General features: G+C 35.6%; 4 protein-coding genes across 9 annotated transcripts; all 4 read left to right on the forward strand.

Annotated features, from left to right (window-relative positions):
* Nucleotides 1–33,376: 33,376 nt before the first annotated feature.
* On the forward strand, nucleotides 33,377–173,792 carry LOC111051472 (PAX-interacting protein 1). Of its 6 annotated transcripts, XM_039441277.1 has the most exons (21): nucleotides 33,377–33,774; nucleotides 64,853–65,037; nucleotides 68,055–68,232; nucleotides 70,403–70,565; nucleotides 71,371–71,531; nucleotides 80,344–80,508; nucleotides 89,999–90,559; nucleotides 100,345–100,512; nucleotides 102,915–103,056; nucleotides 103,910–104,034; nucleotides 107,232–107,342; nucleotides 113,147–113,272; nucleotides 128,378–128,708; nucleotides 158,442–158,623; nucleotides 159,258–159,367; nucleotides 164,849–164,995; nucleotides 165,457–165,641; nucleotides 166,283–166,533; nucleotides 169,015–169,183; nucleotides 172,241–172,540; nucleotides 173,450–173,792. In XM_039441277.1, the coding sequence occupies exons 1-21, from the start codon at nucleotides 33,688–33,690 to the stop codon at nucleotides 173,542–173,544; spliced, it is 3,942 nt and encodes a 1,313-aa protein (XP_039297211.1). In that variant the 5' UTR covers nucleotides 33,377–33,687; the 3' UTR covers nucleotides 173,545–173,792. The 6 variants fall into 6 exon arrangements, with proteins under 6 accessions (XP_039297211.1, XP_039297214.1, XP_039297213.1 ...); XM_039441280.1 differs by lacking the exon at nucleotides 113,147–113,272; XM_039441279.1 differs by lacking the exon at nucleotides 107,232–107,342.
* LOC120354321 lies at nucleotides 36,975–43,290 on the forward strand. Its single transcript, XM_039441285.1, has 2 exons — nucleotides 36,975–37,245; nucleotides 38,032–43,290. The coding sequence occupies exons 1-2, from the start codon at nucleotides 37,186–37,188 to the stop codon at nucleotides 38,446–38,448; spliced, it is 477 nt and encodes a 158-aa protein (XP_039297219.1). The 5' UTR covers nucleotides 36,975–37,185; the 3' UTR covers nucleotides 38,449–43,290.
* Nucleotides 139,372–140,881, forward strand: LOC120354320 (histone-lysine N-methyltransferase SETMAR-like). Its single transcript, XM_039441284.1, has one exon. The coding sequence runs from the start codon at nucleotides 140,096–140,098 to the stop codon at nucleotides 140,576–140,578; it is 483 nt and encodes a 160-aa protein (XP_039297218.1). The 5' UTR covers nucleotides 139,372–140,095; the 3' UTR covers nucleotides 140,579–140,881.
* An 82,371-nt stretch (nucleotides 173,793–256,163) lies between the features above and the next one.
* LOC120354323 lies at nucleotides 256,164–258,581 on the forward strand. The gene is made up of 2 exons (XM_039441289.1): nucleotides 256,164–256,834; nucleotides 258,094–258,581. The coding sequence occupies exons 1-2, from the start codon at nucleotides 256,493–256,495 to the stop codon at nucleotides 258,373–258,375; spliced, it is 624 nt and encodes a 207-aa protein (XP_039297223.1). The 5' UTR covers nucleotides 256,164–256,492; the 3' UTR covers nucleotides 258,376–258,581.
* Nucleotides 258,582–268,892: the final 10,311 nt, after the last annotated feature.

Raw genomic sequence — 268,892 nt, forward strand, 5'->3', positions numbered from 1 at the left:
AACGGACAAGAAATTCAATGTGTTTATTGTAAGCAAGCATTGAAATATCATACTGCTCGTGTATGTTGTATTGGAGGAAAGGCACAGAAACCGTTTAATTTCTCTATATTAGTACCGACATATGTATAGTTTCTTCATTTGCTCATCATGGACCCGTGCAAGTGGATGCAAGCTGATAGTGAATTGGAAATGAGGTTAGAAGAGTGTATTGATTGGTATGACGCCTGTGACATTGCAATTAAACATTCATCTCATGAAAATCATCATTTGGTGAAACAACTAAAAGACATTTTCTTAAACACAGTGAATTTGAACGATATAAATGATTATCTATGCTATTACAGACCTCATAAACTGTCTGTTAATAAACTAATAAAAATTGAAGAGGAAGTGATGAACAATTGTAGTGAATTGTGTAAATAAATTTCTAGTGTATACTCGATTGTTTTTCATTGTACCTACAATGTCTAAGTTTAATTCTTCAGTATTGCTTTGTTAGTTGAGCTGAAAAGATCTCACATGCGTTGAAGCTCAATGCAATAAGTGTGCAGATACAAGTAATTTCTTATCGCGTTTCACCTGTACATACACTCAACTGAAAAATATGGTTGATTGTTATAGCTTTTCAAAGTTCAAGAAACTATCTCGTCTCTTGATGACAATTTCATTCAATGAATTTGATCTAATTGCAAAGAATATTAAATTTTCAACGGGTGATGAGGTGAGTGATCTTGCATTAACAAAAACAGAAAATCTTCACTTTCCAATTCTATCTGAAATTTTTGAATTATTGGATGCATTAGAAACCGGTCATTTCCATTATGGTTGTTCAAATAATGATGAATCATTAGCTATTGTTAATAATTCTAATGATCTCTGGAAATGCTTATATGACATTGCCGATAAAAAATGTAAAAGATCATAGTTCGCTCTCTAGTGAGTTTAAAGATACATGTGTATTTGGAAACATTAAAAATATAACGTTCGTTGTGTGTACAACCCATTGTCAAGAACATGTTTCAGTTAAGTTCGTTTCACTTGAATCTGTCAGTAGATTACCTCTCTCTCACACACATATCTCTCTCTCTACTATTAATCATCAAATAGACTATGACTAAATGTAATTGAGCATGACTAAATGTAATTAGCCATGACTATATTAACTAGAGCATGACAAGAGAGAGAGAGAGAGTATCATCTTCCTCTCCTTCTATCTATGACTAAATGTAATTGAGCATGACTAAATGTAATTAGCCATGACTATATTAACTAGAGCATAACAAGAGAGAGAGAGAGTATCATCTTCCTCTCCTTCTTCTTCTCCTTCTTCTTCCTCTTCTTCTTCTCCTTCTTCTTCCTCTTCTTCTTCTCCTTCTTCTTCCTCTTCTTCTTCTCCTTCTTCTTCTTCTAGAGAGAGAGAGAGAGGTTCTTCTAAGGGGGCGGGGGAGGTGCGGCAGGAGCGGGGGAGGTGCGGGGAAGGTAGGATGGGTGCGGGGGGAGGGGGGAGGGGGGGAAAAGTCATAAAAAAGCTTCCCAAAATCGGTAAATAGGATCTACTGAGCAATTATTAAAGTCTTGTATAACAGTTTAATTATTTTTTTAATTGAATATCACTGTTACTAGTACTAGGACTAACGATCAGTTTATTTCTATCCTAAATAACTACTTCAATTCATTTTACAAGAAGAGTTTTGTAATAGCTTCTCCTTGTTGTAAATTAGCTCATTCATAATAACTGCACTAAATAGATATGTTAATTTTCTCCACTTTCACTAAGCACTCCTGGTGGTTTACACCAGATCTGTTGGCTTCTTCCTTTTCAATCTCATCATTAATGTTGAGTTCTCCAAAAGCTGGATTGCCTCAACATTTTGGTGGTTATGTAGAGCCTCTTCATAGGTCCTTGCTGTTTTTACAATCATCTCCTTAACTGTCTCCACCTGAAGGTCTCTATGAAGGTCAGCGTTCCTGATGAAATATGGAGCATTGACAGCATTTCGAAGAAAGTTGTTTTGGAATCGTTGGATGATGCCAATATTGCTCTCTGCTGTACAGCCCCACAGTTGTGCACGATACAACCAGACAGGCCTCAGAATTTGTCTGTATTGTAGGTTGATAAGCTTGAATTCCTTCCTACCAGCCAATACATTCTACTGTACTTGTAGTTGAGCTCATCCAACTTTTTCTTAACATGGTTTCTACACCGAAGATTGGCATCCAGAGTGATGGCAACATATTTTGCCTCGTTTGCATATGGTATCACGTGGTTGTTGATTCTGACTGGTATGCATTCATGCGGTCTATTTGCGAAGGTCTATTTTCTCATTTTTACTCTTACATAAGTTGTTTGTGAGCATTATTATATTGATTTGTTTTTCATGAGTCGAAGACACTGGGTACGGTACTGTCCAGGTACTTTCACAAACAATTATTACTCGCTATGTTGAAAGCTTTTTCTATTTTACTAATTGATCATCTCAAAACAATATTACATGAATAATTGACAATATTATAATGTGAACTTACAAACTGTAGGCTACCATACCTATTATAAGGTACCTAATATAGGTAAGTGTTGAAGCTGAGCAGTAGCTTGGTTTACAATATTATCACTACCTACCTAGTTTATAGGCTTACTTACAAATTCTCCTTGATATCATGAACTTTCTATAATGAATATTAATATTGTCTTAAAAAAATACCGATCCTAGTGGCTTAGAAGACTCACTATCACAATACACTAGTAATGGCGAGTCTTCTAAGCTTGTGCAAGCTACAATAGTATAGCCTAGGCCTATATCATTTTATCATCCAAAATTGGACTGATATGAATAATTTACTGGTATTGATAATTTTTACATCTAATAATAATGCATGTAGTATAGTGAGTAGACTATTAACAAAATTATCAATACCAATTATTATGATTGATAGAAACTTTTTTCTGAAGACTGCACCTTCCCAAAACTAAAAATGTTGAGGCACAGAGTTGAAAGACTACAGCTGGACTAGTTTTGTATGGTACCGGGTTTTGTTTAATTTTATACAAATCATTTCATTTTGTTCCGAACAATACATTCATTTTTTGAATGTATCCTTGTCAGAAAAATATTCTCATCAATTTCATAAGCCACTTCAGTCCTTCAGTGATGTCAATATAAATGTTGTCCAAAATCATACAACATAGCGTACGGATGTAATTTGAATTTGGCTCCTTCTTCTGTGACTCAAAATGGCGACTGCGCGTACCTGGTATTTATAGTTCCCTAGTACGCGCAGTCGCCATTTTGAGTCACAGAAGAAGGAGCCAAATTCAAGTTACATCCGTATACTCTATGTTGTATGGTATTGGACAGAATTTACATTGCCATCACTGAAGAACTGTAGTGGCTCATAAATTGATGAGAATATTTTTCCAACAAGGATACATTCAAAAAATGATCGTATTGTTCAGAACAAAATGAAATGATTTGTATTTAATTAAACAAAACCCGGTAGCATACAAAACTAGTCCAACTGTAGTCCTTCAACTCTGTGCCTCAAAATTTTTATTAGTTTTCGAAATGTGCAGTCTTCAGGAAAAAGTTTCTATCAATCATAATTAATAATCTACTCACTACTGCATGGATTATTATTAGATGTAAAAAATACCAATACCACAGTAGGCCAGTAAATTATTCATATCAGTCCGATTTTGGATGAGAAAAAGATATAGGCCTAGGCTATAATACTACTGTAGCTTGCACAAGCTTAGAAGACTCGCCGTTACAAGTGTATTGTAATAGTGAGTCTTCTTAGCCACTAGGATCGGTATTTTTTCAAATATATCCATTGTATATTCAAATATATTCAAATGTATTCATTACTCATAGAGTTCATGATATCAAGGAGAATTTGTAAGTAAGCCTATAAACTATAGTGAGGTCCACGTTATAATGGCAGTAGATAAAGATAGGAGAATAGTGATGCTGATTCTCTGCATTGATTAATTATATTTCTACACTGTCAAAAACATCATTGGCATCGTTGTGGACCTGTGGATTTTGAGGTTTAAGATGTGGAACGAAGGTTTAAGATTTTTCATTGGGAAAAATGGTGATACATTGTGGGCAAATAGACCTCTCCACCAAACAACAAAAACAAAAGCTGTAAATATAATAAAGACAATTCCTGGACCAAAAGGGGAGGCAAGAAAGTGTAAAAGTAGGAGTGAATGTTTCCTGAAAATAATTTCGGAATCGATGATTCAAAAAATTGTAGAATATACTAATATATTTATTTCAAAACAAAAAGATGAAAGAAAAAACGATAGTGTAGATGAAGATGGTTTTAGGGACAGAGGTTATAGGCCTACCTCTAGAGAAGAAGTTTTAGCTTTATTTGGAGCTTTATTTTTGATTGCTGTGAAACGGGGAAACCGAAGTGATGTTTCTGAGTTTTTTACTACAAATGGAACTGGGTTGACTATATTACATGCTAACTTTAGTGAGCGTCGATTCCGTATGTTGTTGAGGTCACTTCGATTTGATGACATCACCACCAGAGTGGAGCGATCTCTCCAAGATAAATTAGCTCCTATCCGCGAATTCCATGCTTCATTCATAGAGAACTGTCAAAGTGCATATAATGTTGGTGAATGTATTACAATTGACGAGATGCTGGTAGCTTTTCGAGGACGATGCAGTTTCATACAATACATGCCCCAGAAGCCAGCAAAATATGGTTTGAAAATTTATGCAAGTTGCGACTCACAAACTTTTTACACAAATAATATGTTGATATATTGTGGAGTTCAGAGACCTGGACCATACTCAACCACCTCCAAAAAGCCTTTTGACATTGTAAACAGTTTGTGTGAACCTTTGAAAAAATCAAATAGAAATGTCACTACTGATAATTGGTTCAGTAGCTATCCATTGGCTGAACACCTTTTTTCAAATGGACTGACGTTTTTGGGGACTCTGAGGAGCAATAAAACTGAGATCCCACCAGAGTTCATACAAATGAGTGCTAATTCAACTCCAGGTACTCATTTTTTCGGATGCAATGATTTGGCTACTCTGGTTTCAAGTGTAACCAAAAAAAAGAAATGTGTTGTTGTATTATCAACTCTACATGATGGAAATGAGGCTGATGCTGAAACTAGGAAGCCGGTACAAATAATGGACTACAATTCGACTAAAGGGGGTGTCGATACAGTTGACCTGATGTGTTCGCGAATCACAACATCAAGAAGAACACAACGTTGGCCAATGGCACTTTTCTTTCGCCATCTAGACATTGCCGGAATCAACTCAATGAGGATATACCAGATGAATAATCCACAAATATCTTTCTTGAGGCGGGAATACATATATGAGTTGGCACTGGAGCTGATGGTAAAAAAACTTGAGGCAACGGGCTAAGCTAACTTGTCTTCCAAAAGACTTGAGCTTATTTCTAAGTGCATACAAGGAAACTGATGTTCCAGTTGAGAAGCCAGTGAACCCAAATAGGAGATGCTTCTGCTACATTTGTGGTTCAAAGAAGAACTGCATCACCAAACTACTCTGCAACACTTGTAAGAGAAGTGTTTGCAAAAAACATATTGTACCAATATGCTCCAACTGTGAAAATGCTGACTTGGAGAATTTATGAATAATTATCACATTATTAGTTAATTCATTTATTAGCCTATATTATTTCCAATATTAATTTTTTCTTATGTACTGTATTTAGTTTATCACATTATTAGTCAATTCTTTTATTATATTATTTCCAATATTAACTTTTTCCCATGCACTGTATTGAGTTTACATTTAATATAATAATAATAATACTTATCACAGGAGTTTGTTGATTTGTTATTGCCTATCCTATAATATGTGTATCATACTGTGTCGAGTATTCTCAAACAATTTAAATTCATGAATATATGTGTTTTCAGGCTGTTTATCATACACATTTGTCATGTCAATCGAAATTTTAAATTGAAAACATTGAGAAAACTGGAAGGCGGTAAACTACCGCCGCGCGCCCAGTAGTGTTAGAAAATTCGCGGGCCCGCATGAAGGTTAAATACAATAAATAGAAGTTCCATCCCAATAATTCAAAAGTAACTCAATAAAAAATTTTTAGGCATGGCCTAAGACTTGATAGTTATTATATTAAGGTGAAAACATCTTAAACTTATTGCAGGCACTTGTCAAACAGTTTGAAAATAATGATCACAAATTCCATTCCCAAAAAAAAGGTCAGTAAGGAACACCAAGTAAGTATAGAAAGGAACACTAATATATACTTTATCTAGAATAGTCTGCCAAAAATTGAATGTCCATAACAATTGTTATTTTTTGTTAAATATAAAGAATATATTCATGTATTTGAATAAATATTGTCACGATGTATATCGTAACTAGTGAGGGGAATTGAGTTTAGGGCTTGTTATAAGACGCTCGGTTATCTCTGATGAAATCACAGAGGTCAACAAGCAGCCCAGCCGCTGGGCTACCGCTCAGCAGTGCTGTGCATCCTTACTCCCCTCCATCTCGGCCACTGAGGGAGGCTCGTGAAAGGCTAGTAGGAGGCAGTCTAGTTCTGGTGTCCAGTGCGAGCAGTCGACAGAGAGAGTGAAGGAAGCAGCACACAGCTAGCAACATAGTACATCTCGTGCTTTGAGTGTACTCCGAATCCTTCGACGACCGGGAGTTGTGTCTGAGGTTAAAGGTGGTTAATCTCAGACACTGGTTAATCTCCGCAGTTCAACACACACTTGGATGAGTGTTGTTTGACTTTTTCAACGAGTTTGGGCATCAACCTGTCTGTTACAACCAGCAGCGACATGCCAGGTTTTGGTTGAAACCTGACTACATCTTGGTACATCATCGCCGGAACCTCGAATCGCAAGAGGACCTCGAGAAAGGCTAGGAAAAGCCTTTCCGACAACCCCAAGCTCGATCTGGACTCTAGGAAGACACCCGGTGCCCAGGGACTAGGACTTAGTGATCAGCAGAGAAGTCCGGTGCCCAGGCTCCCGCAGCTTGCCAATTCACTCCGGAATCGCAAGAGGACCTCAAGGAAGGCTAGGGAAAGTCTTTGCGAGAACTCCGAGATCGATCCGGGCCCCAGGAAGACACCCGGTGCCCGAGGACTTGGACTTAGTGCTCAGAAGAGAAGTCCAGTGTGCGGGCTCCCGCAGCTTGCCGATTCACTCCGGAATCGCGAGAGGACCTCAAGAAAGGTTAGGGAAAGCCTTTGCAAAAACTCAGAGATCGATCCGGGCCCCAGGAAGACACCCGGTGCCCGAGGATTGGACTTAGTGCTCAGAAGAGAAGTCCGGTGAGTGTGCTCCCGCAGCTTGCCGATTCACTCCGGAATCGCAAGAGGACCTCAAGAAAGGCTAGGGAAAGCCTTTGCGACAACTCCGAGATCGATCTGGACCCCAGGAAGCCACCCGGTGCCCGAGGACTAGCACTTAGTGATCTGAAGAGAAGTCCGGTGCGCGGGTTCCCGCAGCTTGCCGATTCACTCCGGAATCGCAAGAGGACCTCAAGGAAGGCTAGGGAAAGCCTATGCGACAACTCCGAGGTCGATCTGGACTCCAGGAAGACACCCGGTGCCCGTGAATAGGGACTTGGTGAACAGAGGCGAAGCCTGGTGCGCGGGCTCCTGCAGCTTGCTGATTCACTCCGGAATTGCAAGAGGACCTTGAGAAAGGCTAGGGAAGGCCTTTTCGACGACCCCGAGTTCAATCCAGACCCCCGGAAAACACCCATTTCCCGAGAATAGTGACCTGGTAACCAACTTCAGTAAATAGTTCCAAGACACACAAGAGGACGCATTGTGGCAATCGGGAATGTTATTCCAGTCACAGAGACCTCCTTCACCTCGGACACCGCAGTGTTCCTGTCACTGTTCTACTCCTCAAATCAAATCAAATCAAATCAAATTGGCTTTTATTTTGCATATAACAAAAATACAAGAAAAAACTTATAACTCAATAACATAACATAATTTTACAAACAGTGTATACTTTAGGCAGATCAAATTCTAAAAATATTATGCATCACAACCACTTAGGCCAGAGCCTGTGTGTGGTACATGGAGTCCGTTAAAATAGCCAATACTATTTAAATATAGGCCTAATAGCCTATATTGTTACTTAAAATAAGCATTTTATACTTATAGAGAGAATATACTTTATACTAGAGAATATGCTAGAGAATATACTTTAAGAGAGAATATACTTTAGAGAATATACTATAAGAGAGAATACTATACTTTAAGAGAGAAGAATATTACAAAAGTATTAGAAACTAGAACAATATAAAACTACAGTACAACACATATCAGTGGAACAAAGAAACCATATATTGTTGCACTACAATAAACAACACAGCATATACTAGGGTAAGCGTAAAATCTATTTATATAAATTATAAAAACTGATCACGACTGACTGATTGACTCTCGCATTCATCAGCAAAAACCATAAAATTACTGTAATACTGTATTACTATAAACATCGTTTGCAATACAGCTTCCTTACAGATCGCAGATGCTCGCTATTCATTTTTATTTATTTTTTCATTGTTATTAACAAATTTAATATTTTGTTTTATTTTTTATTATTATTATTTTTATTATTATCATTACTATATGAGTAATTTTTCTTTTTTATGAAACGGAGCTGTGGGGCATCAGTTAATTAGTTATTGATAAATAGAATGAATTAGTTCTTCAATACCCTCCCTGCCAATCTCCTTCAACCAACCAGTAATAAGTTTTTTATAAATAAAAAGGGAATAATCCTCTACCCTTCTTAAGAAAGTGATTCAGAAAATGATGTGCGAAATGTAATGAGTGTTTGTAGTGGAGTGAGCCCCCACAAGTCTAGGTACTTCTATTCCCAAAGACTCCGCCGACCGAGTACTATAGTTGTGAGCAACTCTCGTGAACATATCTGCTCTATATTTATGAATATACAACAGTAGGCTCTTGACATACAACTGGCGAATATCGAGAGCGTTGAACTCGTCATATATTAGTGCAGTTGGGGTATGGACAGGTTTTTTTAAAGCAATTTTTATAATTAGTTTTTGAGTTATCAATAACGGAGATAGAATTGTTTTATAAGCACCCCCATAAGCTAAAATCCCAGCAACTATTAACGATTGGACATATGCAAAGTATACATTCCTAAGTTCATCTTTAGATAAAAACTGACGTAAGTTGAGAAAAATGTAAATGGATTTACGTATTTTATTTTTCAGATAGGCAATGTGAACTGACCAGTTAAGTTTTTCATCAATCATAATTCCCAAATACTTGTAAGAACTCACTCTCTCAATACAATCGTACTGACACTGATTGTTATCTGGATTCCCACAAGAATGTAACATTAACGTGTCAACAGAAGGCTCTTGATTTTTCTGTAAAGAAATTTCCATGAATTTTGATTTTTTTATATTAAGCATCAAAATATTATCATCAAACCACGCCTTCAAAAGGTGGAGATCACGAGAAGCCTTTTGATACATTTCTTCCTTATTCACCCCGGTTACATGTAGAGCTGTCATCAGCAAATAGGAACAGGTTACCGTCAAGTGGCAGTTTAGCTAAGTTGTTTATATAAATCAGGAATAAGAGAGGCCCCAAGGTGCTGCCCTGAACCACACCGTATTCAATGTTGTTAATTTTACTCTCAACACCCAACAGTTGGATGACATGTTTTCTATCCGATAGATAACTCCTGAACCAATTGTAAGAGTTGTGATGAATACCTAACATTTCAAGTTTTTTTAATAGCTTCGATCTATCGACTGTATCGAAGGCTTTGGCCAGGTCCAGAAATATTATTAAATTATTAAGGTTTTTATTTATTGATTGGTCTACTTCTTGAGTTAATTTATACAGTGCATCAGATATGTTTTTGTCCTTCCTGAATCCAAACTGTCCATCTGCAAGAATGTTGTTAGCCTCAATGTAATTACTCAACTGAAATTTTATAATTCTTTCTAAAACTTTAGAGAAAATGCTTAAAATAGAAATAGGTCTGTAGTTACTTTCATGGGATCTATCACCATTTTTAAAAAGTGGAAAAACTCTGGCTATTTTAAAACTATCTGGATAAATACCCTGAGTAATGCTCAAATTATAAATGTGTTTAAGGGGTTTAATAAAGATTTTAATATGTTGTTTGAAAAATTGAGCAGATATATTGTTGAAGCCAGGAGCGGACATGCCTCTTATTTCGGAAGCAAATCTACAAATATCATCATCATTTACCGGATGCAAGATGAAGTTCGTGTCGAGTCTATAGAGATCATCATCAATAGCTGGAACACTATTGGAATGAACGGCCTTTGCCAAATTCTCCCCTAGGTGCGAAAAATAGTCGTTGAATTCATCTGCAACTACTCTCGCTTTATGAAGTGGAGAATCAAAAATATAATTTTTTTTGAAATGATCTAATGGAAATCCTTCTTTTTTATTATTTCTTCCTGAAATTTCATTTATTACGTGCCAGAACTTTTTTGGGTCATTACCACTATCGTTTACTTGATCTCTATAATACTGGGCTTTGGTAGTGCGAACCAACCCTGTTTGGCAGTGCGAAAGCACGGCCTCTCTTACCTAAAAGAGGGAAACATTTCTCTAAGGTACTCAAAGCCCTATTTCAACCCCCGACTCGAACGAGGGTGGTTGGCAGACGCCCCACCAAGACTCCTGTCCCCTGCTGCGGCCCACCCCAGATGCCGACTGAGTCTAGCTGGCCCAGAGCGACACTGGGAATTCTAGTAGAAGAAGGTGTGGTCAAAAATCTACTCAGAAGATTGGCACACGAACGTGGGGCTCAAGGTAGGAGGAGAAAAGCAGCAATGAGTACAGAAGAGAAGTATAATCGCGCCGGAGAAGACAAGGAGGCGCGAGAGGATAGCAGTGATCCAGGAGTGGATCCAGGATCCAGGAGTGTCCTGGGTCTACAAACTCCACCAGAATGAAGCAGTGGAACTAGCAGCGACAGCAGGGCTACCTACAACGGGTACAATGGCAGAGCTGAGGAAGGTTCTTGTGAAGACGGCAGGCAAAACCAGCAGTCCGAACCAGGCTAGCAATGGAGCTAGTACAAGCTATCATGAGACGGAAGGAGCAACGTCTTTGTGGCCTCCTGTAGAGGAGGATCATCAGGAGTCTTCTAGACTTGGAAAACTGCCCAAGGAGGTGTCACCAGCTTCAGATGGCAAGTCATGCCATTCATGGGTGTATTGATTGCAGAGCAGAGACGCTGTCGATTTGCTCCTGGACTCGGTGCCCACAGACGGCACCTGTTTCGAGTTGTGGAGAGCTTAACAGAGCAGCGGCAGTGATATCTCACAATGCTACCGCTGCCTCCAGGTGAAGAGGCTGTGATACAACCAGCGCTGCCAAGATCAATGCCGGCACATGGAGATACTGGTCCACTATATCATACGAGACCTGCATTAGTGAGACCAGAGGCGTCACCAGCTCACCAGTACAGGCCCCGACACGCACCGCGCTCACCAATCTGAGCCGCAGCCCCTCACACTCCATTTATGGACCCAGGGACGGTGTGTGATAAAGTTTGGGGATGGAGGTTGTCATATGATGGCAATGGAGACACTCCTAGTTTCCTAGAGCGCCTCGTGGAGTTACAACAAGCCTATGGGCTGACAGGGGAGCAGTTGTTCCCGGCGCTACCAGAAATGCTAGCGGGAAGGTGTTCCTTATGGATGCGGAACCGGAGAGGGTTCTGGCATCATTGGAATGATTTTATGAGAGACTGTCGGTCTCGTTATTATCCAGCAACCTATGAGGAAGACCTGGATACTCAAATCCTGGGTCGACAGCAGCGAGAAGGCGAGGCCATCAATGACTACATAGAGGAACTTCAGACCCTCAAGAGGCGGAGAGGAGATTTCTCAGTCAGCCACCAGCTGCAGAGGCTCTACAAGAATCTTCTACCCCAGTACAAGCTGTACATCAGGGAAGCCGAAGTCTATTCGGTGGATGATCTGCTCAAGCTGGCCAGGCAGTATGAGAGGATAAAGTCGGAGGAGAAAAGCGCTCAGCAGAGGCTGCGAAACAGGAGGAGGTTCGTGAACCTGTGAAATCGCGCCCTGTGCCGGAGCCTACAACAACCCAACGACGAGCGGAGTCGACTCCAGTGGGACCTGTCTGCTGGCAGTGCAAGAAAGTGAGTCACTGGAGGTCAGAATGCCCTAAGATTTCTCTCTGCGCGGCCTGTAGGAAACCTCGTCCCAGTTGCACCTGTGAGAAGGAACAGAAGAGGACGACAGACAAAGCCGTCGTGGTGAGAGCTAGGTACCAGCTTCAACTGGAACCGGAGTCACAGTTCGACAATAGGCTGTATACCACAGTCGAGGTAGCTGGCCACCAATATCGAGCTTTACTCGATACAGGAGCTGAATCCAACTACTTAAGCTTGGCAATGTTTGCAAGCTTGGAAGCAGCTGGATGTGCAAGGAGAACTCCGAAAGAGAGAGGTGCGATCTTGGCAAATGGAACCACGGCGCGGCTGTATGGGAAGGTGGAAATCAACCTGAAAGTCGGCCAAGAAGTGCTATTCACAGTGATGACAATCATGGAGAGATTATCTCCCGAATTTTTATTCGGTATGCAGTTCCTGCAGGAGCACAGGGTGAAAATTGACACCCACACCCGCACTGTGGAGTGGGAGCCCCAACCCAGGGAGAAGAGTGCTCCAACCACCCAGAAAACTGCGAAGGCCAGAGGAAGGGAGGTGAATTCCGGTGCAGCTGCAATAGACATGCAAGGAAATTGTCCGCAACCCCAGGAGACACGTGTCTTCATGCTGGTACATGTCCGAGATGTCTGGCTCAATGCACTGGTTGATACTGGAGCTGAGTTGTCCTATGTCTCTGGAGAGGCAGCACAACGACTGAAGAAGTCTGGCGATTGCTAGATTAAACCAATTAGTCATCAACCTGTTTTGGTGACTGGAGAGAAGCTTCCGGTAGTGGAGGAGCTGAAGCTGACCACCAAGGTGTGTAGTAGACGAGTCTACTGGAGGGTGGCAGTGATCAATGAGTTGGAATCTGAAATGATTTTGGGATTAAGTCATTTGAGAGCGATTCAAGCAAGACTCGATCTAAGGCAGAGGAGGATGATATTGCCTCCGGCTTTAGTGGGACAGGTGGCAGCAGTCACTTCAGAAAAGGAGGAGTTCGAAAAATTCCTGGAGACAGAGCTGAAAAAATTCAGAGGTGCGACTCACCTCCTGGTTCATAAAATCAGGCTGAAGGAAGGAGCTGAGCCATTCTGACAACATCCGTATCCTCGCAATCCATCCCAATCAGCGGGTTATCGAGCCGAGCAGTAGCCCTTGGAGTTCACCAATTGTCTCAGTGAAGAAGGCTAATGGAAAGATGCGATTTTGCATCAATTTCCGGCAGATTAATGCACTCACGGAACGAAATGCATATCCCTTGCCGAATATGACAGGCATTTTGGATCGATTAAGGAACTCTAAATACATTTCTTCGATTGACTTGAAGAGCAGGTACTGGCAAGTACCGTTGGAGGAGCAGAGTAAGCAGCTTACAGTGTTTACGGTTTCTGGAAGAGGGCTATTCCAATTCCGGATGATGCCGTTTGGTCTACACTCGGCTGGAGCTACATTTCAGTGTCTTCTAGACTGGGTAATTGGACCGGAATTGGTACCCTGTGCTTTCGCTTACCTAGATGACGTCATCGTCCTGGGGGGAACGATGGAGGCTCATATGCTAAATTTAGCTAGAGTGTTCAGTAGGTTGAGAGAGGCTGGCTTGATAATCAACCAGGAGAAATGCCAGTTCTTGAAGCGGGAGCTATGCTACTTGGGCCACATAGTGACAGAGCAAGGACTCAGGACCGATCCTAAAACAGTGAGAGCTGTAAACGAGTTCCCAACTCCGCAGTGGCTCAGGATGCTCCGAAGTTTTCTGGGGTTGGCATCCTGGTATAGGAGGTTTGTCCCGAATTTCTCAGACCTTGCAACCCCATTACACCGGTTATTGAAGGTAGGAGTGAAGTGGCATTGGGGACCAGAAGAGGAGAGAGCTTTCCAGGAGATAAAGGGGGCCCTCACTAGATCTCCAGTGTTCACATATCCTCACTTTGAACTTCTGTTCACACTCCAGACAGATGCCTTAGAGTATGGATTAGGATCCGTGCTTACTCAGGAGGTCGATGGAGAGGAGAAGGTCATCGCCTATGCTAGCAGAGGGCTCAAGGGGACCGAACTGAGGTATTCCACCACCGAGAAGGAATGCCTGGCTGTGATTTTCGCTCTGAGAAAATTCAAGCTGTATATAGAGGGGTACGAGACTACAGTGATCACAGATCACCAGTCTCTAAAGTGGCTTAGAGCTATCCCGAACCCTACAGGAAGGCTAGCAAGATGGGCCTTAGAAATGCAGCAGTACAACTTGGTCATCAAATACCGACGAGGAAAGCTGAATGTGGTCCCTGATGCTCTCTCACGAGCATTGCCAGGAGGCGATGTACTGGCCGATCCACAGGAAGTCCAAAAGGAACCCACAGGAGCGGTCGCCATCATCATCATGGAAGATGACACATGGATAAGGAGGATGAAGAGCAATCTACTCCATCATCCAGAGAAGTACCCCGACTATATGGTGAGGGGTGAGGCTTTGTATCGACATATATGGGCCCATCAGCAACCTCCTGGTGCACCGGAGAGTGATGGCTGGAAGCTGTGTATTCTGAGAGGTGCAAGGGCGGAGATACTTCAGCAAAGCCACAATGCACCGACAGCGGGCCATCAAGGAGTGTTCCGTACTTATCACCGGATAGCCTGTCGCTACTACTGGCCAGGCTTGTATGCAGACGTTGCGAAGTATGTGAGGCGCTGCAAGACCTGTATGAAGCATAAAGTGGAGCAGCGGCCTCCATATGGGCAGATGAATAGCCAGAGGAAGGTAATGCGACCCTGGGAGACTGTCAGCACCGACATTGTGGGCCCATTACCTCGCTCGAAGAGAGGGAATAAATACCTGGTGGTATTTCAGGACCAGTTCACGAAGTGGACGGAAGCTCAGCCGCTAGCTCAGGCAGACAGCAATGCTGTAGCGCGAGCTTTGAGAGAGCTAGTCGTCACCAAATTCGGAGTGCCAAAGCTGCTAATCTGTGATAATGGAACACAGTATACAAGTAGACTTTTTAAGTCATACTGTAAAGATAATGGCATCACATTATTCTACACTCCACCTTATACACCGAGCTGTAACCCTACAGAGAGGGTTAATAGAGTCATGAAGACTATGATACAGCTCTAAGTAGGCGAACACCATGCTGATTGGGATCGCTATGTGGAGGAATTTTGTTTTGCCATGAATATAGCAGTACACGTCGGTACTAAGTATACTCCTGCTTTCCTCAACTTCGGAAGGGAATTGAGAGCACCAGGAGATGCTTGCTGCGAGGAGGAAGGCGATCCCCGACAGGAGGACGGAGGCATGAGTCGTGCAGCCCAGCTGAGAAGGCTGCAAGTACTGAAGCGTGCGCAGAAACTCGTTTTAGATAACCTAAACGAGGCCTACAATAATACCAGGAGGTATTATAATCTTAGGCGAAGACCGCTGGAACTAAAGACGGGCCAGTTGGTGTATAAGAGGGATTATCATCTCTCATCTGGAGTGAACCAGTTTGCGGCTAAGCAAGCACCGAAATTTTCTGGGCCCTATGAGGTAGAGAAAATGTTGAGCGCTTCTGTAGTGTTATTAAAGGGAGCTGTCGGTAAAAGGCTGACTGTTCACGTGAAGGATATAAAGATCTTGCCGCCCCTTCCCGAGGAGGAAGAGGACGAAGATGAAGGAGACAGCAGCGGAATAGGAGCCGACCGCGACGGCCGAGAGGGCAACAATGGAGGAGCCAGTGCAGAGGAGGACGGTGACGACAGGAGGAATCACGTAAGCCAGGTGACGCTGCCCACTCGGCTGATGGAGTACTGAGGAAGGGTAATTCAACATCAGTAATCAGGTGAGTGGCCAGAAGGAGAAATAGCATCAAATTTGAGGAAAATACATTTTGAAATATAGTTCACGCTTAATTATGGGGTTCAAGATAATTAATAGCATTGGTACTAGTTGAAACTAGCCGTGATATTGGAGGATGAAATAATTATTTCTTGTTTGAGAGAAATACATTGATATTAGGCCTATATTTAAAGGTAGCAAAATAATAACAATTTTCCGAGTAAATTGTCCTGGTTAATCAGAGTCAAAATTAAGCTGAGTGGCAACTCAACCATTTAAGTTTAATTAATCAGATAATTAGTCTCTGGGCTTTATCTGTTAAGTCGGAAAAATCTTGTTACTCTTTTCTTTCATCTCCAGTAAAATCGCCATTTTGTCGTCTTGGAACTCCCAATCCAATTCCCCTTACCAAGCATGGGTTAAAAAGATGGAATTTGTACCATTTTATTTTTCATGTTGTCAATTGCAGCCTGTGAACTGTATGACGATTTATGTCATTGGAGTAAATTAGTTGTCAGATTATCCTGAATAAAATTATTCATCCATGAGGTTATGGATTAAATATTTATTAGTCTATAATCATAGAATGAAACCGGCGATAATTGCTTGGGTCCATGGTAATTAGTAAATTACGATGCAGTAAATAACAGGAGTTATTTTTCTGTGGATATAAGTCAATTATGTTGCAATGGATTATTCATAATAATTGAATAAGTTGCGTTTGATTGGGAGTCATGATGCACTACAATCATATTTTTGTTGGTTTCAAATAATTATGATTCAATTGCTCCAATATTTTATTGAAAATGAAAAGGACCTGAAGGCCTGTAATAAGTGAAATAAAATCTTCATTATTTCAACTCATTTAATTCCATCTCGGTTTTGAAGATTACTTGAGCTGTATTATTATTGCAGTAGTCGAAGTTCTATTGTGCTATTGTTCTAATTGTGATTTAGTCACGTTTGGAAGACGGATCCAAGTTTCTCACGGCCTGTACTTGTGGACATTTTCAGTGGCTATATTTTTATCTTCAATAAATCAATTCTATTAAGGAAATTAATAAAAGAAAATTTTGTCATCGTTTCATATTAGAATGAGCATTAGGAAATGGCGTTTATCCTATTCTTTAGTTCTGCCAGTTTGATCTGAATCTCAGTGCTACGTGACTGTTGAGCGGTCGTCGCTTGCGATAAGATAAAATAATCAACTTGTTTTGTCTATTATACTGATTATTCTTGTCCGATCTTGCATTGTTTTTCATTTTATTCAAGCCAATAATTCCAGATTATTCCTGTTTTTCTCCCGTTTATTGTTGCTTCTCTGACTCCTCTCTGTCAGTCTGTTGTGAGCTACCATGCAGTCAACATCAGGTTACCGGCTATTGTAGAGCAGCTTATTATTATTGGACACTGTGATTTTTGATTATTTCTTTTGAGTCTCTCATCACTCTACTGTTTTCCTTCGACTTCTTATACAAACTCTGTTTCGTTTCCTATTGCATTTTTCTCTAGTTATTTGTCTTGTATTTTCTTCGAAATTGATAACCGCCATCGTCAGCTTCCTCATTTCTTCAGCACCATTCATTTCTCTTTTTATCACCTTCCTCTCGATCTTACTTCGTTTTCCTTTCTCAATCTACCCTGTGGAAAATGCCATCCTTCCACACCTCATTCACCGACCAAGTGCTCCGCGAGATGGAGCGACTGTCCTTGACTGAGAAGGGAAGGTTTTCACCGCTCCAGGCTCTATGTACCCAGCATGCGGGTCGCTCCCCGGAAGGACTTCAGGAAGTATTGAAAAATTTGAGGAGCGACACCCTCCTTGGTTTTCCTCTAATACGGCAAGGAGGCATTGCTCTCGCCGTAGTGGATTGGAAGGAAGCACTCACCACCATCCTTGACCCGGGACACCAGACCACCACTGAGGACTATGATGCGGTCCACGCCATCATGGCAAATTTTTTTCAAGTTAAAAGACTGCGACGCATCCAGGGATTTGGTTCAGTGTTTTCAACATGTCCAAGAAGGCCTGACCCGCTGGCAAGCCAAGAGGATTATTGGGCAGCAGCTTCTCCAGCTACTTCAATGTCGAACCCCTCCTGTGGATACCCTGGTGGAAGCTGCCTCAAGCGAATTGTTCGAGGTCCTCCCCACTCTGCAAACGGGACACGACCGCGATGTAGTGGTCATGGTGGGTCTGTCTTCTTCCGAGACCCCTGCTGGCTCAGACCGAGCCGAGGTTCATCTCCCCTCGACCTCTGCTGCCGCCAGCTCCCTGATGGAGATACCAGAAGTCCCTACGGAGGACGAGGATGCCCTACTGGGAGGAGGAGGAGGCGACTTCTCCATTTCCCCGGCGTATGGGACACCTGAGGAGGTTGTGCAACCCACAACTCCTACCTGCACCTCGACACGGCCGGCAACCCCAACTCTCCCCACCCCGTGCTGGATTCAGGAGAGGAGCCTCACTGAGGCTTGGGGAGCAGCCTCCGCCAGACAATGCGGACCTCCTGAGAGTGCTGGTGGGCTACCAGCCTCCTGCAGCCAACCACCGACACCTCCCCGCCCAACCGCCACCGCCAACCATGGAGTACCTTAAATAATGGAACTTTCCTCCGAGGACGAGGAGGAAGGGACTCTGCTTCCACCACCTAACCGCCTGACTGCCGCCAACCAAGGACGAGGACTTGCCCTCGTAACCATTGAGGATGCGGCAAATGCAGTGTGCAAGCACGGCAGAGTTTGGCAGTGCGCAAGCACGGCCGCGCAGGGCGCAAGCCTGGCAAATGCAGTGCGCAAGCACAGCAAAGTTTGGCAGTGCGCAAGCACGGCCCCGCAGGGCGCAAGCCCGGCAAATGCAGTGCGCAAGCACGGCCGCGCAGGGCGCAAGCCTGGCAAATGCAGTGTGCAAGCACGGCGAAGTTTGGCAGTGCGCAAGCACTGCCGTGCAGGGCGCAAGTCCGGCAAATGCAGTGTGCAAGCACGGCAGAGTTTGGCAGTGCGCAAGCACGGCCGCGCAGGGTGCAAGCCCGGCAAATGCAGTGTGCAAGCACGGCGAAGTTTGGCAGTGCGCAAGCACGGCCCCGCAGGGCGCAAGCCCGGCAAATGCAGTGCGCAAGCACGGCCGCGCAGGGCGCAAGCCTGGCAAATGCAGTGTGCAAGCACGGCGTAGTTTGGCAGTGCGCAAGCACTGCCATGCAGGGCGCAAGCCCGGCAAATGCAGTGCGCAAGCACGGCCGCGCAGGGCGCAAGCATGGTGAAGTATGGCAGTGCGCAAGCATGGCCGCGCAGGGCGTAAGCCTGGCAAATGCAGTGCACAAGCACAGCGCAGTTTGGCAGTGCGCAAGCATGGCCGTGCAGGGTGCAAGCCCGGCAAATGCAGTGCACAAGCACAGCAAAGTTTGGCAGTGTGCAAGCACGGCCGCGCAGGGCACAAGCCCAGCAAATGCAGTGCGCAAGCACGGCCGTGCAGGACGCAAGCCCAGCAAATGCAGTGCGCAAGCATGGCGAAGTTTGGCAGTGCGTGAGCATGGCTCGCAGGGCAAAAGCCCGGCTTTGTGTTCTGTGTTACCCTTTATGGAAAAGGCCGACTTAGTGCTCAGAAGAGAAGTCCGGTGCGCGGGCTCCCGCAGCATGCTGATCCACTCCGGAATCGAAAAGAGGACCTCGAGAAAGGCTAGGGAAAGCCTTTGCGGGAACTCCGAGATCGATCCGGGCCCCAGGAAGACACCTGGTGCCCGAGGACTTGGACTTAGTGCTCAGAAGAGAAGTCCGGTGCGCAGGCTCCCACAGCTCGCCGATTCACCCCAGAATTGCAAGAGGATCTCGAGAAAGGTTAGGGAAAGCCTTTGCAAGAACTCCAAGATCGATCCAGGCCCCAGGAAGACACCCGGTGCCCGAGGACTTGGACTTAGTGCTCAGAAGAGAAGTCCGGTGTGCGGGCTCCCGCAGCTTGCCGATCCACTCCGGAATCGCAAGAGGACCTCGAGAAAGGCTAGGGAAAGCCTTTGCAAGAACTCCGAGATTGATCCTGGCCCCAGGAGGACACCCGGTGCCCGAGGACTTGGACTTAGTGCTCAGAAGGGAAGTCCGGTGCGCGGGCTCCCGCAGCTCGCCGATTCACTCCGGAATTGCAAGAGGATCTCGAGAAAGGTTAGGGAAAGCCTTTGCAGGAACTCCAAGATCGATCCAGGCCCCAGGAAGACACCCGGTGCCCGAGGACTTGGACTTAGTGCTCAGAAGAGAAGTCTGGTGCGCGGGCTCCCACAGCTCGCCGATTCACCCCAGAATTGCAAGAGGATCTCGAGAAAGGTTAGGGAAAGCCTTTGCAAGAACTCCAAGATCGATCCAGGCCCCAGGAAGACACCCGGTGCCCGAGGACTTGGACTTAGTGCTCAGAAGAGAAGTCCGGTGCGCGGGCTCCCGCAGCTCGCTGATTCACTCCGGAATTGCAAGAGGATCTCGAGAAAGGTTAGGGAAAGCCTTTGCAAGAACTCCAAGATCGATCCAGGCCCCAGGAAGACACCCGGTGCCCGAGGACTTGGACTTAGTGCTCAGAAGAGAAGTCTGGTGCACGGGCTCCCGCAGCTTGCCGATTCACTCCTGAATCGCAAGAGGACCTCAAGGAAGGCTAGGGAAAGCCTACATGATAACTCCGAGGTCGATCCGGACCCCAGGAAGACACCCGGTGCCCGTGAATATGGACTTGGTGAACAAAGGCGAAGCCCGGTGCGCGGGCTCCTGCAGCTTGCTGATTCACTCCAGAATCGCAAGAGGACCTCGAGAAAGGCTAGGGAAGGCCTTTTGGACGACCCCGAGTTCAATCCTGACCCCCGGAAAACACCCATTTCCTGAGAATAGTGACCCGGTAACCGACTTCAGTAAATAGTTCCAAGACACACAAGAGGACACATTGTGGCAATCGGGAACGTTATTCCCGTCACAGAGACCTCCTTCACCACGGACACCACAGCGTTCCTACTCCTCTCACTCCATGCCCAACCCTGTTTGGCAGTGCGAAAGCACGGCCCCTCTTACCTAAAAGAGGGAAACATTTCTCTAAGGTACTCAAAGCCCTATTTCATCCCCCGACTCGAACGAGGGTGGTTGGCGGACGCCCCACCAAGACTCCTGTCCCCTGCTGCGGCCCACCCCAGACGCCGTAGTCATATTATTTCTACTGAATTTCCATTAGACTCTGTTTATCAATCATTTTTGACTTAATTTTACCAATAATCTATTCAGAGGATCAGGTTATTCATTGTGCATGAATTTATTCTGATATTACAGATAGCCTCAGTATCTAGTGATAGCATTATAGAAGATTAATAATAAACATATGGGATGAATAAACAGTAATTGACTGAGAAGTGAAGGCTTTGTTTCAAGTGGAGCCTTTGGCATTTGTCTGTCTGTCTTTGCAACAATTATGCCTAAACCAAGGCCGAGCTATAGAAGTATAATTCAAATGTATCAATATTATAGCTAGGCCAAGCCTTTTTTGATTATAATGAATTATTAATTTGTGATGAATTTTGAATAGCCTCTCATATTTTATAAGTGAGCTGATTCACTCATTTATTCTGTAAAACCTTTTTTTAGTAAAGCTTTTAAATCAAATTTGACAACTTCTGATGGGAATGACATCTTCAATGAATCAATTCATAGTAGCCAAATACTATTTTGTGGATCTGCAATAATTGTGGTGTTTTTTTATTTATATTACAATGTTTTAAATGTATACTGTACCATGCAGAATCGAAACATGTTCAATAATTTTGAAGTAAGGTAAGTCAATATTTCAGTACAAACTACACCTATGTTCCTGATTGAATAACACATATGCCCAGTTGCACAGAAGTAGGTTGAATTTTAAACATGATATGAAGTGGCCATAGTTGATTGGACTAGATGCTGGCTTTATGATTCAGAGGCTCGGGTTCAAATCCATTGAGGACATAAACACAGGTTTGTAATCCCATCGACAAAACAAAATTACCTATATGGGTGATTTACTCCAGTCCAGTATCAGCCAGTGCATGTTTTGAACATTATCAGATTTTATTTGACCGACTTGGTAAATCCTAGCATAAATAACACTCAAAAAATTTCGTCAGAGTTGAAAACATATTTTATGTTTTGGTGAGTCTCCTTTTGTTCTTTTATCCTACATCATAATTCAAACATAAATCGTATTATCATTACAAAGTATTCAACTAGTTTGAAAAAAATCATCTGGCTTTTGTCAACATTACTGTATTAATTCATCAATGCTTATGGTCTATTTTGAATCCTTTAGAGTTATTGTAACGTAAAGTAAAAATATCCTGAGAATATTATTTCTTAGTTGGCACCTAGGGCTTATGAGGAAGCTATATTCCAATCACTGCAATCCACAAGGTAGGTAGCCTACAGTAGTTTTCCACAAATCCTTATCAGTGAGAAGTCAGTGGTATTTGAGTTTTATAAGTATATAAATAATAACATTGGTATTATCAGTTTTGTCCAAATACTCATTTTCAACTAGAGCCATTGATAATAACTTAATCATTCGTAAATAATGATGAGAAAATGCATAAATTGGAATGACATAATTTGAATTATGGAAAATCCAAGATGGCTAGCGCGAGAAAAAAGTGGCGTCAGAGTGTACCAATGGGATAGCCTATTGTTTCATCTCCACAATCCTCCTTGTTTCGCCCGTACCATACCAAGCAACAGAATAGGTACAGAATGAAAACTGTCAATCAAACGCCTATCCAACCAATGCTTTTTACATTCAATACAATTCAATTTCATTAATTGCCAATTAGAATATTCAAAACATATTACAAAATCTTCATAATATGACATATCATTAAAAATATAAATAAATAAGCATTGTAATATTACATTTTTTCTCACATTGGAATCAAATCTTCAATTCGAGATCTATGAAACTTTATAGTAAATATCAGAGTCATCGATATACAGACAAACTTTTTGACTGAGAATTTTTTATCGTAAATGATTGTTGCATTGTTCCATGGTGTCACCGAGGCTGGGTTGACAGAATTAAAAAGATAAATGGTTTATTTAAATCGAGATGATATATAAAAATTTAAAATAACAGTTTCAAAATAAAGTTTTATTGAGAACAAATATAAAATGTGAATTCTAAACTTGTAATTTATAATTTTTTGGTGACGTGTCCGTAACGTTGAGGTGTCTAGAAGCTTTGCTCTTTTCCAGCTTCTCTCTGAAACATGGCTGGCTGATGGGTGTTGTAACTTTGTGCTCTTTAAATAATTTTCTATTTAAGTGAATTTATTAATGTTTTAATTTAAGTTTTTATCAGTTTATAGTGTTCTATTTTGTCTGTTTATTGATTTGTGTGTATACAAGCCAATAGCCACTGTTTTTTCAACTGTAAACTAGATAAGTATTTAGTTCGTAGTAACTGTGGATGCTTAGGCTTGTAAGTTATTGTTCTTTCTATATTTTTGTAATATATTGCCAAAATTCTTCTGCAGATTATAAGTTCATTTGCTCTGAAAACTGGATTTCTCATTCATAGGCGATAGATCCATTCATAATTTATCAAGAATCTATTACTTTGGAGCCGATAAATTTCCTTAGGTTAATAGGTGTTAAATGCTATCCAACCGATTTAGGAAAAACTGGTAGCACGGCAAATGTTACCCCTGTGGTGGGACCGAATTACAAAATAAATATGTCCCAAATGGTACACCATGAAATCCCTGGTTATGAAAAATTATTAGTAGGATAGATATCTTGATAGGTTATGAATGGTATACAGTACTGCTGAATGGGAAGTCGGTTCAAGAGAGATCAAGTTTTAATGAATAGATATCAGTGCATATTACAAAATGGCAAACATTAAAAATGATATAAATCTTATAGCATTCCTAACACAAAGATTTGATAATTTTAAACAAGAGCAAAATGCTAGGTTTGATGAGCAATATGCTAGGTTTGATGAGCAAAATGCTAGGTTTGATGATATGAAGCAAGAATTTGCTAGCATTAGACTAGAGCAGGTTAGTATAAACCTTCTATTGAAAAATGCACATGAAACATTGAGTGATAATCATGAAGATGAAAACAAATTGAAGCAGGATAATAGTAGTGTTAAGATACAGGATCAACTCATTCAAGTTTCTAACAATGTAGGCCTAGTTACTGTTGTTGAAAAAGTCAACCTTAATGAGATAGTAGAATTGAGTAAAGAAGTAGGTAGGGAGTTGTCTTCACTGAAAGTCAACTATCATGAAAGTAATATTGCTACATTGAAGGTTAGGAAAACTATGAACAAAGCGAATGATTACATGAGACTGGTTTCTGTGGAGGTTAGGAACAATGTAAACAAAATGAATGTTGCTTTGAGTCAAGTTGATGAGTTCAACTTTCAACTGAGAATTGAAAAGGTGTATGCAATGCATTCTCAAGTGAACATGACTAACTTTTGTGAGCAAAATGGCTTTGTTGAAACAAATGAACCCATGAATAAAATTATGTTCTTGAAGAAAACAAAACACAAAGTCACCATTGATGTGTTAGTATTCAAAGGTTGTTTCAAGTTGCTTATTTACAAGATGATGACAGTGAATCACATGATGAAAGGGTATTCCCCAGCACACAATGATTAGGAATCCTGTGTCATGCCGGGATTCAGAATAGCAATGACCGTAAATACTACGTATGGTAAGAGTCCATAATTGTATCTTTTTTCTTTCCTGTAGCCTATTTTTCTTGGCCCTTAATCTTTTCAAATTTCGATTCTTTCCTGTCTTTGTGTAATGTTCAGTAAAATTCTTCTATGATGCATATCTTAACCAATCTTGTCCATAGTCATTTGAATTTGTATTTCTTCTGAAATAATATTAGAAGTTGAAATAGTAGCTTATTTTCCTAATCTTTAAATTGTTGATAAAACTTAACTTTTCTAAAATCTATCCATTGTAGTGTAAATAATTGTTTGCTTGCGGTATATTTTTTCATCATGTATTACATATTTTAATCATGTCTATTTTTTTTTTAGGTATCATATTAGGTAATTAGGTTTTTCAGAGCAAATTTTGTCCCATGTTCTCATCTTTCATTGCATATCGTGCCATAAGCCATATGTAATTAGGTTATAGTTTTCTTCTGGGCTTTTAACCAATTTTGCATTTTATTTTTTTTTGCTGTCCAATACTTTGGATTTTTGGTAGACAAGTAGGTGTGATTCTTTTAGAGGTGTGGGTGTGAACCACATACGGCTGGACTCGATTATCTGACCTACTTGTTTGCGATATAAAAACCTTAAGACTGCAACATAAAATGTTTGTAAAAACTTTTGCATACTTTTGTTTTTGTGGTCCGATACTAGAGTCTGCTATCACATTGCCTTACAGACATCTAGGAACTATCCACCCAGTCACAATAGTCAACATATTTTTTCCTTCACCAGTTGTTTTTGTGGGAGTGATAGCTCACAATTATAACAAATTAGAGTCATACTTGGAATTTACAAAATTCCATAGTAGTATATTTTATTAAATATACTTCCTCATGAAAGTTCAGTACTGACATGTAGGATAGGCTCTAATTAATCTTTCTCTTCTTTGTATTATTTAGGAAATTTATTTACCCAGTTTTCTTTTCCTCTTGTTTGTATTTTTTTAGGGAACTTATTTACCCATTATCCATCCTGATCGTCTTTGTATTATAATCTTGAAATGTTTGTACTTATTATACAGTCTTTAAATTATAAATTATTTTAAAAAATAAATGGTTCAATTTAGAACATGCTGAAATCTATTCTTATGTATAAATTCTTTTGTTATAATAAATAAACTTCAAAATTTGAAAGTATTAATGAACTGTGTAGCCATATATATGTGATGTATTAATGAAAGTTAACTTGAATAATAATGTTTTCATTGAATAAAAACGTTGTATTATATTATCAATTGAAATGAGTTAAAGGTTAAAATTTTTCTAAAGCTTTTATGATTGATGTCTTTTTCTAAATTTTAAAACTGTTTGTTCTATAAATTTTGATATGATTGATTATCGTTTGAAATGGATGCTGGAGTGTATGTAGAAATTTTAAGTGGGGTTTGTTGATTAGAATTTTGCTGGTATGTGATTGTTTTTTGAGATGGAAAACCATTATTGCCTAAAGAAGAAATGACCAGAAGGTTATGACTTAGAGAGGCAGTAATGAGATAATATTTTTTTGTGTTGATTACTTATGTTGATTGCCATAGATGCAAAATAATGATTAATAATGTTGATTGCCATAGATGCAGATTACTTATGAATATTGATTGCCTTTGAAGCAAAATATTATTGATGTTTTGAATGATTTCTTGTTTAATGATTGATAGTAAAGTTTTGTCATGAAATGTAGTTTGTGTTTAGAACATTGAAAAGTCGAAATAAACTATAGTATCCAACAAACGATGATTAATTATATTGAATAATTTGCTTTTTATAAAATATTTGAACAATGAATAGATGGAAATGAATTTTTTTTATATTGAAATTTATAATTGATATCTCCATATTTCACAATTTATGTATTGCTGACTGTATAATAAGATGTTAACAAATTTCAATTTTATATTGATTATATACTTAAAAATAATTTTCATGTGTATTAGATTGTATTGATAGCCTAATCAAAATTTTTCCTTTCAGTTTATAAGCATTTTAAGATAACAGGTACAGCACAGACATTAACATTGAAATAGTTATCATGTGAATCTCGAAATCAGCAACAAGTGAACGCCATGAAGAGTGTTAAGAACATTTGGGTGATTTTTGAACTAGTGTGACTCAACTACGCCAAAATCTATGCCTGCGCCAATGCTGATGCCAACACCAATATCTACGCCAATGCCAATGCCTGCGCCAATCCTGATGCCAATGCCAAAATCTATGCCGATGCCTGCACCAATGCCAATGCCTGCGCCAATGCTGATGCCAATGCCAATAGCTACGCCAATGCCTGCGCCAATGCTGCGCCAATGCCAAAATCTACGCCGATGCCTGCGCCAATGCCAATGCCTGCGCCAATGCTGATGCCAATGCCAATAGCTACGCCAATGCCTGCGCCAATGCCAATGCCTGCGCCAATGCTTATGCCAATGCCAATATCAACGCCGATGCCAATGCCGACACCAAAGCATACGCCAATAGCAATGCCAACGCTTATTGCTGACTTTGTATCTCAAACTTCAACACTACTACATTACCTGGAGGTAATTGCCATCCATGTTCACATTCGCAACTTTGAATTCAGAATAACAGTCACAGTATCATGAAAGAATTGATTCAAAAAAAAATCCTCTCCTAAATTATTCCTGTATGCAGAACTCTAAACCTTGAACACTGAAAGTATCAAAAACCAAACCTTACCTAAATTAATCCTCACCTAAATTAATCCTGTATGCAGCGTCTATCTCTTTTCCAAAAAACGAATTACATTGTCATTTCAAGCCTGAAATGTACATTGTATAATTACAAATATGATACAAAATTTACGTGACTCTGTATCGAGTTTGGAATGCAGCCGTCTACTACAAGCATGAAGCAATGCTAACTGAGATGTCACCTGTATCGAGTTTGGTATGCAGCCGTCTACTACAAGCATGAGGCAATGCTAACTGAGATGTCACCTGTATCGAGTTTGATATGCATCAGTCGACTACAAGTATCAGCCCAACACTACGAGTATTCGTATTCGGATCAGCCCAACACTAACGTCATCACACTGGAGTCACACTTAACTGAAAATCATACTGAGTGCCTTAACGGACTGTTTTCCAAAATGTGCATTGATAAAATCAACCGTGTCAATAGTGAAAGAAATGAACATTTTTTGATTTATTGAAATTTTATGTGAAAATTAAATGTAACAATTCATCAATTCATTTAAAAAAAAAAAATAATAATAATAAATTTTTTATTCAACATACTAATTTTTTTTTATGCAATAAAAATTAAATTTTCTATCTATTAAATTTATGTGCAATTTCAAAAAAACTATTCTTTACATATTAAACTTTCTGTTGAGATATTTTCCTTTAAATTATAAAGCTAAATCAAAAGTAATTTTGATACTTTGAAATATTGTTTGGAAACATATAACAAATGTTATTGATGAATTTTTATAATAATTTTCAATTATAGTTGACATGTAATGTTTTTATAGAAAAAATTGTTACTGTTCTCAAATTTAATTTCAAACAGTAAAATTTTTTTATGTCAAGAGGGGGGTATTTGTAATATTACATTTTTTCTCACATTGGAATCAAATCTTCAATTCGAGATCTATGAAACTTTATAGTAAATATCAGAGTCATCGATATACAGACAAACTTTTTGACTGAGAATTTTTTATCGTAAATGATTGTTGCATTGTTCCATGGTGTCACCGAGGCTGGGTTGACAGAATTAAAAAGATAAATGGTTTATTTAAATCGAGATGATATATAAAAATTTAAAATAACAGTTTCAAAATAAAGTTTTATTGAGAACAAATATAAAATGTGAATTCTAAACTTGTAATTTATAATTTTTTGGTGACGTGTCCGTAACGTTGAGGTGTCTAGAAGCTTTGCTCTTTTCCAGCTTCTCTCTGAAACATGGCTGGCTGATGGGTGTTGTAACTTTGTGCTCTTTAAATAATTTTCTATTTAAGTGAATTTATTAATGTTTTAATTTGAGTTTTTATCAGTTTATAGTGTTCTATTTTGTCTGTTTATTGATTTGTGTGTATACAAGCCAATAGCCACTGTTTTTTCAACTGTAAACTAGATAAGTAGTATTTAGTTCGTAGTAACTGTAGATGCTTAGGCTTGTAAGTTATTGTTCTTTCTATATTTTTGTAATATATTGCCAAAATTCTTCTGCAGATTATAAGTTCATTTGCTCTGAAAACTGGATTTTTCATTCATAGGCGATAGATCCATTCATAATTTATCAAGAATCTATTACTTTGGAGCCGATAAATTTCCTTAGGTTAATAGGTGTTAAATGCTATCCAACCGATTTAGGAAAAACTGGTAGCACGGCAGCATAATTACTCATACATATACTTGAATAAAATTAAAATTAAATATAAAATCTAGGCATCACCAGCAAAAAGAAAATCTTTGCCCACTGGTGAGAGTTGCAAAACAGTAAAAGAAAAACAATTTTGAAATCCAAGTCAAAAGGTATTGCATTGATCAGTTTACTGCTTGTGTAAATTAGCTGTCTTCTGATCAATGAAAGTTTAGTAGGATAAACTTGAAATTCCTCTGTTACACCCGGTCTGAAATGATAAGTGTTCTTGATCAACTTTGGGAAGATATTTTTATTTTTTATCAAGTATTTTATTAAGACTTTGACATATAGTTGTCTCATGGTAAAAACATCAAAATCCAGGAAAATTAGATTTGTTGGGTATAACCTTGGTTTATTTAAGATAGTTCTTATTATATTTTTTGAATGATAAATAGATTTTCCATGTGTACATCATAAGCAGCACCCCATATCACTAATCCATATTGTAAAACTGATTGAACTATGGCATGATAAACGGTTTTTGAGTTATTTATATTCAATATTCTGTTTAATTTATAGAATTTATAAGAAATGTAGTTTAGTTTTTTACACAGAAAAGTTATTAGATTGCCATTTAAAGTTTTCATCAATTATTACTCCAAGATATTTAGTATTATTTACTTTTTCTATTTCTGGGCAGTTACATATTGAATGATCAATATATCTTTTTCTGCATCGCTGAACAAACTCCTCCAATCAGCACTGGTGAAGACTATTGCTGTATCATCTGCAAATGACACAATCTTGTCATTTTTCAATTTAATTTTAAAAGATCATTTACATAGATGAGGTGATAAAACAGTACCTTGTGGTAAACCATAAGATGTGAGATTTAGGGTGCTTTTCTGTAAATTTAAGGTCAATATTTGAGATCCATCCTGTAAATAGCTTTTGAATAAATCTAAAGTAATTCCTCTTATACCTATTTTTTGTATTTTTTTAAAAAGTTTGTCATGTGGTATTTTATTGAAAGCTTTTGATAAGTCTAAAAATATTGTCATTGTTTTATTTTTGTTATTTAAATTATTGCTAATCCGATTCACAAAACTACACAATGCATCTTCTGTGCTTTTATTTCTTTGAAATCCAAACTGTTGTTTTTCTATAATATTGTATTTGTCCAAGAAGTTAATTAATCTTTGTTTAATTAGCTTTTTAACTATTTTAGCTAAATTGCTGATTGGTCTGTAGTTACTGGGTTTAGTTTTGTCACCCCCCTTGAGTATTGGTTTCAGCTTTGCAACTTTAAAATGATCAGGGAAAGTCCCTGTTACAAAAATTTTATTTATAATATCAGCTAGAGGCGCCACTATATACTGAGCAATTTGTTTCAAAGTAAAGTTGGATATGTTATCTGTTCCAGGACTAGCCTTATTTTTCAATTTCGATATAATTTCTTCTACATCTGAAGCTTCAACTGGAGTTAGAGAACATGAATTTTGAAGGGTACTATAGTTATTAAATTGCAGATCATCTGCATTTTTATTATTATGTATAGCTTCTGCATGTCTCATACCCACTTCCGCAAAGAAACTATTCAATGTTGATGCTTCCATTTTTATGTCTTCATTTGTATGATTGCTTTCATCTATAATATCATTTATGCATTTCCAGAGAGTTCTGGGGTTTTGACTATTTTTATTTATTTCATTCATATAATATATATTTTTTGTTGTAATTATTGATTTATTCAATGTGTTCTTGTACAGTCTTGAATCTTCTTTCAATTTATTATTAAATAGCTCTTTTTTTAGTTTTTTGTACATTTCATCCTTTTTAATGATCACGTTAATTAGTCCTGGAACCATCCATGGCTTCAAGGGTTTGTTTTTGTGTGGTATTGTTATCTCCCTAGAGGATGCATCAATGAATTTATTTAGTGTAACAACAAATGATGTTACCATCAGATTAACATCGCAATTATCATCCTTGAATTCGGAAAACAAGTTGTCTTGTGAGAGTAGTTCCTTAAGTTTGTTGTAATCTATTTTTATGTAAGAATTTGTTTTACTTTTTATTTTGTTTATGTTACCCATATATCCTAAATTGAGTGAAACAGAAAAGTGATCAGTTATATTAGTTTTTAACTATATTTATAGTCCTATTTTATATTTAATAATTTTATCAGAACTTTTAAGAAAAATGTGATCTAGGCATGTTTTAGAATTCTCTGTTACCCTTGTGTACCTGGTAATATAAGGTTTATATCCCTTTCCATTCATTACATCTAAATATTCATTAGCCATTTTATTATTTGAGCATAAGTTTAAATTTATATCTCCTGCCAAACAAACATCAGCATCTTCAGGAAAGGTATTCAAATACTCATCCATACTCTCCAGAAAGTTTGATATATTTCCATTTGGAGATCTATATATTCTTAAAAATACATGGCACAGAAAATACTATAGACACATCACGTGACCTTGGGAAGTTCCAATCCTGGTCTTTGATTGGCTCGCAGCAGTGAAGAAGATCAATTGATCCGGATTAGTAAGGTGATCCAAACTTCCCATCAATATTATAGTGAGGTCCACGTTATAATGGCAGTGTATGATTGACAATACTGTTGCTGTCCTTTTCTATCATACAACAAAAGAGATAGTGCTATCTCTCTCTCGCGTTGCAATGTTACCTGTTTGCCAGAATATTTTATTTTTACTTTTGACAGTGACTGTACAAAAGTAAACAAACAGTTCCTAGCCATCATTTTTTTTCTTCATTCTATCAAAATATTTGAGCACACAAGTCGTATAATTGATTTAAAATGTATTTTTGAAACGATGAAATAATTTTTAGACATTACCGTATAAGAAACACAAATAAAAATACCTGAAATGACATTTTAAAAGTTGATAACTAACCATCCTAGACTTCATCCATGCTTCAGTTAGCCTACACATATAGGTTAGACCTACTCGTACTGGTATAAAGAATATTGAAAGGTTATTTCAGAATTATTTCCATTGAAATTACTCATTTCAAATAGGATTTCTAGTTTTCTTTTATTTTTAAAAGGAATTGGAATAGAATACCTACCAAATAACTTAGTTTCTGTTGTTTTGAAATTCAGATTGTTGTATCACAGCTTTTCAAATTAGCCGCCATTTCAGGTTTGAATAAAAATAAAAATCTGATCTCAGTTATGACAGCAAATTTCCGAATCAAATTATGAAAAAATATTTTTTCTTGATTAATTTTACATTAAATTGATTATTTTATCACGGAAATTATAATTATTATTAGATCAAATTCAATGGGATGAATTGAGTAACAGCTGTGTACACTCAGTGGCAAAATGGAGAGACTTGGCAACGTTTTTGACATGACAACGTCCTATAAATTGGTTTGCCAGGTGACACTTCAAGAAACTGTGTTACGTTCCCACGTTATGCGCTCACAATGAGAGCGAGCGAGTGAGAGCGGTCGTTTCGGTTCACGGTCGTCTGGAAAGAGCACGAATAGGAGCAGTGGCGAGCAACGCCGCAGCAACCGGAAGCCATTCACCTGGAGAGAGAGTGAACCGGAGCAGTCAACCTGCGCAGGCGCCACAAGCAATCTCCTGCGACTACGCCTGCTTAGGTGAATAAGTGAATAGGTTATGTTGTAGTAATCACAATAATGCATTATCAAATAATCATGCATAAGTGAATACATTATGTTGTTAGTTGTAGTAATCACAATGTTTTGGTTCAGTGCGAGATTCTTTGTATAAATTAATGTTTTCAATATAATTCTTTGTATAAATAAATGTTTTAAATTGTTACTATTATTTCATCCTTCTTCCTACTTTACGAATGAATATTCACATTAAAATTATTTTACCATTCAAAGTTGTTGTCATGTAAAACTTTCGCCCGTATACCGACTTTACAGGCAACCATGCATTTTCTCCTATCTCTCTTCACTGCCATTATAACGTGGACCTCACTATATAACAATGCAAAACTTCCTAACAAGATGGCGGATTTTTGTGCCAGGGTACTAGCCGAGTTTCCATACTGTATGTATACTACGTCCAAGCCAAGCCAACCATCCATAACCAAACCACAGAATAGATACAGAATGGAAACTTGTAATCAAACGCCTATCTTACCATTGCTTTTTACATGACCCCAATACTAAACACGTCACGTGACCTTGGGAAGTTCCAAGTTCCTTGGAAGTCTTCTGATTGGCTCGTGGCAGTGAATGAGATCAATTGATCCGGATCATTAAAGTGATCCGAACTGACATCATTCTAGACATCAATACTATTACAATGCGGCGCTTCCTAACAAGATGGCGGATTTTGGCGTCAGGGTATAGCCAAGTTTCCGTACTGTATGTATACTGTGACCAAACCAAAATTACCGAATACCAAACGAATCTGGAATGTTTAGCGTTGAGATGATTAGTAATAAGTTAACTTTAAATTTAAAGAAATTGCCTCGGGTTAAGTGTTATTTTATTTAATATTCCGTCTCTCATTCATATTCATGGTTATATAATATTATTATCGTGTGATCTGGCTGGCTGCATTGCTTGTTTTGTATTATTTGCTATTTACTAATAGTAGCCTACATCAACTATGAGTGAAACAGGAGAAAAGGATCCCAGCGAAGAAGCACTTTTCAAAAGTGTAAAATACAAGATCAGTGGTACAGTCAGTCAAGAGGTGAGTAAACATGCCAGCGATTTCTTACAGTGTTATTGATAGATTAATAATTTTCATTCAAACTTCTGAATTCTGAAGCCTTTTTCATTCAAGCTCCAAAATCGCCGTATCACGGAATAGTTGTAGTAGCCTATTTACAATTTTTGAACGTTGAATTTGTAATGGAAAATCAAATTAGACACGAAAATTTTTTTGATTAATTAAAATTAAAAGTTTGATTCCTCACTTGAAAATTTGTTACGAAGTCTGTTTAGGATATCTGTTAAGAAGCCTGGTTTTCACGACTGGTAGATGTTAATCAACGAGTCTCAGTGTAGCTCCTGTCTTGAATTGTTTTTAAATTGTGATGGCTTTTGTTGTTAATGGTTAAACAATATATGCGTAAAAATAACGACAAGAGAATTTAAGAAAATTCAAAACTTGGGTGATGGAATTTCGTGGTAGGCCTACTGTGTAAATTGAAGGTTAGGGATACAACGAACAATTCTAAGTTTTAATTAAAATTTTAGAACGGATAGCAAGTTGGACGTAATTAGTGATCAATTAGAATAAACGAGTGAAAATAGGCCTAGTAGAACAATTTCAAAACGTGACAATCACCTATTATAATGGAATGCGTGACTAAATGAACTTGACCAGTTGCCGGTTCAAACACATGTTTATAAATCGCTTTGTGTTAACGGACTTATCTTCACACTAAAGCTTAGAAATTGTTGAAAATATACCGTCGGTGATATTATTACGTCTGATGATGTTGATTTATCTCTAACACAAAAAAGGAAGGTCAATGTCGAGGTCGAACTGTTTATTGTTTTTGAAGGGATAAATTCAAGGATCCAAAGGTTCAAAGAACCCAACACGTCAACCGAAGCTTATTGTGTTCCCAAGTAGTATGTTAGTTAGGCAAACCAATACCTATGTCCTTTACAAGAACCAGGAGTTTTTCCCTATACAAATATTCCATTCATCACCTGGTTGCAATCCTTGTAACAATCAAGTGTGCTATGTTTGACAGTCTCTTCAGACTAATTAGTCCTCGTGACCTAAGTGAGTTCCACTCCTGGCCTTCTTTGTATGTCCTTCCGCTGAGGAAGGGGCGGCCAAGTTGCCTCTAGGGCACCCGGCCACCCTTGATTCAGCCTCTTGACCCACATTTGTGCCTGGAGTTTCACCCATCACTGGTCTCTTGGGTTTTTTCTTTTTGCCCCTCTAAAAAATTCGGTAGAGAGTTAGTGGGGAGGATATTTTTAATATTCTTTCCGAAGAATGGACATTGATATGTCCAAAGCTCCGCCAATTTATGTAGATGCATAACAATATAATTATTATCTATAGTTATTATATTACAAATTGCTTTTTCATATCATATACAGTTCAATAATTATTTTCTTAGTCTATATTATGTAAATTCATCTATATTTTGCTGTATTGTAAGCTATTGTATATAAGTGTATAAGTCAGTATATATTGTAATCTACATAAATAAAGTACTCAATCAATCAATCAATCAAACTTCGCAGGGTCAGAAGCCTCACCTCTCCCAAGAAGTTTTGCCTGAATGGCTGCCCTTCTTGTACCAGTGGTGAGTTTTGGCCTCTCCACCCACAAACTCGTGACCTACGTGAGCTCCACTCCTGGCCTTTTTGTAGGTCCTTCCTCTGAGAGAGGGGACGCCAAACTGCCTCTAGGGCGCCCGGCCACCCTCGACTCAGCCTCTTGACCCACACTTGTGCCTGTAGTTTCACCCATCTCTTGCCTGTTGGGTTTTTCTTTTTGCCTGTCTGAAACTGCCCTGATGGGGCAGATCCCTTGGGTTTGAAGGCAAGGCAACTTCTGGAGTTGCCTTGAGGTCCATTTTAGTCGCCTCCTACGACAAGCATGGAAACTGTGGGTGAATTCTGGTTTTCAACACATTCTTGAGTACGATAGTAGTTAGATTTTGTTCCTTCTGGCGCAAGGTCAAAGGTCACCAAACCTAATCATAACAGAACTAACCCAACCCAACCTAACTCCCCCACCCCCACTCATCACCCACCACTCGACCACCACCATCCCAAAATTCCCAAAATTGAAAAATACCTGGAAATACCATAGAAAATATATAGGTATTATATATCTCAACTACAGAATAAGAAAAGTCCTTTGACATTTTTCGTTAACTATGATAATAAGGGTGTTAATGGGTAAAATATTTGGAAATTATAAAAAAATATTTTCAATTAAAAAAAAATAATTTTCTATCACAATTGATGTATTTTGATGAGAAGAATAAGAAATTCATTTGATTTTTTTATATTTATCCTAATTAACGAGATAATTGAGAAAAACTGACCCCTATTGTAAGACTTTGAAAAAATTCCCTCTAAATAATTTTGTTTTTAAATATCGTTAAAAAATATATGGTTATTATGTGACTTGACAGCAGAATAAGAAAAGACCTTTGACATTTTTCGATAATTAATAAGAAGGGTGCTAATGGGTAAAATATTTGGAAATTATAAAAAATTATTCTTAATTAAAAAAAATATTTCCTATCGCAATCGATGTATTTTGATGAGGAGAATAAGAATTTTTGTATAACTATCTATCTTGATTAACGAGATAATTGAGAAAAACTTACTCACATTGTAAGAATGGAAAAAATATATGGATATTTTGTATCTTGACCGCAGAATAAGAAAAGACTTTGACATTTTTTGATAACTCCAATAAGAAGGGTTTAATGGGTAAAATATTTGGAAATTATAAAAAAATATTTTCTATCGCAATTGATGTATTTTGATAAGAAGAATAAGAATTTCATTTGAAATTTTTCGATAACTCCAATAAGAAGGGTTTTAATTAGTAAAATATTTGGAAATTATAAAAAATTATTTAAAAAAATTTCTATCGCAATCGATGTATTTTAATGAGAAGAATAAGAAATTTCTTTGAATTTTTTTGATAACTTTCTTCATTAACGAGATAATTGAGAAAAACTGACTCACATTGTAAGACTGAAAAAAATTTACTCTAAATATTTTTTTTGAAAATATCATTCAAAAATATATGGATATTATGTATCTCAACTGCAGAATAAGAAAAGACTTTGACATTTTTTGATAACTCCAATAAGAAGGGTTTAATGGGTAAAATATTTGGAAATTATAAAAAATTGTTTTTAATTGAAAAAATTATTTTCTATCGCAATCGTTGTATTTTGATGAGAAAAATAAGAAATTCATTTGATATTTTTTGATAACCATCTTGATCAACAAGATAATTGAGAAAAACTGACCCACATTGTAAGACATTGAGTTGATGGAATGTGGTGGGGAGCGGCTGGTGTATACTGTATAAGGGAGAGATCATTCAGCCTCTCCTGGCCTCTCCTGCAATCATCCTGCAAACAGTGTAGTTGTGCACATTACAATGCAGAAGAATTTAAATTCAAGCCATCATCAGTTGGAGATCATCACAGTGAAAAGCAAAGTAAGTGTTTATCATATTGTTTTAATATTAAGCTTATATTTTTTGTAGAACTTCTCCATGTTTCCTCTTAACAATGTGTATAGAGTATATTTCCAGGAATTTAATATATTTTGGTTAGGTTAGGTATGTTGAAGTTACTAGTAACTTCTCTGACTTAACCTGAATTTGGAATTTTCATTTTAGTCATTGTTTCTAAGTTCAACCTAGATTTGGGATATTGATTGATGGATAAAATATTATTGGTTTCAAGCATATAGAGTAAATTGCATGAATAGAGGCCTCCATGGAGGACCTATCACTCTAGATCAAGATGCCCACAGGATCCATCACTCTATATTATGATGGTCATGGAGACCTGTGTCACTCTAGAATAGGGGGACTAGATCAATGTGTCCATGAGGGACCTATCACTCAAAGATGGGGACATATCGCTCCAAGATGCCCACGGGGTCTATCACTCTATATTAGGGGACGTAACATTCTAGATTAGGGGGACTAGATCAATGTGTCCATGAGAGACCTATCACTCCAAGATGTTCATGAGGGCCTATCACTCCAGATCAAGATGTCCATGGAGACATATCGCTCTAAGATGTCCATGTGGGGCCTATCATTCTAGCCCAAGATGTTCATGGGGGCTTATCGCTCAAGTGAGAGGCTTCCACTCTAGATAAGGGGGCATATTTCTCTAGATGACCATGGAGGACACATAACTAAGAGAGGACCTATCACTCTAGATTCTAGTCATTGTGTATTATTATTAATCTGCTTGTATGTATGTTACAGATGTTGAACAGCAATTCTCCTGCTGCCACTAATACCTCCACTGATGGCGGCTCCAGCATAGCATACCAAATATATATAGATGCCATTGAAATGAAACCGCTTGTAATGGGCAACATCAAGGAGCTGGAGTATGAACGTCCATACAACCTACTTTGCGTCAAGAGATGTCAGAGTGAGAAACATCCAGACTATGGCGTGAGGATCATAGCCCATGTGGAGCGGGAGAACGACATATTATCGATCTACCTACCAAAGATTTACATCACAACAATGTTCAAGAGCATCACAAGCAGCGAGACAGTGGACATGACTGGCTACAGCATCAAAGTGTCTCCAGAAGGGCGAACACATAGGGTGAAGCTGCTGAAAAATGAGGAGTTGGACAATAAGGCAGAGTCAACGATAAAAAAAAGATGAAAACTAGTACATTGTAAAGTGCTAATAAAATGTTCCCAATTATGCCCCTCACCTCAAAAAAAGTTCCCACTGTAGGGTGAAACAGTGAGTGAGAGAATAAAACAGTGACTGAGAGAGTGAGTGAGTGAGAGTCACACCAAACTATACTATACTCATACCAATTGCACAATGTTTTGCAATAATAATTTATTCCCAATTTTCCTTTTTTGCATGAGTCATCTCTTATCTCACAATGCCAAATGTAGGCAGTGTGATATCTGTAAGTAAACTTGAGTGCAAAGTGTAGAGCAGAGTTAACACATACCTCTATTGTAGGCATTCTTGCAAGTTGATTAATGTGAATGTGGGGCACTGTGAACATTGCTGAGTGCATTACTAAATAAATGATACTTGACTTTGAGAATTGAGTCTCAATCTCATCTTATTGGAAATTTATATCTTTGGATAGGATAGAATGGGTATCAAGAGCTAACACACAAGGTTACAATAATTTTCTTTTTTTTAATTATTATACACACATCAAGGCATATCTTCGTCAATCAGATACAGAAAGTAACTCTTTCCTTATTCCTACTGGGTGTATATTTCAAAACATCTAGCTTGATTCTAATTTTATAATTCAAATCTATATTGGGGTTCTCAAATTCTTCCTCTAACCAATAGTTTGACAAATACAATGCTTCCAGGTTTTCAAACTGTAAAATATACCGACTCTTGTTCCTACAGTATACCTTTTTGATTGCAATAATGACCAATTCTGCCCCTTCTTGTAACTCCTCCAATCTTCTGCAATTCCCTACTTTCACTTTACCTTTGATTTCCAGCATTGTAATGTTATTATACTGCTCCACTTCTTTTTGTGTAAAGGAGGAGTCTTCCAAGTTTTTCTATACATCTGACAAAAACTCAAGTGATTCTATTCTAGGAAATGTATGACCATTATAGCTTGTCATACCATTGAGTGTAATTACAGAAATGTTCTCACCCCTTGGTAGACAAATGCCAAATGGTAGACATTTCTTTTTTGTCACTGTAAGGGATTACAAAATAACCCTCTTTCTCAAGGTTTTCGATAGCTTTGTGTGCTTTAATAAAATAGCTATTTATTTATTAAGAGCATAATGCGCAACTTTATCGCTCACGCATCGCGTGATAATTTTGCAAGAGCGATAAAGAAGCATTACATACAACCTTTTTTCTACAACTGCCCAAACCTGTTAAATTATTTATATCGGCGGAGTTACAATTACCGACTTTTTAGGTTAAGATCTGACTTTTTGGCGAGCTGCTTACAATCAGCTGATTAGGGAGCATAAAGAAATTCTTCTGCGCATGCACAAATGATTTGGAAGCATAAAGTAAATCTACTGCTCATGCGCGGATGGTTAGCAAGCGAAAAAGTAGATTCTCCTCAGAAATAAGCTGTTTTACAAGGAGAATCGAGCATTTAAATTCTTTCTTTACGCACAGTTGTAGAAAAAATCATTTTCATCAGCTTCACTCTCAATATTAGGCCTACTTGGAAAATCAATATTCAAGTCCAACCATTTATTCCCAGCTAGAAACTCTGGATTCTCTCTCAATAGGTTCACCAGGAGTTTTGCATTTTTTACTTCCCAACCACACGAGTGAGAATCTTCCTGCTGCCTACACTGGGATTGTTTGAAAGATGATGTGCTCACTATATTCATCAATTTGGAAAGCCTTTCATAGAAAACAGTTGCTGAATCATTGTTCAATCTGGGTGCAGAGTCAAAATGTAAGAAGACTTTGTCTGGCAGCTTTATAGCTATCAGACTCCAGTGAGATCCTTCAGTATTTCCACCATTCACAGTGTCTATTTTGGAGTTTGAGATTGGGGCCAATATTAATTTATAGTCAAAAGGGTTAAAATTTTCTATACTATCAATGGAATCATTATCGTTATTGGCAAGAATGATTTGTGTGCAAATAATTGGATGTAATATAAGGACATTGTTGAGGCCATTTGAAATTGTATTTATTCGCTCATTGACCGCTAGATGGCAGAGAGTTCTATAATTTTATAATATCCGTTACACATCAATTTATCGTTTCACGCACTGGATAGTTTGCCAGTCAGTGTGGATTTAGCTTTCGTACAGCTATGTACTTGCTCTTGAGGCTTTGAGATTCAGGAAATTCGTCCTGAATCTGCCTAAATATTCGTGTCGTTTAATATTATAGGAAATTCGGCCTATACATTTACTCATGTACATAAATATTGTCCTTTTTTCCTCTCATCTATCCTATCCAACTGTCCACCTTTTACCTCAAATAGAAGTAGGCAAGCAATTCAATTCGCGACATGTTGGATTTGGGATTTGGTGAGTACCATTTCTATGTTCTTTGTATGTGGTTTTCCTGAATGGATATATTATTCAACTCAAAGATTTGATTCGTTTTATACAGTCCACTTCAGAGCATTTGAAACTTGTAGTTTGAAATATTTTAATTTAAAGAACCAGTATATACGTAACATTCTGGTCAACCGGACTGGATCGTCTCATTTATTTTGGCATTCATTTTTCAATATATTCAATTCAATTTGCATTCTAGAATTGATTTCGAAATATGTATCATTATCATGCCAGTCATTGCGTCGCAGACAGTACTGTGCATTTGTGTTGTAACTGCTTGCTCAACAGAAACTCATTGTTCAGCACTGCAGATAAAATTATCACTTATTCCTACTTTGTATTTGTGATTTCTCTGTACAATCGTTGTTCTATGATTATCATTTCGTTCTCGTTCGAAATCGTTCATTCTTGTTATCGTAATCTCATTATGATTAATGAAAATAATTAAATATTATCCAATCATGAGTGACAGAAAGTTGAAGCTCAAACGAGCTAAACTTGAACAATATTTTACACGAATTCAACGTACTTATGAGACAAAAATTTTGGATCGTATCAGCTCGGGTGGTGATAAGAAATTGCATTCGCCAATGTAACAAGTGTTTCCGCTTTCGCCCTACCACAATACCACCAAAAATGGGCAATTGACCGTCATGCTGAGTGCTATCATCTAAACCGTTTGCTACGTGTGGAGTTGATTATTGTGGACCCATTCGGATCACTATGGCCAGAAGGCGAAATCCGTTCATTTGTAAGTCATATATTTGTCTTTTCATTTGCATGGCAACCAAGGCCGTTCATATTGAATTAGTTTCAGATCTATCAACAACTATGTTTTTATCAGCATTTCGCCATTTCCTTTCTCATCGAGGCCCTTGTAGGGTTATGTACTCTGACTGTGGCACAAATTTTGTCAGTGCCTATGAACAGTTACAAAAATTATTGCAGTTATTGAATTTGACTGAATTTCAAAACTCTCTCATGAACGAATTGGCAGAGTATCGTTTAGATTGGAAGTTTATCCCTCCAGGCTCTCCCCATTTTGGTGGAATTTGGGAAGCCAATGTCAAATCCGTCAAATCGCATTTGTTCCGAGTGATCGGTACTCAACTACTCACTTATGAAGAGTTGAATACAGTGTTAGTGCAAGTTGAGGCCGTCTTGAATTCCAGGCCGTTAAGTCCATTAAGTGAAGATCCGCGCGAACCTCTCGCACTGACACCTGCTCATTTTTTGAACTTGACGCCATTGAAAGCATTCCCTATGAGAGATGTAACTGATATTCCAGTAAATCGTTTCACACGACATGAACTAATTGATCAGTTAGTGCAATCATTCTGGAACAGGTGGAGAGTGGAATATTTACATGAGTTACAAACACGGAAAAAATGGACTAAGTCGTCGCCCCCTCTCACCATTGGTACCGTAGTAATTGTCGACCAGCCTAACTCACCACCATTGCAGTGGCCTATTGGTATTGTGGAAGAGGTTTTCCCTGTAGCTGATGGACAAGTGCGAGTTGCACTTGTGCGGTTGAAAAATAGTCCTTTGAAAAGGCTGGTAACAAAATTGTCCCCGTTGCCAACAACTTTTGTTGTCATGGCTTTTGTTGTATATATATAAGTTTTTTTTATTTTTCGAGTTAGTCTGAAAATTGCTTTTCAGTAGGGGGGGGGGATGTTGAGGCCATTTGAAATTGTATTCATTTGCTCATTGACCGCTAGATGGCAGAGAGTTCTATAATTTTATAATATCTGTTACACATCAATTTATTGTTCCACGCACTGGATAGTTTGCCAGTCAGTGTGGATTTAGCTTTCGTACAGCTATGTACTTGCTCTTGAGGCTTTAAGATTCAGGAAATTCGTCCTGAATCTGCCTAAATATTCGTGTCGTTTAATATTATAGGAAATTCGGCCTATACATTTATTCATGTACATAAATATTGTCCTTTTTTTCCTCTCATCTATCCTATCCAACTGTCCACCTTTTACCTCAAATATAAGTAGGCAAGCAATTCGATTCGCAACATGTTGGATTTGGGATTTGGTGAGTACCATTTCTATGTTCTTTGTATGTGGTTTTCCTGAATGGATATATTATTCAACTCAAAGATTTGATTCGTTTTATACAGTCCACTTCAGAGCATTTGAAACTTGTAGTTTGAAATATTTTAATTTAAAGAACCAGTATATATATACGTAACAGACATCTTTTGCCTCGTGCAGATCCCTCAGCTTGTTCCAGATTTCTGAATCACTCAGCCAGCGTTCAGTGATGATTTCATTGGAACCTACTGCATTAACGTTACTGGGTTTGCACTCACCCCCCTTCAAATGTGATTTTCAAACAATCAATTGTTGCAGCAATGAAAATTTCACCCCCTACATTGAAGCTGCTATAACAATGAAAGGAAAACTTGGAATAGTGAAATAATGCATCATTTCAAAGAGAATTCAATGCTCTACAAACCTTCGATAAGCATCAGTTTTTATGATGCATTGTTCGAGATTTATAAGCCCTGAAAGAGCAAAACATTGGATAAAAACCTGTCATTTTAACAATTACACGCCTTCAAGAGCGAATATCTTGGTAACTGTTTGGAATATCACAAAATTCCAGCGAACAAAAAGTGTAGAGAATTTATTAAGCTTTATTTTTGAATAGTTAGTTATGTCAGTTGAACACATTGTTCTCAAGATATGATCGTGGGAGCAAAACGCTAAAAATGCAACTTTTAAACCACCCTCATCCCCTTAGCACATGAGTTAGGAATGGGGCCTTTTGATATGCTCTTCTCGTAACTAGTCTTAAACAAAGCTGCAAAATCAAAAATTGTGTCTAAAACATTCCCTCCAAATTCCTTTGTCAATTGGTCTATTGTTGAAAAAATGAAGATTTCACAATCAACACTAATACTGCTGCAACAGTTATAGGGAAATGCGTATAAGTGTGAAATTATACATCAAATTGAAGACAATTCAATGCGTTATAAGCTCATAATCATCATGGATTTTTCCCATCGATTTTTAAAAAAAGTTATAAGAGCAAAAATTGGAATATATTGGAGGTAAACGTGTTTTTTAAAAAAATGTAAACCTTCAAGAGTGGATATCTCGAAAACTAGAGAAGATACCGTATAGAAAAAGTTGTGAGATGAATATTGTAAGAAATTATGTAAGCTTAAATTTTGTAAATAACAATTATGTACGTAAGATTTATTTATTTATTCGTGGATAGAATCACAAATCATATAAATATGATTAGGAAGGAACAACAGGCTTGGCCCAAATCTATTCCATTCCCAAATTTAGATAAATTAATAAAATGCCAAAAATAGGTTATGTTTCTACTGTAAAACGTTCAAGTTCAATTTTCGTCCAAAAAAAATATATATAAGCTAAACATTTTAAATTTAGAGAAATTAAAACACCAAACTATATTTAAATATAACACTTAATTATCACTTCATATTGAATTAATCAAGTTATTTTATAAAATGTTGAACCCAAAAATACACACAACTTATCTCATTAAGTTTATTTATATGAGCTGAGATTCATAGATTTCGATTTATAAGCGAGAAACCAAAAAATGGTACCTTTGAACCACCCACACCCCCTTAACACATGGGGTAGGGGTGGGGACTTTTGATATGTTTACCTCCTCACTACCCTAAACAGAACTGCAGGGTCAAAAATTCTCTTTCAAACATTTCCCTTCATAGCCTTTCCTTGACTGGACTATAAAGCCGGGTCCAGACGCTCAAGTTTACCATCACTCTTTTGCTCAAGCAAAACACTGATCGCTTGGTTCAAGCAAAAGACGGATGTAAAATTGCGTCCACACGTATCCGTCTTATGTCGTCCGTTTTCCTATTTTTGTGCTCACAAGCTCAGTTCGTCATCAACTATGGAAGAGCTAGTACTCTTGGCCACTTTTGTTTTGTGTCTAAAAAATAGGAAGAAAGGTAGAGTTCATCGTTCACGTTGGAGTAGGGACTGGTTGTTAAAAAGACACAAATTTTCTCACTTTGCATTGCTTCGAGAATTGCAAGATGAATCTGAAAATATGTTTATAATTTTGTTTATATGTTCCTCATTCACAGTGAAACGCGGCAATAGATTTTCATGAAATTTGACAGGTATGTTATATTCCTCTTTAAATTGCGCGTCGACGTATATACAAGGTTTTTTGAAATTTTGGATTTTAAGGATAATACAAAAGGAAAAGAAGTCTCTTTCGAACGCCAATATTACCGTAAAAATCAGACTATAGACATCATAAATCAGCTGTCGAGTGGATTATTACTTGCATACAATTTATATCCCATTGTAATTTGGTAAAAAATCAGCTGTCGTGTGGACTATTAATTGCAATCAATGAGGTATGCAATATTGATAACGAGATTTTGGATTTCTTGTATGAGTGCATCCCTATCAACAAGAAGCTCATTCACACGAGAGACCAGTTCGTCCTTCTCCTTGAGAACCAAATCGTCCGTTTGAATCGTCACATGAATCAATTTTCCGGTGCTTATTTATTACTGAATCAAGAGACATTCTATTTTCAAAGTTTGATATTTTTGTAATTTTCGCATTTTCTACTTCATTACAATTAATAAGCTTCGATGTAGTAGCAGGTGTTGCATGATTGGAATGTTTGCCGGTGCACGCTTTAATTTTCACACACACCGAATCAAATCAAATCAAAATCCATTTATTGCCAAAGACAAATTACAATTTGTATAGGCCACGTCATGAGAAAATTACATGAATCATTACATATATTATCATACTACATAAAAACAACAAGAAATCATCACATCAACGTCTTAAAAATTCTCCATATTGAAGGCAAAATATTCATCATTGGTATAAAAACAGTTTCTTATAAGAAAATCCTTAATTTTAAGTTTATATTCACTCACTAGTAAGCCTCTTATATGTAACGGTAACTGATTATAAAACCTAATTGCACAAGCCCTAAAACTAATATGACTAGATTTGTACCGACAATATTCGTTTCTAAGGTTCAACCTATTTCTTGTGTTGTGAACATCAAAATGACTAGAGAATGAGAGCAAGTTAGTCTTTACAAATAATAAACATTGAAAAATAAAAATACACGGCAAACACATAATTCTCAATCTAACAATTAGAGGTTTGCAGTGCGTAAGGGGAGGAACCTTACACCTGGTTCTTATTGATCTTTTTTGTAACACAAAAAGTGAATGGGAATCACTACAATTGGCCCATAATATAGCTCCATAGAAAAGTTGTGAATGCACATAACTATAGTAGACATTTACTAAAATTTTTTGAGACACTATTTCCTTTAATCTTCTCAACATAAAAACACCTCTTGCTACCTTGGGGATAGTGCAGTCAATATGACACTTCCATTTCATATTACTTTGTATATTGATGCCTAGAAATTTGACAGAATGCCCTGAATTCAAGTTATTATAAGATACAGATAAGTTTTGCGTTTTGTTCAAATTCAGAGCAAGTTTATTAGCATTACACCAATCAGACATCAGTTCTAATTTTTCATTTAATAAGGTTGCATACATATAACAAGTTGTGCTCTCATCCTCAATATTGCCTGGCAGATCATTCATATAGATAATAAACAGTAATGTTCCTAGAATTGAACCTTGGGGCACTCCATTAGTAACAGGCTTGTAACCAGACATATCTTGATTAAAATACACTGCCTGAAATCTGTCCATTATATATGACTTTATAAGTGCTACAGATCTAAAATTAAAACCAAAACTTTCAAGTTTAGAAAGTAGAATGTCATGAGAGACAGTGTCAAATGCTCTTGACATATCAAATAGTCTAAAGTTCACAGATTTTTTACCTTCCATACCATTTAATATTTCCTGAATGAAAGACATAACTGCCTGACTTGTAGTGTGGTTTTTCCTGAAGCCAAATTGCCTGCAAGATAGCAAATTATTTTTCTCAATGAAATCAACCATCTGCTGAGCTATTAAAAATTCAAAAACCTTGGAAAAAACTGGTACTATAGATATTGGCCTATAGTTGCTACATAGGTTGACGTAGCTTGACGTATATGTTGGCTACATAGGTGGCTACATAGTAGGTCACCTTTTTTAAAAATCGGCACTACTTTAGACAGCTTGAGCATATTAGGAAAGGTACTGGAGTCAATACAATGATTACAGATATGACAAAGAAATTCACAAATTTGCTGACTGCTAGCTTTACATATGAAGGAATTCAAATGAAAAATATCCAAACAGCTACTATTACTTAGAGAGTTCAATGCAAGAAACATTTCTTCTTCATGACGGAATGAGAAAGATGGACCTCTTTTTCCACTTTATTTAAATAGTGGGAGACAGTATTTAAGCTATTTGGTATTGCAGCCTGAACCTCATCTATGCTGTCAACATAATAAACTTTGAAGTTCTCAGAACTCAGGTCCACATTTTTTTGGCGTGAAGCAGATTTACTATTCAATGATAGGTTGTCTTTAATTTATTATCTTCACATTATTTTGGGTTTATTACATGCATTATTGACTAGATTATTATGGAATTTCAATTTTGCTTGTTTCACTTTCTTATTGTACAGACACTTCATATTCTTATAAATTTCTTTGTGTATATCTATATTAAATTTTTTTATTAACTCATAAAGATATAAACAGGTTTCCTTCATAGCAGTGAGTTCATCAGTGTACCAATCTTTACCAGGGGAGCGCTGTTTATTAGGCTTGATTGTTTTCACAGGAAATAAACAGTTAACATGCAAAAAAAAACATATAAAAAATAAAGAAAACTTATCATTAGGATTATCACAGCTATACACATTTCGCCAATCAATGGATTGCATGAGATCATTAAACTGACCAACATATTCATAATTAATAACTCTAATGGAAATTTGTTGTGAGCTTTGTTCACGTTTCAAGACTGTGTCTAGATTAATTGAAGCCGTCACTGCGTGGTGGTCATATGCAGTCTGCGGTAAGACTGCTGCATTCCATCTGGAGGGGTGAATTGACGTGATGAAATTGTCAATACAAGTGCCGGAGTCACTATTATTATTAGGCCTAGTAATTTAATTGAGAATCATGGTATGCATACCATAACAAGCAAGCAAATTCATAAAATCGGTAGTTAATGGATTCTGATTATCGTTAAAGTTCAAATTAAAGTCTGCACAAATCAATACTTCATTTCAGACAAAACATAAAGCATCTCGTTAAATTTTTCCAGAAACGTAACAGTGTTACTGGGGTCAGGTACTCGGTAAAGACATACAACAATAGTTCTTATCTTATCTAGAAATATAGCACAAACTTCAAATACATTTATAACAGATAAATTACAAATTCTGGAGGCTATTTCCCAGGACAATCACTTATTATTAATGAAAATAGCCGAACCTCCACGGTTCGTCGTCGGCCTACAATAGGAACTACTTAGTGTATAGCCATGCAGTTTTATGAGTTCAAGTTCCTCTCTTAGCAGCCAGTGCTCAGTGAGACAAATTATGCCAAAATTATTTTCTTGAGCCTGGGGTTCAATTAGTTCAAACTTATTGCACAAACCCTGACAATTCCACAGAAATAAGTTAATTTTGACACCAGGGTTCACTGGAAGAGCAGCACTAGAGTTGGCTGACACAGGATTTCGTTGTGGAACATGTGAGGTACTTTGTTGTTCCACGTTGATATGAGCTAGATATGAGCTTTTTCTATAGGCTGAGCGCTTTCTAAAAAAGGTTGTTGCGTTGTTATAACTGGAATTTCCTCCTCAGCCTCACATCCACTATTATCAACTGCAATCGGAGGTCCAGGTTCTCTGTCTGTCTCCACAACCCATTTTCCAATGAAGTCCGAGATGTAGCGCTTTCCCATCAAGTTGAGGTGAAGTCTATGCGGTATGAAATCGCCTTCCCAGGCTATTCACATCCAGCAAACGTCTACAAACTTTAGCAATTCCGATGTTAGTCCTCTCAATCTGGTATTGAATATTGGAGCTGAACGGTAAATCATATCTTTTAGGAATATTCGTAGTTATAACATTCACATGCGTCAAGTTTGGAAGAAGTTTTTTTATGGAACTAAGTAGTTTATTTGAATTAAAATTGTTCATGTCATTTGTTCCTCCGATTAAAACAACCAGGTCACGCTCCGTCATATCACTCTCCTTAATGCATCCAGCAGTCACTTCTTCGAATCCAGCTCCTGGCTTTATCATACCAGACACCTTGCAGTTCACTTTCCTAGAGACAAGATTAACAATTTTTCTCCATGACTGTCTGCAAATATTGCTATTTTACTAGACTTATTACGAATTGAGGAGACTCTGCTTGTAACTAATTTCGACTTATCCGTAGGGGCCTTCGAGTTCTCGAAGATATTGAAAGGGGATTGGTCGGATTCACACTCTCCTGCATCGTGACCACTTCTGCGAGCCTCACTTCTATCATCGGGCAGCTCAGATCGCCTCCTAGGAGACGAATTAGTTTTTTTACTATTATTTTTTACTCTTGAAACCTTAGATTGGTCATTGAATAGTGCCGTCAATTTTATAAATAATCCATCATGTGATGCCCTCCATTCATCAATCTCCTTACCATCTGTAATTTTCTCATTTCTCAGAGTCCTGTTGTCTGCCTCTAGCGCCTCAATCGATGTAGACATTAGCATAACTCTCTCTGACAAGACCTTATTCTCATCTTGAAGTGCTCTCAATCTTTCATTAAGCTCAGCGCTCTGATTCTGATTTTCAACCTTTAATTGCTTTATTTCGCCTTCCAAATCCATCGAGAAGTCTATAAGATCGTCTCTTTGTTGCAACAGTTCCAGTTCACGAATGTTAAGTGCAGTGTCTGGCTTCACAGTTCTAGCAGTAGGCGTATTCACTCCCATATCACACCTAGCTGGAGAGGAAAGAGCTGGAGAAGAGACAACCGCAGCATAAGATGACTGTTCGCAAGCAGACACATCTTTTAGACCATCCTCGTTCGTGGTAATCAAATCTGGCTCAGGGTGATTGTGCGCCCCATTTGTTTCCAATACTTTATCCATCTCAGCATTGGTCTTCAACGTCACTGAACATCCATTTTTGAGACATCTCCACGAGACTCTTCCATCCACCATAATTCGATCCTTCCTAAAACTGTAACCATCAACCTCTATAGCAACATTTCTTCTCTGTGTTTTAAATTTCCTTATTGCAGAATGCATAATGTGGATTGTAGATGACTCCGTTGATCAAAGAAACAATCTAGAGCAGAAGGCCGATTTAAAGTTAGAAGTTCTTTAAATTCAAAGAGTTGATTAGACAGCGATCCCTATTGTTTGAGAGGAGGAAAAAATGAGCAGGATAGTTATAAAAATAGCCAAGAGAGCAATCAAGGCGAGGTATAAGGAAGCTCCTGAATGGAAATGGATTAGAAGGAACAATATTGTTAAGAATCCAAGCAAATGAGAGGAAACAATAGTAGGCTGTTTAATATTTCTCGTAATAATAACTGAATTTTTTTGAAATGATTTGAAATGCGCGCTCAAAGTTCCTTCATATTAGGCTATTAGTTATTGAATTTATATTGTTTACGCAGATCAGTTTCACTTTCGCAGCTGTGAGCCAAAAACAGAAAGATAACAGATAGCAGTGATTGTGCGCCTGCTCATATACTTCCAAGGTTAAACGCAGTGAGAGAGCTTGAATACTCTGTTGTATATCCATACTTTTTCACTATTAAAATTAAACTTGAATTTTAAAAAACTTTTGAAGTGAAAATGCACTTACTTTATGTATAGTGACGATCGTTTCGACCTGTTGTTGGTCATCATCAGACTGTGGGAATTCACTCAGATGACAAGGCTATGTGTGGCAAGGGATGAAGGTGGTGGAATAGGTTGTGGTGGGGGTTGGGTTGGTGGATATTTAGTGCGGCGGTATTTTTGAACTTTGGACTATTTTGTCAAAGAGTGTGTGGGAAGAGAAATTTATTTGATCATTTAGGAGACTGTTGGGAAACTGTTTTGTGTGGTTGTAGATTTCGTATTGTTCTAATACATTGAGTTTTCTGCTTTTTTGAGAGATATGGAGGATTTCAAGATTGGTGGCGATGTCTGTGTATGTGTGGTTTGTGGATATAATATGGTCAGCAAAGTTTGAGTGGCTATGTGGTTTATTAATGGCTCTGATGTGCTCTTTGTATCTTGTCTGAAAGTCACGTCCAGTCTGTCCGATATACAGTTTACTACAATCATTACATTTTAATTTGTAGATGCCTGGTTGCTCAAATCTCTGTTTGTTTGTTTGATAATTTTGAAAATGTTTCCTCAGTGAATTTGTTGTTTTAAAGGCAATTCTGTATTTGAGTTTTTTAAAAGATGATGCTACTTTCTGTGATTTTTTGTTGTAGTATGTGAGTGTGATAAATTTTTGGTCATTTTCCATATTATTTTTGGTTGATGTTTTTGTTCTTATTTTGTGGAGTAGGTTGTCAACTAGAGTGGATGAGTATCCATTTTGTTGGGCAATGAATTTGATCGTGTTGAGCTCTTGGTTGTAATCAAATTGTGTCATGGGGATATTCAATAGTCTGTTGATCATATGGTGGAAAGCTGCATGTTTATGTTGGGTTGGGTGGTTGGAGGTATTGTGAATTACTGTGTCAGTTGTGGTAGGTTTCCTGTATATTTTAAATGTTTTGAAAGTATGGTTTTGTTTAAATATGGTGATGTCCAAGAAATTAATTGTATTATTGTTTTCCAGTTCTATGGTGAAGTGCAAGTTTGGGTGTATTTTGTTCAGTTTGGAGTGAAATATTTCAGTTTGTCTGGTGTTTCCTTTGTATAGAATGAAAATATCATCAACATATCTAAACCAGCTGATGATTCTGTCAAACTGATTGAGAATGTGTTTTTGTTCAATGTTGTGGATGAAGATCTCAGCTAAAATGCAAGAAATGGGGCTCCCCATGGGGAGACCGTTGGGCTGGAAATAATATTGGTTATTGTAACAGAAGTAATTCTGTGAGGTGACTAGGTTAGTGAGATTTACAATTTCATTGATATGTTCAGGTGGTGTATTATTCTGTTCTAGCATTGTTTTAAGGAATTTTACAGTTTCGGGGATTGGTACATTGGTGTATAAATTTGAAATGTCCAGTGAAGCTATTGTGGAGTTTTGTGGTATTTGGATTTTCTGAAGTTTTGTGGTGAGATCAATGTTGTTTTTCACTGCAGTATGATTATGAAAAGTTATGTTGTCTCTTATGGTGGTATCTAGTAGTTTGGCTAGTTTGTGGGCAGGTGCTGTTGTGTGATTGATCAGTGGTCTTATTGGTACATCTTGTTTGTGTATTTTTGGGAGGGCGTTGAGTCTGGGTGCTTCAACACTACCCTACCTGACCAAGAATACTTGAGACAGGACATAACAAGAAACAGAAACAATTTCAAGCCCTCAGAAAAAAACAACCCAGAACACATGATATTGAAAAGCATAAAAAACAAGCAGAAACAACACAACCTAGTCATCACTAATGCTGACAAAGGCAACATCACAGTTATAATGCATAAAACAGACATAGACCAGAAAGTAGACAAATTCATCAATGACAATAACATAGTCAAACTCTCAACTGACCCAACTCACACATATCAAACAAAAATAAAAGATGCCATCAACCAAACCAAGCACATAATCCCAAACAACCAGAAAAAGTTTCTCAAACAAATCAACCCACAAGCACCCAGACTCAACGCCCTCCCAAAAATACACAAACAAGATGTACCAATAAGACCACTGATCAATCACACAACAGCACCTGCCCACAAACTAGCCAAACTACTAGATACCACCATAAGAGACAACATAACTTTTCATAATCATACTGCAGTGAAAAACAACATTGATCTCACCACAAAACTTCAGAAAATCCAAATACCACAAAACTCCACAATAGCTTCACTGGACATTTCAAATTTATACACCAATGTACCAATCCCCGAAACTGTAAAATTCCTTAAAACAATGCTAGAACAGAATAATACACCACCTGAACATATCAATGAAATTGTAAATCTCACTAACCTAGTCACCTCACAGAATTACTTCTGTTACAATAACCAATATTATTTCCAGCCCAACGGTCTCCCCATGGGGAGCCCCATTTCTTGCATTTTAGCTGAGATCTTCATCCACAACATTGAACAAAAACACATTCTCAATCAGTTTGACAGAATCATCAGCTGGTTTAGATATGTTGATGATATTTTCATTCTATACAAAGGAAACACCAGACAAACTGAAATATTTCACTCCAAACTGAACAAAATACACCCAAACTTGCACTTCACCATAGAACTGGAAAACAATAATACAATTAATTTCTTGGACATCACCATATTTAAACAAAACCATACTTTCAAAACATTTAAAATATACAGGAAACCTACCACAACTGACACAGTAATTCACAATACCTCCAACCACCCAACCCAACATAAACATGCAGCTTTCCACCATATGATCAACAGACTATTGAATATCCCCATGACACAATTTGATTACAACCAAGAGCTCAACACGATCAAATTCATTGCCCAACAAAATGGATACTCATCCACTCTAGTTGACAACCTACTCCACAAAATAAGAACAAAATCATCAACCAAAAATAATATGGAAAATGACCAAAAATTTATCACACTCACATACTACAACAAAAAATCACAGAAAGTAGCATCATCTTTTAAAAAACTCAAATACAGAATTGCCTTTAAAACAACAAATTCACTGAGGAAACATTTTCAAAATTATCAAACAAACAAACAGAGATTTGAGCAACCAGGCATCTACAAATTAAAATGTAATGATTGTAGTAAACTGTATATCGGACAGACTGGACGTGACTTTCAGACAAGATACAAAGAGCACATCAGAGCCATTAATAAACCACATAGCCACTCAAACTTTGCTGACCATATTATATCCACAAACCACACATACACAGACATCGCCACCAATCTTGAAATCCTCCATATCTCTCAAAAAAGCAGAAAACTCAATGCATTAGAACAATACGAAATCTACAACCACACAAAACAGTTTCCCAACAGTCTCCTAAATGATCAAATAAATTTCTCTTCCCACACACTCTTTGACAAAATAGTCCAAAGTTCAAAAATACCGCCGCACTAAATATCCACCAACCCAACCCCCACCACAACCTATTCCACCACCTTCATCCCTTACCACACATAGCCTTGTCATCTGAGTGAATTCCCACAGTCTGATGATGACCAACAACAGGTCGAAACGATCGTCACTATACATAAAGTAAGTGCATTTTCACTTCAAAAGTTTTTTAAAATTCAAGTTTAGAGCTTGAATGTTTCTCGGTGTCTGGTTGCTATGGTAACAGAAAGACGCGCGCCAGAAATAACAGCTGATATTAACAGCTGATTGCACCGGCACTTCAGCTCTGTTGTACAGGTTGATAATAAGACATTGATAACAATACAGTTCAATCTATGCCATCAATCTGTTGACTTCACGTAAAGTTAGCAAGTGAAAACCAGAACTAAAAATGGAGCTTCAAAGCTAACCAAGCACTGTGTGTTGTGTTTCATTTGAGTTATACATTAAACTCACCAGTTCGCACACCTTGGATACGTGATTCAGGTACCTAACACAATAATAAGACACTATAAGAACTTATTTCACGAAGATTAAAGATTAATTACTCGAAAATCACATAATTTTACGGAGCACACTTCCAATACACCATAACGGGTAGCCAGCGCTACCAACCTGTTGTTATTGAGCTTGTACAACCCTTATTAATACATCTCCATACAAGGTCACTATTGCTTAGACTATAACTTTTTCTAAAGCACTGCTTTTCGTGGTAGATGCATGTGTTGTTTCTCGCATTTTTGTATGTGCGGACAGACATGTTTTGCAAATTAACAGTGACAAATGACTGAACACCAATATACTCAGAGTGGAAGAAGCTATGCAGTCATCTATTAAATCACTACTGATTAATTTGTGCTCCTTATTCTTATTGCTTATTACTATTGAATTTTTACAATATTACTTAATAGATTAAATTTCAACTGTTATATCATTTCAACTGTTATCACTGTATCATGCAGATACTATTACTATTTGTTATATATCATTAATAGTTTCGAGTCAACGAAGTTATTACAAAAAGTTCTATTGTTATCAGGGAAAATTTAGATAGTGATTATAGACGAAAAGAATTTTATTTTTCACCTGAACGAACGTATCAGTGGTAAAGAACAATGGGAAGACCGATACAAAGGAAAGAAGAGAGAGAAAGATGACAATATTATTACGCTGTGACTTCCTATTTATATCATAAGAGCATCACTATCAAAGTATCATTATTGGTTTCGAGTCAACGAAGTTATTACAAAAAGTTCTATTGTTATCAGGGAAAATTTAGATAGTGATTATAGACGAAAAGAATTTTATTTTTCACCTGAACGAACGTATCAGTGGTAAAGAACAATGGGAAGACCGATACAAAGGAAAGAAGAGAGAGAGAAAGATGACAATATTATTACGCTGTGACTACCTATTTATATCATAAGAGCATCACTATCAAAGTATCATTATTGAGTCAACTGTTTTATAAGAAAGGTTCTATTCTATGAATTAGGAGGAAATATAGTTCAACAATTTACTGCAATGAAAACAATAATTCTGCTGCAATATTTACGGGCGAACAACAATTTCGTATTTATCTATCTATTTATCTTGGAAAGACTTTATATTATGATTAAACAGTTTACCAATGGACTTCATCTGAATGAATATATTGTTGACAGGATTATTTATCAAGGATTCAGTCTATTTTATTGATATTAGGCTCTATAAATCGTGAAAATTATTTAATGTGACAGGAAGAAAAATTGCACATGAAAGAGCAGTATTTCAATAGTAGATAGTATACACAGTATAGTATACATATACACCATAAAATATAGTTATAAAACAAGATCAAAACAGGCGAAAAATAGAAAAACGAAACGGATTTGTGTCGGTCGTGCCCCGTCCAGGCCCGGGCTACGAGCGACTGTTGCAAGGTGCAATGTTTACAAACCTACAAAGCAGCTTGCCAATGAATATCCGCTTCGACCTGTGTAGAGTAGAATTAAACCATTTTATGCTACAACCAATTCAGATATTTATGACTTTATACAGTGAAACCACGCGTAAGTAATTCGGTTCACCTCAACTGAAATTTTATATGTATTTTTATATTATAGATTTACTATTTTTGGCTTTTGTTTAGTTACAGTACTTTATTTGAAAGGAAATTTAGTTTGCTCTATTGAAGCAATCAGGGATTCACACAGTACATTATTTAGGCTTCATATTACGAGAAAGAGGTTTGAGTTACAACTTTTATTTAATCGAATTATTAAGTAGTGGAATTTACTGTAATTTATGTAGTGAAATTGAATAGGTTACATCTATTGAAATAACATTTTTTGAGTTAGTGAGATCAGTATTTGAGAAAGAAAATAATAAAGTATTAAACAAATGTTAGGTTAAAATTATTAGTAACATTATTCTCTAACTACAGTATTAGCTGGCAGACAAGTAAAACCGATAGGCTATCTTATCACTACAGCTCCTGAAAACACGACCGTCCGCTTCCACTGCGTCGTACAGACTCCCTAGCATAGTATGCCCCACGCTGACGTTGACGTGTTATATGTTGCCCAACCTGACCTACACTTATGTATATGCAACGTCGTATTCTGTACACATTGACAATGATAAGCCTGCAGAATACAATGTTAGAAAAGAGTATAGCCCTTGCAGGTTGCAGGGGCAGTGGGTGCGCACAGGCTCACACAATGACTGGGAAAATATATGCCTATGCTATGCGTAGAGTGACTGTATTTACCAAAGTTTAGTCAGTGAACGTCAAGTTTTTATTGTTTATACCACAATTCACACTACACAAGTTATAATGAGTTATACATAGAAATGGATTGATAAGAAAATGGTTCAAAACTCTTAACGTGAAGGTGAAATAAAGGTACTTGAATTGATAATGTCGGGGCGGTAATCATTATACGACCGGGGCGCCCCCCTAGCCGCGGCGCCCGGGACGACCGCCCCGTTCACCCTGCTCTTTGGGCGGCCCTGTCCCTAAATGACTGTGTGGTTTCTAAAAACTCAATTTTCCTCCGTTTTAGATCAATTTCATCCAGTTCTAGCTTACGCTTCTTGGCTAATAGCACTGTGATAGGAGACAAGGGCTTTATCTCTTTAACAGGGTATGGAAGAAACTTAGAGACTATGTTCACTCTTTTTCTTAAGACTTGTGGTATCAAGTTACCTTTTTCTACAAGACCCAACTCATCTAGGTTAACAACATTGGATATGATAGAGAAAACTGTGGTTGACTTGGAGAAATATGTCTCACCACTCTTAATATAGCACCTTTGTGAGAAACAGATATTATTCTTGTTGGATGCATCCTCAAAAATTTCTACATAATTGATAGGTAGTAAATTGAAACTGAATGCAGAAATAACAAAAAAATTATTTTATTTCTATGTTGTGGGTCAGTGGGGAGCTTTACTTGCACTCCAGCCAATTTCTTCGTATTGCTATTACCCCAGTAAACATACTGTAGAAGATCATTATAGACCAAACAGCAACTATTTTTCAGATTATCTGTCAGTTTTGTCCACATTTTAGCCAAGGACACAGAATAAATTGGAGCATTTTGGAAATAATTTCTACTATTATTCAAAAGTGACAATCTATCCTGAATAGGGTCAAAGTTTTTGCTGTTGTCTCTATTTGCTAAACTGTAGTTATAGATTGTAGCTTCCAAACGTGTAATACCATGTATTTTAGCTGCATCAGAGGTAAAAGTTTCCCGTAATCTTGCATCTGGACAGGCAATAAAGTCCACAATATGGTTACCTAACTGTTTGTTCACACCAGGGCTCGTGATTTGACATACAAACTTATTGTAAATTTTCACCCTCACACTACTATTAACCCAAGTCAAACAATCAATCCCAACAGTTTTGTTGTTATCCACTATCACATTATAGTCTTCTCTATATTCTCCTTGGAAGCAGAAACAATGATTTGTAGTTAGAAAGTCACACATCCCATTCTTGTTGAATATTCCAGCAAAGTCCTGTGTTATGTCCAAGTCAAGTAGATAGAAGTAATCCTTCCTCAGCTGCTCCAATATTCTCGGTAGCTCTTCCATCAATGTAGCAATTGGTACGTCTGCAAGCTCCACTTTGTAAGGGAACCCCACTGGTTCCTGGCATTTTTGTTTCACCTTGTTGTAATTGTCTTTGCCAAGCACTTGTAGAATCTTATGAGACATATTACTTCCACTGTCCAATAGGTATGGCAGCTTTGCTTTGACTCCATGTTTGGCTGACACCATATTAGAGAATTGGCCTCTCAAATATAAGTTGAATGCACCACATATATCCTTTTTTAGAACAAAAAGTCTCTTGTCCATCGCCTCACAATCGTCCAAAGCACAGATTTTCACAAGCATTATATTGTCACAAAAAGGTTCTGTAATAGGCACAAGATTTGAGTCATCCTGCACCAACAGTTCTTCTCCAGCAGTGTAATCAGTCTGTCACAAGGTTGTCGTTGTACAGGTTTTCTGTTAGAAGCCACAAACCAAACCGCTCATTGGTAGGCTTGATTTTATTACCACAGAGCGTAGGCACATTAAACACCTTAGAAGTATCCATGTTTACTGCACCGTTGACATGATCAAACTGAACGAATGCAGATCAATGCTGCCGTATTTATAGTAAGATAGTTGAGGGATGACGTCATATAGACTTGTTGGAACAGGATTTGGATGCTGATAAAGACTGGTTGGCGTGGCCGTTAGTCTTGTGGCAGGGGTGATGGAGTGGGGGTCGTTGAAACAGCCTTTGTTGAAAGTATAGCAAGGTGATTTCTTACCTATATGAACACTTAGTGAACAGTGACTGAATACTATTGGATGCTATTTCAATAAATATAACTGGGGAATATATCCCTTAAGATGCAATGGCTTGTTCGCATTCTAGGATTCATATCTGAGACTCTTGAAAGCATACATGCTACCCATCACACTGCAGAGGATATCTCATTACTGCTTGGATATTCGAACTCCTTGAATATTTCATAGAATAACTACTTTTTACATTACTGAATGAGTAAAGAGGATTTGATAAATAAAAACCAATACATAATTGGGAAAATTTTATTCGCACTTTACAATGTACTAGTTTTCATCTTTTTTTTATCGTTGACTCTGCCTTATTGTCCAACTCCTCATTTTTCAGCAGCTTCACCCTATGTGTTCGCCCTTCTGGAGACACTTTGATGCTGTAGCCAGTCATGTCCACTGTCTCGCTGCTTGTGATGCTCTTGAACATTGTTGTGATGTAAATCTTTGGTAGGTAGATCGATAATATGTCGTTCTCCCGCTCCACATGGGCTATGATCCTCACGCCATAGTCTGGATGTTTCTCACTCTGACATCTCTTGACGCAAAGTAGGTTGTATGGACGTTCATACTCCAGCTCCTTGATGTTGCCCATTACAAGCGGTTTCATTTCAACGGCATCTATATATATTTGGTATGCTATGCTGGAGCCGCCATCAGTGGAGGTATTAGTGGCAGCAGGAGAATTGCTGTTCAACATCTGTAACATACATACAAGCAGATTAATAATAATACACAATGACTAGAATCTAGAGTGATAGGTCCTCTCTTAGTAATGTGTCCTCCATGGTCATCTAGAGAAATATGCCCCCTTATCTAGAGTGGAAGCCTCTCACTTGAGCGATAAGCCCCCATGAACATCTTGGGCTAGAATGATAGGTCCCACATGGACATCTTAGAGCGATATGTCTCCATGGACATCTTGATCTGGAGTGATAGGCCCTCATGAACATCTTGGAGTGATAGGTCTCTCATGGACACATTGATCTAGTCCCCCTAATCTAGAATGTTACGTCCCCTAATATAGAGTGATAGACCCCGTGGGCATCTTGGAGCGATATGTCCCCATCTTTGAGTGATAGGTCCCTCATGGACACATTGATCTAGTCCCCCTATTCTAGAGTGACACAGGTCTCCATGACCATCATAATATAGAGTGATGGATCCTGTGTGCATCTTGATCTAGAGTGATAGGTCCTCCATGGAGGCCTCTATTCATGCAATTTACTCTATATGCTTGAAACCAATAATATTTTATCCATCAATCAATATCCCAAATCTAGGTTAAACTTAGAAACAATGACAAAAATGAAAATTCCAAATTCAGGTTAAGTCGGAGAAGTTACTAGTAACTTCAACATACCTAACCTAACCAAAATATATTAAATTCCTGGAAATATACTCTATACACATTGTTCAGAAGAAACATGGAGAAGTTCTACAAAAAATATAAGCTTAATATTAAAACAATATGATAAACACTTGTACTTACTTTGCTTTTCACTGTGATGATCTCCAACTGATGATGGCTTGAATTTAAATTCTGCATTGTAATGTGCACAACTACACTGTTTGCATTCAAATGATCTCTCCTGCAGGAGAGGCCAGGAGAGGCTGAATGATCTCTCCCTTATACAGTATACACCAGCATGTAAACATGGCTCAAATGTGAAGAAACTGTTTTTTGTAATAACCTGGAGTAGCCTATGACAATGAAAATGAAACTATTGAATATCTACTGTCACACAGCCAATAAAAATGGTTGTGTTGCCATCTATGGCGATGCAAATTTCAATGATAAATGCATGCTTGTTGATCTGAGTGTTTTTTGTGTGGAAATGTTTTTGAAGAGTCCATTTAACTTGTGATAATTTCTGTCTACTGCTCAAATATTGCATTCTTTTAACAATTAAGCTTTTCAGTTTGAAAGATGTGTTGAGCATGTTGCTGTGATTGCTGAAAAGATGTATGTGGGTGGTGACTTCAATATTCATCTGAACACTGCGGATGTAAGATCGGGTAAACTTACCAATATCCTGAAAATCTATTCTGGACTGACCCGCAACCTACACGTGGTCCATACTGTCTCGATGCTGTGGCAACAGATGATAATTCAGGCACCTACAATTCAATAGTTGTAAATCCTATCGTGGCTGATCATTGTGCAGTGTTGGTTGATATTGATTGTCAGATGAAGAGAAATCTTGTTGGTCCCAGTTGAGAAAATCAGTATGACTTTTCAGCCAGAAAAGTTACTGAGGACAATGTTGGAGTGTTGAAACAAAATCTTAGCCAAACTGACTTTTCTACAGGAGATTCATTTGACTGAGAGCAGATTCAACACTTCCAATAAAGCATGAACTCGCATATATGACCAGTCTTGCCCAGCAATAGATTTTATTCCAAACTCATCCTAAAAGAGCCAATAAGGCCCAGTCAAAACACAGAAATGTATGGTATACTCCAGAGCTTGAACGCATTAGATTGCTTGTTACACTGCTCTGTTCAATACACAAATCAAATCCTTCACTGCAAGGAGCTGAGTACAGGAACTACCTCAGGGCAAAGCACATCTATAGGATCGAGCTAGATCCAAAAAAACTAAAAATACCAATGCTAAGTTTATTGATGAGTCCCATAACCCAAGGCAGCATGGAACCTCATTAGTGAGTCTTATAAATCACGTCCAGCAACAAAGTGTAGACGTAGCCCAGATCAGGTAAACAATGGTGACTGACTTAGAAGCAGTGCTGTGACTGACATTGTAAATGGATCTCCAGCATCTAGGCTACATCTGATCCCATATTACTTTTACCTGTGTCTCCTCATAACTTATGTACTTTCAGGCCGATAAGTATGGAGGACCTGATGAAAAATATCAGAAGGTTCAAGGTCACCTACAGCCAGGATGTTTATGGCGTTCTGTGTATGTTTTGAAGAGCATTATGAGTACAATAGCTGGCCCATTGTTGTCATTGATCAACTCCTGTCTAGGAGAAGGTATTTTCCCAGAATGTCTCGAACAGTACCTACTTATTTTCAAGAAGGGTGATCCTGAGGTCCGTGAAAGTTTCAGATCTGTATTGATTGTGCCTACCATTGGAAAAGTCATTGAGACTGCCATGATGCTACAGATGCTGGGCAGTATCTATAAGTCTTTCGAGGAAAAGAGTTCAGTTAGCCTGGTGCTGTGTGACCTAAGGCGTTCAATTGTGTGTCTCACAGGATGATCCTGCTGGAAAAGCTCTCCAGATATGGTTGTAATACTTACTATTCACTCTGTGAAGAAATAATACTTGATGACGATGTTCAGATGTTTGAAAATGGAATTTTAATGTCAATTATCTATACATATTAGAACATCTTAATATCTTAAACTCTCATAATACTCTTAACAACATAATATAATAAAAAATTGAGAATTCTTTAGTACGGAGTAACGAAAAAAGATGAACAGCATGTGAGCTTGATAAAAAGCTGTTTACATGTTTTTTGGGGCAGAACATGGAGCATGGTAGCAGATTACTTGCTGGATAGTAAGCAGGTCGTTTCACTGTTGAGGGCTACTCCAAGGAAAAACATGTGCCTCATGGCGTACCTCAGGGATCGGTGCTTGGGCCTTTGCTCTTCCTGAATATGATCAATGATCTGAGACCCGATGACTCAAGCCTTCTCTTTGCGGGTGACACCACCACCATCAGTAGGGGTGGTGGTCCCACAGCAGCAAGATTGAGAGTACAGCAACTCTTTGCTAAGGCCAGGGACTGGTTCCTCGCAAATAAGCTCCTTCTCAACGAAGGAAAGACCCAGAAAGTGATGTGTACTCTTGGCAGCACATATCTAAACCAGGCACCTGTCACCCTTCTTGGATTCAGTATTGATTCAAAGCTGACCTGGGAGCATCATATTCTTGGAGTTTGCAAGAAGCTGTCGAGAGTCATATTTTATTTTCAGGAAGTTGAGAGTGCTGTTGAGAATCGAGAGACTGCTGATGTTGTACCATGCAATTTTGGTAGTCACATACTGTATCGTATTTATTTTGATATGTGGACATTCGCCATATGCCAGAGACATTCTACTGGTCCAAAAAAATGCTCTCCGAATCATCACGTAATCCTTTAGCCATCCACATCACAAAATGAATAAATCCATTAATGACTACTCATACCACAAAAATAATGAGCCAATTTGACGCAGAGGTTGTGGTACAGCAAACACTCAACAATAAACAATAAACATTCATTTATTAGTCTACTCAAATGGAATGCCAAAAATTCAAAGGCAGCTTTTGACTACAATAGCTGTTGCTACACCATTTATGTCAGGAGTACTTTACTTCTTGTTGCTGCTCACAATATTGAATAGATTCACTGGAGTAATTCTTGTCCACTCCGACCACAACACTATCATTTTATCAAAGTCCTTACACTTTGTGAACAAAGAAGTTGTTATGATTATCTGGTCTCACGTTTCTTATAATTCTATGCACTATCTATGTTTTCCCAAGTAGCGTTACAGAGATTTGTAGCGCTCTTAATCAATCTCTCGATTTCTGGTCCTCATCGTGCTGATGACTTCCTGGCAGTAGATCTTTTTGAGACTAAGATATGCAGAGTGGTAAATTCATTGATTATTTATTTATTACAGAACAAAGAAGACTACAGGCATTAAGCCCAAAACAGTCTTCACTCTAATTTACAATCGTATTAAACAATTTACCAAAAAAATAAGAGATACCGTACATGCAATTTACAAATACATAAGAAAAATATGAGAAAAGCATAAGTAATCTAAGTATAAGTAATAAAGACAGAATGAAGATATTAAGTTATGAAAAGAATGCAATTGATCATAGAAACAGGTTATGGGGAAACATGTGCCACTGTGGAAAGAAAATTGATGAAAGCAGAGGAAAAAAGAAAAAATGTGTTAATAACAACAAATATTGAAGTATAATAGTTAAGGAATTTAAACTGTAGGTTTGATTTACTCTATAAAACTAATAAGAAGTATGGACCTCATATTAAGTGAACCTATTCTGCCACTGAATTCAAAGATGAATGGCCTCAATGATGCGCCTTCTAACCTCACTAATAGGGCCTTCAAAAACGCATCAACACCTTCACAAACGCTATTAAATAGCCTCAGAACTCTATTACGTGGAGAGCAGAAGTTATGAAGTGTCCTTGATCTTGGTACATGAAAGGTCATAACTCTTCTGACATTGAACGTGGGTACCTGGAAGCCAATCATAGAAAGGAAAGCGGGTGAATTAATGTAATTTATTAAAAGTGACACCACAAACATCAACGAAAACCTGTCACGTCTAGCCCTCAAAGAGTCCATATTGAAAAGGGATCTCAAACGTCCAGAAGGAAAACCCAGGGGACAGGCTCTTCTAAATTGCATATAAAATAGGAAGCGAAGAAGCTTATTGCATACTTGTTCGACTCTTAATGTATCCTGATGAGTAGAGGGACTCCAGACAATAGATCCGTACTCAAGGACATTTGTGACTATTAGTGACTGATACAGAGTTACAATAGTTTCAATATTATTGAAGCCAGTAGAGTTTCTCAGAACAAAGCCCAATAGCCTATTCGCTCTGCCAATGATGTGATCAACATGTGCTGAAAAGGACAATGTACAACTGAATAAAATACCAAGATCCTTACACACTTGCTCTTGAAACATCATTTAAGCTATTTTTTTTTTGTAGCATGTTAGCAATTACAACCATAGATCCTCTACTGGAGCCGTAAAATTGAAAACAAGGCATAAGAATACAAACAAATGAAATGAATACCGTAATATCTTGTATTTTCCAAGTTGCAGATTCACAATCTCGTGACACATGATACCATAGATTTTTTTTCTAATATTCACATATTTTGAAAATCCTATAAATGACTTGAATTGAACTTTTTTTGAATTTAAACATTTTTCATTCAAAATAATTATATTGTTGACTATTTTTATTTTCAGGTTATAGATATTCTCAAAAACGGTGGTGCTGAGAGTTTTGCCTACTTTTCTGATTATGTTACCATATGTTTGGTGGGAGATGACCCTTCTGATAGCGACATTACCGATGCTAACGATTTATATGAAATTCCGGCAGTCTCCAGCAACTGGGTTACTCAGTCTAAAAAGTTTAACAAGCTACTTCCGTATCCTTTTGGAAATTCTTATACTTATTCAATCATTTGGAAATATAGGCTATTACTTTTGTGACACAATAGAAGCAATAATTGAAATGCTGATGAAAGTTGTGACAAAATTAAAAATGCTGATGAAATTTTTGAACAAAAAAATGGTTAATTATAATAAATTAAGATCCACTTTCTCCTATTCCATTACTAACTGCTGAGACTTGTTCGATGATCACTGAACAGTGTTAATGTTTTTTTGCTTTGGTACATTGTGTCCATTGGTGTCTTTCACATGATGATCGCGCGCCAGAATCGCGCTTTTGTCACGTCTTTTCTCCTCGAGGCAGGCAAAAACCTCTCCTGATCGAGATACTGTAGGACAAGTGGTGTCTTTCACATGATGATTCCACGTCTCTTGCGTCATCACTTTTTCTCATAATCTATCTTTCTTGAAAATAAAGATAGGAAGATTCTGATTTCGGATTCAGCGACCCCAAATTCTTTAAAAGCTTGAGTCCCATTTTCGAAAATACCTGAAAACAAGGAAGTCATGGCTGTTTTTAATATAGTTTTCCATTATCATATAGTTCCATTATTATTGTATAGTAAAAACGTGTAGGAACTGTACAGTACTGTACGGTACAGTACTTATCTACTGTAGCTAACTTTGAAAAACCAACGTTTTCATGCCGATTAAAAAATAGAAGATAACTTTTAAATTGTTAAATGAATAACTGTTAAATGGATTCTGTCATCAATCTTATGATTATCATATTATGTCTCAGACTAAAAATGTGTAACAGATGTCCAGTTCACTATTTTGATAACTTTTCATTAATTTATTTGCCTCCTCGTGGCAGCAGGTTTGCACACAACGTTTTCACTTTAGATATTTTTGTGATAATCATGAAATTGATGACAGAATATACATTCGTTTTGCCTGAGTTCTTTGAACAGTGTGGCGTGAACCCAATGGAGTCTAGCTCTTGTTAGCCGTTTTTGACGCCGAAACTTGTTTTTACTGTATACGACATACAAAGCAAAAGTTTGCGCTTGGTCCATAGTTCTACGACTGAGGATTCAGCTCAGTGACTTAAATCGACAACCCATGATATGATATTTTTTATTATTACGCAATTCTACTAAGTTCTATTGTGCTGTAATAAATTTTATATGTCATCAGAGATTACTGTATTATTATAATTGTTTAACAACACAATAGCCTTAAAGTCGCCAGACTGGTCTGAACTATTTATTAATTTCTCAGTATGCAGTATCCACTCAGTAATTCTAATTCAATCGTTTTACTTGGAATAGAATGACATCTTTTATTCGTTCAATTCCTATTATCACCTTAGATCGATTCAGATCAGTACAATGTTAATACTGTATGTTCATAATAGATTTTATTGATCGATGCAAAGTTTTCAAGTCAATAATTACTGGGAATTGAGATTACTATTCAACAATTTGAGCCTAATAAATTAGATTGTTGCATGACAATTGAAATCGTGACCACGTAAACAATTCAGTGAAGTTTACTGTACAATATTCCCTTTTCTCGTATTTTATTGGGTGATAATGGGAGATGATTTATGATTTTATTCTCGGATTCATCTTTAAAAGTTTAAAAAATGTTTTTAAAAACTAGAGCTTTTAGGTTTTAAAGTGTTCATGTTTAAACTTTTGAAGTGTTAAAAATTTCTAAAAAACCTTTGCCTTTCCCTTTGTGAAGCGGAATAATTATTATGTAATTTTCTTAGTAAGTTTTTACTATATAATTATATGATAATGGAAAGCTATATTAAAAACAGTCATAACTCCCTTGCTTTCGGGTATTTTCGAAAATGGGACTTACGTTTTAAAGAAGGGATTGCTGAATCCAGATATGACACATAACAGCAATTAGATTTAGAAAATTCGTATTTCCAACATAACTATAAATCAGAAGAATATATTAGTTAATAATTTTAGGTAACTGTACTCGATTGATTAACTATTACTATCAAGATAAGGAATAACTATATCTCAAAACTTATTCATTACTACAGTCTTGGATTTTGGGAGATTCATTGGTTTTTGGTGAGTGGCCGACGCGCCGTTATCAACAGATGAGATCTCTGTTCAAGGTCAGGACCTAGCAACTGGTGCACCGTCGCTTTGCCTCCCCTACGACCCCTGAATTCGTGAAGGGCAGAGGGGTAGTGGAGCTGAGTGGCAGAAATCAAGGTTCGTTGTCACGGGTGCGACTGCAACAAAATTGTACAGCTTCTTCTGCGCATTGTCTTCAATGGCGTCGTTGTTTTTTCGTAAAACTTTTTTTCATAAATAAATAACCGTTCGGCATTACCCATTGTGAATGTTATATACATAATTTGAATGATTAATCTGCCAAAGACGGCACTAACTTCTTATTATTTGTTACCTACCTTATCGAATCACCCACCTTCAAATATTCAGCTCATACTTAATATTTATTAATTATTCATTTGAAATCTGTTTTTGAAAACTAATTAATTCCAGATCACCAATACCAATGTATCAAAAGTTTCCAAAACATTGAAATTTTTATATTAGTAAACTGACTATTTTACTAAATTCCATTAAGAAATTTAAATATTAGTGAATTGAAAGTACAAAATTGCTTCAAGGAAATGAATCCATTCAAAGGACGTGCACTTCGTTACTACTGAAGAAGCGTCTATTAGGTCCGTATAGTATGGGTCTCAAAGTGCTTCAGTTGTAACAAAGACATCTTGTAACATCCATTTTTACATTAAAATCACTTTTGCTTTCTATCTTGAACCAATAAATGAAAATATGCTTATTTTAGGCGTCACATAAACTTGGAAAATCGTCTACATTAACCGTTGTAAGGAAGAATTTTACTGAAAAATATCTATACTTCTAGAGTATGAATATTGATTCTTGCATCCTCTACTCATTCTGACCTGATTTATTTTATTTGTCAGTTGAAGTAACCTAAAAATGATCCCTTCATGCTATTTTGTGTTATTCCTTGACATTTTCACTAGTACCAAATACTTTGAGATTGGAGATACGAGAATATTTGCCGGTATTGTGGCCACAGTATCGAATGTATCAAGTGAGGATGCAGCAGCTCTCTGGGCAATGCTTTTCTATAATGGTGCAAGATTCCAAGCCAGACTGACTCCTCAAGTAACACATCTTGTTACAACCAAAGCTTCTGGAGTGAGTATTTTTGTAACCTACCTTCTTATTTAATTGAATGTCAGAATCTTCAAACATTTTATGAAGTTATTAAATTCACATTAGTGTTTGTTCAGTGTAAAACTCTTGTTTGGGTTATGGAAACCTACTGGTACCATCGATTGAGGATCACTAATTCTTGGAGCGAAGGTTTATGACTCGGAAAGTATCACTTGGGGTACAACCACACAGAAAGCGGAGCGGTGCGGAGCGTGGCGTGGCGTTCTAGAGCGGAGCGTGGTCAGAGCGTTCATCATTCACACACAGGAAGCGTTTGAGCGTCAAGCGTCTAGAAAATGGCGTTGTCCAAGTTTGCACGGACATTACTTTGTGAAAACAATTACTCAAAGTATTGGATTTTAGCTAAGCCTGCTAGGACAGAGTGGGTTAATGAAATTAACTTGAATCGTAGACTATTTGGTGAATATCACCATCTGTTTAATGTAACCAGATTGTTTCAAAGTTTGACGCCACGCCACGATCAGCTCCGCTCTGCGAGTAGACGCTTGCAGTGTGTTTTAGCTCATTACTTAACATGATATTGTTCACGACGCTCCTCAACGCCACGGCACTCTACGCTCCGCTCCGCTTTCAGTGTGGTTGTACCCTTATTGTTACATAAAACAATAGATGTGAATATTGATGGTGAACATTCAGATGGAACCAGTAGTTTGTTTAACGTCTCTTTCTCTTTTCGTTGGAACAGATCTCTGCACTCCAACCCCTACTCGTAATCGTAAAGATTAAGTTTCTGATGGATACGCTCAAACTAACACTACTGTTTAAATCAAGTACCGGTAGCTCTCAATAATGTCCGATTTAATCTAGCAGTGTGAGCTGTTTTTTATTGCACCCTTAAGAGATTATCAGATTAAGAGATTGCATAATTAAGTGATTATCACTCATTTCCCACTTCATCAACAGTTTTCTCATCTGAAGGGATAGATAATTTGCAAAGTTATGGAATACGTTTATTCTTATCAATTAGGCTTCGGCTATCAGGGAATATAAATAATCTTGATGTTCAACATATCACATAACTTATAGAACACAAAAATTCCTCTCCGTTAATCAAAGAACTTTATGTTCAATTTTGTTTTATAGAACCTTGAATTACTTATATATTTCTGTATATTTATATCTGTTTATTTTTATTTTTATATCTGGTTATTTATTTTCAACGGATCTCGAAAACGGTTCTAACGATTTTCACGAAATTTGGAACATAGTAGGTTTATGTGATAAAAATTCGATTGCACTAGGTCTCATCCTTGGAAAATCTCGCTGAACGACATTAAAAGGATAATATTCATCCTTGGCTGAAACAGCTGGGACTTTCGTCGTCTGTGGATAGTAAAAAGTGAGCGAGTGATTCTGTGGAAAATCAAAATATCGCATCCCCGAAATTCATAAGCTGACGTATAGCCAGCTGTAAAATATAAACATGATCATTTTAGAGAATCGTGTTCTGTCTATCAATAAATAAAAATAACGAGCGAAGCTCGGTGGCCCGATATTAATCCATTAAAAACGTTATAGGATTTTCGCCAATTTCCACTCTAAAAATCTTTCCTCTAGCCGCAATAACAATTTTAAACTACTGAAGATGAAATCCACGATCATACAGAAATAATGAGTGAGATGTTGGTTAAACACCAACTGGAATATTGAAAAATGTCCTTCTGGCAACTGGATAACTTGGGTAACTGATAACACTACCCTTGGGCATAGAATAAAACATGTTATACTTGATCGTAGTAATAAATAGCTCATTAACTTGTACAAACTCAATCATATAAGTTTTCTTTGCTCTAAGTAACTCCTTTGGCATCCAACAATAGACGTGATGTGTAGGAGCAATAAGTGTAAACCATGGGAGAGGTTTGGATGATGTGTTTCCAAGTAGGCCTAGAAACAGAAAATCAGGTAGATGGTACCAGTCTGTTTTCATAACCCCTCTGTTTATATATTAGCAAGAAACATTTTTTTATTGATTCTGTTGTATAATATTTTTGTAACATTTTAGTAATATTTATTGATTCATTTGCTATTAGGCTACAAAAATGTAATGAAAAGTGATATTTATGTATGTAATATAAAATGTAAATACTATAAAAAACTATCAAATATTATTTTGACTTTAATCTTCCAGAAAAAATACGAACAAGTCACCAGCAGCAGTGAATACAGTAAATGTTTTACTGTTACACCCGATTGGATTATTGATAGTCTTCAGAAAAAATCTCGTTGCAGTGAGGAAAATTACCATCCTCGACTTCTTGTAGAAAAGTCATCGCCTGTGAGCAAAATTACTGGTAACTAATACCGTTCTTTTCGCGATTCCATCTCCCGTACTATTACTGATAGCATGAAGCACATTATTTTCCATTCTATTGGAGGCTTGGCTATTTTAATCATTCTACCAAGCTCCTCATTTTTAGTCAACTCATGGTTATTTCTTCTCTATAAGTCTTCTCTACGCATAAGTCTGGAGCTTATGTGGGCATAATCGAAAATTGAGCAAATTGGTCAAATCGAAATTCTCAGTATTATACAGTTTTTTCGCAGCTGTTTGAATGTTCTTTGAAATTGAATTAATATTTTCATTTTCAAAACTCCACATTCAAGAAACTCATGTTACTTTATAACAAGCTATAGACAGACTTCCCCCTCCATTCGTCTGACACAGTGATTTTTGTTGTAGGGGTAAGGGAACTTACAAGTCTACTTCTTGTTCCCAAGATTCGCGGCCTATCAGTTTTCATTATACTAGTGACAAATCGTCTTTCGTTACACTAGACCTTTTTCATTCATTCACAATTTCATCCATAAATTCACTGTTATCTTTATTCACAACTTCTGTTTGATAGCGCAATTAATTGTATCCACTCTAGAATAGTTGTTTTAAATCTTAATAAATAGATAGGCTAATGTTCAATGTAGATATAAATTTTAAACTTTACTAACTAGATAATGTTGATAGTATTTATTTATAATGTAACAATGGTTGCCAGGCTTGAGCCTATTGAAACAAAACTCGTTCAGCAATAAACGTAAAAGATGAAATAATTGTGAATACAATTTTCAATTAATGTCAATATTAATTGTATGAATGTTTAGGTAGCCTCTCCACAGCACACATCACAGGATTTGCTGACGAGGAAGTCCCAGCGGAAGAAAGTAATGCAGCTCCCACTCTAAGTAACGAACTTCTGCAACAATTGAAGCAACGTATGCCATGGAATCAACCTGCTGTTTCAACTCAAGCTTCCACTCATCAGGTATACATCCTAACACATAATTATTATGTTTATTACATTCTTCAGAGGATTAAGAGCATACTGTCTATTTAGACAGAATCTGAGTATAGAGATTGAACAAAAAAAACTATAACATCCTCTGATTTCTTTCCTCCATATATCCGTGGAGCTAATAAAGGTCGCTTTTTATCACCCATATTCAATGTTTCAAATGAACCAACTGTATCCGATTTTATAATAACGTCTGTCTGAACCACACTATCTTTATTTTCAATAAAAGTTTATTAAGAATATTTGAATCCTCGTCTCCAGATATAGATTGTTCACTTTTACTAACTTCTGAGGAATCCAGAGTAAATTTTCTTCTCGAAATTTGTTCTAAAAAGGCAAGATTGGGATGCTGTAAATTCGTTTGATAACCTGACCCCTTCTATTATATGATCCAGAGCTTTCTCTTGACTAAGTAATTGCTGTTCAGGTTGTAACAACGACAATTTCAAGATCCTAATATGAGATCTCAAAAAACCTAAATCCGCATTTGGGTGAACAAACAATCTATATTCCTGAGCTATGGACAACGCTTCTTTAAGACTCAATTATTTTGTACGAATATTCCTAAGATCTACCACTGCACTCATTCCATAATATAAATATAAATGGGAAAATAAAACACAACAACAATACAACAAATGAAAACCACAAAAATTGAATCTTCACTGAGGTAACCGGAAAAGTCCAAATTTTAAAAGCTGGAGTAAAATTCCTTGAGCCTCCACCAATTATGTAAGCAAGATGAGGAACGGCGGGAGAAGCCTCCACCAAATATGTAAGGAGGATGTGCCTTCACTAATTATGTAAGGAGGGAAAGAACTGTGATAACAAAAAAGAACAGAATAACTAGAACTTTAATGATTCTTTAACATATTTTACATTTAAACAAAACAAGATTAATTTTATTATAAAAAACAATATTGATATGAAATTAATGGGGAAAGCTACACGCTGCTGCTAAAGATAAAATATTTGTGGTTATGATTAATTAGCAAAGAAAAACTCAAAAAGGATAACACCTACCTTTTGAAGATGGCTTCCCCCTTTGGCATTCACTGGTTGAAACGTGACGTTAATTATTAGTTAAAAAGCAAAATAACTGATCTAGTGAAATGGGTTCAGATCCCGTCTTATTCAATAAAACAATTCTCTTTTAAACTGCCCGAACTGCGCCAGGAAAACTGTATTATAAAGCTAGAGCAAAATATATCCTTTTCACCATAGCAGCCGGACTTTACTGTCAGTCCTAACGAACGAGCTCTCTCCAAAAGCTAAATTTTGGGTATTAATATAGACTCAGTCAATGCCAAACATGAAAGCCATTTCAAGTACATATTTTCATGTTTACCTAGTTGCATTGAAAATGGCGGATCCAAGATGGCAGACCAGATTTTTGAAGTCATAGTAAAGTAGTATTTTCATAGTAAAGAAGTATTATTTTTAAAGGAATCTTTTTTTTAGGAAAGGAATTTTTAAAGGATTTTTTCCTTTAAAAATAATACTTCCCTACCCATCCCCACCCATGGCTCTGAGCACAACAAGAACTTTGACCAATGCTTCAAAGTCAAAGTCCTTAACACCCTCCCTCCCACAGCCCCCTCCATAGATGTCAAGACAAAAGAATTGGCTTTTATTTGGGTGCTTGGAGCTGCTTCCAGTCCTGGTCTCAACAGACAGCAATAGTACCATAGCTACCAACTGTTTAATTAAATTGAAATAAATTTCATCATATCATAATACATTTCACAGCTATCAAATATATATTAAATGTTCAATAAAAATGAAAAATAAATTTCATTCAAGTTCAACTCTACAATTCCTTTCTCCAATTTTAGTCTAATTCTTTTTTGATTTCTAATTTTAAATCTCCTCTTTTCTATCAATTCATAAGCTACACCTTTCCTTATTCATAACTCACTCAAATCTTAAATATCCCGTTTGTAACCGCCCCCTAAATACCCCCTAATGTCCCCTGAATCTGTACCCTTTTTCTCTCCATCCGTCTGCACCGCGTAATCTGTGGTCTCTGCTGCTAAAATTGAGTCTCTGTGCGTACTCTGTGGTCACACGAACATTGGATTCAAAACTGCAGTCTGCTCGGTTGAGAAAGGAGACTCAGTCTCCGAAAATTTCCCCCATTTCTAACACTTTAAAGTTTTTAATATAAATTAAAACAGGAGACACAAGACATAAATAGATTGAAAACACTTAAAAACTTACATTAGCATTAGAAATGGGGGAAATTTTCGGAGACTGAGTCTCCTTTCTATATATATATATATATATATTTATATATTTCTTTATATATTATTCCTCACCCACCATATAGCATATAATATATTGAACTCTCTCACTCCCACTCAACCACATCACTCCCTTTCCTTCGGTCTCTCTCTCTCTCTCTCTCTCTCACACACACACACACATGATAATGAATTGAAATGCAGTTTCTGTCTTTGACACTAATATCATGCTTTAGTTAGATCAATAATGTTTCAATAGCCGTCTAGATCTAGGTGAAATATCTGTAACACAAAAACTAATAATTAAAACCACCCTAAATAAACCTTGATTAGTCCCAACCGATATGGTTTTCACTAACTTTAAGGACATGACAATAAGACAATAATTGTGGGTTGGAAACGTAATTTTGAATACTTATTATAATGAAATATAAATCCCATTTTCCCGGTGCTCTAAACTCGTTATTTAATAATAAGCCTACAGTTTAAGAGCCATCACTGATAAATACCCCTTTCTTAGCTGGCTTCTAGAAATAAGAAATAAATTGACCGATAAATACAAACAATTTGGATGCAGATTAGGCGATTTAGGCCTTGCCTAAAGAATTCAGCTTATATTCTGTTATACAATAAATGAGCAATTCAATTCATAACATCTTAGTAGTCATCTTATGAATAGTGTAATCATTCATCAAATCAGTCTTATCAAGTCATAATTATTATCATCACCCAGTACAATATTGAATAAATTAAGTCATACATTGAAAAAAAACATAAACTATTTATAAACTCACAGCATTGAATATCACATTTTCAACAATTTGAGAATTAATTTACGGTATAATAAGCATTTTCATTCAGAATTGGATTTACTGCGTTTTTTAATTTATTTAGAGGCAAGTTTCCTCTAATATACGATAGAGGCAGATTATTGAACATGGAGTTCACTAGATAGGAATAAATTTCAAGCTCTTACTCAATCTGACATTAGGAGTTACAATACTCCAGTAGTCCAGATAACAGTAGACCTCACTGAACATCCTTTGCAATGTGGTAACGAGAATATTCAGCCATCTACTAGAAATGCTATCTACTAGGAATAAAGACATTGTTATAATATCAGCTTTTTTAAAATGTTTGCCAATGGCCCCACTAAGAAATCTGATCAGGCTGGTTGGAGACTTCCAATCAACCATACGATCACATATCATTACCGTACATTACATTACATTACCAGGGCTACCAAACATTGTTTTGCAGTAGTCGTCAATATACTATATCATAATGGGAAAAGTAGAACTTTGATATAAAAGTAATGAACTTACTTCTTTACAAATAAAATCTATTGATATGCTAATATAAATGTAGCACTACTTCAATCCTGTAAAAATGAATACCGGTATAGGCCTAATACTTATTCTGATTTGATGGAATCCCAAGTCCTATTGCGCTTATGATAATTTTAAATGTTACTTTATTAACCCTCCTAGTACCACGTTGGGTCGTATCCGACCCCAGGCGCCATTGCTTATCGGTTTGTGGGCATGTTGGTGGGGGAAACGCCACCCCCTTCCATGTAACCTTTCCTTCAGTATTTCTCCAGACACAGACCAGAGCTTAGGTTCGTGATAAGTAAACTTTTTTTATTATCGCCAATTAAAATGTTAGGTGTCAAGAACGGGGTCGCATCCAACCCCACATGGCCTTTCTTGTTCAACTTATTTCGATGCTTATTGTTTGAATTTCTCTATTCAATTTGCGTTCTCGTTAAGTGGAATAGTTATTACACACTTTTAGCGTGTATATAATTGATCGTGGGTAATGATATAAATGAAATTTCAACTTACAGATAGAAATGAAATCTGTATACATGCATAGAAACACCTTATGAAGTTCCCAGAGAGAATATAACTAGTTTATAAATTACAACAGATTATTTCTATCCTATCTAGGCATGTCATGACGTATTTCTATGCCTTTTTTATGCAGATTTAGTTTTTAATTTGTAAATACCAGCAAGCTTGTTTGTGGTTTAACCACACTCTGATGTAGATTTAGAAGCACTGGAAAGCTGGAATTTTGCACTCATATTATAAAAAGTTTTTAATCATTCAAGTGTTTTTTCCCCTTTTAAATATATGAATGTTCAAATAAATAATATTTTCATTCGAATTCAAATTAAATTTTGTGAGGGAAAAATCTTAATTGGGGACTGGGTCGGAAACGACCCCACCTGGTCTTCTATGTCTCATGCAAACACGTGGTACTAGGAGGGTTAACTCAGTAAGTTCAGAAAGTTATTGCTCAGTTGAATCAGAGCTACGATTAAAAAGATGATTTGGGAATTATCAAGTGGCACTTTTTGTTTTTCACTGGGATTTTCATTTTGTAACATGTAGAAACTCTTGTAGAACAACAATCTGTTGAAATTTTTATGGGAAAGATTTCATGAGGAAAATGAAGTTTTTCATTGACATTATTATTCGTAACTCGGTTCGCCATGATAAATCTTGGCATCTAAAACTGCGTTTACACCAAAGTTATTAACAAAATGTTAATAACTCAATCCTCACAGATTGTTATAGATTGAACGGCACTTGAAAAACACATATGTTCATCATGTGTATGATGAGTTATGTTCTGCCTGAAGTTGATATTATCAATTTGAATTTACAATTCGAGACAACAGCTCGGAAAAAGAAGACGATGATTAGCTCATAATATCGGGGACCGAGCTTCGCTCAGGAATACAGAAGCATAAACAATTTATTACGAAAGAAGGAATTATAATGAAAAACCATTTTGGCCATGTGGTTTTTAAGAAGCGATGAATAGGTCAGTGTTAGGCTATTTGGCTTTTATATATTCCATTTCATATTGATTATTCTTTCCGGTTGAAGGTCTAATATATACTTATTAGATATATTGGAATAGTTATCTTTGAGTTTGGTAGAAATATATCACATTTACATAGAACTCAATTTATTTATTTGAGTTATCTTCATAATTCTCTCTATTTTCTATCTAATTCTAATAGGATACTAACCCATCCCTATCTTATATGAAAAACCTTTAATCATAATCATACACCTACATGATTAAAAAACAGCAGACATTCAATTTACTAGAACAAATAATAATGGAATGCCTTCAAGTTCAGATGTAGGCAACACGCCTAACTTCTTCCTACATTCGCTACCTTGTCTCTACGCCACTGTACTTGCTTCTGTGAGACACCTTGTTCGAGTGAGAACTTGCTTCTGTGAGACTGTCATTTATAGAAGTGCTTGCTTCTATGAAACTTGTCTCTGTGACACTAATATCGTTCAAAAACACTACTTGTGTCTATGAGAACTTGTCTCTGTGAAACATGAAACATCCCCGTCTTGTACTAACGTTATAAGTTTCTCACTTATAAACAAACACATTTTACAACAATGTAAGCTATGCTGGCTGTATAAAATGCTATGTCCTATGAATGAAATTTGAACATAAATTATGAAAAATCTAGAAGGAAAATTGAAATTTGGGCTTCCAGGTGCACGAAATTAATATTTTTAGAATCTATGTGCAAAATTGGGAGATCTAAAACATTCCTGTTTTTCCGGTATGCAATCCACTAGTTGACATGTTTTGATGCGAACAAACGAACACACGGACAAACCAACACAACCCTACTCTCTCTTATTATATAGATTATGATTTCTCCGTGGTGAGTGGGTGTGTTGGTATGTGTATGTGGGATGAATCAAGATAATTAAACTTAATTCAGATAAGTATTTTCATTTGAGTTTATATAAGCATTTATAGTTGAGTTCTGAATGTATTTCACTCCTGTTTGCAGAAAAGAATTTCCTTAAGCAAACAGTATTGTATTCAATGATCTGTAATATCATATGTGTAACGAAATTTGTTATGTAAATGTTGTCATTGAATAAAACTTGATTTGATTTGAAATAAGAACATAACCTATAATACATTAATTACTATTGAAGATTCATGAAATATTATTTTCTAACACATATATTTTCAAAATAATGAATAGGGAATATAGGACATTTTGGAATATTAGAAATAATCATGGAACATTCTATTTGTTTTAGCATTTTATTTTTTTATTTATGCAAAACATTTACATATCTATCAACTTTTTCCAAAAAAATATTGGTTATGAATTAGTTTTTTGACAACTACGATTGTTGTTTTGTAAAACGCTTGTCAGTGAAAGAGGGAACACATGTTTACAAGCACTGGGAACGCCCATATTCAATTCTGCTTTTGTTAAATGCTTGTAATCAGCTGTTTTCCAGTACCATGGTTGGCAACAATACTTGTTATCTACTTGTAGCTTTGTGAAATGGGCCCCTGATGGAAAATCACGAGACATGAAAACATCACGAGACTAAGACTATTGAAAAACAACTCAACAACATCAACATACACATGTCACCACCTATACAAACGGAGATATTTATTAGGCCTTGTTCACACGATAGGAGACGTGAATCATGATCACTGAACAGTGTTCGTCTTTTATTACCTTAATACATTTCCAATGTTGTCATTCACATAATGATCGCGCGCCAGGCCGGCTTTTGTTACGTCGTTTCCCCTCGTGGCAGGGAACCACCTCTCCTGATCGAGAATCATCACTTTTTCTCAAAGTCTATTTTTCTTGAAAATTCCCAACTCCCTACCAATATTCAAGGGAATTGTTCTTGGGTATGAAACATATCTAAATATAATTTCAAACTGCCTGAAACTCCTTAATTACTCACACAGCCACCATTTGGTTTTTTCACTATTTTTTCTAAATAATGGCTAAAACTACGGAAATGACACTATGCTTATGGCTGCGCAAAGGCTAAAAATGAACTTTCTACTGGTGATATTTTTCAAAGTTTTTCGATTTGTAATATATCAAGCTATCAAAATGAAAAGGTTTTCTCAGGAAAACATTTTTTCCGATCATTACTTTTTGATATATGAGCGCCTAAGATTAAATTTTTGGGACAGAACAATTCAAATTCGGTAAGAGATAAATCCATTAGATTTATAGGATAGCCTACATTCTTAATAGTATCTTTGATTAAATAAAACAAAAATATTTTCAAAATATAAATTTTTGAGAAAACAATTTTTTCACCAAAAATGGTAAATCGAATAACTTTCTTAAAACATTTTTTTTCATAATTTTTTGTTTAATTCTATCAAAAATACCATGAAGAATCTATCTTCTGAATCTCATGGAATTATCTCTTACCGAATTTGAAATGTTCTGTCCGAAAAATTTAAACTTTAGGCGCTTATAATCTCAACTGTATACTACATCTGTAGCTACAAAAAATATGACAATTTTTTCCAATTCATAAAACAAAATTTCGGCGTTTAAAATTTTATTCCTCGAATAACAAGAAACAACCTTTGATTTTATAAAAAATAAAAGAATAACTTTTTCAGTAAATTTAATTACGAAACGATTGACACCTAATTTTTTGATATTAAACGAATATTAAGTGAGATATGCACTGAAGGGCACACCAAGGCAGTCTTGCTGCTAAAGTCTGCCTCAATAATGCAATAATCTCAGTTTGCTTTGCATGTTATTAGTAAGCGATTAACAGTATTTTAAACTTTAAAATAACGTTACCTAAGCCCCCTAAAGATAGGTCGCCTATCACTAAAGCTGTCATATTAAATAATTAAATTTACTAAAAAAACGTTATTCTTGTAATATTTTTTTAAAATCACTTTTTTTGTTATTCCAGGAATAAAATTTCAAGCGACCGCCATTTTGTTTTATGAATTAGAAAAATTTCATTATTTTTTTGTAGTTTTGTCTAGTTGTCATGTATGTTGACAACTAGTATCTCCTAGTACATAGTTTTACTTCCGTATGGCATTATTCAGAAAAAATAGTGTAAAAAACAAGATGGCGGCTGTGTGAGTAACTATGTAACACTAGTAGCTGCATGCCTATCCCTTTGAGAAGCAGAAGAATCATCATTATCTTATTTTCTTATTTTGCAGGAAAACGTTGGTTTTAAAAAGTATGCGATCACTCCCTTATTTTTAATTTTTCGCTTATATAATTCGAGGTTGCTGAAACCAAATCTGAAATTATAAATCTTCTATATTTATTTGCAATGAAGTTAGACTTTGAGAAAAAGTGATGAGTTTACAATGATGAAGTTATACAATGAGCAAACGTCGCCCGAAATGTAGGATCCTCATGTGATAGACACGTTAGAAACACGAACTATGAAATATGATCCAGCAACAGGAGACGTGATTCTGCCGTGTGAAACAGGCCTTAAAAGTTTTCAATTTCGCCTGGAATATTATATTTTATTATTTTGCAATTAAATTTGGTTACACTCACCTTATTCCTAATAAAGAGTGATTCTCTTGAGAAGTAATTATCATCTTACTCATTTTGAAATAAAGTAACTCAAATTCCCTTGAAATTCTTATCTAAATTAGTTTCTGAATGTTGAGTAACTGGATCAAGTTTATAAAAATGATTTGTTTGTTTTCAGCCCACTGCAACTCAGACGATGAAACTAGCTCAGACGAGAGTCGTGTCTACTCAGAGTCAACCTCCACCGCTACAACCAACTCTGCAACAGCCACAGCAACAAGCCAGGCTATTGGTACAACAGCATTTGCTGCAACCTACTCAATGGAGACCTCCTCCATCAAGTGTAAGTCCTTTGGTACCGGAGAACCAAATTAATCAATATTATAGAGTATCAATATAATATGTGAGTAGATGTTACAATAATTGTAATGAAGTGAAATTTTTGTATGATTTATTGGTATATATTTGAATGTGAATATCTCTGAACCGGTTGAGCTATCGATGTAAATTTTCGCCATTCATTTTTTCTTCAAATTCTGTATTGAAATAATGATTATATGACCAACTTCCCATTTAAAAAAAAATGAAGTTCGAATCAAAATGGCAGATCAAAGATGACTGACCAAAAATTTGGATCGGAGTGTTGATAGTGGGTGTATGCAGTCCACAAAGTGGGCACGTTGTACCATCAACCACTCTAAACCTGTACAGTTGGGCCAGCAGGTAATCATGTCCTATCATCACTCTCAACATTTCCTCTACTTTTCTTCTAGGAAGTGTAATTTAATTCAATTTATTCACAGCCAACAATACAAATTGTAAAACAAGGCAGAATATTAGAAAAATTACACAAAATGTTGTACGAGTAGTCATTTGAATAGTTGATACAAGCACATAAACTAATAACATTCAATCAATCAATCAATCTTTTATTGTCAATGAACATAGTAATGTTACAAACAACGTCATTTACAATAGCCTATACAAAGAGCAACTAATTAGGTGACAGTGTAATAATACAATATATAAATAGCAAACACTAAGGGCCGGTTTCCGAGCTCGGGATTTAGTTAAATTCCAGACTTTAACTGGCTTTAAACTCTGGAGTCAGAAAATTGGCTTTCCGAGTCAGAGCGTTAACATAGTTGAGAACTTGAATAGACTCTGGAGTTTAGAGATCACGTTAGACCCTGGAGTTTATAATTTCGCTTTCTGAGTGAAGGGCTTTAGATTCTCGCCTCTTTCCGAGTCGAGGATTTATTACAAATCGTTAAGTCCAGAACTTAAAACAGCGTAATTTTAAACCCTCGACTGGGGTAGGGTTTAAATTTAAGTTCTAGACTTAACTGAGCTAACACAATTCAGTTATTGTTTTGGAGTAGATGAAAAGCCAAATAGATGTCATTGAATACCTAAATTATTTGGATTAGTCCATCTAAATTCATAATTTATAGTTTGCAAGTTTATTTTGCAATAAAATTGTATCAGAATTATGCGTAAAAAACTAACCTTATTTTACGAATGTGACATAACCTAAAAATGTTCAAGAAATATAATACAGGATTGGCTTGGAATTTATATTCCAATCTGAATGTTATTAATCAATGCCATATTCAACAGATTAATATAACAATAATAAATTATTATTCCAGTTTTTTTTAAACAAATACGTTTTCAAATTCAATAGCCTAATGAAATTTTTATTCCAAAATCACTGGTTAGGATCAATAATCAATAATAGCATAAAGTAAAATAAAATGTTTATTCATTCATAGGTTTTAGTTAGGTTTTGCTTTGAATATTTCACAAAATAGTTTAGAGAGCATGCTCTTTTGAACTATCCCGCTGCAATCAGCTGTTTTTGTTTTGCTATAATGCCAACAATATAACTACAAAATATTGTGAATTTCCCTCATGTTTACTACATTAAAGTCCTGGACTCAAATAGGTCGAGAACTTGATAGACTCCGGAGTTTAGAAGATAAAATTAATTAGTAACTCAGAAAGTCGATTTAGACCCGAGAGCTTATTCCAATCCTGGACTCTGTAAGTCCAGAACTTATGGATCTCGAGCTCGGAAACCGCCCCTTAGTCGCATAACAATGTATCACAGTAAACTTTGGACTTATACAAAAAACTCTCTCACAAAATACAGACACCTTTGCAGTAATAAATCCCTCAAGTGAGTCTTGAATCGTGGAAGGTTCATCTTTCGAACGTCCACATCAAGTTCATTGAATAGCCTTACTGACATAAATCTCCAATTTTTCTTAGAGCTTGTATATTGGTTGCTCTCAATACTAACTAACATTAAGGCTGCCTCTTGTGGGATAACTATGGATGTCAGTATTGACTACTGCCACGCCCGTCTTTTTTAATATTTTTATTAAATATGAAAATTTACAGAAGACTTTGCGGTATCAATTTCTTTCTTATTACATTCCTGCTCCTGCCCTAATTCCTCAATTTTGTTATTTATGTCAGTTACTTTTTCTGAAAGAACAATATTATTTTCTTTGATTTTATTCTCATTGCTATTTATTTATCTGATTTTGCAAGTCTTGGGCTTTATTTCATTTTTGTCTATTTTTTCATTTAGTTCTGACCTATATGATTCAATTAGCCTAACAATTCCCTCACTCTTTTCTCTACATGCTTCAATTTTATCATTCTAAATTTTACTCTGATTTTCAAACTTTTCATCAAATTTTTGAAATTTCTTATCAATTTTTTGAAATTTTTCATTATTTTCTTTTAGTAATGATTAATATAGCCGTGAGCTCATTTTCTTTTGAAACTGTTTCAGAATTTGGATTGTGTTCCATTTTCAATTTTTGTGATCTCAAGTTATACTTAATCAGGTTAAAACTGGGTAGGCCTATCTTATCGGTTTCCATTCCGGTATTGTGGATTTATTTCTAATTTAATTTCAAAAATTAACCAGGTCCGAATCAAGGGTAACATTTGCCACGCCCGTCTTTTTTAATATTTTTATTAAATATGAAAAATTTAAATAAAATTATTTAATTTTTACCACTGTCAGAAGCATAATCCAAAACAAAACAGTTCCTTACATAGAGCCTAAGGGAGTTTTTAAATTTTACTATGAAAATGATAACCTAATGGAATTGATAGTAAAAAGAACATATTCAATTTAGTAATATGCTGATTTTAATTTTATATTCATGTTCTTGGACACAGTCCTTAAATGATTTCAATTTCAATTTACAATATATAGGTTATACAAAATAATAATAATGACAAAGATAATGACTCACCCTTTTTAGAAAACATACTATTAATAATAGAAGCTAATAATTTTAATACATTTTATGCAATTTTTCTGTCAATTCATATAAAAAGAATAATATTAGCCCACAAAGTGTGTCAAGTTTGATTCCCACATTCAACCGTTTCAAAACTACATTTCATCTCCACATTAATTACCACAATCATTTTCTCTTTTCCGTCATATCACTTTACATATTTTAATTCAAGATAAACCTTTAATGATAAAACTGCACTAGCTAAATCTTTTTACACACAACAAAGACATTGGTTGTACATCTACCATCACGAAAAGTACCAAACAGAACAAGACTTTGCTCCTTTCCCTCCAGTTTTTTAACTGCCATAACCTCTTAATATACAACTCTTCCCTCCAAATATTAGAATAATTATTTTTGTTATTTATTTACTATTCAAATTTAATAAAAATGCTATTTATTTGATTTCAATTTATATTTGGCTTTTTGTTTATTGTTTTCTTGAAATCCTGAAATGATAACATTTTGTAAAATTTGTGTTAATGTAATTGGTACAATTCTATTGATTTATTTAATAAAATTATCAATTATTTTATCTTTTAAAGTGTTTTTTTATTTTTTATTTTAAAATTTTAGTATTGGAAACTCTATATAATAACTTTGTTGTGTTGGCATCTAACCTTATCACGTACACCCTGAGTAGCTTCAGAGGTGGGTGATTGATACCCAGGTGTTGCTCCTGGATGACTTCGCTCAGTCGTAATGTGGGCGGGGAAAGGAGGCAAGTCGAAGTTCCTCTTCCTTCTTCTTTGTGCCTCAGCTGGCGTGAACAGCACCTCCTGGTGCTTCTGACGGCGTGAAGGTCGCTCTCTTCTCTGATGACACCACTTTGATGTAATTTTGTATTGGCCTTACGGCCTCGGTTCCGCTCCAGTGAAGTAGGAAGAGGAAGGATAGACAGGATAGGGACGGCAGACAACGGTCCGCTGTGCCCTGGGGAGATGGAAGAATAGGGACGGCAGACAACGGTCCGCTGTGCCCTGGGGAGATGGAAAGATAGGGACGGCAGACAACGGTCCGCTGTGCCCTGGGGAGAAGGAAGAATAGGGACGGCTGACAACGGTCCGCTGTGCCCTGGGGAGATGGAAGGACAGGGACGGCAGACAACGGTCCGCTGTGCCCTGGGGAAATAGAAAGGACAGGGACGGCAGACAACGGTCCGCTGTGCCCTGGGGAAATGGAAGGACAGGGACGGCAGACAACGGTCCGCTGTGCCCTGGGGAATGGAAGGACAGGGACGGCAGACAACGGTCCGCTGTGCCCTGGGGAGATGGAAGGTTAGGGACGTACGGCAGCCAACGGGCCGCTGTACAAGGACAGGAGGTCGGGGACGTACGGCAGCCAACGGGCCGCTGTACAAGGAGCAGGAAGGTTGTGAGCGGAATGCTGTGGTCTGGAGCTCGTCCGGCGTTTAAATACTCCCCCAAAGTGGAGGGGATGGAGTTGTGCCGCCGCCAGAGGCGGTGGAAATCGTCTCGATGCGCGGAAGATGGTGCGCCATCGGTTCCTTCCTTATCTCCGCGGTCGGCTAGCTTTGCTGATAGCCGAGCGTCTTTCAATAATATTATTAACTATTTTCTCGTCACAATTTTACTTTGTGACACCCCACTCCTACTTGGGGGGGGGGGGGGTGTTCGGAGCCCTCTATGGCACCACCTTAAAAGGCGTGAGCCATCTAGGCATCACCTTAAGAGGTGTACACCTCCCAGGCATCACCTTAAGAGGTGTATGCCGCTCGTTATGAGCGACATCTATGCCTGGTCCATGGGCACATATTTACACTTTCCATCTGGTAACCAGACTTTTATACGTGGTCGACCTGCTCGTCTGCGCTTACCAGGTGTCGAGACTCGGTGACAGAAAACTTGATCCTTATTCCTTGAGGGACCTGGTGTGGGTTCCTGGGACGGTGGGACTACTTCTTTGATGGTCAAAGACTGTGTTGGCTCTTCTACATCCATATCCATTGAGGGTGGTATTGACTCCTCCATATCCATGACAATGGGGGGTGGTATTGACTCTTCCACATCCATGACAATGGGGGGTGGTATTAACTTTTCCACATCACTCTCGGAGTTACCACTTGTGTTGGTGGTTGGGGCATGAATTGTGGCCCGCCGTTCAGAGTCATTCATCTCATTCCTGTGATCCATCACTATGTTGCCCCAGGATGCTTGCCTTGGAACATATGACAACTCTGCCTTGCTATCAATCAAGGCATTAAGTTTGACTCTGTTCAAACCAACCTGCTTGAACATCCTTCTGTTCCGACTCTTGTTGTCCGGAGATTTGGAGTGTATGGCCGATATTGTTGGGACTGTTGTTGTCCTATTCCCCAATAAGAACGATCGCGACTTAATAGGCTGACTTGAAGGATTCAGTTGGGGAGGATCCCACTCTATCTCTCTCGTGAATGTGTGAATATTCACCCTGTTTTCACGCATAAATTCCATGCCCAATAGCAACTCTTGTCCAAGTCCTTCCATTATAGATACCACTAGTGGAACTGTGATTTGTCCTATAGTTACATTAGTTGTCAGCTTCCCATTTAATGGGGTAGATCGTCCATCAGCTAATATTGCATGGTGATGATTTGGTACCTTCCTTATCATCCCTGTTTCTTGGAGGACTTTATACACCTCATTACTCATATAATTAGCTTCGGCACCGGTATCCAGCAATTCCTGACACTTCTTACCGCCGATTGTCACGGTAATAAATATTCTGTTGTCCCTTGATGACTCTTCAATTACAGGAATCCTCTGTGCCGTTTGCATCACTGCTGTCTTGTTCAGAGTTTTATTCTCCTTTTGAATATCACAGACACATTTCAGTGCTCTCTTTCCGCACCTTTTACATGGTGGGATTTCGGGACAGCATGATCTCCAGTGCCCCGGTTTCTTGTATTGCCAACACACGGGTTCAGACTCGCTAAGAGAGGGTCTGTTACTTCTAGTGGTTATCACTGTCCCGACCTTGAGTCCTGTAATCTTTTTTGTGTCCTCAGTCTTGTGAACTCTCGAGTTCTGTCTATTCTGTTTCTCCTCTGCTTTGATTTGTTCATACTCTTTCGCGAATTTTTCTAACTCGTCGATACTATGAACATCCGATTGCCGAATATACAATTTGTACCGTGGGAGGAGATTCTTATACACTCTCTGTAATTTATTTTCGTCTGTGAAACCTCCTCGACGCCTCATGAGTGTCAGTACATCTTCGAGAAATTCGTCAAACAATTCACCTTCCCTTTGCTTCCTTGCCTGAATTAGATTCTCGAGGTCCTCCTCATAGGTAAGTGGGTAGTAGCGTGATCTGAAATCTGTCACAAAATTGTCCCATGATTTCCACTGGTCACGACGATTACGCATCCATAGAGTAGCTTTACCAACCAGTAATTCAGGCAGCGCGACTAGTAGCTGGTTGCCAGTGAGCCCATAGGCTTGTTGTAGCACGTCTAGCCTTTCCAAGAAGCTGGGAGCATCTGATTGGCCGTCGAATGACAGTCTCCAGCTTCTTACCTTGTTACATACCGCCCCTGGGTCCATGAGGGGGTTTGTGTGAATATTGGTTCTAACCTCAGTATGGGTACCTGTCACCAAGTGTTTAGTTTCCCCACTGCTTCCGCTCATTATGCCGGGTCTTGGGCTGGGATAACGTACTGCCATCTTCTTATGTTGTTCTACTAACAACTTTCTCAACTCAGCAAGTGTTCCAGATGACACTATGCCCCAATCTTGTAGAAGATTGAATGTCTCATCCTTTTTCAATCTATAGATCCAGGAAACTCTGGGGTCGGCTATCACCTCGGGGTTTATGTCCTCGACCGACTGATCCTCTGTCAGCTCCTGGTGTTGAGCATCTGAATCAGACTCTCCCTGTTCACTCATGATTCTTACTTCGTTGCCTCGTGCCCCAAGTGCGGGAGCCAAACATCACGTACACCCTGAGTAGCTTCAGAGGTGGGTGATTGATACCCAGGTGTTGCTCCTGGATGACTTCGCTCAGTCGTAATGTGGGCGGGGAAAGGAGGCAAGTCGAAGTTCCTCTTCCTTCTTCTTTGTGCCTCAGCTGGCGTGAACAGCACCTCCTGGTGCTTCTGACGGCGTGAAGGTCGCTCTCTTCTCTGATGACACCACTTTGATGTAATTTTGTATTGGCCTTACGGCCTCGGTTCCGCTCCAGTGAAGTAGGAAGAGGAAGGATAGACAGGATAGGGACGACGGACAACGGTCCGCTGTGCCCTGGGGAGATGGAAGAATAGGGACGGCAGACAACGGTTCGCTGTACCCTGGGGAGATGGAAAGATAGGGACGGCAGACAACGGTCCGCTGTGCCCTGGGGAGAAGGAAGAATAGGGACGGCTGACAACGGTCCGCTGTGCCCTGGGGAGATGGAAGGACAGGGACGGCAGACAACGGTCCGCTGTGCCCTGGGGAAATGGAAGGACAGGGACGGCAGACAACGGTCCGCTGTGCCCTGGTGAAATGGAAGGACATGGACGGCAGACAACGGTCCGCTGTGCCCTGGGGAGATGGAAGAATAGGGACGGCAGACAACGGTCCGCTGTGCCCTGGGGAGATGGAAGAATAGGGACGGCAGACAACGGTCCGCTGTGCCCTGGGGAGATGGAAAGATAGGGACGGCAGACAACGGTCCGCTGTGCCCTGGGAAGATGGAAGAATAGGGACGGCAGACAACGGTCCGCTGTGCCCTGGGGAGATGGAAAGATAGGGACGGCAGACAACGGTCCGCTGTGCCCTGGGGAGATGGAAGTACAGGGACGGCAGACAACGGTCCGCTGTGCCCTGGGGAAATGGGAGGATAGGCAGACAACGGTCCGCTGTGCCCTGGGGAAATGGAAGGACAGGGACGGCAGACAACGGTCCGCTGTGCCCTGGGGGAATGGAAGGACAGGGACGGCAGACAACGGTCCGCTGTGCCCTGGGGAAATGGAAGGACAGGGACGGCAGACAACGGTCCGCTGTGCCCTGGGGAGATGGAAGGTTAGGGACGTACGGCAGCCAACGGGCCGCTGTACAAGGACAGGAGGTCGGGGACGTACGGCAGCCAACGGGCCGCTGTACAAGGAGCAGGAAGGTTGTGAGCGGAATGCTGTGGTCTGGAGCTCGTCCGGCGTTTAAATACTCCCCCAAAGTGGAGGGGATGGAGTTGTGCCGCCGCCAGAGGCGGTGGAAATCGGCTCGATGCGCGGAAGATGGTGCGCCATCGGTTCCTTCCTTATCTCCGCGGTCGGCTAGCTTTGCTGATAGCCGAGCGTCTTTCAATAATATTATTAACTATTATTTTCTCGTCACAATTTTACGTTGTGACAACCTACAAACATTGTTGACACCGTTTGAATTTAATGGAGTTTGGTGCTGAGTAGCTAGGTTCAATCTTCCCCGTCTACTGGCGCACTCTATTGCATAATTGTTTAATTGTTCGTTTTTGTAGTTTTCAACCAGTCGGTTTGCATAGCTGTCTTCGTTGACAGGACAGTTCGACTCGTTTGTTGGTTTGTATTTTCTATAGGAAATTATTAATTGTAATTCCGTGTCTCCGATCGTAGGGAGTAATAATTGATTTTAAAGTACATGTGAGAATTTGAGTATTTTTATATATTGAAAGTAGTAGTGAATTAATAGTAAAATTGAGAAGCAGAATTCCATACATGATTCAACAACTCTCTGGAGTGCCTGGCTACATCATAAATCATCAGAGGTCAAGTGATTTATTTACATTTCTCTATTCCTTAATTCTTTCCTTCTCCTCTTTACCACCCAAACCTATAGATAAAAATTACTCTGACTTACAGCATAGATCATCAGCCGGGGTAAGTTTTAATAATAGAGTTTTTCATTGCATCATAAATGGATTCATTAGTATTTTTCTGCCAGAATTATATCGAATATTAAATCGATTAAAATTACAGTCTACTTAATCAGAAATTTGTATAAATAAACATTATTTTGAATTATCAATGATACATCGAAAAATGAACTTCCAACTATCGATATTTATCTATTTGATTATACAGTATCGATGTTTTGTTCAGCGCTAAATTCAAATTATTTGTCTTTTTAAAAAAGAACATTATACTACAAAAATTTTCCTGTCTTCTTCTCCATTTCTTCCTTTTTCACTCCTCTTCACCCTTCATTCCTTACTTTTATACCCTCTACCTGCCTATTACATGGGAAACCATAGTTGGCTAGGTATTTTTCCTCCTTTCTTTTCAGCACACCCCACCATGAAGCCTGTTTTTGTATTCTATTAGAAGCTTATTTTTGATTGTGATTTTTTTGTATTTTGATTTCCTTCATGTATTTTGTGTTGAATTGAATAAAATTATTGATTGATTGACTCTAAAACTACTCAGGTGCTTTTCAACATATAAAATATAATATAATATTCTATACAAAACACTGTATTATTATAATGTTATGTATTAGAAAAAAAATCTCTAATTCTGTAATATATATATATATATATATTGTTGATTTGTAGACACCGCAGTTACAATCAACCCAAACTCAGATCGTTCAAGGACAAGCGACTCATATCCAGCAGCAAATCCATCAACAGCTGCAACACCATCAGATGCAGCAACAATCTGCTCAACAACAGGCTGCTCAGCAACAAGCTCCTCAGCAACAACAGGCTGCTCAGCAGCAACAACAGTTGATATTGCAGCCGCAACAACAGCTCATTAATCATCAGCAAAAGATACAGCTGCCAGGTCAAACCCAGTTCATTGTGAGGGAGAATCAGCAGCAAGGTCAGCAGTTCGTATCAGCTCATGCGCAGATTCCGTGGCAACAGCAGACCACTCAACAGCAACAACAACAGCAACAGCAACAACAGTATCAGCTTCGTCAACAGCAGGGTCAGCAACAACAGCAGAGAATCACCTACACCCAGGGTGGTTCAGCAACACCTCCGCGTCAACTCATTCATATGGATGCTCAGACGCATGCACAGCTGCAACAAATGGACCCGCAACAGCGCGCATTATTCCTGCAAAATCTTCAGAAACAACGTCAACTCGTTTTGCAGAGACAGATGCAGGTAATGTTGATAATATTTATTGGTAGAGAAGGTCAAGACAAGTTGGCAAAGTTTAAATTATCCAAGTTGCTGTTGATACCTTGAATATTTTGATGAAGTATAGTAGTCCAGGCAATGAATGCTCAAAAGAGGGTATAGAGGGAAAAGTTAGGAAGACAATTTTTGACCCCGAAGTTCTGTTTAGGGTAGTAAGGAGGTAAACATATCAAAAGTCCCCACCCCCTACCCCTTGTGCTAATGGTGTGGGGGTGGTTCAAAGGTACCATTTTTTGGTTTCTCGCATATAACTCAAAAACTATGTATCTTACATTTAAACAAAATTCAAGCTTACATAATTTTCTATAATATTCATCTTGTTACTTTTTCTATATCTTCTCTAATTTCCGAGAAATCCGCTCTTGAAGGTGTGACATTTCTGAAAAACACGTTTGCCCCCAATTTTTTTCTATTTTTGCTCTTATAACTTTTTAGAAATCGATGGGAAAAATCCTTGCTGATTATAAGCTTATAAAGAATGAAATTCTCTTCAATCTGATTTATAATTTCACACTTTTACGCATTTCTCTACAACTATTGCAGCAGCTTTAGTGTTGAGTTGGAAATTTCCAGTTTTTCAACAATAGACCAATTGACAAAGGGATTTGTTGGGAATGTTTTGAATACAATTTTATAATTTGCAGCTTTGTTGAGACTAGTTAGTAGGAGAATATAAAAAGTCCCCATTCCCAACTCATGTGCTAAGGGGATGAGGGTGGTTAAAAAGTTGCATTTTTCAGCTTTTTGCTTCCACACTCATATCTCGAGAACAATACATTCAACCGACATAACTAACTATTCAAAAATGAAGTTTGATAAATTCTCTACACTTTTTAATAAAAGTGTAAAATTATACATCAAATTGAAGAGAATTTAATGCTTTATAAGCTTATTATCAGCATGAATTTTCCCATCAATTTTTAAAAAGTTATAAGAGCAAAAATAGAAAAAAATTGGAGGCAAACTTGTTTTTTTCAAAAATGTCACACCTTCAAGAGCGGATATCTCGGAAACTAGAGAAGATATAGAAAAAGTAGCAAGATGAATAATATAGGAAATTATGTAAGCTTGAATTTTGTGTATTACACTTATTTTCGTAAGATACATAGTTTTCGTGTTATATGCGAGAAACCAAAAAATGGTACCTTTGAGCCACCCCCACACCCTGAGCACAAGGGTTAGGGGTGGGGACTTTTGATATGTTTACCTCCTTAATACCCTTAACAGAGCTGCGGGGTCAAAAATTGTCTTCCAAACTTTTCCCTCTATAATCTTTCCTTGACTGGACTATAGTAAGTTGGAGCCATCATTAGCAATGTGAGAATTGTTTACTTCTTCAATAGTAGTTAGTGGAACACAGTTTTTGGTTTCATCCATTAAGATTCAAAATGTAGGTCAATGCGATATTTCAATTTATTTTATTTTACACACACATACAAGCTTGATACAGATTAATTGTTTCACATAAAGCTGTAGCTGAATCTACTGTCAGTTGGTGGTTTGATATTTTGGGGAATGCAAATGGTTAAGAAATGTGTAGGTTGAAAAATAACAGAATTCGTTTCTTGAAACAAGAAAGTCACTAAGAAAATTTGTTCAAAACATATACGGTATATGAATTATCTTCTTAAGATATGTTATGAAATAATTATTTTTCCAATTATAATAGTCCAGTCACTATATACATTGCTTGCTGCTTGCAATTTATATTGTAGTAACTCAATCAAGTTTTATTGAACAAAATATTTACATTGAAGGTTCCACTAAACCCGAAGGTTTTTCAGTAGGTGCCTATATGCCTAAATTAATGTACCAGCAAAATCTCTGCTAGCTGTTTCTTCATATGAAGCTATTCTTATACTTATTTTTACATAGCATAGTCATGGGACCACCTAAGAATCATATTATAGTCAGATTGCAACAAGAGCAAATAATCACCTCACTACAATCTAAATTTCAGAAGTTAGAACAAAGTAAACTACTGAAGTTCAAATGATTAATTCACTAAAAATACCGATGGTAATAGGGCAAGGAAAGTAATAATGGAATGGAACGCGAATGGATTGTTACAACGGCAACAGGAGTTAGAAGCAGTTCTATACATAGAAAAATAGATATAAGACATAATATCTGAAACTCATTTTACAAATCAATCGTTGATCAAATTCAAGGGCTTTAAGATCTATTTTGCTTTATATCCCAGCAATGTCGCGAGGGGTGGGAGTGCCATCATTATCAGAGACAATCTACAACATCATGAACAAGTGAAACTCGAAAGTATTAGAATACAATTGACAGGTGTAGCAGTGCAAGCAGTAAATTATCACTTCGTTGTTGCAGCTATTTACTGTCCTCCCAGATATTCCATCAGAAGTGAGGAGTATTCGACATTGCTTGATATGTTAGGAGAAAACTCCATTCTTGGTGGTTATTTCAATGCAAAACACTTGCATTGGGGATCGCGCTTTACAACACACAAGGGAAGACAGCTCTTCGAAGCAATAGCCGCGTTCGCGAATAGCCGCACTTATTGGGATGGTTTCCAACAGATTCTGGGGGAAAGAATAGAATTGAACTCACCATTAAGGAACGAAGAACATATTGATCGGGAGTTGGAGAAGTTTGTGACTGATATCCAACAGGCAGCATGGTGTAATACTCCACAAATCAGAAGAAGAACCACTGGAAATAATTACCCTGCGGAAATCAGAGAATTGATTGTTGAAAAACGAAGAGCTAGAAGGAGATGGCAGCAATCACGTTCCCCCCAAGACAAAAGAGTTTTGAACAATTTAACTCAAGAACTGAGGAGAGAGATTCAATGTATCAAGGATGAATCAATTAATAGTTACTTGAGAAACTTGTCAGCAGAATGCAGTACGGACTACTCACTCTGGAAGGCAGCTAAAAAAATAAAAAGAACCATTCAACAATATCCTCCTCACAGAAAGCAGGACAGACAATGGGCAAGGAGTAGTGATGAAAAGGCACAGACATTTGCTGATCATATTGTAAACGTTTTCCAGCCAAACAACACAGGTGAAGAGGAAACTTTAGAAGCGGATGAGAATATCTTACAGCCGAATCAAGAAATAATGCGTGTCACAGTAGAAGAGGAGAGAAGAGAAATAAGAAATCTAAATAAAAAAAAAACCCTGGATTTGACATGATAACTGGCTCAGTCCTCAAGCACCTACCAAGTAGAGGAATAGTGAAATTAACAAACATTTTGAATGCTTCTTTCAGACTAAAATTCGTACCAGGAATATGGAAAGAAGCAGAGGTTATAATGCTACTGAAGCCAGGTAAAGAGCCACATGGAGTATCATCATAGAGGCCAATATCATTGTTAACGGTCCTATCCAAGTTGTTTGAAAGGATTTTACTGAGTAGGCTAAATCCAATAATTGAGAGACAGCACATAATTCCAATTCACCAATTTGGCTTCAGAGTGAAACACTAAACAATAGATCACGTGCATATAATAGAGAAGTGCTTAGAAGAGAAAAACGTTTGTTCAACAGCTTTCCTTGATATAGAGCAAGCTTTTGATAACGTATAGCATGATAGCATAAAGGTCTTATTATCAAGTTCAAAAAAGTGCTTCCGAAGCAATATACAGATATATTACAATCCCATCTGACTGACAGATACTCTAGGGTCAGGCATGAGAGTTCATATTCTGATTTGAAGGAAATTAAAGCAGGAGTTCCTCAAGGCAGTGTTCTGGGACCAGTTCTTTACCTACTCTACACAAGCGACATTCCCAGCCTTGATGAGATTACTACAGCAACACTTGCAGACGATATAGCCATATTATCAGTAGACTGTAATATTCATATTGCAAAAGAGAAACCACAGAGATCCATCAACAAAATTCAAGATTGGACTAGAAAGTGGAGGATGAAACTAAATGAAGCAAAGTCGATTCACATCAACTTCAACAATAAGAAGAACCTGCCCATACCAATAACTATCAACAACCAAGTTGTACCATATGCCAATGATGCCAAGTATCTAGGTATGACCTTGGATGCAAAGCTTTGCTGGAAGGCCCATGTCAAGAAGAAGAGAGAAGAGCTTGGAATCAAATATAAGAAGCTGTATTGGCTGATCGGGAGAATCTCCATCCTTTCAATCCGAGACAAAGTACTTCTGTACAAACATATATTAAAGCCAGTATGGATGTATGGTATACAACTTTGGGGGTGTACCAAAGACAGCAACATTAATGTAATACAACGTTTTAAAAAAAAAAGTGCTAAGGAACATTGTAGATGCTACTGGGTATGTCAGGAACAGCGATCTTCATTGAGACCTGCACGTCGACCTGGTGTCCACCGAGATCCAGAGGCATGCGGAGAGGCACGAGGGGCGACTGCACCAACATGACAACGTCGAGGCGATCCAGCTGCTAGACAATGGAGGGTTGGTGCGGAGGCTGAAAAGGAGGAAACCTTTGAACTAGTGCCGTGCTTGTTCAAGAAGTGTCCAGTGAAAGTGCAGAGCAGTGATTGAGTGAATCTAGCTTCTAAAGTGCAGTCAATAAGTTTACATATTAATTAAACAATAGCAGTAAGAGTTCCCAATGAGAAATTCACTGTTCAATATTTCAAGTAGTATTTTAGGATAGAAAAATTAGCTCATTAGTCTTTAGAATATATGGCTATAGTATTGACCAATAGAAAAAAAAAGATTGCAACAGTTGCTCTGCAACTTTAAGATTTTTATGCCCAACAATTACAGTTGTGTCATCAGCATACATAAAATTGTCACCATTTCTGATTATGCTTGAAATTGAGTTTACATATATATTGTGGAAGACAGGACCCAAGATACTACCCTGTGGGACACCAATATCGTCTTTTTTAATAATTCGAGTTGGTTTGTTCCTCTACTTAACCAGAAAGTATCTGTCACTCATGTAACTTTCAAACAACTTTAGAACATTTCCTGTAATTCCAATGTTATGAAGTTCATTCAGAAGGATATTATGCTTCAGAGTATCAAAGGCCTTCGAGTAATCGATAAATATTGGTAAAATATGAAAATCAATCATTCAAAAAATTATTTATTTTGTGGGTAAAATTTAAAAGAAGTGCTTCTGCAGATTTCTCTTTTTGAAAGCCGTATTGAACATTTGATAGGATATTATTATTAGTTAGGTATTGATTTAAATGGATTGATAAATATCTTTCGAATATCTTCTCAGGCACTGATAATTTAGCTATTGGCTTTTTTAAAAAGTCTGGGAATATGCCTTTAGAAATCCATAGATTCATCATTCGACATAGAGGATTTGCCATATGTTCTTTCAGGGCTTGCAAATCTGAAACGCCAATATCATCAAAGCCTGGAGACTTATTTACGCTCATATTGTTGATAATGTGAATAATATCATCATTACAAGCATATTTAAGATTGAATTTATGCTGAGATGGAACATGGACTGAGTCGTCAAGGATCAACGGACATAAATGTGTAGTTTTCCTAATATTTCTAATAAAGGAAGTAGCAAAAGCTAAACAGACCTCGGTAATTGGGATTTTATTCGCAAAATTATTCAATATTCGGTAATCCGAATCTTCGGATGTTCTCCCCAAAATGCCATTGATGCACTTCCATTTTAATTTGATTCTTGAAAATTTTCAATTATATAATCTTTTATTTTTATGACTTCTTTTTGGTGCGTCTGAATAATCTGTCTCTTATTTTAAGTTTGTTGAAAAGTTCTTCTGACATCCGGTTATTTTTAAAGTTGGAATTAGCTTTTTTAAAGGAAATTTCTTTTTTACATTGATTAATTGCCTTTCCAAAATGTACCCTTATATCATAAATTAAGTTGGAGGAGGAAAATAAATTACAGCTGTTCCACTAACTTTCTTTCAATAAATTTATCCGTTTCGTTTCATTTATTACAATTTTTCTAAGCTCTTCATCCTTTTCGTTATCCACTGAAAAGCTATAGTGAATTTTACAACTAATAACATAATGGTCTGAAATTTTCAATTTAATCACTCTGGTAGAAGAACTAATATTATTCGTAAATCTCAAGAATAAGTGATCAATCGTCTGTGTGAGAAAATCCTGTCTTAATTCCTCTCTAGTGACTATAGAAACAACTTTTTTAAACCCATACGACAGAAGCATAGACTCGTAGAGCTGTACAGATTGATCTTCATGCTTCAGTAGATCAAGATTGGCATCACCTACAATGAGATTGGATTTATTGTCCAATTCAGAGATTAATTTTTCAAGATATGCGATAAAGTTGTTTTTATTAGTACTGTGAGGTCTATAGAGGCTTATTATATCAATTCTAAATTTTATGTTCAGCAAAATATACTCCAGATTTGCTACGTTACTAGTACCGTAACTGATTGTTGAATGAAGAAAATATCTGCTTTGATAAAAGCTGCAAGGCCGTGTTGAATCTATTTGAACTACATTTGTAAACGGATTTGTAGCCAGGCCAAGGTTAGTTCGTCGAAATTCTGTCTCAAAGACCTGATATTGAGATAAATAAGTTTTAATGGAGAGTTAGCCTGTCTCGATTAATTGACAGGAGGCAAACAATCACACAGATCTGCAAGCCTGTTATCAACTGTCAGAAATTATTTGCAAGGCAAAATGATTTCTTCAACATTAAAGTCTTCCTCAACCATAGTTGTCAGAAATTGTCAGTAATAAATTATTATCTTTATTATTGAAAAACGAAAAAGTGAATTATTATTAGAACTGTTATTATTGAATGACATAAGCTGATTAAAATAAAATTTGCAATGAATGTCATTAGACTATGGTCCAATCAAATCATTAGCCTAAAAAATGTTTTCCAAATCTGATAAACATTTCATGCGCAAAATATTCACCCTCTCTTATTTTCTTACAAGGATTTTCCATGCGATGTCCAAACATATTTGTAATCCAGGAGTCTAGCTTTACGTTTTACTTGCATAAACAGTTTTTTTATTATAAGGTATCAGATTTCCATTGAAGAAGATCTTATTATCAGAAGGATTTCCTAGCACTTTGTCAATTTTGCAGCACGGCCTTTACTGAGCCAATTGGAACGGGTTATTTTTGAGACGAATTGTACTATTAGTACAGGCTGTATTTCGTTTGATTTTCCGACCGTTTGATCTTTGGCTTTGCGAACAGGAAGTCTATGAACCGCACTAACATCACTCACTTAAATATCCATGCCAATTTCAAATCCTCCATCGGAGATCTCTCAGATACTTCAAGACAGTGAATTTCTAAATTATTCAATCTGCCGTATTGATCAAATTCATTTATTTGTGTCTCCATATCGTTGATAATAGCGTCCTTTTGAGAGAGTTGTGTTTTTAGGTTCGGAATATCAGTAGTCAGTCTCTTTAATTATCTCTTTAATTTCACTTAGTAACTGATCATACTTGGTGGATAAGAAGTCCTGACTTACTGAACAGATGTGACAACGTATTCAATGTTTGTAATTTTAGCCTTAAGGGTCGGGACATGGTGAAGAGTTACCTGAAGTTGCTTTAGAACTCTTGCAGACATGGAAACACCGCCACTTCTTCTGTTCTTTTTCCGACAATCTGGGATAGGTTGTCTCCTTTAAGCTACATCTGAAATAATACTTGTTTTCACATCACGAACATATAACAAAATCACCCTGAAGCTGGCAATGAACTATTACAATAATGGCACTGCCCCATCTCTAATCCACTTAGTAAATGAGAATAAAATAAGACTTTGGTTAGTACCGAGCAGAATAACAGGTCGTCTTTTCTTATCGGAGCTCCTTGGATAACCGTTCGTCTCGAGCGACTGATTACGACTGTAATTTTGATTAGACTGTAAGTTCTGATTTTTGTATATATTATTTGGATACATGAGAGAAGTCCAGAACCAATATCTTCATGCAAAATTTCCTTGTGCTAGATACAGAGTTGCCCAAAAACCTCGTATTTTCGGTTCATTTTCCAGTTTTCAGCTATTTCTGCCAAATCCAGTAATCGGACAGAAAAATGTGCTTTTGCCTTTTTTACATTATAAAATTATGAATAAAATGAGATCATTCGGAACTCTCTATCTCCAATGAGTACTGAGCTATGATTTTTCAAAAATGAGTAAAATGTAAAGAAAAATCAATTCTGATGAATTCTAGTTTTTGATCAACAATATCTTCCGCTTGTTATCATTTAGATGTAAAATTCGGTCGAAAAATTAAAATAAAACCATGGCCATTTTTTGTATTGGAATATGGGCTTGAGTGCACTCAACAATAAATTTTCAATTTTTTGACCGAATTTGACTTTTGATGCATGATTTTTGACCGCCTTGACGAGCCGAGAAGAATGGAGTGTTGTAGTACGATGAAATCTGAGCATTGTGTCAAAAGTTATGTGTTTGAAATTGTGATCCTTGAGTTGTCCTAATGCGCGCCTCTCCACTAGGAAATACTGAAATGAATTGCATCTAACGGGTGATTCTCATAGAACATAATCTCATGAACTTATATCATTGTGCGGAATATCAATGTGAGGGCAATGTAGTTTGTGATAATGGTTAAAGCTGAAAATTAGGTGTTTTCACAATACAAGGAGCATTGTTGTCAGGTGTACCTGGAAATCTATATGAAATAGAGCGCTCTACCTGATCTCAGATTGTAGAGCACAAAAATACACCCAGAGGGATTTTGAATTATACATCTAAATGGTAATAATCGGAAGATATTGTTCTAAAAAACTAAAGTTCATCAGAATTGATTTTTCTTTAAATTTTACTCATTGGTAATAGAAAGTTCCGAATGATCTCATTTTATAATCTAAATAAAAGGCGAAAGCACATTTTCTGTCCGATTACTGGATTTGGCAGAAATAGCTGAAACCTGGAAAATGAACCGAAAATACGAGGTTGTTGGGCCACTCTGTATCTAGCACAAGGAAATTTTGCATGAAGATATTGGTTCTGGACTTCCCTCATGTATCCAAATAATATATTGAAAAATCAGAACCACAATATAAATTGCAAGCACTCCCCCTTTTTTATGGCTACATTGACTGGACTAATAATACTCCATGTATGATTAAGCATGAGTGTGAACATTGTGATGCATACAAGAGATACATCTTGCCTAATTGAATTAAGTATACAGTAACCTAACTATATTATACTTAATATTTTTAATCAGCTTTGTAATAATCTTTCAAGTTATTCGATTGTTAATAATTGTTGTACAAATTAAATGTTCAATAATTGTTTTACATTGTAATTCAAAATGAATGTCCCAATTTGAAACAATCGTTTTCCTTTTTAAAAAAGGTGCACATAAACCAATTTCACACCAAATACTCACGGAAGATTCAAGTTTTTGTTGATGTATTATATGTGTTCTGTGTGCATTCATTTTGAGACTAGGACGACATCTACAAAAAAGTAGGGGTCATACACCATGGTTTGTGAAAATGCACCAAACTGTTAACTTAGGCGAATCTCGTTCATGCTCCACTGTTTGATGAGGGTTATCGGGGTGTCCATATATGAAAATTAAATCGATTCACTTTACCACTTACATGGAACATGTAACATGCCTCATCGCTGTGAACGAGATTCGCCTAAAGTGAATCACTCTAGCATTTGAACATATGCAATCTCTCATTTCTTTTCATCTGTAGAATTGATTGGTCTCCATAAAGTGTTGTTGAGTAAAAAAATTATACGAAGCAATTTGTGATTGTTGAATTGGTTGAATGGTTTAGGCGCAGCAAAGTGGTCGTATTCGGCAGGGGGGTACTGCAGCCCAAGTAGCTGTAATCAGCAGCCGTGGTTGTGTGGCTCAACCGGTGGCTCAACCTGTGCAGTGGGTCCAGCATCGGCAGCAGCATCACCAGATATTCATTCCGCACAATTCTCAGCTCAGGCAACAAGTCAGTATTCACTCAATTCCTATCTATCTAAAAGTGAGCTGCCGCTATGTGCTTTTTTGCATTTTACACCTTATAAAAGAAAAATACTGTCCACTCCAATCGATAATAATAATTGATGAGGAATACCAACAACGGAATGTTATTCATGCAAGATGGTGCACTACCACACACTATCTTACGCTGGGGTCCAGTGAAGACTGCTATCTTCAACGTAATTACAGCTAGCGTTAAAATTGGTTCAACATTGAAATAAGGGTGATGTCACAGCAAGCCGGACACGAACGGACATAATGACCGCCCTGACCGGGTGGAAAGGCTTTAGCATTGGAGTAGGTGAGACACATGTCACACCAATCGCATCCGTATATGCGTAGTGCGGATTTTTTTTTGTCTAATTGTGTCGTGTCCGGCATGGTGTGAAATCTCCCTCATACTCTACTGTTGTGACGTTTTCACAAATTGCTGTAGCAATTAACATGCTATATTATATGTGTCATCTTAAAATAATTTTTTACCCAAATTATCAGATTAAAAGATTCTGTCTTATTACAATACTTTTAACAATAACTATTTATTCACGCTTTTTGTGTAATTTATCTTCTCTCAAGAAAATACTACTTGAGCCCTATTTTTGCATGATAAACAGAGGATATGTTTGAATACAGACTATTAATATAACATTCCCTTCATAACGGGATGACGTTGTTTGTTGACGGGATGTGTTTTTCCGTCTAGTTTGAATTTTGTCATTACATACATATGTGGAAAATATTATTTAATTATAATAATTATTGTCATTTTATTTTTGGATTTACATAACATTGGCTGTTTAACAAAAGTTGAAACAATAATCAGAATACAATAAAGGCACTGTCAGTTTCTCAATATAGCAACTTGAATTCCAAAAAATGTCTATGGTTATCAAGTTCCAATAATCAAGGTGAAATTAATAAAATTTTCACATTAAACTGGTATTTCAAAGTTCTTTCGTCACCCTATTTTTGTGCAAAAAATTACTAAACTGTGCAAACATCTCCCCTGCAACCAATATTTCAAGTTTCAAGTTTTCAAGTTTTATTGTTTACATCAGCAATAAAACAGAATACAAAACATCTCATCAGATACCTATAACTAAAAATTTAAAGATACCAGGCACTTCAGAAAGGTTAATTTGGCACTATATCATAATGTATCAATAATACAGTGAAAATTAACTTTGAACTTATAAGTACACAACTCATATCAACATTTTGTAATGATGTAACTGATGATGGAAATGAGCCTTAATATTTTATGTGATAACCGATGCAAACAAAAATACTATTCACAAAAGAGCTTCTGCGACGCCCTTGTCCGTGAATAGGAGTTTGAATAATGGGACATATGAAAAATATAAGACACATACACACACGCATTCACACAGTCATCAATATTCGACAATTGACACATCAGAGCATTCCCCTTATGACACATATCTCATAGTGATATAAACTTCATGTGAACAGTACGGAGGAAGCCAGAAAAGAGGATTTAAGACAGAAGAGAGAAGAAGAAAACAAATGTTTAGGTTTTATGACAATTTATTTACTTAGCTTACCACTCTGAAGAAGTTTTCAATTTCCAAAGGTGAATGAAGCCATAGCCAACACTTCGTTTTACGGATGAATTGTTCGCAAATTTTCAGCTTCCTTATTTCCTCAAGAAGGATATTATAGAATTTTGGTCCCAGAAAAATGAAACATCTTTGAAAGGTGGTACAGTTGGGTTTGGGAAGTCGCACCAGCATTCGTGGTATAGTTTGCCGTGTAACCAAACTGTATTGTCCAGTATTTCCCATAAAATATCTATCCCCACTCATTTTATAAAACAGGGATAGAACTTTCAACACATGCATACATCTAAAAGGAAGAATATTTTTATGTTTTTTAAATATTTCAATTTTAGTGTAATCCAGAAAAATAATATTTTTACAGGTGCAAACACCTGTTTCCCTGCTTGGTTGCGTGCCTGATCAAAATCTGATGTTCAATCAATAATCCTTCATTGTCTTGAAACACAAAGTGTTGTAACAAACGTCAAAATACAATAAAATTAAAAACAGTCGTGATATTTCAAAAATAATAATAATAGTCAAAATAATATTTTTCTAAAAAAAAATACGACAAGATTGGCAAATAGTAATAATCAGCAGCAATTGATAAATAGCAGGTATTAAAACGTGGTCCAACACAAGTCACAACCATCACATATCAATATATATGGTTGTATGAACCATCACCTTCGGGACTCACGAATAACAAAATATTCTGATAAACTACATAGTGATAAAAATATACATGTAGTTTACTGTGAAAAAGATAGAGTGTTGTAAAGATAAAGTATTGAAGTGTTGTGTTTTGTAGGTGCTGTTGCAAGGTGAGCAAGGACAGCAGCTGAGATCACCACAGCAGCAAGCAGTAGTCACATCAGTAGTGGCCAGTGGTACACCAAGTCCTGCCACCAACACTGCAGCTGGGCAATGGCAAGAGTCACCTTCCGTTATAGGTAAGTAGAAGAATGCTAGTTTCAAATCAACAAGTCAGTCTATCGACATAGATCAGCATTCCGAATCTTGAATGTGAGCTTTTTAAGCTCAATAGCAATTTAATCCAAGCTTAACTTAATCCAGGATTGAATCAATCTATAGTTAATTTATTATAATGGGTTACATTCCGAATTTTACTAGTCAATATTCAAACCAGTCTTACTCTATGGAACAGAATGCCTCACAATGATAGAAAAACACAAGAGTAGAATTACCTACTCAGAAATGGTATACCAATGGAGGGTGGTTGGAAAAACCAAAAGAGACAAGTGAGGAATTGTGTGATCAGAGAAGCATTAAAACAGGAGGAACTGATTACAACTGTTTAACGGAAAACCTTGGGATGGTATGGCCAGGATGGTAGCTAGGATGGACGAAAGGCAAGGCTGGTCATGGAGGCAAGACCGGAAGGAAGACGAGGCAAGGGATGACCACGACTGGAATTGGATCAGTATGTAGAAAGTGTAGCTGCTGGAAGAGGAAAAACAATGATTGAAGTATAAAGAATGGCACAGGATCGAATAAAGTTTATTTATTGAAAAGTTATAATATGTGTCTGTTTAGAGAATGGTTGAAGGAACCCGCAAAACCATTTGCTTTCGCTTTACGGCAAAAGTGTTTGAAAAAGAAGAAGATTTCTAATTTCAACCATCAACTGATCCAGTTCCGTTTAAACTTGGATGGAGCGTGCGGCTCCAGATTATTATAATTGTTTTTTTCAAATCTAGAAGGTCGATTGATATTCTTGCTTCAATTCAATACTTGATTTGAGTTTCAAATAAATTGAGTATTGTACTGCAATTTGAATTTCAGCTAGTCAGCAGCAACAACAACAACAGCTAGCTCAGCTGAAGCTGCGTCAACAACATGCGCAAATTCAACGCCTCCAGCAGATCAAGCAGATGGCAAGACCTGCCACCATGCTCTATGCCAACCAGGTAAAATCTTCCAATCCACTTATTTTAGTATATAAATGTAAAACCTGTTATATTTATCATATTCCTTTAGAAGCATACCCAACTCCTGGAAGCATATGCAATCCCTAATCCTTGACACCTATAAACTCAAGTTCACTAAAAGGAAGACTGCTAATCATCTCATCCACGCTTCATAGCCTATTGTGATATGAATGATCTGGATTCATATTCATATCACAGAAATACGCTTTATTGATTATTCGTGTAAAATTTAAACTGTTTTACTGTAATTTTATCCTAACATTTTGTACAGCTTTCTTATATTGAATTGAGTCTAGCTCTTTCACACTTCTTCTTCGTTATTATTATTATTAGCGTAGGGTTTGAATGGTGGGGAGACCCAAGGGTATATACCTCGTCGTATATAGCCCAAAGTTCGTTGAACATTTTTATTTTAACTATCTAGTTCTTGATGTAAATATTTTTAACTCAGATATCACCCACACACAGATTTTATTTATGTGGGGAAATTCAAGCTCTTGTGTAAAATACCTTCAATGTAATTTCTTCATTATTGCTATACTTTCTTGTAATTGTGAATAAAGATGAAGGTAGATGGAATCTTGCAGAAGGCCCTGATGAAAAACTAGTATCCCATTTAGTTTGAGTTGAAAAAGAGTGAATTCAGAGTCCCAAGTTGTAGGTAGAATGAATATAAACTTCTATGCTGTTAACTTTGAATGAATGAGAATTGAATACAAGTTACTTTAATATTTCAATCAACACCAAGTAGCTCATTTTCATTATGCTCTTCACATTATTGTATAGTTAAGTTATTAAGAGCTCCCTGTAGTAACATAAATTTGATGAAAATTTAATATTGTGTAAGTATAAAGAAGACCAGACTAACAAGAAAATAATGTTTCAATACTATTAATATTTTGTAAATTTATTTGGTAAAATATTCAAATCAGTTTTTTCTAATTGTTTCTCTAGTGCATTTCACTAGGTAGCCCTATTTACCCTTATTTACTTAGCATCTAAACCAGGGCGCGTTATTAATGAAATGCACTACAGTATTTTATGCAAGCTTCAGAATGTTACAAATTGATTTAGTCATTCTGTACGGATTAGGGGTTTGACTCAGATTTTAATGCTGAAAGTTATTTATTCCTGAACAGATTTTTTATTGAAATTCCTCATATTTTATGTTTTGGATAATAATTTATTTTAAAAAGTGACATCTTTTAAAAAAGGCCTACCTATAAAAATTCGATCAGTCTCCCTTATATTTATTTTTAATATCAACATTAAATTTCAAATTCAGTTGCAGATTCTCAACTATGTTTTAATGCAGGTTGACAATATTTTGTCAATTTCTTCCATCTGCTTGCTATAACTAAGTGATAGATTTGTTCCTGTAATACAGTTGATTGCGAAAGTAATGTGCATTCTTTCTTGTATTGAGCATCGCTTCTAGTTATTCCCATTCCCAGCTATCCTCAAACATTATTTAGGATTCCATAAGCTGTGTGAAGCGTTGTTGTCCTACCATCATCACTAAATAATATCAATGAAATTCTCTTTAATTCCTCATATTTATTTTTGCATAAATATTTATTTGCATAATAGAACATAAGTTATTTTCATTTTGATCTCCTTGATTGAAATGTGTGCATTGGGAGCATGAATGATTGGGCTGTGTCGTAAATCATTGTCATGACATTGCATATTCATGCATGCCCGCTTCTCAAAACCATTGAAACTTAGAAAATTCTCTTGTTTTTTATACAGAGTGGGTGAAAAGTCCGAGAACGGCTTAATATCTCATACACAAAGGTAATTTGATGGTTGGTATGATTGGGGATCCTACTAAAATTGCAAAACTTTACAATGACTTTAAAAATCTTTTCCGCCATTTTGAATGCAACTTGATTTTTTTCAAATAGGAAGGTCGTCATGCGATACAGTACGATACGGAATTTCAAGAAAAAATGAATGGTGGAAACCGCACATCGATATCTCAAACCGTTCAGAAGATATTAATCAATACCACTCATGTGCTGTATTGTTCTTAAAATTTTTCTTTTTAAAGGAAAAATTGTTTATACAGAAAGAATTGATTTGAATTGTAGTTTTACTTCTTTACTATTTTAAGAGAAACAAGTTTGTACCTTTTAATTGCAATTTAAATGTTATAATTAACTATTCTCCCCTTTAGTTTTTTGAATATAAACCCCTTAGAAAACATATTCACCTTCACATTTCTGATTTGCATGGTATTGATTATTTAATAATGTGAATATCTTCAAAACAGTTTGAGATATTGATATGCGGTTTTCGCCATTAATTTTTTCTTGAAATTCCGTATCGAAATCATGTTTCGCAAGACGACCTTCCTATTTAAAAAAATATAAAGTTGCATTCAAAATGGCGTATCCAAGATGGCGGACTAGATTTCTACATTCATAGTAAAGTAGTATTTTCAATTTGAGTAGGATCCCCAATCACATGCATCTTGGAATTACATTTCTTTATGAGATACTAAGCCGTTCTCATACTTTTTTCTCTCCTTTCTGCTTTGAATGGTGTTGATTAATAATGTGAATATCTTTGAAACGGTTTGAGATATCGATATACGGTTTTCGCCATTCATTTTTTTCTTAAAATTCCGTATCGAAATCATGTATCGCATGACCACCTTCCTATTTAAAAAAATCAATTTGCATTCAAAATGGCGGATCCAAGATGGCGGACCAGATTTTTAAAGCCTTTGTAAAGTAGTTTTTGCAATTTGAGTAGGATCCCCAATCATACTTACCGTCAAATCACTTTTGTGTATGAGATGATCTCGGAATTTTCACCCACTCTGTTTATTAAGAATTTACTCAATTTTTTGAAACGTTCAATTATTTTTATCATCAATTTCTTTCAAGATTCGTATTATATATGGAATTTTGTTATTGTATCATTATTGATCTAAATCAAACTGTATTATTCCAAGTAATCTTGTTGTCATTCCAAATAGAGTGAGCTGAATTTTCAAGTTTATTTGGTTTTTAATGAATTTGTGATGTCCAGCTTGTGACCGATTATGTATTTGTAACATTGCCCTCGTAGATCTCTTTCTGATTGATTGATTGATTATCATTGTGAAGTGTAATCAAAGTATGGTGACATTATGACTCATGACATTAATGCTTTTTGACTTGAATTAGGAGATCTCTGCTCCAACTGTCCAAACGCCGGGGGTCTCTCAAACTTCATCCATTGGTCCCCAAGAGAGCCATGAACAACAAACCAATCAAATAGTACAGGATAACTTTCCGGTAATTCACAAGTCCATACTTGCATTACTTGATTAATTGATTCTATTAACCAGGTTACAGAAATTTGATTTTCTTCTTTCTCTGAAAATTTGTAGCTGACATTTCTTTCATTTACAAACTATTTTGTCTTGAGTTTACTTTTCTTTCCTTTTTGTTTACAAAATTTTATTAAATTTGTTTTTTCTTTTACTCTATGATTTCTACCTGATGAAGAGCATATGAATTGTTCAAAAGAATACACGCTGACCGTCTATAGATGCAATACCATCATGTCTTGGGCCTATTGTCATCATATTCCATTATTTATTTTTAAAATTTCGTTGTATAATTGTTTTTAATTTTATTTCATTTCCAAATTTTCGACATCGCTAAGGTTTGAGTGAACTTAAAATTAGTTTGTTGTAGTGAGAACTACTACATTGCAGAACTATAACTAGATTGGAAGAGATTTGATAAAAGGCGTTGGTATTTGGATCCCCTAAGTATAAATAATTCCCAATAGAGGTCCCAATAAGTTCCATATAGATTTTTCGCAGGCTACGTCTTCTGAGCGGCCGTCTACCCAATGAAGGGTTAATTGTATAACATTCCTCATTTTCCTTACCTGGCTGTTCATTCTTGAACATACCACAATCGAAAGGATAAAATGTTTACCCCTTTCTCCTAGGACACAGCATCTAAATAATTTCATAATAATTAGAGTCAGCATTGGTATAACTGTTCATTGAAATAAACACTCACTTTTTATTTAAATGTACTTCACTCAATACAAAACAAACACAGCCTTTCTACATTTCAAGAACTAGAACAACCTGAAACTGAATAGCCTCCATCTTGATCTCTGTCCTCTTGGTTTCCATTAATTTACTATTTGTGTAGAGAATTTGATTTTCCAAAACTGATCATAAATAAATAATTTGTCAATTGATATAATTTACAAATTAGTATTGCATTTTCTATATTCCTGCCGCTTATTACACTAATTAAATTTTGACTATCAGTTGTTTGTAAACACCTGTGCCAACGGAAAATGGCGCGCTTTTTAAATAATGCTACAATTGTTAAGGAGAACAGTAAGAGGAAGAGGACAAGCTATCAATAAGTGGGCTAACCCCTCCAAGTATGGATGCAATACAATAACTTGAAGTAATTAGGTTCCATCTAAATCAATATCAATATCAATCTTGAACAGCTTGTACGGTAGAAGTACTATCGGATACAAAATGGTTGGTATTGAGAGGAGGATAGCCCAGCCATAAATACTGTAAGTTACTAATTCCAGAATTTGATCTTGCAATCGAACTCTCAATCACATAGGCTCATTCGTTAGTTTCCATCTCCTAATATTAATTACCTCAATTTCCAACAGAAACGGTTGTCTTCAAAATAATATTGATTAATTTGTCTTTCACTGATCTCTCTTATTATTTTATTGTCAATATCATGAAGTTCTTGATTCAGGTTAATAGCTGAAATCTTTTGAGTTTTCGTAAAACACTATTTGAATCAATTCACGGTGAAAAATACAGATGAATTTGAACTGATTGAAGCTGAAAACTGTTAAATAATATCAATGACTGAATTGTAGTTACAGATCTCAATGTATTGTATTCTGTGCGTCGACACATGATACTAGCCTTTTATCGAGTGCCCCTTCCTCTCTTGTTCTTTCAAACAACATACCCATCACTTAGTAGGCGGTCGCTCAATACACGTAACTATAATATTTCAAATCTACTCAATTTTTAATGTGTCAAGAAGCGTGGCGATTGCGTACCTGTTCATTGAAGGCAAGATTATTTGATAAAGATCGACTTATTCTATTATTTAGGGCATCATTCCAATGAGGTTAGTTTCAATTAATTGTTCAATGCACTTCTCTATCATCATGGAACCATTACATTCTACTCTAGTAATATTGCTTCAAGCATACACATAATACGTCGTGTTGGATGAAAAATTTCATATGGTTTTGCCAAATACTGATTGGTAAAGGTTGGTGTTATTAACATTGCTTCATTATTTCATAATTTGGGAATGGTACAGTTGTAAATCTGCTCAGCCTACAAAAGTGATATGCTCGTGCTCAATTTCGAATTCAAAAGATCTTTGTTTTGTAATAAATCATGCTTTCTCCAACTGTTCCAATATTGAAGTACCATTAAGTCAATTTTAGTTTAAGCGTAAATTACGAATTTTTAATACTATAATACAATGTATTTGACAAATCGAATAGAAAAATTTACAAACTAAATACCATTATCCTAATAACTGCGTAAAAAATAACGTAATCTTCAAATTTGCGTAAAAAAATAATAAAATTCAAGATGATCAAAGCCAGCTTTCTTAAAATCTTAGATTGAAAAGTACAAAATATTTGAATTTTCAACTCATGCTTTTTGCCTATCCATTAACTAAAGCCAAATACTGATGAATCAATTATGTAGTATATACTAGTTTCTAGTACATTAAAAATGCAATAGGCTAGTAGAAACTACATTGATGTAGCTCAAATCAATAATGAAAATCGTATAATTTTATTTCACCAGTTGAAAATTTGTTTATCGTAAACTGTAAGACCGAACTTTATAAAGAGAACAATAATGCACAATTGTACAAATTCATCGCAGATGAGGAATGCGATTCCAGATTCTGACATAGACTTGTGCCGAGAATGTCGCATATCACAGTTTACTGGGCAATGTTTCTCACACTATCATCGATTGACGTGGGCAAATGAGCTAGACTTTGCATTGTTTTGACTGCCATATGATGTAGACCAAATTATTCGTACTCTAACACCAAATAATTTATATATAATTATTGTTGTCATGGAAGTTAGGTAAGGTCATCTAGGGTCTAGTTATTTTAAAGCGATATCATTTTTCATAAAAAGTAAATTTTGATGGCTAAGGTGCAATAAAAATATATGAAATGTTTGTTATGCTTTGCAACTGTGGCTATGCATGTTGCTGCTTCTATACATTTTTATTACCTTTTTCTGGATAAATTACTAAAAAATTAATAAAATTTTGGGTTCCAGTATTTATAAATCCCTTTTCAATACCTTTAAATTTTAAAGTTAAAGGTATTAACTTTAATTAATTTTAAAGCAAATTATGTATTGTACCAATTAAATACTCTATTTTTCATCTACAAAAATTAAACAACCTACCGCGATTGATGTAGTTGAGGTTAATAACGGAACAGTATTTTATTAATACTTCAAGTATTTTTTGTTTTTAGATCGGAAGTTTATCGTGAATGTCTTGAGGTATTGGTTGTTGCTCTATGTGATCGAATTAGAAATTGTGGGTTACAATTATCCATAATTTTGTATTATTCTATGTGAAATTCATGTCTGTAAATAGGCTACCTTCATTTGTGTGCTTTCCGAAGTGTGTGAACAATGTATGAAGTATTTGAATCCCCAGATTCTGTTGTTTGTATGTGAAGAAGATAAATTGCGATCCATTTGATGTTGAGTGGAAGTGTGAGGTCCGGCACAAATGAACACGTATGTGGCATGTTAGTTGGGTTAGCTTAGTTTAGGTAGATAAGGTTGGGAAATTGAGACAAATGTATATTCTTTTCCACTATCGAACCACTACGTTTAGACAAACTCAAAACCGGTGCTAGGAACTTTGGGACCAACGCTTTCTGCTATTAACAACTTTCGCGACTAAAGGGATCCGACATTAGAAAGTGAGGCTCTTCGTAGGTAAAATCATGTGTCTTCAACATGTGGACATTGTTGTTCAACACGAAGGCGTTGATCACATAGAATTAGCAATTCAGTTGCAGGCTCACATACCTATTCACCTATATATAAATAGATGTTCAGTATACTTTCTATATATATTTCATTAATTCATATTTTAAAATTAAATTATTATTTCCACTAATTTAATGAGAAAAAAATAATTTCTAGTCTTTATTCAATTTCACGGATGGCGGACGATCGTTATTCAAAATGATATAAGATAAGCAGCAAATGAGAATGTTCAATTGAAAGTTTATAGAACTTTTCGGATGGAAGAGAAATGGATAATTCTGGTAGTTTTTAGAATCTAATAGTTGATATTGAGTAATAAAAATAGATTGTTTATCTACTCCGAACTATTCTAGAAATGAATCAATGAATGGTTTTCATAGAGTGACAGACGCGTGAGAACGTGTCAAAAGGACTTACTATTGTTTGCTAATTACCTCGCGCGTGGAGACCCCAGACTTTGTGGCAAAATACCTATTTTTCCTTGGTAGTTGCAAAGTTTACATGGTCCCAAAGTTCTGGTCACACTCAAAACCTCTGACAACCTTGTAAAAGAACCTTCAATAATTAGCAAACTCTTTCACTCAGCAAGGGAATGGAACTTTTTCAACTTGCACTAAATTAAAGCCAGATTCATGAGTTAAAAATATGCTCCCAATTAATTCGATTTAATATCAGGTTATAAAAATAACTTATGCATTTTTCCAAACTGAATCATACCCAGGCTTCACAATAGATCTTAGGAATATATGGTTTAATCAACCCCTGTGATGTGTGTTTTCAACACTGTAGACTTCATTGTGACAGGTTTGAATTGAGGAAACACCAAAAAATGAGGCACCACTGCATTTTTCCATTTAATTGACCAAAGTACGTATGTGTCGACTAATTTGCTAATAAAAAATTGTGTTTCGAATCGAATTTTGTATTGAAGTTTTTTATATATTCTTTTTTAAATATTGCATCAATTTCTACCATTAATCTTGAGATTAGAAACGCAAAAGTTTCCAGTATCATCCAGTTGATGAATATCCATTTCAGTTGATACATTTTCGTTCATGAATATTAGTAAATATTGATTTTTTTTTTCAACACTTTCATTACAAACCTATCCTTAGCCTAACGCATGCTGGACGCTCTAACCTTCCCAGTGACAAAAAGCCAAAATTATTACTATTTTTTGAAAGATAGTGACAATAATTGAATTTGTCAAGCTCGCGTCAATTTCATCATTTGATTGCAGTTAACATATATAATCAATATTAGGAAGATAAATTACAAAAAATGCGAGTTCAAGATTAATTATGACTAGTATCATTTAAGTATTGTCCTCTGTTATATTTAAATTAGTAATTTGATATTGAATTTGTCGATTTGAAATAACATTAGGTCTGCAATCAACCTTTTAGAAACTTTTTGACTAAGTTTGACACCACTTCCATTATTCAATAGTAGCTACCTTCCATTTTTGTACATTTCAACCTTTTGGTAGAGGTACTACTTGTTGATTTGACTACCAGACAGTTGGTGGAGATCAACTAACTAGTAACCACGTACTATTCCCTCAATTCAGGGCTGTCTCAATCAAGTGTTCTCTTTTCAACGTACAAACTATCCAGGATTTGGTCTCAAACTTTGCATATTCAGTAGCTAAAAACGAAAACTGTTACCAATGAATTTTACTTGAGATGTAAAAAAATTGAGAATTAATGAATTAATTTCATTATTAATTAACAATTAATTAAATGTAATACTTATTTTAAAAATACATAGAAAATGTTGATTGCAATGGGATTTGATCTCACAACCTATTGTTCAACCTAGTTCAAAATGCCGAATTCCGAATGTTATGTGACTTCTAATCCTTGAATATAAAAATAAGGAACATTGAAATTAAGGCTACGAGATGCATTACATATTTGTGGAGGTGTCTGCATAAGGTGGTTTATATAATTGGGGTTAGCGTTTTGTTTGCGCCGGACCTGAGCGTGTGAATGTGGCTTACAGTGTAATAGATGTTTTTTACGGGCAGGGAGTTCAAGGTCAGCCACAGCAGCAAACTTTAGTGGTTAATGCCAAGACGAAAACGGCACTGGCCAACATGTTGAGCATCAGACTGCAAGCAGGGCAAGGCCAAAGCCAAGGCCACTCATCGCAGGCAAGTCTTACAAGACAAAAACAGCTCCAACTAATATCTGCGTGACTCCTAATCATTTTGTTAAAGCATGGATCTTCAATTGAACTGTGCTCTCCTAGCTGTGTGAAACGTTCGCGTCAGCAGAAACCTTTTTGCATACTTGTGTACTTATAAATGATGCAATCCAAAACAAACAATCTGAAGAACACCTCAGAATCAAACTACATGGTTGAATTGACAATGAGGGATATCTATTGCACGCTTTTGCTGTTTCTAACTTGAGTGAAATTATGATAAAATTAACTTTCAAGTGTACACTTTTCTGATCCCACTATAGGGTTTAGTAAAATTTGTTGATTCTCGTAATTTATCTCTTCAATAAGAAAGAAACACTGCCCCGTCCCCCACTTTATGCAGTAACAAAATTAAGCAGTAATAAAACAATTTTTTTCCATTCAGGCAACTTCTGCTCCAGCGATCGTTTTATGCTCCTAGAACACCACACTTCAAATCTAGTTTGCTGGAGACACTTAGTTTATAAATGAATATGTAACTCTTATGAATAGCGCACTCATTCTACCGACTTGCTGTAGACATCAAATGCATTAACAGCACATCAATAGCGTACCTTATTCCACTCTTTTCAATGACGGTCACCTGTGTTCGTTAAGCTTGAAACAATAAGAGACCGTAATGAATGGAAAGACAAGGTGTAAGTCTAGTCACCATTAGTCACCTCCATTAGAACAAGACATGATTCTATTTACACATTGTACAATGCCATTTTTTGAGTCCAGTATCCCATAAGAGAGCATAAAAAGGACTGCAATGGTATCAGTGAAGCAGTGACTATCGGCAGTGAAGTCTGTTAGTTGCTGCTGGCTTTATAAGTCTGGCTTACAACTTAGATAACTTGAGACATTCCCCTCCTAGTCCCGCTGGATGGATGATCACTTGAAAAGCTATCGTCCACTTATATGTTATCATCATCACCCACGCACAGGCCTGGACTTTATGTGGGCATTATCCTCAGCAAAGATACCCTTAGGTCCCAGTTTTGAGCCCGGTCTGACCAATACATTTTTTCAGAACCCTGCTGTGTTCCAGAAGGGCACGTTGAATCTTTGGTCCCCGCTTGTCTAAAATCAACTAGTGATCAGTTTCGTTTGTAATTAGCTTCTAATAATAATAATTTGATTACATCCTCTGGTGAGATAACCGCTTGGGAAACCCATGGCTAAGTTACCGCGTACTACTGGCTAAATACTTGTATGTAGATGATTTAAGAATATGGTATGTTTGAGATCGGTACCTATTTAAAATATAATTTACTGAACTAATCAATTGTGGAACTATTCATGGCAATTTTCCTCTATCTCCTAAGCACACTTTTGGACCGATGTGGACATGAAACTCACAAACCACATATAAAAGGATAATGTATATTGTCCTTGGTTTTCACACTTTGTTTTTATGAATAATTGTTTTATTACGATCAAGGGGTGGTTTGCACCAAGCAAGACTTGATCATGATCCAGGATCAGCAGAGCAGAAGTTTAAGTAGCAATTATGGGATGATTCAAGATTTTTGATACCAGTATTTGTGATATGTGTATTACCTGATGGCTAAGATCAGAAACTCCTACATTGAAGTGATCAAAGTATATTTATGTATAGTTTCTCAACCAAAAGGTTGTTCATTATGAAGTTGCATAATAAAGCAATTAAAACGAATGAACTCAATTAGAATAAATGTGAAAAGAGCCTCATGATCGCAATATAGATAATTTTTTTCAAATGAGTAAATGCTATTTATTTCCTTTTTTCTAATTTTTAATCTTATTATGTATATACAGTTGAACTCTAACATTGGCCAGGTCATGTTTCAAGTCAGTCAAGTCAAAGAGTTGGAAAATTTTCTGAGTCATTGTCATTTGATAGTCTTTTATAGTTTCTTAGTCATATCTCTGTAAATTTATACTTTGCTAAAGGTCTACCACTGTTACTTCACAATTAAAAGCATTTGTTTGCTCTTATTGGATGTGGCTGTGTCCAGCTTTAGCCTCTAGTCAATGTTAGATATTTTTTCATAATAAATATTAAATCTCCAATACTCCAATCATCATCATAATTATCTGGTCCTAAGATCTATTCTTGAATTTTACCTCCCTTTTAATGTTTCATAACTTTTTTCGAGGAAACTAATGTTCGAACAATGTATTATCTTACAAAAGAACGGATGAAATTATCCTCACTTAATGGTGGTAGAAATAATAAATTTCCAATACCGAATGTAAGTTCTACATAATTGGAAAAGTGTATTTGAATATACGATATTTCGAAAGTTATTGCTTCAATTTATTCTTTGTGCTCTCCAGCCTAAACTCTTTTGCAGATTTCCGTTTCAAATAACTTATTTTCAATTTCAGTAGCTGAAGAGCGGCAATCTTGTAGAAGCATCACAATAAGTTTGATAACGAAAACATAGCATGTTTAACTTTTCAGGTATTGAAAAAGCTCAGTAGTCTATGTTTTAGCTATGAGTTTTATCATTTGATATTTCTGTACTAACAAGAAGCCCTTGAATATTGTGCATGTGTATGTTCCCTTGCATTTATCAGATCGTTCGACGTATAGCTGTTGAGTCAAATTGTTTATTTTTCCAATTGTCAGTTGGTCTTATGAAAATGTATTATGTTCGACCCAAAAGCAATTAATAGTGGTTGGCAAAATAAATCCATACTTATATTTCAGATTAAAATTATTCATTTTCATTACTTTTTGGTTTTCCACCTGTTATTATTTGTGTAAAACCTATTTCTCCATTGCTTTTTAAAATATTTCTCCCTATGAAAACTATTTGGGAGGTTAGGCAAAGAGGAACACTCGTGGATAGAAGGAATCTATAAAGAAAGTTAAAAATTATTTCAAGACATGGAAATTATTCCACTAAAAATTGTATTCACTTTTTCATAAGGCTGAATTTAGATTAGAATGCAGTTGATACACACAAAATATGAGTTGGAAGAAATTTACACTTTTCAATCACCATACTCCCCTCAAAGAATATCCATTGAAGTGGTCCAATTGAAGATTTTTTCTTCAACTAGATGTAAAGTGCTGTATTGCTCTCAATTTTACTAAAAATATCCTACTATTACTATATCTAACTATTACTACATCTTACTATTACTGCCCTACTGTGAGCCAGTGGTTTTGTATCATGGTTAATATAATGTGTATAATGGCTTTGGTATCAAACTATTTAGGAGTCAAGGAGGGTCATTTTGAGTTTATTTACTCCAGTCTCACTAAATTTTAATTAAATTTGAACAGATGTTTTATCGGATAAGTAGACATTTATTTACATCAGATTCACATACTCCTAGTTGGCTTTGTTTAAAATTGTATTTTAGTCTGACATCTTCATTTGCAAATTATCATTTTTCTATGATAAAAAAATGCTAAACATGCATGAGATGTTTGCTTATTGGGACTCATTAACTTGTGTTTTTATGCATTTTTTGAAATGAAGGCATGTAAAGCTATATTCATTCTGCGCATGGATAACCTGTCAAAGATAGCCTATTCAACTCAATCGTTTACTAGAAGCAATCGAACATTTTTCTAGATCAACTGATTCTAATCAACTTGAACTAAACAAATATTTTTCACTAAAATAACAAATTGAAATTAGGTTATATAATGAATTACAAGTTTTTTTCAAATGAATTCGTTCTCATCCAATTTTTCTCTAATAAATGAATCTAATCCTTAATCCATTATTTTACCAAGTGGTAGGCTCTAAAAAATGGAAGTGAATGCTTTTCACAATTCAAATTCACAGGTAGGTTGTTCTGAACAAAGCTCAGGCTAGAGCTACCAGAGGACTGTAATTCACTATTCAAATAATCAAATACAAACAAGGGGAAAAATTTAATCTTCAATTTGAGCCAGGTTATTTGTACAGTTAAACTCTGCATTAATGAACAATAAAAAAGAGCAAAAACTCACCAGATTTATTCCAAGCTTGACTACTTGCCCTTCGAAGCCTTTATTAGGTGTTTTGGTCAGGTTCAGGGTGGGATGAAATCGGGGAAAAGACAGGTTCTCGCTTCCGGGCTGCCTTTTCGCGTTCAACTTGCAGGCTATACACTGTGTTTCGAACAAAGCTCAAACTGGATTCTTTATAAATTCAAATCCGATTCAAATTAATTCAATTCAACACTATTTACGCTGTTATATTCATAATTCACACACACGACACTCAAACAATTATTTACAAGAAATTTCCGATCGAAATTACATGACAAAATACAAATTCGGTCTTGCACAACAACGGGGACGAGACAAGACAGACTGAAAACTAGGACGACAAGGCCAAAGCAGAAGGACGGTCTGCGCTGGCGCAAACTCAAGCCTACTATTGGCAGAACTGCAGTCTGGCATTTTGGCGCTACAGTTCGAATTCTTTGGCCAGACCATACCCCCGCCTCTGAAAAACTATTTTTCAGCCAAGTTACAAAAACTGAAAAAACCACAGAAAGGAAAAAATCCAGACATGCCAAAAAGAACAAAAACACCAACACCAAAAAACAACACAAAGAAAAAATGCAACAAGCACAACAACTATTGAGTTGGGAGTGGATATAATTTTGTTACTGGTCTTTTATAAATACCAGTTTTTAGGCGAACACTCGCCACTCGAACCTCGCCGTCACTTCCCGGAAACACTTGTTCAATGACACCCAGTGGCCACTGCAATGGAGGTGTGTTTGGTTGGTCTACTACCACAACCGTTCCCACACTGATAGAAGTGGGTGATTTCAACCATTTTTTACGACTTTGAAGTTCGTGCAGGTACTCTCTTCTCCATCGGTTCCAGAATGATTGAATAAGTTGACTGATCAATTCATACCTGGTGAGACGATTCACAGGGACACTGTCCACGTCCCGCATGGGAAACGATTTCAACGGTGTTAGAGTCAAAAAGTGCGCTGGGGTTAAAGCCAGCGGTTCACACGGATCCTCACTCAGTACACACAGTGGGCGGGAATTCAGGACACCTTCAATCTGCACCAATACAGTGTTCATAGGTGAGAAGTTGATTGCCAATTACTCGGAACAGATGCAACTTTACAGATTTGACATTTGCCTCCCACAGACCTCCAAATGCAGTGAACCAGGGGGAAAGAATTTCCAATCAATTTTGTGTTCGGCGAGTTGACCAGTCAATGTGGTTTGAAACTCGGATGAGTTCAAAAGTTGAGATATTTTTCGCAACTGTTCCTTGGCACCTACAAAATTAGTACCACAATCGGAATACATCACACGACAGGGTCCACGACGTGACAAAACGACGAAACGCAGCCAAAAACATGGGCGTTGATAGATCCGATACCAACTCAATATGTACCGCCTTTGTTGCCATACACACAAACAGACAAATGTAGGCTTTCAAAACACAAGGATTACGACGTCTCGTCATAGTAATACCCAGAGGACCAGCGTAATCAACACCACAATATTCAAATGGTTTGCATTTTGACACTCGACAAGCAGGCAGGTCACCCATTTTTGGAATAATTGCATTATTACTAGGTCGAACACGGAAACAACAATTACACTTAAAGACACAAATACGAATAATAGAGCGAGCAGACAGTATCCAGAATTTCTGTCTGATCAAGGACAACAATAACGAAGGTCCAGCATGACAATTCTTCTTGTGATGATAATCAATCAACATCGATACGAAAGCATCGGATTTTGGTAAGATCACCTGATGACAAGTCTCAAATTCCAGTCCAGCATGAGACAAACGACCGCCGACGCGAATCACACCTTTATCAATGAATGGAGACAGGCGACGTAGGCACATAGAACAATCTTCTCCCTTCTCTAATTGCACAAATTCAGATGAAAAATGTATCTTCTGTACCACTTTACATAGATACCTCTCAGCAACATCGAAATCTGATTCTTCTGATTGGAGTAAGATTCGTAAGAATTTGAGAACAAGAATTACAATTCTCAAAAGACGACCATAATCTGAACAACGACCAATCAATGAATATACTGCATTGCTGTTACAATCAGGAGATTTTGTGACTGTCAACACTGACGGTTTTTTCGCCTCCGGTGGATCCACTATCTCTTCCATTTCAGTTCGGACGGGCCAATCGCATTCGTCCTCTGCTATCCATGATGGACCTGAGAGCCACAACGGAAAGTTCACAAGCTCAACTGGTGATAAACCTCTAGACAAACAGTCCGCGGGATTTTCAATTCCGGCAACATGCATCCACTCCTGTATTTTTGCGACGCGATTACCAACAAAAGTTTGCCATTTCGCGGATGGAGCATTAATCCAACACAAGGTGACTGTAGAATCAGAGAGTGCGACAATACGAGACACATGACAACGTTCACTAATAATAGTGACTACTGAATTCATGAGTTCTGCCAACAAGAGTGCCGCACACAACTCCAAACGAGGTATTGAAACAACTTTAGATGGTGCTACCTTGGACTTTGAACACAATAATACAACTCTTGGCTCCTTGCTCTCCTTCTGCGACTTCACATAGATAACTGCACCATAACCAGACAATGATGCGTCACAAAAACCAATCAAACTGATGTGAGAATCCTGAAACAAACCAACGTGACGTGGAACAGCAAATTTCAACAATAGAGGCAACTCTTTTTGACAATTCTCCCAAAGAGTGCATATAGACTCAGGCGGCTTCTCGTCCCAATCCACTCCTAATTTCCACAGTTTCTGGACAAGACATTTTAGAAATAATGTAAACGGTGACAAGAGACCAAGTGGATCATAGATACGAGCCATCACTGACAGAATAGAACGCTTAGTAGCGACGACCTCACCACTCTTGACTGAAAACTGAAACAGATCAGTACTAGGTTGCCAATTCAATCCCAAGATAGCCAAGGAGTTGTCTGCTTCGAAATCCTTGTACGAAAACGATTTCTCTTCCTCCGAGAATTTCTCCAACATTGATGGTGAATTTGAAGTCCACTTTGTGAGCGAGAAACCTCCTCCCTCAAACAGCTGCTTGGACTGACGATACAGCTCCGCGGCCTCTGACTCTGTGGCGACAGATGTGACTAAGTCATCCATGAACATGTCTCTTGGTATTCTCGCCTTGGCTGCTGGAAAACGATTTCCATCCTCCTCTACAAGCTGGTGGACGGTGCGAAGCGCCAAATATGGAGAGCTTGAAACACCAAAAACAACACAATTGAGCTGATAAATTTCGATCGGATCCTCCGGCGAAAATCTACACAATACACGCTGATAACGACGGCAGGAATCCTCCACTAATATCTGTCGATACATTTGTTTAATGTCGGCAGTTAGTGCGATTGGGAACAAACAAAAATTAACTAACAAAACAAAAATGTCAGTCTGCAATTTGGGACCAGCATGAAGAACCTGGTTCAATGACAAACCCGATGATGTTCTGAAACCAGCATCAAATACAATTCGGATGGGCGTGGTAGTGCTGCTTGCTTTCACGATGGCATGATGCGGTATGTAGTAACCACCTTGGTCTGTCTGATCTGCTACAAACGACATGTGACCCTGACGTAGGTAATTGATCAATATTTCATGATATTAAATACGAGTATTGCTGTCAAGCTCTAGTCATCTCTCCAAAGTCAGCAGTCTGCGTTCGGCGACAGCATACGAATCTCCCAAGCTGCTGGGCGGCTCCGCAAATGACAAGGCAACAACAAAACGACCAGAATTCACACGATGTACAGACTTCCGAAAATTTACCTCACACTCCAACTCTTCCGGTTTCAGCTGACAGCTTGGTGCAGGGCACGATTCCAACTCCCAAAAACGTTCCACATAACTATCCAACGATGGACTACTAACGAATGGACTACGAATGGCTGTAAACAATTCGACACATTCGTTGTTGAAGTGAGAATCGGCGCTCTCCCCATCAGAATGTGACCAAAGACACTATTAACAGTCATCAATTCGTGCGATTCACCTGTACTAGGACTCCCACGTAGCAAGTGAGGAACTAACTCCGCACCAATGATGCCATCTATTCTACTAGGAAGGTAGAATTTGTCGTCAGCCAGTGTGAGATTTTCAAGATGATGAAGTTTGGATCTGTTGATTTCACAAGAAGGCAACTTGTCGATGATTTTATCTACCACTGTGGCATCCATCGAAAACTTGACGGTAGGATCCAACTTCGACTGAATCGACACACAAGTACGACCTCGAACTTCACTAGTACCACCACCGAATCCACGAACAACGGTTTTCATGGGCTGGAATGGTAGTCTCAAACGCCGACACAATTTGGCTGTAACAAAATGACACTGACTCCCGGTGTCAACCAAGAAACGAACATCACAAAGCTGATCATTACAATCTCGAACATGTGCAGTGATGGTCGACAACACAACGGTCGAATTTTCTACATCGTTGGATGTAGAACAACAACTAATAGGTGATGTGCCACCTGCCTTGGAGTTCGACGAGGACGCAACACCTTCATTGGAACTTGATCTGGAAAAGTGCAATAAAGAATGATGAGATTCTCGACATTGAGCACACTGAGTTTTACTACGACAATCTCTACTTCAATATACTGAAACAGATCTAGGTGTGAGTCGTTGAATGCTACAACATGATCTTTATTCAACTCAAGTTCCAACTCATTAACCACTAATTCTGTCTTTTCATAATCCGAAATGGTCTGAGACACCCGAGGATACAAGATTGAAAATTGCTCAGCAACTTTTGGATCAGAGACATTTTTAGACAGTTCATAAATTCTTTGCAATCTGGCATACAATTGTTCCAGTTTAGCACGATGCACCCTGATTTGTTTCTGTATTTTTTCCTCCATCTTGAACTCACACAAAACAATTCAGCCCCGACAATACAAAACAACAGACAATAAAACAAGAATGAGTTCAAAAACTAGATGAAAGGAAGAATCACGACTAGTAAGTTATCAAAGTTAAACTTTGATTATCAATTCACAAGATAAGTTTTGGCTGAGAACAAAACTATATGATTATATAATGTTCTTCCAACAACTCACAAACAAACGATAACTTGTTGAATTGAACAAACAAAATCATGCTGGTGATTAACCTTCACTAACATGTATAAAAAATGGACAATACAAATTCCAACAAACAAACAAATTCCTGAAAAAAGAGCATAATGAGCCTAGTTTCAGGAAATTACAATTTTAACTGAAATAAATTTAATTTCAGACAAATACAAATTGACAAGAAACCTTGCTCTAGAACAAGGCTACAACAAACTTAAGTTGAGCATAGATCAGACCATTCTCAACATGCCAACATTGGACAAATACGAAACTGCTTAAATCCAATGTGTGTGAATTAATCAATAAATTACAAATTTAAATTCATCCCGGCCTGGCAGGATCAAGAAATGTTCTGAACAAAGCTCAGGCTAGAGCTACCAGAGGACTGTAATTTACTATTCAAATAATCAAATACAAACAAGGGGAAAAATTTAATCTTCAATTTGAGCCAGGTTATTTGTACAGTTAAACTCTGCATTAATGAACAATAAAAAAGAGCAAAAACTCACCAGATTTATTCCAAGCTTGACTACTTGCCCTTCGAAGCCTTTATTAGGTGTTTTGGTCAGGTTCAGGGTGGGATGAAATCGGGGAAAAGACAGGTTCTCGCTTCCGGGCTGCCTTTTCGCGTTCAACTTGCAGGCTATACACTGTGTTTCGAACAAAGCTCAAACTGGATTCTTTATAAATTCAAATCCGATTCAAATTAATTCAATTCAACACTATTTACGCTGTTATATTCATAATTCACACACACGACACTCAAACAATTATTTACAAGAAATTTCCGATCGAAATTACATGACAAAATACAAATTCGGTCTTGCACAACAACGGGGACGAGACAAGACAGACTGAAAACTAGGACGACAAGGCCAAAGCAGAAGGACGGTCTGCGCTGGCGCAAACTCAAGCCTACTATTGGCAGAACTGCAGTCTGGCATTTTGGCGCTACAGTTCGAATTCTCTGGCCAGACCATAGGTTAATAACCTTATTATTTACAATTAAGCTACTTTCACACAGGAAGCGTTGTTCAGATAGCCGGCAATTAATGAAAATTATAATGAGTCATAAGCTATATTATGGCAAGCAAGAGGCTCAATTGCCCTTAGCAGATGCATCAATTCTAAATAAATAAATAAATAAAAAAATCACATTTTTTGTACTGCGTTAATATTAAATTTATTGAATTAATTTAAATAAATAATTAATATAATAAATTAATTAATAATAAATATCAAATTAAATAAATATTTAATTTCTAAATTATTGATAATGAATTTTCAAATATTGTTATTTGTAATATCAATAAGACCTCCCCCTCTCCTTATACATGAAATGTTTCATCAACATAGAAATACATCAATATAAAATATTATACATTTGCGGAAATTCACCCGGGTACCTATTGAAGATAAACTTCATCTTAGCAGTAGACCAGTGGTTCCCACACCTGTTGAAGGAAACATTTACATTCAATTTGAGTATTCAAGTTTTATTCGACTTCAACAGCTCGGTTATTTAATAGTGTCATTATTGTATTTCATTTAATTAAATTTGTATAAGTTATCGCCTGTACAATGAATGCATGCCTGATATGGATCAGGTAGATTCCTTCATTTATATCAGGATAGGGCTATCTCCAAATCATTCAAGATTTATGGGTTAATTGCTAGAAGTAGATATTAAATATCAGGGTCTCAGATCTTTATAATATGTATTGCATTAAACTTTCAGTTATAAATAGAAAATATATCTCAAACAGTCTGTTAGCACCAGTGCTCATGTGCATGCAAAATTTCTGCCGCAATCACTAAATTTAGTTGATTTTCACTGTATCTGAGAGCTGGATTGGCCGTTAATATACGTATTCGTTTATGCGACCGCGGGTGACGACCGAGATAGAATACCATACATCTTTATGGGTATGGCAGGCTGCTAATGTTTGAGCACTCCTATAAGAAGAAGCAAGCGTAATATTTTTCTGTCGTCGGCCGCGGTCGCATAAACGAAAATGTACCTTCAGGGCTCCAACAACAGAGCTTGCTAAGCATGGCGTCCTGATCCAAAGCCATGAGATTTTTACCTTTAGGCTTCACCAAGGATCGTGTAAACGTTTCTCAGCTACCAGCTGATATCATATGAAGATTAGAAGATATCATATGAAGCAGATGTTGAAAAAATTACTGAAGAACCACTTATCAACATTTGTTAGGAACATGATTGTAGACTTGATGTATGACAGTTGACAAATGTTGGTCACATTGAACATTCATAAGGTTCTTGCAAAGACCTTAAAGAGATATAGACCCACAATGCCTATGCCTTCCCAATGATAGCTCTTACTTGAAATTGAAGGCCGCCATTGGGGTATTTTAGCACGAGATATTATATCTATATATATTTGTAATACAATAGATCACAAAGGCATTGGTGGCATTGGTATGTAATAATCTTATGGGTTGCCCCCTCAATGGCGGATTTCAATTCCAAGTACGACACTAGCGCTGCATGTGAGTCTATGCATCTTTAAGGTCTTTGGGTTCTTGATAAAACTGTTAAGATGCATTTTCGTTGCGTAAATTTCCGCAGTCGACGACGACAAGCATTGTTGACATTCATATTGTTCAAATTTCAAATGTGCTAAAACAGCTGATCAAATAACTTTTCATTATTTGTGTTTATTATTCAAGAATCAAACATTGCTAATAATATCAACATATCGCCATTTAAACGTATAAAAAAGTATAAACTCAACCTCCTCCATTAAAAAATAATTTAACACATAATCTTTTAGGCTATTTAGACAAATTGAATATACCCAATCTGAGATCCTGACCCTGTCGTGGTCGACGACGGTATTTACGCACAAACGAAAACCCAGCTTTTGAGTTACTTTTCAATTTGGAATATCTGGAATAATATAAAGATAAATTATATAATAAAGGAAAAATTATTTCAAATTGCTTTTCAATTTGGCATACCGTCGACCGGGGTGACTTTGTCCCACCTCGCGGAAAAATATTCAAATCCGTTTATCTCTGATCTCGGTTATCCGAAATCGATGTTCAACATTGATAGCCGTAGCCCTGATCATTATCGAGGTTCTTCAATCAATATCTTGTAGAATCTCGATATATTAGTTGAATTAGCGATATAAAGCCAAACTGCTTGCTTCATTTTGAGATTTTATTGTCGGAAAACTTCATAATAGAAAACTTATTTCTAAGAGACTTATGATATCGGTGAGTACATTTTATTTTTGCCTTTTTATTATATTCCAATTGTTATATCCATAATATGCAGAGTTGAACAGGTTAGGGTTGTGTTATTGTTGAACACACTTTTAGGTTGAACTTGGGGTGACTGGCGAGTGCGAGTCTGGTGCCTTTGTATTAATATAAAAATTATGATATTATTGCAGGGTATGATGCAAATACAATGCAAAATATGATAAATATTAAAATATTATGCATTTTATCTAATGAAACAAAATGCTTGAAATTAATACGTTTTGAATATTCATTTTTTGCTGATTCTGCAGCTGGAGCCAAGATGCCTCTATGTTACAAAAGATCATTGGGGAGCAGAAACTGAAATATTTTTAAATAAATAATTTGTGATTTTTTGAAGTGGATTTCATTTGTTTTTAATGTCATTATTCATTTTAAAGGTTTAAAATTGCGTTCACTTAGTCTAACTCTTGAAAATGAACTTGAATCCATATATTTTCCAAAGTGAGACATAGTCACCCCTACCCGTGGTTGAAATTGTCTCTTATTTTCAAAAAATATATCCTTATTAAAGTGAACAAAAATACTAACTTATTGTTATGAGAAATACTCTTTAAATATTGCAGAGTACAATAAAAAATATTGCAAGAAATTTCTATCAATTTATTGATTGCAAGGTATTTAAAATTTTAACAACTAAATTGGGACAAAGTCGGGTTGACCGGGGTGGTTTACCGTATCTATAATTTAATAAAGGAGAGAATTGGCTTATACACGTACAGGAAAGGAAATTCACGAATGACGCATCATCACGTCTGAACTACTCAACTGATTAACTTGAAATTTTGCATATAGATTCTTAATTCTCCGAGGATAGTAATAGGCCTATTTCAAATTCTTCAAGATTTCGGTAGGTCAAGCTTTTAATTAGACCCTTGCGGAGCTCTGGTTATCTGCTAGTCATTAATAAATGTGAGTTTGATGAAATAAAAATGATAAAGGGTTCAGACGCTGATAGTGATTTATAAGTACTGTATACGTGCTTGCAATGGCCCATCACTAGTTGAGCTGTGGCTGAGAATTTGAAGCAAAAAAGTAGTATCTATTACGCATGTGCAGATATGAAATTTTCAGAGTAATTACAGAGCTGCCAAGAGTGAATATTTAGTACTAAACCATTGCAATTTTTATAATGCAGCTCATCAGAATGAATTGAGTACTCTATCCGTCATGTATTAGAGGATAGGTGTCGATAGAGGTATATATATATATAGATAGGAAGCCATATCAGGTACCATAGCTAGAAGAAATCGATTAATAAACTGAATTAACAGATTTCCTCAAATTATTGTATAATACTGGAATTAAAATCTTGTCTATTCCATCATAGATTATTGATGATACGAATATTGATCAATAAAATGGAACACACATGTGTAACGTTATTACAATTTTATGTTAGTGTAGACTTAGTTTCACATAGAATGTCAACTTATGATGAGGACTTGAGAACTTTTGTGTGTCAAACCGGCGTAAGGCATGTTGATTTTTATTTACGAAGTTTGCTCAATTAGTGCTAATAGGAAGAGTTTTTGGTATTTTATTAGGAAAGTGCTTAATCAATCTATCCCATTTGTTAATACAATAAGTTGTATCCTTTTAAATCAATATATTTAATATTACTCAAATCTGTAAGCGAGCAGTTGAATGAAAAAACTGGAAATTAGGACCTGAATTGATTGGAAGATCAACTTTGGTATTAGTCAGACCTAAAGTTTTAGTTCCGTTCTCGGCGCCTAGGAAAGCTGAGTTTCACTGGAATTATGTGTGTTGAAAAGGTCCCTTTTGTAAGAGTGCATCTCTTACATCAGGTAATCTTTTGGTACGTAATACCGGGTTTTGTACTGATGTAAATCGTAATTATGTTGTCTTGCATGTGAATAGTGTTACAAGTGACCTGTATAATTCGACTGTATTGAAGTTATCTATTGAAAAATGATACAGTACTGTCAATGGAATGTACTGCTGTCATTTTAACCATAGACAAATATATAGCATTATAGCATTCATGTTCCAAATTTCATTGTTAACTCAAGCCGATTATACTAGTAGCTCTTTTTCGTGAAGTTATGTGATACCGGTAGTCTCTGTTCTTATAATTTCACCCGGCCAAAACAGTAATAATGGACAGTAGACGACAGTAATCAGCTTGAGTAAAATCGGCTTCAAATTTGGAACATAAACGACCTATTCCATGGAATATCTTCTTAAGGTATCTTTTCTCTATGTTTAAACTCTCATTTTAATAAACTTCTGAAATTTCCAGTTGTATAATATGATGTCTGCTACTTGTTTATGAGTGTAAAATTTTTCACAAAAGTTTAATGTTCAAACTCAGCACTCTAGAAAATCGATCTTTTGTTTTCATTTCTTACTGTGCAACCCTTGTAAATGTCAACGTCTAGCACTAGTTTTAATTTGAGATTACAAATGTCACTAATATTTTTTTGAAATTCGAAACACTAACAACTAATTTGTTTGATGTGCAAACATTAGTCTTATTGCTTCGTGTTCATAAGTATTTTCAGCAGTAAAATCTTCAGTACAGCTGTTTTACCCATTTTCAAGTATTCTTGCACATGATCAAATACTTTTAACTTAGTTTTAATTTTGTTGATTTTATTAGGTTGTGTGAAATGTTTCATGTTGTAGCAACTGCTTGCTTGAATTGTAACATGGTAAATATTGCTAATTTTACAAAATTATATTCCGACAGCTGGAAGGTAGTGCTTCAGGCCAACTGCGTTTGATGACTGCTCAACATCATGCTCAACAACAATGCAATCAAGTGCAAGTGCAAACTGTCACCCCTAACCCTGCAATCGCTAGCCCTGCAACCCCCACTCCAACTGCTACCAATCTGCAGCGTACCAGCTTGGTAAATGTGACAAATGCGAATGTGAACAATCAAGGAGCTTACTCGACTCAGGGGAGCACTGCAGCCAGAGTAGCAGCCGTTCTGGCGAAGAGTGCGGCTGCCACTGCTCCCACTGCAACTCAGCTGCATCCCAGGGCTCACTTCTACGGACACAATCCCACATTGAAGTGTAAGTCATAGATAAAACACAACGTTCATAAGCATAGAGAAAAATGCCGTCTATGCTCTCCAGTGCAATGAACGATAGGTTGAATTTGAATTTATTTGTCTCATTGCATGTACAACAATAAAATTGTGTGGCAACCGTCACATTATTGAAACAAAAAAAATCACAACAAAAAGTCCTTTATATAAAAAAACACCTGTCAGCCAGTCCTTCAATTTTTTCTTAAGCTGCACTCTATTGGCAATGTCCCTAAGGTGGTGCGGCAGGGAGTTGATATTTTGTTGGCTCATATGTTTCTGTATTCTGTAGTTGTTCCTTGATTGTGTGAGGACAGCACCTCTTGTCCACGTCGATGCATGTTTGAGATCAAATGATTCAGACTCCAGAATATACAGGCAAGGTAGTGTGAGTGTCCCTGTTGCTCGGAATAGTTCTCTACATGGAGCTCCTGGCGGTTTTTTGAGAATTACTACAATAATTATTGTCTTTTTTGTGCTCTGAATAATTCAAATTCAAATTTATTTGATAAAAGAAACACACTTTACATTTTCAATAATACAAGTAATATCAAAGAAATATTATGAGCCCCGAGATGATCCGTGTGGAACTTTGAAAATAAAATAAATAATGATTAATAATGATGTTTAAGGCAGTGGTGGTTGGTTTCACTGATGTAAAAGGCAGGACAGAAGTTGCAGGAAAGGAGGTAGATGCTTTCTGGATTGATGGATTTGATTTGACCCATCAAAGGTTCAAATTCCCTTTTTATGAATAGGAATTATTCATAATTATAGTAATTATTTATTCCAAATTTCAGTTGGTGAGGGAAGGCACCTGAGTTGAATGATAAGTTTATCAACTTAATTGCTATTGGAGCAATTATTGATCTAAAGCACTCCTTCATTATTCTACATGGTATATCGAGGTTGTAGAGGGAAATGTTTGAACACAATTTCTTATCTCGCAGCTCTGTTTAAGATGGATAGGACATGAATGTATCAAATATCCTTGGCCCTACCCCCTGTGCTAAGGTGATGATGTTGCAGTAGCATTATGTATATAACTTTTTTAGCAAAAAGTACCATTTTTGAATATATCTCGAAAACGATTTGTTTCAAGGACGTGATAAGGACGCGACTTGTTGAGAAGTGGTTAATTGTAAGTGACCAGGAAGAGTCTGAACGCGTGCTGCTCTCTGTATATAGATAGGTAGGGAATGAGGAACTTGGTGATCTTGTCTGTGGTCCTTCGAAGTCCAAGTCCCACGGTGCTTATTATTATTATTTTATTTTTTTTTTTTGTAGCCAGTGTAGTTTACTGTTATAGTATTACATGTTTTTGATTGGATTGTCCATCGTCATCACCATCTTTCATTCTAAGTTTGGAAAATTCTTTATAACTTGGTATTTAATTGCATTGCTATAGTGTATCTACCTTTTAGTTTTACTAACTTTTAGTCATTAATTATAACTGACTGTTTCTGCAGCCAATTATTTGTTTTTCTGCCTATAATATCAACATTTACTCATATTTTTTTTTCAATCTGTATTTTTCTCAATTTAGTTTAATATAATATCAATTTTTATAATTTAGTTTATCGATTTTAAATTCAGCGAATTACGCCAGGCCCTCACAAACACAGGCTTTTGCCTACATGTGAGTCTCTCATAACGTAAGGGTATATATAAATGTACTGTAACTGTACTGTATTATTTGTAAATTGTGAGAATAAAATTTGATTTGATTTGATTTGATAATACAAAATTACCTTCAAGTTTTTTATGACAACAATTTTTTTTAATTTTTATTTTTCGAGGCATCTTCTCTAAAAAGTGTGAAATCTTCCAGGAAACTTGTTATGCTTCCAGTTCCAACTCGTTTTTGCTGATATCCTTTCAGCGATGAATGAAATGAAATGTTTTATTGGCAGAACTATAAAATTACAACATTTTAGAAATACATAATGAAAGCAATACAAATTTTACAACATGGGAAAATACTATTACAAAATAAAATGCAATGTCAATTGAGTATAGGTACTAGACCTGTTTGATATGGTGATATCAAAATTGATTACAAAACTAGCGCTAGAAAGTAGTTACTGAGGCCGACAGTCGCAAAGTAGTTACTGAGGCCGACCATCGATATGAAGTGACACATATTACATAACAGTATCGATGATTTATCAATTTTAGCTTCGAATTATATTGTACAATATTATGATATACAACAGGGCTCTCCAATCTACGGCTCGCGGGCCACATTCGGCCCGCGGTTAGATTTTGTCCGGCCCGCCGAGAGTTATTGCAACAGATTAAACAAATATATTTAAACGCATCTTTGACAACAACTGTTCAATACTCTTCTCTTACTAGCCACTCCATTTCTTAATAATTGTAGAATTAGCTGTAAACAAGCAGCAATCAACCATTGCGAGATATTAGCAAATGGTTCAACAAGTCAAATTCCACGTACATCCATGTTATTGGCCCTCCAAGCCTCCCTAGAATTAACAATGTGGCCCTTGGATAAAAAAGGTTGGAGACCCTGATATACAAGTTTATAAGGCTACATGAGAATTCTAAAAAGGTATCTTTATTATCACATTCCATTACAAATTTCTTGACATCTCTAAAAAACCTTGATCGTATCTTGCACTGCCTTATCTCCAAGGGCAGCAGGTTGTAGAACTTTGGAGCTAAATAAGAAAACAATTTCATGAAGTGACTTTTATTTGGTTCAGGTATTTATTTCTCAAATTATTGTTTCATTAAAATGAAAAATAATAAATAAATGTATTATTCAAATAAAAAATACTTGCCAATCAAGCGCTTAATATCGGGGCACCGAGCTTCGCTCGTTATTTATTTATTGATAAACAAAACACAATTCTTTAAAATGATTGAGGAAGGACTAATATGCACAGCCCAAAACTGTTTCTTTCCCGTATTTTGATTTATACACTATAAATAGTTCAAAAAGTATGGTAGGTTATGTTCCATACACTTGAATTCAGGTCCAATTATAAAATAAAAACAATTAAAAATAATATACCTAACAATCAATATAAGTTAAAAATCCATTCAAACTGTTCTTCAATAAATCAACCAAACATTAATAGATGTTCCTACCCTGTTATTAATAGGAAATCAAACCTCAAATATCTTGGTATATGGATCGATGAGTGTCTCAAATGGGACATCCATGTTAACTTCCTATGTAAGAGACTAAAATACCTATCTTATAAATTTTATAAATTGAAAAATGTGCTATCTTTCTCAGAATGCAAACAGGTATATACGGCACTAGTAGAATCCCTAATGCGATATGGTTTAATAGTTTGGGGGGGGGACTTTCGATACCCATATTAAAAACATTTTTCTAATACAAAAATTCATCATAAAGACAATTTTAAAGAAACCTAGAACTTATGATAGTAAGTTTTTGTTCAGTGAATTTGATGTTAAAACTATACGACAGTTATATCTTAGTTGCATAACAAATTACAGTTTTAAATACGAGCATAATTTCCCTCTAGCCGATGACATAAATTATAATCTTAGACCTAATACAATAAGAAAATATGAAATATATAACACCAACTCAGATCTTCTTAGAAGGCAACTTTACTACATTAGCAGTAAATTCATAAATATACTAGAAAGTGATTTCCACTTAATAATTTCCGAAATAATAAACACAGAAAAAGAGCCATAGAGGCATGGCTAAACTTGAATTATTTCCAATAGTTGACTTTTATACAATAATCAACTTCATATTATAAATTATATTTTCGAACACTTCATACGCTAGATTCAAGTTTATATATTACATCCCTGATTAAGCTGATTCACGACTCACACTGGCGCACAAGGAATCTTCCTTTTGCCGGTGTTTTTGCCTCACCTACTGTACTTATGCATGTGATCATAAATTGAATCTTCATTTTAAAACTATTGTTTGTAATGTAAAGGATATCATTTCGTTATTATATCTAATTAAATAAATGTATGTATCTTGGTTTAAGTGCAGTAGCATATACTTATATTTATTTTTTGTAAAGCTTTTTTGTATTTTGTTTTTGGCAAATAAAATTCATTCATTCATTCAATTTCCAGTCAAAACATTTGAAAACAGAAAAGTTCCCATTTAGATTGTTTACAAACCAAGTTGAATAATAAACACTCACTAATAAAACTTAAAATAATGATAAACTTTAAAAATTCTGATATACTTTAATTTAGGATTATATACCATGTTATGTCAACAAATCGGAAATTTTGATCAAGTTCTTTTTTTTATGAGATAATTTGATTGATTAAGAGCCCCCAGCAGCTGAATGCATCTGCTAAAAAGTTTTATGGTTGAAGGATTAAAAGAAAAATTAACTTTTTTGATGAATTTGAAAACAACGCAAAAATATGTTTTTATTTTAAATATAGTTATTATTTTTGATCAATTATGGATTTTACCTTTCATACATACCCTTAAAGTTTCTTCATCTTTTACGTCGTGTTTATATTTTACAGCTGGCTATACGTCAGTTTATGAATTTCGGGGATGAGATATTTTGATTTTCCACAGACGAACTCGCTCACTCACTTTTTTATTATCCACAGACGACGAAAGTCTCAGCTATTTTTCCAAGGATGAATTATCCTTTTAATGTCCTTCAGCGAGTTTTCCCAGGGATGAAACCTGGTGCAATCGAGTTTTTATATCATAAACCTACTATGTTCCAAATTTCGTGAAAATCGTTAGAGCTGTTTTCGAGATCCGTTGGACATGAATAACCAATATATACTTGCTAATAAACAATATATATACTTGGTCTAAGGACAAATTTGATGCCTCTCACTACACTCCTGGTTACTTATTCTAACTAGAAATTAAAATATGAAATAGTCTATTCATTCAAAACATACGGCATATATATATATATATATATATATAATATATATATATATATATATATATATATATATAGCACTTAACAGAAAACACTTTAAAGTTTTATAATATAAATATAAACAGGATACACACACGACACGGATAGATTAAAAACACTTAAAAACTTACATTTAAACGAGAATTTCCGGGGGCTGGGCCCCCTTTGTCAATCAACCAGGAAGTGAAGTGGTGCAGATTTGAACATTCTAACGGTCGTGACCACAGAGACGCGGTAGAGATGTTGTGTAGACCATAGAGCACAAACGAACGGAGGCGCACTGATTGAAGGAGCATTATGGGATTAGTTGGTGGGCCATGATGGGTATTTCAAGCGGGAGATTTCAAATTTGAGTGGGTTATGGATAAGGAAAGGTGTAGATTATGAATTGATAGAAAAGAGGAGATTTAAAATTAGAAATCCGAAATGAAGTAGAATAAAATTAGAAAATTGAATTATAGAATTGAATTGGAATTAAATTAATTTTTATTTTTATTGAAAATTTATTATATATTTGATAGCTGTGAAATTTCTTATATATGATGAAATTTATTTCAATTTAATTGGACAGTTGGTGTAGAGTTGATAGTTATGGTACTATTGCTGTCTGTTGAGATCAGGACTGGAAGCAGCTCCAAGCACCCAAATAAAAGCCAATTCTTTCGTCTTGACATCTATGGAGGGGGCTGTGGGAGGGAGAGTGGCAAGGACTTTGACTTTGAAGCATTGGTCAAAGTTCTTGTTGTGCTCAGAGCCATGGGTGGGAATGGGTAGGGAAGTATTATTTTTAAAGGAAGCCCTGTGATTGTTGATCCGGAGGTTTAGGGCAGTGGTGGTTTCACCTATGTAGAAGGCAGGACAGAAGTTGCAGGAAAGGAGGTAGATGCAATTTTTGGAGATGCAATTACTGGATTGATGGATTTGATGGGTGTAGTTGGTGATAGGACTGGTAAAGGAAATGGAAGGATCAGTGATAGGGCAGGTTTTACAGCGGGGACGTTTGCAGGGTAGGGTACCAGGTAGAGTTGGGATTTCATCAGAGGTAAGTGATTGGTTTTTATTAAAAATTCTTTTGAGGTTGGGAGGCTGCTTGTAAATGAGGGTGGGTGGTTGCTGGAAAAGGTGTTTGGTAGAGGGATTGGAGGAGACGACATGGAACAGATCTTTAAGGACAGGCTTGAGGTTTTCGATTCCAGGGAAGTAGGTAGTGCAGAGCTTTGGAGTTTGTGGGATTTGGGATTTTTTTGTGGTTGGATTAGTGTCTGTTTTGGAGGAGATTTGTTTCTGTAACAACCTTTCAGGATAGTTACATTTCAGGAGGGATTGGAGGGTGTGGGACGTGAGGAGAGGAAATGCTCAAGGGATTTTAAGCCTTCAGAATGGGGGATGGATATGTAGAGGGAGGCCACATAAATGGTAACAAGGAGGAGTTGTTGATCAGTTGGAAGGGTTGTGTTTCTTGGGATATCTATGAAGTGGAAGGAGTCTTTGAGATGAGAGGGTAGGGAGGCAACAATGGGTTGGAGGTGGAAATCAACAAGGGCAGAGATTCGTTCTGTTGGGCTACTTATGCTTGAAACAATGGGACGACCAGGATTGCCTTCTTTATGGATTTTTGGGAGAAGATAGAAGTGTGGTGTGTTGGGAGTGTCTGGCGAAAGGATGTTGATGTCCGAGTCCGAGAGGCCTTCAGATGGACTGTATAGCATCAGAAATTTGAAGACTTTCTTTTGGATTCGTGGAGTAGGGTCAGAAGGCAGGAGTTGATACTGTTCGGGATTGGTGAGTTGCCGGTTGGCTTCTACGATGTAATCTGTGGTGTTCAGTAAGACTATGGTTGAGCTTTTGTCAGCTTTGGTGATGAAAATACTAGGCTCAGAGCGAAGGTCTTTGATGGATTTGAACTCTTGGGGTGTTTTCACCCCATATATATATATATATATATATATATATATATATATATTATATATATATATAATATATATATATATTTAAAATATTTGAAATATTTATTAGAAATATGGGTCTACAGAGAGGCCCTAAAGTAGGAATACACTGAAACAGATTTCTTAAAAATCATGGAAAAAGATAAATTTTTCTTTTACAATGACAATTTCAACAATTTCATTGGGGATCATATTCTAATTGGAAAATAACTTTCAGTTAGAAAGCTAAAGATACATCAAGATGTTCCCATAATTCTCAAAAACTCTTTACATACATTTTTGATTGTCTGATTGCGCCCTTTCTTTTGCTTTCACTGTGACATCTTGCAACTTGTTAATTCTCACATTGAAATTTATTCAATAACTCACTTATTGTGCTCTGATCAATAAGTGTACCCATTCTGTATTCAAACTATACCACAGAGAAAAATATATTATTTATTACTCTGAACAATGAAACGGACCAATGGGCCAAGGAGGCCCATGAACCTATATACTATATTTCAAACTTAATCAAAATCGTTAGAGCCGTTTTCGATTTCCATCAGACATACAAACAAACTAACAAACAGAAATTGAATACGATGATAAATTCGTCTATAGTAACATCCATATGGAAACGTCTGTTATAGTTGACTGCACAAAACTAATCCGATGTTAGTTGGAAGAGCCGAGTACCTCCTCACCCCTTACCATAAACTTTGCCTATTCTTCAGGTGTACTGTATTATGAAAATATCAATATTAATTCTTACTTATAATCAGCTGCCTAGGGGGCCTAGGCCCAAGGATCAGATAAATGATGAAAATTCGGGTCTATCTACACGAATCCTTAGAGTCTCATAATGATTTATTACTTTTCCTTATCAGCAGTAGTATAATTCCTTATACAGTATCAACAATGTAGCAAAATTGCCTTGAAAGTATGGATAGGGGTGCAGAGTAATAAATATTATATTTTTCTCTGTGGTATAGTTTGAATACAGAATGGGTACACTTATTGATCAGAGCACAATAAGTGAGTTATTGAATAAATTTCAATGTGAGAATTAACAAGTTGCAAGATTTCACTGTGAAAGCAAAAGAAAGGGCGCAATCAGACACTCGAAAATGTATGTAAAGAGTTGTTGAGAATTATGGGAACAGCTTGATGTATCTTTAGCTTTTTAACTGAAAGTTATTTTCCAATTAGAATATGATCCCCAATGAAATTGTTGAAATTGTCATTGTAAAAGAAAAATTTATCTTTTTCCATGATTTTTAAGAAATCTGTTTCAGTGTATTCCTACTTTAGGGCCTCTCTGTAGACCCATATTTCTAATAAATATTTCATGATTTAATTTAATAACTAATAAAGTATATGTTTGTATTGATACTTCCATCACATTTGTATAAAATTGGAAAAAATGAAGCATATAATAACATCTTCGAATGTAACATTTATGGGGAAAAACCCAGGTCCCTGTATCCTTAAACTGCATTTAGGGGGGTATTCCCCCCCCCCAATACCTCTTGGTTTTTCGCCCACCCCTTCTAGCAGTTTGGTGAAATGGCACCACTAAAGTTGTATGAAATCAACTTATTGTATGGTAATTGTATGGCAAGATTACGATACTTATGAGCTCTACTTAGAAATAGATTGTGAAACAAGTACTGGAATGTAATAAACTGTGATATTTTCATAATTATATAAAAGCAATTGAGCCATTCATTTCAATCATTGAGAGAAAAACCAATAAGATGCTCATATTATCTTCTCAAATCTTAATACATTAACGAGTAATTCACGAGTAAATACTGATGTGATCGATTTCAATGAAATAGTGTTTTCTTCTAAATGTCAATACTTGAGCATTCTGTTAATTTCGAACAGAGATCACTTTTACTGAGTTTTCTCAGATGATGCAGCAATCACTGAGGAATCTCCAACACATAACTCAATAATCCAGGAGAGAGTCATCTAAAATTAAAACTATTAGTGCAATATTGCTAAATTATTCGTGTTTTTCAGAAAATTATTAATCCCATAAATGTCTCTTAATTAAATGATAAGTTATGAAGTTCCAAATATAATATTTTTCGCATTCTCATTTTTCTTTTTTTCATATTATTTAATCGCTTCATTAGGGTCACTCGTTGTTTAGTTGAATATAGTATTTAATAGTATTATTCAGGTACCGTACATATCTATCACATAAATCTCTCTCAGCAGCTACTATATAAACGCTCAAAAAAGGTTGCTAGGGAACGATAATGATAAGAATATGTGATGAATAATCTATCCTGTTCTAGGCGAGCAATATTTCTGTATCACAGATATCCAAAAACTTCAACACTAAAATGTGAATATCTTTGAAACGGTTTGATATATTGATATAGCGATTTCCACCATTCATTGTCTCTTGAAATTCTTTATTTGAATCTTGTATTAAAACCTTCCCATAGAAAATTTTTGATTCAATGTGGCGGAACGAAGATGGCAGACCAAAATTTTGAAGCTACCTATAGATTTTTTTTTGAATTTGAATAGGAACCCTAGTGGAGCCCACTGTTAAATTATCTTTGGAAAAGGAACATTAAGCTGTTTTCCTATTAATGTTACGCTGTAGGCCTACGTGAATCCATAGAACTTCATAGGTTTCTCTGAAGGAGTAAATGATTCAGAATCAGAATTCAAATTTTGTTAAATCAATAATACCAACGACATAGCAACTGCCATCACAATTTGTATCATTATTATTACGCGTATACTTCTGAAGGATAATAGTCAGGCAGACACACAGGAGCAAGTTATTTTGTCTCATGCAGTACTTTCAATGTTACTTTCATATCCTGAAAAAGGACGAAGAAGTGAGTAAAATATTTTGTTGTTCAACGAACTTGACCTGTAAAAAGGTTCGAAGAGTGCGTGTTCAAAATTTGAAGCTGATCGATCAACTCTTTCTAAAGATATTGTAGTGGATTCAAGCAAACAAGCAAACCCACAGACTGGCAAAAACTTTGAACTTGAGTAAAAAGTAAGAACCTGCTAACGCTCGTTCAACAATTATTATTGAGAGAACAACGGGCGGTATTATCAAGTTGGGAGCACATAACTTGAAGGAGTCAAATTATTTCAGTGTAGGGGATTGTGTATTTTACAAGAGAGTGTGTTTCTGAGGGATATAGGCTATAGTGAGAAAGTGAAGAAGTGAGGATTTAATTGAATTGTAGTTTTAGTTTTTTTTTTTTTGCACGGCCGGCCCTCTCACATTCAACCATCAACCCTCCAGTACGATGCTACATCAACTATATTATACAATCCTACTCGGTGGAATGGGGGAATTCACAGTATTACAAGCAAGAGTTGATAGTAATGAATATTATTGACACAAAAAAATTTACAAATCTAGGCATGGGAAAGTCAAATTCAAGATAGGTTGAAGATAATTATGTCTGAAGCATTGTATGAAATAATAACAAAACCCTGAGGGGTTTTGAAGAAAGGAATGCTCTCCTTTCTTCACACACAACCGGGTAAGAGAGAGAGTTAGAGAGAGAGAGAGAGAGAAAGTGAGAGTGTATGTTTGTGTGTGTGAGACAGAGAGAGAGAGAGAGAGAGAGAATGAGAGAGGAAGCAATAGAACTAAATAAGGTTGAGACAATGTCACGCAGGAGTATTGTCCAATGGTGGTCACACACACATTTCTACAGTCACACTAAGTTATAAACAGAATATTTCAAAGAAAGTACAGTCTTTGCCAAAATTGAAACCACTTCTTTTTCAGCACAAGAACGACAAAAGTAGCCACCGCCAAAACAAGACTGATTTTCAGTGCTAGGATGGATGTGTCTGACTTTGACGGTGGTGTATACTGACATCGCCCCTAATATACACACTGCATTGTTGTCTGCCATTTGTCGCGTTGTTCTATCTTTATTCACGTTTCAGTTATAGCGTTTAGAAATGAATGAGACAATTGATGTTGCCGCCGATTGTGAAATTCGTGGAGTGATACGTTTTTTAAACCATCAAAACGTTAAACCGGTCGAAAATGGTGTGAAAGGTTTAGAAATAAGAGAGTTAACGTGCATGATGAAGAACGTTCCGGGAGGCTCTCAATAATCAACGAGGACTTGTTGAAAAAGGTCGATGAAGAAATCAAAAACAATCGTCGCGTGACAATATCTGAATTGACCAGTATTTTCCCTGGTGTTTCAAGAGCTGTTATTGGTCGCATTGTGCATGACCATTTAGGCTTCAGAAAAGTTTGTGCGCGTTGGGTGCCGTACGCGTTATCGGAACGTCGCAAACAAATCTGAATGGGATCTGCTTCGGAATTCCTAATGTGCTACAAAGAAAATGGTGATGAATTCCTTAATTCAATAGTTACCGGCGATGAAACCTGGATTTATTATTACACGCCAGAAAGAAAACGGTAGTCATGTGAATGGCGTCATCCTCAGTCACCAACGAAACCAAAAAAGATCAAGCCACTGCCGTTTGGAAGGAAATTGATGGCCACGGTATTTTGGGATCGATTTGGCATTATATTGATTGACTTTACGCCACGCGGAACGACTGTAAATGCAGAATATTACTGTGAAACACTCTTCAAGTTACGGCTTCAAGTTACGGCTTCAAGTTACACTCTTCAGAGTCGCCGCCGCGGACGACTTACCGACGGCATCATACTGTTGCACGATAATGCTCGCCCACATGTGGCTGGTAAGACGCTCGATTTACTGAACAGATTTGGATGGGAAATTTTCAGTCACCCACCATACAGTCCAGATTTAGCACCTTCAGATTATCATTTGTTTGGCAAATTGAAAGAATTTTTGGGAGGTAAGCAATTCGCGGGTGATGACGAACTTAAAGATGCCGTGAATCGATGGCTAAATGAACTGGCGGCAGAAGAATACGACGAGGGTATATTAAAGCTGGTGAATCGCTATGACAAATGTCTCAATTCATATGGCGACTATGTAGAGCACTAATGTAAGTTGTGTATTTCATTCTGTATCACTTTGTTTGAACATATTTTTTTAATAATTTTTTTTACAACAAAACGGTCTTTACTTTAGAGATAACCCTCGTATAATTCCATTTTCTAATTTTATTCTACTTCATTTCTGATTTCTAATTAAAAATCTCCTCTTTTCTATCAATTCATAATCTACACCTTCCCTTATCCATAACCCACTCAAATTTGAAATCTCCCGCTTGAAATAACCCATCATGGCCCACCAACTAATCCCATAATGCTCCTTCAATCAGTGCGCCTCCGTTCGTTTGTGCTCTATGGTCTACACAACATCTCTACCGCGTCTCTGTGGTCACGACCGTTAGAAAGTTCAAATCTGCACCACTTCACATCCTGGTTGATTGACAAAGGGGGCCCAGCTCCCGAAAATTCTCGTTTAAATGTAAGTTTTTAATTTTTTTTAATCTATCCATATCGTGTGTATCCTGTTTATATATATATATTAAAACAGGAGACACAAGACTGCTTGGTTGAGGAAGGAAACTCAGTTTCCGAAAATTTCCGTTTCTAATGTAAGTTTCTAAGTGTTTTCAATCTATTTATGTCTTGTGTCTCCTGTTTTAATTTATATTACAAACTTTAAAGTATCTTCTGTTATGTGCGGCCTTAACCGCACCTGTTATATAGCACTTAACAGAAAACACTTTAAAGTTTTATAATATAAATATAAACAGGATACACACGACACGGATAGATTAAAAACACTTAAAAACTTACATTTAAACAATTTGAACATTTAAAATAATTTTTAAGTGTTTTTAATCTATCCGTATCGTGTGTATCCTGTTTATATATATATATTCAATTTTCAATTCAATTCAATTCAATTTATTTATTCACACACACACATAAGATACATCAATATGAAATAAAAATTAATCACATCAATAAAAAAACATTGCAGTATAAAATAAATAACATAAATATGAGAACACATTACAATATTAGAAGGAAATTTATACATGTTATGTGGTGAAGAAGGGTAGAGGATCAAAAGTTCTTCCAACTATGGCTATCCATGTCATAGGAAGGCTTTTGATCCTTGGAATTTTTGGAAAGGATTGGGAAAGGGATGTGATAGAGCACAAGTAGGGGAAGTGAGCGCACTAATCAGAAAAGTTCTCTGTTAACTTATTATAGTTCTCAAAGGTAGAAGTAGTTAATTTTGATCCAAGCATTGATATCTGTTTTTACTTTTTTTGTTATCTTGGCACAGCTAATAATTTGTTCAGAAATTTTATTTATAATTTTAGTGCTTAAATATATGAGTTGTCTTCTAATATTTTCAATGTTAGTATGATAGATTAGATACTTATTTGAGGTGGGTCTTAAATTGTATTGATTATTGATAGTATTATTAGTGCAAATGAAATTATTTTTATATTTAAATATATACTTCACTACATTCAATACATACAACTGTCTAACTGTCAACACGTTAAACTCTTCAAAAGTCAGGTTGGTTGGGAAAAGTCTAGGCTTATTTAAGATTGTTTTAATGATTGATTTTTGAATTATGAAAAGCTCTTCCAAGTGGGAATTATAACAGCCCCCCCATACTGAAATACCATACTGAATTATGGACTGTACCAGTGCAAAGTATACCATTTTAAGATGACTTGAGTTTAGAATTTTTTTTGCTTCGTAGAATTTATAAGAAAGATATCTGATTCTTTTGCATATAAATTTGATATGGATGTCCCACTTCAAATATTCATCTATTATGACGCCTAGATATTTTGTGCTTGTTACTCTTTTTATTATGGGACAAGTGCAGTTATTGAAGTTCATGTTGCAGTTTGAATGTAGTCTCAGATTTATATTTTCGTCGGGTTTACCAGTTGTATTGAGTACAAAGGTGATTTAATTGGTTTTATCATTGTTCAAGCTCAAAGTGTTTTTGTCTAACCATTTTTTAATGAAAAAACAATTCTGTTCTGCAATTTCATGAGCCTCGATCCACGATTTTCCATAGAAAACAGCTGCAGTGTCATCTGCGAATGATATAGTTGTTGAGTTTTTCAGTTTCAGGCTCAGTAAATCATTCACATAAATAATAAAAATCTGGTGTGGTACACTCACAACTTTCCTTGCTCATTGAACTGGGAGCCTCATTCTTAAACGACAATAATTTAGAGAAATAACATAATGACGATTGGCGGCAACATAATTATTTGAAACTACGATCAGACTACTGTATATGTGTGTATATAATAAATTGTTTTCAGAGTTTTTTTTCCTTTGTGTAAATTGTGAAATCCGATGATATTTTAAAATTCGTCAAAACAGCTGTTCTACAGATGAAATATCTCGACTATGTGTTATTTTTATAGACTGCTCTACCTACCTACCTCATGCACGAGAAGGAGGTTACAAAGTCCATTTCTCAAGGATGGGGTGACCCCCCCATTAGTTTCCCAGAAAGGAGACTCATGCCAGTTGATGGAGCTGAGAAATAACTATACAGAGTATGAATTTGAAATAAATCAGTCGAGTAATTTTTGAGAAAATCGTGAAAAACATGGTTTTTCAGTAATTATCCGCCATTTTTCTCGAGAATATTACGCAGCTCCTGCAATTTTCCTTGAAATGAGACTCATGTCAGTTGATAGGGCTTATAAATAGCTATCCATGGTATAAATTTGAAGAAAATCGTTAGAGCCGTTTTCGAGAAAACCGTGAAAAACATGGTTTTTTAGTAATTATCCGCCATTTTTCTCGAGAATATTACGCAGCTCCTGCAATTTTCCTAGAAATGAGACTCATGTCAGTTGATAGGGCTTATAAATAGCTAGCTATCCATGGTATAAATTTGAAGAAAATCGTTAGAGCCGTGTTCGAGAAAACCGTGAAAAACATGGTTTTTTAGTAATTATCCGCCATTTTTCTCGAGAATATTACGCAGCTCCTGCAATTTTCCCAGAAATGAGACTCATGTCAGTTGATAGGGCTTATAAATAGCTATCCATGATATAAATTTAAAGAAAATCGTTAAAGCCATTTTTGAGAAAATCGTGAAAAACATGGTTTTTTAGTAATTATCCGCCATTTTTTCCGCCATCTTGAATTGAATTTTATTGAATTTCTTATTGTCGGGTCCTCATGGTATAAGGACCTTAAGTTTAAAATTTCAAGTCAATCGGTTAATTAGGAATGGAGTTATCAGGTTCACAGACATACACACATACACACACACACACACACACACACACACACACACACACACACACACACACACACACACACACACACACACACACACACACACACACACACACACACACACATCAACACCCAAAAATCATGTTTTTGGACTCAGGGGACCTTGAAACGTATAGAAAACTTGAAATTGGGGTACCTTAATTTTTTTTGGAAAGCAATACTTTCCTTACCTATGGTAGTAGGGCAAGGAAAGTAAAAAGGATTGGTGAAAGTACAGTTCCCTGAGGCAACCCGTAAGAGGTCATTTTAGAGGTATCAGTACATCCATTTATTGTTAAAGACTGTGTTCTATCTCTCAAATAGCTTTCAATTAATTCTAGAAAAATTCCCCTGAAGCCATATTTCTCGAGTTTATTGTAAAGTGAGTAATGTGGAATAGTATCAAAAGCTTTTTTGATATCCAAGAAAACCGCTATAGATTTGTAATTGGAATTCAGGTTTTGTGAAACAGTATTAGCAAATTTAATTAATGCATCTTCCGTACTCTTCTCAGCCTGAAATCCAAATTGATTTTCATTTATTATTTTATGTTTGCTCAAAAACAGGACTAATCTCTTCTTTATAATCTTTTCCATAATTTTTGCCAGATTACTGATAAGACTGATTGGCCTGTAATTGCCAGGATTTGATGGATCTCCTTGCTTGAAGAGAGGTTTTATTTTGGCTTTTTTGAAGTGTTTAGGGAAGTAGCCTTGCTCAAAACATTATTTATTAAAAATCGTGGCTAGTGGTTGTGAAATAGTGTGGCCTATTTGCTTGAGTACTGTGTTATTGAGATTATCCATTCCTGGGGCGCAATTATTCTTCAGCTCTTTTATTGTCTCTTCAATTTCTTTAGAATCTGTTGGTCTCATGAAGAAAGAATTCAGTAGAGGTGTTTCGGTTATATCGTTGTTGTGATCAAAGTTGGGAGAATTCGCTAGTTCATTGTTCAAAGCTATAGCCTGTCTTTCACCAACATTGGTAAAAAAGTCATTCAGCCTGTTGGCCTCAACTCTGATCCTGTTACACTCCTTTTTTCCTTCCCCGATTGCCTCATTGATACTCCTCCAAAGCTTTGAACTATTGTTTTGACATTGCTCTATTTTAACTTCATAATATTTCTCCTTCGCTTCACTTATGATCCTATTCAATGTGTTCCATAATTCTGTATTCATTTATTGAATCAGCATTTGCAGGACCTTTCCTTATTCTATCATGCATTCTATCCCGTATAGTAATTGATCTTATTATTCCTTGCGTTATCCAAGGCTTCAAAGGGTGATTTCGGCGAGGAATGTTTATCTCAGTTTTGACTGAATTAATAATACCATTTAACCGTTCCACAAACTTTTCAACAAGTATATCTATATCTTCATTTCCAAAAATTGTATTCCAGTTTTCTTTTTCCAATTTTTCAGCAAGAAGTCTGTAGTTGTATGATATTTTTATGCTGTTTGCAGGCATATTTCTATTCGAAGTGGTTTCGGGATTCCGTTCATTACCTAAATGTAATAGAACCGAATAATGATCCGTTATTGTTGTCTTGAAGATGTTCCCAAATATAAAGCTGAAATTGCTATTTGTGTTTTTGAAAAAGATATGATCTATGCACGATTCAGATGTGGTTGATACTCTAGTACTTCCATTTATATGAGATTTAAATCCTTTGCTTATTAAAATATGCATGTATTCCTGAACCTGTATACTAGTTGATTGAATATTTATATTTATATCACCAACCATACAAACACTCATTGAATTGGGTATATTGTCAAGGAAATGGTTTAGGCTGTTGACAAAATTCTCGGTGCTATGATTACTGGGTGATCTATAGCCTAAATTCCTATAACTCTGAACATTTTATCATTTGGTGTTTTCAAGTCCAAGCACAACGAGTTTGCATCAACAATGTCACAAGCGATCACACTGACATCAATATTATCTCTAATATAAATGCACAGACCGTCGCATTTGTTAATCTTCGAATATTTATTTACTTCGGTCTTGTATTTAACCTGGGATCTTTTAAGTAAATGGAATGTTCTCGGTTAGCCAAGTTTCAGTAAGAACTATTACATGGATATCTGTTTTTAAGCTGTTTATACAACAGATTAACTGATTGAAATTTGCATGAAGGCTGCGGATATTGGTCGAGAAGATATTTAAGAAATCAATATTTTTTCCATTTATTGAAGGAACATAATTGATATACTCATCGATTTCAGGAGTGATGTTATCAATTTCCAGCAAAGTAAGAATTTCATCAATATCAGCCATGATCAAGTCTGTTATCAAGCATGCATAATCTATCCCTGTTCCACTTTTCAAGATCAGTTTCATTTGTTGTTCTTAATTAATCAATGAGTTTGTCTTTTGCATCTTTTTCTACACTCGTAGTTAAATATCTGAAAGTATTGGTGTGGCGTGAAAGAGCAACTATTGCATGTTGGATACTGTTATAAATGTCTCTGTTCCGGTAATCTACTCTAATTGAAACTACGTTTTTAGATGTTAGTCCTTGCGCTTCGTGAATAGTATGAAGTTTCCATCCTTTCCAAGTATTTTCTCCCCAATTTAGTGCTTCAGCTACTCTTTGTTTCTCCTCCTGTGTGAAGGTCAAAAAAGGGTCTCCGAGAATATAAAATGATGTTCACCTAATCTGTGTGTCGGAAGTATGGATGAGATTTTACTATTTAGCGTAGCGATGATGTTATAGTGGGGGGGGGGGAAAGTGCATAGCGGGCATCTGCGGGTTTTTGAAAGGTATGCATACGGCTCACACAAGCAGCCACACATTTCATGCCATTTCGTTTCCAAGCAGCTCTTCTCAATGTAAGGTAACTGTTGTGAGTCACCAACTACAATTATTTCTTGTGCTTTACTCAATTCAGCTATGTAACCAATGTAACCAGCATGCATTAATAATACTTCATCAATGAAAACTCTTTCATACGTTTTTTCACCCGAGCTATTTATAATGTAAGATCTAACCCAGTTAAATAAGTGAGAAATAAAGTGGTTTTTTGATAAAAAAGAACGAAGTTTCTATCTCGAGAGTTGACATTAGAATGTCTTCACTCGTTTATTTTGAAAAACAAAAACAAACTCTTATCAGGTGATAGTGAAGACGTAAACAGATAAGGAGAGTGTAGCTCGCCTAACTACTCCCCCCCAGTCTTCACTATCCTTGAAATTTACAAAATAAATATAATTGAAATTTATGTGAACAAAAAAAAATAAAGATTAAACATTGAAGAGTTAATATCTAGTAAGAATCTTCATTGAAGAACTTCTGAGCGCTTCTTGACTCTCCTGATCTCATGTATGTGTACGACCTCGAATCGTGGTGACATATCATTGGCTTTCTTCAATTTCAATCGGCCCCTTGTTAAGAGGGCTCGAACTATGTATGGACCTATGAATCGGCGATCCGATTTCCTTCGCTTGTAATGATTCTTCTTGAACACCGTATCGCCAACTCGGATTTTTCCTTGAGTTTCCTCTGCTTTTGCATTGTGACGTGCGACTCGGTTTTCCTTATCTTCACATATCTTCTTCCTGGTTGGTTCGTGTTTTTCCTGTTTTACCATTAATTCCAGGGGTGTAAGGCCGGTTGAAGAATGAATGCTATTATTATAGGCAAATATAGCTCTGGCCATTGCTTCCTCCCCGACGATGGATTTATCAGCATCCAAAAGATGTAGATGTTCCGTTAACGTGCTGTGTAATCTTTCAATCATTCCATGTGATCTGGAATGGCCTGTTGTCGTGTAATGACTTTCAACTCCGTATTCTTGAAGCATAGCTTTCACTTGGTTATTACAGAATTCTTTTCCTCTATCCATAATTAATTCCTGCGGGCATTGATACAGTCCAAACAGTTTTATTAGATTCACAATTAAACAATTTGCCGTCTTGTTCTCCAGCGGCCAAGCTGTGGCTAATTTAGTAAAACGGTCGATTGAAGTGAGATATTTTTGCTTGTTGTAGTGAAACACATCAACTTCGATTGTATGATGGGGCCTATCTGGAGTAGGCGTCAACTGTAATTGTGTCTTATATGGCGATCTGTCGTACTTGACTCGTTCACATATTGTACATTCACTTATCACTTCTGTTACTGTTTTAATCATATTCAGCCAATAATATTGACGACTAAGGTGTTGAACGGTTTCTTTGACCCCGCGATGATTGGTTCTACCCGTATGATACTGTTTGGTGATATCACTTTGCCTTGCTTTATCTTCCACAGTCTCTACCTTTTTAGAACATATGGATAATTTGATCTCTTTATTCCATTCTTCATTCATGTAATGATCCTTAATTTTTGTCAAAAATAATTGTTTCTCGGAATAAACATAGTAGATCTTTCCTCTGTTCGTTATCTGTCTAATAATATTCATGAAATCACGATCTGTAGTTTCGGATGGGATGATTACTGTCGTCGTTCTAATTGGGCCATACCTATGATGTTTGGTTTCAATTACTCCATCTGGTTTTTCAAGTAGAATTATTTGGTTTCTTTTATTATTGATTATATCATCCAATATCCCCATTTCATTTGGCTCTTGTCGTGCATTTCCATCAAGTAATTCGACATCATTAACTGGGTTATCTCTCAAATATTCGTCGATAATGTTTCCTTCTTCGGAGTCAACTGATAAGGGGTTGATATTCCTAGATAGACAGTCTGCAACCACGTTATCAGTTCCCTTGATATGTTTTATTTTAAAATGGTATACTGCCAATTTTTCCTTCCACTTCGTGATTCTAGCGGAGGTTTCTTTCAGTTTGTCTACCCAAAGTAGCGGCATATGATCTGTTTGTAGTTCAAATTCATTTCCATATAAGTAAGGACGGAAGTTTTCTACACACCATACGATTCCCAATAATTCTCTTTCTATGGTGCTGTATCGTCGTTCGGCTGGAGTTAATTTTCTACTTGCAAATGCAACAGGTCGGTCTCCTTGTGCTAAAACACCTCCAATAGCTTCCGAGCTGGCGTCAGTTGTCAAAAGAAACGGTTTATGCAAATCTGGAAAATTTAGTATTGGAACTGTACAGATCGCTTCTTTACACTTTGCTACAGCTTTAACTACGTCACTTGAAATATTAAATGTTATTCCTTTTCTAAGTAGCTTAGTGAGAGGTTCGGTCATGTGAGCAAAATTATTTATAAACTTCCTGTAATAGCCTAGCATTCCTAAAAATGTTCTCACTTCTTTCACATTTTTTGGTACAGGTATTTCTCTGCTTGCACTCACTTTCCTGTCATCTGGTCTCACACCACTGCTCGATATAATATGTCCCATGAATCTCACTTCTGGCTGACAAAATGTAGATTTTTCTCGCGAAACTTTTAGTCCGAATTCTCTAACCCTTTCAAATAATAATTTCAGATGTTTTTCGTGTTCACTGATATTCTTACTAAAAACAATAATATCGTCCATATAAACTTGCATCGCGTCTTCATCTAATCCTTCTAGAAATTCATCCATGAGCCGCTGGAAAGTTGCAGGGGCATTCTTCAATCCGAACGGCATACGTGTGAATTCGTAGTGTCCTCTTTCGTAGCTGAATGCAGTTTTCTCCATATCTCGTGGATTCATCTTTATCTGGTGATAACCAGCTTTCAAATCAAATGTGCTGTACACTGTAGCTCCAGTCATTCTGTCTAACATATCCTCTAATCTGGGTAGCGGATATCTCTCTAATGTTGTCCTTTTGTTTAGTTCGCGGTAGTCCACTACAACTCTGAATTTCGGCTCTTTTCCAGGTTCACTTTTTTTGGGAACTACCCACAATGGACTGCAGAACGGTGACACCGAATTTTGTATTATTCCTTGACTCTTCATTTCATCAATGTGTTCTCTTATAATTTTCTTCATTGCGTGAGGATACCTCCGTGGTTTAACATACACAGGTACTAGAGAATTTAACTCTATGGAATGTTGTACTCTTCCCGTTGTGGTCAAAGGTTGGCCCTCTTTATAGAATGTGTCTTTGAACTCTTGCATTACACGTCTCGCAATATCTTCACCTTCTTCCCGTATCACACATCCTATTAGAAAATGATCTTTTTCGGCCAATAACTGCTCTGTTTTGTAATTTTTCTTTCCCAATTTAATTTCCCAACGTCCATTGTTATATGAGGGTGAACTCTGTAGATCTCTCATCAGATCACAGCCAATTATTACATCATATTTACCGTTCTCAAAATTAGCAACATGTACTAGGATAGATTTCTTAATTCCTGTCAGTTTGAATAAATTTAACACAATCTCACCACTTAGAGCCTGGTCTCCTGTCAAAGTTTTCATCTTACATGCACAGTTTCTTATCACTAGATCACTATCAATTCTATATGCTGCTTTTATGGACACTAACGTGCTATCCGATCCCGTGTCTATCAAACACTGCACGCCCCAGTCTCTAACAAAAAATATAGGCAGTTCTCCTTTCCCGCATTTATAATGTTTTTTCTCACTGCCTATATGCGGAGAACACGATTTTCAATCCTGTTTTTCGTCACTCTTCGATCTCACATGAGCTCTCTTGGTTTTTCCTATCTCCGGCCACTCTTTCTTGAATTGTTTATCTCGCCGATCCAAGTTGCTGTTTCCTGTATCTGACGAGTAAGATGTCCACTCTCCATCTGACTCACATTCAGAGTTCTTAATTCTCTTATGTCTCCTCATCGCATTTATTTCCATTGGTTCTCCGAATTTGGCTGATTTCCTGCGATATATGTAAGGGCATTCACGAGCAAAGTGTCCTTCTTCTTTACATTCACAGCATTCACGATTTGCTTTGCCAGGTTTCCTGTCTCGATCCCTCGGTGTTCTCCTCTCTTGAACAGCTGCTTTTTCATTTCTTCTCCATTGAGAATTTTGTTGTGGCTGCCTACGTGGTTGATTGAATTGAGGGCTCCTCATAGGTGATCTGCGACGCTTCTTCTCCACAGTTTTCCATTCAGAGTATCTTGGGCGATTATCTTCCCTTTCAGCCTCCTCATTTTTGACTAGGTTGACAGCTTCCTCAAGGCACTTCGGTTTGGCAATCTTCACTGCAGTTCTTACTCGTTCTGGTAGCGCTTGAAGCAATATTTCAGAAGCTAATTCATCATAAATCTTATTCCGCCACTTACTTTCATCCTGGTCCACACTTGAATCCAATACTCGCGTTTTCAATGATTTCACTTCATAAGCGAAACGTTTTGCAAATTCGGAAATCGATTCACCATTTTCGCGACGTATTTCCAATACTCTTAGTGCACTTGTAGTTACTGATTTCCGAGCGCCTGCGAAATGTTCTTTGAGAGCTTGACGCACGTCCACCCAAGTTGAACTGAAAGATGCTCCTATATCTATCAATACAGAAACATTAATTCTTGATAGGAAATATGCGTGAATATTAGCATTGGTTATTTCGTCCATACTATTCGCGACGATCTGAGCATAGACCGCATTCATCCGTTCTAGAAACAATTCTAGTTCTTTTATTTCTCCATTGAACAGTTTAACCGAGTCTATCATACTCATAAGATATTGAGCACGTGCTGTTTTCACTTGTTCCATTTTCATTGAAAGCTCAACGTCGGAGGTTTTTGATGTAGAAGCAATATTTGCGTTAACACCTCCTTGTGTATTCATTTTTTTGACTATCACAATTGTGAATCACTAATTTTATGGTATAATTCACTGTCGCGTAATCCACTGTGTAAGAAAAAAAAACGTACACAACTTTCCCGGGTTTCGGCACCAGTTAAATAAGTGAGAAATAAAGTGGTTTTTTGATAAAAAAGAACGAAGTTTCTATCTCGAGAGTTGACATTAGAATGTCTTCACTCGTTTATTTTGAAAAACAAAAACAAACTCTTATCAGGTGATAGTGAAGACGTAAACAGATAAGGAGAGTGTAGCTCGCCTAACTTATATAATTTACTATGGTATATATATATACTTATAAATTGAAGCAGGATACACACGACTGGGATAGATTAAAAACACTTAAAAAAACTTACATTTAATCGAAAATTTTCGGGAGCTGGGCCCCCTTTGTCAATCAAACAGTCCTGTAGTTCCCGAAATTTTTGTTTAAATGTAAGTTTCTAAGTGTTTTTAATCTATCCGTGTCGTGTGTATCCTGTTTCAATTTATATTATAAAACTTAAAGTGTTTTCCGTTATGTGCTTTATATATACTAGAAATGGATGAAACTTACATTAGAAATGGGGGGAAATTTTTGGAGACTGAGTCTCCTTTGTCAACGGAGCACAGACTGCAGTATATATATATTATATAATATTATATATTATATAAAAACTAGTCTGGAAGCTGTAGTGTGAGTAGTTTTTGAGAAAAAAGTTGAAATATGCAAAAAATTCAAGTAGAAAAACACAGACTTCTACGTTTGATGCCCAATAACTTTCTTTAATGACCAGTAAACAAATAATTTTTCGCAATAAAAATTGTAGAGAATTTAATTCTGAAAAGAATGATATAAGCTGTGTAAACTAAATTTGAATAAAAGTTGGATAAAATGTATTCTTATGTAGTACATTACACCACAAAAATTTGCTGTTTTATGAGAACTAATAACTCATAAGTTGTAGCTGATTGCAAATAAAATATTCGATTTTTTATGAAAAGTTTTTTTATATGAAAGTAGCATATATAAATGACATTGATATGATAAACCATATGTTTTCGTTGTCATTGATTCATTCATAAATATCAAATGTTGTTGATCCGTTACTAGTGGAAAGTCATGTTCAATTTTATTTGATTAAAGCTCTACAAATGAAGAGTTTACTTATTTCAATTTAATCAAATAAAATGCCGACAAAGAAAAAGACAAAAACGATTGAAAACCGTAACTACGAAGAAGATAAGATGGAATCACATATTGACAAGTTTCTCAAGCCAAAGGAATTATCTATCGACCCAGATTCGCCTACGGCAGAGAGAGAGTGGAAACATTGGAAAAAGACGTTCGAAAATTTCTTAGAAGGAACGACAACCAATGACAAAATGAAAATATTGGTAAACTTCTTATCACCTGCTTTATACGAAATTGTGGAAAGCTATACTTCATATGAAGAAACTATATCCATGTTGGAAGATATGTTCGTTAAACCAAAGAACGAAATTTATGCACGATACTGCCTTGCTAATGCAAAACAACAAATAGGTGAGTCCATTGATCACTACTATTCTGAACTAAAAAGATTAAGCTTATCATGTAACTTCACTAGAGTGTCAGCCGAAGAAAACAAAAACGAGCATATTAGAGATGCTCTTGTTTCAGGGTTATGTTCTATTGAAATTAAAGAGAAACTTTTTCAACAAGGAGATTTGAGTCTACAAGAAACCGTTTCCCAAGCACGTGTTCTTGAATCCGCAAAAACATATGCCGACTCCTTTAAAAGTACTTGTTATACAAACTCTGTTGAAGAAAATAAAAACATAAGCTTGAGTGAATCTTTCTCAGATGTTAATGCTGTAACCCAAAATCGACAGACAATTGTAGAGAAATCCGTTCAATGCCAACGTTGCGGATATAAAAAACACTCAAATTCTCAAGAATGTCCTGCAATAGGAAAGACTTGTCATAAATGTTCCCGAATTGGACACTTTTCCCATGTGTGTAAAAGTAAAACGCTCAAAGAAAAACTAACTACGTCAACTATTACTGCAGCTGGTATAGCCAGTAATCTTTCTAAAGCTACAATTATTGTTTCGGTGAATGGAATAAATACACCAGCTCTTATTGATACCGGAAGTGTTGCCAGTTTTATTGATGAAAAATTTGCAAAAACAAATAAATTTAAAACTGCATCAGATTCTTGTTTTATAAGATTTGCATCTGTTCAACATAACACCGCTACAAAAGCATGTGTTTATAGCAATATTGTGTACAAAGGAAATGAATACAACAATATTAAACTCTTGGTATTAAAAGAATGCTGTTGCAATGTGATACTTGGTCACGATTTTTTGATGAATCACTCTACAATAAGTTTAGCATTCAATGGTAATAAACAGCCTCTTGTAATAGATAATAATTCTACAACCACACCACCCTTGAAAGATTGCCTCTTGGTGGAGGCCATGATAAAACCATGTTCCCTTTTCAATGACTTGACTCCCGATTGCCACCCAATAACTACCCGATCCAGAAGACACCCACAAGATGACTATGAATTCATGAAGAATGAGGTCAATCGCCTCCTTACAGAAGGAATAATTGAGGAAAGCCAGTCCAGTTGGCGTGCCCAGCCTTTCATTGTAACCAATGGACAGAAGAAACGAATGGTCATAGACTATTCACAGACTATTAATAAATTCACAAATTTAGACGCATACCCTCTCCCATTGATCGAAGATCTTGTAAACACAATTGCCAAGTACAACTTTTTTAGTACTGTAGATTTCAAGTCAGCTTACCATCAAATACCGATTCTTGAGAATGAACGACATTACACTGCCTTTGAAGTAGGCCGAAAACTTTATCAGTTCAAACGAATACCATTCGGAGTAACCAATGGAGTAGCTGCCTTCCAACGTACAATAAACGGACTTATAGAAAGAGAGAATTTGAACGACTGCTTTGCCTATTTGGATGATGATGTCATTTGCGGTTCAGATCAAGAAGAACATGACAGAAATCTTAAGAAATTTCAACAAGTAATTGAATTGTATGGCTTGACTATAAATGAAGAAAAATGTAAATTTTCAAAAAAATCATTGAAGTTCCTTGGGTATGAGATAAAACATGGAGAAATTAAACCTGACCCAGAACGCCTTGCACCACTCATGAACTTTCCACCCCCAAGAAATGCTAAAGAAATGAAACGACTCATGGGATTACTGGCTCATTACTCCCGATGGATTAAAAACTTTTCTCAAAAGATTCACCCCCTTGTCCACATACAGAAATTCCCTCTATCTCAAGATCAGATGGAAACTTTGGAATTGTTGAAAAATGAAATTGCTTCCGCGGTACTGCTCTTTGTTGATGAAAATGTACCATTCATAATTGAGACAGATGCATCAGATTTTGCAATTGGTGCAACATTAACACAAAATTCTCGACCAGTAGCCTTTTTCTCACGAACTTTGTCCCAAAGTGAAACCAGGCATTCAGCTGTTGAGAAAGAAGCCTATGCCATTGTGGAGTCTATAAGAAAATGGAGACACTATTTACTACGAAAACAATTCACTTTGATCACTGACCAAAAATCAGTCACATTCATGTTTGGCACTCAACACAATAGAAAAATAAAAAATGAAAAGATACAAAGGTGGCGCCTAGAATTATCTGAATACAAATTCAACATAGTCTACAGACCTGGAAAAGAAAATGCACCAGCTGATGCACTCTCTCGTATATGTATTACAGCTGGTTGTTCAACATTGAACTCAGCTTTGGCAAAATACCATGATGAACTTTGTCACCCTGGTGTAACTCGTTTCTACCACTGGCTCAGAATGAAAAATCTCCCCTATACTGTAGATGATGTAAGGAAAATTTGCTCCAATTGTGCAATTTGCTCTGAAATAAAACCACAGTATATGAAGACAAAAGGAAATCTCATAAAGGCAACAAAACCTTTTGAACGAATTAATATGGACTTCAAAGGACCCGTACAATCAAAAACAAGAAATAAATACCTACTGGTGATGGTTGATGAGTACTCAAGATTCCCTTTTGTATTTCCTTGTCCAGACATGACTGCGAGAACAGTCATAAATTGCCTGGTCTCATTAATATCAATGTTTGGCCTTCCAAGCTATATTCACACAGACAGAGGAACATCCTTCATGTCAACTGAGTTGAAGAGCTTTCTTGGCTCAAAAGGGATAGCTACTAGTAGATCAACGCCTTACAATCCGAGAGGGAATGGTCAAGTAGAGCGATATAATGGAATTATATGGAAAGCAATAACACTAGCTCTAAGATCACGAGGACTTGATTCAAATCGATGGGAGGAAGTGTTGCCTGATGCACTTCACTCTATTCGATCTCTTTTGTGTACTACAACAAATTGCACCCCTCATGAACGAATGTTCCTACACATGAGATCCTCAACAAATGGACAGTCACTACCATCTTGGCTAATGAGCCCAGGACCAGTTTGGCTGAAGAAAATGAACCGAAATTCAAAGCAAGATTCATCAGTAGAAGAAGTTGAATTGATTGAGGCAAACCCAGAGTATGCTCACATTCGTCGCCCTGATGGACAAGAGTCCACTGTGTCGCTCCGTCATCTTGCCCCTAAGATAACACGAAAATCTAGCCGGGTAGAATGATATGATAAACCATATGTTTTCGTTGTCATTGATTCATTCATAAATATCAAATGTTGTTGATCTGTTACTAGTAGAAAGTCATGTTCAATTTTATTTGATTAAAGCTCTACAAATGAAGAGTTTACTTATTTCAGACATTAAACTTATACCAAAAGACTAGTAGATTATGCCATTAAGCCTGGGAGGAAGCTCGAACAGAAGTAGATGATCTCCTATGATTCCTGCCCAAATGTTTACTGAAAACTGATGTTGTGGAAGATTGGGATTGATGGCATGAGGATTCTCAGCTGCCCAAATATGTTAGTTGTGGACGTTAACGATAGCTGTTCTTGTAAAGTGTCCCTCGTCGGTAAATAAAACGGTTGTTAAAAAGTTTGGGTAAACAAGTTTCACTAAAAACCATCGGCAAATACCAGCACGGGGAATACAGTCTCGTGGCAATAGAGTATGAACTTTCTGGAGGTGATATGGATGTAATTGTTGCTCTTTTAGTATCCTCCAAATAATAGATTGATTGACATTAAACTGCACTGACAATTCTCTTGTGTTCTTCTCGGGATGTTCATAAATTTCATTAAGAACTTGTTCTTCTAACTCAACAGTCTTATTAGATCGGGGTCTGCATGCATAAATGTGCTCTTTGGATATCAAAGAATCTGTCCCAGACAGACGTGGCAAAAAACCTTGAACTTGGACATACTCAGTTAGGAAAGTTCTCTTGATACAAACGTCTTGCTTCAGTACTATTACAGTAGTGTCCCATTCCACCATACATTAAATGCATGTCAGCTAATTCGGAGTATGAATAATGTCTAAAATTACCTGCCATTTTTTAAAAAGTTAACACTTAACACAAAAGCAAAGTGGAATGGTTACAAATAACTGGTTAATAGGTTAAACAAGAAACACAGCGCGGCTACAGTAGGCCTAACTTACAGTTTGTTTTGTTGTTCAACAGTGAGCTAAAATATTTCTGAAAATAATTTTCAGCTGATAATTTCTTTTAAATATTTTTTTATTCAAAACAAAATAAATCAGCTGTTTTGGAACAGCTGTTCTTAAAATCAATGTTCTATCTGCAATCAGCTACAACCTATGAGCTAATAGTTCTCTCCTCATAAAACAGCAAATTTTGTAGTATAATGTACTACATAAGAATACATTTTATCCAACTTTTATTTAAATTTAGTTTACACAGCTCACATCATTTTTTTCAGAATTATATTCTCTAAAATTTTTATTGCGAAAAATTATTTGTTTACTGGTCATTAAAGAAAGTTATTGGGCATCAAACGTAGAAGTCTGTGTTTTTCTACTTAGATTTTTTGCATATTCCAACTTTTTTCTCAAAAACTACTCACACTACAGATTCCAGACTAGTTTTATTCAATTTTTCAGATATTTTTCCATATGAATCCAGCATAAGTTTTTCAAAAACTAGTCCCCAAACAATTCAGCATCGGTGTATTTCACCAGAGGAACTGAATTCCGGGCGAAATCTTTCACCCTGTATAGCTCGCTAATGAAGCGTTTATGGATATAATGTTTATAGGAACTTTTTTCTTATTTTTAACTCTACTATCACGTATTAAATTATTTTACCATAATTATGAAACACCCTATATATATATATATATAGCAATATATATATATATATATAGATATATATATATATATATATAGCAATATATATATATATAATATATATATATATATATATATATATATTATATATATATATATATATATATATATATATATATTAACAGGATACACACGACATGGATAGATTGAAAAAACTTGAAAACTTACATTTAAACGAGAATTTTCGGGAGCTGGGCCCCCTTTGTCAATCAACCAGGAAGTGAAGTGGTACAGATTTGAACGAACTTTCTAACGGTCGTGACCACAGAGACGCGGTAGAGATGTTGTGTAGACCATAGAGCACAAACGAACGGAGGCGCACTGATTGAGGAGGATATATATATATATATATATAATATATATATATATATATATATATATATATATATATATGTGTGTGTATAGAAATTGCTCGCTTAATATAATAGGATAGAGCATTAAAATATATTTAATGTGATGAATAATTTTCTATTTTCCTGCGACTGTTGCAGTGTGAAATCTTGAGTTCTGCAAAACTACTTCAGGACTGGTTAGAAGATAAACATATCAAAATTCCTCATCCCTACTGAGGGTGTGCGTGCAAAAGGAGAAACTTTGCTTTTCATTTGTTTGCAAGAAAATTATACTTGGTCATTATTTCATAATAATTTGCAGTGCCACCTGACATGTGCCTTCTTGGATGTGTGTTTCTGATCGTGGAATATGATCGAAGTGGCTATGATGTTTCAACTTGGCAACGAGTTATCTTAGAGAACGGAGGCGAGTATGAGTCCGCCTACTCTCTACGTGTTACTCATATTCTTTGTCAAACACAGAAGCATCCTTTAGTACAGCAGGTTAGTAGTTGACTTTTTTATATGAATAATATTTGATTTCAAAATAGTTTCTTCTGGTATAGTGACCATAACACAAACAGAGAACAATGTACTACAGTATTTGATTGACAATAGTGTTATTATCCTTTTCTATCATTCGACAAAGCAGATAGCGCTATCTCTTTCTAGCTTTGCAATTTTGTCAGTTTGCCAAAAATAATTTACTTTTACTTTTGACAGTGACTGTACAGATATAAACAATTATCAGGTCATCCGCCATGTTTTTTTTTTCATTCTAATATAAAATTTGAGTGGACAGGTCATATAATTGATTTTAAATTTTCTTTTTGAATAAATGATATAATGTTTAGATATTATCTTATGAGAAACACTAATTTTACCTGAAATGACATTTTATAAGTTGATAACTTTGACCATCCTAGACTTTGTCCATCCTCACAAACATTTTTTTACAAACCGGTAAAGGTTATGGTACCAGTATACATAATGAAAGGTTACTTCAGAACTATTTCCATTAAAATTATTATGATTTCTACTTTGCTATTTCAACATTATAATGAAATTTCAAAATGATATTTCAAATTGGTGTTCAAATTAATGCTGCTATACACCCTACTTGATTTTATTATTACAGGGACTCCGTGATGGTAAACGGTGCATAACAGCTGATTGGCTGAGTGATATTACACTCAAGCAACAGGTGCTGCCGCCTTGGTTGGCTTTACACTTTCCTACACCTTTCAGGTAATTACTGCGGGGAACAACAAATAATCGTATTATCTCAGTCCCGGCCATCCAGACTAATATATTATTGCTTGCCTATAGTCTTTCTTATTTTATAGTACTGGAAATTAGGAAATGAATTTTGTCTATGTCGATTTGATATGCAAAACATGTTCCTCAATCCACCTACATTATTGTTGAAGATATTCAATACAAAGATTTTTTGAGATTTGTCAACTTTTTTTTCATTATGCGACAACGTACCGTTAAGTCAAGGTTTTTGATATTTTGAGAATCAAAATAAAAGAAATGTAAAGGATGATACTTACTTACTTACTTGATCGAAGCCTCTTCTACCTTGCGGTGTAGAGTTTACGAGAGATTTCCATCTATCACGATCCTGCGCCAAACGGCCAATCACTCTCCAATCACCTCCCCTAGACTCCAGATTTCTCCGGAGGTCATAACACAATCTTTTTCTCGGTCTTCCAGCTCGCCTTCTTCCCTCTGCCTTACATTCCCATATCTGTTTTGGTAGCCTCTCCTCGCCCATCCTTATTACGTTGCCCAGCCATCTAAGCTGCCCTTCCTCTATCCTCTGAGTGATTGGATTAGAGTTGACCACCGCTCTTATAGCCTGATTTCTCAGTCGGTCTCTTCTTGTCTTCCCAATCACTCTACGTAGGAAGCGCATTTCTTGGGCCTGCAGCTTACTTTTACTTCTCTCTGTCAAAGTCCACGTTTCAGAAGAGTACAACAAAGTAGGAACATATGTGGACCAGAAGACTGCCATTTTCGCTTTCTGGCTGACATCTTTCATATTAAGGAACCCTCTTGATAGCGCATAGTAGAGTCTACCACCAGAAGAAGTTCTAGAATTTATTTCTTCCTCCATTCTGCCCTCTTGATGTATGGTAGCTCCAAGATATTTAAAGTTGGTGACCTGTTCAATTCTTCTATTTTTCAACTTAATCTCTATCTCTCTGTGATTGGTTGCCACAGCCATCACTTCAGTTTTTTCTATGCTTATCTCCATCTTCTTCTTCTCCAGTTCCTCATTCCAGATGTTTATGTTATGCTGAAGATCCTCTTCCTTTGCAGCCAACAGGACAAGGTCATCTGCGTAAGCCAGCTTTGAGACTTTCACTCTCTGTAGTCGCCAGTGACCCATTGTCAATCTTTTTTCTCTATCCTTGCAGGCCTTCATCACTCCATCCATCAGTATAACAAAAAGATACGGTGATAGAATATCTCCTTGCCTTACTCCTGCTCTTGTTTCAAATTGCTCAGAGCAGCAGTTACCGACTCTCACATAGTTCCTACAGCTTCTGTAGTAGCTCTGGATGGCCTTCAACAAGTTATCATTCACTCTTCTATCTCGTAATTCCTTCCATAAAGCATTCCAGGGTACTCTGTCAAATGCTTTGATGAGGTCTATAAAACACAAGTACACGTTTTTTTCCATACTCTACACTTTTTTCTAGGACTTGTCTCAGGATAAAAATGGCATCTTGAGTACTTCTACCATGTCTGAAGCCAAATTGCTCCTCCTCAAGGTCTGGTTCAATAAAACATTTCAGCCTCTCATGCAGTATTCTTGAGTAGAGCTTGCCCGGTACGCTCAGAAGGGATATTCCCCTGTAGTTGCTGCATTCTCTATTGTCCCCTTTTTTGTAAATGGGAATCATTACAGATACTTTCCTGTCTTTGGGGATTCTCTTATATCTCCAGGCTAATCTTATCACTCTCAAGAGCCACTTTCTACCTATTGGTCCCATATATTTGATCATTTCTGGTGTGATGCCATCATGTGCAGGTGATCTTCCAAGTTTCATCTTTCTCACAGCCAGATCAAGTTCTTCTTCTTTTATATCATTCTCTATGAGCAAGATGTCAGGATGCTCCAACTCTGTCAGGTCTTCCTGTTTGTCTTCCCTCTCATCTCCGTTCTCCGTCAGTAGATCAGAGAAGTACTCCTTCCACCTTGACATTACCTCTCGCTCCTGTGTGAGAAGATTTCCTGCTTGATCTTTTACAAATTTTAAAGGACATGGTTCATCTTACCTCAGGCCCTTCAAAATTCTATAGAACAGCTTCTGGTTCTCTCTGTAATTATCCTCGATGCACACTTCAAATTCATTCCAGTACTGCTGTTTCGCTGCCTTAACTATTTCTTTCACTCTTGCTCTTTGCTCTTTGTAATGATCATAGCCCTCTGCGCTCCGTGTTTGAAGGTAATGCTGCCACATCTCTTTCTTCCTCTTCACCTCTGCTCTGACATCCGTCGTCCACCAGCTTGTCTTCTCACCTTTCCCTCCAACTCTACTCTTCCCACACGCCTCCTCCGCGGCATTGATGAGGGTGTCTCGCAGAGTTGTCCAGCAGTCTTCCAGCTCTACCTGACCATTCACTTTTTGCCTTCCTCTTAATTTGCATTCTACTAACTCTCTTTGACATGCTACTCTCTGAGCTCATATGTTTTAATCTTGTATTTCACTTTCGGCCTTTCTTTCCTTTTTCTTTTCGAAATATTCTTCTCGAGTATAGCCAGCTTCATTACCAGAAGATGATGATCTGTGTCTAAAGTGGGTCCCCGTAGTATCCCTGTCCCTGTTTGAAATCACTTTGCAACAATAATGTAATCTATAATCGATTTTTCATTTCTTGAGCATCTGACCCTGGTGAAGCGATGTATGTCTTTGTGAGGAAATTTTGCATATGCAAAAATTATTATTTATACACAGATCGATCAATCTTTCCTCATTATTATTAATTGTGCTTTCACCAAGCTTTCCTATCACTTGCTCTGTTCCTTCCAGTGAGTTTCCTACACGGCCATTCAGATCCCCACACAGTATTACTTTACTATTTGCTTCATCAATAGCCACCTGCAGCTTATCAAAGAAATGATCCTTTACTTGAGCTAATTGATCGTCACACGGAGCATATGCAATTATCAATGAAAAGGACTCGCAATTCTCTTCTATATCCACTCTCATGATACGCTCATTAACAAATTTCCAGTCCTTAATATTTTCCTTCTTATCCCTATAAATCATTAATGCTACTCCAGCTGCTGCTCGCTCTGCAATACCTGTCCCGCTGAAGAAGAGCAAATAATCATTATTCAACATGATACAGCCAGTTCCTTTCTTCTTTGTCTCTGTAATTGCTAGATAATCAACCCTGGTTTGCCTTATCTCTTCCGTCAATTCAATTTCCTTTCCCCTTAACCCCCCCACATTCCATGTACCAATATTCAAAGTTTGTAAGGATCGCCTGTTTTTAGTCCGTAAAGTCCTGTCCGTTTTCTCTCGATTTGTTTGTCTTTTAGTAAGTGTAATTTCATATGCACGGGGAACTGGCCCATGGCATCCAATCCAGGTGGAGGGAACGCCTCCCATTGACTCCTGGCCACCTTGAAAGTGAAGAATTTAGGATAGCTAGGAAATAATGAAAGATAAGCCCCATGCCCTTGAATGCTCAAGGGGGTTGGGGTTTGAAATGAAGAAGAGTTTGACCAGATGGTCAGATAGACAGACTGAAAAGAGAATGGCTCACAGCTAAGTCAATAGAAAATAGCCGTTCTAGTATTCAACAGTTCCAAAGCATGAATAAGAGAAGAAGGGTGAGGGGAGAGGGGATTTGGAAATTAATTCGATTTAGCTCTCCAAATCTAGGTCTCCATCCTGATTTGGATATCCAGGCGCACCGCGTGGAGGCTCTTCCAGCTTCATTAAAATGATGTTAAGGATGTTTTGTTGGAGAAAACTTCGAAGCTGGAACGAATTGATTGCGCCCGTAAAGGATGATACAAAACAAAAAGGAAATAAAAGCGTGATAACAAATCACATACATTACATATTATATGATCCCGTAGTCATATGGCGGTATTATACAGGACGTTTCAGAAGTAGTGTCAAACATTTTAGGGTATTGTTCCTGGATGATAGGAGACTACAAAAATGTCGTATTTGAAGTTTCCAAAACTCAGCGGTTATCCTTATAGCTGCCATTTTGTTTTATCACTTATACATTTTTAACCCAAAAACGAAATGTTGTATTGATCTGAAATTTAGCATTAATATTTATGCTATGAAGACTCAACTTTGAAAAATAAAATAAAAAATTTTCGATGTACATGTTCAAAATGGCGGTCATTTAAAATTTTGGATGGCAAATTTTACGAAAACCGTTCACTTTACAGAAAATTTACAAGGGACAAAAAAGTTGGAAAATTTTATCAAGATTTCATGGATACCTCATTAATCAAGATTGGTCAGAGAATAACAGAGAAATTAATTATTTTTGTACAACATTCATTATTATGAACAGACAAGATCATCTGAAAAACATTGTAAAATCAGCTGGATGGCCATATGGCGCCATACCGAGTTTCAAAGCTTCATCTTGAATACAATTGGAATTATTCCAATTGTATTCAAGATTAAACTTTGAAACTTTTAATTATTAAAAATGTAATATTGATGTTTAGGTTCTTCATTGTATAGGTTCTTCATTGGGTTGCATCAATGCTCTCGAGGTGTATCATCCTCTCAGTAATTTTTCTATAATGATCAAACTCATTATCATTCAATAATTAACTATTCAAGGATTCAGTATTCAAGAATTACTTTATCCTTCTCAAACCACAAAAACTTTATTCTAAATAAAGAACAGAATCCTCTCCATACACAGGCTTAAGCCTTCGTGGACGAGATGCATGTTAATTTTTCTTTTCTTTTCACTTTAGTATCATTAAGGATTATTATGTCTTTATTGTACAATTCTTATTATGATCATGTGCGATAGATTACAACCTACAAGTGTACAAGTTGATCCATTTGAAATTGTACTAACTGTGAAGTATATTCAATTGTGAATTTATTTCATGCAATAAATGAATTTGAATTTAGATTGTGAAAAGTGGTCATGCATGCAATACGTAATTAATTAATTTCTCTGTTATTCTTCGACCAATCTTGATAAATGAGGTATCCATGAAATCTTGATAAAATTTGCTAACTTTTTTGTATCTTGTAAATTTTCTGTAAAGTGAACGGTTTTCGTGAATTTTACAATCAAAAACTTGAAAGGGCCATTTTTAAAATTTACATCGAAATTTTTTATTTTATTTTTTAAAGTTGATTCTTTATATTCATGCCAAATTTCAGATCAATACAAAATTTCGTTTTTGAGATAAAAGTTCCTAAGTGAAAAAAACAAAATGGCAGCAGCTGCCTTATAGCTGCTATAAGGATAACCGCTGAGTTTTGGACACTTCAAATACGACATTTGTAGTCTCCTATCATCCAGGAACAATACCCTAAAATGTTCGACACAACTTCTGAAACATCCTGTATAAATACAAATTCTTTCAGAATTTGAATCAGAGTCACTTATTAAAAGAATATTGTATTTGCTGAAGCATTTGTAAGCCTAGGTTCTTAGTTGTGGTTCGCATATTCAAAAAATATACTAATTTTCGGTTGTAATTCACAGTGATGAGAAGCCTTGTCGTAATTTGATCATCAGTTACACAGGATTTGAAGGAGAGGAAAGAATCAGAGTTAAGAAGATGATTGAAGTAACCGGTGCTAAAGTTACTTCCTACTATACATCGCATAATCATATTCTTATATGCCGCAGGTAAGTACTCTTATCCCTAGCTACTATCGTTGTATAATTAAATAAAATAATAAATAAATAAATGTTTATTTCCAAAAAAAATAAAACTACAACATCAATTACACAAAATATTAGATAAATTACAATATTACATACAATAGTTAGTTCCAAAAAAATATTATAATGTGTCCTCTACTTGTAATTACTTTCCAATTAATTGTATAATTACTTGTTTTACTTTCCAACGTCCATTAGACGTTTACTTTTCAAATTCAAATTTACAGACTTGATTTTTTATACATACAGCAATACGTTGCTATTTGTGGCATTCCTTATGATAATGAAAATGAATTAAGACTTTAGAAAATGAGTTCTTTGAATATACCCAGAACAGAAAATCACTCGCATACAAAGCAAGCTTTGCATTTGTAAATGTTATATCTCGTTCAAAACAATGGAACTTTGAATACTTTTGATTGTAGGCCTGATGGTGAAAAGTACAAAAAGGCACGTGAGTGGGGAAAGTCGGTCGTTAATGTGCAGTGGTTGAATGAGATTCTCTTCGGTCACTACTCATGTCTACAACAAGCTGACTCCCACAAATATCAACAGTTTAATTTGGGAAATCCATTCAGAATTGACTACGCACTTGTGCCTCATCTCATGGGTTTGTACTTCATTTTATTTATTTTTAACATATATAAGTATTTACCACTTTTTTTAAAATCTACACTGCGGATATCTGAAAACTCAAATCGATAGAATCCACATATGCTGATGACATCGCTGAACTCATTCTTACTAATGACTGCATTGATAAATCTAAGCAAGAAACAGACCAGAAACTTTTTCTGTTGAATGGTGTCAAGAAAATATGTTCAAACTTCAAAGTGTGAAATCTATTGGTCAAAGCTCTGACCAAAATCTTGCACAATAATAAGAAATCCTTTTTCGAGGTATTTCCTAATAAGATGTTATGAAGAACCTATCTGCTTTATTAATATTTAAAAGGGACTGGTTGTCCTTGCAGGGATTGAGATTGATATGAGTGCCGTGCTATCGGCTTGAGGCTAGTTTTTGCCAATAGACAGTTAGTTATAAGCTGTAAAATCACTTTTTGGCTCGGAACCCTCCTAGAACTAGAACTGTAGTCCACTTATCTCTTCCATTACATACACTCAAGCCCAGATTTATGTGGGCATCCTCAGCCAAATCAATATTTGATTGATTGATTGATGTTTTCTTGGAATTTACGAATTAAATAAACACACCTCTGCTTTCTCGTTCTTATCAATGTTTTTGTTATAGGAGCCTGGAAAATTCCGATCAACGTAATGCAAGAATCATACGATCGAGTGAAATCTAGTCCTCCCCTCAACAATCGAAGGAAACGCATCAAATTTTCGAATACGTCATCCACTGCCGATGCGGAGAATCAAGAGAATAAGGAAGTGAATGTGACCAATGCCAACGTTAGTGATGTGAAAGATGATCAGATGGATGTGGTCCAACCATGCATCATGTTCTCGGGAGTTGAAGACGTGGGGGTCGAGCAAAAGGTTCCTGAACCAATAAGTCCATTAAGTCCCTAATTTACTTTATAGAAACTTTACTTACTTGTACTAAACAACTTACTTCAACTACTTCACTTTACTTACTTCTACTATACTTTAATCTTTACATTTATTTGTAAAGCCTACATACAGGTTTGGCAACAACAGACTTTTACAGTTCAAAGTGATATAATGTACTATTGTACATTTCCTATACCCTTTACGTCCATACACTTTGTTTGAAACACTTTATTTTTTATATTCGTTTGTTGCAACAAAATATCTAAACAATATTAATTCATTTACTTATTCATCCATTTAAGGTGCAGGATTATATTCCCAAATTTTATTATTTTATTTTATACTCTTGTTGCAACAAAACATTCGAATAATGTTGATTTAAATTTGCATTCAAGGAGGTTTGTTTCTGCGAGTAACTTATGCTTTCTACACTGATTTACTTCATTGCCATGATTGTTACATATTTCTTTTCAAATGCCCAAAATCCAATTTTTATTGGACTCTACATTTCACTCAAGTTATCTTAGAGTTGTTCACTTTTGCTCTCTATATTCATTGTATTCGTTGAGTTTATATTCTCCGAGAAAGTATTTATTTACATTTATTTCTCTGCTTGTGAAAAATTCACTCAACAGCAGTTTATTTGCTGAAAATACATTTTCCCTTTTGTAAAAGGAATAAATATAAAAATAATCTTGAATCTTATAATAGATTATTGCAATCATAACAACCCAACAATCCCAACAATGTAATTATGTGTCGTGATCCACTGCGCCGCCAGTTATTTGATATAATAATACACTGACAGCGTACATTACTTTTATGGGATAATGCAACAGGCATAAGCTCAAAACTGCTTTATTCCAAAATCTGAAGCTACCAATGGATAAGAGTTTATTTCAGTCAACTGATCACTCCACTGATGATCACGTTTTCCAAAACTTGAAACCAACAATTTTTAAATTATCTCCTTTTCATGTATAATTTGTTTGGGGAACAAATTTATGAGACTTATGAATTGATGACCTCAGGTCTGGTGTCAGAGCTTTCAGGTCGCAACTGGTCAATTTCAGGGCCTCTGACATGACCTTACAATTGCTTTTTAGGCAGCCGGGACCGTCAGCTTAACGTTTCCATCCGAAGCACGGGAGGGGCTCGAGAAAAATATATTTAGACTTGAAAATCTTGGAATCCACATAACATAATATTCGCAAAGCATTCCAATTATCTTTATTAATCATATTTTGGAAAACAATCAAAAATTTCAATTAGAACCTATTTCCCTGAAACTAAAAATCCACAAATTTCTTTAAATCAATTTCATTTTAATTTAATTGAATTAATTGAATTAGGCATCGTATTTTAAAATCGTATAAATATATCCAAAACAATCACCTTACTTTATTGTATAATATATATATTATTTCAGAACTAAGACCCTCCTCCCAAAGTGTTTTTTTTTATCAGAACTTGATCGTATAATATCATATTCAATTCTTGATTACTCATAATTATAACTTCATATAAATGAAGAGCAACAACTGTAGATAGATATGAGAAGAACTCTCTAATAGATGGAGAAGAAACTGCATAATGTATAAAGAATGTGCAACCGTGTATCCAGTGGTTTGCAATTAGGTTAAAAACAAAACCAGTTACGTCATAATTGGTGCCACATTTGGTTTGATAGCCGATGTTGCAGTTACGAACCAAGACGATTCTAATTTTTGTAAAACCTGCACCGTGGGCGGAGGGTGCCAAACTGCACTATGTTTTTTCGGAGTATCGTTTTCAAACAGCACATGCCTCAAGGTGGAAACAAGTGAATTCATTTCTCAACTGTCAAGATCTTATATACCGTATACATCTGAAGAAAACGCCAAACAGTTGTCTGAAGTATGAAATCAGTCCTAAAAAATCGTAAGTATGTGCAAAATTTGTATTGAACATTCTAATTGATGATTATTTATGAAAATTAAGATGGATTTCCAAATATCAGAGTTCATTGCCGGGTCAGTGAATATAAAATATTTATTCCATGACTTGGGCTATTCATACTCGATCGGTTAGGCTGATTGGTAATAGTCTCATTAGAACTAAATGGAAGAATATTTTAGATTTACCCTGATACTGAAATGTGGTTATCCAGATTTATGGTGAAAAATATGTAGTTGAGTATTTTAGCTGTTCGAATGCTAGAAGAATAATTTTGAATTATCGATCACAGGAGTAAAGACTGGACAAATGCTATTATAACGTTTATATCAAATAAATACAAGCAGTCAATTTTATAATTTTTAACACCAGGCTTATTTTTGAAACAATATATAAAACTAAAAATACCATTACTTTCTGAAGTGATAATTCCAATTTTATTCATCTAGCTGCTGGTTTTAAGAAGGGTTGTTGCATGTTGCATGTTCTCAGTGTTTTTATATATCATTTGAATGCTATTAATCATTGCAGAAAGTACTCCAACTTGGTGGAGCAGTCGCTACAAGCTGCAGAGAAGCTACACATTTGTTGGTTCCAAAGCTGACAAGAACATTTAAACTATTATGTTGCCTGTCCACTTGCAAATATATATTGAAACTGGATTGGCTGAGAGACAGTCACAAACACAATACATTTATTGGTAATTCTATTATGGCATTTCGTCCTCTTGCCATTGCTTTGAAGCATGACAAATCCTGTTTGTAGGTAGAGGATGATTCTAAACATTTAACTCTCACTCCATTATTGTTATTGGTTCACATTTATCTCCTCTTATTATGATTTCTTGGTGTGGTATCTTGCTTATTTTTATCATGGTTTTGTATCCACCCTGAAGCCTGTGTCACAATAGTCTACTCTCAATAGTTCTCAATAGTTGGTGCTTGGTCACTGCTACTAAAACATGTTGTTAGCAACTACTAATCTGTGATACCAATTTTTTCTGCCTTCTTTAATTACTTGAAGTGAAAATAGTCTGGTGTCCTTGCAAAAGCGCACTTTTTGCCGTAAGTGATATTTTATATTGTTAGTTCATATTGTTTGTCTATTGCATTCTACTAGAGTAGAGATAGCATGTTGTGGCATTCGGGAGAAAGCTATGATTGATTGTGTAATTATAATAAACAAAGAGGGAGGTATGGCTGGTTAATTTGATTGTAGGTACTATTCAATTTCATTAATAGGAGTGGACTTGAGCAGGTGCGGCTGAACTGATTAAGCAGTTTTAAGAAACTATAAAAAGTGACATGAAGAAAAGTTTTTTCATTTTCTAAATCGATTAATCTGCACATCTTGTATTGATTAGGTATTAAAAATAATGTCCTAAAGATGGCGGCCATAAACATCAATACATTTTTGGAGATGATCTCTGCTCTGAAGTTTTAGCAGCTCTTGCTCACATGTCTCGCGGTATAACATTAACTTCGTCTAAAGTTCGTTGTTTTACGGTATTTAATAAATGATTCGAAGGTTTTCTTCATCACAGTAGGTGAAGTTTTTCCTATTCACTATCCATTGAGATGAAAATGTGCCTCGTCACTACTAAAGGAAACTGCATTTGGAAGGAACTGGACAAGCATTCATTCACACAATTTTTTTAGATGCCGTAGGCTGCTGGGAGTAATTCTTGAGCATTCATCAGTTTAAAAGGATGAAACTTTAAATCAAAATGCAAAATCCTTCTCAAACTGCGAGCTGAAATCTCCAACGCAATAGAATATCAACGATCAGAAGGTTCCGGTGATCATTGCTCTCCCTTTGCAATTTTCTGGCGTTCTAATGACTCTGCGACGACCATGATCATGATTGTAGTACCAGTGTACTACCAGTTCCCTCCTATTACCGAACCCAGGAATCTTAACCACGTTCCTATCCACGATGAGCACCGGTCCAAAACCTATTGCCTACTCAAATGTCGTTGAATAATAACAAAAATTGGGCCCGGCAAATTTTCAAATCTTTCACGGCTGATGTGACAAACAAAGCAAACTGCCTAATCAATCTTCCGCACCTTGTAGTTACTGGAAAATGATGTTGAAGTAATGTGAAACTATAGCATATATAACTATATTATATTGCAACAATAATTTGCAATACTACAAAAACGAAATATTTATAGAAATTATTGATGAAATATTGGTTGATATTAATCACTGAATTTTTCAATAGCCTGTTCTATTGGAATAAAATGATAATTTTGGAAGCTGAGATATCCATCAGTAAGCCTCTGCTTTCTTTCTCTATCGCATCATATTTATTCATTCATAAACGCAAATGAATTTCAATTCAAATTTTGTTTATTTCAAATACAAGCAATCTTCCTGAGGTACATTTAAAAATAACTGCTTGTAACCTGAACTACTTGTTACATTTTAAACCATCTGATTAATTTAAGTTCATAAATAAACACTATTGTGTGCTGTCGATGCACGTATTTTGGTAAATAAATTTGTATTTGAATGTGGATAAATGTATCAACTGCAAATTTTTACATAATAGCTTCAAGTATCACCTGAATTGATTGATTAGAACCTCAGGCCTACCATTGGATGTATGAGTTTGCAAGATTTTCTATCTTTACAGATGCCTCTACGATTTAAAACGTTATTATTAGATTGATGCATAACTTATTGCATGTGAGTATGCATTGCAGTAGAGGTGTACATCTTATATGCAGTAATAACATTATGCTTACTATGTAGCCTACTTTTTCCATGGCAGATGATTTTTAAAGTTTCTATCACGCAATATTTTCTATTCAATGATTCAAATAATTTCTGGAAAATGTTTTCAGACTGTATGGTCTCAAAGTAGAACACTTGGCCAATTTTATTATTTTTGTCTATTGACTTTCATAGGCGGCTTGTCGATTTGATCATTTTCAAGATTTGCTCATGATATTACACGTACATCGATTATAGCTCAGATTAAACATTACATTTAGTATCATTTGAGCAGGGGTTATACTTGTCATGGAGCTTTCCGATCCGACTCATTCCCGATTTTTCTGTGGTTTTGGTGTTTGGACAGTTCATATTATGACATATAGTTGAGGTTAGCCGCATGTCCTTTGTCGTACAGTCGTCCGCCTTTACGATCAGAACGCTACATGACAGGTGTGTCCCCGGCTTAACTCAAGACTTTTTGTGCAATTTGTTCCCAGACCGATAAATTGTTATTTGTGGGTAATATAATATTGTTAGATTATACATATTATTGTTATAAATTGGGGAATTTCAAAAAATATTCTGAGAAATTGAATTTTATACAACGATGTCCAGGACAAAGCAAAACATTATGTACATGGTCAGTCAGTGTAAAAGTTAATTTCATCAAGTTATTAATTAATTAAATGATTTTCCTATACTGTTTCAACCAATATTGGAAGTCATAACCTTCATCTGTCAAGCTATTTTCTTACTCTATCTAGAATCAGTTTTCATTACTATTCTTTCCTAATCAAATCACTCCGTTTCATTGGTGAGCATCGTATATTGGAAGTACATGGATGAATTGAATGAGATTTCTTTAATGAGTCCTGGTACAGCACACAGATCAAGCTTGTGTGTTGGCAAGTTGATAGGGCGATTTTTCCCTTGAGATTTAAATCTTAAATTGATTGGCAAAACATTACTACATATTCATTCCATAAATTAAATTTTTCCTTGCAAAAATTCTAATACTTGCCGATTATTTCTAGATGAAAAGCAGTACATTATAAGCGATGATGAATTCGAGAAGATTTGGGATTGCAATATTGAGAAAGTTCTAAGCTATAATAACAGAACGGAACTCTTCAAAGGCAAAACTTTCTTCTTTACTCCTGGTGTGATTCCTTCGAGATCCTTTCTTCGAGAAATAACTGAGTACGCAGGAGGAACAGTTCAAAAACAGCGCAAATCTTTGAAAGCCATTCAAGATTTTGAACCAAACACCTATTTCATCATTGGACATTCTAACGATCTCCACCTTATCATAGATGTTCTACGCGCTAACATCGGTGAGTTATTTTGAATATACATTATTCAAGTTTAAACTGAAACATAAATAACGGTGTACAAACATGATACATCAAGGGAAGAATAGACCCCTCGTTTTCTGTAGAAACTTATAGTTATCTATTACTCTTCTTGTTGCTTCCCCTTCATTAGCACCATCTTTAGTCCTTAATTATTTAAAATGTATGAAGGCAGTCTGAACAGTGTCTCACCTAACAGTGAACGTGATAACTCTTGTGAACAAGAGCTGGTGTATCATTTTTATATTCTTATAGTTATATGTGATGATGGTTGGAATTCACTAGAATTCCAGAATCTAAATAGTTTCACTAGAATCAACTGTTGAGGAGGGCCGTTAACAAAAACCAAAAACTTTTTCATTATTAAAACAAACATGCAAATATTTTCTTCTTGTTTAGCTTTACAACATAGTACGGGCCACAGTCTCACTCAATCTCCTCCTCCAAGCATCTCTGTTCAATGCAGCACTTCTCCACCCCTGCACTCCAACCTTTGCCGCATCCTGGTCAACCACATCCATACATCTTGTCCTGGGTCACCCCCTCTTCCTCCCACTATATATTTTTCCATTCATCGCCATCTTGGGTGGGTATGTGTCATCTGCTGGTATCAGGTGTCCTGCCATCTTAGTCTGCAAATATGCTTAATTTAAAACTGATCAAGATAGAACTCTTTTCTCAGGATCCAATTTGAATAATAAAAAAAGAGTAGGATTGGATGGGGTCTCATGTACTAGCCTAGCTAAAGTTAGTGGTGCTGGCCAATAAATGTTCTCCTGCTTGGCTGAACAGATATTTCGCTATGAAATATAATTTGAGGATAATATTTCTCATACAATTCATTAATTCACTTATTTATTCATAAATTTATTGATATGTTATTTTTTCTAGGTGTGTATAATGCAGATTTCATAATGACATCAATAATGAAACAAAAGATTGATTTGGAATCCTCGATTATGAAATTCCACCTCAGCAAGAAGTAGCAGAATTATTCCAATTAAGCTTTAGTAACTGGAATTTTCACCCAAATCACTATATTTTCCCACATTGTTGTAATATTATTAGAGTAATATCACTGTTTCAGTTTATTGGAAATATTAATGCAATTAATATGCAGTTGTTTATCAGAGTATTTTTATTCAATCTAGCCTATTCGAATCGTAATGTGATTCGTAATTCATTTAAATTTGTCTTATGTATTTTGGCGAAATAAATATTCTAAAAAATAAAATAAAATAGAAAATTCATTTCAAACTAATATTATTTTTTATTCTATACATTTAACTATGATAGGTTTAGATTGAATATCTAAAAATTTAGATATTGTAATATGAATTTTGATCAAACAATCTTGATGTTGTACTTTTTAAACATTTTGCCCAGGTATGCTAGGTTTGGTTAGGCTTTAAGATTGCATAAGAATGTAATAATGTACATCGTTCTTTGTATATTATTGAATAAGAAAAATTATTTTAATTTGCGGTGCAACTGTTGTTGTGGTGCAACTAATGGCAACATCTCATGGTTTCTGGCATTGCTTCCGTTGGATAACATCATTTAACGGTGGTTAAATTCAATAGACGTAACATGTAAGTCCAACTGTTCTCTAATATATTGATTTTTTACTGTGTAACCGACCATAATGAGTCTTTGATGTTGTTGTTTACTGTTGATAAGTTGAATCTGATGCCAAATATTATACATAATACAAAATTTCACTATGGAAAATACCGGATAAAAATAAATTAATCATTATTGCTCGATTGCTTGTCTATTGATAAAACTACTACAAACCATATGCAGAGTGAGTCTGTATGGGAACCCTTCAATAACTTGGAGACAGTTATAGATATAATAATACTGTAATTTTTTAGGATAAGTTATTGGTCGAATACTCTACCTTTTGACGTACAACTGAATTTCAACCCCCATAAGGGGGTGACTTAGGGGTTGTAACTCAAATATTTCAAATGTAGAACACCCATTGTGTGGTAAAGAATTTTAAGGCCTATTCAAAACAAGAAATATGACATCAATAAAAATGTTCTATGATTTATCCAAAGTATTTAAGTTTCATTACTTTACCAAAAATTTCTTTAAAAAACTAAAACTTCAATCAGCCGCCATCTCGGATAAAAGTATCATAGAACATTTTTATCGATGCCATCTTTCTTGTTTTGAAAAGGCCTTAAAAATGATTTACCACGCAGTTGGTGTTTTACATTTAAAATATTCGAGTTACAACCCCTCACTACTTTAAAAACTTAAACTTCAATCAGCTACCATTTCGGATACAAGTATCATAGAACATTTTTATTGATGCCATCTTACTTGTTTTAAAAAGTCCTTTAGAATGATGTACCTCCACACAATGGGTGTGGACGCTATTTTCCAACCGATAATCATGAAAATGTTACCAAATTGTTCATAAAAATTTGGACATCCGGCGCCTTACCTCCAAATTTTGATATTACTTAACAAAATTTTTCTATTAAACATCAAACTTTGCCAAATTTTGTCCAAGTTCATCGGCTTTTTAAGTCATTTTATAGTTGGAAAATTGGATTTTTGAGGTAAGGCACCGGAAGTCCAAATCTTTATGAACAATATGGTACCATTTCCATGAATATCGGTTGAAAAATAGCATCCGAAACACGCAAGAACGAAGTGCCTGCAAAGTACTTTTCCTACAGTTACGTTGAAAAGTGGCCATTGCTGCACTGATTACAGAACGCAAAGAATCACTTTTCCGCTCTAGTGCGGGAAAAATTTTTCTGCACTCCAGATTTGCAACATGGCAACGCAAAATACTTAGTAGGTTATATGGAGCAACAGTGCAGCAAAATCAAAATTAAGTTGGTAACAGTGACTGCTGCTGTGGCTGCTATAGTGAGCAGAGGTGCAACGAAGCACAACGCGCTAATTATTAGTATTAGATATTATAACCAAGGACAACGAGGACTTTAGGATTTTAGGATTAAGGTTTTTATCAATAATAAAATTACACAGAAAAACATTTGATGGATTTCAGGCAATTTCACCTATAATTACCCACTTTTCATATTCAATGGTAACTGTAGGAAAAACTTAATGTGAAATACGTGCGCAAAGTTCCTCTGCTGCACTCAAGAAACCATTCCGCCCTCGCCTACGGCTCGGGCGTAAACGTTTCTTTCGGTGCAGCAAACTGTCACTTTGCGCACTAGTTGCACAAATAACTATTGCATGGAGAGAGCTTCAAATGAGTACTAGCCTTTCTAGTCCGGGCGCAAATGTCATGAATAAGGCACTCCGTGGTCATTATTGAGTAACAGCAGTGGAAGATTTCTCAATTTTTTCGTTATAGGTCTATCTTATCGATGACTATTTCAGGTATAACTTTAAGCAAAATTGTTGGAGCCGTTTTCGAGAAAATCGCGAAAAACCCTGTTTTTGACAACATTTTAGCCGCCATCTTAAATCGCATTTGATCGAAATTGTTCGCGGCGGATCCTTATATTGTAAGGACCTTACGTTCTAAATTTCAAGTCATTCCATTAATTGGGAGATGAGATATCGTGTACACAGACGCACATACACTCATACACACGCACACACACACACACACACACACACACATATATATATATATATATATATATATATATATATATATATATATATATATATATATATAATATATATATATATAGACCAATACCCAAAAAAAAAACACTTTTTTGAACTCGGGGGACCTTGAAACGTATAGAAATTTAGAAATTGGGGTACCTTAATTTTTTTCGGAAAGTAATACTTTCCTTACCTATGATAATAGGGCAAGGAAAGTAAAAATAGTTTAATCAGATATTTTGTGTTACTGTTCCCCAATATTTATATTTATCAAATATTTGTTTAAATGTCAATAAATTGTAACTTAAACAGCTGATAACCTTCAGGTAAATTTTTAGTCTGCTTATAAAAATATATCTGCAACTGGAAACATAAAACAGTCTATGAAACAAAAATAATTTTAAAATGTACAATTACACTTGGGACTCCTAATACATAATTATTTAGAGTTTCCTGAGACTCTGTGGTGCGAATGGCGCGATTGCATTACAGCAGAGACACAATAGTAAAGTTGGGCGATCCCTCAAGGAAGGGGTGGAACCCGGGATTAACAATTAGACGGGATACTTGAGAGGGGGGCGGTTGCCGATCTCGCCCAGGGCGGCAAAGTCCCTAGGGCGGTGCCTGGATTCCTCCACAATCAAGTTCAAGAGACAAGATTTAAGAAATATATGAAAAGATTTTTCCAAGAATTTCTATAACATTGGCTTTCAAGCAAAGAATAATATACTGTAATACAGTAACCAGTCTAACCACTCTTCACTATCAAAACTACTTCCCAAATAGTTTCCAGCATTAGCATTTTATATCTATGATGAAAATCTCAAAAATAATATTCTTCATAATGAAAAACAGATGTCAGCAAACGTTTTTCCAACTTTTACAATGTAATCTATATATAAAAGCAAAATGGCACTCACTCACTCCCTGACTGACTGACTGACCCACTCGCCGAACTAAAAATCTCTTCTAAAAAATTCATCAATGAATAAAACTAAAAGCGAGTCAGAGATAAATGCAATGACCTCATTATACTTTTATGATTGCTCAGTTCAATTGGATTTTGAAAAATATAAATAGGTACCATTTATGAATTCCAATTGTTATTGTTCGAGAATGGATCAATAAATCAACTGAACTATAAAAATGATCCTACATATAATTATAAGACTTTTCTTCAACTTCTACAGAGTTACTTGATAGCTTTATAATTATTACATTGAATCACTAGTACACTTTTATTTTTTACCGTTTTCGGCTAATCAAGTGTCAAAATGAATTATTAGTATTAGAAAGTAAACCTTGATTACCGCGTTCACGGACACTTATGTACGTATATTTTCATTGTGTACGTATAGTTATTAAGATAGTATTCAATGTTATATCATAAATTTTCTTTAACAAAATAGCATGCCTTGTCTCTCGTTTAGATTCTGAGTGCACCAGGCGGCTCGGCTTGCTTCTTATGTATTTATAAGAGATAAGAGTAATGAGCGATTTTATGGCGCCAATTGATGCGTCTCCAATTGAATGCACGGAGTATGCAGATATTAATCAGTTCTTTAAACTATTCTACACTTAGTTTTTCTGAAAACAGAGACTATGCCGGTTTCTCAGTGATTCATCAAAACATTAGAAGTTATAGAAGAAATATAGATGAGTTTACAATTATTCTACAGAGCCTCAAACATCGTTTTAGTTGCATAATATTGACTGAGGCATGGCTAAATGACGAGAGTGACCTCTTGGAAATCCCGGGGTATACGCTCCTCAGGTCTTACAATAGCCTCAACCAGTGCGATGGTGTGGTCGTATACATCGACTGTGATCTCTCAGTAACTTGCAGAGAGTTTCAGCTGGGCGGTCTGGCCACCTGTCTATCGATAAACTTTGACTGGGAGGGAACACCCTGTGAAGTCCTTGCGGTGTATCGAAGTCCCAACTTCAGCTTACCTCTTTTCTTGAATGCTCTAGATAATTATCTCAAAGAGTCAAGGAATGGGGTAATGCATATACTTGCTGGAGATCTAAACTGCAATATCATTAACGTTGTCCCAGGTTCCATAGAGGAAAAATTCATTGACGTGATGAATGAAGCAGGACTAACAGCATGCATAGACAAGGTGACAAGGCCGGCCAGCAACACTTGCATAGACCATTTTTTTGTTAAATTGCCACTATCATTTAACGCCTCAGCTGCTATTCTCCAAACTGCTGTGTCCGACCATTATGCCATATGTTTGAGTATTCTATCAAATAAGGATGTAAAAACCACAAATAAAGATGAGTATTTCTCAAAGGTAGATTGGACAGGAATTCAAAATGCTCTCTCATTACAGAATTGGGACTCCATCTGTGATGAATCTGATGTGAGTGTTGCAACACTCCTTTTTATAGAAACTCTTCAGAATACAATAAAATTGAATACGAGAAGAATTCTTGTAAATGCAAGAAATAATAAGTTGAAACCTTGGATTAGCATAGGCTTAATCCAATCAATAAGGCATAGGGACAAATTAAAAAAGAGATTGAACAAACAACCTTTCAATGCTAACCTGAAAAATGAATTTTTACAATACCGAAATATATTACACTCCCTGATCAAACAAGCTAAATTCAATTATTATAAAAACAAATTAGACGTAGTCTCAAACAATCCTAAGAAGTTTTGGTCAACTGTAAATGAAGTTTCTGGTAGACCTAATAAAAAGCTAGCATTTCCGGTCGATGTTTTCGCGCAGGATGGGCGGACTCAACAGAATGCTACCGATGTTAGCATCAATTTCAATAAGTTTTTCGCCTCAGTGGGGAAGAGCTTGGCCGACTCGCTAACTCCTATGGGTGAGCAAGAAATAAATGATTCCGATCATGCTGTCGAGTCCCTATTTGAATTCCAGCCTGTTACTCAAGATGAGCTTAAGAACATAATTGATAGCATGAGAGGTAATAGCGCCCCAGGCCACGATAGTATACCTGCTAGGGTAATCAAAGAAAACGTTCACATCCTCCTACACCCTATTCAACATTTAGTAAACTTGAGCTTCCAGGCGAGTGAATTTCCAGACATTCTGAAAATTTCAAAAGTAATTCCAATTTATAAATCAGGCACAAAAAATAATTACACCAATTATCGTCCCATTTCACTATTGTCTATAATTTCAAAAATCCTTGAACGATGTGTAAAGATACAATTAATGCAGTACTTAAACAGATATAACCTTCTATCCACCTCACAATACGGTTTTCGGAAATCAAAAAATTCTTCTGATGCATTATTTGATTTATTTAAATGTATTGCAGATAATATAAAAACAAAGAACAAAGTAATTATTACCTATCTTGATCTAGCAAAAGCATTTGATTCAGTCGACAGGGAGAAGCTCTTGACAAAACTGGAGATGATGGGTATCAAACAACCAGCTTTACAGTGGTTTAGGAGCTACCTGAAAGACAGAGTCCAATATGTTCAGATCAATGATAGTTTGAGTGGCCTGGAGCAAGTTGATTACGGGGTTGTTCAGGGGAGTACTCTTGGGCCTATTCTCTTTCTGATATATGTTAATAATCTACCACTGCTGAGCATCAAAAGTAAATTTTTTTTATTTGCTGATGATACGGCTGTGGTCTCAACTGGTAAATTATGGGATGACGAATACAGGAACGCTACAGCTGACTTGTCTAGAATTAAAGCCTGGTTCGACCACAACTCTTTGACTGTCAATATCAGCAAGACCAAGTACATGCCTATAGTAACCCGTAATCAGCAAGATCCAGGACACAAAGACCTGAAACTCCACTCATGTGGGGACTCTACTTCAATTTCCTGCAACTGTGAAAACTTAGAAAGAGTTAATCAATATAAGTACCTTGGGATAACAATTGATAACACCTTAAGTTGGAGTCCGCACATCCAGTTGGTGAAGCAGCGACTTAGAAGGCTACTGTATGCTTTTTCCCAGTTAAGTCAAGTTTTGACTAAGAAGCAGTGTAAGACAGTCTATTACGCATACGTCCAGTCTATTATTCAGTATGGCATACTGGTTTGGGGAGACCTTCCTCCTACCCTCCTTGAACCGCTTGCGGTGTCGTAGAGACAAATTATCAAAACTGTTTTAAATAAGGAATGCCGATATCCAACAGCACAACTTTTTACAGAATTTACAGTTTTAAACGTAAGGCAATTGTACATTAAATCTTTATTGATCTACCTAAAAACTAATAAACTTAAAATTTTATCAGATATTTTACATACCTATCCTACTCGGTATAGAGCTAACTTCGGTTTTGCGACGCCGCAGGTGGTTCATGGAGTGGAGCTGAGGACACCTTTTTATTTGGCTCAAATGGTCTATCGTAATTTGCCCGCTGAGATAAGAACTGATATGGATGAATGCAGTGTGGCTGCATTCAAGCGTAAGGTGGAGGGGTGGCTATACCGCCTGGGCTGGGAGTCGTCAGAAAGCCTGCTTCAGTCTGTTTATTGGCACTAAGATCATCTCTATTAATTTGATAGCTTTTCTTATACATACAAAGATTTTTTTTCATTTTTGAGAGCTTATAAATTTTCATAACTTACCTTTCTTCTCTTTATATTTACCACATACTTTATTTAATCGTTCATAGATTTACACATCTTCATTACTATATTCTTTTCTAGTCACTGTGGAATCGGCTGGTTTCTGTTCCTCGGTAACTTTTTATATGAGAAGCTACCATTATTTTTTACAATAAGTATATACAAAATATATTCCACTCATGCAATCTCAAGAATTTATTCATATTCCAATTCTCGAATCTGTATAATATATATGTCACTCTTTTCAATCTTTTTCTGTTTATGAAATTTCGTCAATGTACAATGTAATAGGTAATATTTAATTTCATAATTATAATACAAACTATCTTATACTTACCTTCTTCTTGTTAATGTCGGACATTCTATTACCTATATAATATTATGAATAGACTATTGGCTACCCACTGTAACAGGAACCCACCCCCTACACTCAGACGAATAGTCTTGTAGGGGTATTCCAGTAAAACATGCTCTGTATTACAATGTAATCTGTTTTTTGTATGGAATAAAGAATATTTGAATTTGAATTTATGAACGAATGCTATAGCATTCATGTCCTATCATAAGCCAAGAGACTTGCAGATGGTCAAAGCTATATCTCAAAAACTATTGAATTGAAAATTCTAAAAAAAATCCACATATACAAAATAAGGAGAGTTCAATAAAGCTATAAAAAACCCAATAGCATGCTGTAGCATTCGTGTCCCACTAGAGCAAGCTTAGTCTCTAGAGAGTCAATAATCTCAATAAAATGCCATAGCATTCGTCACATTCTCTCCATCTCTTGTAAATAGAGTTGATGAAAACAATCAAATAAAATACAAATTCGATAAGAGAAATAAATTTATATTGGGAAAATGATAGAAGTATAATATTGAGAAAGAATTACTGATTATGACATGTCCATGAACGATTTCAGCTAGTAACAGCTGTACTTATTCAAACAAAACCCACTTCTGTTATTAGGAGGACAGAAATGGTCTGAGAGGATGCTAAGGCATTTCCAGCTGATTTAATAGCATAGTTTTATAGTGATAGAGAAAATAAAAACGAATGCCATAGCATGCCTGTCCCACAAAATGACTTTGAAAATAAATATGGAGTTGCTAGGTTAAGTGTTAAGGAGGACAGAAATTGCATTGAAATGAAAGTGTCCGTGAACGTGTTACCCTAGTAAACCTACATTACCTATGTAAACCTTAGTTTATTTCCTTATAGTTCATATTGACACTTTATAATGGCATGATCAGCCAAAGGCGGTAGTAACATCAAAGGAAGTAGAAGGGTACCTACTGGTGATTTTTTTTTTTTTTGTGGGAACAGTAGGATACTTTATTACTGGGTTTCTCCATGTTAGGCGATCCTCTCACTTTAAAAGGTTTATATTCACAATACTTGGGAGTCAAATAAAAATAACTTAGCCAACGAGAGTAAGTAATACCACACTCTCGTAAAAAAAGTATGAAGACTAATTTTGTAGAATCATTGGCACCTTTCTGGGAATATTCACAAACCAAAACTCTTGACTGTTCTTTTTCATAGAGGAATGCTACTAATAATAGACAATAGTGGAAGAATGTCTTTTCTTCTGCTGTCTCCCTAGTTCTGACATTCTGCTATTCATGGGTTGGTTAGGCTATATATATATATATATATATATATATATATATATATATATATATATATATATATATATATATTTAGGGAGTGCAATCAATATACCTGTATCGGACTATCCTTCAGTGGGGCCATCTCTCGCAAAAGTGGTGAACTTCGAGCAAAGAGCTTTGGAAAGGAAAGTACATTGTATTTTGTTAATACTTTGAATACTTCATTTCACTGGTATTTCCAATTAAGATATCAATTATTTCTATCACATTTTTGACTGTCAAAGAATTGATCTCTAATTCCTTTTTTGTTTGAAGGAGATTGTATGACCCAGCAACTCACAGTTTATAGAATAAAATGAGTCAATTTGGCTCTTTTTCTTATGGGAAACTGAAATTTTATTTCATAAATCTAGGAATAATCCATTGGTTGAGAAATTTGATTGTCTTATATACATCTATGTTTTATTCATTTATTCATTATAACTGTTAACTTTTTTTATACAAGCCTTCTTTAAGCAGATGGAAACATTATTCTAGAAATCCCCATGTATAAGCACCGCTCAGTTTCTTCTTCACCAAAGCCAAGTCTGACGCTCTCTTAAGTTAGCCTACCTGTATAGGTTAGACCTACTCATACTGGTACAAATAATATTAAAAAGTTATTTCAGATTTAATCCATTGAAATTACTTATTTTTAAATAGGATTACTTTTTTATATATTAATTCTAAAGGAAATTGGAATAGAATAGGTACCTACCAAATAACTCAATTTCTGTTGTTTTGAAATTCAGATTGGTGTATCACAGCTTTTTAAATTAGCAGCCATTTCAGGTTTGTATAAAAATAAAAATCTGAACTCAGTCATGAAAGCAAATTTTTGAATCAAATTATGAAAGAATATATTTTCAATTTGAAATAAAATTGATTATTTTATCAAGGAAATGATAATTATTATTAGATTAAATTTAATGGGATGAATTGAGTAACAGCTGTGTACAGTCAGTGGCAAAATGGAGAGACTTGGCAACGTTTTCTCCTACCTTTCTCCATTGCCATTATAACGTGGACCTCACTATAGTATTGTTGGTAGGTTCGGATCACTTTAATGATCCGGATCAATTGATCTCATTCACTGCCACGAGCCAATCAGAAGACCAGGATTGAAACTTCCCAAGGTCACGTGACGTGTCTAGTATTTGCGTCATGTAAAAAGCATTGGTTAGATAGGCGTTTGATTACAAGTTTCCATTCTGTACCTATTCTGTGGCTAGACTTCCCAGCGTTTCTATAACTGGTCTAAGACAGAATCAAGGAGCATCTTCAGGGATACACTGCTCCAATGACTCAATTGACTCGAGCTTGGCGACCCGCGTTTCATGGGAGCTTTTGACAGTTCAATACCCATTTGATTATGGTCTATTATTCACTGTTCCATAGCCACATTATTTATGGAATACTGCTGTGGGGACACTCTTCACACTGTGAGAGTATTCTTCTGCTGCAGAAGAAGGCAGTTCGGATATTGTGATCCAGTGGTCATCTGGACCACTGTAGGCCACTCTTCACCAGACTCGGGATTCTCACAGTTCTTAGCCAGTTTATCTTTGCTTCCCTGGTTGGTATTAGGAATACCAATCTGATAGTGAATTTGAGGGGGTTGCAGAGTGCCTACTCACTTTGAAATGCTCTCGACGTCAATGTTCCTCAAAGTAGGCTGAGTAAGGCTCAAAACTGTTATCCGAATATCGGTATTATAATGTTTAATATGCTACCTTCATCTGTGCGTCATTTGAGTGACAGTGACTTTAAGAGGAGACTCAAGTCCTGGCTGTGTGCCAGACCATAATACTCCTTGAGTGAATTTTTTCAGGAGTCTATAGTTGACATTTAGCGGCCATCACCGTGTTCAGCCATCTATGCCATTATGTTTCATTTTTTGATGTGACAGTGTTGTCAAAAACTTCTGTGTGAAATTGTATATTGACGTGATGACCTACCCAGCTCATCTGGCTGGTTAATGGTCCTACAAATGGAGATTGAAGACCAGAGCAGATGACGCAAAACTATGAGCATCTTCGAGCTCCAATGACTCGAGTGACTTGAGCTAGGCGACCCGCATTTCATGGGAGCTTTTGACAGTTCATCACCCGGTCGCCATCTTTGATTTTTCTCGCCCAGGTCAGGAATCGTGACCCAACCACAGAGAAGAAAGCAGAGGACGTATCTAATGTTGCGCTAAATGGGTGACCAGCAGTGTGGAGTGGGTGTGGAGGGGGGTAAAGTGGGTGACTAACAGTTCTCTTCTTGCTGCTTAATGAAACGTTTAATAAATGGAATTATGTGAATTCTAAAATTTGGTTAATTTGCGTGCACCCACCCAAAACACTACAATTGGCGACGACAGATAAATGGATAATGAAGAAAAATGGAACTGGAAAAACAACGGAACTTCAATGTGATTATTGTAAAACGAAAGTGAAATTCGAACTGAACACGGGTACAAGTAACGACCTAATTTAACAAGATGGCATCAGATGGACAGGCTTCTACTTCAATTGTTAGGGGAACAATTGGGACTATCAGTGAGTTTCGACTTCAAGACAATTGGGACCAGTGGTGTGATTGACTTGACCAATTTTTTGTAGCTAATGATGTAACTGAAACTAGAAAGGTAGCTATATTTCTTACGATGATAGGGTCGGAAGGTTATTCCTTGCTCTGCGACTTATGTACCCCGGACAAGCCAGCAACAAAACCCTTGAACACTCTTCAGAAGTTAATGTGTGACTACCTGCAACCTAAACCATTGACGATAACAGAACGCTATAAATTTAAGGAGAGAAAGCAGCTGTCTAACGAAAGTATTGCATCGTTTATCGCAAATTTGAGAAAACTATCCAAAAATTGTGATTTCGGTGATAAATTAGATGAACATCTAAGAGACCAGATTGTATGGGGATTGAAGGAAGAACATATCAAGAAGCGTTTACTAGGCGAAGCGGATCTAACCTTCCAGAGAGCAGTAGAGTTGGCCTTGGCCCTGGAGACGGCGACGCATGATGTGGGGGAGTTAAGCGGTAATTCGACTTCGCGGATGATGAACTACAACAAAAATGAAAGACGGCAACCCAGTTTCCAGATGAATTCCAGATTTCAGAAGACTAATCAAGGAGGAAATTTTAATCGGTCCAGCCAAGCAGAGAGTAAGAACATGGGACAAAATAAGGGAGTATGCTATTGCTGTGGTAAGTCCAATCACTACTCACCACAATGTAAGCATAAAAATAAGAAATGTGATAATTGCGGGAGAGTACTTGAAAGTAATGTGTAGATCGAAAACATCTCCGAAATTTTTCAAGCCTAGGCAAGTACCTGTTAGTTTGAAAGAGAAAATTGAAAACGAATTGTCAAGATTAGTTGATTGTAAAATTCTAGAACCAATTGAGAATAGCGAATGGGGGACTCCTATCTATTGTTCCAGTTTTGAAACCTGATGGTACCATAAGAATTTGCGGTGATTATAAGGTAACTATTAATCAGCATTTAAAAGTTGATAGATATCCTATTCCACGAATTGATGACTTATTTTTAGCACTTGAAGGAGGTGAAAAATATTCGAAAATTGATCTATCTCAAGCTTATCAGCAAGTTGAATTAGAAGATGATTCTAAAAATATTGTGACAATTTCTACCCATAAAGGTTTGTTTAGATATAATCGTTTACCTTATGGTGTTGCTTCTGCTCCAGGTTTATTTCAAAGAGAAATGGAAAAATTAATTCTAGGTATTGATGGAGTTGTATGCTTTCTTGATGATATTTTTGTAACAGGAATTAATGATAAAGAACATATCTCACGACTTGATAAGGTAATTTCTAGACTTAATGATGCAGGTCTGACTGTAAAACAAGAGAAATGTGCGTTTTTCCGAGATAGTGTTAGTTTTTTAGGCTATACTATTGATAAAAATGGTTTGCATCCTTCTGTGAGCAAAGTTGAAGCTATTAAAAATGCACCAGTACCGAGGTCAGTAACTCAGCTGAAATCATTCCTAGGTATGGTCAATTATTACTCGAAATTTATTCATAATATTTCTACTGTTCTTAATCCTTTGTACAAATTACTGAAGAATGATGTAAAGTGGGTTTGGGGAAAAGAACAAGAAAATTCGTTTAATAAAATCAAAGAGTTGATGTGCTCAACTAAAGTGTTAGTACATTTTAATCCAGATTTGGAAATCAAATTGACTTGTGACGCATCTCCTTATGGAATTGGTTGTATTCTATCTCATGTAATGCCGGACAGGCAGGAAAAGCCTTTAGGATACGCTTCACGAACGCTATCTAAATAAGCAGAGTCTGGCTATAGTCAAGTAGATAAATAAGCTCTAGCTATTATTTTTGGTATAAGAAAATTTCATCAATTTGTGTATTGTCGTAAATTTATTCTTGCTACTGATTGTAAACCTCTAACTTCTATTTTTGGTTGTAAGAAAGGTCTACCTTTAATGGCAGCTAGTAAATTACAGCGTTGGTGTTTATTTTTATCATGCTATGATTATGATATCCAATTCATTAATGGAAATAAAAATTGTGTAGCTGATGTATTGTCTAGACTACCTCTCAAGGTCAATGATGAAATCCATCAGGATGATTTTACATTTTTGAATCTAATAGAAGAAACAGTATCTCTATTCAATGAAATTGATGTCAGTAAGCAAACGCAAAAAGATCCTATTCTATGTAAAGTGTATAATTTGATTTTGAATGGATGGATTCAAATACCATCAGATGTTGATTTTTTGAAACTGTATATTTCTAGGAAAGATGAACTGTATATTGAGAAAAACTGTATTATGTGGGGACATCGAGTTGTTGTACCACACAATCTTAGAAATTATGTTTTACATGAGTTACATAGTAGTCATCTAGGTGTTGTAAGAATGAAATCTATGGCAAGGTCTTATGTGTGGTGGCCTAAGTTAGATCATGATATTGAAGAGATCAGTAAAAGTAGTAAATTATGTTTGAGTGTAAAAAGTAATCCTCCTAAGGCAGTTTTACATAATTGGGACTGGCCTAGTGGTCCAGGACACCGTATTCATACAGATTTTCTAGGTCCTTTTGCTAGTAAAATGTATTTAGTAATTACTGATGCTCATTCTAAGTGGCCTGAAATTGTTGAAATGAAAAATATTACTACTGAATTGACTATTCAAGCTTTTCGAGACTATTTTGCTAGATGGGGTATTTGTTATAAATTAGTAACAGATAACGGCCCTACTTTTACTTCAAGAGAATTTGACATTTTTATGAGAAATAATGGTATTGTACACATGAAAACGGCTCCTTATCACCCTGCAACCAACGGTGCAGCGGAAAATTCTGTAAAAACTTTTAAAAAGAGTATTGAAGTTTTGTTAAAATCAGGTTTACCTATCAAAGAATCTATTAGTAGATATCTCTTGTATTATAGGAATGCACCTCATTGTACAACTGGCAGGACACCTGCTGAATTGCATATTGGTAGAAAATTATGCATGCGTTTAGATAGAATTAGACCAAATAGTTCTATTGATGTTGATAAAAAACTAGAAAGTCAAAGACAGTTTTCAAGAGGAAAACGTAATGTAAAATTTTCAAAAGGGGAAAATGTTATGATTAAAGATTACAGATCGGGTGAATGGATTGAAGGTAGAATTTTGAATGAAATTAGTCCAGTTACTTATAGAGTTGAAACAGATATGGGATTTGTATGGAAAAGACATGTGGATCAACTTCTTCCATTGTTGGAAAATGATTTCAATTCCAAAATGATTGATGATAATTGGTCATGTTTATTTGTGCCTGAAGTGTCAAAGAAAAATGATAATATTTGTATGATTCCTAAGACAAGTATTACAGAGTCAATGAGATCTGTACCATCTGAAAATAATGTAGTACCAAATGCAGATACTAATGCTATTTCTAACAACGATGTTTCTATTGTAAATAATGATGTGGAGATTCCAAACTTGAGACGTTCTAACCGTACTGTGAAACCAAGAGTTGTCCTTGATTTGTAATTTCGAAATTTGAAATGTATCCTTGAAATGAAATTCTATTGATTATGTACTTACCGGATTTGACCTACCGAATGTGACTTAATTTTAAGAGGAGGAGAGTGTAATATATTAATAACAACAATTATTTCAATGTTGAATATTACTTTATTATTTTATACATTTACAATTTATTATTTCTCTATTAGTTATGTTGGCGGCAGTGCGACCAACAGTTGTGAATTGTTATGTTGTCTTGCCTGTGTGCTTGGTCTGTTCTCTTCTTGCTGCTTAATGAAACGTTCAATAAATGGAATTATGTGAATTCTAAAATGTTGGTTAATTTGCGTGCACCCACCCAAAACACTACAGGGTCCTTATAGTGTAAGGACCTTAAGTTCCAAATTTCAAGTCATTCTGTTGATTGGGAGATGAGATATCGTGTACACAGACGCACATACACTCATACACACACACACACACACACACACACACACACACACACACACACACACACACACACACACACACACACACACACACACACACACACACACACACACACACACACACATACAGACCAATACCCAAAAACCACTTAAAATCCAAAAAAGTGGTTTTTGGATATTGGTCTGTATGTGTGTGTGTGTGTGTGTGTGTGTGTGTGTGTGTGTGTGTGTGTGTATGAGTGTATGTGCGTCTGTGTACACGATATCTCATCTCCCAATTAACAGAATGACTTGAAATTTGGAACTTAAGGTCCTTACACTTGGAAATTTGGGTACCTCCATTTTTTTCGGAAAGCAATACTTTCCTTACCTATGGTAATAGGTCAAGGAAAGTAATGAAACGTATAGAAAACATGAGATTAGGGTACCTTACATTTTTTTGGAAAGTTATACTTTCCTTACCTATGGTAATAGGGCAAGGAAAGTAAAAATGATCCAATCTTTAAAATAATAATTTTGCAGTTACGGTATGGCATTTCAACTTACTAGAGCACTTGTACGGCTAAGCAGTATTAACACTGTAACTTAGGCTACATTAATTTCACCAAGGCTTCAAGTAAAGCATTTCAAACAGTTAATTTTATGGATGCAAAACAACTGTAATACATGTAAGAAGCTGGTTGCTCTACATTCACGCATCTTCTTTCTAATCATATGAACCATATGACTTGTTAATAATTTACTAATGTTGTTTATCAAACTAACAGCAGAGCTGATGAGAGAATCATTGAATGTTCATATTTGTACAGTTTAAGATTTATTGAGATTTATATTATAATTGACATTAAAATCGATTTTCTAAAGTAAATGAAAATCTTTCGTCAATTATTCATTTTAAGTAATATGTGCGAAGTAAGATCATTATAAATCGATTTTTTTGTTCAACATGCCGAAAAAAGGTAAGAGTGAATTTTCAATTGATATTGATAGGAAATTTGTTTTGGAAAAATTCAGCATTCTGGACAATACCAATAAAAAAAGAAGACAGAATGAAAACTGCATTTGTGACCCACGAAGGCCATTATCAATGGTTACGGATACCATTTGGTTTGAAGACCGCGCCTGCAATTTTACAAAGAATATTGGGTAACACTTTACAAAAAAATAAGTTGACTGATTTTTGTACTTGCTACATTGATGATATTTTAATATTTTCAAAGACATTTGAGGAACACTTGAAACATATAAACCTCGCGTACTTGATGCGGTTTATAAAGAAGGGTTCAAGCTGAAATTGGAAAAATGTAACTTTGCAAGGAGTTCAATTAAATATTTGGGACACATAATTGAAAATAACTCAGTCCGTCCACTCACTGACAATCTCAAAGCAATTGAAAAGAGACAAACAACCGAAATCCAAGAAGAATGTACGCCAGTTTTTGGGGAAAATAAATTTCTATTATAAATACATAGAGAATGCAGTGAAAGTTCTAGAACCTTTACACAATCTACTGAGGAAGGACATACCTTTTATCTGGTCAGAGACATGTGATAAAGCTTTCCAAAACGTGAAGAAATACTTATGTTCTAGTCCCGTATTACAAATTTATGATTATGAAAAACCAGTATTCATTTTCACCGATGCCAGTGGAGAGGGATTTGGAGCTGTACTGAAAGAACCAAAAGAAAATAATGAGCTTCATCCAGTAGCATATTTTTAAAAAAAACTGAGCCCTGCTCAAAAGAAGAAAAAAGCTATTTATCTGGAATGTATGGCTATAAAAGAGACAATTATGTATTGGCAATATTGGTTGATAGGACGGAAGTTTACAGTGATCACAGACCACAAACCATTGGAGAATCTCAGAGTGAAAGCACGAACCAATGAAGAATTGGGAGATCTTGTATACTACCTATCGCAATATGATTTCACATTGATATATAGCCCAGGAAAAGGAAATGTTGAAGCAGATACTTTATCAAGAAATCCAGTTTTAGAGCACTTTGAAGGAAATGAAGACATTTTAACAGTTGTGAATTTGATATCTATACAAGAAATAAAAGACGATCAGGAAAAAACAAAGAAGCAATAAAAAATTCCAATTTAAACCACAAACGGAACAAACTGAGATGTGATAAGAACAGAAGAATATATGGTTTCAAGGAAAAAGAACTAGTGTATATAGAAAAAGGGAACAAGTTGAATAGAAATAAATTAGATGAAGTTAGAAGTGGACCGTTCCCCATTATAAGAAGAATATCAAACTCAATGTATGAAGTGGCCTGCGGAATCAATGGGAGTGAACCAATCATCTGTCACTCAAGCAAATTGACACCTTCGAGGAAGTTTCTCGTTCAAGGGGGGGAGATGTAAGAAGCTGGTTGCTCTACATTCACGCTTCTTCTTTCTAATCATATGAACCATATGACTTGTTAATAATTTACTAATGTTGTTTATCAAACTAACAGCAGAGCTGATGAGAGAATCATTGAATGTTCATATTTGTATAGTTTAAGATTTATTGAGATTTATATTATAATTGACATTAAAATCGATTTTCTAAAGTAAATGAAAATCTTTCATCAATTATTCATTTTAAGTAATATGTGCGAAGTAAGATCATTATATACATATTTTTAAAATTCTCGATAAGAGTTCAATGTAGTATTTATTAAATATAACTGATTTGCGCCTTGTATTTTATGCAAGTTCCCATTCATTGATATATATAGTTAGATGACTAAGCTATACCTTCAAGCGTTTGGAAGCATGATGCCTCCTTCATTTCTCGTCGCCATTGAATATCGGGCAAGAAGTCAGGCGCCCAGACAGACTTATATGGGAAAATATCGACTTTCATTGCATTATATCTTTCGACATACTTGATGGATTTCAATATAATTTTTTTTCAACTTTTCGTCATTTCCATCACCATATGATACAATGATTTGTTCATTGAACATTATTTTTAACTCGACCAAACATCTAATTTAGTGAACCTACCTCACTACAGATTTTGATCCATTCTATTAGCAAATGAATCTCATTTTTACAATATTTTCCTATTACCATGTATTTAGGATATGGAAAATAAAACATCTATTATAGAACGCTAATATTACCGTATATTTTATTAGATGGCAAATAATAATAAATTAACTGTTATCACAATATTTCGTGAAACTGTTTCCATTCGTTTTGCAACTTAAGTGTAGGTACTAACTATACTCTATACTCCTATATTTAATATAAGATAATAAATAACAACATATTATAAGAACGGAGAAAATAAAACAAAAATTATAGATTGCTAATATTACCGTATATTCTATTAGATGGCAAATGATAATAAATTAACCATTACGGTATCACAATATTCCGTGAAACTGTTTCTCATTCGTTTTGCAACTTAAGTATAGGTACCTAACTATACTCTATACTCCTATATTTAATATAAGATAATAATAACTACATATTATAAGAACGGAGAAAATAAAACAAAAATTATAGATTGCTAATATTACCGTATATTCTATTAGATGGCAAATGATAATAAATTAACCATTACGGTATCACAATATTCCGTGAAACTGTTTCTCATTCGTTTTGCAACTTAAGTATAGGTACCTAACTATACTCTATACTCCTATATTTAATATAAGATAATAAATAACTACATATTATAAGAACGGAGAAAATAAAACAAAAATTATAGATTGTTAATATTACTGTATATTCTATTAGATGGCAAATGATAATAAATTAACCATTACGGTATCACAATATTCCGTGAAACTGTTTCTCATTTGTTTTGCAACTTAAGTATAGGTACCTAACTATACTCTATACTCCTATATTTAATATAAGATAATAAATAACTACATATTATAAGAACGGGAAAAATAAAACAATAGCAATGATGAAGAATTCATAGACAATTTTAGCAAATAATATTTTTTATAATACAAATTTAGCATAGCCTACAATATTTTCATAGTTCACAAAATATTACAATATAAGACAAATTAATGGAATGGAATATGGATACCTATATTGGATCTGTGGAAATAAAATATTTATTATAATATTACCGAAACTTATATTTCATTACTTGGCAAATAATGATAATGAATCAACCTAAGCACAATATTCCTTGAAACGATCATTTGGCACTAGGCTTAGCCTGCATGAAACATGACCGATGAAAATATAAAAATACTTATGTATGAAAAGAAATATTTTTATCTGGTGCATGCAGATTCGTACATCCATAAGCACTGCATGAAACTACCATACTTTGAATATTCTTTATTGCTTCAATAAAGAAATATTATCATTTGAAAAAGGCTCTTTTTCTACACAGCGAATACAAATACCCAACTTCTTGCCCGAAATTTCTGGTAGCTACACTAGCGCAGTGGCATCATAGCGGACTTCGCTCTTCTTAATCTTATTCTCTATATCAATGGAATATACAATAGGCCGTGTCTATTCTATAACTGGCCTTGGGTTGCCCCCTCAATGGCGGATTTCAATTCCAAGTACGACACTAGCGCTGCATGTGAGTCTATGCATCTTTAAGGTCTTTGGGATTAGGTTATGATGCCTTCAATGCTTACGTTTTGCCTCACCCTTATGGCAAAATCGCGTCCACACAGTACATTCAATGCTCGCCCGAGGCGCCTTTGAGCTCGCCAAAATACCGACAGGGTTACGGTTCGCCTCATGCGAATGCAAGCCCATACTCGTATGCTCACCCAAGGCAAACGTACGTGTGTACACCATTTAAGGATTCGGTAATCGCTATTTTTAACTATGACAAACAGCTGTTCATTAGTAGTGGAACTTAAGTCATAGGTAGTGCACAATGAGATGGTCTCTACTTAATATTATTACAACCCAATCAGCAAAATCAACTTGAATCGAAATCAAAACAAGCTCGTTTTGTCAAACGTGAGGGCTTGATTCAAGATTTCATTCGCATGCGTTTAGCTCGAAATGAGTTAAATTCAAGAGTCCGTTTATACATCGTTCAAGCCAGTTTCGAGCTCGAAATGCAGGCTCTAATCAGGCTGGTGCTGCGAGCTAAAAGCAAGGTCGCATTGCGAGCTCGATTCAGGCCCGAGATGCACGGTCGAATCAGGATTGAGATGCAGTCTTGACTCAGGCATGAAACGCATGCTGGATGCAATCCCCCCATTCAAGGCCACCTGGCAAACCTTTCACGAAATGCAAGCTCGATTCTATTGTGATTCTAGATCAATCAGAGTCTGATTCAAGCTGGATGTTTAGAGTGAATCAATCCTGATTCAAGGCATACTGCCCTCTTGAAGTAAGCTTCTTTCAGCTTCGAATCATGAATCTGATTCAAGGCCAGTGCAATCCAATATCAATGCTTAATCATAATTCAAATTTCATCCAGAATTTGAAATAAATCTGTAATTCGTATTATTCATGATTCAATTATTCTTCCAAACTAATGCTCCAATCTTACTATTGCCTTAATACTCTATGTCTATACTCAGTGGACATCCATAGATTCTATATATAGATGAAATCTATATAATATATATATTATATAGATTTCATCTCTATATTATATAGATTATATAATATATATAGACTATATAATATATATTATATAGATTTCATCTATATGTAGAATGTATGGATATCCACTGAGTATAGAAATAGAGTATTAAGGCAATAGTAAGATTGGAGCATTAGTTTGGAAGAATAATTGAATCATGAATAATGAGAATTACAGATTTATTTCAAATTCTGGATGAAATTTGAATTATGATTAAGCATTGATATTGGATTGCACTGGCCTTGAATCAGATTATTAATATATATTTTATATTTTTAATATTATTCAAATTGAAATATTCCTTAAAATTCTCCTGTGAATGGCAAATTACTTTTCCTACAGTTAGGCCTACCCGAAAAAGTGCTCATTCCCGCATCAATTATAGTACGCAAAATACCTTATTCCCACACCCAGTGCAGGAATGTAGATTTGAGTGCGGCAAAGACTTTGTCGCACGCACTCCAAATTTGCAACATCACAACACAAAATAGTTAACACGCTTTATGATGGTAGAGTGCGGCAAAGTAAAAGAAATGTTGGTGAACCTGAATATGTTCTGGCTGGAAATTTTTGTAAAACAGCTGATTATTACCGTGGGATATTGAATTTTGAATAACGAACAGTAAATTTAATAAACAAGAAGTTTTGATAGTATTCAATATCAGTATTTTATTTCTATTCAAGTTATCATAAACGATTTTTTATGTGTGAGATGCCTATATTTTTAACTGGAAGACATTGGAAACATTTATCGATCAAAGCAAGATCGAATCAAGTATTTTTATATCTTCAATTACTTTTGTGGTTAGGTTTCTCTTATTACTGACACTAAGGTTATATTTTCAAAACAATAATGTATCCATTAGGTTTGAAACATAAATATTTACACTTTAAAAAACTTATTCAGTTTTTCAACTCCCCGAAACATCTCTACTCACATTTTCGTAGAACAACTTCAATGAATGCCATTGATGAATTAGAAACAGAATACAGAATAGATTTATTGAATACCGTAATCAAAAACACAATACAATATATTGTTTACTCAACAGTGACTTGAATGATTGACGTTCAGCATTTCAGGTAAATGTAATGTCTATATAATATAATTTAATCACGTTTTAAATAATGCAGTAAGCCTATAACCTTAATTATATGTTTCATGCTGCTACTAGGCGATTGGCCAGAAAAGCCAAATTGACACATTTACTAATGTATTTACAAGAAAAAAAAACAAGCTGAAACTATATTTTTACACTAATTGTGTATAATATATCATTCAGACTCAAAATTGAGGATATTTGGAACTGGAATAAAAAGTACACATGAAAATTTCATAGAATGGTCAGGTTAGAAGTCTGTCCTGAGGGCTGATCACTAGCCTAATCCTTGATCAGTCCTGGGCCTATTAACTTATTTATTTATTTACATTAATAGACAAATTAAAACATAAGCTTACAGCTTTGATTGCATAGACAAATTAATCAATGAACCAATTTAATGGGCACCGTTTAAGTATAAGCAAAGTTTTGCTGCATAACTTTTGTGTTTTCGGATAGGAGAATATTAAACTGCTAGTCACGGGTGGAGTATAATGTTTTTGAGGCTCATTGATGGCTCAAAATACATACATTATCCAGACAAGTGCCATTTCTACACTTGCTGATGACTTCTTGTAGAGGAAGTATTATTATAATTGAATCTCATATAACTTTATAATATTCATTCTATTGTCATTCAGACTGAATTTGAAATAATTCTGTTGTGGAATGGTTGCAATATTTATTATCAGCATTAAAAATACTAAAGATTTGCACAAACAAACATTTTATTTGGTGTAGGACAAGTTCACCGTCTATTACTGACTTTTCACATTCTATGGTAACTGTAGGAAAAATTTAATGTGCAATACGTGCGCAAAGTTTCTTTGCTGCACTCAAGAAACCATCATTCCGCACTCGCCTATGGCTCGTGTGTAAACGTTTCTTTCGGTGCAGCAAAGTGGCACTTTGCACACTAGTTGCACAATAGTTATTTGTGCAACTAGTGCGCAAAGTGACAGTTTGCTGCATCGAAAGAAACGTTTACGCCCGAGCCGTAGGCGAGGGCAGAATGGTTTCTTGAGTGCAGCAAACGAACTTTGCGCACGTATTTCACATTAAATTTTTCCTACAGTTACCATTGAATATGAAAAGTGGGTAATTATGGGTAAAATTGCCTGAATAATGTAGTAGTGTTTGAATGGCGAGGCGGCTGTGTGGTGTGTGCTGTGGTGGTACTGTGCTGTCGTTGTCCTTGGTTATAATATCTACTTAATAATTAGCATGTTGTGCTTCGTTGCACCTCTGCTCACTATAGCAGCCACAGCAGTCACTGTTACCAACTTAATTTTGATTTTGCTGCACTGGTGCTCCATATAACCTACTAACTATTTTGCGTTGTCATGCTGCAAATCTGGAGTACGCAAAGTACTCACTTTGCACACTAGTGCGGAAAAGTGATTCTTTGCAGCCTGCAATCAGTGCACAAATGGTCACTTTTCAGGGTATCTGTAGGAAAATAACTATATTCATTCTCTCCTGTCAGGGCAGTCTATAAACTGTCTCTGTAGCTGTATTGATTGAGTCGAGATCGACCTCTGCTAACCAATAACAGCTTGCAGACTGTCCTGAGAGGGAGCAGTGCATGAGTCACTCGCCATTCGATGAATTAATTAAATCAAATCTGCTATAGTTCAAACAGCCCTCTATGCCTGCAACACCTCAAATGGAATATAGTTCATATACATCTGAGTAACACATCAATTATTACTTTGAATATCTATTAAAATATTAAATATTATATATTAATATATATATTAGTTAATTTTCTTTAAAGCTTAACTTCAGAGTATATCTATATGAGCGAAAAATGTAAATAAGAAAACATTATTTTCAATAAAATGCAATGATTTTTATTAAATATGATTATAACATATGTTGGAGCCAGCTCTAGTTTTCATTTTTCGTTTTTGAATTGGACGCGCGCTCCTCGTTCAGTTCGTATTTCTTTCACTTGAGTGCGTCGCGCTCACTAGCCGTTAGGCTGTTTCTTTCAGTTCAGTCTCGCTTTGTAATAGCTTGCCTCGAGTCGGGAATTGATATTATTCGTCGATCATTCCCAGAAGAAAATCGTTCTTCAAATTATTATTTTTTTCGTTAATGTTAAATCGTACACCATAAACCTACGTTTGGAAGAGTGTTTGCCAAACTCCCTTTAGTTGAAAGTTTTAAACTATTATTTTTCGATTGGAAAGTTCACCGATCTATAGTCTTTAAAGACATTGTAAATATCTCGTCAGAAATATATGTGCAACGTTATATGATGGAAGCCGAATTTACCAACAGTAGATGACAATTAAGCTTGCCTTTTCACCATCCTTGATTCATCTCCTACCTCGGGGACACCTGAATACCTTACCTGGGAGTTGTAAGCTCAATAATATAAATATTACATTAGGTACTCTGCAGATTTTCGGTGAGTTGTTCTTTTATATATTCATTGCATGTACTTGTTTCTGTAGAGATATCACTTGTTTCTTTTCTATTCAATACAGTCCACTTTACATCAAAATTATTGATTACCAATTTAAAATCAATATAAATTTCGTAAAGTTGAACCTTAGAGTTTACAACATATATTAGAATATCATGTGTCAATTATCTCAGTTCCATATGGCATTCACCTTACCATGTTCATAACCTTACTAAATATGATCCTTTTTCATCCTTTGAAACCCTTAGAGGCAAAATATCTCAAAATCCGTTCTTAGTGCGCGCCTAGCATTTGAAGAATATTTGTGCAAAGTTTCAAGTCTGTAGGACAATTAGTTTGAGCTGTAGTGTGATTTTACATCAAAATTTTCGAAAAATGCCCTCTCCTGGACCCCCCTGTGCTCCTGATTGAAATTTTTCTGCATAGATCTGATTTTTTTTGTAGCTGAACAAAAAAGTTCCTTATGACTTTGCTGTGCAATGAGCGGTTAAAAAGTAAAAAATTTTGGGGGGGGGCCAGCTCCCTCAGGGGGCAAATTTCTGAAAATCCTTTCTTAGTGGAAAGGCTGTTTTCAGGCTACCATAAACAATCGTGCAAAATTTCAAGTTTTTAGGCTCAGTAGTTTGGGCTGTGGTGTGATTTCAGTCTGTCGGGGCTTAGCCTTTTATAAGTATAGAGATTACAAAAATTGAACTTTCAATTTATAACTAATTATATATTTTTACTTTGAACTGCTATCGTCCTCGATTTGAGCTTCATGAGGCGTAGTCTCTCTGCTCTTGGTCCTGTAAAATATGAAATGTACAGTTTAGTGGGATAACTTAATAGGTTATTATGAGTAAAATATAAAATTTCTCGGTAATCAATTTTCAGAATGCTGATTATGTAGCTTAAAAACTTTTATAAGTTGGAGACTGATATACATACTGTAACTTTCAGGATAAGTTATTGGTCGAATACTCTACCTTTTGACATACATAAATGAATTTCAACCCCTCATAAGTGGTTGACTTAGACCTTCATAAGGACATCTCATTTACATTCATGACAGTTTGGCACACTGTCAAACGAGAGAATAAGGGGAGCATTTCGGGAGCATCTTTTGAAATGAAATGTAAAAAGTACCAAACAGATTACTAAATAAATAATCAGTTTTTCAATGTGTTCCGTTATTCATCAAAAAAGTGTTGTTTTAAGTTTTATTACTTTTATCAATCATTTCTATAAAAACTAAAACTTCAATCAGCCGCCATTTTTGATAAAAGTATCATAGAACATTTTTATTGATGTCGTCATTCTTGTTTTAAAAAGGCCTTTAAAATTATGTACCACACAATGGGTGTTTACATTTTAAATATTTGAGTTACAACCCCTCATTTCTTCAAAAACTAAAACTTCAATCAGCCGCCATTTTGGATACAAGTATCATAGAACATTATTATTGATGTCATCTTTCTTGTTTTAAAAAGACCTTTAAAATGATTAACCACACAATGGGTGTTGACATTTTACATATCCCAGTTACAACCCCCAAGTAAACCCCTTATGTGGGGTTGGAACTCAGTTGTACATTAAAAGGTAGAGTATTCTATCAATAACTTATACTGAAAGTTACAGAATTATATCTACAACAGCCTCCAAATTATTGAAGGGGTCCCATACATATGACTCACTCTGTATATGTGCATATGTATCGTTGAATTTCAAAGGTTGTTGAAAAACTGTGTTTGAAGGAGGTTCCGTCTTTGGGTAGCAGTGATTGGACATTGGTTGCAAAAAGGCAAACATGTAGCAGAAATTTGAAAAGAGTATTGGGAGCAAGCGGTGAAGTGTACGAAACGATGAGTTCTTCTTTGATTCAAGTAACTGATTTGCAATTTCTCCACATGTATTGGGACTACTAATTTATGATTATTCCATACTTTCATAAAAGAAAGCCTTTCTGACATGATTGTTTTATTCACAAATAAGTTTATTGAATGAACTATTTTCATTTCACAACATATTGTACAATTCAATTTTCTATCTGTAAGTCAAATATTTTCTTGGATTTTTATTTTTATACTTTGAAAACATGATCAATAATAATAATTTACTAATGATGAATTTTGTGTACGTATTTATGTATGTGCCAATGACTTTGATGATACTGCTATTCCCTTATAATTGAAAAAATGGGTTGGTTCAGGTGGTTTACACTCAAGAATAGTATAATAGTAGGTTGCCTTGATCACATAAGACGCGTGGAGAACGCAGCCTGCTATGGTGTGACGTCATGCTGCGACCTCTCGCCCCGGCTTAACATGCATTCAAATGTAAAAATGCCAAACTTTGAGCCCTCATAGCAAATCAACCATCAACTTTACATAGAAGTGATTGACATCAAAATGTTCAGCATTTTATCCCCTTTGAAACAATATCAAACTAATTTTCAGTAAAAATCCTATAAATGTTACCTGCGAGTCTAAAACAAATCGTTTGAACACACAATTTGATTTGATAATACCATTTCAAATACGTTTTTGTACTTTCTATTAGTTTTTTCTGCATCGTTTTAGTTCTTTCTCTTAAACAGATTCTATTCTCATTTAGAAATTTTATCCTTATGAAGTCTGTGGAAAGAACTAACAGCTTCTTTACGAATTTCAGGATATTAACGTTATTTTATCAACAACTCCTGAAACATAGCAATGCGAACCCATCAACGGTTGCCTAGCTTTATCACAAAAATAAACAGTCTAGATAAGCCCTAAGAATATATGAACATCATTTAAACATTATAAAGATTTTTATTTATCCTAATTATGATAAAAAATAGATAATCATGACTTTTAATGACTTTAATGCTGTTATTTTATCAAAAAATAAAGCGCATTACACTACTGTACTATAAGGTAGTTGAATAATTTCATGAATAATTAATGTTATATTATTTGAAGTTATAATTTGTTGAACTATTTAAATTATAATTAAGATCTATTCTTGCTTTACACATTTTTTTTTGCATTCATAAGTATCCCATGGACACATTGAAATAAAAAATATACTACCGTGAATAATATATGGTATTTCCTTTGTAAATTTGTGTCCCATGAAAATAATCAATAAAATATACTAATAATTGTCAATAGTAATAATAATACTGCACTGAGCAGAAACAAAAACACAATACAAGAGCAACGTGTTGGCACTACGCTTTCGTTTAAGACTTGAACAAATATCATTAATACAAATGCTTGCAACTAGCATTTCGGGCGACGATACAACTATCAATTTTCACAAACAATTGTCAAATAAGAAACAATCATTTCTAAATATTATTGGACGACCAGCATAAAATTAAATAAGTTCGCTTCATTCTGTCATATTATTGTTTAAAATAATTCCAAAACAAATAAGTTACCAGCCTTTTCACAAATATGAATGCGTTTTACCGATTGAATATAGTGATAGATTCAAGGACTTTCTACACTTTTCGAAATGAATTAATGTTTTCAAAATACACATTGATGTGGAGCTTGTTTCTTTCTGAATTGAATAGCATATTCATATTTTTTATCAATACAGCGGTTTTTATGTGAGGAAGTGATATTTGACGCGGTGTTTTGTGTGTAATTCTTATGGGAAGCCGGCGTTTGCCACTTAGGCTCATGCCATCTCATCCGCGTATGTAAACGCAATTGAGGCAACCTGCTATACACTTTCCTTGGTTTACACTCACCATTCTATATAAAGACCGAGTGGTACATATATGTGTCACGAGTGAAAAAACCCTGAAATTTGAGAAACTTGAGGAATTTAACAATCTTCCAGAGTAATTCAAATTACTGTTAAGGAAATATTCATTTCAACAGGTGATATGATTTGGAATGTGTGGAGTATCCTGTATTAATTGACTGGTATATATGAAGTAAACCTAATTTTTTATTTGGAGGAGTTGATTAGTCATGTCGCACATATATGTGCCACCCAGGAGCGAATGTGCTATTCTTTTATAGTCGAATATATGACATTTTTGGTTATGTAAATATGGATGTTACTTATTTTTATTGTATGTTGATTTTTATATGTTAGCAAGGTTAGCGTTTTAAGCAATATTTACACTGCACTGTAGTAGATAGCCGTATTTGTTTTTCAAACCATACCTGTAGGTATGTAAATAAAAACAGAAATTCAAGTACCCATTTTAAAATTGGCATATTTCTTTTTAGAAATAAAAATATTAGAATAATATTATTTTTATTTTTCTTTGATTTCTATTCTCAAGTATTATTCAAAAGTAGCCCTAAAGAAAAAAGGCTATAGGTATGTTTTATCCCAGTAATGCGTTCACACTAACTCACTCAAAGTTGCAACCATATTAGTCCAGTCAATATAGACATGAAAAAGAGGGCCTGCTAGTAATTTATATTTTATTTCTGATTTTTATACCTATATTTTTTTAAACATCAATGAAAATTAAACTTGAACTTTCAGCAGTAAAATTATAAAAACATTTTGGGACATATTATTCATTATCAAAATTTGGGAATAAAATAGTTTTGGGCAAAGCCTGCTATTCTTTCCAAATTATATTTATATGATTTGTGATTGTATCCACAAAAGGATAAATAAATTCAGAACCAACCAATATTTTCATGATAAATAATTGTCTTGTTCTATATAGATACAGAGTGGCCCAAAAACCTTTTATTTTCGATAAAATGGATATTTTCAGAAAATATTTTTTTAATAGTTCAACAATACTATGAAGAATCTATCCTCTAAATCTCAAGGATTTATCTTTTACCGAATTTTAAATGTTCTGTCCCAAAAATTTAAACTTTAGGCTCTCATATCTCAAAAAGTAGTGATCGGAAAAAATGTTTTCCTGAGAATACCTTTTCCTTTTGATAGGTTGATGATATACAAACCGAAAAACTTTGAAAAATATCACCAGTATAAATTTTATTTTTAGCCTTTGCACAACCTTAAACCGACTCTAGCCGTGGTTCACACTTCTGCCAGTTCACTCATTCGTCAAACTTCTTGTAACATATCCAACATTATTGAGATTTATTGTGACTTGAGTCTCCAATATGGTTCTTTGGAAATTACTATACTAATTTGCAGCTTGTTTTACAATAAATTTTTGCTTCATATGAAATTAAAAATCTGAGCCTATTCAATTATAAAGTTATCATTTTAAAATTTTAAAACTGCTTTAGTAATTTTTGAATATATTGTAGGGAAGTTTGGTTGTAAAGGTTGTTTATGAAGTTGTTTTTGAGGTTGTAAAGTAAGTTGTTTATGAATGGTGAAAGAATTGATTCTTGAAGGGAATAGTATAGTGCAATTTACTGAAAATGGTTTCCATCAGATGTAGAAAGGAGTTTCAAATCTAAAACTGTATTTGGCAGCATATTCGTCTCTCATGGTGGACTTTGATATATGTATCTGCAGTTCTATTCCCACCTTTGCCTGAAATCAAATGATACATTAAATGTATGAAAGCGATTTTCTAATTGAAAGGAATTTTATAAGTGATAGTAAATAATATAACAATAACCCAATACAAGAGAGTATTCAAGGACCTTACATAGTACTGAACTAATTATCAAATTGTAGCCTATCAATGAGAATGATTGCTTCTATTTACAATTTATTTAAAGTATTTCTCAAGGGGGTGATTTTATACTGGTCATATTGGAATAAATATGGTTCAATCTAATCAAAATATTAAAAAAAAATTAGTTTAAAATGTAATTATAGTTCCTAATAAATATAACTAATAATTAGTGGGTAGGCCTATTATGGTGTTATGAATAGTTCTATTATTGTAACATTTTACAATAGGTTCTTTTATATCATAACCATCCATGATATTAAATCAATCTATTATAATATTACTGAATCATATAATCACTAGCTTAAAATGTATTGAATCATGAAATTAAAACCACTAACTTAATAGTTTTTTTACAAGTTTGAAGTTAACCAACAATGGTAACAGTTTAATCAACTGTTAGTGTTCGAAAATAATAAACATTTAACTTATACACACTAAAAATTGCAATTACTGTTATATTAGGATTATTAATAGAGCCTGACATAAAATCTTAAAACTGCTCCAGTAATTCTTGAATATATTGTAGGTAGCCTAAGTTTGTTTGTAAAGGTTACAAGTTAGTTTGTTTATGTATGTTGAACAATTTGATTATTGAAGGAAATAGAGTGCAACTTACTGAAAATGGCTTTCATCAAATGTAGAGAGGAGAAGAACTTTTTTCAAATCTAATCCTTGGCATCATATTCATCTGTCATGGTGGATTTTAGTATAATATGTATCTGCAGTTCTATTCCCACCTTGGTCTGAAATCAAATGGAACATTACATGTATTAAAGCAATTATCTAATTGGAAGAAATTTTGGCTAAAGTGCATGTCCAGTGCCAACATACCTGTCATCAAATTTTTTGGTTGGGATCGATTTAGTATGATATTTTGGGAACAAAATCACAAAAATTAAACGGAGGTCACTATTGTTTTCAAAATAAACTAAGTTTAAAGTAGCACAACTTTACATGCATTTAACCTATAAGTAGGGTTGCCACCCATACTATATTATAAAGTATTGTACTTTATTTGGAGGTCTTGTACTTTATACTTTGTAAGCAAGATAAAGTACACAAAAATACTTTATTTTGCTCAACAAAGTACTATATAATAAAGTAAGTGGAAATCAAAACATTTTATAGTGTGGTCCACGTTATAATGGGGCTCAACCAACTGACCCAACTCCCATTTGACCCAACCTACCACTAGACCCAATTTTTTTAAATAGAGAAAAACCGCGAAACCATTTGACCCAATAGACATCTGACCCAATATACCATTTGTCCCAACTCTATGAATATCAAAAAACCAACTGACCCAATTGACATCTGACCCAACCTACCACTTGACCCAACTACTGTGCTGCACTCTGGCAAAACGTCTGCAATGTTCCAGGCATGGTTACACTCTACCTACGGTCTACTCTTCAGGTAAAAGTCTAGAAGGCCTTGAAACCAAGCACAGCTGTTTTGACAGTTCTTGCTATCTTTGAGGTTAGATTTGTGTTATTTTGTGATTTTGAGGTTAGATCTGTATTATTAAATTTGGATGAGGTTATTAGATTTGGTAAAACCACCATAAAAGCATCTTATCAATCAGTAAATGATTGATGATTATTCAATTTGATATAGGTAACTTTTCACAACTAGATTTTACCTTACTCCAAGTATTGTAGTCTATTGTTGCTATCATAGTTTTTATTAAGTCAGAAAAAAGCTGTTGACAGGTATCCTACAGCCTACAATATAAGTTCTGTAAGACAATGGAATTGAGTTACCGTATTAGAAATAGAAATTGGAAATGAATATTTATGGACATTCCTTATAACCTAGGTTAAAACCTACAACATAAATAATAGTAGAGAATGACTTTGATGGAATCTGCCTTAAAAAATTTCCTCACAAGTTTCTTTCCTCAGTAAATTTGGATAAATGTTTCTAGAATACATCGATTTAGAGTAGCCTACCTACATAGTTTTATGAATATTTCAGAAGCTATGTTTCTGGTTGTACTATTTATTTACTGAGAAATAAACAATTTGCACAACGAAATTTGTAAAAAAAGTCAAATAATCTCCATGATATAGTACCCTACAATTCTCGGTTACTGGTACTTATGAGACTGCATTTCTCAGTTGAGTTATTTATTGAACTGCACTTTAAAAACCTAGAAATTTCAATAAAATATATTAACATTTTATGAGTTAGTCTGTAGGCCTACCGTAATTTATTAGGTCTACCTATTAATTAATAGTTTCCTCAGGAATGTGATTGAACATTTCCTCAAACAGCACCCTACACTGATGTTTATTCTTCAATTGTAACTATAGGCTAAATAGTTTAAATGATTACAGTAGAGTTTACAAAAAACAAGAGTTGATGAAACAAAAATATAATACTAATATGCTCTAATCTAACAGTCATGGGATTTGTAAAAAATAGCTCAATGGCATTGATAGCACAATTGCATTGCTTGAATTTGATGGTGACCGCAATATCCAGATCACTATAGTCCACGTGTCCACTTGCGCTGAGAATGAAATTTGGTCGGTTACCCTAGCGATCGAAATATAGACTAATGAATATACTTACGATTTCAGCTGTAAGATCATATTGTCAACTGAACAAGGTTCAGCTCATGAAACTCTTATTTTTCTCATTCTTGTTAGATACCCTACCAGACTAACATAGATCTGCACATCATTGCTGATAAATAAAACTTTACTTTGTAATGATTATTAATGAATTTACTATTGACCATTGTTGGCCATTTATTTGTTGTTATATTATAGAAGATACATAGCAAATGAAATCAAATTTCCATTATAAATGTGGTCTTAATAGTGGATCAAATTGTTTCCTACAATTTTAGGTCAAATTGATAATTTTTGAACCAATATTAACCGAGCTTGAGTCAATTTCCCATCTTTCCAGAGGGTCTTCTTTGCTTGGACAGACTATGCCTATTTCACTGAATTTGATCCAAGGTCAAATTCAGGATCTTGGTGATTAATGGGTGAATAAATGAAACGACATTGCCATTTTATTCATTATTATTTCATATTCTAGCTCTAGAATGGATAGATTCTATTTCAATGTTTACTAATTCACATAGCAGAGATTGAAACATAATAGATACTACTCTATTTCCACAAGAGTATATATTGTTGATTTTTATTAGTATTCTACCTACCATATTTTAATCTTTAAACAAGACATCATCAAGTGTTTCTCGTGGACTGAAATTTCCAATATTTTAAACTACTGTAGCTTCAAATAATAATTAATGCATTTAATCTTCCATCAAGGCATTTTCTAATTCCATCAAGGCAGTTCAATAATTCTGAAATACAGTTCAAGCAGTCAACTTTGAAAATAATTATGATTCCTGCTTTTGAAAACAATACTGAAAATGTAGTACCAAATGTCACCACATAAGTAGGTTAGTCTTGACCGTCCTGACATCTACCAGAAAATATCGGAATGTCAACTGTCATGGCTGTCGAAGGAGTACCACTCATCAAGAAGGCATTGATGTTTTGCGCACCATAAACTATGCCACGAGAGCGCAGCACAGTAGTTGGGTCTAGTGGTAGGTTGGGTTAGATGTCAATTGGGTCAGATGGTTTTGTGATGTTTATAATATTGGGGCAAATGGTATATTGGGTCAGATGTCTATTGGGTCAAGTGGTTTCGCGGCTTTTCTCGATTTAGAAGAATTGGGTCAAGTGGTAGGTTGGGTCAAATGGGAATTGGGTCAGTTGGTATGCACCCGTTATAATGACAGTATTTGATTAACTTTGGTGTTGCTACCCTCGTCTATCATTTGACAAAGCAGGTAGTAGTACTATCCTTTTCTAGCTCCACAACGATGCCAATTATGTTTTTGACTATGTAGATATATAATTAATTGAGGCAGAGAATAGGCAACGTTATTCTTCTATCTTTATCCACTGTCATTATAACGTGGACCTCACTATAGATTAGTAGATTGGCGGAGACTGTCAGATTTAAACTAAATATTGGCTACATTTTTTCAGTGCATGTGATGCTGATGATTTCAAGAATTTGTATAAAGTGGTTTCATATTTACTCTCTATCCCTGCCACTTCAGCATTTGTGGAATGGGTTTTTTCTGTGATGAATAATAAGTGAAGAGATGAGAGGAACAAAGCATCTTTGAATCTCATAAGAAATAATGAACTAATGATTTACTTATTTCAATTTGAATGTTGATTGCAAAGATGCTTTGCAACTCTTCATCAGTAGCAACTATTTATTGATGATGGCCAAAAGCAATAAGAAATATATTGTCAAGAATAACTAATTGATTTTTTATTAAATTTAAAATTCATTATTGAACTCATTTTGTATTCCATTATATCCATGTATTGTATTTTGAATATCCATTCAAAATTACTTTATTTGCATGGGCTACTTATAAGAGTTATTAAAAACATAAAGCTTCCTTTATTTATTTTTTCCAGGAGCACATTCGAGCTCTAAAATAAAAAAAATACTACTCAATAATCAGCCTTGTTGAGCACTTGATAGTAGAAAACCATAGATATATTGATATGAATGCTAATATGAAGATTTTAAACGTTGGAAGCAAAAGCAGTAAATTAAATTAATGTAAAAGAAGATTTCATATCTACACTACAGCAAAAATTAAATAGTAATAAACTAATAAATATCATTCAATTCGATTTAGATGATCCCATTTTTGATAAAATTATGCAAACCAATAAATAGAAAATAATATGGAGGATAGTCTTATATGTACATAAATTAGACAATACTTATTTACTTATTTTTTCATTTGAACTTGAAAATGGCTAAAATAAGCTGAAACCAGCCGTTCTTTTAAAATATTTTAAATATTTCATATAGGCTAAATAAAGGGTGCTTTATGTTTTTAATAAATCATTTAAAATTGTATTTTGAGAAGTACACATATCTTTGGCCAGAGGGGTGCAATTTTTTTGCATTAAATTTCTTAATCTTGTGTACATCAAATTATTTTGCAATAGCCTAGATTTGATTAAATTGTTGAAGAGTAACAATATTATGCATTTTTTCAAGGTGTATAACTTACATTTTGAATCTAGAAGACCAACTCTCTAGAGCTTTTTGGATTAAATAAAATAAATTATATGCTTTCTCATGATACTATATTATACAATTCTTCTTTATGAGCATGTGCTTTGTAACAAATTGATTTAATTTATCTTTTTAATGATTTATGATTATTTTTGTCACACCAGTATGTAATCAATAACTTTCCAAGGTATCATATTCTTATTTTGATAAATCGAATTATTCTATCTTTAGTCATTATTAATAGAGTAATTATAATGGATTCTAATAGTAATCAGTGATATTTATTTATTTTTTATTTACTCATGTCAATAATGTGTATTTTTGTGAGTATATAAGAATGCCACAAAGAACTATGCTGACTTTTTAAATATACAGGTAAAAATGACATGTACTTTATTTAAACATAATGTACTATATTTTTTAGGCCTGTGTTTACCAATGTACTTTATTTTCCTTTGAAAAGGTGGCAACCCTACCTATAAGTAGCAAACATAAGTATCTAAGGTTAGGAAAAGCTTTAGTTCAGGAAAAGCTTTAGGTTAATAAAGCTTAGGTTAGGAAAAGCTTTGGGTTAGGAAAACTCAGATTAGGAATATCATAATTTGATGATTTCAATAATCAAAATGACTGCTACTCATAGGTTAAATGCATGTAAAATTGTGCTACTTTGAACTTAGTTTATTTCAAAAACAATAGTGACCGCCGTTTAATTTTTGTGATTTTGTGCTCAAAATAGCATACTAAATCGATCCCAACTAAATTGATCCCTGTCAAATTTGATGACAGGTATGTTGGCACTGGATGTGCACTTACACCGAAATTTTGAAGTAATAATTTAGTATGGTTTTAATTGATAGTATTAAAACAATAAACCAATACAAGGGAGTATTTGAGGACCTTACATAGTACTGAACTAATTATTGAATTGTAGCCTATCAATAAGAATGATTGCTGCTATTTACAGTTTATTTAGAGTATTTCTCAAGAGGTTGATTTGATACTAGTCATATTGAAATAAATAATGTTTTATCTAATCAAAATACTGTATTCAAAAAGTTGATTAGGTCAAATGTAACCATAGTCCCTAATATGCCTATAAATAACTAATATTATTAGTGGGTAGGCCTATTCTGGTATTAGCTTTATTATTGTAACATTTTACAATAGCTTCTTATATCTTAAACATTCATAATATTAAATCAATCTATTTTGATATTACTGAATCATATAATCACTAGTTTAAAAATTATTACCTAAATCATAAAATTGAAACCACACTTGATAGTTGTTTTACAAGTTTGAGGTTAACCAATAATGTTGACAGTTGGTTAAATCTACTGTTTGGTCTCAAAAATGAAAAAAAAAATTAACTTATAAGTTACACACTAAACATTGCTATTAATGTTGTATCAGGGCTATTAATAGGGCCTAACATAATTATTTACCATAGTGCTTTTAAAAACAACATGTGCTTTACAAATTTGTCTGGGGAACGCTTTGCCATCACTAGGCTAAACAGCTTTGTTTAGTAGGTAACTTCTGTATGCTATTAAACTTATCAATAAATATACTGGACATAAATGAATGATCTTACCTTAATTAAAGACCTTCAGCAATCAAAAATCATCATCAACTTGATGACGCAATAAAATAAAGGATAAACAAACAACGAAACAACCAAGACCAACGAACCAACTTCACCTTCTACCCTTCAACTACTGAAGGAGACAGGAGATCTTTAATGGCTGCTGCTCAAGTGCACAAGCATGTATCACCCCGGGAATTTCAAAGTTATTGATATAGACAATCTCTATTGTTAACATTAAAACAGTCCATTTTTCTGGGGCGGATTAACTTAATTATTTCTTTATGGGGGACATTTGTGCTTCCACTGAAATAATGTTGGAATCAATAAAATAGTAGTTTATTATTATTTGAAGTTAAAACTTGAAAATTATTTCATAGGCTTGGTGTGTTCCTTATTGTGTGACATTTTCAGCACAAACTGGAATCTAATTTGAAAAAATGATATAACTTTTTCAATTTTGGATGGAAACATTTGAAATTGTAGGACAATGTTTATAACATAAACAGAATGGTTAAGGATTTTTTTCAAAATTTTCCATCATCAATTACCAATTATTAAAAATTTTAAACGTTAGCAGCCCATCTGACGGGATTTTTGCATGAAGAAGAAGTGCTGGAAATCTACTTCTGTAGCCAAATAAGTAATAAAAGACTGCTTTTTTTGAAAATTTTTGGGAAACTTAGAAATCGGTCAAATTTTTTCCAAGTCCCTATCTGGATTAAAATTAGCGCAAAAGGTCTATTATATCATCAACAGTGCGTTGTAGACGATTTTTGCAAAAGACAAAGAGTGTTTGAAATTCAATTCTGCATCCGAACTATTGATTAGAAATACAATTTTTCGACTTTTTTGGGAAACTTGAACATCTGGCAAATTTATTCAAAGTCCCTCTGGATTTAGCGCAAAAGGTCAATTATATCGTTAACAGTGCATTGTAGACGATTTTCGCAAAAGACAAAAAGTATTTGAATTGCAATTCTGCACCCGAATTGATCAACAAAAAGCTTGAAGGGAGACTTTTTGGAAAACTCAAAAAAATTCAGTCTTAATTTGTGTAAAACATTTTCTTTATCTCGATAATGGTGAGTTGGAGACAATTTTTGAAGAAGATATAAAGGGGTTGGAATTCAATTCCACTTAGGAATTATTGGTCAGAAAGCCTAAATTGAGACATTTTTAGGGATTAAGTTACACAGGTGAGGGGGGAGGAGACACCTTCTGAAAAAAATGTTTGATTTTCACTTTTAACATTTTCACTTACCTAGTGTGTTGACTGGGTAGGTACTGTGAAAATTCCATACTGTTTCCAAACATTCCATACTGAAATTCCAAAATTCCATCAAATGTTGTTTTTATAACGTTTATCAGCAATATACATTCTAGACGTTTATTAAACGTTTATAGAGTAAACGTTTATTTTATTAAACTTTTCCAATGTTTATTAAACGTTGTTTTCATAACGTTTATTAAACGTTGTTTTCATAACGTTTATCAAATTTATACATTTTAAACATTTATTAAACGTTTTTTAAACTTTTTGTGCTGTGTGGGATGAACACTACAGGTTGATCTCCTCTCCCCTGTATTAGAGGAGATTTTGGAAGTAACAATGAGAAATAGACAATGTAAAGAAGACAATGTAAAATAGGCTACTCCAGGATTGTTCAACACTCACAATAGAAACAAAATTCAAGGGAATGCGTAGCAAGCTATATTCAAGATCGATTCAAATCTTTAACTGACAAGGGGTATTCAAGGCAGAGTCAAGACTTGTTTGACCCATGCAATAAAAGCTAAATTCGAATGAATACATAGCACGCCATATTCAATTTCGATTCCAACCAAGTTAGTTAGCCTTGAAAAACAAGGGTATGCTGCTTTCGATTCTAGTATGGAAATTCAAGAGGACTTCGAGTTGAATGTCAAGCAATATCGTTTTCAGCTGGATTCAACTTCAGCCTTGATTGACAAGTGAAGGCTGCTTCTAATTCAAGCCTTGAATCAAGCCTTACTGCTGACTGGGAACTGACATCCAGTAGACATCTCCTTATGTGCTTCTTATAGCCTATCAGGGGGGGGGGGTTACAAACTGAACGATCAGCAAACTGACCGACCTGCAAAGTGACTGTCCTGCAAACTGACCGTCCTACAAACTGACCGTCTTGCAAAGTGACCATTTTGCAAACTGTAAGGACGTCATAAGGACCAGATAGCAATTTGGTGTATGACGACATAATTCTAAGGCACTATAAAGACTGGGTACACGCAGTCGCCATTTTGCTCCATAGACTTCCCATCTTTCATGCGCATTTACATTGAGTGTGCTATGAATTTGCTAGTTTTGCCACTGTAATTTAAATAAAATAGCAATTATGGGGGATTGCTCTGCACCAAATTTTTGCAATAATGATGCCAAAGGCTTTCGAACGTTTCGTTTTACGTCTGATAGTTCTAGAATAGCTATTTGAGTATTTGGCTACAAAACTGTAGACATACTAATTGGAAACCAACTTCAACTTCCAGACTACCGGTATGTGAGGTGAGTTTTAAACATTTTATAATTTCAACTCATATTATTCTGTAACTATAAATTAAAAGTTGAACAAGTTGAAAATATCTAATCTTAATTAGAAATCAATCCATTAACCTAGCTTTTCAACTTGAAAAATGCTGAGTACCTAACTTGTAGGTTATAATTTGGAAAGCATGCCTTGTTATGGTAGCTTTTTTCAATTTATCATAAGAGGAATAATTTCACATTATAATATCAAAAAAATAGATTCCACTACTATAGTTTCAATGAACTTATGGATTATTATTTGTTAGCATTAACAACTTGCAGACATTATGTGGTGAAAAGTCTATTAACAGTCAATGTTTGCAATGGGCCCTCCATGGCCTTAAAGCTTTGCTTCAGTACAAAAAGTTGTTTTTTTCACCCAATAATAGTCTATGTTAGTATTGAAACCAATTTGTAGTTAATTTTAATAATTATAGTACGCTAATGAGTTTAAGTAAGTTACACTTAATCACATAGCCTATATGTAGGCATATAGACTATCTTGGTAAATGAACAAAAGTGGTGAAAGTACAATAACTTAGTTTTAGAAGAAAGTGTGAATTTTTCAATTTAAACTGTGGTGGATGAAAGCTCCGAAACACTTGATGCTGAAACTGTTAAGGTGATCCATACTAAATAATCCTATAATTGATATGACCCTGCATCCTGGATTGGCTTGTACAGCAACAGTAGAAGCCATTCTAGGATCATATCATTATGCCGATTATTTGAATTTGGGCTGTAATTCAGATATTGTAATTCTCTATTTTTAACCAACTCATTTTTTCTATTGATTGAGTTGCCCATTTAGGTTCTTATGTATTATTGCCACCGCAGCTACAGATTATCAATTATTATCCTTCATCATCAATATTAAAAACTTTACTGGATTTTGTTGATTGATAGTAAGTAGTAAATAACATTAAATGGTAACTTAATCAAAACGTAAATGGTTAAATGTTAATAATGTTGAGATAATAGATAAACTAATTGCGGTGGCGTTAGTACCCATGGTACTTGTGCATTAATGCCACCGCAGCTACAGATTTTCAATTATTTTTTAGTACATCATCAATTGAAAACTATATACTGTATTTTGTCAAGTAAGTTGCATTTTTGGGGTTCACATAAATTAACTTGATTCAATCTTATTTATTCAGGTACATTTTGAAGATAGTCAATGGGAGTCACAGCAAGCAGATGGGTGGAAAAAGTTAAAGCCCAATGCTGTTCCAGCCATATTTAATGTTCCCAACCCACCAAAACTGTTGGCGCCAAAACGACAATCTCACTACAAGATAAATTATTGATTAACATTTCGCCCATTAAAATTATGAATGGAAATCTAACATTGCATTGCAATGCAATAGCTGACTTATCATTATTTCAAGTAAATTTTAAAATTACTATTAATCTCTTTGAGGTTGATGGCCATTACACATAAAAAATTATTTGATTCTCAATAAAATATCTCAAAGTGAACGTTGTTAATTGTATAATCCATGTAAATCCAGTATTCATTTGTCTTCATTCTTTCATGTTAGAAAATGTAATCAGTATAATAGCAGCCAACTGACTATTGTTAGGTGTTACGAATAGCTTAGGTTTGTTAGGAGTGTCACACAGCATATAGTCTCGTCTCTCCATGCTCTCTTCTACTATCTTACTATTAGGTGTTATTTTAAGTTGTGTACATAGAATACAGAGTACCTATGTTTCTGATTTATTGTAAGTCGAAGCTCCAAATTTTTAATAAATCTACTTTGTACTTGGTTTAAATATCAACTACAGATGAGTGACGCAATTTTTTTATGGTTTCATAATCAAAATAATATCCCAAACCGATTGCAACCAGAAATTTGTCGCCAACTAACTGGGGAGGTAAAGTAAAGTTTTGCCCCAAAATGTTCAATTTTAAATCAGTAGGTCTACTGATCATCAGATACTACTGAATCTTATCATTAATCTAGCAACTTAAGTTTAAAGTTTTTTATCGATAAAGTGTATCATCATTGTCTCCTTTTGAATAACTTATTCCGTTACTATTTTTATGGCAAGTTTTTTGAATTGTGAGTATATAGAGGAAGGGGGTTTTTCACAAACATTATTGAAAATCTGGGAACCTGAATCCATTAATTTGAAATAGGCATTCAAACTTTTCCATTTGCATTCATGAACATTGATTATTTCCTTTTATTTTTCAGGTTATGAAAACTAGTGGAATTGTTGAATCTTTGAATATTAGTGGAACCTGTGAAACTGGAAAATCTGATGTAGAGGATGGAGTTGCACATCTTCATGAGGTTAGTAATAAATCGAATTCCTATCATTTGACTGAATTTATTGTCTGACACACAACTATTTCTTTAATAGCTGTGCAGCTACAGGAACAAGGTGGCACAAATCCTATAAAATTATAGAATGAACAATTGAGCTTCATGTGACACAATAATTTATATCATTCTGATTCTCTGAGACTGCAATAGAAAAACTGCATTGAAAAATTGAATAATCACTTGAATAAATATTTTTTAAATTTGAGACATTTGGGGTTGAATATTGAGAAATATAGCAAAAAACGGCCATCTTGGGCCCAATTCATACAGTTCGGGCATGCAGCTTGGCGGAGATCTCATGCATGCACAGCTTATAGGATCCCAAAAACATTCAGCCAATCAGACACCAAACTGATGTCTCTGCCACGCTGCACCCCTGACCAGTATGAATTGGGCCTTAACCTTGAAAATGATAGACCCCGTTTATTTCAATATGGCAATCATCAAATTAATATTTTTGAGAAATATCTTGAATAATTTGAGATAAACTATAATAATAATAATATCGAGTGTCCTGGCAGGCTCAGATCTGGTGTCAGAGTTTTCAGTGTCTCTGACATGATCTAACGATTGCTTTTTAGGCAGGCGGGACCGACAACTTAACGTATCCATCCGAAACTTGGGAGTGGTCCGAGATAAATATCTTGCCGGGGCTGGGATTTGAACCCGGACCTCTGAATTATAAAGCGAACATTTTATGTTGACTATCTCAGCATGGGAAATTTGAAGATGCCAAATGTTGAACTATTCAAATTGATAATCAATTGTGAAGTTTTATTTCGTAAATTTGGAACACACATACAGAAAAATGGATTGAATTCTATCAGTAAAAGAATTTTGAAAGACATTGCTGCAGTAATACCCGAATGCTGTGATTTAAAAAGTAAAATTGTGAAACATTTCTTCACAGTAAGATGCTATGCATTTGTCAACTTCGATCAGAATGCTAACAGGAAGTCGGAAATGTATGGAACTTCATCCAAAAAGATGAAGTACTAGTTATATACGACTAGCTTATCCGGCGAACTTAATTTCCTATCCGGCGTGTTAATTTCCACTTACCACCGCAGAAGCAGCAGCACTGTGATCTCCACAGTATACTGCTTTTGATTTGTTTGTTTTTATAGTTTGTAATACATATTTCTATAGTTGTTCTTGTTCAATGATAATATTAAATGGTGACTTGATGGTACATTCCACGTACAAAGTTAAAGTGGACATGGAATGTGAGTTCTCGAGAAATTTGAGGAATACATTGAGAAATGGGTTGAGACCAAAAATGTGGGGTAATCAACCTCATGAAGAATCTGCTTTCTTATTTCCCTTAATGTTATAGTCAATTTAAGTTTATTTTCTTTTTATCTTATTCACTCTATTGTAATAATATCGAATATCTTTTTTATTTTGGAAAATATGAGGCTTTTGTAATTTGGTAAAGTGTTGAGTAATGCATTTAAAGGAACGAAAAATTTAAAAATACAAATTTATAATAAATTCATAATATCAAATGTGAATGGTAAAATTATATAAGAAGCTTTTCAACCTCGAGCTAATGAAGACTTTTCTAAGATCAACAATGTCCCAGGAACGCCTGAGTGGTCTAGCGAACATGAAATAGTTCAGTCCCCAGATCTTGAAGAATTGGTGAAGGAATTTCCCCATGCAAAGGTCAGACGAGTTCTACTTAATTAAACAGGTGTGTTAAACAAACTTGTAGAAATTGTAGTTCTAATTACTTAGCAAATTAAGTAGGCCTAATACTATGTTGCAGTCTATGTCTTAAGGCTGTGCAAAGGCTAAAAATAAACTTTCTTGTACTGGTGATATTTTTCAAAGTTTTTCGATTTGTACCGGTATATATCAAAATGAAAAAGTTTTCTTAGGAAAACATTTTCTTCCAATCATTACTTTTTGAGATATCGAACGCCTAAAGTTTAAATTTTTGGGACAGGACATTTCAAATTCGGTACGAAACATTTTCTGAAAATATCAATTTTTGAAAAAGTTATTCAATTTACAAAAAAAACTCAACTAAACACTATTTTTGGTCATTTTTAGTAAATTGAATAGCTTTCTCAAAAATTGATATTTTCAGAAAATTTTTGTTTTATTAAATCAAAAATGCCATGAAGAATTTATCCTTTGAATTTTATGGATTCATCTCGAACCGAATTTAAAATGTTCTGTCCCAAAAATTTAAACTTTAGGCGCTCATGTCTCAGAAAGTAATGATTGAAAAAAAATGTTTTCCTAAGAAAACTTTTTCATTTTGATAGCTTGATCCTTAAGCGATCCTTGATCGTGTCCTCGCGCGCCTCTCCACTAGGAAATACTGAAATGAAGTGCAACTAACGGGTGATTCTCATAGAACATATAATCTCATGAGCTTATATCGATGTGCGAAATATCACTGTGAGGACAATATAGATGGTGATGATGGTTGAAGCTAAAAATGAGGTGTTTTTCACAATACAATGAGCATTGTTGTCAAGTGTACCTGGAAATGTATATGAGATAGAGCGCTCTACCTAGTCTCAGATTTTAGAGCACAAAATTACGCCCAGAGGGATTTTGAATTTCACATCTAGATTGTAATTGGGATATATTGTTGATCAAATACTAAATATGATCAAAATTGATTTTTTTTCTTAAAATATCACTCATATTTGAAAAATCATAACTCAGTACTCATTGGAGATAGAGAGTTCCGAATGATCTCATTTCATTCAGAATTTTATGATCTTAAAAAAGGCAAGAGCAAATTTTTCTGTCCGATCACTGATTTTGCCAGAAATAGCTGAAAACTGGAAAATGAACCTAAAATACGAACTTTTTAGGCCACTCTGTATTAGCACAAGGGAATTTTACATGAAGAATTTGGTTCTGAACCTCTCTCATGTATCCAAATAGAATATTAAAAAATCAGAACTACGATTTAAATTGCAAGCAAACCCCCATTTTTATGTCAATAAATATTGTTTAACATAATTTTTAGAGTTTACTGAGACTCTGTGGTGTCGCATCACAGCGGAGGCACAATAGTAACGCCGGTTACACACTGGGCGGTTTCTGCCGCGGCGGCGAAACTGCCGTCGCCGCCTCGAAAAAAAGTCGAGCTTACACATTCAGCGGAAAAAATACCGCCAACATCGAGCGGCAAAATTACTGCCACGTATGATCAGTAGCCAAAATAATTCTTGTAGTTCTTCATCGCAAATGTGTTGTGACTTCTCTGTTTCATGAGTGTTCAGTTAATTGTATTTTGCACATTTTTCAAAAGTATATTATTAAGTGTTCAACTTGAAATGGAAAGGCAACAACTTTTACCACTTTTGTTGTACCGTCGACGGAAAAGAAGACAGCAGAGGAATCGCCTTGCTTGGATTCATTGGAATGAACATTTTTATTAAATCGACAGCGATATACAACATATTACAGTTTTTTCCTTGTCATCCAAAGTCTCAAAATCCCCCCTAATCTCCATTCACACTTCCACGCTATCCTTGTTGCATCTCGATCCTTAAATATGTCGAGGGTTTTGTCCCACAAAACTGGCCTCTGTTCTACAAATGATATTAACAACTCATTGTCTATTAACTTACTCATTTTCTCACACTCGTCAACCACAAACACTTGAAACAATAAATAAATGTTATAAACAGCTTACAAACTTTACAACAAGACACAAATTAAAAGGCTGATTTTCAATGACCTCTGACTTGGAGCAACTGGGAAAGATGACTGATCAGCGGCGACGGTAGACAACCGCCAAATGTGTTAACGCCCATTTGGTCACGTACACCACTGTTTAGACAAGAGCGGCAAAACCACTGCCAGCCGCAGTGGCAGTGGACGGCTGCACAGCTGCCGCCAACGGCAATATAACCGCGCGGCGTTTCTGCCGCCCAGTGTGTAAGCTTCCATGCAAATCCATAGACTACTGCTCGAACGGCGGCGACGACGAAATTACCGCCCCGGCAGGAACCGCATAATGTGTAACGCGCTTTAGGCGATCGCTCAAGGAGGGGTGGAACCCGGGATTAACAGTTAAAGATGGGATACTTGCGGGGGGGAGGGGGGCAGCAGTTGCCGATCTCGCCCAGGGCGGCAAAGTCCCTAGGGCCGTGCCTGGTATGGTTTTAGAAAAAATAATTTAAAAATACAATTACTATATAAAGCTACGTTTACACCAGAGTTATTAATAAAATGTTAATAACTTGATCCTTATAGATTCTATTAGATTGAACTTAACTTATCATACACAGCGATGAACATATATATATATATGTGTTTGTCAAGCTCCGTTCAAGTTATTAACATTTTGTTAATAACTTTCGTGTAAACGCAGCTTAACATAATGGAGTTGACAAAATATTTCATACATGTAGCCCATTGCTGCAGCGTTCTCAGCCTAGAGAAAATGCAATATGGAAGTCTTATTCAAGCTAAATTTTCCTCCCATAATATTCAACATAATCAGATGAATATTGTCTTACACCTTTTACTTTTAATCACTTGATTACACATGATATTACTATTTCAATCAATTTGAAAAAACTCGAAAATCGCATGAATCAGATGAAGAATGTAGTTGGAAGTTCTAGGTCATAAAAGGTGGTAGAATTACCATTATTTGTTTTTGAAAAGTCAAAACTTTTCTTAAACTCTCCTACAACATTTATCTGAATAGTTCAAGATTAATTTGTTTACTACCTATTGATCACATTAAGTGATTACAATATTATTATAGATGTAATGCTTACAAGCATTACAGTTCTAGTGTAGATTTGAATTTTGCTCCTTCAGTAAAGGAACAAAATGTCGACTGCGTGTACCTGGTATTTATAGAGCCCTAGGATTATTTAGTTACACATCAATGACGTCATAGTACAACCAGCCGGATGGCAATTCGTCTGTTCTTATGATGTCATAAGGACGGTCAGTTTGCTGAACGGTCACTTTGCAGGACGGTCAGTCAGTTTGTAAGACGGTCAGTTTGTAGGGCGGTCAATTTACAGGTCGGTCAGTTTGTAGGTTGGTCAGATCTTCGACCATTAATATAATAGACACAACTTCCCAATACTTCCACAATACATTGGGCTAGGGAACTATAAATACCAGGTACGCGCAGTCGCCATTTTGAGTCACAGAAGAAGGAGCCAAATTTAAATTATATCCCTATACGCAATGTTGTAGTCTATGGTTTTGGACAGAATTTACATTGACATCACTGAAGAACTGGAGTGGCTAATAAATTGATGACAATATTTTTCCAAAAAGGATACATTCAGAAATTAAGTATTGTTCAGAACAAACAATACCCAGTCTTTATGTTATGTATCTCATATTTATTTTTGTTTATCTTGTTACCATTGTATTCTTTTGAAATTGGTGTATACCATTGGAAATATAATAAATAAATAAACAAAATGAAATGATTTGTATTCAATTAAATAAAACCCGGTACTGTACAAAACTAGTCCAGCTGTAGTCTTTCAACTCTGTGCCTCAGCATTATTAGTTTTCAAAAGGTGCAGTCTTCAGGGAAAAGTTTCTATCACTCATAATTAATAATCTACTCACTACTGTATGAATTATTATTAGATGTAAAAATCACCAATACCACAGTAGGCCAGTAAATTATTCATATCAGTCCGATTTTGGATGAGAAAAAGATATAGGCCTAGGTTATAATACTACTGTAGCTTGCACAAGCTTGGAAGACTAGCCGTTATAAGTGTATTTTAATAGTGAGTCTTCTTAGCCACTAGGATTGGTATTTTTTGAAGACAATATTAGTATTCATTATAGAGTTCATGATATCAAGAAGAATTTGTAAGTAAGCCTATAAACTAGTGATAATATTGTAAACCAAGCTACTGCTCAGCTTCAACACTTACCTATATTAGGTACCTTATAATAGTTATGGTAGCCTACAGTTTGTAAGTTCACATTATAATTGTCAATTATTAATGTAATATTGTTTTTAGATAATCAATTAGTAAAATAGAAAATGCTTTCAACGTAGAGTAATAAATCTGAAGCCAAATTGCCTTTATTTTTTCATCTGTGGGAAATCTAAACAAGCATAACCCTTTCTCTGTTTTATTGGCACAATTTATTGCCGAGCACCCTACCATATTCAATGAATTAGAATTATTAAAAATATCAAAATATAATCACCACTGTCAAAGCAAAGCAATACAAGCCATTGAAATGAATGCTATGCTATGACTCAAAATGGCGACTGCGTGTACCCAGTCTTTATAGTTCCTTACATTGGGCAGACAAACCACTCTCTGTCTCAGACAGCACCGCATCGCGCATGTGTTAGCAACGGGTTTTTCCCGTTCCATTCAGTCAGTTCTTTGAATGTAACGTTCTTTGTGATGATGGTTACCGAGCACTGTAACTGGAGCCAATTGTCATTCTATTTGATGAAGATTATTATTATCCAATGATGATTTATCATTAAATTCAATATAATAATCAATATATTATCATTTTATTAAATAAAAGAAAGAGTACTTTTGAAAAATATAATTAATAAAATATAACAGTTGTTATTTAACTGATGTTAAAAAAAACTATAACTAAGTCAGCATATTATCATTCCAAAACAAAAACCGAACCCTCAACCTCCCCTTTTACATTTAAAACATCAATAAACATAACTATTTGAAAAACCTCTAATCCCTTCCAGCATAATGCAATTTCAAAGCAAAATCCTAACCTATCTTTCCACCTTTGAAATATCAAAAAGCATAATTCTACCTGGACCCTAGCCCTTTCTAGCATATTGCAATTTTAAAGCAAAAACCTAACCTAACCTTATGAAACATTGTTGAATATAATCCAAAAAACCTAACCACTAACCCCTAACCCCTTCACATTTGAAACATCAAAAAACATAACTCTAACTGCACCCTAGCCCCTTCTAGCATATTGCAATTTCAAAGCAAAAACCTAACCTATCCTAATAACTAACTTCGCTCTCTACGAAAATAAAGGCAGTAATTCAATTCAATTCAATTCAATAACACATTATTAAATATAACCTAAATTAAACCTAACCTCTAACCCTTCCACATTTAATTCTTTAGATTTATCTGTCATCTTTAAAACAAAGCATAAACATGTGGTTTATTTCATGAACATGTTCACAAACATGTGGTTCATTTCATGAACATGTTCACAAACATGTGGTTCAAAGCAAAATCCTAACCCCTCAACCTATCCTTTTACCATTGAAACATCAAAAAACATAACTCTACCTAGACCCTAGCCCCTTCTAGCAAATTGCAATTTTAAAGCAAAAACCTAACCTATCCTAATAAAACATTATCAAATATATACCCTTTACACTATACACTATCCCTTTTACATTTAAAACATCAATGAACATAACTATTTGAAAAACCTCTAATCCCTTCCAGCATATTGCAATTTCAAAGCAAAATCCTAACCTATCTTTCCACTTTTGAAAATATATCAAAAAGCATAATTCTACCTGGACCCTAGCCCTTTCTAGCATATTGCAATTTTAAAGCAAAAACCTAACCTAACCTTATGGAACATTATTAAATATAATCCAAAAAAACCTAACCACTAACCCCTAACCCCTTCACATTTAATAATTTAGATTTCAGAGCAAAATCCTAACCCCCTAACCTATCCTTTCACATTTGAAACATCAAAAAACATGACTCTACCTGCACCCTAGCCCCTTCTAGCATATTGCAATTTCAAAGCAAAAACCTAACCTATTCTAATAACACATTATTAAATATAACCTGAATAAAACCTAACCTCTAACCCATTCACATTTGATACTTTAGATTTGTTCGTCATCTTTAGAACAAAACATAAACATTTGGTTCATTTCATGAACATGTTCACAAAAATGTGGTTCATTTCATGAACATGTTCACAAACATGTGGTTCAGAGCAAAATCCTAACCCCCTAACCTATCCTTTTACCTTTGAAACATCAAAAAACATAACTCTACCTGGACCCTAGCCCCTTCGAGCATATTGCAATTTTTAAGCAAAAACCTAACCTATCCTAAAAAACATTATTAAATATAACCTAAATAAAACCTAACCCCTAACTCTTTCACATTTGCAAATCGTACACTACCATTATAACGTGGACCTCACTATAGATACTCAAAGAATACTTTTGAATAACTATGTTATAACTGTGACTGTTGCTGGCCGTTACTCTGTTTCTGAGACAAAGAGAAGCACCTTTGGGCAGAAGCAAACATAAACAGCCGTATGACGTCACATGAAGGAGCAAAATGGCTGGATATTCTTGTACGGTATAGGCACGCTATCATATTTTTGTATTTTAATCAATTACCAGATGGTGATTACTTTAAAAAATGGTGAGAAGTTGCTGTGCTTATAACTGCACGGAGAGTGCAGTTATAAAAAAGGAAGTGGGATTTCTTTTCACAGGTAAGTAATTATCTAAGTTACATTCTTTTCAAATTAGGCTCAAGTTATCATTCAATAAGTCAATGTTAATGAAGAATGCAAACGTGAATTTGCTTGTTGTCCTTGTATAAAAAGGTATTTCAATGCCTGCAGCCGATTTACAGATTCTAAATTTTATCATTTGATTTTGCATACAAAAATATTAATATAATGTTTAATGAGTCCATTCACGGTAGCTAGGTTACAACTGCTTTGTTTACAATGTGAAATTCTTAGGTAACTAAATCTTGGATAATTTACCCTAATCGGATAATTATTGTATTATGAAGAAGCTAATAATTTAGAGCTATAATGCATTGAATTTTGAAAAGAAAAACAAGCATGCAAGTTGATCAGATTCCATCTACAAAGAGCTAATAATAGGTTCCTTGGATAGGTTTCAATTATTAACTTTATCATTATTGATTCTCTTGTACAGGCTCAAGATTATGTTATAGATTGTGTGCATAACATACAATAATTCTTGAATTTTCAATAAGTCTATTCATACTTGTTCATAGATTCAAGAAGCAAGTTATTATCGGCTTGATTAAGCCCTGAAATAAATTTCAATACAACATAATCTGTTTAAATACGTTTACTAGGCAGACTTTACATATGCAATTATATGAATAAATAATGGATAAATTAACTTCCATAATTAATTTTTCAAGTAGAATAATAAATCAGTTCAAATTCTTATTCAGAAGCTATGAAAGTGCTCATTTAGCATAGGCTGATTATGGCGTGTAGCTCGAAGGCTCTCTCATGTGACGTCACACACCCAATTCATGTTTGCTTCAGCGACTACGCTCAAGCCGTGTCTATTATAATATTAATGGTCGAAGGGTCAGATGATATACACCCCCTATCAGCATCTGCATTCTGCTATTTCTGTATGTCTCTTGTCTTGTCTTCCTGCATGTGTTCGAGTCGCCTAAGAAACGCGAATTTCACTAGCAGACTTTGGTAGCGGAAACAGTGATAAGACAGAGCTACCAACTAAACCTGGTAACCGCTACTGTAGCGGATGGATAGCGGTTCTTGTTAGCTAAAACCTCTGTATCACTTCCTATTCCTACTTAACCGCGAATTTTTAATTTCAATTACGAGTTTAATACATTGCGAATTATATTAATTTACTAGGAATAAATTTGTTTGATGGATGAATTACGAGACTAAAATTTTGATAAAATATGCTGTTACGATCATGCTGAAATGAACAAAAAATATGATTTGACTGACAAAATTGATCTTTTGATAATTATTGAGATTTAGTTTTTCAAATGCCAGGTTCGATTATTATTTTTCATCAAGCTACAAAACTTAGCCTACTTCATCAAATAAAATTGAATGATGGTGGCTAATTCCTAGATAAATAATATCCTTCCTTATTTATCCAGCATATTGTTGAATTGAAAATTAGAAAGATCTAAGCAAGTCTAAGCAGCTTATCACCAAATAAAATTGAATGATGGTGGCTAATTCCTAGATAAATAATATCCTTCCTTATTTATCCAGAATATTGTTGAATTGAAAATTAGAAAGATCTAAGCAAGTAGATAAATAACATTACATTTTAAAAATAATAATTGCAATATGGAAACAAATTTACCGTATATATTCACTTCTCCTTATATGGCCATCAAAATTGATAGAATGAATAAAAATTCTCAAGTAATTTATTGAAATGTTTGATTATAATATTGATTAATTTTTCAATTACAGTAACTTAATTAATTGAAAATGGCAACGAAAAATAGTCGATTCATGTCCTGGTAAATTGATGAAACTTTTTGAAAGCTATATAGGTAACTTACTTGCAATGAGAATTTTTATTTCATTCCGTTTTCAGTAATATTATGAGGATTTTTTTCATAAATATTACTGCCAAGCAGGGCTAGATTCAAACCGGTGCACAACAGAGCGGAACACTATTAGTACCTACCTAGGCATATATTCAGCAGTTTAATTTTATCCCAATTGATACATTTAAGAGAATTTAAATCCTATTCTAATCCTGTATATGTTATGTTTGCTGTCTTTCAACTAAAACTGAAACATGAAAATGAATTGTCATCATGATATAAAATACTATTTACCTAATGCTGATGATTTTTATTTAAACCTGACACAGGAAAAATTTCGTTTGAATAGTAATCAAAATTGATACAAATTGGCCAATTTTATTAGATAAAGAAAAAACTTCCCGGGGGAAGACTACAGTATACTCCCTTCCACATGAGAGGCATTCCATACCCTCCCGGAGCATAGCTCCGGTACTCTCTTGTGTCAAGTATCAAATAATTAAAAATGCTTTTTTAGATTTCTATTTAAAAAAATATTATGCACATAATTATACAGCCTACCTGTAAGGGCCTACAATATAGAATGCAGTTATTATATGAGATATTATATCTTATCACTCAAAACGATGAAAGATTCACGGCTGCTACCGTACTCCTTTAAACCAGTGACCACACTTGAACTGGCTCTGCTTAAAATCGAACCCCACCTTTGAATAATATTATATCATATCCATCAAAAATAATGATAATTATATTATATCCTTTCCATGTCCACATCATCATTTCACATACTGTACCCGCTCTTTCGAGGAACACGTTCAGTAAAAAACTTCCACAAAAAATTGGAAAAACAGACTATCATAAAAATTTTTAATTCTTAATAACGTATAAATCATTTGCGCTCTTTATTTATTGTTTGAAAATTATATTTTAGTTTTTTATATCGACATCTTCTTTACTTATTGAATAAAATCTCAATGCCCATTGCAACTTCAAATTCAAAATAATTAATCACAGTTATATCTATGCAATATGCAAGTGCAAATAAGACAAAAAACTCACGTCCCTTAAAATAAGAGTGCCGTCTCTGGTGGATGTGCTGCCACATTTCCACTTGTTCGTCAAGTAAATTTAAGGGCTCATTTCCGAGCTCGGGATTCAGCTAAGTTCTAGACTTTAAACAGCTGGAGCCAGAAAATTGGCTTTGCGAAAAAGGGCGTATTCGTAGTTTTTATGGTAATCTTCATTTTTCTCATTTCTATAATTATTGGAGACGTTTATTGCCTTGACGAAATGATACATTTCTAAATAATTCAAAATAGATAGCTGAAACTTTACACTATTTTCACTTTATTTTATTTTGTGTTAAATTTTATAGTTTTTCAAAATTTAATTTAAACGTGGACTACGACGACGCCCCATTTTGGAAAGCCAATTTTCTGACTCCAGTTGTTTAAATTCTAGAACTTAGCTAAATCCCAAGCTCAGAAACTGGCCCTAATATTTTATATTTTCAAATCACTCCAATAATTATTCCAGTCCGTTCATTCCATTCAGCTGTATGTATGAGTGAATTAACGAAGTTGATAAAGTGTGACCCATTAAAAAAATATGATTCCACCTCTTGGCAGGATATAATTAGCAACGTCCCGTCCGAATCCCTCCTCACAGGGATAATAAACCGATTTTCAGTAGCCGCTACCAGGTCTAGTAGACGCCAAAAGTAGATTTAAATAATAACAATAGAGTACTTAGAGTGAGAAAACGGAAAAAATGACATGAATTCAATAATTATAATTATAATAATAATGCTGTTTAATTCATAAATAGTAAAAATAGACTCAATTACAATTTTACGATATAATTCTAAACAAAAACACTTATTTTAGAGGCAAAATAATCAAATTGTTAAAAAAGGTCACCATTACACTACTTCAACAAACAGAGTGCCCAAATATTAGATTTTATCAACTTGTAGGTTATACAATTCAAGAGATTTAGGTTATTACAGAATGACCCAAAAAGAATGGTCGGCTTTTAAGTGACTATAACTTGAATAATTCCCAACATACATTTTATTTCTATATATTATGAGCTTGTTCAATTGTCTAATTTCAGAAAACGTCATAATTAACAAAATTGCTTCAAAGTCGTTGACGTTCCATTAGGTGGCGTGATTATCTTTTGGCCTTTGTTTGCCGCTCTTTCTTTACAGTATCACGTATGTTAATTATGACGTTTTCTGAAATTTGACAATTGAACAAACACAGAAATATAGAAAACTAAATGTATGTTGGAAATTATTCAAGTTATAGTAATTTAAAAACCGACCATCCTTTTTGGGTCATTCTGTATCTTACAACAACACAAAACATTCAAGTAAAAACACAACGTTCACATTACACATATAAGGAACTAATTTTATCATCGGAAGAAACATAAATTATCAGCCATACTAAATTGGGATATTTATTGGGAACAATATTTTCAATAAGTCAAAATCACACTGATCATCCAGAAGCGAAATGGTAGTTGCAATTCAATACAGAAATGGGATTAGTGTTAATCTAGCTCTAGAAGATCCACATTTACGAGTAACATTTTGAATGAATAACGAAACACACTAAAAAAACTGGTTATTTATCTAGTAATCAGTCTGCTACTATTTACATTTTATTCTACATACTACTATATTCATTTCATTTACATTTATGACAGACTGGCACACTGTCAAACGAGAGAAGGAGGTCATTTCAAGCATCTTTTAAAATGAAATGTTAGTAGCAGACAGATTACTAAATAAATAACCATGTTTTTCAATGTGTTTCGTTATTCATTCAAAAAAGTGTTGATTTAAGTTTCATTACTCTACCTATCATTTCTTTACAAACTAAAACTTTAATCAGCCGCCATTTTTGATAGAAGTATCATAGAACATTTTTATTGATGCCATCATTCTAGTTTTAAAAAAGCATTTAAAATGATATAGCACACAATGGGTGTAAACAATATTAGAGTTACAACCCCTAAGTCACCCCCTTCCTTATGAGGGGTTGAAATTCAGTTGTATGTCAAAAGGTAGAGAATTCGTCCAATAACTTATCCTGAAAGTTACAGTATTATAACTACAACAGTCTCCAACTTATTGAAGGGTTCCCATACGTTATGACTTACTCTGTATAAATACATTTTCAACTCAACTAACTTAACTATATGATATGTGTAGAATAATAGTTTCTTCGTGTAGATACCTCTCCAGCCGCTTCCAGTAGAATGTAATTATCAATTTGAAAAACAACTTCCTCACTTTACCAAAAGCGGCCCAGAGAGCCTTGTTTGTCAGCTATCTTGTTAACAATAAGTTAATACAAAAGTGGTAAGTCTTTTTTCCTATTACATGAATATTAATTTCATTTATTGACTGATGGAAATATCGGTATGGATCGCTAACGATTTTTCATCACTGTATAAAAAAAATTTTATTAGAATAAATTTATGTTTAAGTAACTTGAAAGTAAAGCAACTAGGAGACATAATTATAGGGCCGGCTTCCGAGCTCGAGATTTAGCTTAGTTCTAGACTTTAAACAGCTGGAGTCAGAAAATTGGCTTTCCGAAATGGAGCGTAGTCATGGTTTTTAAGATATTTATTTTCTCATTTCTAAAATGTTGGTAACGTTTTTTCTTGACTAAATGAAGCATTCCTAAATAATTGAAATAGCTGAAACTTGACACAATTTTCTAGTTATTTTATTTTGAGTTCAACTTTCTAGTTTTTCGAAGTTTAATTTAAACGTGGACTATGACGAGGCCCCGTTTCAGAAAGCCAGTTTTCTGACTCCAGCTGTTTAAAGTCTAGAACTTAGCTAAATCCCGAGCTCGGAAACCGTCCCTTAAAATTTTTTATGGTAAACTTCATTCACATTGATCTGGCAAAAACCCATGCACAATTCTGGGTGATTCATAACCGGACAAAGATAGTTCAAGAAACATAAATTCGGGTTGACTGTCACCTTTTCAAGTAATTCATCTAGCACTTCAATCTCAAGGGTTTACTATAAAATGAGGATTATTGACATATCGGATATGTTATCAATTGACTTATTATAGCATGGTGATCCAAGTCTGAGCAGAAGTAATCTATGATGGAGCCTGGTTTATGATGATAGTGATGGAGCCTGGTTTATGATGATGGTGATGAAAATTGGATTAAGAGATGAAATCACTAGATGGTGATGTTCTAGTTTGTGTGGTATAATAGCAAGTTCCGTTGAAGCGGCGACAAACCAGTTCAACTGAAACAGGAGAAAAAGCAAGTAGAAACAACAGCAGAATATTCAGGTCAATTCAGGTCAAGAAGGCATATTCAATTTTTAATTTCAATACTTGGGTACTTGCTTACTTGCTGCAACTACTGTGGGTTTGGGCCTCGGTCATTCTATGAATTTTGAGCTATATAAGAAAACAACAAGAGTTTGGCACTAACCATTTTAACAATATTCAAACTTGGACTCTTCAGAAACACTCACATACGATTTAAGAAAACTCACTATATTTGAACTCACAGGCACAAATAATTTCCTGATTCTTCTCCTACTAACTCTATAAAATTTGATTTCCTATTTATATATATAAAAATTACTGATAACTGAAATTTGTCAATTTGTCCCTCTGAATGGGAAATTGACCCATTCAGAGGACCGAGGCTCGCAGACCGTTACACGATGTTTTTCTGGTTACGTCTCAATTCGGACTGTGGCCTTTTCACTGAAAATTATTCCCCTTCCACTAGCGTTGAGCATAACTTTCAGTGGAAAAGCCAAAGCTTCAAAAAAATCAACGTTTGTACAATTCCCAAATACAGAAGCTTTTTCGACATGAAATTGAAATTGTATTTGAAAAATGCTCGAAAATTGCTTTAATTTTGACAACTAAGCAACAAGTTAGCAAATTCAATAAAAACATGGTCAATTCTCACACTAAAAGCTCAAGGTTCAACACAAGGTAAAAATCAAAGTTCATTCAATTCAATAACCTGCAAAAGAATATAAGATACACAGAAAAAACAACTACAATAAAATCCACTCAATATCACACTATTACATTTTTCAACAATATAAGTATGAAATATTCACAATACAGACAATTAAAACCTACAAAACTACAATATGAGATATCCAAAAACTGTATAAAGAATTTTTTGACACTGCCAACTGAATGAAATTTTGTAAGTTGTGATTACAGTAGGAAAGAAATTCTTGTTAGGATGTAGTAAGTTTAATGAGCTCACCCATCATCTTTCGTTTATCATCATCGCTCATATATTTTCTATGATATGCACAACCATTCTATAGTGAGGTCCACGTTATAATGGCAGTGGATAAAGATAACAAAACAACGTTGCCAATCCTCTGTCTTGTCAATGCCTTCTATAGATGGTAGCTAATACAGGTTTATTGATATAATATTAACTGTCAATTCTTGTTTAAAATATTCAATTTTATTTTATTAAGCACTGTTTTGTAGAGTGAGAGGACTGTATCTAAATTATTATTGTATTTAATGAAAATACTTGCCAAGCTGGAATTAAAAGAAATATTTACTGTGAGCAAAGCTACGGAAATTCTCAAATTAGTATAGATAATAGACTCACCAGTTGTAATTTTTATATATGCCAAATTATCAATTATAAGGTATTGGAATCGAAATACAGAATGGAATATAGAAATGAGAAGGATAAATACCTTTGGGAAAGGAAATACCTTTCTGATATTCTGACACTGTGGCCTGGCAATGATTACAAGCTGCTTGGCAATATTAATTTCACTGCTCCTTGCTTCTCCCAAATATTCACAACATTCATTAAACACTTCAATCAATTATTGACTTATAATGTCCGGCCAGACAAATAACAAATAACAAATAAAGTGAGCCGGCACGGTATGGCTTTGTACACTCTTGACTCAGTCTGCTTTCTTTCCCGACTGAGAAGAAAGCCTGGGCTGACGACAGTTTTCGACAATCCACCGCCAGGAGGCAGCACCGCATGGAACAGCGCTACATGGACGCGCTCAATTCAAGAATGGCCACAACATTCCCCCCCCACCTGAAAAGATATTTTTCAGCTAGGGCAAAGACAAAAATGATGATTATATAATACAAAAATCCAAACATGCAACCACAATCAAGAACACAAAAAAAAACCAAGATTCATGACTACACCCTCCACTATTGAGTGGGTAGTGGGAAAAGTTTAGTGACTGGTCGTTTAAGACACCCATTCTTCAAACGCACCAGAGCCACTCTCACTTGGCCGTCCATCCCTGGAAAAACTTGTTCCACGATACCTAGTGGCCACTGCAATGGAGGGAGGTTCGGCTGATCCACAATTACAACAGTGCCTACTTCAAGTGGAGTAGACGATTTCCACCATTTTCCTCGTTCCTGAAGCTCATGAAGATATTTTACTCGCCACCTGCGCCAAAAGGATTGCACTAGTTGATTCACCAGCTGAAAGCGAGTAAGACGATTGACAGGAGAATCAACAACATCTTCCATTGGAAAAGCTTTCAATGGGGTAAGTTTGAGAAAATGTGCTGGTGTTAATGCAAGTGGTTCACTGGGATCTTCACTCATAGAGCACAGTGGTCTCGAGTTCAGTACAGCTTCAACCTGAACTAAAACGGTATTCATCTCTTTGTACGTTAACAATTGAGTACCAATCACACGAAATAGATGTGATTTTGTTGCCTTTATGTTCGCTTCCCAGATGCCACCAAAATGGGGTGCTCCTGGCGGAATAAATTTCCAGTCGATTCTATAATCGGACAAATCACCTATAAGACTGGTTTGGAACGTAGAAGAGTTAACAAATTTCGAAAGCTGAACTAATTGCTCGTGAGCGCCAACAAAATTGGTTCCACAATCTGAGTAGATTACTCTACAAGGCCCACGTTGAGACAGAAAACGTTGAAAAGCAGCCAAGAATGCTGGAGTAGACAATTCAGAGACGAGTTCAATATGTACTGCTTTTGTAGACATGCATACGAACAGACATATATAGGCCTTCAAAATGACGGGATTACATCGTTTAGCCATAGTAACTCATATTGGTCCAGCGTAGTCAACTCCACAATGCTCGAAAGGTTTCAATTGCATTACTCTACTAGCCGGTAAATTACCCATTTTAGGGGGTGAAATCTTTGGTTTACACCGAAAACATTTATTACAAAGATAAACACATTTACAAACAACAAGACGACCAGACAGAATCCAAAACTTTTGCCTGATTAAGGATAACAGCAGACGGGGCCCAGCGTGACAATTCTTCACATGAAAATTATTCACCAATAACATGACAAAATTGTCTTTTTTCGGCAAGATGATTGGATGACAATTATCAAAACCAAGATTAGCTGTTGACAATCGACCGCCGACGCGAATCACTTCATTCTCTAGGAATGGAGACAAACGCTGCATACAAACTGAACAACACTTTCCTGTTTTCAATTGAGACAATTCATTAGTAATAAAATGGATTTTCTGTACTAGTCTACATAGTTACATTTCAGATACATTCAAATCAGACTCACCCTGTTTAGGTAATACACGAACAAATTTCAAAATCACAATTACTACATGTAACAAACATTGGTAGCTTGAACAGCGTTGAATCAATGAATATATCACATTATCACAAGTCGCATCTGTGTGAAGGGTTGTGAGAACATTAGTTTTAGCTTCCGGTGGATTTTCAACTTCGACAAAGTCCACTTTCACTGGCCAACTATTTTCCTCTTTTTCCAACCAAGTAGGGCCGTTCCACCACAATTTATGACTCACAAGCTCGCCTGGTGTTAAACAATGTGACGGACGTAAACGGAATAAACGTGACAAACAATCTGACGGATTCTCTGAGCCACTAATGTGCTTCCACTGTTGCACGTTACAATCTTGAATTTTCGATACACGATTTGAAACTAAAATGGTCCAGCCTGACGGTGGGGCCTGAATCCAATAGAGAGCCACCGTTGAGTCTGATAAGGCTATCACACGAGACACACGACACCTTTCACTAATGATGTTATAGGTAGTATGCAACAACTCCGCCAATAATAGCGCAGCACATAATTCCAGTCGCGGAATGGAAACTGATTTATTTGGAGCGACTTTGGATTTTCCACACAGCAAAGTGATAGTTGGTGGTGATCCATCATCACATTGACTCTTAAGATAAATGACAGCTCCAAGTGCTTGTTCTGATGCGTCACAAAATCCAATTAAACTAATTCTTGCATTCAAATACACTCCGAGATGACGAGGAATAGAGATAGTTGATAATAAATCAAACTCATTTTGACATACTTCCCAGCGTTTCGTGACTGATAACGGTGGTGTCTGATCCCAACCAACTCTGCATTGCCACAATTGTTTGATCAGACACTTCAATAGTAACGTGAGAGGAGCAAGAAACCCCATTGGATCGTAAAATGAGCAACTGCTGAGAGTATCTTACGTTTGGTCGCTATCTCTCTAGTATGATTGACAACAAAGTGAAACGAATCGACAACTGGTTGCCATCTCAAACCTAGAATTGATAACGAATTTTCAAAATCAAAATTTTTAGCTACAATTGATGTGTCATTCTCGTGCATATATTCCATCAATTCAGCCAAATTGGATGCCCATTTTGTTAATTGAAGCCACCTCGCTTGAATAGCTCCTTGGTCTGACTATAAATATCGTTAGCATCTGATAAAGAAGGTACTGAAGTGACAAGATTGTCGACAAACATATCACTCGGTATGCGTGTGGATGCAGCAGGGAAATTATCACCTTCTTCTTCTGCCAAGCAGTGTACTGTACGTAAGGCCAAATACGGCGATGAAGACACTCCAAACACGACACAATTCAACTCATAAATTTCAATTGGATCCTCGATAGAAAATCTCCATAGAATACGCTGGTATCTTCGACATGATTCTTCCATCACGATTTGACGATACATCTGACGTATGTCAGCTATCAATGCCATTTGAAATAATCGAAAATTGAGTAACACAACAAAAATATCCGTTTGCAATTTTGATGCAACATGCAATATTTCATTTAACGATAGCGATGTGGTGGTCTTAGCACTAGCATCAAACACAATACGAATTGGCGTTGTGGAGCTGCTTGCTTTAACAATTGCATGATGTGGGATGTGATAACCACTCTTATCAGACTGATTGGTTATCAATGACATGTGTCCTGTTTCAAATAGTCTTTCAATATTTCGTGATAGGCAACACGCGATGTAGAATCCAACTCCAAACGTCTTTCCAAATTCAAAAAACGTTGTTTGGCAGAATTATACGAGTCACCCAAATTATCAGGGGATTTCAACCATGACAATGAAACGATAAACCTCCCCGATTCAGTACAACAAACAGATGAAACGTAGTTATTCTCACAATCGACTTCTTGAGGTTTTAGCGGCCGTGTTGAGGCAGGGCACTCTTCCAATTCCCAAAATTTTTGAACCATTTTATCCAATGAAAGATTGCACACAACATGACTGCTCGTATTACACGACGACGACAAAACCGGAGCTCTTCCCATGAGGATATAACCCAAAAGACTGTCTATAGCTGTAATCTCATTCACCTTTCCCAATAATATTCAGCACCAATAATCACATCAATTGTATTCGGTGAATAGAATTGTTCATCAGCCAATTGTAATCCACTCAAATGAGACAATTTAGACCTATCTATTTCACAAGAGGGCAACCGTTCAACAATACTCTCTACCACGAGAGACTTGACGGAGAAACAAATATCTGAGTCAATTCTAGATTGAAACGAGAAGCATGTACGTCCACGTACAACCGTCTCCTTTCCTCCAAAACCGTGAACAACAGTATTCAATTTACTAATTGGAAGATTCAATTTTTTACAAGCACTGGATGTAATAAAATGCTATTGAGAACTGCTATCCAACAAAACATGAAGTTCATGTAATCCACCAGATGAACTTTTCACTAACACCCTAGCAGTAGACAAAACGACAATGCTATTACTATACCATTAGTAGCAGAATAACAGGTGACAGAAACACTCGCAGACTCTACACAACTTTTAGACTCATTCAACCCGAAATGTAGCAATGTGTGGTGCATCTGGTTGCATAAAGAACACGTTTTATTACTCTTACAAGCTCTACTCGAATGAGTATCCTCCAGACAACGAAAGCAATACAAAATTTCTTCACAAAAGCGTATCTTTCTCTAGGGGTCTGTTTCAGGAATAGAATGCAATCAACAAATTTATGACCCTTTTTTGAACAACGCAGACAGCTCACACCTCTCTCAGCTTTATTGAGATCAGTTGACAATTCATGGCTGGGTGAATGAGTAACAAACACCTTTGAACTCGAATGAGAGTGAGTTTTGAAATTTTTGGAAGCAGACTGAGTCTCTTTTACAACAGAATTACTTGACAAATTCAACAATTTATTATCATCAAACGGCAAAGATTTAACCTGTTTTTGTATAAAAGAGACCAAGTCATCATAAGATGGAACATCTTTATCTATTACTGCTGCCTCAAATGCACGCCTTGTTACAGGATCTAACAGCTTCAATGCGTGATACAAGAAAATAATATCTGTAAGATTGACTCTTCGCAAACGTTTCAAAGCCGAGATTGGCGCACAAAATTGATCAAGAATTGCAGTCAGACCACACCTACTTTCGACTTTAAGAGCCTCGAATTCAAAAATCTGTTTCAAATAGGCTTCAGTCTGAGATCTCGTGTCCTGATAACGAGTAACCAATGATGTCCATATATTTTGGTAATTGGCCCTAATGGGCGATACATGCTGAATAAGATTAGCCGCTACACCACTTAATTGTGAGAATAAATACTGTATCCGCTGTTGATTGGTCAAAGATTCGTTATCATGGACTAAAACCTTGAACAACTCATAGAAACTGGCCCATTTCAATTGGTTCCTGTCGAAAGTCGGCAATTCTATATGTGGCAAATTAAGATCAGGATTCGATTGAGTAACTGCTGAAACTGTGGGATTTAATACAACTTCAGTTTCAGCTGATTGATTTAATTTTTTCAATGCCTGTTTAATGAAAGCCACTAAATCGAGATGAGCATCTGTGAATTCAGGAACATAATCCTCTTTCAACTCAATTTCCAACTCTTGAATTCTTAAGACGCAACTTTCGAATTCCTCCAATGTCTTCGGAAGATTCTCTCCTAAGATTATGAATTGATTGGCAACCTTTTTATCCTCAATGCCTTTTGACAAGTCATACAAACGCTGAATTCGTAAGAATAAATGTTGTTTTCTTGCTTGCAAGACTTTCAACGTCTTTTCTACCTTGTCTGTCATATTAACCAACAAAATGACATAAAAAACAAATACTATACAAAATGACAAAAAACGAAAGGCAAAATAGGAACAATAAAAGAACATCCAATTCGATGTTTCTTTACTTCCAATCAGTCGAGTGAAAAGCAGACTCATTCAAGTACAAAGCTATAAAACAATAACTACAATAATATTCATCGTTTATTCGCTGATAATCGATTGATAAAGTTGAATGCTCGACAGAGATAAGAAGATAATGAGGTCGTTCAATTCGACCTTGAGCCTGAACCTGTTTTGAGCGTGTACCGACAAATACAAAAAACTCGTGTATTGAAATAGAGATTCCAACATCTAAATACAAATGATAAATGGAAAAAGCAAGTTTCAAATTCAATAAATTCACTGATTCAATGATAATTAGGCTCGTAGGACCAAAAATGTTTTGTAGAGTGAGAGGACTGAATCTAAATTATTATTGTATTTAATGAAAATACTTGCCAAGCTGGAATTAAAAGAAATATTTACTGTGAGCAAAGCTACGGAAATTCTCAAATTAGTATAGATAATAGACTCATCAGTCGTAATTTTTATAAGTGCCAAATTATCAATTATAAGGTATTGGAATCGAAATACAGGATGGAATATAGAAATGAGAAGGATAAATACCTTTGGGAAAGGAAATACCTTTCTGATACTCTGACACTGTGGCCTGGCGATGATTACAAGCTGCTTGGCAATATTAATTACACTGCTCCTTGCTTCTCCCAAATATTCATGACATTCATTAAACACTTCAATCAATTATTGACATATAATGTCCGGCCAGACAAATAACAAATAACAAATAAAGTGAGCCGGCACGGTATGGCTTTGTACACTCTTGACTCAGTCTGCTTTCTTTCCCGACTGAGAAGAAAGCCTGGGCTGACGACAGTTTTCAACAATCCACCACCAGGAGGCAGCACCGCACGGATCAGCGCTACATGGATGTGCTCAATTCAAGAATGGCCACAACAAGCACGAAATTATATTTTCCAATGATTTCATACTGAATTTTAATGATGAAGATGAAATATTTTGTAAATTTATTATTAATTCAACATTGTTAAAAGACGATCTGGCAACAGAGCAAAGCAAGAAAAAGATAGCGCTATCTGTTTAGTTGAATGATAGACAAGGATAGCAATACCATTGCTAATCAAACACTTCCATTAAAACGTGGACCTCACTATAGGAAGTTGAGTGGTCGCTGAAGAGAATGAATTATTATTCTTTGTAAGCAGGATTATACCAGGGTAATCTTTTTCAACCTCCGATCTCATATCATAAGTCACAGAAGAGCGATAGGGGGGCAACTTTCACAGAGCTGAACAGTTTAATATCATTCCCACCAAACGCCCTGTGATCGATGCGGCCGGATCGTCAATTTTTGACGAGTTATAGAACCACAAACATGGCCGCCTAACTTGAGTCTGCTGCTAAGTGCTAGTTATGTAGCGTTTGTTTTTGCAAGCAAAATGCAAAAGTTCAGCATAAATCTAAAAAATATTTTCATAATGTGTGGTTACCGGAAATCAGATGCATTTATTTTAAGTACCAAGTACTAAATGAAGTAAAGTGAGTAATCAAAGTATCGTTTGTATTGAATACTGTAAGTAGTGAGGGATAATGGCTGCATCAAGTAGATGCTTAATACCAACATAACGATATCACTGAAGAAAGAAAGAAACCAAGAATTAACGGGCCGTTCGTAAGATTTAGAGCCAAGCCATATGAGATGTTTTTCAGACGAGTTGACAGGGCAGGAAGCTCTCAGATTAACTGATTGGGTAGGCGTTTGGAAATCAGCTGATAATTAGCCAATCGGTGCTCATTCCAAAAGTGTGCTCATTCCATTGTCCTAAAAAAGCACATTTAATGGGTGGGGCCAGCCCCACCCACTCAACCGAATGCTTTCGAAATGATGCCAAAAATGTGCTCTTAGAATATGCACTTTAAAAAAAATGTGCTCATTCCCTTGTCCTAAAAAAAGCCCCTGGAAAGGGGCCAGCTTCAAGCCAGCCTCACCCACTCAAGCGAATGATTTGAGAGTGGTACCAAAAAAATGTGCTCTCAGAATATGCACTTTAAAAAAAATGTGCTGATCACCCTCACTGTGAAACCGAGTTTAATAATGACGAGGGGGTGGTGGTGAACAGTCTGAGCTTAATATCATGGCTACTAGTGAAGCAAATCTTAAGAACAAGGTATCAAATGAATTTGCTCGTTATGCATTTTCAGAATATGAAGTTTTTAAAAAATGTGCTCATCTCCATTAAATTGAAATTGGACGAATTTCTAAAGTTGTTTGGCGGGGGGAGTTGTGGTGAACATTCTAATCCTTATATCATGGCTTCTCATTAATTACTGATGTAATTAATGAGTTCTATAAAGCTTTACCACATTGTTGGAGAGTATATTTGTTGAACCTTCTAAATAAGGTTTTCAATAGTCAAATAATACCACATGAGTGGTGCAAGATACTAATGTTGTACTACACAAAAAAGGAGATCCCAATGAGCCTAGCAACTATAGAATTATTACCCTAATCAATACAATTGTGAAAATTCTTACAACAATAGCTGAGATCCGTTTGTCGTTGTGGGCGGAAAATAGCGGTGCTCTTCCAGAAGGACAAAGTGAGTTTAGGAAAGATCGAGGCTGCATTGATAACATCTTCGTCTTACACTCAATACTATTTCAAAATGTAGAATTCCGACATAAGACTATCTATGCATTATTTGTGGATTATGAAGCCGCATTCGATGGAGTACCTCATTATGATCTGTGGTACAAGTTGGGAAGGGTGGAAGTGAGTGGTAAGATTATAAGATTCCTTAGTCAGCTTTACAGACAGGCAGAGCTGGTCCATATGAATGTATCTATCCCAGTAGATAGAGGCGTTTTACAGGGGGATTCTATCAGTCCACTTCTCTTCTCTTTGTATATTTCAGACATAGAACATTACTTTAGAGAGAAAGGTTTATCTGGCATACCTATAGATGATTCCACTGATATTCTAATTCTCTTGTACGCGGATGACATTGTCATCCTTGCAGACAGTACTTCAGACATGAGAAACAAAATAAAATGCTAGGAGGATTACTGTGAAAGTCTGAAATTGAGGGTCAACATTTCCAAGACCAAGATAATTCCATTTCATAAAGGAAGGTTGAGAAAAAACAGACCCTTCTATTATAAGGGTGATGAAATAGAGGTCTGCAATAGATATAAATACTTGGGCTTGGAGTTTAGCTCTTCAGGTCGTTTCAGTGTACACTGCTCATCTATAATATCCAAATCCAAAGGTGTCAGCAAAGTAATGCTACAGGTTTTGAGAAACGCTCGTTCGGATTCATGCAAAATAAAACTGTTTGAAGCAGTAGTCCTTCCGACGGCGGTGTATGGGGCGGAAGTATGGGGCTTGGCCTGTGCTGAGCAAGTAGAGAAAGTTCAACTCTGGTTTTTCAAAAGACTATTGTTTTTAAGCTCACATACACCGAGCTGGGTATTACGTTTGGAGACAGGAAGAGTAAAAATAGTTAATTTGATCATCTTCAACATTTTAACATGGTTGATAAAAATATTAAACATGCCAGAAGACAGGTACCCAAAGATTTACCTTAGAAAACTTATAATTTTGTCAGGAAGTCATTTCTATCAAAACAGAAATAGTCTCAACTGGGTGAATTTGGTAAAGAATCAATTAGATTTCGCCTTTTTCAATACTGATTTGAACCAACAAGGGAATTTGGTAGCATCACTTAGTAGGATGAAATGGGATATTATAAGTAGGCATGGTTTAGCATTGTACGAAGTAGACAAACAGGAAGCATTTAATTCAATTTCTTTCCCATTTTGGAAGGTTTTAAATCCCAATTTTGTTCTTGGCGACCAGCTTAGAATGAGGACACCATTTAAATATATAAGATGTTTTAGACAGCTACGAACGGCTTCGAAGTTTGGTTTTTACCTTTATCTAGAGAACCATGGAATTTACATAGATAGTACTGAGTACTGCCCGCTTTGTAACATGCAGGAGGACGAAACACCCACTCATGTTCTTGTACGCTGCCCGATGTATGTAGAAATAAGACAACAGTTTCTGAATAAATATGTAGCAAACATAGTTAATTATGAAGATAAAGCTCTAGTTCTCCTTTCAAATGTAACACCAGATAAAATAAGATATATATTTACAAATATATTACTAATGTGATTAACGTGCGAAATTACATCATAGAGACTACGAGATGATCTTTTATTTATTTATTTTTTTTAATATCATTGTAATTGTTCATTAATAATCACAAATATTGTTGGAACTGAAGGGTTGTTTTACAGGTTGTTTATAAAGTTGTAGTAGAAGTTGTTGGTGCTTTTGAGGAGCAGGCTACTATTTTTATCTTTTGTTGTAATGTCTAGTCAATATTCAATATCTGAAAGATAGTGTATTGTTTTACTAGTACAGCTTTTTATGTCACGGTGACATGTAAAATTACTCCCCCATATACAATCAATGATATTTTAGTAGCTTTAAATCTGTGTTCTTGTTATTTTTAAGGAGTCTACATCAAACCATTTGATTTCAATAGTGTTATCCAGAATTCAAAGAGGAGTTGATCAATTGTGTTGATGTTGTAATTGTAATTTATGTATTGTTAGTGTACAACTCTTTGTATGGGGCATGACCCTTATGACAAATAAAGCTTATTTATTTATATCATGGCTTCTAGTAGACCAAATCTTATGAAAAAGGTATCAAACAAATGTGCTTGGTATGAATTTTCAGAATATGCAGTTTATAAAAAATGTACTCAAATTATCTTATCCCCGAAATTTATAGACTGACGTATAGCCGCCAGCTGTAAAATATAAACACAACCTGAAAGATAAAGAAACCTTAAGGGTTTGAAAGGTGAAATAACTGAATATAACATGGTATATCATTCTAAATATAAGTATATCAGAATTTTCAAAGTTAATCATTATTTTACAGTTTTAAGTTATTAGTGAGTGTTATTTTTAATTCAATTTGGTTTGTAAACAATCTAAATTGGAACTTTTCTGTTTTCAAATGTTTGGACTGGAAATTGGACCTGAATTCAAGTGTATGGAACATAACCTACTTTTTGGACTATTTATAGTGTATGAATCAAAATTCGGGGAAGAAACAGTTTTGGGCTGTGCATATTAATCCTTCCCCAATCATTTTAAAGAATTGTGTCTTGTTTATCAATAAATAAATAACGTGCAAAGCTCGGTGCCCTGATATTGAGTTATAATAGCTGCAATATTAGGACAATAGTGAACTCCTCATTATTTCTAGTGTATCAAGATATTGATCAAAAAATTTCAAGTCGACTAAGATACAATTAGCCATAGTAGATAATAAAAATCTGTTGTGAGTTTGAGATTTCCGAATTTTGTAGGTTCCAACTTTATGAAATTTAAATAGAAAATGAATACCTAACTTAAGTCAATGAGTAGATAGAATTTTTTTTAAACTTATAAAATTTGAAACAGAAACTGAGTAATCTCAATGTAACTAGAAGAGCTCTCCAATGGTTGGAGGACTACCTCTCAAACAGAACTCAATATCTCGAGTTAGACCATCACAAAGAAAACAGCATTATCCAGTATAAATCCTCACCCAGAGCAGTAAACAGAGGTGTGCCCCAAGGGTCTATACTCGGACCTCTCTTATTCCTTATATATATAAACGACCTCCCATATGAAATAGATAGCAGAAACAAGTGCATACTGTTTGCGGATGATACTAATATACTTGTACCACATAAAAATCAGGAGCCAAATGTAACAGTCGAAGCACTGAAAGAAGCCACTCAAAAATGCAATAGACTGAACCTCACTATAAATAAACAGAAAACAGTACACATAAAATTCCAACCTACAAACAATAGCCTGGAAGTTTCCCCAAATAGCCAAACCTCACATACAAGATTCTTGGGAATCATCATCGACCAGAACCTAACATGGCAGCCCCACATTGAACAACTAAGTAAGAAGTTATCGTCTGCAATCTATGTAATTCGATGCCTGACAAGTATAACAGGTGAAAAGACAGCACTAACTGCATATCATGCCCTGTTCGCTTCACACATGAGATATGGCATAGTTGCCTGGGGCTCAGCATCACAAATACATCTCAACAAAATACTAATTTTACAAAAGAGAGCACTTAGAACTATTCTTGGAATGAACATAACAGAGCACTGTAGACCACTCTTCAAAAAATACAAACTACTCACCGTGATCTCTCTGTACATCCTGGAAGCAATGATTCTGGCAAGGAAAGCTAAACCACAACAGCGGGGCGACAAGCATGGATACAGAACAAGGAATTCCAAAAACATAGGTACCTTCCACAACACCGACTGGAAAAATATAAAAGCTCACCAGCCTATGCGGGAGCCTACTTCTATAACCTGCTACCAGCTACCTTGGAGGCCCTGGAAGACGAAAGGCTCTTCTCTGCTGCATTGAAGCATTATCTGACAGCCAGGCCATATTATGCGCTGTCAGAGTACATCCGGGACCACACCTATCAGCATCTGGCAGGACGTGTGGCTGACAACATTCACTGACCTCCTCAAGCATGAGGAAATACTGACAATTCCCCGGTCACCGACTGTGGCAAAGACTGAACAAGTAACAAGTAAGTAAGGATCTGACACAAACAATTATTTTGATCAACTGCAATTTAAGATGGCGGCTAAAATGGCGAAAATGTTTTAAAAAACAGGGTTTTTCGCGATCAATTTTATACCAAAAATAGTCATCGATAAGCTCTATCAACTGCCACAAGTCCCATATCTGTAGCAATTTCAGGAGCTCTGCCCCATCTATGCTAAGTTTGATTTTAGATTCCCAATTATCAGGCTTCAGATAAAATTTCAAATGGAAAAGATTGAGAATAAAAATCTCTACAATTAATGTTCAGTAACATTTTCACCTAAAATTGAAAATAAGCTTGAAATTCGAGAAAATGTGATTATTCAATTGCAAACTGTTGATTCTATTAAATCATTCACTATGAAGAGATAGCAGACCTCGTGTGTCTCCAGAATTATTGTCCTGTCCCCAGCTGGCTCAGATCTTTGGATAGTAGACTTGAGATGCGCGTGAACACTAGCGTCATGTGATCAATAATTTTCATTTTTTGCAAAACAGCAAAGAAAAGTTGTGTGAGTGTGCCACACCAGATTTTTACATTTGTTATAGACTACAGTGAATCTTATAATATTCAACGTGACATTTGCAGTTTGCATAATAATGGTGATGTTCAATGAAAAACAAATTAGACCTTTACCTTCGATCTTGTTATGGGTGAATGGAGCATCTGCAATAGGTGCAACGCCAACTCTTTCAGGATGGAACTTAGCCGGAATATTCTTGCACTCCATTCTATAAAGAAGAATAATTCAAGTTTAGAAGTTGTTAATCAATTGGTTTCTACAATTGCTCACTAAAGGCGCAATGCCTTAGCGACGGCTCTAGCCGCGCAGAGGAAAAAAGTTGTTGGGAATAGCACTTTGGGAAGTAAATTGAAATAAAATGATTTTATAGCTTCTGACACTCAAGTTAGTTAGGTTTGGTATGGGTTGTGTAGGTTTAAAATCCATACAGTACCGTACTGATCAATGTTTATCACAAAAGTCGATGTATATTATTTTACTCCCATAGGTTGCAGTGTATGAGCTTTTCTAGAAGTGACGTGAGTTTTTAATTAGTATGAACAAACCAGATGATTTTTTGATGATCTTTCCATGCGATCAATTGATTACTGTAGATTCATACATTTGGAAAAAGGTGTAGCCTACCGTATTTTATTGCCATTTGGAAAGATATTCATCTGAAGAAGAACTACCTATTTAAATCATAAAGATTTATTGACAGACACCCACATAGTGCACTTTCTCAGTAATTTCAAGCAATAGAAAGATTATAATTAAGCAGGATATAGGCCTAGTTTACTAAAGCACAGTTCCAAGTAGAATGTAGTTTATGTTCCTCTTCATGCTCAAGTTACTTGTGTAAAAATAGTAATAATATTTGTTGTATGAAGTGCGACTTGACTTGAATTTCATATCAATTGTTTGTTTTATTCTGATTTGTATATTCAGATTGATCATTTAGTGTATAAATTGAAATGGACATACCTTACCTACATAATATTTGGACAATTACACAAAATTAGGAAATTGAAGAAGTTTTAGGCAATAGATGCTAGAGCACAAGATTTCTTTTTCTAGCCAAGTCAATTATTTAACTACAAATTATCTATTAATTTTCATGTAAAACGTTTGTTGGCTAATTGGTGAATAAAATTTGATTGGATTTGAAAAATTAGCCTGTTTTTTCTTTACCGACTATTGTATTGTTTGCTCTATCCAATAAATAAATAAGAGTTTTAAATAGATTAACATCCTTGCACTCCAATTCTAACCTACAAATTTGACTAACCTTTCATTTACTTCAAATGGTTTTTGTATACAGTATTATTATAAAAAATTACATCAATTCTATTCTTTACTTTTACTTCTCTATTGGAATATTTTGTCTTCTGAATAAAAGTTACATTTTATGGCCAACATTGGAGTCTTTCACCAAATCTCTATACGTAAATTCAATAGGTACCCAACTGAAAGCTTCAGTTGAAAATTGTAATCCTTGCTGTTCAAATTCTACAAAATTTAATTGCTGGCACAATTTAAATAGGCCTAATTGAATCACGCAACATAAAAATTGAGCTTATCAGATAAACTTTAGCTTTACTGTATTTGTATTATAAACTAGCCTACCTTTAAAAAATACATTTAAGAAAGAATAAGTGTAAAAATAAATACGTCAAATCTCAACAGACTGCATAAACATTCTATTATAGAGAATTAAAAGAAAACTAGCTTTACCTTCAAGAACAGCTCAAGACTGGCTATTACAGCAATTATTGCAAGAGGATAATTCTATATTCACTTTTTAATATTTTAGATAAGAAACTTAATTATCACTCATTCGAAAAACACTCAACAGTATACTAAATAAAATTACATTTTCATCACATAATAAGGTCCTAACTAAACATAAGACTGGAAGGTGAAGGTCTGTAGTGCTTGTAGTTGTAGGCTAATTTATTCAAAACTTCCATACTAATAATTTGGAAATTGGAAATGGAACAGATACTACATTGTACATTCTGTAACAGAGTATTGGAACAGATTATTATCCTCCTTGGAACAGTTAACAGTATGATCGAGATGGCAATGACAAAATCATATAAAAATATAACGGTTAATATTTTGACGGTTGAATAAATTTATTTGAGTGGACAAAATAAATTGAAGTTGAATGATTGATTATGCTAAGGATGTTGATATGAAATTTTTACAATGTGACACCAAAGTTCACCTTCGAATCTCGCTTCGAATCTCGCATGTGTTTGCCCGTTGCCGAACGCAATTGCAATTTGAAAATATCTGAAACTTTTCTCAATAGAGCAGAAGAGTGTCTTTGAAGGTTTAATTTTCGAGTGTTGGTGAATATCTAAGCAGTATAGTCGACAATTACTTATTTATTTTAAAGTTACTGTAGCCTACTGAAATCAACTTCTGTAGGACACATTTGCAAATTTCGGGTGTGCCAGAAACAGTTTCAACATTTAGACTACTTCATCAATATCTTACTGCATTATGGAGTTGGAAAAGAGAGATCCAATTACAATTCCTCCTACAAGACAAGTTGGTTCATCTTCGGGCATCTTCAAAATAGTTTATGATGCTGCTAAAAGTGTTTGCACTGTTGCAGTTATATATTTTTTCAGCTACATGAATTTCAGCCCAGCTTGGTTTCTTGCTCCGCTTATTTATTCTGTTATCAAAAATGAAACGAAAAAGATCAAAGAATTCAAGAGAAATGTTGCCAAAACCTCAGCATTGCAAAATGAAAAGGATGTAATTCTAGCAAGAATTGATGAATTACCTGCCTGGGTGAGTGATAAACATTTTTCCTTTACTGGCAATACAATTTGAAGCATAGAAATAAAATATTTAATAATTAATACAATATTTTATTTTTCAACTAATCATTGTTAAGAATTTGTAGTTGCAAACCAAATTTCTTAGGTTATAAATTCATAACAAGGTTAACCCTAGAAAGACAACACAAAACAAGCAACGCTTAAAGACAACATGGGGTTACGCATAACCCCAACTTTAAAATGTCTAAAAAATTACTACTAGACCATTTTCTCACAGTGTTTTTCAATTGTTTGATTCAAATTTGACAACTATGATATGAAAAACAAAATTAAAGCATTTTATCATGAACATATCAACACCTGAAAAAAATATAGCATGATTATCCTCATTACATAATATTCAACACCTAACTTATCATGATAATAATTATGTAGATAGAGTAATTCTTATTCCACCTACTATCACCAATTTCTATCACCTATTAAACTTCTACATCGAGTTTGTGAACCTAGATACTAAAGCACTACTTGTCTACATAGTAAGTTAGCGACTAAAAGTATCCCCATTAAAATGCATCTAAGATCTCGTCTGTCAAAGAGATGAGAAGCCTGTTTGAGTTTTTAAGCTAACGATCAATATTGTGTGTAGTACTGGAGTTGAGTAAGCTTACTTATCCCTGAGGCGAGAAACGTAGATGGTACCCCTCAAGGAAAGTTGCACTTTAGTGTAAATTGATAGGCCTACATTTCACTGTCTTGGCTATGCAATTTGAGAGATTGAATTGGCTGCAACTCAAAAGAACTTTTCTGGGCTGCAATTATTAGTAAAGTGAGCATCGCTGTAATGATTTCCAGCCTCCAACAGGAAAAGGAACCAGAAGAAGAAGATAAATGTTCTATTACTGTATTAAAGTTATATTTTTCATCAATCATTATAGATACCGTACCTACCTTGTTTAACCATTCAGCCCTTTCAACATCAGGGAAGTAGACCTGAAAAAAGGCAATGAGCAAGTAATATTTTATTATAATTAGAATATTCAAGCAGAAGAATAATAAATTATTAATCTTTAAATTTTATAAGAATGATTGCATAAATGTTATATAATTCACTAATTTATTGCATTAATGGAATCAACTTGTGATTAACTCATTCTTATAATAAAATTTTATAATAGCCTATTTTGTAAGAAAAAATTCACTCAACTTATCTTATTATTTTCATTCATTCCTAATGAATAATTATTGATTTTATCAATGTAGACTATGGTGAGGTCCTCGTAAAGTTCTTAACCCTTATGCGTAACCCCAGACCATTATATTTTCTGTTGTTACCTTGGCTGCAGTAAACTTGAGGATCTGGGATTTTTTTGTATTCTCTAAGTAGTCCATCTATTCATTCATTCATTAACTAGTCCATCAACTACCTGCACACGTGATTTAGAAGCTGTAAGTCGGTCAGAAGTGGGTGAAAAAAATCCCTTGGGGTTACGCGTAACCCCAGTTGTCTTTAGTGTATATTTTTGAATATTATTGATAAAGACGATCCAAATTATAAATTTCTAGTTGGAAATATGCTCATATTTCACAATGTAATATAACACAATATAACAAAATGATAATAGTATTTAAAGAGTATTAGGTATTATAGTATTAAAGAGTATTTGAAAGTATCATAAGAGCACATCATTGATAGGTTATCTATATTCACAATTAGATTCTTCAGCAAGCTCTATAGATTCTAAGCCTGCGTTTGCCTTATTATCTTATTCACCTTTATTATCACCTGTATTATTATCATTTTCTATTCTAGTTAGGCTATAATATATTTCAGAAGATTCTCCATCATTTCACCCATTTTACTACACTTTCATCATGTTTTCTAACAATTATCAATCCATATAACGCGAACTCACTTCTATTTTCATCTTCGTTGACTCACTTTTTTCAAATCAGGACCTTTCTCAATTGATATTATTTATAATCCAGTGACAAGTTATAAACATGTTTTTTCAAAGACTGGATACAAATCATCACAATCAAATATAAAATTATGGGTACTTCTGAGCTACTGCAAAAAGTATCAAATTTGGTGGCCCATTAGGTTATTGATAAATATTTATATTCATCCCGTTAATGAAATTTGAAGAATCACGTAAGAGACATCAAAAATAATATAATACTTGAAAGGTTATTCTATTTCCACTAACATTCAGTTCCCACGAGCGAGAATTAAAACTTCTGAGCTTATGCTTGTTTAAAACTAGTGAATACTCTTTTGGCAATGCAATAGTGTATGTAAAATCGCCTTCACTATCAATATCGGTAATTTTAAGGTGAATTTCACCATTATTGGGAAATGTAACTTTTGTTACTGCAAACCAATCAAAAGGAAAACAGTCGAAACCCCAATTGGCTTGCGGGTCTGCTTCTACAGACAACTCGTTGAAACTTGTGCAGTCAAAATAGTTAGACATCATGTTGTCAGTTCGGGCGATAAAGTGGCGCGTGCGCTCGCTCGCTCGTGAGCGTCTCCCTCCTCTAGACAAATGACACATGCGCTCTGCTCTCTGCAAGGTTCCCCTCTAAGCCCGATAACTCCTGCACCGAAAACCGTTACATTCCGTTACATGAAAAAATGTCTAGTTCGATTTATCATCTGTGACATGTGTTTACCCATTTAAATTCATCATAGTTCACTCTCTCTCATAATATGTCATCCTTTTACAAGATTTATGCAAAAACCGTTATATCATAGTCACATGAAAAATGTCTAGACTGAAATTTGAAGCAGCATGTGTTTAAATTCATTATAGTTCACTCTCTCTCATAATATGTCATCCTTTTACAAGATTTATGCAAAAACCGTTATATCATAGTCACATGAAAAATGTCTAGACTGAAATTTGAAGCAGCATGTGTTTAAATTCATTATAGTTCACTCTCTCTCATAATATGTCATCCTTTTACAAGATTTATGCAAAAACCGATATATCATAGTCAAAAATGTCTAGACTGAAATTTGAAGCAGCATGTGTTTAAATTCATTATACTTCACTCTCTCTCATAATATGTCATCCTTTTACAAGATTTATGCAAAAACCAATATATCATAGTCACATGAAAAATGTCTAGACTGAAATTTGAAGCAGCATGTGTTAAAGTTCATTATAGTTCACTCTCTCTCTCACGCAAGTGTTTACAAGATTTTATTGCCTCAGCTATTTCATCACAAACGCTTTTCACAGCGACTCCCATCTCGTTTTTCTTAATAAAATCTCCCATATCATTTTTAGTTGCGTACTTTTCTGCAATTTGATTAATCAGAATAGCAATAGCATCTTTTGTAATGAATTGTTCAATACCCTCCATAATATTAGCTTTTATTGCACTCGCCATTTCGGATAATCATTTTTCAAACTCTTCCTTTGTTAATGAAGAACTAGTCAATTTCTGCAAAGCAGATTCTAAATATTGCTTATCAATTGACGATGGATGTGTTTCATTTACTTTAGTAAAAATTTCTGTACTAAGCTGTTTTAATTTAGTATTGAGATAGTTTCTGTCCAACACCTCCAAATTCTTAATTTTATCTGATATGGCTTTTAATTTCTCATCTAAATAAGCTTTATCAACTTTATCATTGTTAATACTGAGCAACTGAGATGAAAAGCTGTCTGTTAAAGTTTTCACTTCTCCTAGAGCAGATTCTAAAGTTAGAGTTCTCTCTGCAATAGCTTTATCGATATTGGCACTAAAATTTTGTAATGAACTTAGAATATGTTCTCTTTCAATTATGCTCACTCCAATATTCTTTGTATTTTCCTAAACGAGTTTGGTTATTTGCGAATCTAAATAAAATTTCACAGCTTCACTGATTCCTTGTTGATTTATCGATTCGATTATTTTCTGTGTTATCGAGTCAATATCACACGTAAGATTAGCAACAGCACCGCTAGCACTAGCTGTATCAATTCGACCGAATCGATGTAGAGTCATCGTAACACTAAACAATTAGTTTTGCTTCTTTTAGCTCTTCAATTATAGACGCGATCTCAATATCATGTCCAGTGTTGCCAGAAGCTTTTGAGGAATAGAGTAAATTTAATCTTTCCACTAATTCGTCAAAATTATCAAAGTATTGATAAATTCTATCATGAGAATTATTTTTTGCAAATTTCAATAAACCCCATCCCTTCTAATTTTACTAATTTTTTTACTGGGAAATAACTTTTGAATCATTTGCGATTTAATTCCCTGATTTCGTTTAACATAGCCTCTTCGATCTAAATGTATGCCTGTAAGTGTTGAGATTTTTTTATACTTATCCAGATCTCTCTGATTATAAAGATTCAAGTTTGGTCTCGCACTGAATAATAACTCAAGTAGACCATGTGTTAAACGAAATCTTTCATTATTAATATCTATATAACCGTTATCGAATATTACTTGCTGATTTCCAATATAATACACGTCATCTTTAGAATTGTATGAAATTCCATAACTGATTGAATTATTCAATTTTTCCGCATGAAACGTTTATAGATATTGTGACAGCACATCATTGTTTCTGCTAGAACCAAGTAAACTGTTTTCAAATTTAGTCGAGCTTAAAAAATTGTCTGTTGAACTCTCATAGCTTTTATCATAACTCGAGTGGTCATCACCAATTTCCATACTCTCTTGTTCCTCTTTTACTTCTTCCTTTTTTGGTTTTACACCAGAGTGAAAACTAGATTTGTTTTTTCCCAGTTCAATTATGGGCTCTATCAACGGCGAGAGCGTTTTCCTATTGTATTCCTCCGATCGTCTTTCAAAATTAACTAAGCTTTTATGCTTGTCTCTGATTACTTTTCTCAATTTCTTAATCTTTTCGATTAAACCAACGTTCTTTCTATTCAGTTTTCTGCTGCTGCGTGTTTTAGACAACATGACTGCACAAAGAATTAATCTCTACTGAATGGTAAGAAACGTATCGAGCGAATCTCGGTACTTGCCGCTATTAATTCCACACTCGCTCATAATAGTTACAAAATTATGAGGTTTACGATTCCAAACTTTATGACAAAGTTTAGCGAAATCTTTATAAGAAATATCTCCTCCAACATGATCTCTGTGAATTAATTTCAGACTCAATAAATCTATCTTGAAGATTATAATCATATTTGCATTGTCCCTAGTGAAATGTTTCTGTGTAGCTCCATAACTCTGAATTAAATATGCAGTGTCAATATTACGATGTCGTCCCATAGTAAAATATTCTCTTATTTGAGGTACATGATTAAGTTGGAAGTCATCGAATATTACTAAAGAATATTCTGATATTTTGTTCGGGTGAGGAATACATTCCGAATTGCTGTTTATATGAAATTCAATATCCTTCATTTTTGAAAAGACTTTTCTCAAAAACAAGTACTTATCTTGATACTCGCTCTTCGTGTGCAAGTATATAGTTTTAAATCTCAAGCCATTCTTTGAAAAAATTAAATTAAATAGCAAATTGGTCTTGCCACAGCCTGAAGAGCCTATTATAAGGATCCTTGCATTATGAGGTAACAACTTACCATTTTTACACCATGTTGGCATTTCTTTCTCTCTTATAACATTGTTGAAATTTACTATCGGGATATTACTCATGTTAGTCACGTGTACAGCATGTGATCTGATAAGGAACTGATAAGTTATCAGGGAGGAGGGTGTGCGCTAGACACCACATATTATATCACATCGCCCGACAGGCGCTCGCTCGCTCTCCCACTGATAGAAGTTTCTCACTTCAACATATCGTTCCCTCTCTTTCCCGCACCCTCTTCACGAGAATGCATGATGTGTTCCCCTTATCTAAGCCTTACCAAATTATGAAAATGAAACTTCAGATTGAAATAAAAAGCATTTTTGATAAAGAGCTATTATATTTACACCAAATCTTTGACATATTTACACTGAATGGAATGTATTTACAATGAGATATTACAATAGATTATTTTTCATCTAATAGTTGATCTTTACTAATATAACTAGGCGTTGAAAATCCAATCCATTTCACTAACAATCCTTTTTTATCACGTTTTAATATTTTTTCAATCAAATACACTTGTCTCTCCGATTCGTTTAATTGTGTTTTTTTAATTTCTTCTGCATAAAACCTACCACTAATTTTTTCTCCGTTTAGATCTCGCAAGCTATACATTACAGGTTGAGAAGGAAATATAGAATGAATTACAAAATACTCTGCGCTCCAGTTTATGTTATAAGATTTATCGAAAAGAAGCCTCTTCTTTGAGATTCGTACAACATCTCCTAGCTTAAATTTCGGTTTTGAATTTTTCAATTTATATCGTCTATTGGATGCAGAATTCAATGACATTAAAACATGATTACGATCTTTCTTCCTCACATCCTTAGGTTTCATTCTAATGGATGAATGCGTTGTTGCATTATAATCACGAACTAAACTGTCTAGTTGCGATATCCAGTTTTTGGTTCCATGTTCAGTTAAATATCTATAAATTTTTGCTTTAAGTGTTCTATTAAACCTTTCAACTATGGAGGCTTTCTTATCACTAAAAACATGGTAATGTTTAATACTATATCTATCTAATAACGCTTCAACTTTTGAATTAAAGAATTCTGTTCCCTGATCTGTTTGGAACAGCTTAACTCCCTTATTTTTAGAAATAATTGGTTCGAGAGCGTTAAATACAGATTGGCTTGCCTTGTCTTTTAATGGTACACAATATGCAAATTTTGAAAAACAATTAATAACAGCTAAGATATACCTATAACCCTTATTAAAACGTGATAAACTTGTCATCTCAATAAGGTTGGCTTGAAGCAGGTCTTTTTCACTTTTCAGTTCATATTTGCAAGTGGCATAGTTCACATGCGGCACACTATGAAGCTCTAAAGCTAGCTTAGATCTAATAATATTCATGATATTTACAACAGTCAAATCAGTGGTGTTGGATGATTGTCACGGAACATACTGAGCAATCAGTTAGAGTGTTGTGGGCACTCTATAATGTCCAAAAGGGAGAGTGTCAACACCGTTCTCACCAATGTACCTCTTATCATCATAAGGACTCAAACAGATTTTTGCACATTCAACCTGATACATGGTGTGGTGGAACAAGAACTAATAACCAATTCATCAAAGTCGACAATAGCTAATCCATTTTTATTTTTTTTTTTTTATTTTTTGAAATATCTTTCTCTTCTACCATAATATTCTATGTTGTTAGTATGAAGACTTCCTTACTACTGTTCAATCAATTATATGTGTACATACTTAATCAGACTAAACCGGCTTCATATATTATTCTAACTTACACATACCTTTACAACTAGAGTAGCTTGGTTTAATTCAATAAATCAACATAGAATGAGAAGCATTATACAGCATTTATTTTTGATAATTTTTTACATAATTCAAGTATATAGTTTACATTCATTAAATATGGTATGCAATAATCAAAAATTTGTACAATATTGTCTTTATTTTTCAAACTTTTGTCAATAGTTATAATAATTTTGCATTTATTTATTTGTAACTTACAACTAATACATTTATTCCTTAAACCTCTACAAGTATTACTATTATTATTATTATTACAATTAATTTTCACATTCAAAGCTTTTAGTATTTAATAGTTTTATTCTCTCCTCAATTAACGAGTTCATCATAATTTCTGTAAAAAAGTTAAAGTTATAGTTTGTACAACATTGCTGATTCGCCACACATTTTCATAATTTCAAATGAAAATCTTACACTATCAATGTTTTTATCTGTTAACCTATCATCAATGAAATAATACATTTGAATATTCAACCAACCTAATGAATTACAATAGCAAAATTCAGGAATTTCCTTTAATTCGCATCTTCGATGTCTATCAACTATATTCTTATTTATAATATAACATACCTGGCTAGATGAGTTGGGTCTTGTAGCAACAGCTAACTTGATACCACAAGTCTTGAGAAAACGAGCAAACATGACTTGTAAGCTTCTCCCATACCCTGTTAAAGAGATACAGCCCTTGTCTCCTATCAGTCAAGAAGCGTAAGCTAGAACTGGATGAAATTGATCTAAAACGGAGGAAAACTGAGTTTTTTGAAACCACACAGTCATTTAGGGCACAGCATAAGCAGCTAGAAGAATTTGAGGAAGAAATAGAAAATTTGAGAGAGGAACTTGAGCCATATTTCCATTCACATTGGCAAAATTTTGATCTAAGTGGAGTGTACAATGTGACTGCATTTACTGTAAATAATAAAGGAAAATTTGCATATGTAGGTGTTTTAGGAGAAAAGGAAGGTTCGAAAAATGTTTACTTTGTAAAGGGGTGCCATAAAAATGTTTCTATTAATGCATACAATGCAAGAGAAGACCTTAAGAAAGAGGGTTATTTTCTACCAAGGGAAGAGAAAATTTGTGTAATTACAGTCAATGGTATGACAAGCTATAATGGTCATACATTTCCTAGAATAGAATCACTTAAGTTTCTGTCAGATGTATGGAAAAACTTGGAAGAAACTCCCTTCACACAAAAAGAAGTGGAGCAGTATAATAACATCACAATGCTGGAAATTAAAGGGAAAGTAAAAGTAGGACGGTGTAAAAGATTAGGAGAGTTACCAGAAGGTATAGAGTTAGTCATTACTGCTAAACGAGTGGAGGAGGAGGAGGACAAAGGAGGAGAACAAAGGACAATTTTTGTCCTCGGAGAAGAGGAAAATTGTCCTCGGAGGGTAATTTTTGTCCTCGGAGGACAGTTTTTGTCTTCGGAGGGGAGGATTTTTGTCCTCGAAGGATAAAATTAAAGTAAAAATGAACTTACATGTGTTGATTTCACAAAATGACAGCTATCTCCTCGCCTATGCTTCTCTCAGCTCAGGTAGCTCCTCGACTGTGGTTGTCTCAGCTCAGGTATCGTCTCAGCTTAGCTATCTCCTCGGCTATGCTTGTCTCAGCTCAGGTATGTTTCCCTCACGAGAGCTCAACTGGTTATGAGGTTCGGAACTCAATTTGAGAGGGTGAAAACACCTGCTAGAAGCTGAAATCCTCCATGTCAACTCACTTAAACATTTTTTGAATAGCATTCTCGAATGATTTCTAATATTATTAAATATTTCACAACATTTCAAGATAGAGGCTCGCTCACTCAATCATTTTTTGAATAGCATTCTCAAATGATTTCTAATATTCGAGAATGCTATTCAAAAAATGATTGAGTTAGCCTCTATCTTGAAATGTTGTGAAATATTTAATAATATTAGAAATCATTCGAGAATGCTATTCAAAAAATGTTTAAGTGAGTTGACATGGAGGATTTCAGCTTCTAGCAGGTGTTTTCACCCTCTCATGCTGAGTTCTAGATGAGAGTTTTTTTTCCCGTCTTCTAACACACATGTGCAAGGATGCTATTTGAAAAATGATCGAGTGTCAGTTTTTGTAATAGGAGAGAGAATACTTACAAACCGATAACGATGTGGGAGCACGTGTTGTTGGGGAGAAATTTGAATTTTTTTCGCCTTGTAGCACGCTTCGCTCTCGCTCACACGAGCCTGGAACAGAGAGAGAAACGTATGCTATATAAACAGAAGTGATGAGAGGAAAATTATCATTTACATCTGAGCCCGCTTCACGATGAGTTCTCCATCATACATCCTGTCGGATAGCCCGCCGCAGCGTGTGCTCAACTATTGGCAGCGCAAAGCTGCTGAGTCGTGTGCTGCTTCTTCTGCTGCTGCTGCTGCTGCTGCTGCACCTGCTCCACTGGTTCCAGCATCACCAGGTAGGGAGATCATCGTCGGGGACAGCCCTATTCAGCGCTTGGCTCCAGCACCTACCTGGGCACCAAGGCGTGCGGTGCTAGCTACCCTCACGAACAACATCAAGCAGAAGCAGGCCAAGCGGAAGTTGGTGTTTGAGGACGAGCCTGAGGTTAGCGGGGATGAGGAGGAGGAGCCAATCTACTCACAAACAAAGGTTAGTTTCAACAAATATTATTAACTTGTGTATGCACAGATTTTTTCCGTGATTGATTGTTAAAAAATCTGTGCATACACAAGTCTTTGATTATTTGATACGAATATTATTTGAATTGATTAGAATGCAAGGAATTTGAATTATGAGATATTATTGTTTAAAGTACTCGATCATGCATAAATGTTACCAATATTTCCTTGAAGTGATTAGAATGCAAAGGAAATATTATTTGAACTGCTTAGAAATGGAATTATTGTTTAAAGTACTCGATCATGCATAAATTATCTGATACAATATTATTTGGAGTGATTAGAAATTGAATTATTGTTTAAAGTATTCGATCATCCAACAATGTTAGCAATATTTCCTTGAAGTGATTAGAATGCTAAGGAAATATTATTTGAACTAATTAGAAATGGAATTATTGTTTAAAGTAACCGATCATGCATAAATTATTTGATACAATATTATTTGAAGTGATTAGAAATTGAATTATTGTTTAAAGTAACCGATCATCCAACAATGTTACCAATATTTCCTTGAAGTGATTAGAATGCTAAGGAAATATTATTTGAATTGCTTAGAAATGGAATTATTGTTTAAAGTACTCAATCATGCATAAATTATTTGATACAATATTATTTGAAGTGATTAGAATGCTAAGGAAATATTATTTGAACTGATTAGAAATGGAATTATTGTTTAGAGTAACCGATCATGCATAAATTATTTGATACAATATTATTTGAAGTGATTAGAAATTGAATTATTGTTTAAAGTAACCGATCATCCAACAATGTTACCAATATTTCCTTGAAGTGATTAGAATGCTAAGGAAATATTATTTGAACTGCTTAGAAATGGAATTATTGTTTAAAGTACTCGATCATGCATAAATTATTTGATACAATATTATTTGAAGTGATTAGAACGTTCATGCAACAATGTTACCAATATTATTTGAACTGATTAGAATGCAAAGGAAATATTATTTGAAGTATTCGATCATGCAACAATGTTAGTAATATTTCCTTGAAGTGATTAGAATGCAAAGGAAATATTATTTGAAGTGATTAGAAATTGAATTATTGTTTAAAGTAACTGATCATGCAACAATATTATTTCAATAACTGATAATACTCACTTTATGCAGAGAATGTCAATTCGATGATGACAATTTGATGATAATCGATCAATAATCTATTGATCTCTAGTATAATCTGAAACAAATAAGACACTAATCAAATATTTTTCAACAGAAACGAGCTGGAATGGAGCATGACTCCTCACTTGCCCTGCTAATGAAGGAGGTGGAGGGCGCGGGAGAGTTGGACTTTGTGCAACTAATCAACAAATCACAGCCAAAACCATGGATCCTGCTGAGGGAGTTGAAGGAGCACACTCCCTACCCCATCATCGGAGCTCGAGAGGACACAAACCAGCACAGCCGGCGTGTAATTTTAAAAATAAGGAATGCAGGAAGCAAATGTGAGGTGTATCTACCTCAAAGATTTGCTTCCTGCATACCAGAGAAAAAATAGAACATTTTAACATCAACTGTAAAAAATTATGTGTTGCTAGTAACACATAAGTCGGCAAATTGGTCGGATATAAAAATTGTTATTGCTTAACAATTTTTATATCTGTATACAATTCGTCGACCTATGTGTTACGAATTGTATAGATGTATGTATGTGTGAAAGTAGTATTAGTAGCGAATAAATTGTGTACATATTTGATAAAAAAATTGTTTTCAATTCTTACCTGTTCACAATGAATAGTAGAAACACACAGAAGAAGAAATGCTGGTTCAGCTGCTCTGTTGTGAATGATATTTAAATAAGGTGAGCACACCTTTTATAGTTTGTTGCAAGCATGCTCAGTAGTCTTTACCGCTACACAGCCGTACACCCAAGCGGCGCTGGCTTCTCGCTCGCTCCCTCCCACATCTGTTTTGGCACGTGTTCCTGCAGATGTGGGTGGGCGCACCTCCCCCTTTTCAAATTGACTCCACCTTTTCAGATTTGAAATAATATTCTTATCATTCAAGCAATGTATCATAATGTGTGTGAATTCATTTCCAACTCGATTGAAAATTAAACCAATTCAATTTTCTTTTGATTAAGTTGGTGTATTGATTAATTAACCTCAGTTAATGTTCAACCATTGAGTTGGAAGGTAATGAAAAATGGTATGTAGGAGAAAGCAGAGTTCGAGGAAACGAGGTAAAGGAATCTTGAGTTCAGCGGCAAGAGTTTTTAAAGGTGTGTCAGGTTTGGCAGGTAATGTGACATCAACTATTCTAAATAAGGTAATTGATAACCTGCAAGAGGAAATTCACCTCCCGGGGGGCTACGAGTGGTGTGGCCCGGGCACAAAGGTTAATGAATGGTTAAAGAGAGGTGATCAAGGTATAAATTCATTAGATAGAGCCTGTAAGGTACATGATATAGCATATACGCAAAATAGCGATAATAAAACTCGTAGCTGACAGAGCTCTAGCAAACGCTGCATGGGGCATTTTCAAAAATCCTCAAACACCCCTTGCCGAGAAAGCACTTAGCTATCTTGTTACAAACGTCATGAAAGCTGAAGTGGCGTTTGGTGGGTCTTTGAGAAAGAAGAAGAAGAAGAATGAGAGGAGAAGTTATAGTAATGATATTAGATGCAAAGCTATAGCTCAGTTGAAAAAGCATATTGCAGGAAAAGGGTATTTTTTGAAGCCTTTTCCTCAAATAACTAGTGGGGGGAGAGTTTTAATTCCACCCCTACCCCCATCATCATATGGAGTGAGTTTATTCCCTCAAAAACAAGTTAAGAAACGTAGAACAACAAAGAAGAGTAGGAAGAAGACAAAGAAAAGGCATGAATATTGAAGGAGAATTGAGTAATTATGATTTGATTGATTGGTCGAAATTATTACAGATTCAGCTAAGAGGCATATATATGCTAGATGCATTACCCAAAAAAAATTCTAAAAAACGAGAATGCCATTGTGAATTTAGCAAGGGAAAGCGAGGATGGCACACATTGGGTAGCATATAAGAAAGTTGGCTCTAATGTTTGGTATTTTGATCCAATTGGAAATTTACAACCGCCATACGAATTGGACAAATATTGGAAAAAAGAAAATGGAGTTAATATATTTCATAATGTAGAGCATATGCAACCATTAAATAGTGATTTTTGTGGGCATCTTACATTATTGTTTCTTGCAAATCAGTTGTAATTAAGTGTTTGTGCTGAACGCACACACACACACACACACACACACACACACACAAGATGGTTGTTATTACATTACGATCTAACACGAGTAACCTCTATGAACATTTACAAGAAATTATAGAATTGGATAAAAATTGTGAATGGGAAATTGGATTGATTAATTTTTCTAGTTACAATAGTATTGCAAACATTAACAAAGGAACAAATTCCAGCTTCAAATATGGCGATAGATTAATCGAGTTGGATACCGGTGCATATGAAGTTGAGGATATTATAAAATCTTTAAAGAATAAATTGAATATTGATGGGAAGAAGAATAAACTTATTATACGTGCAAACGCAAATACTATCAAGATTGAAATTCATTCTGATAAACCCATTGATTTAACACGTTCTGATTTGATTGCTAAGATACTTGGTTTTGATAATGTTGTTTTGCAGCCAAATAAATGGCATTATTCCAAACATTTGGTTAACATAACAAGCGTTGACAGTATTGTAGTTGAGTGTAATTTAGCATGTGGCAGTTACTCTGACGGAAAACAAAAACATATAATCTACGAATTTTTACCAAAGGTTCCTAGTGGCTATTTAATAAACGAAGTACCATCACCGATTATTTATGTACCTTTGAATACACATCGAATTCAAACTATTAATGTAAAGGTAACAGACCAGAACGGATCGTTTATTGATTTCCGTGGAGATACAATTACAATTAGGTTGCACATATGTGAAAAGTAATGGGTTATCTTATTTTCAACCCGCGCACAAGTAATAATACGTGCATGCACAATCAAGTCATTAGAGAAAGGAACGCGATAGCGTCAACACCTAAAAACAAATGTGCTTTGTCGGCTAAAAGCGCGAGAATATTAGAAAAGTTGGGTTTTATAGTTGATTGGCGAAATGTCAGGAGGAGCCGCAATTAGTGAAATTCTGGATGTGGAGACAGACCTTCAGTTTTATAATGATATTACTAAATTCCAATTTCACACTCATACAGTTTATTCGGGACAGGAAATAAAAAACTCTGACAAGGCAAATATTGGCATAAATTCTTTAGATGTCTATTCTTTACCTTGTAAATCATTCATATTGATTGAGGGAACAGTTAACTGTACAAAACCGGGAACAGACCCAGCTGATGCACCAGTTGCGGCAGACTATAAATTAAGCAGTAACATAATCGGCAACCTTTTTGATGAAATACTATATGAATTAGCAGGTCAGCAAATTTCTAAATCAAGATTGATTGGATTAACATCCACAATTAAAGCTATTCTAGTTTATTTATTTAGCGTATGGCAGTATACACAACACATTTATGATCACAAAATTCGAAAAAAAAGAAAACAATAGAAAATTCATATATAAAACTAATTAAAATATCTTAGTCACTTTTGACCTGGAAATTAGAGGCATGCTTCCAGGGTATTTAAGTAGGCTATTGATGCTGGTTTAGCCACCAGGAAATCTTCATGTGCACCCGTCTATGCTGATCTGGGACACTCCTCCACTATGTGTCTCACAGTCTGGACTGCTCCACACTCACAGAAAGGGGAGTCAGCCTTCCCCCACTTATGCATCAGATAGGCACATCTACCATGATGAGTTCGTACCCTATTCAATGCCGACCATGTTTTACGAGGCAAATCGAAGCCTGGTGGCCTTTTGGCTACAAATGGGATATCAATGTTCTGCTTTGCTGACCACGCTTGTTGCCAGGCCTCAGTTAAACGGAAACCTGAATCTAAGGCTGTAATTGCGTCCTAACCGGTGGCTTACGAGATTGCAGACGGCTCTGATTGGCATCTTGTATATCCTCATGTATTGGCAGGCTTCGATTTTCCTGTATCTTCTTGTACTCTCTAGTGAGGGCATTCATGCGTCGAAGATTTGGGGGTGGGATGTGACTCAGCACCGGGAGCCATTCCACAGGGGTAGATTTCAGAACACCACCTATCATTCTCATTGAGTTATTTAGCTGAACATCAACCCTATGAACATGAGAGCTTTTCATCCAGACTGGAGCACAGTACTCAGCAGCTGAAAAGACAAGGCTTAGGGCTGTAGAGCGTAATGTAGATGCTGAAGCTCCCCATGATGTTCCGCAAAGTTTTTGCATAATATTGTTTTGGGTTTTTAGTTTTTCTGCTGTCTTTGTTAGGTGCTCTTTAAATGAAAGTGTCCTATCAAGTATCACACCCAAATATTTTGGAGCCTTATTGTGTTTAAGGCTTCTATTCTCGAATTGAATTCTTAGCTCTCTGTTAGCTTCTCTATTGTTCAGGTGGAAGCATGCAACTTCTGTTTTGCTGGCATTTGGTTGGAGACGCCATCTTCGAAAGTACCTACCCATCTCTCTCAAGTCATCTGTAAGAATTTTCTCTGACTCTTCAAATGATTTACACTGTGTTGATAATACCCAGTCATCAGCATAGCCATGTTTTCTAGACAAGGTTTCTGGCATGTCAGCAATATACAGACTGAACAAGAGAGGGGCAAGAACTGAGCCCTGAGGCAGACCATTCTTAAGTTTTCTTTGTGAGCTTATATCAGATCCAATGATGACTTTGAAAGTTCTATCACTCAGCATATTATTCACAAGACGAGCTGTTATTTTACACTTGATCACTTTTAGGAGCTTATAGATCATACCTTCTCTCCAAACAGTGTCATAAGCTGCTGATAGATCGATAAAGGCAGCAGATGTTTTCAATTTCTTCTGGAAACCAGCTTCAATGCATGTTGTAAGTGATAGAACTTGATCAACACAGCTCCTGTTTGGTCTGAACCCAGCCTGCTCAACAGGTATGATTTCAAATATTTTCTGGCATACTCTATTATAGATTAGCCTCTCCAGTAGTTTATACACCACCGACAGTAATGCAATTGGTCTATAGTTTTTTGCTGAGTTTGCTGGTTTTCCTGGTTTCAAAATTGCTATAATCTTTGACTGCCTCAGCTCTTTGGGTACATTGCCAGTTTGCATAACATCAGTGAAGAATTTAGCCAGCCATACCTTTGCATATTTTCCACATTTAACTAGAAATTCTGGGTTTACACTATCAAATCCTGGTGCTTTTCCAGAAGCTACATGCTTGAGAGCTGATGCGATTTCTTCTGGGGTGAAAGGTAGACTGAATTCACTCTCTGTTGCCTGTCTCTTAAGTTGGCTCAGCTCATGTTTTATTTTGGTCGAGTGTTCTCTGTCCACTTGTGCTCTGGATGTTTCCACTATGTGAGATGCTATTGAGTTTGCAGAGACATCTGCTTTTTGTCTTTCCATGGGTGCTCCACTGCCCAATTTCCTTAGAAGAGCCCATGCTTGTCGACTTGGTTTGGAAGTTCATGTTCTCAACCACATTCATCCATTTCTGTTTTCTTGCCTCATCAAGACTATGAAGGAGTTCATCTGCCACCTCTTGCTCACCCGTCTCCAAGAAGGTTTGATAAAGTTCATCACTATTCTGGGACCAGCCTGGAATATATTCTCTGCGATATCCTCTTGGGATGCACTTTTTAGCTGTACTAATGACTGCCCCAACAAATCGTTTATAATTTTTACTTAGAGGAGGTATCCAACCCAGGCATTTATCAATTTCTTTATGTACCTTTCCCAGTCAGCTTTTTGGAAGTTCCATCTTGGATGTGGTGTGGAAGTCACAAGTGGGACCTGGTGACCTATTTCTATGAGAACTGGACGATGCTGACTGTGTGGAAAGTCAGAGAGAACTCGTCTGGTGATTGGAAGTGGTTGGCCCTTGTTATCACATGAGGAAAAGCATAGATCTGGATTGTATTCCTGCCTCCAAGCTGCAGATTTAAATGTGAACCGGTCTTTTGCATCAAACACAAGATTGAGATTTCCACTTTCAGCCCATTCCACCACAACTTCACCATTTGCATTGCAGTCCCTATACTTCCACTGTTCATGGTGACTATTGAAATCTCCTAAATAAACTGCAGGGTGAGGCTGAATTGGGATCACTGCAGTTGGCCATGGGGTGTTAGGTGGTTTGTAGATGTTAGTCACTGTGATATTTCCTATATTGACTACAACAGCATTGATGTCATTGTCTGTTGAGGTGGAGATTAGGGTGGCATTGTCTATATTGCATCTCACATAGGTTGCAACTCCATATACATTATGGTATGTAGCACCAAGTAGGTCATAGCCAGGTATAGTACCTCTTCCTTTCAGCTGATCCTCAGAGCTACAGTGTGTTTCCTGAATGGCAACCAGGTCAATGTTGTCTTGTCTCAAACGCTTTGAAAGATATTGACTTTTAGAATAGCTTATACTCTCTACATTCAAATGGCAAATCCGGACTGAAGGCCCAAGATTTCTTGTCTGGTAGTCCTTAAAAGAACTTTTGAGTTTGAAATTGGTATGTGATTTTAAATTTATAGTGTTGTGTTGTGTTTGGTCAGGAGAACTAAAGTTTGTCTGACCGCCAGCTAGTGCTAGTCCATTTAGCATTATCCAAGGTGCACCGTGTGGGGGCGGACTAGCGTTACACATACTACTCCCCATGCTACTTACACATGCTATTCTAGTGAAGAATACTCTCGATAAAAACACATATCACTTGGCTGGTTTTGACAGAGCAGGATATGAGCTAACAGATAATAAATTCACTTTCTGTGTACCGCTGAAATTAATCCTCCCGTTTTTTGAAGATTTTCAAAGAATAATTTTAAATTTGAAACAGGAACTCGTCTTATTGAGGTCACCGACAGACCTAAATTGTGTTGAGTCTACAAGTGGAACAAGCGTTAGTGTGAAAATTACAAAACTGCAATGGAGAATGCCCTACATAACTTTAGAAGATCATATAAGACTGAAATTTTTGAGACTACTCTATGCTGACACTCCACTGAAATTAGGTTTCCGTCATTGGGAAATTTGTGAATTACCAAATTTGCAAAATTCACTTAACCATTCTTGGGCAGTTCGTACCACATTGAGTTTTGATAGTCCAAAATACGTTATAATTGCATTTCAAACTGATCGTAAGAATAAAATTAAAAAATCAATATGTAATTTCGATAGCTGTGGTATTTACAATGTTAAAGTATATTTGAACAGCGAGTATTATCCATATGAAAATCTGCTAGGTAAGAAGGAGGTATTATACCGCATGTTCCTGGATTTCGCGCCCTCGTATTATAATCATTCAATCAATAGCGAACTCGGAACAGAAATTGACTTTAAAACGTTTTGTGAATCAACACCGCTGATTGTTGTAGATTGTTCACACCAACCAAGTCATTTGAAATCATCGACAGATGTTCGTATTGAAATGGAATTTAATAGTGCAGTACCTGCAAATACTTCCGCGTATTGCGTTTTAATTAGCGATCGTGTGATGGAGTACACACCTCTGACGAGCATGGTGAAAGAAGTTCAGTAATTTGCGCACCGCCTATATAAGGTGTGCATTCTGCTCAATTTAGTTCATTATCAGTTTCACCTTTGAACAGACAACATGTCCTATTCTTTGTGTTCTGATATTTTGGACAAGCCACAAACTCGCTCTATTGGTATTCAGTGCGATCTTGATAGTTTCTATTATGAAGCAAGTACACCGAAGCCGCTGCAGGTGGAGGAGGAGAAACGAGAAGAGGAGGAGGGGAGGGAGAAAGACGAAGGATTCAACGAGCCCGCCGAAGATAAAGAAGTGGACAAGGAAGCGAGTGCGAAAATTGCTACGGTTGATCTTCACTGGTTTAAACAAGATTGTAATCAAATTATTGTGAAAGAACTTGCCATAATTGATCAGTTTAATAATTATATTGTGTTCCATTTCAAATCACCATTTGCAAAGACAGAATTGAGTGCAAAATTGTATAACGATGTAACATGGTTAGAACGTCACTATCATAAAATAAAATGGGAAGATGGAGATTTAGAATACAGTGACTCATTAATATGTGATTACCTTGCAGGTTATGAGAAAATTTTCATAAAAGGAACTGAGAAAGCAAAGTTTTTAAGAAGATTGCATAGCAACGTTCAATGTATACCAGAGGATTTTCCAAAACCTGATTTCAGCTTTTTCACTAGTTCATGGTGTTATGCTGTGTGTAACATTCATAAAATAGACCACATTCTCGCTGTGCTTTATTCTCTGCGCAACATTATAATTCTTTGTTGTTTAAAAATATGTAACAAACAAATAATTTCTTGTGCGAAAACAATCGAATGCAAAGTATGAAAATGGCGCTGATGTACACGAATTCACAGAAAAGAAACTTTGCTCGTTATGGATTCTTCTACAACGGAAAGGATTTACAGTGTGTTTATTGCATGCATGCATTGAGACTGCATAAAGCACGTACATGTTGTCTGTCGACAATTAATGAAGAAAGACCACTTAATTACTCTATAATAGTTCCTGCCTACACTTAGTTTTGTTCATTCGCTCAACAACATGGATCCAAGAAAGTGGTTGGCTGCCGACAACGAATTGGAAGTGAGGTTAAAAAACTGTATCGATTGGTACGATGAGTGTGAAAGTGCAATTAGGAAATCAACTCGTGAAAATTATAGTTTGGCGAAACAATTGAAAGAGATTTTTCTAAGCACAGTTAATTTAAATGACATAAGAGACTATCTATGTTATTATCGTCCTCATAATTTGTGTATAGATAAGCTAATTAAAATTGAAGACAAAATTATGAATAGTTGTGCTGCTGAAATGTGTAAATAAATGTTTTCTGCCTTCAAATGATTTTTCATTCCAATATCCCATTCACGATTTTTAGTTTAGTATCTGCTTAGAGCTAGACCTGACAACACGTGTGGTGTGATCTTTTTTATACAGACAAGACACGAGCCCCTATAACACGTGCATCTCATCAATTTAGAAAGAGAGATATATCTTTCTCTCTTTTCACCCCCCTCATCTATAGTGAGAGACACATGTCAAACATCTGGGAAGCCGTTAACATGCAGTGTTATGGTTTTTCAAAATTCAAAAAATTAACTCATCTCTTGATGTCAATTTCATTTAATGAATTTGATTCAATTGCGAAGAATATTAAATTTTCAACAGGATGTCAAGATGTTGATTTACCGTTAACAAAAACAGAAAATGTACACTTTTCGATTTTATCTGAGATTTTTGAATTGCTCGATATTCTAGACAGCGGTCATCTACATTATGATTGTACAAATGATTCAGCATTATCTGTTGTTAAAAATTCCGATGAACTTTGGAAATGCTTGTACGATATTGCAGATAAAAAATGTAAAAGAACTTGGATCATTGTAGAGATTTACTAGTATAGCATTAGATGTGAGAGAGAGAGAGAGAATTTCTCAATTCACTAGTATAGTATAGATGTAGAGAGAGTCATTGACCTCACTCTGGATTCACTAGTATAGCATTAGAGAAAGGGATTCACTTTAATCTGTCAGTATAGCAAAAAGGATTCACTTTAATTTGTCAGTATAGATATAGAGAGGGAATTTTTCCCCCTCAAAGGGAAATTTTCCTTCACTTTATTCATCCCCCTCATCTATACTGGGGAAGGGGGAGAATTCCTCAATTCACTTCAATCTGTCAGTATAGCAAAAAGGATTCGCTTTAATTTGTCAGTATAGCAAGAAGGATTCACTTTAATTTGTCAGTATAGCATTAGATGTAGAAATATGGATTCACTTTAATCTGTCACCAAGGGAATTTTTCCTCCTGAAAGGGAAATTATTTTTTCCCTAAGGGAATTTTTCCTCATGAAAGGGAAATTTTTTTTCCCTCACCTGGGAAGGGGGAAGGGGAGAGAGAGAAAGATATATCTCTCTCTTTTCAACCCCCTCACCACCACTGGGCAGGGGGAGGGAGAGAGAGAGAGATATATCTCTCTCTTTTCAACCCCCTCACCACCACTGGGCAGGGGGAGGGGGAAATCTATTTTTAGAACACCCCCCACCCACCACGCGGGGGGAAGGGGAGAGAGAGAGAGATATATCTCTCTCTTTTCAACCCCCTCACCACCACTGGGCAGGGGGAGGGGGAGAGAGAGACATATATCTCTCTCTTTTCAACCCCCACACCACCACTTGGCAGGGGAAGAGGGAAATCTATTTTTAGAACACCTTCCTCTACTAGAGTTCCCAGTGTCGCTCTGGGCCGGCTAAACTCAGTCGGCAACTAGGGTGGGCCGCAGCAGGGGACGGGAGTCTTGGTGGGGCATCCATCAACCACCCTCGTTCGAGTCGGGGGTTGAAACAGGGTCTTGAGTGTTTTGGAGAAATGTTTCCCTCTTTTAGGAAAGGCCCCTCTTTTGCTTTCGCACTGCCAAACAGGGTTGGTCGCGGAATGAAGGGAGTAGAAACGTTGCGGTGTCAGCCGTGAGAAAGATCTTCGTGTCATGACTAAGTCTTAGTCCTTGGGCACCAGGTGTCTTCCTGGGGTCCGGATTGGTCGCGGAGCTCTAGCAAAGGCTTTCCCTAGCCTTTCTAGAGGTCCTCTTTCGATTCGGTGTTGAATCAGTATGTTGCGGCGGCTCGCGCTCCAGACTTTTCTAAGTCCTAGTCGCCGGGTACCAGATGTCCTCCTGGGGTCCAGATCGGTTTCGGAGCTCTAGCAAAGGCTTTCCCTAGCCTTTCTAGAGGTCCTCTTTCGATTCTGTATGGAATCAGTACGTTGCGGCGGCTCGCGCTCCAGACTTTTCTAAGTCCTAGTCGCCGGGCACCAGGTGTCCTCCTGGGGTCTGGATCGGTCGCGGAGCTCTAGCAGAGGCTTTCCCTAGCCTTTCTAGAGGTCCTCTTTCGATTCCGTGTGGAATCAGTATGTTGCGGCGGCTTGTGCTCCAGACT

Source organism: Nilaparvata lugens, chromosome X (assembly GCF_014356525.2).
Source record: "Nilaparvata lugens isolate BPH chromosome X, ASM1435652v1, whole genome shotgun sequence".
NCBI lineage: Eukaryota > Metazoa > Arthropoda > Insecta > Hemiptera > Delphacidae > Nilaparvata > Nilaparvata lugens.

Excerpts from the sequence above, each read along its gene's own strand:
- LOC111051472 (XM_039441277.1), top strand. The coding sequence starts at position 33,688 with ATGAGTGAAACAGGAGAAAAGGATCCCAGCGAAGAAGCACTTTTCAAA. Across the intron at positions 68,233-70,402 it reads TTACAACCAAAGCTTCTGGA|AAAAAATACGAACAAGTCAC; the intron begins GTGAGTATTTTT and ends TTAATCTTCCAG. Across the intron at positions 128,709-158,441 it reads ACACAATCCCACATTGAAGT|TGCCACCTGACATGTGCCTT; the intron begins GTAAGTCATAGA and ends AATAATTTGCAG.
- LOC120354321 (XM_039441285.1), top strand. The coding sequence starts at position 37,186 with ATGCAGAAGAATTTAAATTCAAGCCATCATCAGTTGGAGATCATCACA. Across the intron at positions 37,246-38,031 it reads TCATCACAGTGAAAAGCAAA|ATGTTGAACAGCAATTCTCC; the intron begins GTAAGTGTTTAT and ends TGTATGTTACAG.
- LOC120354320 (XM_039441284.1), top strand. The coding sequence starts at position 140,096 with ATGGCCACGGTATTTTGGGATCGATTTGGCATTATATTGATTGACTTT.
- LOC120354323 (XM_039441289.1), top strand. The coding sequence starts at position 256,493 with ATGAGTTCTCCATCATACATCCTGTCGGATAGCCCGCCGCAGCGTGTG. Across the intron at positions 256,835-258,093 it reads CAATCTACTCACAAACAAAG|AAACGAGCTGGAATGGAGCA; the intron begins GTTAGTTTCAAC and ends ATTTTTCAACAG.